This window comes from Colossoma macropomum, unplaced genomic scaffold (genome assembly GCF_904425465.1).
Source record: "Colossoma macropomum unplaced genomic scaffold, Colossoma_macropomum, whole genome shotgun sequence".
Lineage (NCBI taxonomy): Eukaryota > Metazoa > Chordata > Actinopteri > Characiformes > Serrasalmidae > Colossoma > Colossoma macropomum.
The window spans coordinates 28,055,725-28,299,763 of record NW_023494800.1 but is presented as its reverse complement, the minus strand read 5'-3'; the positions used below and the strand labels follow the sequence as shown (position 1 = coordinate 28,299,763).

At 41.4% G+C, this 244,039-nt stretch overlaps 1 protein-coding gene across 2 annotated transcripts; it reads left to right on the top strand.

Moving 5' to 3' along the window:
• The first annotated feature begins 55,984 nt into the window (after positions 1–55,984).
• On the top strand, positions 55,985–208,295 carry dacha (dachshund a). Of its 2 annotated transcripts, none has more exons than XM_036589053.1 (12): positions 55,985–56,666; positions 128,295–128,410; positions 153,579–153,710; positions 176,924–177,076; positions 177,535–177,707; positions 181,818–181,953; positions 182,041–182,115; positions 196,773–196,918; positions 197,768–197,915; positions 199,784–199,930; positions 201,436–201,501; positions 207,944–208,295. In XM_036589053.1, the coding sequence occupies exons 1-12, from the start codon at positions 56,176–56,178 to the stop codon at positions 207,979–207,981; spliced, it is 1,821 nt and encodes a 606-aa protein (XP_036444946.1). In that variant the 5' UTR covers positions 55,985–56,175; the 3' UTR covers positions 207,982–208,295. The 2 variants fall into 2 exon arrangements, with proteins under 2 accessions (XP_036444946.1, XP_036444945.1); XM_036589052.1 differs by having other exon boundaries at positions 197,759–197,915.
• The last annotated feature ends 35,744 nt before the right edge of the window (positions 208,296–244,039 follow it).

Here is a 244,039-nt window from a genome sequence, read left to right as displayed (position 1 = left end):
ATCCATTAATATTTCTGAGAAGTATTAATAATAATAAGAGAAATTTTTAACTAGTGGAGTGTTTTATTAACTGATGAACATAAATTTGAGATCTTTGGAAGTAACAGTCACAGGGTTGGCCATATCGTGGCCACGTAACAAAAATAATTAAAATTTAATGCAAAAGTTAACGCAAGATTCTCACAAGGTCAACTTCTCATATTTAGAACTGTAAATGTCACATAAGCTGAAAAACATTGTCAGTGTACAAACTTTAAACTAATTTTTTCCACTGCATTAGTGACATAACTGCATTTATTCTGGCAATATTTCAATAACAATTTCATGCCCCATCAGTGGTTCCTTAACTCCTCGAATATATACAGATTTTTTTATGGACTTTATAAACTTTCACAGATAGTTACACTCACCCACTCTTGAGGGTCTTTCACTGTCTACATCTTCATTCTCATCATCACTAGCCAAGCTTTGATTTCTGAGATTTTTCCACTGTCAGTTAACTGAAGCACATCAAATGCTGTGTACTCTGTAGAAAAAATATTTTTCATCTTACCATACACTGCATTTAATGCATTATTTGTCTATATACACTGTGATTGCAGAGTAAAATTTTAGCAGCAGCACTAAAAACTAGCCTGAACAATATACATCAAGACCCACTGTCCACTGTAACAGTTTAACACTGTTATTTTTAGTGATATCTAATGTTTTATTTCACAATCCATCCCTAAACAGTAAAATAAACTCATAATATAATGAAAAAGTGTTCTAAATAGGATAAAATTAGTTAAAATGAGCCCTTACTCTGCCTCCTTGGCTGGAGCGCTGCCATGCCTTACTTCAGCGTGCTGATTTCTTTTTCCAGTGCAGTGCGTGGGGCTAAGCTGCTGTTTGATTGGCTGGTAAACGTCTATTCTGATAGACAACAGGTCACAATTAGTGTTATGTGCAGCAAAACATAAAAAAAGAAGAAAACACATGATGTCCATTGCAATGGATGCAGGGTCTGAAAAGGTTAAAAAAGTTGCTCCTGCACCCATACATGTCTAATAAACAGCCTTTTGGGATTCAGCCATGCGTGCACAATTCTATACTGGGCAAACAGTGCACTATTTTGGTGTAGAAGCCAGAACTTAGTGCACTACATAGGAAGTAGGGGACTGTTCGAGATTCAGCCATTGACAAACTTGTGCCACATTGTGCGCTGAAGCTAAAGAACAGGCGTTCTACAGACAGTTCTATGAAGACTCACAAATCACTAAATAAATAAATAAATATTTATTATGAATGTGAAGAAATAAATATTTATTCATACCTTGCAATTCAACAAGTCAAACGAAGCAAAGTCGGCATATATAGACATGCTGCAAATGTTGACTTGTTTGACTCTGTGTAGGAGCAGTGGTTGTGATTGTGTGTGGTTTTGGGTGTGACTTTGAGAAAACAGTTTTTGAGGCTAGTCAGACTGTGAGACAAGTGACCAAAATTTCTGACATGTCAGAAATCCATCCAGTTGTCCGACTGCTCAGTCGAAGCTCGTTTGGGCAGTTAATCACACACATTTCCCCTCTCACACTGCTCACACTGACGAAATCGGCCTAAAATCACAATGTATGCCTCGCTTAATGGGTGACGCCAAGCGGACGCCATTGATCATCCACATCGCGGCCACATTGCGGCCACTTTTATTAACGGCTGCCTTTTGAAGTGAATTTGTACATACAATTACATACAATTGAAAAATATAATTACATACAAATAAATGCATTTTAAATATAGATTTAAGAAATATGTTTTGGCCATGTTCATATATTGCAAATATATATTTCAGAAATATATTTGAAATATATATATTTTCTCCTTATGGGAGACAAATCTTAATATTGCTGTAACTCCCTGATAGGCTAATGTCTGTTTCTGTTTAACACTACTCACACTCTAATTAAAATAAGCTGAACTAGACAACACATTTTGTTAAACTTGACAAGCAAGGATAATTAAACATTGATAGTCTGTTTTGTAGGCTTATTGCGAATCAATGGGTATTTTGTATTTAAATAATAATAAAGGACAAACTTAAAATGTGTATGGAAATAATATAGAAAGAATTCAGTTTTGTTGTAGAAATTACAAGAATAAGTATTTAATCGTGTAAGGAACATTTCACCTTTTAGATGCTTGCAGTCCCTGTCTTATAAAATAAGAGTCCAAGTTTTTGGAATTTCCTTTACTACTTTCTTTCTTCTTTTGCTGTAATTGTTTTGGTAATAATTTGGTGAAAATTATTTACTACATTTATTAAAATTAATAAAACATGAACATTAACATTATTAAGACCTCATGTTTATTCTATCTATTTTTTTTTACTTTTTAATTTCTTTTACTTTTTTTCTTGTTTAAATCTTTGGATTTATTAATTTGTCAATTACTCAATACACTTGTATGTAGTTAATATTTATTATTTCATCTAAAATTTAATTTTTAAGAACTACAACGCAAATTCAACATTTCTTTACACACCAATCTACCAAACTTCTCAGGTGGCAGAGCAGTTCTGTGAACAGGACAGAACAAATGCACCTGAAAAAAGCAGAAGCACTTCAAAAAAATATATATTAATAGTACTGGATAATTCACTGATGAGACGATGGAAAAAGGGAAAAAAATCCAAAAAAATAAAAAAAAATCTTCCCATCAACCAAACAACCATGACAAGACTAAGTAAAATTAAAATGCCACATTGCTAAATATTCTCTTTACAAAACCAAAATAACACAGCTAACATAATTGCACTGCGTTTTAATAAGGTGAGATTAATTGACGTGTGATGGGTTAATATTTACTTTTGACATTTTTTTACCTATTCGTTAAAAAGTTGTAGAAAAAAGCTAATAAAAGTGGCCGCGATGTGGCTGCTCAATGGCGTTCGCTAATAAAAGTGGCCGCGATGCGGATGATCAATGGCGTCCACTAATAAAAGTGGCCGTGATGTGGATGATCAATGACGTCCGCTAAATAAAAGTGGCCGCAATGTGGATGATCAATGGCATCCGCTAATAAAAGTGGCCGCGAAGTAGCCGCGATGTGGATAATCAATGGCGTCCGCTAATAAAAGTGGCCACGAAGTAGCCGCGATGTGGATGATCAATGGCGTCCGGTAATGAAAGTGGCAGCAATGTGCATGATCAATGACGTCCGCTAATGAAAGTGGCCGTGATGTGGAAGATCAACGGCGGCTGCTTATAAAAGTGGCCGCGATGTGGCTGCTCAATGGCGGCCACTTATGAAAGTGTCTGCGATGTGGCTGCACAATGGCATCGGCTTATAAAAGTGGCCGCGATGTGGCTGCTCAATGGCAGCCGCTTATGAAAGTGTCTGGGATGTGGCTGCTCAAGGGCGTCCATTTATGAAAGTGGCCGCAATGTGGCTGCTTAATGGCATCCGCTTATAAAAGTGGCCGCGATGTGGCTGCTCAACGGTGGCCAATTATAAAAGTGGCCGCGACGTGGCTGCTCAAGGGCGTCCACTTATGAAAGTGGCCGTGATGTGGCTGCTCAATGGCATCTGCTTATAAAAGTGGCCGCGAAGTGCCCGTGATGTGGATGATCAATGGCGGCCGCTTATAAAAGTGGCCGCAATGTGGATAATCAATGGCGTCCGCTTATAAAAGTGTCCCGATGTGGCTGCTCAATGGCAGCCGCTTATAAAAGTGGCCGCGATGTGGCTGCTCAATGTCGTCCGCTAATAAAAGTGCCCGCGTTGTGGCAGCTCAATGGCGTCTGCTAATAAAAGTGCCTGCGATGTGGATGATCAGTGTCGTCCGCGATGTGGATGATCAATGACGTCCGCTAATAAAAGTGGCCGCGATGTGGCAGCTCAATGGCGTCCGCTATTAAAAGTGCCTGCGATGTGGATGATCATTGGCGGCCGCTTATAAAAGTGGCCGCGAAGTGCCCGCGATGTGGATGATCAATGGCTGCTCAATGGCATCCACTAATAAAAGTGCCCGCGATGTGGCAGCTCAATGGCATCTGCTAATAAAAGTGCCTGCGATGTGGATGATTATTGGCGTCCACTATGTGGATGATCAATGGCGTCCGCTAATGAAAGTGGTGCGTTTTGGATGATCAATGACGTCCACTAATGAAAGTGTCCGCGATGTGGCTGCTCAATGGCGTCCGCTTATTAAACTTGCCTCAATGTGGCTGCTCAATGGCGGCCGCTTATAAAAGTGGCCGCGATGTGGCTGCTCAATGGCATCTGCTTATGAAAGTGGCCGCGATGTGGCTGCTCAATGATGGCCACTAATAAAATTGGCCGCGATGTGGCTGCTCAATGGCATCTGCTAATAAAAGTGCGTGCGATGTGGATGATCATTGGCGGCCGCTTATAAAAGTAGCCGCGAAGTGCCCGTGATGTGGATGATCAATGGCATCCGCTTATAAAAGTGGCCGCGACGTGAAAAATGGCCGGGAAGTGGCCGCAATGTGGATGATCAATGGCGGCCGCTTATAAAAGTGGCCGCGATGTGGATGATCAATGGCGACCGCTTATAAAAGTGGCCGCGAAGTGCCCGCGATGTGGATGATCAATAGCGGCCGCTTATAAAATGGCCAGGAAGGTGGAAGATCAATGGCATCCGCTTATAAATGTGGCCGCGAAGTGCCCGCCCGCGATGTGGATGATCAATGGCGGCCGCTTATAAAAGTGGCCGCGATGTGGCTGCTCAATGGCATCCACTAATAAAAGTGCCCGCGATGTGGCAGCTCAATGGCATCTGCTAATAAAAGTGCCTGCGATGTGGATGATTATTGGCGTCCACTATGTGGATGATCAATGGCGTCCGCTAATGAAAGTGGTGCGTTTTGGATGATCAATGACGTCCACTAATGAAAGTGGCCGCGATGTGGCTGCTCAATGGCGTCCGCTTATTAAACTTGCCTCAATGTGGCTGCTCAATGGCGGCCGCTTATAAAAGTGGCCGCGATGTGGCTGCTCAATGGCATCTGCTTATGAAAGTGGCCGCGATGTGGCTGCTCAATGACGGCCACTAATAAAATTGGCCGCGATGTGGCTGCTCAATGGCATCTGCTAATAAAAGTGCGTGCGATGTGGATGATCATTGGCGGCCGCTTATAAAAGTAGCCGCGAAGTGCCCGTGATGTGGATGATCAATGGCATCCGCTCATAAAAGTGGCCGCGACGTGAAAAATGGCCGCGAAGTGGCCGCAATGTGGATGATCAATGGCGGCCGCTTACAAAAGTGGCCGCGAAGTGCCCGCGATGTGGATGATCAATAGCGGCCGCTTATAAAATGGCCAGGAAGGTGGATGATCAATGGCGGCCGCTTATGAAAGTGGCCGCGATGTGGATAATCAATGCCGTCCGCTTATAAATGTGGCTGCGATGTGGCTGCTCAATGGCCTCCATTTAGGAAAGTGGCCGCGATGTGGCAGCTCAATGGCATCCGCTCATAAAAGTGGCCGCGATGTGGCTGCTCAATGGCGGCTGCTTATAAAAGTGGCCGCGATGTGGATGATCAATGGCGGCCACTTATAAAAGTGCCTGCGAAGTGGCCGCGATGTGGATGATCAATGGCTTCCGCTTATTAAACTGGCCGCGATGTGGCTGCTCAATGGCGGCCGCTTATAAAAGTGGCCACAATGCGGCTGCTCAATGGCGGCCGCTTATAAAAGTGGCCGCGATGTGGCTGCTCAATGGCGTCCACTTATGAAAGTGGCCGCGATGTGGCTGCTCAATGGCATCCACTAATAAAAGTGCCCGCGATGTGGCAGCTCAATGGCATCTGCTAATAAAAGTGCCTGCGATGTGGATGATTATTGGCGTCCACTATGTGGATGATCAATGGCGTCCGCTAATGAAAGTGGTGCGTTTTGGATGATCAATGACGTCCACTAATAAAAGTGGCCGCGATGTGGCAGCTCAATGGCGTCCGCTAATAAAATGAAAGTGGACGCGATGCGGCTGCTCAATGGCGTCCACTCATGAAAGTGGCCGCGATGTGGCTGCTCAATGGCATCCACTTATAAAAGTGGCTGCGATGTGGCAGCTCAAGGGCGTCCGCTAATAAAAGTGCCTGCGATGTGGATGATCATTTGCATCCGCTTATAAAAGTGGTGGCGGAGTCCCCGCGATGTGGATGATCAATGGCGGCCGCTTATTAAAGTGGCCGCGATGTGGCTGCTCAATGGCGGCCGCTTATAAAAGTGGCCACGATGTATATGATCAATGGCGTCCACTTATCAAAGTGGTCGAGATGTGACCGCGATGTAGATGATCAATGGCGGCTGCTCATAACATTGGGCGCGATGTGGCTGCTCAATGGCATCCGCTTATAAAAGTGGCCGCGATGTGGCTGCTCAAAGGCGGACGATTATAAACGTGGCCGCGTTTTGGATGATCAATGGCGTCCGCTTATAAAAGTGTCCGCGATGTGGCTGCTCAATGGCGTCCACTTATGGAAGTGGCCGCGATGTGGCTGCTCAATGGCATCCGCTAATAAAAGTGCCCGTGATGTGGCAGCTCAATGGCATCTGCTAATAAAAGTGCCTGCGATGTGGATGATTATTGGCGTCCGCGATGTGGATGATCAATGGCGTCCGCTAATCAAAGTGGTGCGTTTTGGATGATCAATGACGTCCACTAATAAAAGTGGCCGCGATGTGGCAGCTGAATGGCGTCCGCTAATAAAATGAAAGTGGCCGCGATGTGGCTGCTCAATGGCGTCCACTCATGAAAGTGGACGCGATGTGGCTGCTCAGTGGCATCCACTTATAAAAGTGGCTGCGATGTGGCAGCTCAAGGGCGTCCGCTAATAAAAGTGCCTGCGATGTGGATGATCAATGGCATCCGCTTATAAAAGTGGCCGCGGAGTGCCCGCGATGTGCATGATCAATGGCGGCCGCTTATTAAAGTGGCCGCGATGTGGCTGCTCAATGGCGGCCGCTTATAAAAGTGGCCACGATGTATATGATCAATGGCGTCCACTTATCAAAGTGGTCGAGATGTGGCCGCGATGTAGATGATCAATGGCGGCTGCTCATAACACTGGGCGCGATGTGGCTGCTCAATGGCATCCGCTTATAAAAGTGGCCGCGATGTGGCTGCTCAAAGGCGGACGATTATAAACGTGGCCGCGTTTTGGATGATCAATGGCGTCCGCTTATAAAAGTGTCCACGATGTGGCTGCTGATCGGCGGCCGCTTGTAAAATGGCCGCGATGTGGATGATCAATGGCGTCCACTTATAAAAGTGCCTGCGAAGTGGCCGCGATGTGGATGATCAATGGCGTCCGCTTATTAAACTCAATGACATTCACTAATAAAATTGGCCGCGATGTGGCAGCTCAATGGCGTGCGCTAATAAAAGTGCCTGCGATGTGAAAGATCATTGGCGGCCGCTTATAAAAGTGGCCGCGAAGTGCCCGTGATGTGGATGATCAGTGGCGGCCGCTTGTAAAATGGCCGCGATGTGGATGATCAATGGCGTCTGCTTATAAAAGTGGCCGCGAAGTGCCCACGATGTGGATGATCAATGGCGGCCGCTTATAAAAGTGGCCGCGATGTGGCTGCTCAATGGCGTCCGCTTATGAAAGTGGCCGCGAAGTGCCCGCGATGTGGATGATCATATTATAAATGTGGCCGCGATGTGGATAATCAATGGCGTTCGCTTATAAATGTGGCTGCGATGTGGCTGCTCAATGGAGTCCATTCATGAAAGTGGCCGCGATGTGGATGATCAATGGCAGCCGCTTATAAAAGTGGCCGCGAACTGCCCGTGATGTGGATAATCAGTGGCGGCCGCTTGTAAAATGGCCGCGATGTGGATGATCAATGGCGTCCGCTTATAAAAGTGGCCGCGAAGTGCCCACGATGTGGATGATCAATGGCGGCCGCTTATAAACGTGGCCGCGATGTGGCTGCTCAACGGCGTCCGCTTATGAAAGTGGCCGCGATGTGGCTGCTCAATGGCATCCGCTTATAAAAGTGGCCGCGATGTGTGTGATCAATGGCGACCGTTTATAAAAGTGCCCGCGAAGTGCCCGCGATGTGGATGATCATATTATAAAAGTGGCCGCCATGTGGATAATCAATGGCGTTCGCTTATAAATGTGGCTGCGATGTGGCTGCTCAATGGAGTCCATTCATGAAAGTGGCCGTGATGTGGCTGCTCAATGGTGTCCACTAATAAACGTGGCCGCGTTTTGGATGATCATTGACGTCCGCTAATAAAAGTGTCTGCGATGTGGATGATCAATGGCGTCCGCTTATTGAACTGGCCGCGATGTGGCTGCTCAATGGCGGCCGCATATAAAAGTGGCCGCGATGTTGCTGCTCAATGGCATCCGCTTATGAAAGTGGCCGCGATGTGCCAGCTCAATGGCGTCCGCTAATCAAAGTTCCTGCGATGTGGATGATCGTTAGTGGCCGCGAAGTGCCCGTGATGTGGATGATCAGTGGCGGCCGCTTGTAAAATGGCCGCGATGTGGATGATCAATGGCGTCCGCTTATTAAACTGGCCGCGATGTGGCTGCTCAATGGCGGCCGCTTATAAAAGTGGCCGCGATGTGGCTGCTCAATGGCAGCCGCTTATAAAAGTGGCCGCGATGTGGCTGCTCAATGTCGTCCACTAATAAAAGTGCCCGTGATGTGGCTGCTCAATGGCGTCTGCTAATAAAAGTGCCTGCGATGTGGATGATCAGTGGCATCCGCGATGTGGATGATCAATGGCGTCCGCTAATAAACGTGGCGTGTTTTGGATGATCAATGACGTCCACTAATAAAAGTGGCCGCGATGTGGCAGCTCAATGGCGTCCACTATTAAAAGTGTATGATCAATGGCGACCGTTTATAAAAGTGGCCGCGAAGTGCCCGCGATGTGGGTGCTCAATGGCGTCCACTAATAAACGTGGCCACGTTTTGGATGATCATTGACGAACGCTAATATAAGTGTCCGCAATGTGGCTGCTCAATGGCGGCTGCTTATCAAAGTGGCGTGTTTTGGATGATCAATGACGTCCACTAATAAAAGTCAAGTGTCCCGATGTGGCTGCTCAATGGCAGCCGCTTATAAAAGTGGCCGTCATGTGGCTAATCAATGTCGTCCACTAATAAAAGTCCCCGTGATGTGGCTGCTTAATGGCGTCTGCTAATAAAAGTGCCTGCGATGTGGATGATCAGTGGCGTCCGCGATGTGGGTGCTCAATGGCGTCCACTAATAAAAGTGGCGCGTTTTGGATGATCAATGACGTCCACTAATAAAAGTGGCCGCGATGTGGCAGCTCAATGGCGTCCGCTATTAAAAGTGCCTGCGATGTGGCTGCTCATTGGCGGCCGCTTATAAAAGTGGCCGCGAAGTGCCCACGATGTGGATGATCAATGGCGGCCGCTTATACAAGTGGCCGCGATGTGGCTGCTCAATGGCATCCACTTATGAAAGTGGCCGCCATGTGGCTGCTCAATGGCATCCGCTTATAAAAGTGGCCGCGATGTGGCTGCTCAATGGCAGCCGCTTGTATAAATGGCCGCGAAGTGGCCGCGATGTGGATGATCAATGGCGGCCGCTTATGAAAGTGGCCGCGATGTGTATGATCAATGGCGACCGTTTATAAAAGTGGCCGCCAAGTGCCCACGATGTGGATGATCAATGGCGGCAGCTTATAAAATGGCCACGATGTGGACGATCAATGGCGTCCGCTCATAAATGTGGCCGCGAAGTGCCCGCGATGTGGATGATCAATGGTGGCCGCTTATAAAAGTGGCCGCGATGTGGATAATCAATGGCGTTCGCTTATAAATGTGGCTGCGATGTGGCTGCTCAATGGTGTCCATTCATGAAAGTGGCCGCGATGTGGCTGCTCAATGGCATCCGCTGATAAAAGTGGCCACGATGTGGCTGCTCAATGGTGTCCACTAATAAACGTGGCCGCGTTTTGGATGATCATTGACGTCCGCTAATAAAAGTGTCCGCGATGTGGGTGCTAAATGGCTGCCGCTTATAAAAGTGTCCGTGATGTGGCTGCTCAATGGCGGATGCTTATAAAAGTGGCCGCGATGTGGATGATCTATGGCGTCCACTTACAAAAGTGCCTGCGAAGTGGCCGCGATGTGGATGATCAATGGCGTCCGCTTATTAAACTGGCCGCGATGTGGCTGCTCAATGGCGGCCGCTTATAAAAGTGGCCGCGATGTGGCTGCTCAATGGCATCCGCCTATGAAAGTGGCCGCGATGTGGCTGCTTAATGGCGTCCACTAATAAAAGTGGCCGCGATGTGCCAGCTCAATGGCGTCCGCTAATAAAAGTCCCTGCCATGTGGATGATCATTAGTGGCCGCGAAGTGACCGTGATGTGGACGATCAATGGCGTCCACTTATAAAAGTGGCCGCAATGTGGATGATTAATGGCGTCCGCTAATAAAAGTGGCGTGTTTTGGATGATCAGTGACGTCCACTAATAAAAGTCAAGTGTCCCGATGTGGCTGCTCAATGGCAGCCGCTTATAAAAGTGGCCGCGATGTGGCTGCTCAATGTCGTCCACTAATAAAAGTGCCCGTGATGTGGCTGCTCAATGGCGTCTGCTAATAAAAGTGCCTGCGATGTGGATGATCAGTGGCGTCCGCGATGTGGATGATCAATGGCGTCCGCTAATAAAAGTGGCACGTTTTGGATGATCAATGACGTCCGCTAATAAAAGTGGCCGCGATGTGGCAGCTCAAAGGCGTCCGCTATTAAAAGTGCCTGCGATGTGGATGATCAATGGTGTCCATTCATGAAAGTGGCCGCGATGTGGCTGCTTAATGGCATCCGCTGATAAAAGTGGCCGCAATGTGACCGTGATCATTAGTGGCCGCGAAGTGACAGTGATGTGGATGATCAGTGGCGGCCGCTTGTAAAATGGCTGCGATGTGGCTGCTCACTGGCCTCCATTTATGAAAGTGTCCACGATGTGGCAGCTCAATGGCATCCGCTCATAAAAGTGGCCGCGATGTGGGTGCTCAATGGCGTCCACTAATAAACGTGACCGCGTTTTGGATGATCATTGACAAACGCTAATATAAGTGTCCGCGATGTGGCTGCTCAATGGCGGCCGCTAATATAAGTGTCCGCGATGTGGCTGCTCAATGGCGGCTGCTTATCAAAGCGGCCGTGATGTGGATGATCACTTGACTTTGTGTGTGATGTGGACCACTTATAAAAGTGCCTGCGAAGTGGCCACGATGTGGATGATCAATGGCGTCTGCTAATAAAAGTGCCGGCGATGTGGATGATCAGTGGCGTCCGCGTTTTGGATGATCAATGACGTCCACTAATAAAAGTGGCCGCGATGTGGCAGCTCAATGGCGTCCGCTATTAAAAGTGCCTGCGATGTGGATGATCATTGGCGGCCGCTTATAAAAGTGGCCGCGAAGTGTCCGCGATGTGGATGATCAATGGCGTCCGCTTATAAAAGTGGCCGCAATGTGGATGATCAATGGCGTCCGCTAATAAAAGTGGCGTGTTTTGGATGATCAATGACGTCCACTAATAAAAGTCAAGTGTCCCGATGTGGCTGCTCAGTGGCAGCCGCTTATAAAAGTGGCCGTCATGTGGCTAATCAATGTCGTCCACTAATAAAAGTCCCCGTGATGTGGCTGCTTAATGGCGTCTGCTAATAAAAGTGCCTGCGATGTGGATGATCAGTGGCGTCCGCGATGTGGATGATCAATGGCGTCCGCTAATAAAAGTGGCGCGTTTTGGATGATCAATGACGTCCACTAATAAAAGTGGCCGCGATGTGGCAGCTCAATGGCGTCCGCTATTAAAAGTGCCTGCGATGTGGCTGCTCATTGGCGGCCGCTTATAAAAGTGGCCGCGAAGTGCCCACGATGTGGATGATCAATGGCGGCCGCTTATACAAGTGGCCGCGATGTGGCTGCTCAATGGCATCCACTTATGAAAGTGGCCGCCATGTGGCTGCTCAATGGCATCCGCTTATAAAAGTGGCCGCGATGTGGATGATCAATGGCGGCCGCTTATAAAAGTGGCCGCGATGTGGCTGCTCAATGGCAGCCGCTTGTATAAATGGCCGCGAAGTGGCCGCGATGTGGATGATCAATGGCGGCCGCTTATGAAAGTGGCCGCGATGTGTATGATCAATGGCGACCGTTTATAAAAGTGGCCGCCAAGTGCCCACGATGTGGATGATCAATGGCGGCAGCTTATAAAATGGCCACGATGTGGACGATCAATGGCGTCCGCTCATAAATGTGGCCGCGAAGTGCCCCTGATGTGGATGATCAATGGCGGCCGCTTATAAAAGTGGCCGCGATGTGGATAATCAATGGCGTTCGCTTATAAATGTGGCTGCGATGTGGCTGCTCAATGGTGTCCATTCATGAAAGTGGCCGCGATGTGGCTGCTCAATGGCATCCGCTGATAAAAGTGGCCACGATGTGGCTGCTCAATGGTGTCCACTAATAAACGTGGCCGCGTTTTGGATGATCATTGACGTCCGCTAATAAAAGTGTCCGCGATGTGGGTGCTAAATGGCTGCCGCTTATAAAAGTGTCCGTGATGTGGCTGCTCAATGGCGGATGCTTATAAAAGTGGCCGCGATGTGGATGATCTATGGCGTCCACTTACAAAAGTGCCTGCGAAGTGGCCGCGATGTGGATGATCAATGGCGTCCGCTTATTAAACTGGCCGCGATGTGGCTGCTCAATGGCGGCCGCTTATAAAAGTGGCCGCGATGTGGCTGCTCAATGGCATCCGCCTATGAAAGTGGCCGCGATGTGGCTGCTTAATGGCGTCCACTAATAAAAGTGGCCGCGATGTGCCAGCTCAATGGCGTCCGCTAATAAAAGTCCCTGCCATGTGGATGATCATTAGTGGCCGCGAAGTGACCGTGATGTGGACGATCAATGGCGTCCACTTATAAAAGTGGCCGCAATGTGGATGATTAATGGCGTCCGCTAATAAAAGTGGCGTGTTTTGGATGATCAGTGACGTCCACTAATAAAAGTCAAGTGTCCCGATGTGGCTGCTCAATGGCAGCCGCTTATAAAAGTGGCCGCGATGTGGCTGCTCAATGTCGTCCACTAATAAAAGTGCCCGTGATGTGGCTGCTCAATGGCGTCTGCTAATAAAAGTGCCTGCGATGTGGATGATCAGTGGCGTCCGCGATGTGGATGATCAATGGCGTCCGCTAATAAAAGTGGCACGTTTTGGATGATCAATGACGTCCGCTAATAAAAGTGGCCGCGATGTGGCAGCTCAATGGCGTCCGCTATTAAAAGTGCCTGCGATGTGGATGATCAATGGTGTCCATTCATGAAAGTGGCCGCGATGTGGCTGCTTAATGGCATCCGCTGATAAAAGTGGCCGCAATGTGACCGTGATCATTAGTGGCCGCGAAGTGACAGTGATGTGGATGATCAGTGGCGGCCGCTTGTAAAATGGCTGCGATGTGGCTGCTCACTGGCCTCCATTTATGAAAGTGTCCACGATGTGGCAGCTCAATGGCATCCGCTCATAAAAGTGGCCGCGATGTGGGTGCTCAATGGCGTCCACTAATAAACGTGACCGCGTTTTGGATGATCATTGACAAACGCTAATATAAGTGTCCGCGATGTGGCTGCTCAATGGCGGCCGCTAATATAAGTGTCCGCGATGTGGCTGCTCAATGGCGGCTGCTTATCAAAGCGGCCGTGATGTGGATGATCACTTGACTTTGTGTGTGATGTGGACCACTTATAAAAGTGCCTGCGAAGTGGCCACGATGTGGATGATCAATGGCGTCTGCTAATAAAAGTGCCGGCGATGTGGATGATCAGTGGCGTCCGCGTTTTGGATGATCAATGACGTCCACTAATAAAAGTGGCCGCGATGTGGCAGCTCAATGGCGTCCGCTATTAAAAGTGCCTGCGATGTGGATGATCATTGGCGGCCGCTTATAAAAGTGGCCGCGAAGTGTCCGCGATGTGGATGATCAATGGCGTCCGCTTATAAAAGTGGCCGCAATGTGAATGATCAATGGCGTCCGCTAATAAAAGTGGCGTGTTTTGGATGATCAATGACGTCCACTAATAAAAGTCAAGTGTCCCGATGTGGCTGCTCAGTGGCAGCCGCTTATAAAAGTGGCCGTCATGTGGCTGCTCAATGTCGTCCACTAATAAAAGTCCCCGTGATGTGGCTGCTTAATGGCGTCTGCTAATAAAAGTGCCTGCGATGTGGATGATCAGTGGCGTCCGCGATGTGGATGATCAATGGCGTCCGCTAATAAAAGTGGCGCGTTTTGGATGATCAATGACGTCCACTAATAAAAGTGGCCGCGATGTGGCAGCTCAATGGCGTCCGCTATTAAAAGTGCCTGCGATGTGGCTGCTCATTGGCGGCCGCTTATAAAAGTGGCCGCGAAGTGCCCACGATGTGGATGATCAATGGCGGCCGCTTATACAAGTGGCCGCGATGTGGCTGCTCAATGGCATCCACTTATGAAAGTGGCCGCCATGTGGCTGCTCAATGGCATCCGCTTATAAAAGTGGCCGCGATGTGGATGATCAATGGCGGCCGCTTATAAAAGTGGCCGCGATGTGGCTGCTCAATGGCAGCCGCTTGTATAAATGGCCGCGAAGTGGCCGCGATGTGGATGATCAATGGCGGCCGCTTATGAAAGTGGCCGCGATGTGTATGATCAATGGCGACCGTTTATAAAAGTGGCCGCCAAGTGCCCACGATGTGGATGATCAATGGCGGCAGCTTATAAAATGGCCACGATGTGGACGATCAATGGCGTCCGCTCATAAATGTGGCCGCGAAGTGCCCCCGATGTGGATGATCAATGGCGGCCGCTTATAAAAGTGGCCGCGATGTGGATAATCAATGGCGTTCGCTTATAAATGTGGCTGCGATGTGGCTGCTCAATGGTGTCCATTCATGAAAGTGGCCGCGATGTGGCTGCTCAATGGCATCCGCTGATAAAAGTGGCCACGATGTGGCTGCTCAATGGTGTCCACTAATAAACGTGGCCGCGTTTTGGATGATCATTGACGTCCGCTAATAAAAGTGTCCGCGATGTGGGTGCTAAATGGCTGCCGCTTATAAAAGTGTCCGTGATGTGGCTGCTCAATGGCGGATGCTTATAAAAGTGGCCGCGATGTGGATGATCTATGGCGTCCACTTACAAAAGTGCCTGCGAAGTGGCCGCGATGTGGATGATCAATGGCGTCCGCTTATTAAACTGGCCGTGATGTGGCTGCTCAATGGCGGCCGCTTATTAAAGTGCCCCCGATGTGGCTGCTCAATGGCATCCGCCTATGAAAGTGGCCGCGATGTGGCTGCTTAATGGTGTCCACTAATAAAAGTGGCCGCGATGTGCCAGCTCAATGGCGTCCGCTAATAAAAGTCCCTGCCATGTGGATGATCATTAGTGGCCGCTTATAAAAGTGGCCGCGATGTGTATGATCAATGGCGACCGTTTATAAAAGTGGCCGCCAAGTGCCCACGATGTGGATGATCAATGGCGGCAGCTTATAAAATGGCCACGATGTGGACGATCAATGCCGTCCGCTCATAAATGTGGCCGCGAAGTGCCCCCGATGTGGATGATCAATGGCGGCCGCTTATAAAAGTGGCCGCGATGTGGATAATCAATGGCGTTCGCTTATAAATGTGGCTGCGATGTGGCTGCTCAATGGTGTCCATTCATGACAGTGGCTGCGATGTGGCTGCTCAATGGCATCCGCTGATAAAAGTGGCCACGATGTGGCTGCTCAATGGTGTCCACTAATAAACGTGGCCGCGTTTTGGATGATCATTGACGTCCGCTAATAAAAGTGTCCGCGATGTGGCTGCTAAATGGCTGCCGCTTATAAAAGTGTCCGTGATGTGGCTGCTCAATGGCGGATGCTTATAAAAGTGGCCGCGATGTGGATGATCTATGGCGTCCACTTACAAAAGTGCCTGCGAAGTGGCCGCGATGTGGATGATCAATGGCGTCCGCTTATTAAACTGGCCGCGATGTGGCTGCTCAATGGCGGCCGCTTATAAAAGTGGCCGCGATGTGGCTGCTCAATGGCATCCGCCTATGGAAGTGGCCGCGATGTGGCTGCTTAATGGCATCCGCTGATAAAAGTGGCCACGATGTGGCTGCTCAATGGTGTCCACTAATAAATGTGGCCGCGTTTTGGATGATCATTGACGTCCGCTAATAAAACTGTCCGCGATGTGGCTGCTAAATGGCTGCCGCTTATAAAAGTGTCCGTGATGTGGCTGCTCAATGGCGGATGCTTATAAAAGTGGCCGCGATGTGGATGATCTATGGCGCCCATTTACAAAAGTGCCTGCGAAGTGGCCGCGATGTGGATGATCAATGGCGTCCGCTTATTAAACTGGCCGCGATGTGGCTGCTCAATGGCGGCCGCTTATAAAAGTGGCCGCGATGTGGCTGCTCAATGGCATCCGCCTATGAAAGTGGCCGCGATGTGGCTGCTTAATGGCGTCCACTAATAAAAGTGGCCGCGATGTGCCAGCTCAATGGCGTCCGCTAATAAAAGTCCCTGCCATGTCGATGATCATTAGTGGCCGCGAAGTGACCGTGATGTGGATGATCAGTGGCTGCCGCTTGTAAAATGGCTGCGATGTGGCTTCTCAATGGCCTCCATTTATGAAAGTGGCCGCGATGTGGCAGCTCAATGGCATCCGCTCATAAAAGTGGCCGCGATGTGGGTGCTCAATGGCGTCCACTAATAAACGTGGCCGCGTTTTGGATGATCATTAACGAACGCTAATATAAGTGTCCGTGATGTGGCTGCTCAATGGCTGCCGCTTAGAAAAGTGGCCACAATGCGGCTGCTCAATGGCGTCTGCTAGTAAAAGTGCCTGCGATGTGGATGATCAGTGGCGTCCGCGATGTGGATGATCAATGGCGTCCGCTAATAAAAGTGCCGCGTTTTGGATGATCAATGACGTCCACTAATAAAAGTGGCCGCGATGTGGCAGCTCAATGGCGTCCGCTATTAAAAGTGCCTGCGATGTGGATGATCATTGGCGGCCGCTTATAAAAGGGGCCGCGAAGTGCCCGCGATGTGGATGATCATTGGCGGCCGCTTATATAAATGGCCGCGAAGTGGCCGCGATGTGGATGATCAATGGCGGCCGCTTATGAACGTGGCCGCGATGTGTATGATCAATGGCGACCATTTATAAAAGTGGCCGCCAAGTGCCCACGATGTGGCTGATCAATGGCGGCAGCTTATAAAATGGCCACGATGTGGACGATCAATGGCGTCCGCTCATAAATGTGGCCGCGAAGTGCCCGCGATGTGGATGATCAATGGCGGCCGCTTATAAAAGTGGCCGCGATGTGGATAATCAATGGCGTTCGCTTATAAATGTGGCTGCGATGTGGCTGCTCAATGGTGTCCATTCATGAAAGTGGCCGCGATGTGGCTGCTCAATGGCATCCGCTGATAAAAGTGGCCACGATGTGGATGCTCAATGGTGTCCACTAATAAACGTGGCCGCGTTTTGGATGATCATTGACGTCCGCTAATAAAAGTGTCCGCGATGTGGGCTGCTAAATGGCTGCCGCTTATAAAAGTGTCCGTGATGTGGCTGCTCAATGGCGGATGCTTATAAAAGTGGCCGCGATGTGGATGATCTATGGCGTCCACTTACAAAAGTGCCTGCGAAGTGGCCGCGATGTGGATGATCAATGGTGTCCGCTTATTAAACTGGCCGCGATGTGGCTGCTCAATGGCGGCCGCCTATGAAAGTGGCCGCGATGTGGCTGCTTAATGGCGTCCACTAATAAAAGTGGCCGCGATGTGCCAGCTCAGTGGCGTCCGCTAATAAAAGTCCCTGCCATGTGGATAATCATTAGTGGCCGCGAAGTGACCGTGATGTGGACGATCAGTGGCGGCCGCTTGTAAAATGGCTGCGATGTGGCTTCTCAATGGCCTCCATTTATGAAAGTGGCCGCGATGTGGCAGCTCAATGGCATCCGCTCATAAAAGTGGCCGCGATGTGGGTGCTCAATGGCGTCCACTAATAAACGTGGCCGTGTTTTGGATGATCATTAACGAATGCTAGTATAAGTGTCCGTGATGTGGCTGCTCAATGGCTGCCGCTTAGAAAAGTGGCCACAATGCGGCTGCTCAATGGCGTCTGCTAATAAAAGTGCCTGCGATGTGGATGATCAGTGGCGTCCGCGATGTGGATGATCAATGGCGTCCACTAATAAAAGTGGCGCGTTGTGGATGATCAATGACGTCCACTAATAAAAGTGGCCGCGATGTGGCAGCTCAATGGCGTCCGCTATTAAAAGTGCCTGCGATGTGGATGATCATTGGCGGCCGCTTTTAAAAGGGGCCGCGAAGTGGCCGCAATGTGGATGATCAATGGCGGCCACTTATACAAGTGGCCGCGATTTGGCTTCTCAATGGCATCCACTTATGAAAGTGGCCGCCATGTGGCTGCTCAATGGCATCCGCTTATAAAAGTGGCTGCGATGTGGCTGCTCAATGGTGTCCATTCATGAAAGTGGCCGCGATGTGGCTGCTCGATGGCATTCGCTGATAAAAGTGGCCGCGATGTGGCTGCTCAATGGCAGCCGCTTATAAAAGTGGCCGCGATGTGGCTGCTCAGTGGCAGCTGCTTATAAATGTGGCCGCGATGTGTATGATCAATGGCGACCGTTTATAAAAGTGGCCGCCAAGTGCCCACGATGTGGATGATCAATGGCGGCAGCTTATAAAATGGCCACGATGTGGACGATCAATGGCGTCCGCTCATGAATGTGGCCGCGAAGTGCCCGTGATGTGGATAATCAATGGCGGCCGCTTATAAAAGTGGCCGCGATGTGGATAATCAATGGCGTTCGATTATAAATGTGGCTGCGATGTGGCTGCTCAATGGTGTCCATTCATGAAAGTGGCCGCGATGTGGCTGCTCAATGGCATCCGCTGATAAAAGTGGCCGCGATGTGGCAGCTCAATGGCTGCCGCTTATAAAAGTGTCCGTGATGTGGCTGCTCAATGGCGGATGCTTATAAAAGTGGCCACGATGTGGATGATCTATGGCGTCCACTTACAGAAGTGCCTGCGAAGTGGCCGCGATGTGGATGATCAGTGGCGTCCGCTTATTAAACTGGCCGCAATGTGGCTGCTTAGTGGCGGCCACTTATAAAAGTGGCCGCGATGTGGCTACTCAATGGCATCCGCATATGAAAGTGGCCGCGATGTGGCTGCTTAATGGCGTCCACTGATAAAAGTGGCCGCGATGTGCCAGCTCAATGGCGTCCGCCAATAAAAGTCCCTGCCATGTGGATGATCATTAGTGGCCGCGAAGTGACCGTGATGTGGACGATCAGTGGCGGCCGCTTGTAAAATGGCTGCGATGTGGCTTCTCAATGGCGTCCATTTATGAAAGTGGCCGCGATGTGGGTGCTCAATGGCGTCCACTAATAAACGTGGCCGCGTTTTGGATGACCATTAACGAACGCTAATATAAGTGTCCGTGATGTGGCTGCTCAATGGCGGCCGCTTAGAAAAGTGTACGCGATGTGGCTGCTCAATGCCGGCTGCTTATCAAAGTGGACGCGATGTGGATGATCAGTGGCGGCCACTTATAAAAGTGCCCGCGAAGTGGCCGCGATGTGGATGATCAATGGCTTCCGCTTATGAAACTGGCCGCGATGTGGCTGCTCAATGGCGGCCGCTTATAAAAGTGGCCACAATGCGGCTGCTCAATGGCGGCCGCTTATAAAAGTGGCCGCGATGTGGCTGCTCAATGGCGTCCACTTATGAAAATGGTCGCAATGTGGCTGCTCAATGGCATCCACTAATAAAAGTGCCCACGATGTGGCAGCTCAATGGCATCTGCTAATAAAAGTGCCTGCGATGTGGATGATTATTGGCGTCCGCGATGTGGATGAACAATAGCGTCCGCTAATCAAAGTGGTGCGTTTTGGATGATCAATGACGTCCACTTATTTATTAGCGTCCGCGAATAAAATGAAAGTGGCCAAAATGTGGCTGCTCAATGGCGTCCACTTATGAAAGTGGCCGCGATGTGGCTGCTCAATGGCATCCGCTTAATGTCGTCCACTAATAAAAGTGCCCGTGATGTGGCTGCTTAATGGCATCTGCTAATAAAAGTGCCTGCGATGTGGATGATCAGTGGCGTCCGCGATGTGGATGATCAGTGGCGTCCGCTAATAAAAGTGGCGCGTTTTGGATGATCAATGACGTCCACTAATAAAAGTGGCCGCGATGTGGCAGCTCAATGGCGTCCGCTATTAAAAGTGCCTGCGATGTGGATGATCATTGGCGGCCGCTTATAAAAGGGGCCGCGAAGTGCCCGCGATGTGGCTGCTCAATGGTGGCTGCTTATATAAATGGCCGCGAAGTGGCCGCGATGTGGATGATCAACGGCGGCCGCTTATGAAAGTGGCCGCGATGTGTATGATCAATGGCGACCGTTTATAAAAGTGGCCGCCAAGTGCCCACGATGTGGATGATCAATGGCGGCAGCTTATAAAATGGCCACGATGTGGACGATCAATGGCGTCCGCTCATAAATGTGGCCGCGAAGTGCCCGCGATGTGGATGATCAGTGGCGGCCGCTTATAAAAGTGGCCGCGATGTGGATAATCAATGGCGTTCGCTTATAAATGTGGCTGCGATGTGGCTGCTCAATGGTGTCCATTCATGAAAGTGGCCGCGATGTGGCTGCTCAATGGCATCCGCTGATAAAAGTGGCCGCGATGTGGCTGCTCAATGGTGTCCACTAATAAACTTGGCCATGTTTTGGATGATCATTGACGTCCGCTAATAAAAGTGTCCACGATGTGGCTGCTCAATGGCTGCCGCTTATAAAAGTGTCCGTGATGTGGCTGCTCAATGGCGGATGCTTATAAAAGTGGCCGCGATGTGGATGATCTATGGCGTCCACTTACAAAAGTGCCTGCGAAGTGGCCGCGATGTGGATGATCAATGGCGTCCGCTTATTAAACTGGCCGCGATGTGGCTGCTCAATGGCGGCCGCTTATAAAAGTGGCCGCGATGTGGCTGCTCAATGGCATCCGCATATGAAAGTGGCCGCGATGTGGCTGCTTAATGGCGTCCACTAATAAAAGTGGCCGCGATGTGCCAGCTCAATGGCGTCCGCTAATAAAAGTCCCTGCGATGTGGATAATCATTAGTGGCCGCGAAGTGACCGTGATGTGGACGATCAGTGGCGGCCGCTTGTAAAATGGCTGCGATGTGGCTTCTCAATGGCGTCTATTTATGAAAGTGGCCGCGATGTGGATGCTCAATGGCGTCCACTAATAAACGTGGCCGCGTTTTGGATGATCATTAACGAACGCTAATATAAGTGTCCATGATGTGGCTGCTCAATGGCGGCCGCTTAGAAAAGTGTACGCGATGTGGCTGCTCAATGGCGGCCGCTTATAAAAGTGGCCACAATGCGGCTGCTCAATGGCGGCCGCTTATAAAAGTGGCCGCGATGTGGCTGCTCAATGGCGTCCATTTATGAAAGTGGCCGCGATGTGGCTGCTCAATGGCATCCACTAATAAAAGTGCCCACGATGTGGCAGCTCAATGGCATCTGCTAATAAAAGTGCCTGCGATGTGGATGATTATTGGCGTCCGCTAATCAAAGTGGCGCGTTTTGGATGATCAATGACGTCCACTTATTTATTAGCGTCCGCGAATAAAATGAAAGTGGCCGCAATGTGGCTGCTCAATGGCGTCCACTTATGAAAGTGGCCGCGATGTGGCAGCTCAAGGGCGTCCGCTAATAAAAGTGCCTGCGATGTGAATGATCATTGGCATCCGCTTATAAAAGTGGCCGCGGAGTGCCTGCGATGTGGATGATCAATGGCGGCCGCTTATAAAAGTGCCCGCGATGTGGCTGCTCAATGGCGGCCGCTTATAAAAGTGGGCACGATGTATATGATCAATGGCGTCCACTTATAAAAGTGGCCGAGATGTGGCCGCGACGTAGATGATCAATGGCGGCCGCTCATAACACTGGCCGCGATGTGGCTGCTCAATGGCATCCACTTATAAAAGCGGCCGCGATGTGGCTGCTCATTGGCGGCCGCTTATAAACGTGGCCGCGTTTTGGATGATCAATGGCGTCCACTAATAAAAGTGTCCGCGATGTGGCTGCTCAAGGGCGTCCACTTATAAAAGTGGCCGCGATGTGGATGATCAATGGCAGCCGCTTATATGAATGGCCGATCAATGGCGTCCGCTTATAAATGTGGCCGCGAAGTGCCTGCGACGTGGATGATAATTGGCATCCGCTTATAAATGTGGCCGCAGAGTGCCCGCGCTGTGGATGATCAATGGCGGCCGCTTATAAAAGTGGCCGCGATGTGGCTGCTCAATGGCGGCCGCTTATAAAAGTGGCCACGATGTATATGATCAATGGCGACCGTTTATAAAAGTGGCCACAATGCGGCTGCTCAATGGCGGCCGCTTATAAAAATGGCCGAGATCTGGCTGCTCAATGGCGTTCACTTATGAAAGTGGCCGCGATGTGGCTGCTCAATGGCATCCACTAATAAAAGTGCCCGCGATGTGGCAGCTCATTGGCATCTGCTAATAAAAGTGCCTGCGATGTGGATGATTATTGGCGTCCGCGATGTGGATGATCAATGGCGTCCGCTAATCAAAGTGGCGCGTTTTGGATGATCAATGGCGGCCACTTATAAAAGTGTCCGCGATGTGGCTGCTCAAGGGCGGCCGCTTGTAAAATGGCCGCAATGTGGATGATCAATGGCGGCCACTCATCAAAGTGCCTGCGAAGTGGCCGCGATGTGGATGATCAATGGCTTCCGCTTATGAAACTGGCCGCGATGTGGCTGCTCAATGGCGGCCGCTTATAAACGTGGCCACAATGCGGCTGCTCAATGGCGGCCGCTTATAAAAGTGGCCGCGATGTGGCTGCTCAATGGCGTCCACTTATGAAAGTGGCCGCGATGTGGCTGCTCAATGGCATCCAATAATAAAAGTGCCCGCGATGTGGCAGCTCAATGGCATCTGCTAATAAAAGTGCCTGCGATGTGGATGATTATTGGCGTCCGCGATGTGGATGATCAATGGCGTCCGCTAATCAAAGTGCCGCGTTTTGGATGATCAATGGCGGCCGCTAATAAAAGTGTCCGCGATGTGGCTGCTCAAGGGCGGCCGTTTGTAAAATGGCCGCGATGTGGATGATCAATGGCGTCCACTTATAAAAGTGCCTGCGAAGTGCCCGCGATGTGGATGATCAATGGCGTTCGATTATAAATGTGGCTGCGATGTGGCTGCTCAATGGTGTCCATTCATGAAAGTGGCCACGATGTGGCTGCTCAATGGCATCCGCTGATAAAAGTGTCCGCGATGTGGCTGCTCAATGGCAGCCGCTTATAAACGTGGCCGCGATGTGGCTGCTCAATGGCGTCCGCTAAGAAAAGTGCCTGCGATGTGGAAGATCATTGGCGTCCGCTTATAAAAGTGCCTGCGAAGTGCCCACGATGTGGATGATCAATGGCGGCCGCTTATAAAATGGCCACGATGTGGCTGCTCAATGGCGTCGGCTCATAAATGTGGCCGCGAAGTGCCCGCGATGTGGATGATCAATGGCGTTCGATTATAAATGTGGCTGCGATGTGGCTGCTCAATGGTGTCCATTCATGAAAGTGGCCACGATGTGGCTGCTCAATGGCATCCGCTGATAAAAGTGGCCGCGATGTGGCTGCTCAATGGTGTCCACTAATAAACGTGGCCGCGTTTTGGATGATCATTGACGTCCGCTAATAAAAGTGTCCGCGATGTGGCTGCTCAATGGCTGGAGCTTATAAAAGTGTCCGTGATGTGGCTGCTCAATGGCGGATGCTTATAAAAGTGGCCGCGATGTGGATGATCTATGGCGTCCACTTACAAAAGTGTCTGCGACGTGGCCGCGATGTGGATGATCAATGGCGTCCGCTTATTAAACTGGCCGCGATGTGGCATCCGCTTATGAAAGTGGCCGCGATGTGGCTGCTTAATGGCGTCCACTAATAAAAGTGGCCGCGATGTGGCTGCTCAATGGCAGCCGCTTATAAAAGTGGCCGCGATGTGGCTGCTCAATGACATTCACTAATAAAACTGGCCGCGATATGGATGATCAATGGAGTCCGCTAAGAAAAGTGCCTGCGATGTGGAAGATCATTGGCCTGCGCTTATAAAAGTGGCCGCGATGTGGCTGCTCAATGGCGTCCGCTAAGAAAAGTGCCTGCGATGTGGAAGATCATTGGCGTCCGCTTATAAAAGTGCCTGCGAAGTGGCCGCGATGTGGATGATCAATGGCGGCCGCTTATAAAAGTGTCCGCGATGTGGCTGCTCAAGGGCGGCCGCTTGTAAAATGGCCGCGATGTGGATGATCAATGGCGTCCACTTATAAAAGTGCCTGCGAAGTGGCCGCGATGTGGATGATCAATGGTGTCCGCTTATGAAACTGGCCGCGATGTGGCTGCTCAATGGCGGCCGTTTATAAAAGTGGCCGCGATGTGGATGATCAATGGCGTCCACTTATAAAAGTGGCCGAGATGTGGCCGCGATGTAGATGATCAATGGCGGCCGCTCATAACACTGGGCGCGATGTGGCTGCTCAATGGCATCCGCTTATAAAAGTGGCCGCGATGTGGCTGCTCAATGGCGGCCGCTTATAAACGTGGCCGCGTTTTGGATGATCAATGGTGTCCGCTAATAAAAGTGTCCGTGATGTGGCTGCTCAATGGCGGCCGCTTGTAAAATGGCCGCGATGTGGATGATCAATGGCGGCCGCTTATAAAAGTGCCTGTGAAGTGGCCGCGATGTGGATGATCAATGGCGGCCGCTTATAAAAGTGTCCGCGATGTGGCTGCTTAAGGGCGGCCGCTTGTAAAATGGCCGCGATGTGGATGATCAATGGCGTCCACTTATAAAAGTGCCTGCGAAGTGGCCGCGATGTGGATGATCAATGGTGTCCGCTTATGAAACTGGCCGCGATGTGGCTGCTCAATGGCGGCCGTTTATAAAAGTGGCCGCGATGTGGCTGCTCAATGGCAGCCGCTTATAAACGTGGCCGCGATGTGGCTGCTCAATGGCGTCCGCTCATGAAAAGTGCCTGCGATGTGGAAGATCATTGGCGTTCGCTTATAAAAGTGGCCGCGAAGTGCCCACGATGTGGATGATCAATGGCGGCCGCTTATAAAATGGCCACGATGTGGCTGCTCAATGGCGTCGGCTCATAAATGTGGCCGCGAAGTGCCCGCGATGTGGATGATCAATGGCGTTCGATTATAAATGTGGCTGCGATGTGGCTGCTCAATGGTGTCCATTCATGAAAGTGGCCACGATGTGGCTGCTCAATGGCATCCGCTGATAAAAGTGTCCGCGATGTGGCTGCTCAATGGCAGCCGCTTATAAACGTGGCCGCGATGTGGCTGCTCAATGGCGTCCGCTAAGAAAAGTGCCTGCGATGTGGAAGATCATTGGCGTCCGCTTATAAAAGTGGCCGCGAAGTGCCCACGATGTGGATGATCAATGGCGGCCGCTTATAAAATGGCCACGATGTGGCTGCTCAATGGCGTCGGCTCATAAATGTGGCCGCGAAGTGCCCGCGATGTGGATGATCAATGGCGTTCGATTATAAATGTGGCTGCGATGTGGCTGCTCAATGGTGTCCATTCATGAAAGTGGCCACGATGTGGCTGCTCAATGGCATCCGCTGATAAAAGTGGCCGCGATGTGGCTGCTCAATGGTGTCCACTAATAAACGTGGCCGCGTTTTGGATGATCATTGACGTCTGCTAATAAAAGTGTCCGCGATGTGGCTGCTCAATGGCTGGAGCTTATAAAAGTGTCCGTGATGTGGCTGCTCAATGGCGGATGCTTATAAAAGTGGCCGCGATGTGGATGATCTATGGCGTCCACTTACAAAAGTGTCTGCGACGTGGCCGCGATGTGGATGATCAATGGCGTCCGCTTATTAAACTGGCCGCGATGTGGCATCCGCTTATGAAAGTGGCCACGATGTGGCTGCTTAATGGCGTCCACTAATAAAAGTGGCCGCGATGTGGCTGCTCAATGGCAGCCGCTTATAAAAGTGGCCGCGATGTGGCTGCTCAATGACATTCACTAATAAAACTGGCCGCGATATGGATGATCAATGGAGTCCGCTAAGAAAAGTGCCTGCGATGTGGAAGATCATTGGCCTGCGCTTATAAAAGTGGCCGCGAAGTGCCCACGATGTGGATGATCAATGGCGGCCGCTTATAAAAGTGGCCCCGATGTGGCTGCTCAATGGCGTCCATTTATGAAAGTGGCCGCGATGTGGCTGCTCAATGGCATCCGCTTATAAAAGTGGCCGCGATGTGGCTGCTCAATGGCAGCCGCTTATAGGAATGGCTGCGAAGCGGCCGCGATGTGGATGATCAATGGCGGCCGCTTATAAAAGTGGCCGCGATGTGTATGATCAATGGCGACCGTTTATAAAAGTGGCCGCAAAGTGCCCGCGATGTGGATGATCAATGGCGGCAGCTTATAAAATGGCCACGATGTGGACGATCAATGGCGTGCGCTCATAAATGTGGCCGCGAAGTGCCTGCGATGTGGCTGCTCATTGGCATCCGCTTATAAATGTGGCCGCAGAGTGCCCGCGCTGTGGATGATCAATGGCGTCCGCTAATAAAAGTGGCCGCGATGTGGCTGCTCAATGGCGGCCGCTTATAAAAGTGGCCACGATGTATATGATCAATGGCGTCCACTTATAAAAGTGGCCGAGATGTGGCCGCGATGTAGATGATCAATGGCGGCCGCTCATAACACTGGCCGCGATGTGGCTGCTCAATGGCATCCGCTTATAAAAGTGGCCGCGATGTGGCTGCTCAATGGCGGCCGCTTATAAACGTGGCCGCGTTTTGGATGATCAATGGTGTCCGCTAATGAAAGTGTCCGTGATGTGGCTGCTCAATGACGGCCGCTTGTAAAATGGCCGCGATGTGGATGATCAACGGCGTCCACTTATAAAAGTGCCTGCGAAGTGGCCGCGATGTGGATGATCAATGGCGGCCGCTTATGAAAGTGTCCGCGATGTGGCTGCTCAAGGGCGGCCGCTTGTAAAATGGCCGCGATGTGGATGATCAATGGCGTCCACTTATAAAAGTGCCTGCGAAGTGGCCGCGATGTGGATGATCAATGGCGTCCGCTTATTAAACTGGCCCCGATGTGGCTGCTCAATGGCGGCCGCTTACAAACGTGGCCGCGATGTGGCTGCTCAATGACATTCACTAATAAAACTGGCCGCGATGTGGCAGCTCAATGGCGTCCGCTAAGAAAAGTGCCTGCGATGTGGAAGATCGTTGGCGTCCGCCTACAAAAGTGGCCGCGAAGTGCCCACGATGTGGATGATCAATGGCGGCCGCTTATAAAATGGCCACGATGTGGACGATCAATGGCGTCCGCTCATAAATGTGGCCGCGAAGTGCCCGCGATGTGGATGATCAATGGCGTTCGCTTATAAATGTGCCTGCGATGTGGCTGCTCAATGGCATCCGCTGATAAAAGTGGCCGCGATGTGGCTGCTCAATGGTGTCCACTAATAAACGTGGCCGCGTTTTGGATGATCATTGACGTCCGCTAATAAAAGTGTCTGCGATGTGGCTGCTCAATGGCGTCCGCTTATAAAAGTGTCCGTGATGTGGCTGCTCAATGGCGGATGCTTATAAAAGTGGCCGCGATGTGGATGATCAATGGCGGCCGCTTATAAAAGTGTCCGCGATGTGGCTGCTCAAGGGCGGCCGCTTGTAAAATGGCCGCGATGTAGATGATCAATGGCGTCCACTTATAAAAGTGCCTGCGAAGTGGCCGCGATGTGGATGATCAATGGTGTCCGCTTATAAAAGTGGCCGCGATGTGGCTGCTCAATGGCGGCCGCTTATAAACGTGGCCGCGTTTTGGATGATCAATGGTGTCCGCTAATAAAAGTGTCCGTGATGTGGCTGCTCAATGGCGGCCGCTTGTAAAATGGCCGCGATGTGGATGATCAATGGCGGCCGCTTATAAAAGTGCCTGCGAAGTGGCCGCGATGTGGATGATCAATGGCGGCCGCTTATAAAAGTGTCCGCGATGTGGCTGCTCAAGGGCGGCCGCTTGTAAAATGGCCGCGATGTGGATGATCAATGGCGTCCACTTATAAAAGTGCCTGCGAAGTGGCCGCGATGTGGATGATCAATGGTGTCCGCTTATGAAACTGGCCGCGATGTGGCTGCTCAATGGCGGCCGTTTATAAAAGTGGCCGCGATGTGGCTGCTCAATGGCAGCCGCTTATAAACGTGGCCGCGATGTGGCTGCTCAATGGCGTCCGCTCATGAAAAGTGCCTGCGATGTGGAAGATCATTGGCGTCCGCTTATAAAAGTGGCCGCGAAGTGCCCACGATGTGGATGATCAATGGCGGCCGCTTATAAAATGGCCACGATGTGGCTGCTCAATGGCGTCGGCTCATAAATGTGGCCGCGAAGTGCCCGCGATGTGGATGATCAATGGCGTTCGATTATAAATGTGGCTGCGATGTGGCTGCTCAATGGTGTCCATTCATGAAAGTGGCCACGATGTGGCTGCTCAATGGCATCCGCTGATAAAAGTGTCCGCGATGTGGCTGCTCAATGGCAGCCGCTTATAAACGTGGCCGCGATGTGGCTGCTCAATGGCGTCCGCTAAGAAAAGTGCCTGCGATGTGGAAGATCATTGGCGTCCGCTTATAAAAGTGGCCGCGAAGTGCCCACGATGTGGATGATCAATGGCGGCCGCTTATAAAATGGCCACGATGTGGCTGCTCAATGGCGTCGGCTCATAAATGTGGCCGCGAAGTGCCCGCGATATGGATGATCAATGGCGTTCGATTATAAATGTGGCTGCGATGTGGCTGCTCAATGGTGTCCATTCATGAAAGTGGCCACGATGTGGCTGCTCAATGGCATCCGCTGATAAAAGTGGCCGCGATGTGGCTGCTCAATGGTGTCCACTAATAAACGTGGCCGCGTTTTGGATGATCATTGACGTCTGCTAATAAAAGTGTCCGCGATGTGGCTGCTCAATGGCTGGAGCTTATAAAAGTGTCCGTGATGTGGCTGCTCAATGGCGGATGCTTATAAAAGTGGCCGCGATGTGGATGATCTATGGCGTCCACTTACAAAAGTGTCTGCGACGTGGCCGCGATGTGGATGATCAATGGCGTCCGCTTATTAAACTGGCCGCGATGTGGCATCCGCTTATGAAAGTGGCCGCGATGTGGCTGCTTAATGGCGTCCACTAATAAAAGTGGCCGCGATGTGGCTGCTCAATGGCAGCCGCTTATAAAAGTGGCCGCGATGTGGCTGCTCAATGACATTCACTAATAAAACTGGCCGCGATATGGATGATCAATGGAGTCCGCTAAGAAAAGTGCCTGCGATGTGGAAGATCATTGGCCTGCGCTTATAAAAGTGGCCGCGAAGTGCCCACGATGTGGATGATCAATGGCGTCCGCTAATCAAAGTGGCGCGTTTTGGATGATCAATGGCGGCCGCTAATAAAAGTGTCCGCGATGTGGCTGCTCAAGGGCGGCCGTTTGTAAAATGGCCGCGATGTGGATGATCAATGGCGTCCACTTATAAAAGTGCTTGCGAAGTGGCCGCGATGTGGATGATCAATGGTGTCCGCTTATTAAACTGGCCGCGATGTGGCTGCTCAATGGCGGCCGCTCATAAAAGTCGCCGCAATGTGGCTGCTCAATGGCAACCGCTTATAAAAGTGGCCGCGATGTGGCTGCTCAATGACATGCACTAATAAAAGTGGCCGCGATGTGGCAGCTCAATGGCGTCCGCTAAGAAAAGTTCCTGCGATGTGGAAGATCATTGGCGTCCGCTTATAAAAGTGGCCGCGAAGTGCCCACGATGTGGATGATCAATGGCGGCCGCTTATAAAAGTGGCTGCGATGTGGCTGCTCAATGGCAGCCGCTTATATGAATGGCCACGAAGTGGCCACGATGTGGCTGCTCAATGGCGGCCGCTTATAAAAGTGGCCGCGATGTGTATGATCAATTGCGACCGTTTATAAAAGTGGCCGCGAAGTGCCCGCGATGTGGATGATCAATGGCGGCAGCTTATAAAATGGCCGCGATGTGGACGATCAATGGCGTCCGCTCATAAATGTGGCCGCGAAGTGCCTGCGATGTGGATAATCATTGGCATCCGCTTATAAATGTGGCCGCAGAGTGCCCGCGCTGTGGATGATCAATGGCGGCCGCTTATAAAAGTGGCCGCGATGTGGCTGCTCAATGGCGGCCGCTTATAAAAGTGGCCACGATGTATATGATCAATGGCGTCCACTTATAAAAGTGGCCGAGATGTGGCCGCGATGTAGATGATCAATGGCGGCCGCTCATAACACTGGCCGCGATGTGGCTGCTCAATGGCATCCGCTTATAAAAGTGGCCGCGATGTGGCTGCTCAATGGCGGCCGCTTATAAAAGTGTCCGTGATGTGGCTGCTCAATGGCGGCCGCTTGTAAAATGACCGCGATGTGGATGATCAATGGCGGCCGCTTATAAAAGTGCCTGCGAAGTGGCCGCGATGTGGATGATCAATGGCGGCCGCTTATAAAAGTGTCCGCGATGTGGCTGCTCAAGGGCGGCCGCTTGTAAAATGGCCGCGATGTGGATGATCAATGGCGTCCACTTATAAAAGTGGCCGAGATGTGGCCGCGATGTAGATGATCAATGGCGGCCGCTCATAACACTGGCCGCGATGTGGCTGCTCAATGGCATCCGCTTATAAAAGTGGCCGCGATGTGGCTGCTCAATGGCGGCCGCTTATAAACGTGGCCGCGTTTTGGATGATCAATGGTGTCCGCTAATAAAAGTGTCCGTGATGTGGCTGCTCAATGGCGGCCGCTTGTAAAATGGCCGCGATGTGGATGATCAATGGCGGCCGCTTATAAAAGTGCCTGCGAAGTGGCCGCGATGTGGATGATCAATGGCGGCCGCTTATAAAAGTGTCCGCGATGTGGCTGCTCAAGGGCGGCCGCTTGTAAAATGGCCGCGATGTGGATGATCAATGGCGTCCACTTATAAAAGTGCCTGCGAAGTGGCCGCGATGTGGATGATCAATGGTGTCCGCTTATGAAACTGGCCGCGATGTGGCTGCTCAATGGCGGCCGTTTATAAAAGTGGCCGCGATGTGGCTGCTCAATGGCAGCCGCTTATAAACGTGGCCGCGATGTGGCTGCTCAATGGCGTCCGCTCATGAAAAGTGCCTGCGATGTGGAAGATCATTGGCGTCCGCTTATAAAAGTGGCCGCGAAGTGCCCACGATGTGGATGATCAATGGCGGCCGCTTATAAAATGGCCACGATGTGGCTGCTCAATGGCGTCGGCTCATAAATGTGGCCGCGAAGTGCCCGCGATGTGGATGATCAATGGCGTTCGATTATAAATGTGGCTGCGATGTGGCTGCTCAATGGTGTCCATTCATGAAAGTGGCCACGATGTGGCTGCTCAATGGCATCCGCTGATAAAAGTGTCCGCGATGTGGCTGCTCAATGGCAGCCGCTTATAAACGTGGCCGCGATGTGGCTGCTCAATGGCGTCCGCTAAGAAAAGTGCCTGCGATGTGGAAGATCATTGGCGTCCGCTTATAAAAGTGGCCGCGAAGTGCCCACGATGTGGATGATCAATGGCGGCCGCTTATAAAATGGCCACGATGTGGCTGCTCAATGGCGTCGGCTCATAAATGTGGCCGCGAAGTGCCCGCGATGTGGATGATCAATGGCGTTCGATTATAAATGTGGCTGCGATGTGGCTGCTCAATGGTGTCCATTCATGAAAGTGGCCACGATGTGGCTGCTCAATGGCATCCGCTGATAAAAGTGGCCGCGATGTGGCTGCTCAATGGTGTCCACTAATAAACGTGGCCGCGTTTTGGATGATCATTGACGTCTGCTAATAAAAGTGTCCGCGATGTGGCTGCTCAATGGCTGGAGCTTATAAAAGTGTCCGTGATGTGGCTGCTCAATGGCGGATGCTTATAAAAGTGGCCGCGATGTGGATGATCTATGGCGTCCACTTACAAAAGTGTCTGCGACGTGGCCGCGATGTGGATGATCAATGGCGTCCGCTTATTAAACTGGCCGCGATGTGGCATCCGCTTATGAAAGTGGCCGCGATGTGGCTGCTTAATGGCGTCCACTAATAAAAGTGGCCGCGATGTGGCTGCTCAATGGCAGCCGCTTATAAAAGTGGCCGCGATGTGGCTGCTCAATGACATTCACTAATAAAACTGGCCGCGATATGGATGATCAATGGAGTCCGCTAAGAAAAGTGCCTGCGATGTGGAAGATCATTGGCCTGCGCTTATAAAAGTGGCCGCGAAGTGCCCACGATGTGGATGATCAATGGCGTCCGCTAATCAAAGTGGCGCGTTTTGGATGATCAATGGCGGCCGCTAATAAAAGTGTCCGCGATGTGGCTGCTCAAGGGCGGCCGTTTGTAAAATGGCCGCGATGTGGATGATCAATGGCGTCCACTTATAAAAGTGCCTGCGAAGTGGCCGCGATGTGGATGATCAATGGTGTCCGCTTATTAAACTGGCCGCGATGTGGCTGCTCAATGGCGGCCGCTTATAAAAGTCGCCGCAATGTGGCTGCTCAATGGCAACCGCTTATAAAAGTGGCCGCGATGTGGCTGCTCAATGACATGCACTAATAAAAGTGGCCGCGATGTGGCAGCTCAATGGCGTCCGCTAAGAAAAGTTCCTGCGATGTGGAAGATCATTGGCGTCCGCTTATAAAAGTGGCCGCGAAGTGCCCACGATGTGGATGATCAATGGCGGCCGCTTATAAAAGTGGCCGCGATGTGGCTGCTCAATGGCGTCCATTTATGAAAGTGGCCGCGATGTGGCTGCTCAATGGCATCCGCTTATAAAAGTGGCTGCGATGTGGCTGCTCAATGGCAGCCGCTTATATGAATGGCCACGAAGTGGCCACGATGTGGCTGCTCAATGGCGGCCGCTTATAAAAGTGGCCGCGATGTGTATGATCAATTGCGACCGTTTATAAAAGTGGCCGCGAAGTGCCCGCGATGTGGATGATCAATGGCGGCAGCTTATAAAATGGCCGCGATGTGGACGATCAATGGCGTCCGCTCATAAATGTGGCCGCGAAGTGCCTGCGATGTGGATAATCATTGGCATCCGCTTATAAATGTGGCCGCAGAGTGCCCGCGCTGTGGATGATCAATGGCGACCGCTTATAAAAGTGGCCGCGATGTGGCTGCTCAATGGCGGCCGCTTATAAAAGTGGCCACGATGTATATGATCAATGGCGTCCACTTATAAAAGTGGCCGAGATGTGGCCGCGATGTAGGTGATCAATGGCGGCCGCTCATAACACTGGCCGCGATGTGGCTGCTCAATGGCATCCGCTTATAAAAGTGGCCGCGATGTGGCTGCTCAATGGCGGCCACTTATAAACGTGGCCGCGTTTTGGATGATCAATGGCGTCCGCTAATAAAAGTGTCCGTGATGTGGCTGCTCAATGGCGGCCGCTTGTAAAATGGCCGCGATGTGGATGATCAATGGCGTCCACTTATAAAAGTGGCCGAGATGTGGCCGCGATGTAGATGATCAATGGCGGCCGCTCATAACACTGGCCGCGATGTGGCTGCTCAATGGCATCCGCTTATAAAAGTGGCCGCGATGTGGCTGCTCAATGGCGTCCGCTAAGAAAAGTGCCTGCGATGTGGAAGATCATTGGCGTCCGCTTATAAAAGTGGCCGCGAAGTGCCCACGATGTGGATGATCAATGGCGGCCGCTTATAAAATGGCCACGATGTGGACGATCAATGTCGTCCGCTCATAAATGTGGCCGCGAAGTGCCCGCGATGTGGATGATCAATGGCGTTCGCTTATAAATGTGCCTGCGATGTGGCTGCTCAATGGCATCCGCTGATAAAAGTGGCCGCGATGTGGCTGCTCAATGGTGTCCACTAATAAACGTGGCCGCGTTTTGGATGATCATTGACGTCCGCTAATAAAAGTGTCTGCGATGTGGCTGCTCAATGGCGTCCGCTTATAAAAGTGTCCGTGATGTGGCTGCTCAATGGCGGATGCTTATAAAAGTGGCCGCGATGTGGATGATCTATGGCGTCCACTTACAAAAGTGCCTGCGACGTGGCCGCGATGTGGCAGCTCAATGGCGTCCGCTTATTAACCTGGCCGCGATGTGGCTGCTCAATGGCGGCCGCTTATAAAAGTGGCCGCGATGTGGCTGCTCAATGGCGTCCATTTATGAAAGTGGCCGCGATGTGGCTGCTCAATGGCATCCGCTTATAAAAGTGGCCGCGATGTGGCTGCTCAATGGCAGCCGCTTATATGAATGGCTGCGAAGCGGCCGCGATGTGGATGATCAATGGCGACCGTTTATAAAAGTGGCCGCAAAGTGCCCGCGATGTGGATGATCAATGGCGGCAGCTTATAAAATGGCCACGATGTGGACGATCAATGGCGTGCGCTCATAAATGTGGCCGCGAAGTGCCTGCGATGTGGCTGCTCATTGGCATCCGCTTATAAATGTGGCCGCAGAGTGCCCGCGCTGTGGATGATCAATGGCGTCCGCTAATAAAAGTGGCCGCGATGTGGCTGCTCAATGGCGGCCGCTTGTAAAAGTGGCCACGATGTATATGATCAATGGCGTCCACTTATAAAAGTGGCCGAGATGTGGCCGCGATGTAGATGATCAATGGCGGCCGCTCATAACACTGGCCGCGATGTGGCTGCTCAATGGCATCCGCTTATAAAAGTGGCCGCGATGTGGCTGCTCAATGGCGGCCGCTTATAAACGTGGCCGCGTTTTGGATGATCAATGGCGTCCGCTAATGAAAGTGTCCGTGATGTGGCTGCTCAATGACGGCCGCTTGTAAAATGGCCGCGATGTGGATGATCAACGGCGTCCACTTATAAAAGTGCCTGCGAAGTGGCCGCGATGTGGATGATCAATGGCGGCCGCTTATGAAAGTGTCCGCGATGTGGCTGCTCAAGGGCGGCCGCTTGTAAAATGGCCGCGATGTGGATGATCAATGGCGTCCACTTATAAAAGTGCCTGCGAAGTGGCCGCGATGTGGATGATCAATGGTGTCCGCTTATTAAACTGGCCGTGATGTGGCTGCTCAATGGCGGCCGCTTACAAAAGTGGCCGCGATGTGGCTGCTCAATGACATTCACTAATAAAACTGGCCGCGATGTGGCAGCTCAATGGCGTCCGCTAAGAAAAGTGCCTGCGATGTGGAAGATCATTGGCGTCCGCCTACAAAAGTGGCCGCGAAGTGCCCACGATGTGGATGATCAATGGCGGCCGCTTATAAAATGGCCACGATGTGGACGATCAATGTCGTCCGCTCATAAATGTGGCCGCGAAGTGCCCGCGATGTGGATGATCAATGGCGTTCGCTTATAAATGTGCCTGCGATGTGGCTGCTCAATGGCATCCGCTGATAAAAGTGGCCGCGATGTGGCTGCTCAATGGTGTCCACTAATAAACGTGGCCGCGTTTTGGATGATCATTGACGTCCGCTAATAAAAGTGTCTGCGATGTGGCTGCTCAATGGCGTCCGCTTATAAAAGTGTCCGTGATGTGGCTGCTCAATGGCGGATGCTTATAAAAGTGGCCGCGATGTGGATGATCTATGGCGTCCACTTACAAAAGTGCCTGCGACGTGGCCGCGATGTGGCAGCTCAATGGCGTCCGCTTATTAACCTGGCCGCGATGTGGCTGCTCAATGGCGGCCGCTTATAAAAGTGGCCGCGATGTGGCTGCTCAATGGCATCCGCTTATGAAAGTGGCCGCGATGTGGCTGCTTAATGGCGTCCACTAATAAAAGTGGCCGCGATGTGCCAGCTCAATGCCGTCCGCTAATAAAAGTCCCTGCCATGTGGATGATCATTAGTGGCCGCAAAGTGACCGTGATGTGGATGATCAGTGGCGGCCGCTTGTAAAATGGCCGGGATGTGGATGATCAATGGCGTCCGCCTATAAAAGTGGCCGCAAAGAGCCCGTGATGTGGCTGCTCAATGGCGTCCGCTTATAAAAGTGGCCGCGATGTGGCTGCTCAATGGCGTCCACTAATAAAAGTGCCCGCGTTGTGGTAGCTCAATGGCGTCTGCTAATAAAAGTGCCTGCGATGTGGATGATCATTGGCGTCCGCGATGTGGATGATCAATGGCGTCCGCTAATAAAAGTGGCCGCGATGTGGCAGCTCAATGGCGTCCGCTCTTAAAAGTGCCTGCGATGTGGATGATCGTTGGCGGCCGCTTATAAAAGTGGCCACGAAGTGCCCGTGATGTGGATGATCAGTGGCGGCCGCTTATAAAAGTGGCCGTGATGTGGATAATCAATGGCGTCCGCTTATAAAAGTGTCCCCGATGTGGATGATCAATGACAGCCGCTTATCAAAGTGGCCACAATGCGGCTGCTCAATGGCGGCCGCTTATAAAAGTGGCCGCGATGTGGCTGCTCAATGGCAGCCACTTATAGAAATAGCCACGAAGTGGCTGCGATGTGGATGATCAATGGCGGCCGCTTGTTAAAGTGGCCGCGATATGGATGATCAATGGAGACCGCTTATAAAAGTGGCCGCGAAGTGCCCGCGGTGTGGATTATCAATGGCGGCCATTTATAAAATGGCCAGGATGTGGAAGATCAATGTTGTCCGCTTATAAATGTGGCTGCGAAGTGCCCGCGATGTGGATGATCAATGGCGGCCGCTTATAAAAGTGGCCACGATGTGGATAATCAATGGCGTTCGCTTATAAATGTGGCTTCGATGTGGCTGCTCAATGGCGTCCATTCATGAAAGTGGCCGCGATGTGGCTGCTCAACGGCATCCGCTTATAAAAGTGGCCACGATGTGGCTGCTTAATAGTGTCCACTAATAAACGTGGCCGCGTTTTGGATGATCATTGACGTCCGCTAATAAAAGTGTCCGCGATGTGGCTGCTCAATGGCGGCCGCTTATAAAAGTGTCCGCGATGTGGCTGCTCAATGGCGGCCGCTAATAAAATGAAAGTGGCCGCGATGTGGCTGCTCAATGGCATCCGCTTATGAAAGTGCCTGCGATGTGGATGATCATTAGTGCCTATAAAAGTGGCCGCGAAGTGCCCGCGATGTGGATGATCAATGGCGGCCGCTTATAAAAGTGGCCGCAATGTGGATAATCGATGGCGTCCGCTTATAAAAGTGTCCTGATGTGGCTGCTTAATCGCAGACGCTTATAAAAGTGGCCACAATGTGGCTGCTCAATGTCGTCCACTAATAAAAGTGGCCGCGTTGTGGCAGCTCAATGGCGTCTGCTAATAAAAGTGCCTGCGATGTGGATGATCAGTGGCGTCCGCGATGTGGATGATCAATGGCGTCCGCTAATAAAAGTGGCGCGTTTTGGATGATCAATGACGTCCACTAATAAAAGTGGCCGCGATGTGGCATGCTCAATGGCGTCCGCTATTAAAAGTGCCTGCGATGTGGATGATCATTGGCGGCCACTTATAAAAGGGGCCACGAAGTGAAAGTGGCCGCAATGTGGCAGCTCAATGGCCTGCGATGTGCCTGCGATGTCAATGATCATTGGCGGCCACTTATAAAAGTGGCCGCAAAGTGCCCATGATGTGGATGATCATTGGCGGCCGCTTATAAAAGTGGCCACGATGTGGATAATCAATGGCGTTCGCTTATAAATGTGGCTTCGATGTGGCTGCTCAATGGCGTCCATTCATGAAAGTGGCCGCGATGTGGCTGCTCAACGGCATCCGCTTATAAAAGTGGCCGCGAAGTGCCCGCGATGTGGATGATCAATTGCGGCCGCTTATAAAAGTGGCCACGATGTGGATAATCAATGGCGTTCGCTTATAAATGTGGCTTCGATGTGGCTGCTCAATGGCGTCCATTCATGAAAGTGGCCGCGATGTGGCTGCTCAACGGCATCCGCTTATAAAAGTGGCCGCGATGTGGCTGCTTAATGGTGTCCACTAATAAACGTGGCCGCGTTTTGGATGATCATTGACGTCCGCTAATAAAAGTGTCCGCGATGTGGCTGCTCAATGGCATCCGCTTATGAAAGTGCCTGCGATGTGGATGATCATTAGTGCCTATAAAAGTGGCCGCGAAGTGCCCGCGATGTGGATGATCAATGGCGGACGCTTATAAAAGTGGCCACAATGTGGATAATCAATGGCGTCCGCTTATAAAAGTGTCCCGATGTGGCTGATTAATGGCAGACGCTTATGAAAGTGGCCACGATGTGGCTGCTCAATGTCGTCCACTAATAAAAGTGGCCGCGTTGTGGCAGCTCAATGGCGCCTGCTAATAAAAGTGCCTGCGATGTGGATGATCAGTGGCGTCCGCGATGTGGATGATCAATGGCGTCCGCTAATAAAAGTGGCGCGTTTTGGATGATCAATGACGTCCACTAATAAAAGTGGCCGCGATGTGGCAGCTCAATGGCGTCCGCTATTAAAAGTGCCTGCGATTTGGATGATCATTGGCGGCCACTTATAAAAGGGGCCACGAAGTGAAAGTGGCCGCAATGTGGCAGCTCAATGGCCTGCGATGTGCCTGCGATGTCAATAATCATTGGCGGCCACTTATAAAAGTGGCCGCAAAGTGCCCGTGATGTGGATGATCAGTGGCGGCCGCTTGTAAAATGGCTGCGATGTGGATGATCAATGGCATCCGCTTATAAAAGTGGCCGCGAAGTGCCCGCGATGTGGATGATCAATGGCGACCGCTTATAAAAGTGGCCGCGAAGTGCCCGCGATGTGGCTGCTCAATGGCGGCCGCTTATAAAAGTGTCCGCGGTGTGGCTGCTCAATGGCGTCCACTTATAAAAGTGCCTGCGAAGTGGCCGCCATGTGGATGATCGATGGCGTCCGCTTATTAAACTGGCCGCGATGTGGCTGCTCAATGGCGGCCACTTATAAAAGTGGCCGCGATGTGGCTGCTCAATGGCGTCCGCTAATAAAAGTGCCTGCGATGTGGATGATCATTGGCGTCCCCTTATAAAAGTGGCCGCGAAGTGCCCGTGATGTGGATGATCAGTGGTGGCCGCTTGTAAAATGGCTGCGATGTGGATGATCAATGGCGTCCGCCTATAAAAGTGGCCGCGAAGTGCCCGCAATGCGTATGATCATTGGCGGCTGCTTATAAAAGTGGCCGCAAAGTGGCCGCAATGTGGATAATCAATGGCCTCCGCTTATAAAAGTGTCCCGATGTGGCTGCTCAATGGCAGCCGCTTATAAAAGTGGCCAGAATGCGGCTGCTCAATGGCGGCCGCTTATATAAGTGGCCGCGATGTGGATGATCAATGGCGTCCACTTATGAAAGTGGCCGCGATGTTGCTGCTCAATGGCGTCCACTAATAAAAGTGCCCGCGATGTGGCAGCTCAATGACGTCCGCTAATAAAAGTGCCTGCGATATGGATGATCATTGGCGTCCGCGATGTAGAAGATCAATGGCGTCCGCTAATAAAAGTGATGCGTTTTGGATGATCAATGACGTCCACTAATAAAAGTGGCCGCGATGTGGCAGCTCAATGGCGTCTGCTAATAAAAGTGCCTGCGATGTGGATGATCATTGGCGCCCGCTTATAAAAGTGGCCGTGAAGTGCCCATGATGTGGATGATCAGTGGCGTCCGCTTGTAAAATGGCCGCGATGTGGATAATCAATGGCCTCCGCTTATAAAAGTGTCCGCGATGTGGCTGCTCATTGACAGCCGCTTATAAAAGTGGCCACAATGCGGCTGCTCAATGGCGTCCGCTTATAAAAGTGGCCGCGATGTGGCTGCTCAATGGCATCCGCTTATGAAAGTGGCCGCGATGTGGCTGCTCAATGGCGGCCGCCTATAAAAGTGCTGCGATGTGGATGATCATTGGCGGCCGCTTATAAAAGTGGCCGTGAAGTGCCGGTGTTGTGGATGATCAGTGGCGGCCGCTCGTAAAATGGCCGCGATGTGGCTGCTCAATAGCATCTGCTAATAAAAGTGCCTGCGATATGGATGATCATTGGCGTCCGCGATGTAGAACATGAATGGCGTCCGCTAATAAAAGTGGTGCGTTTTGGATGATCAATTACGTCCACTAATAAAAGTGGCCGCGATGTGGCTGCTCAATGGCGTCCGCTAATAAAAGTGCCTGCGATGTGGCTGCTCATTGGCGGCCGCTTATAAAAGTGGCCGCGAAGTGCCCGTGATGTGGATGATCAATGGCAGCCACTTATAAAAGTGGCCGCGATGTGGATAATCAATGGTGTCCGCTTATAAAAGTGCCTGCCATGTGGCTGCTCAACGGCGGCCGCTTATAAACGTGGCCGCGATGTGGCTGCTCAATGGCGTCCGCTAATAAAAGTGGCCGCGATGTGGATGATCAATGGCGTCCACTTATGAAAGTGGCCGCGATGTGGCAACTCAATGGCTTACGCTAATAAAAGTGCCTGCGATGTGGATGATCATTGGCGGCCGCTAATAAATGTGGCCACGAAGTGTCCACGATGTCGCTGCTCAATGGCGTCCGCTAATAAAAGTGCCTGCGATGTGGATGATCATTGGCGATGTGGCTGATCAATGGCGTCCACTTATAAAAGTGGCCGCGATGTGGCTGCTCAATGGCGTCTGCTAATAAAAGTGCCTACGATGTGGATGATTATTGGCATCCGTGATGTGGATGATCAATGGCGTCCGCTAATAAAAGTGGTCCGTTTTGGATGATCAATGACGTCCACTAATAAAAGTGGCTGCAGTGTGGCTGCTCAATGGCGGCCGCTTATAAAAGTGCCCGCAATCTGGATGATCAGTGGCTTCCGCTTGGCCACGATGTGGATGATCAATGACTTCGGCTAATCCAAAAAAATAAAAAAAAATCTTCCCATCAACCAAAGAACCATCACAGGACTAAGTAAAATTAAATTGCCACATTGCTAAATATTCTCTTTACAAAACCAAAATAACACAGCTAACATAATTACACTGCTTTTTAATGACGCGAGATAAATTGATGTGTGTTGGGTTAATATTTAATTTTGACATTTTTTTCCTATTCGTAAAAAAGTTATAGAAAAAAGCTAATGAAAGTGGCTGCGATGTGGCTGCTCAATGGCGTCCACTAATGAAAGTGCCTGCGATGTCGATGATCATTGGCATCCGCTAATAAAAGTGGCTGCGAAGTGCCCGCGATGTGGATGATCAATGGCAGCCACTTATAAAAGTGGCCGCGATGTGGATAATCAATGGCGTCCGCTTATAAAAGTGGCCGCGATGTGGCTGCTCAATGGCGTCCACTTATAAACGTTGCCGCGATGTGGCTGCTCAATGGCGTCCGCTAATAAAAGTGGCCGCGGTGTGGCTGCTCAATGGCGTCCACTTATGAAAGTGGCCGTGATGTGGCAACTCAATGGCTCATGCTAATAAAAGTGCCTGCGATGTGGATGATCGTTGGCGGCCGCTAATAAAAGTGCCTGCTCAGTGTCCGCGATGTCGCTGCTCAATAGCGTCCGCTAATAAAAGATCATTAATTTTGAATGAAATACTTTTACTTTGCTACTTTATTTTTAAATAATGTTACAGTGTAAAAATAAATTATGTGCTCATAACCTCAACCAATAAGAACAAAGCCCAGTTAAAACAGACTTTATTTAAACCGTCATCAAATCAGTGTTACACACACAACAACAACAAAGAACTTATTCCCGGGAGGATGATCCTGGATGTACTGCACTGGTGCAACAGGATTGTGCCCACCACCAATCCTAAGACTTATTTGAGATTTTTAACCAAGGTATTGGAGAAAACAGAACGTTTAAGTGATCTTATGATTAAACATCTAAATACTGAGTTAGTGTGTACCTCTACATATTCATTATTAAATGCCAGCAGCCTTTCTTATCGTTGCTATTGATATTGATAAACCTGTGTGCACTACTAAAGCTGTCCTGGTGTGGTAAACTCTATTTCAAACTGACCTTCCCCTCTGATAACTTTACCATTAACTGGACTGCAGGGTTAATGTTTGTCATTTAATCAAGAGCGTGCACCAGCCATTCATTTTAACTGCAGTGTTTAATAAAAAAAGTAACTTTATACATTAGCCTTTATTTTATCTGCTATGATAATGCTAATATGATAGCGCCAAGCTAACAATGCATTTACTGGGCTTCATATTACTTTTAGCAGCTCCACCAGCTTTTAAAAGCTGAAAAACAGGAAAAACGTAACCCTGAACCAGTATGTTGTTGGGTATACGCATTACCTCGTTCTCTGATATTGTTTCCTGACCATAGATGGGGATGAGGGGAGTCAGGACTAGCTGCTCTGCAAAATCACACTGAAGCATGGTGGAGCTCCAAAACACGACAGCATTTCTGTGCAATTTTATGCACGAAAATTTAACTTAACATAAGGAGAATGAGGGAGCTGTAGGGTGGCGCTCAACAGGTACTGTGTTTACTGTTTTCTTATTACTTTTAGTATGTTTCTCATTTTTAAACCTAATATTTATTGAGTGTTTTTTTTTTTTTGCAAGTACACACTTTACTTAACAGGTGTCACCTATAGCCTGTGGTTTACACATTTGAAATACAGCTTAGTTTCGTTGCTGTTTTGGAGATAAACAGCCATATTCAGCTGTGATATGGGAAATCTAGTCCAATGCGGGTTCCCCATAAATTCTGGACACTCTGGACTCTTGCTATCATTTTTCAAGTTTACTGGACAAATCTGATCAGTCTGCTGGTGTGTGGGTATGAAGTGCTTTTGTCGCGTGCACGCTGTTCGCAGACTAAACAGACCTCACATAACATTAATAAAGAGCCATCAGAGACACCAGGGCATCACTCAGACAGAGTTTAAAAAGCTTTGTGTTGTTCTGTTATATTCAGATCATCATGCGGTCTGACTGTAGAAAAAAAACAGTTACCACGTTTGCATTTTTACTTACTTAAAAATACACATGCAAAACTACATTTAGTCTTTGATCTCACCGTAGAGATAATACTATATAATCAGAGATGTTATTCAGTCAGTTTGTTACAGAATTCTGCCCAACAGTTGTTTTGTTTCATCAAACTGGAGGACGTTTCTCCGAAAAGGAGGACCTTGATATGAAATTGTTTCTTGGAATTTTCCAAGCTGTTTAAAGGCACAGTCAGCTTGATGTATGTAAACTTCTGACCCACTGGAATTTTGATATAGTGAATTATGAGTGAAATAATCTGGTTGTAAACATTTGTTGGAAAAATGGCTTGTGTCATATACGAAGTAGATATCCTAAACAACTTTCTAAAACTATAGTTTATTGACATGGAATCTGTGGAGGGGATGTAAATGTATGTAAACGTATGACTTCAACTTTACATAAAAGCTTAAGTAAATTTAAAAGATTCAGTTTTAAAGCCAATTTGAGCAGAGCGGTGCCCAGATCAAAACTCTACTGTTCACCATCTGTATATTGTGTGCTAGCATGTCCAGAACTATCAGAATCTTGCCAGTTACATTTTCATTAGCTATTCACACTTATGTGCACCACTTGATAGTCACTGCTAGCAAGCAGAGAAAAGCATTTTGGAGCAAGCCATAGTCACTGGATTAGGTTTTGACATTTACAGCATCCTGTCTTTAAAAGTTCAAGTTTTAGTAGCAAGTAAACAAGATGTCCTTTTGTGTTTGCTGATGAGAAAACCACTTTCTCCAGACTGTTCTGTTTTCATTGTACCAACATTTTGGCAATTTGTTTGCCCTTTCATGTCCTGTAAAAATGTTTTTTGGTTGGTTGTTTTGCATGTCAGTCAGATGGCCCCTTCCTGTCAAAATAGGGAGTTCTTTGCCATTTTATAACCTCTGGAGCCACTACAGCTGTGTTTGGTGATAGTCCCTAAGAAGAACGAAGCTGTTTTGCATGTATGACCTAACAAAAGCTGAATGGAGCAGTGTGTAGAGAGAAGTACATATTCTTCCCTCAGTTGAACAGACACTTGATATGCTGGCAGAAACCAAGATTTAGGCTCAATGCCAACATAGGATTTTGTCAAATTTTGATAAGAACAAAGAGTCTGTAAAGAAATTACTTTTCTTACACCCTTTGTGATTATTCTTTAATTGATTTCTGTGTGGGTTTCCTCCGGTTTCCTCCCACAGTCCAAAGACATGCCGTCAGGCCAATTGGACATGCTAAATTGCCCCTAGGTGTGAATGAGTGTGTGAATGTGTATGTCTGTCTGTCTGCCCTGCGATGGACTGGCAACCTGTCCAGGGTGTATCCTGCCTTCCGCCCAATGACAGCTGGGATAGGCTTCAGCACCCCACCGCGACCGAGAAGGATAAGCGGTTTAGATGATGGATGGATGGATGGATGATTTCTGTGTGGCATTGTCAATTTAAGTGCAACATACTGTCTGAGGTCAGAGATGGACTTAATGTTGTTGTCTGTAATTATGGGCAACATTCTCGTCTGGGACACGATACAAGCGAGCCATGATGTATTACTGCAAAAAAATCCAAAGCACTGAATCACACTGAACATTAACATTCCTGGCAACCTGTCAAAGAATGACGTTCAATTTCTTGGACACAAAAAGTCCAGTGTTATCAGGCCCGACCCATGTAGAACCATCCTTAAAATACAGTCACCCTTGAATGTGAGTAAAATGGGGAGGTTTATTTCTGTGGTGTGTGTGTGTGGCACTGCATCGCCTCTTATACCACAGTTTGCTTCAGTGGTTGGGGCTGTGAGTTGTTGAAGCAGGAGTCTGCAGCAGAGGTTATGAGATCAGCTGAGACTTGCACTCATCAACAAAAAGCAACCGGCATCTTGCAAAAGAAGACAGAAAGGAAGGAGCACTTCATGGAATCCTCATGGCATGTCTTCTTTGACCTGCATGTTAAATCAGCCTCTCCATTCAAGAGTAAAAAGGAATTGTGATATCTACCAGCTTTGGGGTTTACCACCCCAAAAACTAGGGCAAATCAGAATCCCTTAACAGTTTCTTAGTAGCATTATATAGAGGAATGGCCGGATCTTGGCATTGCTTGTGTGGCACTTCTTACTTATTTCTTGATTATGGGGTCACTTCTTACTTATTGGATTATGAAGTCAGTGGTACATAAAGTGATGCTGTGATGTCTTTATTATTAACTTATTATTACTTGTCTTTACAGACATAATAGTTTTGACCACTGTATTTCAAGAAATTTTAGTATGTATCGCCCCTAATGATTGTCCTTATCCTCAATCTGCCTGTGCTTCTGTTGGTAACAAGGGACTTCCCAATGTTCAACAGGATAGCATTATCACATCCTCCTCAAGCACCATGTGAGAACCATGTGGAGACTAACAACTCACTAAAGGTAGACACCTGGGGTTGCTAACCAATGACAGGAATTAACAGTGATATTGAGCTAGAAACTAAGGCTGATCCTCATGATAACCCCTTTTGTCTCCTTTCCAGCAGGTCCTGGGGGAGGGCTACTTAGCTATGGAGCAGCATGAGGAACAGCTTTCATATTCTACCAGACATCCATCTTGGACACAGGACTTAGAAATATGCTATCACTAGAGTTTGTCTCTTACATCAGCAGATTGTTGATCTACAGAAAAATCTCCATACAGTAAAAAGGAAGGTGAGTTCTCTGTTTTTGCTGCATGTTGCAAAAAGAGTAAATTGTAACTGATTAACAAAATACATTTTGATGATTGTCTTTAAATGCAATGTTAAAATGTGTTTAAAGATGCCATAGTATCTGAGTTTTGGGCCATAGTAACTAAGAGCTGTAGCCTAAACTGAGCAGCTACTGAAGCTAGACTAAAGCATGCTGATTTAGCCAGCAACATTACGAGCAGTCTAAACAAAAAAATTAAATATAGGGTTTGCATTTTACAATTTTACAAGCCCTGCGATGGACTGGCGACCTGTCCAGGGTGTATCCTGCCTTCCGCCCAATGACAGCTGGGATAGGCTCCAGCACCCCACCGCGACCCAGAAGGATAAGCGGTTTAGATGATGGATGGATGGATGGATTTTACAATTTTACCTACACTTTTTTTTGTGATGCTATATGTTAGCCCATGCCATGTGTGCTGCATACCTGAACATCTCAAGAACTCAACAATACTCAGGGCAATGTAGCGACTTGTAGAGATAAACTGAGTGGGGAGTAATGTCTATGGCCAAGCCACAGCAGTTTTGAGGTCAGCTGAGAACCAGTCACTGCTGATTAAGTAGTTATGTCGCTTTTTTCACACTGAATCTAACTGAATAAAAACCCTTCAGAAACTTTAGAGGACCTCAGAGTCTCAACGCTAGTTATGTACATGACAGGCGCTGATTACGTACTGAAACAACTGCGGATTACAATGGTTGCTAAGCAGTTATTGTAAGGTTGAGGAAAATAAGGCAAAGCTAGGCCAAATACAGTAATAGCACTCACAGAAAAAAAATTCATTAGCATAAAAAATGATGCATAATAAATTTTTTGTCCCCATTCGAGTAGGTCTGTGACACCATAGCTCCGCCCCTGAGTAGACTGCCATATTATCATAACAGTGCTGTTTCTACATTTAATGTCATGATTGGAGAAAAGTGAAAAACCTGCCAGTGAAGTGAGATTTGGTGAGATCCAGATATGTACATATTGAACACATACACATTATATCTTAATAAACATTTGTGCCACACTTAAAATTGCATTAAGTTCATCACTGACACATATATCTCAAAGTCAAAGTTTATTTATATAGCGCTTTTTAAAACAGGTGTTGTCACAAAGCAACTTTAGATATATATATCTCCTGTTCCCTGTCTCTCAGTGATGTTGTTATTACAAAACCACTCAACCTATTCGGCTTGTAGTGATTATGGATTTTGGGTACAAGGGTACATTACAATGGATTTCAACACAACTATTTCTTCCAAGTTGTTTGCTTATATTTGTACCAACAAAGAGATCCACATACAGCAAGGCTATTATTATTTAAAACCTTTCCTTGTCCTGAGATTCCCCATGTATTCTCTAGTTGCACTGGACAATACATTTCAGAGCTCCTCTCCTCATTTTTATTATATTTCTATCTGCATCTTGCAAATGCTGCTTGCTTTATAACTCTTTCAAAGGTTCTGAAAAAGCATCTTGCTTAAGCTAAAAATTAAGCAGGGTGTCAAATTTATTGTTTGTGCATACTGTGATGCTCTTGAAAGTTTTTTTCTTGGGTTAGTTCATTGCCAAACAAAGAAAGAAGCCCATATCTGCCTAAATAGAAAGAGGCACTGCTGTACCCTATGACCCTCTTCTTTCCATAGTCTCTCTACTCTTTGACATCACAGCCTTTATCGTCCATTCTCCTTTCTTGAGCCAAAATGCAGACAGGTGTTTATTGGTTCAAGTAAAAACCAACAGTTGACATTTGATCTTCTTTAGTCTACTTTTTTAAAGCCCATCTTGTCCACACTTAAAACAACATTGGCAAACAAGACAGATGGCTTACTATGAGAGAGTCCCCCCCCTTTTTCTTGCCTGCCGTCTCATTCTCTCATATCTAACACACCAGGGATGCTTTTAACAAGAGAGTTTGCCTCAGCATTTGCGACGCAGGGGTGTGTTCATGTCACAGGCTCGTTCTCTGGGGGATACAACCCCTTTTTTTTAGAGAAAGAAATGAAAAGCAAAACCTGTGCTCACTGAAATGGTTTTGCAAGAAGTTTTCATCGCTTGCCATCACCATGCATGTTCAGAAGCAGTTCTCCCTGGCCAGGTTTGAAAGCATCTTCAAGGCATCGAGCGCCGCAGTGCTTTTTGTAAGAATCAAGCTGTCTTTATCTTCCAAGTGCCCACACCTTTAGCCACTGTCTTCTGTGAGTCCCTCCAGCTTTGATCCATGCTTCTAAGAACTGAGAGAGATAGAGCCCTCACTCGTGGCTTCTGTGTTTGGAGAGTATTTCTAGTGTAGTTTTGCTTGCTATTACTTCTGGGTGGGCAGAGTACAGAAGTCTCAAGGGCCAGACTCTCTCCTGGTTCTATCAAGTTAAGAAAGCATATACAGTGTGCAAGAACTTGATTGACATCTCCATGTTGTATGAGGAGGTATTTTTTTTTAAACAAGACAGAATTAATGTTCATAAATGTGACACTTTTTTCACATAAGCACAGCAACAAACAAACAAATGTGCGTATAAAAAAGAGGCACCCAGCCTTTTACACTGTGTTCAAAGGTTTGGCTCGTTTTCAGTCAACAATTGTCAAACATGGTAGTTGAGTTTTTTCCTGCACTTAGCTGAAACTTTGAAGTGGAATTCAAGGAGACTTCACAGTTCATTTCGTTTCTCAATCAACTCTTTTTGAGGGCAGCCATCTTTGGTGAGAAGAGGTGACAGTGGCAGAGCGATGCAGAATGACACCATCTGTCAGGGCCCCCATAAACACTCCAAATGAAACATCCATGAGGACATTATTGTGTTATAAATCTCGCCATAAACGTAAATTAAATGCAGGATTAGTTATCAAAGCGTAACTGTGCTTAAACACACAAACTACTCACAGAGCTGGGGTCAGTGAATTTATATCAACAATGATAAACACATTTACAGACCCTTCAGTCAACCAGAGTCACACAGGATTGCTTGCATGGCTGATGTTATTATCAATAACACTAGTTGACATTTTATTTCATAGACTCATATGATTAGGACCAAGTCGACTCTATCCGAGGAATCAGGTCACCTTGAGAGAGAGCTATTTGTGACATAGCAACCGTTGAAAAAACAGCCATCTCCTATGTAATATTTACCATTATCATAAGTCTCTATCACGCTCACAGTATAGGCTGACCACAGCACAAATGAATAAGATGAAAAATGAAATGACACATTTTGTGTGGAGGTGGCTGAAACGGTTAACCTCTGTCTGTCAGTCTCCTGGACTAATTCTCATTGATGGACAGTGCTGCACCAATAGTAGTTGTTACTCAGAGGGCCAAGTCACCCCTTATTTGGCAGCAAACGCAATGAGAGTGTTATTAAATCATCTACAGTGGCTTTCTCGGAGGAATTAAGTACACTGAGTGTACTCAAGTAACAAGCTTGTCCATTCTTAAGTAGTATTAAAGGGCAATATTTTACCTTAAATTAAGAGTCCAGCAGTGCTTTTTGGCACGTGTCACAGCCCAAATGAATTGCTTGACTGCTGATGTATGTAACATTTCAAAGAGCGAAAACGACGCGAAAAGTGTAATGAATTTAAAACGCTGTAATGGGCATGAATAATTATCATGAGTGACAGTAAAATTAGAAAAACATTCAATTACAATCAGTGGTAATTTATTGTTGTTATTGATTTGTGTAAGGCACACATTAATAAAGAAACATTTCATTACATCAGGGGGAGAGGGTGATCTGTGCTTGGCCTTGATGTAATATTTTACAACACAGTAACACTAACAGGAAGGTCTAATAATGTTAAAACACAGCCAGGCATTCTCTCAGCAACTTGCAACCAAGCTTACTTTGTCACTCCTTTCTCACTGTCTCCCCTTTTTTATTTTCTTCTCCTTCCTTGCAGTCTTCACTCTTTAGCCTTCTTTTTATTTTATCCTTTCTCCCCTTCACTGAGAAAATTCTGAAAAAAACAGAAAGAAAAGCACATTTGTTGATTAAAGCAAGTTTTTGTTGTAATGTCAGGAAAAAAATGCATGTTCGAAAAGTGAGGTAGTTTAAGAGGATGTATACAAAGCATGATGGGCAGCTAGAAAACTCACATTTGTTGGTCAGAAAATATCTGGAAAAAAGTTTTGGAAAATGCGTGAGACTCATTGGACTTGGGATACAGTTGCTGACTTGCACTAAGGCTAAAGAAAACCAAAACTTGGTTGTAAAATCTTAAAAGCAGTGATGTCTTAAGACTAGGTCTATGATTTTCATGGTATAAGACCAACATAGGGTCAAGCAATAGCAATAGTCCTTGCACTCTTAAAAATAAAAGGTGGCACAAAAGGTTCTTTGAGTAATGCCATAGAAAAAGCATTTTTGGTTCCCTAAAGAACTGTGTTGAAAAAGAGATTTGTGAGTCAGAGAAACTTTTTAAAGGTTAAAAGTTAAGGTATTCACATAATGTACATTTACATTATATGGAGGTTCTTTAAACTTTTGAAAGGTTCTTTACATTTACAGATCTCATTGTAATGTTCTTTGTGGAACCAGAATTGGCTCTTCAGTGGCATTGTGGTGGTCAGAAATTACAGACAAAAGCTACATTTGTCTACTTATCTTGTCTTCTTTTCTTTTATTTTCTTTTCTTTTCTTTTCTGTCCATTGTTTTTTAGAAAAGAGAAAAATGACTTAAAACATAGACTTACCCCCCTGGTGCTTAAATTATTGTTTAGCATTATTGTTCAACATATTTGACATGACTTTGGACACTGTCTGCCGTTTTATAAACAATAAAGGCCAGAATGTTCAATAATGTTGTGCTGAGAATGTACTCTAGAGAAAAGTACTCTAGTTCTCTAGTACTCTAGAGAAAAAAAAATAGAAAGGAGAATGGCTATAAGCACATTCATCAAAAGTCACTGCATATGCATAGAGGAGGACTACGTACGAATGGGGAAACTTTAGGGCGGTGCTGGAGGGGTGGGTGGAGAAGGCAGTACATATGTTTGCCTGCAGGGCCAGGTATGGTAATCAGCCAGCCATTAAGATTAAATATGAGATGAATGAGGGCAAGGTGCAATTGAAACCCAGGTAAAAAATGTGTCTAATTTTCTAGATTGCCACCTAGCTTTTTAATTTCAGCAGGTTCTTAGCAGAAATTTGCATGGCATTTAGGTACTCATTACAATATTAATCTTCCCAAAAAAGTTGCTATAGCTCAAAGGTTAAGCATGATTCCTATATTAATTTTACAGCAACTTTTTTTGACCCTCTATAAAGATTATCATTTCGAACACGGTCATTTGCTTGACTAAGTGGTCTTTAGAGCTACATTGAAGTCCCAGATCTCAAATATTATGTATGGACAGTCAAAGAAGGTGCTCAGCAAATATTGGTTATGTTCACACAGGTTACTCAGTTATTCTTCCATTTTTTCATGAGACTTGTTTTCAAAATAATCTGCAAGTACACAGCTCCAAAGTTCAGTCTTATAAGTTGATTGCATTTCCTGCTTCTTATGATTCAAGTAATCTAAATTACAAATTTAGACTCAGCAGTCCAAAAACACCACTCCACATCTCAGATGCTCAGTTTCAGTGATCTAGTGCAATCATCTTATTTTCTTATCTTCTTTTTGTCTGTTTCCTTTTTACTGTAACAGTTTCTTGACGACAACACATCCTTTCAGACTAGTGTTAGCTTGTCTTCTCACAGTCGAAGAATGGATACAAACATTGAGCTTCATTCACCAACTGTTCGTAAGAAGAAATTTCTTTTTAAAACCCTGTTACACAGTTTTCATGAGGATTCTGACATTCTCCAATGTTTTCTTATTTGGCATTTGTTCTTAAGTAAGAACAGAATCTATGCACACTCAAGAGCACAAAGGTGTGGACATTTCCGCGGTTTCAGAATATGTCATGATTCTGATGTAGACTTTTTTTGACTTCTTAGGACATTCTCAAGAACAAATAGAACAAATTTAAGAAAAAAAACTTTGGTGAATGAGGCCTATTGTTTTTACTTATTTTGCTTTGACTTTCTATTTCCTTATGCCACTGGATTATTTTATATCTAATTTCCTTAGGACTATCTGAGATGAGAAAGAACACAAGAAAGAAATTTTAAGGCACGTTTAAGGTGTGTTTGAGTAGTTACTTGTGTGAACATTAGTGCTTCTTTGAAGGTGAACATTATGGGATGTAGAAGGGAAGGGGATGTAGTTCAGTGGTAGAAGCATGCTTTGCATGTATGAGGTCCTGGGTTCAATCCCCAGCATCTCCAGAGAACCAACCTTGTGACCGGAAGGTCGCCGGTTTGATCCCCTGAGCCAACAGTACGTGACTGAAGTGCCCTTGAGCAAGGCACCTAACCCCCAACTGCTCCCTGGGCGCCGTGGACAGGGCTGCCCACCGCTCTGGGCAAGTGTGCTCACTGCCCCTCGTGTGTGTGTGTTCACTAGTGTGCATGTATGTGGGTGTTTCACTGCACGGATGGGTTAAATGTGGAGGTCTAATTCCTCTGTGTGCAAACACAGTTGGCTAATGGTTCTGAATTCTAATTCTAATTCTATTCTAATTATGCCAGTGACAACATGGGGAACAGCTATTGTTGGGAGGACACAGCTGAAACTCGATTTTAAGATTGGAAGGATGGAAGAGCTAAAGAGGCAGTAAGGTGCATAAAAGTAAAGAGTGCAATATACGTGTTGTTGACTTTCGTGTAATTTTCTGTTGAATATAATAACAATAAATAATAATAGTAGTATCTTTATTTATAGAGCACTTTTCATACTGGTGGCAGCTCAAAGTGATTTAAAGACAGGTGATAATGTTTTACAATAATAGACAAAACAATAACAGATCAAGTTAAAAAAGAAATACCAAAGATTTTTTAATGCCGAGTTAAGGAGATTTGTTTTCAAATGCTTCCTTAACATGTAAACTGAGCTTGATTGTCTAATAGATGTTGGAATGGAGTTCCACAGTTTAAAAGCTAATAACAGATAACAGATAACAGAAAGAGGCCTCCCTACGTTTTCTGTATTTAACAGAAAGTATTTGCAGAAGGCCAGTATCTGCAGATCTAAGATCATGTTTTGGAATATAAACAGACAGAAATTCTGTCATGCAAGCAGGTGCTAGTTCGTTTAGAGCCTTAAAAACAAGGAACAGAATTTTAAAATCTATCTTGAAAGATACAGATAGCCAGTGCAGTTCTTTCAAAGCAGGAGTGATATGATCTCTCTTTTTGTTTTTGTTGAGATCCTTGCTGCTTCACTTTGTATGAGTTGGTATTAGAGGATTTATTGTTTTCTTAGGAAGACTAGTAATAAAAGCCTTACAGTCATCACTTCTGCCTTTAACAAATGCAAATATGTTTTCTGCTCTTTTTCTGACACTGAAAAAAATTATATTTTGTACTTAACTGCTATTGAAGAGATTGTCTCTGCCTTTTGCATAATTGATAATGAGACAAAGGTTTGTCGACCAAGTAAAATTGTTTGTTCACCAAGTGATCTTTGCCTCAGCTTCACTTATCCATTTCAGCACTCCTCAGTATATATCAATACCAAGAACACTTGTTGGTGTCAGGTAAAACTGTTTTATAAAGTTTTGGTGCAGAATCATTAAGAAATGATTATGCTTCACAACAAAGTGTTCTTTAAAAACTCTAATCCAAAAATGTTTTTCTGTATAGCATATCATTTTTTTCGTCATATGTGTAATGACACAGTATAGTGGAAGGGCAGAGATCCTACTGTGTTCAAGTGTCTAATGCAATAACTTTTTTTTACAGCACAACATGCATTGATTTTAACTTGCAACCTTTGGATGTGAATTTGGATGTGCTGATGTGCACTTTATACAAAAACCTCTGTAATTAACCTCTTAAATGGCCAGGGACTACCACTGGGCGCAAAGTTTTATTACACACTTCTATAACCTAAGGGTAACTCAACCAGTTCGCATTGAGGTCCCTGTAGTTACTGAATAATAAGCCTAAGTATGTAATAAGCCTGGGATTTTATGGGGTTACATTGTAATATTCTGTGCATAATTCTTGGGATCACAGGGACCTATAGATACATTTGTAGTGTAGATTAATTTAATTTGAGTAACAATTTATTGCTTATGTGATTACTTCTGTGAACAATGTTTTTTTTCTGCATTTATTTTTAAGATTGTTCTGTTCTTGTCTATAGAAGAAATATGGAGGGTTGATTTTCATTTGGTTTTATCAGCTGCACTCACCACTACTCTTGGTCAACTGAACCACATTCTTTCTCTCTGTATAGTCCTTGTTAATGCAAAGTGACCCATTTTTATAAACTCAGAAAAGACTACAGCCTTGTTCCCATTGTCCCAGCGATGCCATGTTTAGTAGAGGATTTTTGAATTAGGGAGGTTACTAGAACTCAACAGTCTATAAGATTTTGTGATCGTCTGGCTGAAAGTGACAACTCCAAACTTTATCGACTGGTGTTGTATTCACATTGTAGCCATCATTTTTTTGTGTGAGCCACTGACAGCATCTAGGGATATCTCTGATTGGTAACCAATCAAAATTACTCCTTCAGCTGCAGGTTTCTTATAACTTGTACACCCAAGAACTAAGTCCCTCAACAAATTAGCAAACATTGATATATTATGGTGTTTGAATGTATATGTCTGTTTGTCTGCCTTGCGATGGACTGGCAACCTGCCCAGGGTGTTTCCCCAATGACCGCTGGGATAGGCTCCAGCTCCCCCCGCGACCTAGAAGGATAAGCGGCTTAGAAAATGTGTGTGTGATATATTATGATTGCATGAATACGCTATGATGATTGCATCCACAAACCTACAATACAAAGGGCATCGTCCCTAAATAATCCAAGACTGTGTCTAAAAAAGTTACACTTAAAATTTGTTTAAATGTAACTGTAAGGTAAAATGAAGTGCTTGAAAAGATTAGGCAAACATGTCAATCACTGGAGTACCACTTTAACTCTTAGGACTCATTACTGAATAATTAGTGGTTACTGGATAATAAGCCTTTACTGTTATCATTTGCCATATTTTTGGGTAAATGTTTACAAAAATACATTGGTTTCTCAAATTACTGTATGTTTCTGTGTGGCTATAAATTCTGCGGTCTGAAATCTGTCCTAAACAGTTTAATGTATAATTTACAGCAAGGTCCTGTAAAAATGAACTGTCCCAGGAATCACAAAAATTTCCCTATTTTCAGCATAGCACAAACCCAAACATAATTGAAGCACTTGTGTGTGTGGGTGTTGAATTCTGTTGTAATTATATTCTAATTCTTTGCTAAAGAGTTAAAACCAGCAATTGGTCAAGCAACATGCAAGTGCCTGTCCTTTTGTTTCAAAATGAGTAGACACTGATAATGGCTTGCCATGTTGTTAAACACATCTTTTTAGCAGATGTTTATAATGGACTATTGATAATGCATTTAAAATGTGGAAGCAGCTTTTTTGGAAGCAACTTGATCTCTCAGCCATCCTACCTATACAAGGCCAGAAGTGTCAGATTCTTTCTAAAGTACTCCTTGAGAAAATACATTGCAAGACAGCAATGAAATGTAGGTAACTGAATTTGTATTTGAGTAGAGTGTTTTGTTGAACTATTTTTACGGTTTCCAAAAAGTGTCCCACTTTACTTGACTGGACACTGTTAGTTTAACAGTACGGCAGCATAATTTGGAAGCAACAAACTGAACATGTGTTATCACAGTACGTGTCTGATAAAATACTAATAAAATAATTAGTTCATAGCTGGCGTCTATCGTAAAAGCAGACTTAATAATTGAAATAAAATGGTTACATTTTTAACAGCCTAATGTGATCGAAGAAGCACTTTCCGTACTGAAATAAGTAATGCAATTTACTTCATTCAAATGTAATGCAAACATCATTTCCACTTGAATGAAATTTATTACATCACCACAGTAATTGCCCGAAGTGAGTAAAGTGAAGTAAATTTGTATTGATGATTTATGTTTTACTCATGTGGAAATCATGAACAAATGTGAATCAAGTAACTTCTATGCATTACTTGTTCAGCGAGCGTTTCCCTTCGTTAGAAGTTGAAACAATCCAGCCTGCGGAAACTTCTGTCCCTCTGAGCGATGATAATAACAAAGCTCCCTCTCTATCAGAGGCGGAGGACCAATAGGATGACAAGGCGTGTGCTGCTTAAGCTTCTTGTTGGAGGAGAGAGGTGTCACTCCACTACGAGGTGGGCTGGCTAATTGAAACGCTGAGCGCAACGCTTCTCATTGTAACCATCCCGCTCGAGAGGAAGGTAGTTGCCCATTGCCCGCTATACTGCGATCCTTCAGCACGGTCGCATGAGAAGCGCCGAGTGAAGAGCGCGTGCAGCAGTAAGAGGGGCAAGCATAGCGCAAGGGAAGAAAGAAACGAAAGAGTAGGAAACTTATAGAGAGAAGTATGGCCGTGTCCGCGACTCCGCCGGTGCTTTCGCCGACCTCGACTCCAGGCGCGGGCAGCCTGTTCCGTCCCGACCCGCTGTACTCCAGTCCGGCCGAGTCCCCGCGCCTGACCAGCAGCATGATCAACTCCTTCATCAGCGGCGGCGGCGGAGGAGGTGGAGGTGGCAACAACGGCAGCGCTGGCGGCAGCAGCAACAACGAGTGCAAAATGGTGGAGGTCCACGGGGTCAAAGTGGCCTCGTTTACCGTGGACGGCCAGGAACTGATCTGCCTACCGCAGGTTTTTGACCTCTTCCTCAAGCACCTGGTTGGCGGGCTGCACACCGTGTACACCAAGCTGAAGCGGCTGGATATATGCCCCGTGGTGTGCACGGTGGAGCAGGTCCGGATCCTGCGCGGACTCGGCGCCATCCAGCCCGGCGTGAACCGCTGCAAGCTCATCAGCCGAAAAGACTTCGAGGCGCTCTACAACGACTGCACGAACGCCAGGCAAGTTTGTTTCCAGTCACACACGACTTTCCGTCTGCACGCACACTCCTCTAGTTCACTGCAATGCACGCACCCGACGCTAATGGACGAATTGGGGGAAAAGTTTTAAAGCTCATGCTAGAGGCTAACAGTCAGTTCTTTTTTGATTTTGATTAATACTAGTTTAGTATTCATGACTGCATTACGTTAAAGCATTCGTGTTCTAGTGAATTCCAATCACGCTAACTCTGTATTGACTATTTCCTTTAAATAGACTGTAAAAAACTCACGGCCACCTGCAGTTTTTACCCGCCAGCCCAGTTAAAAAGTACAGTTTATACACATGCCTAGACTGAAACCGGTCACTGAACTGAAAAAAACTTGGTTTAGTTTGACATTCACTCTTTTTTGGCCACTTGAGTAAAATATGAAAATATCCGCTCCCACGCGACGCGACTGTTTACTCCAGCAGTTTACTCTCACTTTGTTTATTACTTTGAATAAACACCCGCACTGACCACCAAATAAAACTAACACGAGCAAGCGGACGATGCAGTTTATGAAAGAAGAGTTCAAACTTTTTTGGTATTGATATTTTCCTCGTGTGTGCGTGCGCGCTGTTCACCTAGCCCCGACCTTCACAGTAAAGTGCATCGTGTCAAAGAAGCCAGAACTTTCACAGTGGTGAGTGCGAAACACAAAAGTCCTGTTTAGAAATAAACCAAAAGGAAATGTTATTAAATTACACACTTTCAAAGTGTGTTAAGACGATGCGAGGTTTCATCTGAAGGATGAAACTCGCAGGCCTTTTGGAAGTTCACCACATGATCCCACAACAGTTGGGTCCATTTTCCAGAGAATGTTCGCTTCTGTTCTGTGTCTTTGTGTGTGTGTGTGGTGCAGGTGAATGCTGATGAACAGCATTATAGTTTAGCGTTGGGGAAAGCCTTGCGTTCTGTTTCTGTCCATCCTCTGACCTGTGAGGTGTCCGGCTCGTTTGGGCAGTGTGTGTTTGTCCGTGTTTAAATAAATCAATGCCGGCGATGAATCACCTCAGCCCGACTCTCTCGCCTCTGCTTGGTGTGGAGATGTTATTCTTAGCTTGTTATCATGACAGATGCATTAGTGTTCCCATGCTCCTCCAGCAATGTCAGCGGGAGAGAGAGACTTAGCGGGGAACAATCTCTTTTCCATCTTCATCCAGACCTTAAAGATTTTTACCTTCTTGTCTGATTCTAGGACATTTTTTTTCACCCCAGTGTTATTATTTATTTTTTTATTTTTTTATTTTTTTTACCAGTGGTCCACTTGATCCACTAGAACAAGCCTTAACTGGGACACAACTGCACAAGTGTTTAAAGAAATCCATTAAAATAAGTTTTGATCACAAAAACTAAGTCCTGATAATGCAGTTAAAATAAGATAATAATAATAATAATAATAATAATAATAATAATAATCCTTTTCAACTATAGAGCAAACCATGAAATGAACATGTTAAAAATAAGCATACATTAAAAATAAAAAGTACCGGGAAGATTCCTAACATACAACAGAAAATGGAAATGAAGCGTAAGACTCCAGAACGACGTTCTATGTACAATTAAGATTTTTTTTCTATTTTTTTCCCCTGTACTCTCGACTTTTCTGTATTTCATCGTTACACATCTGAAGTACTATGTTTCGAAATGGTGGGGTCATATATCTGGAAGATTCAGTGATTTTTGCATTTTTCCGAGTTTCAGGAAAGAAACGGAGATGTGTCTTTTTTCTTGACCTGTGTGGGATGTGTGTCCAGTTTGAATCAGTGAGTAATTAAGTGCAGTACAATGATGCAGAGAGCAGGGAACACAGGGCTCTGTAATTTTAATATACAAATATGAGTGGATTTAGCCCAGAAAAAAGGGGTAAACATAATTATTTTGTATGTTCATTTGTATAGTTTAAAGAAGTTGTTTATATGGAAAAAGAAATGAAAGAAAAAAAGATAAAAGACAAACGTTTAAATAAAAGTAAAAGAGCCAAAATATTTCATTTTGGTCTCACTGAGGTTAAGGTTAGAGTTTAGGTCCTACCCTTAAACTGTTCCTGCACTCTTACTATATAAACTTGTCTTGATACAGAAACCAGTGGTAATTCCCCGTCAAGACAGGAATACAAACTTGTGTGTGTCCGTGCATGTGTATCAGAGGGAGAGAGAGAGGAAGACAGAGGGAGCCCATCCAGATGGCCATTTCGGGCTGGTTTCTGTAATTAACCTTTTAACGCCCCCCCCTCCTCTTCCTCACCGCAACCTTCAGCATTCAAACGCTGCTTTATTAGGTTTCGCGTCGCGCTCGATCAATCCAGCGCAGACATCTAATCAGCAGAGAGAGAGAGAGAGAGAGAGAGAGTTAGTCTGTTAGTTACTAAGTTAGTTATACAGTTTGTTTGTTGTGTTGTTTTAGTTTAGAGCTTTGAATCAGATTTAAACGGGACCAGAACAGTGGACAAAGAGCCACTGTATGTATTTTACGATCACCTTCGTGCGCCCGCGAGTCCCCGCCTCGCTTTTATAGTCCGATTTAAACATCATCCACCGTCCCATCGCCATATGGCTGCAACTAATCCAAAACGGGACCCTCTCTTTCCCTTTCCCCCTTCTTCTCTCCTGAGGGAGAAGGACTGTGTGTGTGTTAGGGGTGACAGGGACAGGATCACCGGCACACTTCGCTAAAGTGCTCCAAAATGTCCAAATCAGCAGAGCGCGTGCCTTTATGATTCCTCAGCTCGTAATTGATCTCCAAGTTTTATTGCATTAATTATTTATTAACAAAAAAGGAGAGAGGCAGGGAAGAATTTGCAAGCTAAACATAATGCTAAACTCGTTTGCACTTCGAGAGGCTGCACTTAGCAAATTGAAGGAGAATCATATTAGAACATCAGCGCGCATCTGCGCCGCTTCTGCCGCGCCTTGATGGCCCTTGCGTTGCTGGACTGGACTGAGAGGACAGAAAAGAACCCGGAGACGCAGATTTAAGTTCACTGCACGACTCTTGAGTAGTTTGTTTCGTGGGGAAATCTCCCGCCACTTCGCCCGCTCGGGTTGCTCAGATTCGTCATTTTCTGACTCTTGAGCGCGTTAACTGCCGGAGTAACTAAAAAAACTATTTTCCCCACTCCTTTTTTGAGTTTGCTACTAAAACGGGCTTGTTACCCTCGTTGACGGTCTAATTTGCACATTTTAACACATTTTAAAGTGACAGATTGAAGTGATGGTTCTCACATGCCCGGATCACGTTTACGTGCAACGTAACGTACATTGAGGGTTTGGGAATTTATTTTTCCTAATTAGTTCATTCTTAATGACGTTTAAGGAAACAATAAAGTAATATACCTTTTAATTGTCTGAGAAAGCAAACAAACAAACAAAAAAAATCGGCTCATAATCATTTGCATTTTATGCAGTCTATGTGAGACACCGCAAGTTCTGCGCGCACCTGTGCTCGTGACTGTTTTCGTGTGTGCGTGTAACTTGAAGCTCAATCGATGAGCAGTGTATTATTCTGCACATGCCTGCATGACCGCGCGTGCGTGTATTCCATATGGGTCTCTTTTTGCCCCTGGCCTCGCCTGAGGCACCCAAGACAACCCGCCACTTCCTCCATTCTCCTCCTGTCTTCTCCTTCGCATATCTCCAGCGTCTCCCTCGTACTCGCTCGCCCCTTGAATGTCACCTATCAATTATACATCCACCTCCTTTTCCTGTTATTTTTCTTATTACACCCTCTGCTGCCCTTTCTGGGCGGTAAATTATAAATTAACTGCACATAGACCCAAACTCTTCAGGACAGAGCCCTGTGTTTTTCTGCCCTACAGTGCACGCGCATCGCTGGTGTCAACGGCGTGAGTTCGTACTTTAGAGCGTGTCCGTTTACGTTTCTGAGTGTGTGTCTGCGGTACGACAGCTGAACACCTGTGCGCGTGTTGTGTACACCGTGTCTTCATATACTCTTGCACTTTCTTGTACACTTAAATAAAAGGTGCCAAAAAGAAAGCTTTGGAGTGCGCCCATAAGGAAGCCACGTTTGGTTACCCCCAAAAAACTTGCAGCGGATGAGTCTTCAAATAATCGTTTTTGTAAATGAGGTGCGTGAGTGTGTGAACCTCCACTTATTGTAAATGTTTACCAATTAAAGGTTTTTGTTCTATAACCACACGTCCAAGCCAAGAACCATTGAGAAGCTGTGCTTTAGATTTGAAAGACATTTTGCACATAGAAGCTCGTTAGCAGCACAAAAGCGTTTGAACGGTCCGTTCTAATCATCGTCCTACACTCTTAGGAAAAAAAGAGGTACTAAACTGTCACTGGGGCGCTACCCTTCTTGTCACTGGCGGTGGTACCGTTCAGTAGTTGAATTGACTACACACACTCTGTTTTGACTCCAGGCTTTGTTTAAAACATTAGGTTATAAAAAGATAAAAAACAATATTTAAGGTACACAGTTGGACCTTAAAACCATTGTTGTACCTTTGAGGATGCATTAACATTATTTTTCATGAATAAAAATGTACCTGCACATTTCTTCTGACAGTGTATGCTGATTATTTGTAATGTTCCCCCGTTATAGGATACCCAAGACAGCACACGCCTACATTCTCAAGTATGGAAATATCCAGATGCATCTCTCGCCTGCTTTCAGAAGCTTTTAATTGAACAGTTTACCCTCAAATGGGTTCGTATAATAACACAAAGATCCCCAGTGCCCTCTTTTTGAAGTTAACATTCCAATATCCACGACCTTTCTGCGTGTCAGATTTATGGCGCTCCATTGTAAAAGCAAAGGTTGGAATACTTTGATATTTTTTATGGCTGGGGGTAGCTTGCTCTGCGAAGTGTCCCCTTGCGCTCTCTCTCTCTCTAATAAAGCAGCTTGGCCATGCGAGGTCTCCTTAATGTTACAGGGCCTTTTGCTCAGAGCCGCGCAGTGCTTTAATAGCCAGTGCCATGCGGAACCAATGAATTACACACAAAGCCGAGACACATGTGGTAGTTAGCGAGAGAAAGGCGCTACCTGCATCTTCACACACGCATTTAACGGGCACGTGGGTTACGCTTATGCATGTTTGTTAGGCGAAACATAACGGACTCGCGTGCACAACTTTTTAATGATCGTCAGCGCCTTTTTTCAAGCTGTAGTTTGGAAATGATCGCTGCATTTCAGCTTGAGAACAGAGTGGCGCTAGAAATGGCAGGTGAATTTTGCATATCGGCACTATCGCGAAAGAACCTCAAATCTCCAAACTGGTAACTTTTCAGGAGAAGGAAAAAACATTCTTAACTCCGAATTAAATTTGACGTAACATGATTTTGTCCGATTTGTTGCTCGATTCATCACGAACCGCTCACAAAATGCTCAGAAAATAATGTTGTAAACTGATGTCAAAAAAAATGGAAAACAACAAAAATGGTGACACGAGCTACTGTTTTAATTGGTATGTTTTTTACTTGTGATATTACAGATTAGATGTCACAAATTGAGAGATCTTGTCAAGCAGGGTACATCTGAGCCACTTAGTGCAGGAGAGTGGCAGGTTGTGTTAGTGGGGAATGGTTGGGTGGATTAGCAGGTGTTCAGGCTGGGTTGGTGTGGGTTGCTGTCTGTTGAAGTGTGTTGGTAGGTTTGGCTTGGTTGAATTGCACTTAAAAATAAAGATGTCAAAAAAGGTTCTTTGGAGTGATGATATAGAAGAACTTTTTTTGGTTCCCCAGAGAACTTTTTGATAGATATTCTAATAAACTTTTTGTTTTTGTGGATGAGATGTGCAAATGTTAAGAACCTTTTTCTTCACATGATAAAAAGATTTAATATCTATTACAGATTTCTTAGTAAAACCATCTGTTCAAGCCAGGAACGATTTAGGGACCTTTATCGCTATGTGGGGATTGAAGTGGCTGGAATTACTGTTGTATAGAGTGCCACGTGTTGGTTGATTGGGATGGGTTGATAGATTTTAGTGAGTGTGGTGGGGGAATTTGGTATCGTTAGATGAGGTTGGTGGGAATTTGGTTGGGTTGGGTGTTTGTTGGGGTTGCATAGGGTTGGGTGGTGGTGGTGGGGGGGTGTCTTGGTAGGGTGGTGAGAGTTAGTGTTTGGAGAGGTGGCTGGGGGTTTGGTAGTACTGGTGGAGTTGGTGGTGGGTTTGGTGGTGTTAGGGGAGGATGGTAGATCTGTTTTGGGCTGTTGATTGCGAAAAGATTTGGTTATGTTGAAGGAGGTTGGTGGGGGCTTGATACGGTTGGAGGTAGGTCGGTGGGGATCTGGTAATGTTGGGTAGCAGTGGGGAGTTTGGTGGTGTTGGGGGAAGCGAGTGAGGATTTGATAGGGTTGGAGGACATTGGTGGGGGTTTGTTAGGGTTGGAGGAGGTTGGTGGGGGTGTTGGATCCACTGGTGTCATTTTGACTTTGGGAAAATCTTCCTGAGCTTAATGACACATCTGCAGCCGGGCTATATTTATTACAGTCATGTAGAATAAAATTGATTGTCTCCTAAAATTAATTTTTGGTTTGCCTCTAGCAGTGCTTTAATGGAGGACACTCGGCTCCGTGCAGGAGTATTGTTTAATCACATTAATATCACAGCCCCCAGGACAGCCGAGATAATTGTACAAACGAACACAGAAATATGTATCTCTAACTTTTTATGATTGAATTATGCAAATGACTTATCTCCTGCCCTTCCAAGCACTAATCATCTAATTAGGACTGATGGTTTAAATGGTTGTTTTTGGATGGGGACTCGGGGAGAAGCGGGGAGCAGAAAATTGAAGATGACACCAAAATCAGCAAAGTAGTTCGTGCTGGAAGAGCTGGTGTTTTCTCCTGCTCTGTCGACACAGCAGGCAGTGAGAAGATGATTAGAGGAATTTAAGGGACTTTAGATGTAAAGCTCCCTTTAATCCGTAATCACCCCCTTTTTTTTCTTCATAATTCTGTTCGTCACTTAGTTTGACACTAAGCTTTGGTACACGTTTAGGGGCAGAACTCGGTGTGAGTGAAAAAAAGTTAACTAGGCACTCAGTTGCATAAATTAATATTTTATGGCACCCTCTGTACTGTATCTACCTGTGTGCATAGCTACCAGCTGTTGACCCATTCAGCCAGAGAGTGTGGGTTACAGTAATAAGTGCAAGGATCATGAGTGGCTTTGGATTGTTGTTTTCGGTGGAATAAATTCTCTTGGTATGGATGGTGTTTAGCCATCTCTTACATGTGAAGACAGTGACGTGTGCCTCTGCATCCTGTGCTCCACCAGCTCAGGGGTTTGCAAGCTGGGTTAACCTGAATGGCGGCTGACAGAGTGTAATGCTCTCAGTGCTGCCACTGTCAGCTACCTGCAGCTGGGAATGTGTATACCTGCCTAAATCTACTTACAAGTACATACTGGGTAATAGCATTAATTAATTAATAAAGTAATCGATCTTTCAGAAAGAACGAAGTTTCAGAAAGAACGTTTATATTACATAAAGCTTCTTTAATCTTTAAAAAGACTCTTTGCACTTGCACAACACATTTACAAAAACAGTCCTTTAAAGAACCATCTACTAAAAATGTTCTTCAGGGAACCAAAAGTGGTTAATCTGTAAGATTGCTAGAAAGAATGCTTTTATGCACACTTTTTAGGCATAGCATGTAGGAAGACAGCAGGACGGTGTAAGAGCAAAGTCAGCAAAATTTGACACTTCATACACAAACACTGAAATGACCTCTTAGACTATTTGTATTGATAAGTCTAAGATCACATTGAAAATCTGGGATTTTTTCGTTTAAGCCTGATTCCTTGGTCCTTATTTACATTTGAGCAAAATCTGTGACCTTGGCCACGTTAAGGCCAAAAAGTCAGATTTTTTTAGTCTTATCTCTTCTGATGAAACGTGTTCAAACAGCACTCAGGTGGATTTGATCTATGCATCGTTAAAGCAAAAGGCAGTCACACCAAATACCATGGAAGTTTGAAAGGCATGTACAGGTTGTCATTCAAATTGTTATTCTGATAATATAGTTTGTAATCTTGCATTAGAATGCCAAATAGAAGCATTTTTACTAATAGTTTCAGACCTTTGGACCCTACTCTATGTTTATGTGGGAAATGGTTCAGGATGACTGTCAGTTTTAAGCAAAAATGTGATTGTGTGTGTGTGCGTGTGTGTGTGTGTGTGTGTGTGTGTGTGCGCGCGCGCACAGGTAACCTCCATAAGAATGAACACATTTGTGTCTTAAAAAGAAAATTGAAACCAAGACACATTGGACTCTTTGCGCCTGAAATGATCAAGGGTTAGTGGAGCGATTGCTAGTCACTACATTAGAACTCTTTACTGACCACACTGTTTTTGGCCTGGAGTATCAAAAGGAGGGCTAAAAATGAAGAAGGATAAGATTGAAGAGGCAGGGGGTGGGGGGGGGGCGCAAAGACAGAGGTGTATGGCAGTGTGAGTGTGTGTGTGTGTGTGTATGCATGAGGCACACTGTGTCTGGGTTAAATCAAGAGAATCCATGGGTATTTGATGACATCATGGTCAGTTCTGGTGCTCTCACTGGATCTGCAAAGGATTCATTCTGTCTGTGCTTGCCCTGGGCAACCTGGGTCCAATTACACGCACAGACACACAGACACACAAAGTGACACACACACACACACACACACAAACGTAGTAAAAGTATAATCATATGTTCCCCTCTCCACCAGCCCAGGTCACACATGATGTGCGTCCAGATTTAGGATTTTGACTTCCTGACATATCATGCATTTGATACTTATCCAAACAGGATTCCTCCACTCTTCCTCAGCACATCAACAGGTCATTCAGAAGACTGAATTAGAGAGAAAATGCAGTATTTGTGTGTGAGGGAGACAGAGAGAGATGGACACTCATGTCTTCCTGTCAGTTTATATTGTTGGAACCAGAACTGCTATCAAATCAGTCCTCTTTCTCACACACATACTTTCCCCCAGTGTATTGTTGCTGTCATAACAAAACCTTGTATCTCTGAACTGCAAGGTAGACTTTCAGCTTTAATTCAAGGGGTTACAAACCTGAAAGACCACGGAGGACAACTAAAGTAGATGATTGCAAAATTCTGTCTGTGGTGAAAAAAACCCCTTCATAACAGACAGTCAAGTCAAGGACATTCTAGAGGAGGTTAGCATATCATTGTCAAAGTCTACTGTCAAGAGACGCCTTCATGAGTGTAAATACCTTAAGATGCAAACCAGTGGTAACACTCAAGAACAGAAAGGCCAGATTAGCCTGCCCTGTTCTGGAACAAGATTCTTTAGAAAGATGAAATCAAGGTTTACTTCTATGCGAATGTTGGGAGAAGAAGAGTACGGAGATAGAAAGGAAAGGCTCATGAGCTGAAGCATCACATCATCTGTCAAACACAGTGGAGGCAGTGCTGTGGCATGGGCATGTATGGCTACCAATGGAACCAGGTCACTGGTATTTATTGATGAAGTGACTGTTTATAGACGTAGCAGGATGAATTCTGAAGTGTATAGAGCTATACTTTATGTTCTGATTCAGTCAAATGCTGCAAACCTCATAGAACAGTGCTTCACAGTATAGATGGATAATGACCCAAAATGTACTGCAAAAGCAGCCCAAAGCTTCCCAAGGCAAAGAAATGGATTGTTCTTAAATGGCTGAGTCAGTCAACCCGAATGAGCATACTTTTTACTTAGTGAAGACGAAAATGAAGGCAGAAAGGCTCACAAACAAGCAGCAACTGAAGGCGGCTGCAGTAAAGGTCTGGCAAAGCATCTCAAGGGAAGAAACTCAACATTTAGTAATGTCCATGGGTTCCAGACATCAGGCAGCCACTGACTACAAAGGATTTGCATTCAAGTATTAACAAATAATTATTGTATTTATAATTATGTTAGTTTGTCCAATTACTTTTGAACCCATAAAAAAGGACGGACTATGTAAAAAATGCCCGTAATTCCTAAATGATTAATGGAATATTTTTGTTAAACATCTTGATTGTTTCATTTCAAATCCATTGTGGTGATATACAGGTTCAAAATTTAAAAAAAATTGTGTCACAAATATTTCTGGACCTGACTGTATAGTTACAGTTCAGAGATACAAGGTTTTGTTATGATAGCAATAATAATTTAGGGAAAAGGAATATGTGTGAGAAAGAGTACTGACTGGATAGCAGCTCAGGTTCAAACAGTTTAAACTGACAGGCAGATATGAGTGTCCGTCTGTCTCTCTCTCATTCACACACAAACACTGCATTTTCTCTCTAATTCTGAATAACTGTTGATGTATTGAGAGTGGAGGAATCCTGTTTGTGTCACTGTCCAAATACTTATGGACCTAACTGTGTGAGTAAAGGGGAAAACAACTTTAAAACATCTTAACTTTAACATGATGTTAATGTGCCAGATTTTTAGCTATTTCTTTTAGACCATTTATCATGAAATTTATTCAATTTATTACACTTAAAAATTGTCAAGTAGTTCAACAAAACTGTTTTTATCTAGATACTTGATTGAGTAATAAGTACCCAAAGAATTCCAGTAAATCACGCAAAAGTGATTTAAGTACAGTCAAACTAACTAGACTGATTGTTTTTATGTATTACTCCTAAATTCAACAAAATATGGTTATATTCAGCTAATGAACATAGAGGAAGCAACACAAGGTAAGAGTTTGAGTTAGATCTATGCAATTATGTTGTTATTGTATAACCCAGCTGTCATAGAAACATGCTCAGTAATAGGGTACATGGTAACTCATCGTAACCACAAAGCTAGGCGGTTAACCAAGGAGTATAAGAAAGATGCACAGCAGGCAACTTAAGAGTGTGTACAAGTGAAACACGCACAAACAGAAGATGCCAGGAGCCAATGGGACAGTTACTTGAATTTGATAAGTAATATCAACAAGACAAACTGATTAAAACCAACCATGGAGCAGTTTCATGCTTCTGGGTGTAGTCTGTGCAGTAATAATAATTACAATTCTAACCTTAACTTCAGAAATCAACAGAAAAAATATTTAGCCTTTTTCAAATGAAATTGTACTTAAAGAAATTGGTCCAAATGAAGAGCTAAATACATAGCCCCCCATACACAGCCAGCATTCTGTGCACCTTTCATTCCTCACTAAACTTTATTTAAAAGAGAGTTTAGGGGAAGATCTGGACAGCTTAAGGGGAAAAGCAGCTCCACCAGCCTTTTTACCAAGACCATTCATCTCTCTCGCTCTCTCTCTCTCTCTCTCTCTCTCTCTCTCTCTCTCGCTCTCTCTCTTTCTCTCTCTCTCTCTGACCCTTTCCCTCTCACCCTTTCTCATCTTCACTCTCTTTGAGTCCATTACAAGGTAGCTCATGAGTTTCCATTTGCCTACAGTAAATAGACTGTCAGTGGGCGTTGGCAGGAAATAAATTTGTCAGACGGCCATTTTCTCCTAGAAGCCAGGCCTTTAAAGCCTAAAACACACGGATTGACTTATTCCCGGCAACGTTAGATACGCCTGTGTTATGCTAGATGAGGGGTGAATGTGATGAGTTGATAAGGCCCTCCTGCCCACTGCCTGGATTTACTTACCCCCAAGGATTGTTTAGTTGATTTCTACTGAGCATAATCTTATTTGTTTACCTCCACCTTGCTCACCTTTTACACTTTTCAAATTGAAATACACTTCACGGTCATTGTCACTCAGTGTGCATACAAAAAGCAAAAGTTATTTGGTTGTTTAGTGAACAACTTGTAGGTTTAAAAGATTCGGTTAGAAGGATGTCTCTAACGAGATGACGCTGGCAGTGACTGTTTCATTTATGTGTTTACCATTCCAAACTCTCTCATAAGTATGGAGATAGCTCTCTTTAATAGAGGGTCCTGGGCTTGATCGGAAACATGCTAGTCGTGTATAGCACCGTAAATTGAAACCACACCATGAGGCATGTTGTTTATTCCCGTTATGATGAGCGTCTCTAACTACTCTCCAGTCACGATGAGGTTAGGAATGGACCTCTGCCCAATCAGAGCCACTTATAAGGGCCACTTCCACACCACGCCCCTTTAATAGCATTTTATGGCATTTTTGATGTCATAAAGTCTGGCAAGATATGCACGTAGGGAGGGACACACATAAACGTGTGCACAAACACTAACTGAAAAAGACTAACCTCTGGAGAACATGTTCTGAGGCTTGAGGCTGAGGTTGTTCTGAGGCTTGTGCTATTCAGTCTACTGCTTATTTAAAGAGTCCATACGCAGTCAGAAAAGGGTAGTGTGCAGGTACATTTTTTTTATTCATCACGGTACAAACAATGTAAATGTACTCTTAAAGGTACATCAATAGTTTTAAGGTCTATGTACCTTAAATATGTTTTTATTAGTGAAAAGCGATATAATTGTAACTTTTCATAACCTGATGACAGTGACAGTTTAGTACCTTTTTTTTCTGCGAGTGTATCATGGAAGACTTATTTTTTGTATTTTTCACTTTTTTAATAAGAAGGTTTAGTGTAATATGTAAATATCATTAATCTCTACTGTCTATACAGCCCATAAATAGAAACTAAGTTGCAAAAACTGCCTGTTTTGAAGTGACTGTTTGTCTAATACCAATACTAATATTCACATATATCAGCCTATGTCTGTTTAGCTCTTTATGTCAGTCTTAAAGACACAGTAACAAAAACTGCCAGTGTAATTTTCAGACATAAGGAAAGGTCATGTTAAAATGAATTATGAAAGCTTTTGGTACATAAACCTACATAAATGTCATAAGTGGACCTCAGGGGGAAAAATAAAGTACAAGACAAATATGGTACATACACCCACAAAGATGCAGTATGCAAAATCTTTTTTCCCACTCTCCTGCTTTCCTTCTGTTGATGTTCATCTCTTTTTGTAGTAATCTTTAATGTTACTGAATCTGCATACTATGGTTCTTTGCACTGATCCTCTCAGCCCTTTGCCCTCTCCACTACCCAACTAAACAGCAGAATTCTTTTCATCTCTCTCTGCGTTACAATGTCAGTATTTCCACGTGCATGTGTGTGTCTGCCTATGTGTATCTGCATGAGTGTTCACATGGTGGCAACAGGTGATGTTTATATGTATGAATGAGAATGAAAAGACTGGCAGTGTTTGTTTCTTCATGCATGTTTACATATTGTTGTACTGGTCATCAAATGTGTCTTTCTGGATAGTTAAAACAAAAGTGAGTGAGAGAAACAAGGAGGTCTGCACAGGGAATGCTTTATTGCCCTGCTTTGAGGGCAGCAGCCAAACAACCATCAGCTCCATGCATGTCTCAGATATCGTATCAAAAAGTAGAGTCAAGAGTAGAAATGAGAGAAAGAGGGAGTGTGCTTGGAGAGGTAGGAGCGAACAAATGTGTATTCATCTTAGTCATTTCAAACAGACTAACGTTTATGTTGTTTTACCTTTATTCATGTATGCATTTGTGCATGTATGTGTGTGCCTATAAGCAAGCGGGTAAGCAAATGTTTGTATCGTGGACCTTTTACAATTTGACCCTTTAATCCCTCTGTTCATTTTTTAGTTATCGATCTTAAAGGGTCCATATCATAAAACCCCAGCTTTTCACACTGTTTTAAAATTAGCGCACCCATTCATGCTGATGTTACAAGGAGTGTTTCAGCCTAGGCTGTTTTTGAGTGAGACACAGTACAGTCAGAAAAGAGGTCATTTACATATATCAGTCTTAATAGCACATGAAAATGGTAATGTAAAAATTAATAATGGCCAGTTTCGGTACATAAAAAAACGTCATACGTTGAAAAAAAAGATATAAAAAAATGAAGGATAAGACTTTTTTTGGTTACCACCATATATTATTTGGTAACCAATAAGAAACTAGTAATTTATGTAGTTATAAGAATGAGAAATTGAAGTGTGGATCCATATACATGTACATAACTCTGATTTGCTTTTGAGAACTGCTTGCTCTTTAGTGCAATTCACAATTACAGATGAGACATTAGTTATCCTAATGTCTGAGTATTCAAATACATTTAAGTACACCAGTGTAGTGTCAATTACTATCAGGTTATAACAGCATCTTGTTGCAAATTGAACACACATGAACTTTTCAGAGCGGCCCTCAAACACTCATTTTTATCATGAATAGATGACACAGTGTTAATTACATTAATTATGCATCTAATGCTTTGATGATTAAATGTAATTCCTTTACAACTTGGTTGAAAATACTGTGAAATGAACGTTTCTGTAAAATCTAACCCACAGTTTTCTCCTCTTGCTGCAGTCCGGGAGCTTTCCCAAGGTGCCTTAGCGTGAGATTGGAGTGTGAGCGATAGCAGGCCTGCTTGACCTCTCAGTTCCGCCAGGCCTTGTGGGTAATGGATGGGTCAGAGGCCTTTTTTGATGTTTTATTGAAAGATCACTGCGGCTGTCCCGGCTTTCGCCCGCCTGTAAATCAGGGTCCTCTGTGGCAGGCCGGAGCATATGGAGCATGCTTTATGTCAGGCAGCAGCAGGAGGAGCCCCCAATGGCCATCACTCCACTACCCTATCTATCACTCTCTGTTTCTCTCGCTCTCTCTCTTTCTCTCTCTCTAGCTGAGACAGATCCAATTCAATTCAGTTCAATTCATATCAATTCAATTCACTTAATATTTAATTGTCCCTGCAGGTCAATTTTGAGATGGACATAAAAAAGAAAACATAATAATAATAATACTGACACACTGACAAAGACACAAATCGTATACAGTATTGGGCAAAAATCAGAGATCACCCTTTTCCAGTTAAAATAGCCATTAAGTACAAGTTATTAATTTTTTATCATCAGGAAAAAAGCAGAAACATGATGTTTAACAGAAAATTATACAGAAGCCTCAACTACTATGAAATATTTTGGTTGTCCATTCTTTGCTTTTATTACAGCTTCCATTCTTTCAGTAGACTTGCTTTCAGTTTTTCTGCAGGGAGATTTTTTCAAAATTCCTACAAAGTTTAGCTTTAGAAGTTGGTTGCATTTTCTGCTTCTCATGATTCAAGTAACCCCAAATACAAATTTAGACTTATCAGTGCATAAAATCGTAGATGTCCAGTTTTGGTGTTCTAGCACATTTTTTTTTCTTTTTTGTCTATTTCCCTTTTTTCGGTAATTGGTTCTTGACAGCTACACGTTTTTTCAGGTCCATAGTGTTGAGCTGTCCTCGTGAAGTTGAAGCATGGACAGAAACACCTGTGGATATTTTCATATCTGCAGTAGGAATGGAGCCTAACTGTCTCCCATCTGTCAAAGATGAAAGCTTGAAGTACTGTTTATCTGAGGGTGACAGTCTTGGTGGTCGACCAGGTCTTGCATGGTTGTTAGGAGTCTTATTTTCTCTTTAACTTTTAATCATTTTTTGAACTCTAGTTCTGGAAGCTCCTGTGTTATAATTATTTTTCATTCATTATGCAAGTGGATTATCTTATATATAACCTATTCAGAAATATCTCCTGAAACTAAGAACTTATAATTATGATTAAGGCCATTTTGACTGGAAATTAAATGAATGAAGGGTGGTCTCTGACTTTTGCACAGTACTATATATGGGGAGCCCTGCGATGGACTGGTGACCTGTCCAGGGTGTATCCTGCCTTCCACCCGATGGCTGCTGGGATGAGCTCCAGCTCCCCCCGCGACCCAGAGGGATAAGCAGTTTAGAAGATGTAAAAGCTAGTCTGTTGTCCATATCAGCAGAATAAAGTACTCTCACTCTTACTTTGTTGCGTCCGAATTGCCTAGGCAGCACAAACTACGTTTTTTTCCCCACTACTCGCGCTTAATGCAGCTGTTAATGAGTGAGTTGATGTAGTTGAACGTTTAGTTAATAAATATGTCATACTTTTACCGCTCTCTTCCCTCTTGTCTTCCCTCGCTCCCTCCCTCCCTCGTCTCTGTCTCACACTTTCTCAGGGCTTGCAGAGAAATTGCAATTAGTTTTAGATTTACGCTACGATGACAGACAGTGGTATATAAATAGAGGTTAAACACACAATTTACATATTAATTTCATGATTCATTTAATCAATGATTTATGTGGATATAGATTGCTTTTAATCCTCCTCTCAGAGGCGCCGTTCTCTCTCACTCTCTCTCACACACATGCACACTCCCTCTCCTCCTCTCTTCACCAAGCATGACAGAATGGAGTGCCGTGTTGAAGCGCTCGCTCCCTTGCTCCTTCCCTCCCTCCCTCCTTCCCCTCTTTCTCTATCTCTCTCTCTCTCTCTCTCTCTCCCTCTGGTTTCTCTCTTCCCTCTCAGCTGTTCAGTGGCTCGGAGAGGAATGCGAGCTGAGGGGCTCCAAACGGCACTCCTAATTGGTTTAATTTTTCAGTGCGTGCACCGATCCTGACACTCGTTTACTGCGCGCCGCCATATCTCCTCTTGCTCCGCAATCTTTCTCTCTCTCTCTCTCTCTCTCTCTCTCTCGCTCATTCCCCCCCTCGGGTCTCTCTCTCTCTCTCTCTCTCTCTCTCTCTTCCTCCATTAATAATGGGGTAATAATCGGGCTGGTTAAAGGCATGGTAATGAGAGCAGTGGTAATAGTGATTGGTGGAGGCGCTCGGGTATTCATAACGGATCTCTCATATGGAGGACTGTAATTGAGGCGTGATTGAGACGCATTCTCTCCTCTTCCACGGCTCATTGCTGGAGGGACCAAGGAGACAAGCGCACTAGGGAACCCACCAGAAAGTCTCAGTGGCAGCATTCGGAAAAGCCACCCGTCTGTAATACGTGTGTCCCAATGTTTGCGTAACACATAAGCAAAGCAAGTATGATGGAAGGGTTTTAATTTAGAAGCTGCCTCTGTGATGTATCCTCTGACCTGTTGGACAGAGGTCAGAAGCAGGCATATGACTTTTGTGTTTTGTTGGGTTTGACTGTCAGATTATTTGTCCTGAAACACTCAAAAAGGCGTATTGAGATTCTCAAATTTTAAAAAAAGGTTTGCACTAAAATACTAAAGAGCGAGTGTTAAATGAAACACTCTTCTATATTCTTAAGTTTCTATATACTTGATTTGTTGTGGACCAAAACGTAGAACAGAGAAAATTATAAATTACATAGGCGTAGGCCAAAATTGTTCAAATTGTTATACATACACACAGTTGTATGCAACTCCCAGTCAAATTACATCAGCATTTTTTGGGGATTTTTAAGTGAAAACAAGTTAATATGTATACATACACACACACACACACACACACACACATATATATATATATATATATATATATATATATATATATATATATATATATATATATATATATATATAGTTAAAAAAGGACAACAACAACAGGTAATGTAAAAAATGGTAATGGAGTATTTTATCTGAGGTTTCCTCCAAACAGACTTTTTTTGTTTTTTGTGAGAGTTGTAAATGAAGATTAAAGCTCATGTTGGCAGAGAAGGAACAAATTGGAATGATTTATTAGTGCTGACATCAGTATGTCACTGCAGGGGGAGAGTGGAATAAGAGGAAGGAGAGAGAGGGGGGAAAGAGAGGTTGGGTGTGGAAAGGTGCGAGATAGCTGCTCATCCTGCGGAAGGTAAATAATGGGCTTTAATTATTTGCTGGCGGAGCTGTTGAAAGCCTGGGCCGATACTGTCACTGGGATGCCACAGCTGCTATGACGTGTGGCTGGGAATGTTAAAGGTGATAATGGAGGAGTGTGTGTATGTGTGTTTGTGTGTGAGGAGCATTGAAGGAGCATATCTCAAGGTGCTTGGGTGTGTGAATGATGGCATGTGCGAGTGTGTGTGTACGTGTTATCAGCCCCTGATAAAGACACAGTACAGACAGGAGACAGGTAATTGGTCTGTGTTAACCTCACTGCTCTCCCCATCCATTTAAAGTGTGCCTCTGGGTCATAGACTAGACTCCAATCATCAATAATCCATCTATCAGCTAAGTGTAATCAATAAACTAATCGAAGATTGAACCACTGCAGCAGATGTATATTGTTATCAGTTGAGCTGTGTGACATGGCATCCATCAATATCAGAAAATATAGAGGAAGGCATATACCAAATAAGTTATACAAACCATGCTCAAAGCAGCTCCTTTGCAACACATAGTAAGGATTCTAGCCAGCTAAACAAATCTGAAGAGTTTTAAGAAAATGTCTTCAGTATATCGTCGTTGTCCAACAAAAACCATGTATCTCAATTTTTGTTGATTTTTAGTTTTCTACATCATTTCACCACACCAGCGGTCTTTTACATTGTGTGAAAATTTCATAATGAATGGACCAATAGAAATGCTCTGAAATCACTCAGAATAAAATCTTTTTACATTGACTTACATTGAAAGGTAAGAGTATTTTGCCCTCTCTTGTAAAATCACTTTTTGCTTGTCTTAGCTCAACAAGTTTAGCTTACCTCAAATATACTGAAGTAAAACTCCAGGTATTATGACATCAGGAATATTGAGGTGAAGTTGTAACTGAGGGAGCATTGCTAAATCTGCTAGCTAACGTTAGCTACTGGAAACTTGTTTGAAAGTGTTACAAAATGCTTGTCTTAGGTCGGTAAAGTTATATGTTGATGAATTAAAACATGCTGAGGTAAAATGTAAAGTAGAGATAACAGTTTCAAAATAATTTGGTTTTATGGTCTTTTCTACCACTAGACCCATGTTATAACATTTTCAGTGTATGTTGAGTTGTAGCATTAGTGTTGAGTTAATTTCTAATGAAATATTTATTTTGTTACTTTAATTTTTGAGTAACCACAACATGTATTTCAGCTTGTAAAGTGATTAGAAGACAGCATGTTTAAAACTGAAAAGATTTCATTTTAAAAAACAATCAAAGCGAAGCAGTAGCCAGCTCCAAAAATGCTACTGTTCCTGCAGCTGATCTTTTTAGGTGCCATGTGTCATGAAGGCAGAAGTAGCTAGATGATACCACTGCAAACTTAGTGGCATGTTTCCAGGCTTTGGGTGGCACTGGCCTCTACAGAAAAACGGGTAGGCTGGTTATTAGGTTGTCAATCCTGGACAGGGCTTGGTACAATCAGTCGCTTTTTTTAAAGAACGAGAAAAAGTGTTAGTATTTTACTAATGACTCCTCATTTCGATTCTGTACACGTGTTTAGCTTCACACCACACAACATTAAAGGATGCTTTTAAATGATAAGTGGTGAACCATTTTGCGCTGGCTTTGCCATTGTTTGCCAATGGCGAGAGCAGTGCCACTTCACCCTGTTGTCGCGCACCACCTTTTGGCTGCGTTCAAAGTTCAGACAAATTAAACGATGACCCAGTTTTCTTGCAGAACACAACAGAATGTTCAACGCGCCACTGTTTGCGTTTTAAAAAAACCTTTTGCTAGGCTGTCAATCTTGGATAGGGTTTGGTACAATCAGTTGCTTTTTTAAGAAACGAGAGAAAGTGGTAGTTTTTTACGAGTGTCTTCTTACTAGTGACTCTTGTAAAACTCGTCACATGTTGAATTCAGTTGTGTGCTAGGTTTGTTGCTTTTGTTTACAAATATATTTAAAGGTACTGTATACGATTTTGGAGAACGATTGTTGATATTTTAACTCAACAGCACAACAAATACACCCCTCCCTTCGGTGCTCCTTCAAAAGCCCCCCCCAATTTCATGGACACCCATAGACCACTAACGTCATGCATCATTCTGTTGGAGTTATGCCTATAATTGGAACTTCGGGTCTAAGCTCGAATTCTCTAAAGTGGGGGTGCTCAATCCTGGTCCTGAAGATCTAAGACTCTGGGAATTTCAGATCCAACACACTTGGCTCTGATAGTGAGATGCTCCTGAAAGTCTTCATTACCTGAATCAGGTGCATTATATTAGGGTTAGAGCTAAACTCTGCTGGGTGGTAGATCTCCAGAACCAGGATTAAGCACCTCTGCTCTAAGGCCAAACGAATGGGGTTTTCCAAAAATCACCTCTGTCACACCCTGTGTCAATTTACATGAAAATGTTCAGAACCTGATACGTTTTGTCCTGTGTACATTTTTCTCCCATACTTAACTGGATCCTTGGAATTATGAGGTTGTTAGAGTCGTAATACGAGTCATATTGTGCATCAATTTGACGCCATTAAGCTGTACAAAACGACCTTATAATTCAGAAGACCCAGTGATATTTGAGAGGAAAGAGTTCATAGGACAAAATGGAGCAGTTTTTTCTCATAGAGAAATTCCTTTTAGACTATAGTTCCCTATAGAGGCATAAGAGCATGTTGCCGACTTCAGAATGACAACATGACTTCAGTGCTGTATTGTTAAGGCAAATGACAATGGGCTAGCAAACTTGTTTTTTTAGATGTTCATTGCCATAAAACCCTTGAAAACGTTGTACGGACAAATACTATGACATAATGTTAGAGTGAACAATGAGCAAGTAATGTAACTAACTTTAGCTAGGTTTTAGGTTAGCAAACTTGCTACAATTGCTGCAGTGAATCTAACCAGTTGTTATCACAAACTGGACAAAATGATACTGACATATTGGTTCTGTGAAGTGTTACTCACCTGTCAAGCAGAAACAGCAGCCTCCTCATCTGTTGCCTTTCAACTTTTGATGAAGTCAACTTCTTCTTGCCAGCTTTTTGTTTGGATTTTCCCATTCCACCTTGAATGGTGCAGCAGGTACATTTGAGTGCCTCAGGTTCTTATTCAAATTTTCTTGTTCTGCCTTAAATGGTGCAGCACTTGCATTCAGGCGCCTCGAGTTGAATGGAACTGCTGCACGATTTAAGTCAACTTCAGCCTCATCAACTCCCGGAGGTCTCACCACCATTGAAACATCTCACCGTCAACTCTCAGAGCCCTTTCCGAGAACATTTTTTTCTCAGTTCTTGTTCTTGACTGTTTCTTGGCCAGTTCTCTTTGACAGTGTGCGGAGTTCAGCACCTAGCACCTCCACTTCCACCTGTCTTGTGCACAAGCAGGAACTCACCATGGTGCTGATTGGCTGGAGTAGTGTTGTGTGGCTCAGTCCGTTTACTTCCCTTTTACAGAGCCAGGGCTGGGTGTGAACACCAGATTTATTTCCAGTATGCAGAATGGAGAGCTAGCAGACCGTGAGGAGATATTCGCTGAATTTAACAAAAAAGTGTATTATCTAGAAATCGTATACTGTGCCTTTTAAGTTCACAAAACTTACACATCTACCTGTACTTTTTGAGTTTCATCCCAGAGCTGTTGCATGATGCTCATGACAAGTGGCAAAAATAGATTTGCATGGCCAAAATGAAAGGTTACGCTTAACTGCAAACAGACTGCATTGGTGTGATGTTGGAAACTGGGAAATACCAATTTTCTCATTAAATTTCACTCAAATAGTAATACTTTCTTACTTTGTATTTTGTTCTTCTTTACATTTAATCCTTCAGTAAATTAGTAATTTAAACTTAGCATAACACTCAGTCTTGAAAGCCTTTTACCCTGTTCTGTCCTTCGCTGATTGTTAAAAAATGTGTCCTTATGTAGAGTTTAGTACGTTTAGTATGTTTTCACTCCTTTTACTTCTAAGATGCTTTCAGATATAGGCTACATTTAAATAACCAAGCTTATCCCTAGTTTGTGTTCAGTATTTGTGTTCTTTTGAGGTATAGTTGGGATAATGTGATGTCCCTGCGCCACACCAAATTTGACAGTTGCATTTGGCACAGAGGCTGTCAGTCAAGAGATAGTCATGAATATGCAGTTTGTTAGGGGTCATTGTCACACAATTCAATAGAGAAAAAAGCTTGAAAAAAACCTGGAAATTCTAAAACTACAATGCGTAAAATAGTTTGGCAAAAATTTTGACAGAAATTGCACCTGTACTTGGTCAGTGTATATACAGTAGGCCTGGACGACATATAAAAGTAAATAGCACAATATTTTCTAGTTAAAAAATAGCGTTTATCGATAATATCGACCCCTCCCCCTCCAGCCCTAAAACAAGTACACATGGTCTGCAGCATGTTTCTATTCAGCTATTCTATTTCAGTTTATATGCTTTTTTAATATTAACTGTTTTACTGGAAATCTTTAATAAAACTCACATATTAAATAATATAATACTGAGTAGCCAAATTTCTTTTGAAAGCTACTCCACCTGAAGTTATGTTTGTGAGCTTCTTCTTATGCAGATTCGTGGTGACTTGTGTGATAAAAGCGCTCCCTGCTGGAGAAACTTGAGGTGCAAGTGATTTCCAAAACTGTGCCCTTGTGCTTTCCACATTAAAAACATACTGTGGTTACAGTGGCATTGCCCTAATTCAGCTAACCACACTTAATCTGTACAGATTAAGTGTCAGTAAATCAGTACTCAGTAAATCACATGCAGCAGATGCAGTGGAGAATTTAGAGCTTTTAAAGGCCCCATTAATACTCAATGTTTTAAGTATAAAAGTTAATAAAATACTACGTGTACATTTTATTTAATATTATTTATTACATTTTTCTGAGAAATGGAAGCTTGTTTTTTTACTGCAGCGAGTCACTTTAAGGCAAGCTGAAGTTCCAAAGCATGTTTGCATTCATATTTCGATTCCATTCACGTAAAGCAAATTAAAGGGAATAGGTGCGCTAACGCTAGCATTACAGTAAGTAAATAACATAGGCAGTTTCTTAATAAACCTCTCTCTCTCTCTCTCTCTGTCTCTCTCTCTCTCTCTCTCTCTCTCTCTCAGAAACTGACTACTGGTGCGCGTGCCTGCACACTTCTTAAACGTGAACCCCTGTTTCCCAACATATTTTTCAAGCTGTTTAATGGTAAATTAATCCTCTCTAATTCTCTCTCAGTTCTTTTACCAAAACGGTAGTTATCGCCTTTTTCGTCCGTCATCAATGATATCGTTATATCACCTCATTGCCCAGGCCTAATATACAATGTATATAGTACGTACACCGTGCACAGCGCTTGTGAATAGCGATTGAGTGTATACATGTGAGTTATACATATATAATACATATATAAGTGTATATTATACATATATAAGTGTATATATATGATTGAGTGTATACATTTCATGAGCTGGCCGACTGGTATGGGTTGGCATTGGCTCAGGCACCGTGGAGAGCCATTCGTCACCTCTCACCTGCCGTAAAACTGGTCTCCTGAACGCCCCCAACCGTGGGCACTATCTTACTTTTATAAGCCCCCGGCAGCCCCTAATGCATCTGAAGGCTCATGTGCAAGCGGGTGTGTGCGCTTTTTCAGTGAATGTGTGTCGCAGGACGTGCGCAATAACATCTCTTGCAACCATTCTGGCTCATTAATTTTCCCCTCGAAGTTTCCTTCACTTGGCCCTGGCGCAATGTGTTTGTGTGTGTGCGCGCACAGCGCGTCTCTTTGATATGCTGAGGCCGTCCTGGGCATTCGGACGAGAAGAAAGAGCTGAGTTGAGTTCGGCCTTTAATAGCTAGAGAAGGGAAGCAAGTGGGCACTGTAGGACAGATATACCATCTCAAGGCATTTTGCAGTGCATTTCATTCTGAGGTTTTCAAACATGTTGGAATGGAAAAAAATATCAAGCAAAATGTTATATCTAAGAAACTATAAGTACACAGATCTTTTCTTGGATCCAACAAAATCTGTATTTTGTACATGCAGTTGTTCAGTGTTCTAGAACTACTAGAAGTACAATATTCTTCTCAAAAAAGTATATTCTGACATTTATCAGAATAACGATAACATCGTCATATTGCACACCCTTACACAGGGCTGGGTTGTGTAGAGTGACCGTCAGTGTGCTGACTTTATCTGATCTAATGTAAGTCTACAGACAGTTATCTCCACAGCTCAGTAGGCAGTGCAGGATAGTGTCCTAGGCATCCTGCATGTCAGTATAAATGCATGCACACAGACATCGACAGCAAAGACATCTCAGAACAGGAGACAGCCCACACAGCCTCAGAAGCACTGAGATATGAATGCATATCTCTTAATGGGTGTCGCTCTGAGAAAGACCAAAAAAAAACCCTTGCAGAGCAAAGAAGGCACAAAAATGCAAAAGAATTTGAGTGTGCATGTGTGTATTGTCTGTACACACACATACAAACTTGGTAGACACATCTGTTCCACTCACCCACATCTGTTGTGTCCAACTCTATACCCTCACTCTACCCCCACACCTGTCAAGGTTGTGCCTCTGAAGGACTCCGTCATAAACATATACATGCACACAGCCACCCTGATAGATTCCTATGTGGAATATAGCTCAGGAATTAAAGCGGGCCTATTTGAATGGGAGCGGGTGGTGAAATGGGCCAGCGAGGAAGCAGGTCAGGGTTAGTGTGTACGCAAGGTCACGTTTAAAACACACAGGGTTGGAAGGGCCCATAAATCAGCCAGCGCATACGGCTGCCCTCCGCACCGCCTGATTTAACACCTGCGCCCAGACCTTCCTTGTCAGGCTTGCCGTTCTTTATTACTGAGCCTCCACTCGCTATGGTGCATCCACACCTTCCCCCCTTAAACACCCCGCCACCATGGATAGAGTTCACCTTTGAAAAAGCTGCAGTAACTCTCTCTCTATCTCTTTCTCTGCCTCTTTCTCTCTCTCTCTCCCTCTCTCCCTCTCTCATTCTCTCTCTCTTTTTCCACTCACATTCTCACTCTGCCCTGCCTACTTCTTCTTCATTCTCCCTCTGACATGCTCTTATGCTTGCTATCTCTGTTCTTTTTTCCACAGTGCAGGTCTGTGGTCAGAGTTCAGGGAGTGGTCAGGTTTTTTTTTTTTGAAGGAGAAGGACAAATTATTCAAAAGGGGAAATACAGGGGCTTTGCTAAGTGTGGAATAGGAAATAGGATGTGAATACGCGTGTTGCAGTGTGTGTTTGGGACACATGCGGCTGTATTGTGTGGTCTGGAGAAGTGCTTTATGTAATGTAAAATGAGTTGCTGCTTCTGTATGTACACTGTAGGCTATTTACTTCACAACTCAAATAATTATGAGTAAATAATGTTCTCTCATCTGTTCTTCATATGCAGAAGCTTGCTCATTGAAGAGATCAAAACACTGGCAAGCACTGTTTCAAGTTGGACTTTATCAATAACTTTCCAGGCAAGAATCTCAAAGTCAAAGTTAACAAATATCGAAAAGGTTTTTTTTTTCCACACATTTTTCAGATCTCTTCTCCGAGCAGGTCCAAAAGTGTTCTGTCTTGCATGACAAATCAGTACTCTGCTGATTAGGTGGTGTATGTTAAATAATGGAGCTCACCGGAGGTTGAGCTCCTGCTCTTTTGTCATTTCTAATAGAATCCTTTCCTCTCATTTCTTTGCCTGTCGCCTGGGCGGAGGGGCCTCAGGGACCCGTACAGGGAAATGGTACTATGTATTAGGCTTAGGAGACTAAAAGGCCATAAGTAGTTCTTAGTGATGGAAGCTGTATGATAAATTGTGTTAAATGCAGTCAGGAGTCCAAGAGCAAAGGTCCAAAAAGTTAGTAAGACATCATCCTGCCTTGATTAGTTTTATACTTAGGTGTAGGCCGTAGCCTGCACTGTTTTAGTTGTATTCAGAAAGTAGTATCCTATTAGACCAATAGGCTAAATTTGTTTGCTTTTTGCTGCTGTCCTTCACGTTGCCTGGTTCATTCATGTTTCAAAGTTTCATGTCAGCTTACTGCCAGAACATTTAGTAGCTAATCTTGGTGGAGACAGCAGTTAGTTTTCTTCTTAGAAATCCCAAAGCTAAACTGTTCCATTTAACATAGCCTGGACAACACCTCATCACAATCTGAACAAAACCGTTGTCAAATCCCCCCAGCACTTTTGTGCTTTTGTGCGTGTGTGTTCCTCGCTCGCCTCATCAGGTCCGCCTTAATAGCAGCCTTCACAGTTCAGGAATAAATCGCAAACATTTGACCACCTTGTCATAACGCAAAACGCGGCTGTCAGCAGGTCCTCTCGAATGACTAGCAGGATAGTTTAATTATAACATGAGGCTACGGCACGCACTTCCTCTCGCCTGACTGGCAGGTAGCCTACTCGCTCCGCCCACCTCTAAGAGAAAAGAATGCGCGAGAGAAAGTCGGTGTAGTTTGACGGCCGTACCTCGAGGGTCCGCACATTGTTCTTGCAAAAGGGCCTCGCAAATATTCCTGTCACAGTTGGAACAAGTCTCACGCCTCCTCTGTCAAACGCCCCGCGCTTCAGCACCATTTTCCCTCTAAAATGTACTTCTTAGCATTGTTAGGCTTTTCTGCTTTTCTACAATACTTCTCAAAATGATGACTGCTATTATTTGCCTGCTAATGCTGACACATAATTGGATGGTGTCCCCCATAATCCGAGCTGTTAGGCAACAGCGTTGTCAAAACGCTGAACAAGTTATGAGATTAATTTCCTTCAGGACATTGTGAGGTTGTCAGTCACAAAGTGCTTATGAATTATTATTTTTTCCAGCCCAGTGAAAGTTTTCGTGCCACCTCGAGACAGTTTGAAGAGATTTGGCTTTCGAATGGTGCAGGACCATCAGGGCAGTTGGCAAAGAGATTGCAGTGTGCACTTTGCAAATCATGGTTATGAGGGTTTAATGACTGAATATATTACCACCCTCAAAGCTGTATTTAACTACTTATACATTCAAAAGTATTTGTGTGGCAGGGAAGTGTTCAACCAATTAAGGACCACTCTCAGCAATGCCAATTGGAAAGTAAATACGCTGTGGCTTAAGATGTGATTGCCAGTTCGTTATTACAATAAAAATCATTTATCAGAGGTGAGCATGGGGTAAGCCAATAGATACACAATTAACTGTCATAATTCATAATAATGAATTATCATAATGTTAATAATCATTTTTAATAGTTTTACTAATGCTAATGAGAAGATATGCCAAGGGTCCAGGTACGAACGTTAAGGTGTGGTCATGTCAAAATGGTGACAGGCCAAGGGTGTGTGTACATGTGTGGTAGAAAGCTGAAAGCCTCACTTAAAGGCTCATCCACTCTGTGAAGCTGACATTCTAATCTCAGGCAAGCTGTCAGGCAGCACACAGATGAGTTCAAACCTAGAACACCCCACCCCCCCAAAACATACACACACAAAGTTACACTTTATTTATGTAGCCAGGAAATAAACAGCCAAATTTCCTCATCTCGGCATATGACTTGACTCTCCTGCTTTATCTTTGTGACACTTTCTGTCTCTGTTCTTTTACTTGCTCCAGACATGCGCACACACACACACTTTTTTTTAATCCTCCATATTCCAAAAATGTTATGTCGACTATATTTAACTTTATACAGTACTGTGCAAAAGACACACCTCACCCTTCATTTAGTGTGCCCACCTTTTGCCTTTGGGAGACTTGCTTTCATTTTTTTAATCTCTAAGAACCTTTTTTCTGCATCTCCAGAGTTCAGTCTTTGAAGTTGGTTGCATTTTCCGCTTCTCACAAAGCAATCCCAAACATATTCAGTGCTGTTAAGTTTTGGGCCCTGGAGTGTCTAGTCCATTGTTTGGAGAGCATCAGCAGCTTCTTTGTTTGATTTGCAGATTTTCTTCTTTTTTTGTATTTTCTTTTCTCAGTGACAGCTTCTTGAGAGCTACACATTCTTTCAGATCCACAGTGTTGAGTTGTCATGACAGAGGAAGGATGAACAGAAACAATTCTTTCCAGATCTGAATCATGGGTGGGGGTGGTCTACCAGGATTTACACATTTGATAGGAGTCCCATTTTCTTTATATGTTTTAATACTTTTTAAACTCCAGTTTTGAAAACTTTGGCCTTTTCTTTCCTTATGCAAGTGATTTATCTAATCTCTTCAGAAATATCTCATGAAAAATGAATGACTTGTATATGATGGCTGGTTTTGCTGGAAATTAAATAAATGGGTAGTGTCTGATTTTTGCACAATACTGCATATTTTTAATGACATGACACTGCAAGGAAGCACCACCACTTTAACCATATCAATGTTTTAATCAACCTTTTAAAAGCAGTGGCTTTCTTGTATATATATATATTCTTGTACATACTTATCTCACTCTGTGTTTCTCTTAGTATCTAGAGGCTGATGTGATCAGATTCAGTTTTTGAGTTAATCTATAGCACTTGCACCTGCCTGAACCTTCCACCCTGTCAAAATCTCCAGATGAAAGAAAGCATTAATATAATTTCTTGAATAAATCCCTGATTTAGCAGGGAAGCGACGGGTGGTGCTGCACTGTTATCGGCGTGTGTACAATATGAAAATGACTTTTGTCTGACGTAGCACAGTATGTTATTAAATTGATTAAACACATTATCAGACCACTTTTATGCTCAAGCATGTGTGCTGTGTTTGTCTCTCCTTCTCCTCTTTTTTCTTTCAGCTAAGAGGTAGCACAGAGCCTACACAACACACACACACACACACACACACACACACACACACACACACACACACACACTGACGTAATGGCCTACGTGGTGAGAGCAGGTCCACCTAAATTAAACTGAATCTATGTAACTAAAAATTTTGTTCTACAGAACTATAACATATTGTTATTTTAAGTAAACTAAATCTCCAAAATGGTGAGACATGTCATGTAAAGATGTATGTTAAGATAACAATTAACAGATTTTATTTCAGTTTGTTTTCTATAGATTCAAATGTCATGAAGTGTTCACACAATCTGAAAGGCAGCTTGTGTTTTCAAATGGTGTTTACGTGTGTGTGTGTGTGTGTGTGTGTGTGTGTACACATAGGTACATATAGGAGTTCCAAAATACTATATTAGATTATATTAGATTATTATATTAGATTATTATAGCAATCCTGATGTAAAAAAGCAACTAACAACCTTAAAATGTTGGCTTTCAGTTGTAGTGATTGTGCCTTAAGCAACAGTAAAAATGTATCACCTGCTGCAATCTGTTTTTTTTGTTCTTCACATTTTTGTTCTTCACATCTTCCACTGTTCAAGGGAAGATTGTATTACTAAAATGTCAGAAACTTGATCAGACATTTTGTATGTCCTCAATTAGAAGGCCAAGACAAGGTAGGTCATAATACCATAGATGAGAAATGTGCCATGGATAAGCCATTGCTAATGACGATTATATCACACACATGCAGCTCAGCAGAGACAAACCTGAAATTGGGCTACGTCCACAGTGAGCCATGTTTAGCAGGAAGTGCTGCACTGCATTGGGCTCCAGATAATGTGCACTATGACATTTGGTCCTCGTTAATATACCTCTTTGTCACAATCGCTGCTGTAATTGTCTTCTGTGGAGTGCCGTGCTTTTAATTAAAGTGAGTGGTAGGCTCTGACAGAAATGATTTATTTCACGCACTCCGCCACCGGGTCACGCACGCACTCACGCACACACCTCTGACTGCGTGTCTACACACACAGGGCAAATTAATTACACCAAATCAAATTAAACAGCGGCACCAAATCACACTGTCTGTCTGTGTGTGCTGTGGCAGCCCCAACAAGAAGTTTATTAAAAGGGGGAAGGAGAAAAGAGGGCGAGAGAGAGAGACAGAGAGAGAGAGATGAAGCGTGTCTCTTGAAGAGAAGGACCTATTTAGGGAATTAAAGTGTTTAAATTATTTTTTTGTGCAGAAGTGTGTATATTTGTGCGTTCATTAGTTCAAAGGTGAAAAAAGCAGTTTCTCAGTTACATCTCTGATTGTGTTTGCTTAACACAAAATGCTAATAGTCTGCAAAACACTCCAAACATACATATTACTTTTATATTGGTGGTGGGTGTTTTTAGCGTCAGTATTTTACAAGGGTCTCTGCATTAGCAGTATCAAAAAAAGTCACTCCTAACTGAGCCTTTAGGTCCTCTTTCATGCAAAGATGGCATTTCTCTGAAACACACTTCACTTCATTGTCAGATTTTGCTTAGAAACTTTTTTCCTTCTATGTTCTTCCTGAATTGTAACAATCTTCTTCTCAATTTCATGAAACCCTTGCTCCATTGCTTTTTTCCTGTTACAGCAACATTAAGAAAAATTGATTCCACGCAGCAGAAGTGGTTGAGCCGTACACTTGCACCAAATAGTTTAATTGTCTTAAGCGACCTAAATTAGCCTGGTTCCTTCCCTTTGCCCTGTTTTGGATCGATTGCAGGGAAAAAATAAACCCTCTTTGCAGAGTTTGTTCCTTTGGGCTTAAATATACCTATTTCTTGTCATCTCGGTTCTACAGCAGAACAATTGCGCTCTCGAACAATAGACCCCTTTTTTTTTGCTCCAACAATATGGTGTGTAAAAACATCCTGTTTTTCCCTCCCAATGTTATAAAAGTTAATTAATCGTCCCATCCTGTCTGCTCAGGAGGCAAGGCACAAACATGGGACCTGGAAAAAACGATTAAAGTGCTGGGGGAAAAACAAGCAGCACTCCCTTATTTCACCCACACTGTTTTAACCCACATGGGTTTGTAGCACCTAATTAGATGGGTCATTGTTAATTTAATGTAGTATTTTAGTCAGGTAGTTCACATTTTAACCCATACATGTGTGTTCTGTAGTATACATGAATAGATATGCTGACAGCAGTGAGCAGTAATTTGTTGCTAAAGGAACAGAATCTACAAAATGGTACATTTTATTGAGATGGAAATAAACTTTCAAATGGAAAAAGATTTTATTCCAAGTATTTTGGAACTTTTTACAAAGTGTGAATGCCAGCTGCTGTTTTTAACTGGGCAAAAACCTTCCAAAAGTGTTATGAATTATGAGGTTTTGATAAGACAGTGACTAAATATTTACAGTCCAATTATTAAAAATGACAGCTGATGTTACTGTCAAAGATGAATGTGTAGCCTGTAGCTTCAACTACAGTAGAGAAAGAGCAATTTTTACAGTCCCCTCACAGACTGAATTTCTCACTTGTTCCTTTTTGCTACTCTGTGTGCTCAAAATGAAAGATACACTCTTTTGGGCCACTCCTGTGATTTTAATTAAATAGGGGTCATGTGTACAGTCCACCTCCCACGTTTAAAGGAATTTAATCTGGAGTCAAAGCACAAGTAAGTGAGTGTGTGTGTGCGTGCGTGTGTGTGTGCATGCGCGTCCGCACACATGTGCCGTGGTCTCAGCCATGTCACTCATGTCGGAACCAAAGTAAGAAGCTGGCGTGTGTGTGTGTGTGTGTGTGTGTGTGTGAGAGAGAGAGAGAGAGAGAGAGAGAGACAGAGACAGAGACAGAGATTGAAAGTGAGACAGGCTTGCACCTGCAGTCTTAATAACCGCAGTCAAGCAGGCTGGACATCTCTCTTATTCCCCCTGTGTCTGCCCCTCTGGCTTTTGCTCACCCACACACACTCTCATATTCACACACACTCAGGTTTCCTGCAGAAGCAACAATTATCAGTAAATACATTTTTTTATTTGTCCTAATTTTGTTCTTGGTGGTATTCCGAAAATGCTTCTCTGAAATTTAGTTTCTTCGTAGTTGCATTTTCACCAAAATACTCATTCTTGTGTTACAGGTTAGATTTTTACAACCTTCTGATTTAGTTAAAACATGTATCGACTAATAAACACAGTGTGTCAAAATGCTTGCGGCTTTGGACTTTAAGGATTAATTAAAAACGAGAAGGCTAGATGAAGGTAACTCAGATGAGGTAATTATTTCAGCTTTGTGCTGACTTCATCACCACAGAGACTCGGAGAGTCATGTTCAAACCCCTCTCTGCCTCAAGTGTACTTCATTTACTCTTTTGCTAGATCAATGCTTAGCAATTACTGCTCAAGCTAACGGTGGAGCACCTTTTTGAGTAAGGGGATGAGAGAGGGAGAGAGAGAGAAAGAGAGAGAAGGAGGGAGAGAGAGAGAATTATTGAAAACTCCTGAACAAATACAATGTAATTGGCTTGGGCCAGCAGGGTAATTGGCCTGTTCAAAGAGGGGGTAAAGGGGGAGAAAAAAACAGGAAAGTCAGAGAGAAAATGTTAATATTGCACTATTGGTTAAAAATTATGATGATATCAGCAGAAGCAGATGCAAGGAAAGAGAGAGAGAGAAAGTTAGCTTCGGACAGCAGAAGGTAAATAAGCATATCATTAACGGAAGATTGTTAGCATGTATTTCTCTCATGGGCTAATGTATTCATAGAGGTGAGGGTAGGGGGGGGCGGGAGAAAAAAAACGTCTTTGCGCTGAAGCGTCACTATTGGAGTGGAGGAGAGAAGAGGGATAAAGGACTAAATAATATCCAGCTGAATAAGGGCTTCTTCTGGCTGCTCAGGTCAGTGGCTCCTGGGGGCATGGGGGGAGGCGCAAGAGGCCGTGCCACGAAATAAATAATAAAGCCACACACACATATTTACGCAGATGCACGCATACTAGAGATGGGCATTTCAGTCAAATGTGGGAGAAAAAGGATTCTTTGAAATGAGTAGGCATAGTTGTCATTGACAAAATGCTAGCTTTACACCATACCTTGTATCAGGGTGCATTGTATCTCATTTTCATATATTTTTTGAAGACGTTCCAAATAGGACTATTAGACTTTCTTCATGGTTTCTTAATTTGCTTAAACACATTAGAACCGCTGACTTAAACAAGACTCAGGCTTTGCACTGCCCTTTGAGTATAGAATTCAGACATCTAATGGTTCTTAAATTTGACAACACATAACATTGTAGTGAATCTAATTTCTCCCAAAAGTACTGTCGAAAATCCTAATTTATTATTTGCTGTTTACAAATTTCATGACTGTTAATGCATGACTGTTAATGTATTAATGCAATGAGAGAAGTAATTTTGGGCCATTTCTGTTGGTCCCTTTATTTTAAAATGTTTACTCAGTAGAGAGGGCACTAAGTGTTATCAAATGATGCAAAAAAAGTAAAAGAATTATGGGGTTTTCTTATGACACCAACATTATATGCTCTTGTTCATTTGGACACAAACACCACTCAGTCGCATTCTGACATAGACTTTGTATAAAAGAGACAGAGAGATGGAAAGGAAGTGAAATAAGATAGTGGGAGGTGGGGGACGAGAGGGAAGGAGGAGGCTGTATTAGTTTTGACCTCCTCTGGGTGAGCTGAGAAAAAGGAAGATTTGATTAAATGGGTGCCCAGGGGTTGTGACCCTGTCTAAACACACTGCAGCTCCCAGCATTAATCAAATAATACTTCAAAAATGTTCACCAGGCTGCCACTCCCCACCTCGCTTATGCACACATACATGACCTGTTGGGGATTTAAGGATATGTGTGTGTGTGTGTGTGTGTGTGTGTGTGTGTGTGTGTGTGTGTGTGTGTGTGTGTACGTCTGTAAGTGTGTGAGGCTGAGAGATTAACTGCACCACCTACATCTAACTCAACCTAAGCTAAAGAGTAGGCTTTTTAATCTTCTACTAATCATTGATCTTAAATACAAAAATCTGCCTAGAAAATGTTAAACAGTGAAAGGAGACAAAGACAAGTGATTTGGGGTTCTGGTTTCAGGCTTCATGGTAGGTGTCTGCTTGAATTGCCTTCCCGGGCAATAATATTTAAGCATTTTAGCTCAAAAAAATCACACAATTTGAAATTTACCTAGAATTGAACCCATGTTGGGGCACCTAGCACACTTACTGTGTTCCATTTCAACATCAAATGATTGTTCACACTGACAATAAACTAGACCACCTTAAATTCTGTGCAGACATGAATGAATGCAGAAATGAAATCCGCCACAGTTTTCAGTAGATCCTGCATTGTTTAAAATGAGAGCAAATGTTGGACTAGACATTTTGAAAAGGATATGGGCAGGTAGTGTCTCCCATTAGACTAGACAAAAGGAGTCAGCCGGACAGGGCACAAATGCAGTCCAGTTGGTTCTCCTCACAGTAGCTGTTGTCTGGCTGCCCCGGGGAAAACAGGAATTAGAGCACCACTAGCACTGTCAAGTGTCAGTGCCTGAGAGCTAGGCCATTTGTGATGTTTCCAGCTAGATCACGCAAAGTGGACTTCACTGAACCCTGGATTTCTCAGTAATTATTAGGCTGCTGCTTCTTCCATATAAACCTAAGCCTTTTGAGGGTGACCAGAGTAGGGGACCTGTCCCTTTTGCATTTAATTTAATTCTAGACAAGTGAGTCCTTATCTAAACCCTTAGCTAGTAGTAGGTGTTCTCGCTGACTAAGTTCAGCCTTGCTGTGCGCAAACCGTAGGTGTGGCATGCTAGAGAGATCAAGTTTTATGAACTCAATTGTCAGTTGTAGAACATAATACTTTCCTCACTTACAACATTCAAGTGAGTGTGGAACTTTTCAGACAGACCACAACATTAAAGTTGCCTTTATAACCTCTAAACTTTGAACTGTTGATAATGAACATTATGTGAGCATCTTGTTTTTGTTTATCATGATAAGTTCACAACATAAACTAAACATTAATCAAATAATCACATATGTTCAGTTATATCTACCATCAGAATGTCTGCCATCTTCTCAGAGCTGACCATCTGCCTCATAAGCTATGCTCCTCTATACTGCTGATTAAAAGTTCCCAGTGCTCACGCACTCTGTATTTTGACGAGATGTAGCATGGCATGTCAATGCTTTTTGTTTACTATCTGATTAGTTTTGCAGTTTTAGACACAGACATCTTTCTGGAGTACTAGTCTGGCATATAGTTTAGTGTAGAGGTATGCAGTTTCCCAGCTTATGTCCTCTACCAAAATCTGTCCACCTGCTTGGTGAAGGCTCATTCTCTTTTTTATTCAGGTGCTGAAGTAAACAGAAGGGGGTTGGGATGTAGTTGGCGCAGCTAATGTGGATGAATTACGACAGAAAAGAAAAAAACCTATAGAAGCGAAGAGCAGAGCGTGAATGGGAGTCAACCGGAAGAATAATGGCCGGCGCGACAGTCACGCCTGGGGAAATTTCATCTGCCTTTGTAGCCTGCCGCTCACTAAACAGTTAAAGATTCACAGAAAGGGGGAGACAGAAAGTGTCTGTATGCAGGGGGGCAGTGGGTGGTGGAGGAAACAAAAAAAAATCGGGCTATAAGAGTGCAGAGCCATCACTGGAACAACAAGGTTATTCTTCAGCACGTTATTATGACATCTGTGTGCTAGTTAAACAGCTTGCGAATATGCTGATAAAAACCGGCAGCTAATTTACGGCGCCATAAAGCCAACTTCACCTTCAGTTATTATCTGAAAATATTTATTACAGACAGTTAAAAAGTCTGAAATTAAATGGTTTATGGCCATTTATTTGCAAACGTAAAGTAAGCAGAGAGGGCCCTGGTGCTTATTATGAATCTGCTGTTTGTTAAAAAACAAACTGGAATAATAGAGATAAGAGCTGTGGCGGAGGAGAAGGGAAATTTCTGTGCTCTTAGGTAAACATGGCTGCTGAATCAATTCACTAGTCTGTCCATTCGTAGTATTAATAGTATTTAATAATACTATTAAAAATGGAATGCAATGATTTATATTCATATACTGTGTTCTAGTAAATCTAATAAATCTCTCTTTGTAATCAAATGCAGTTGGGAAGTATTTTTAAGTATTGATGATATCCATGATATGCTCAGAAAAGCTTATTGTATCATATCATGACAACATTTATTACGATACTGATAAATATTGTTATTCTGCCCAGCCCTACTTTTATGTGTGCCTACTTTGTGTCTGCTGACAACTATGGGACTGCTTATATCACAGACTGGTGTTTTATTTTGTTGCTTATTTTTATTTTTTTCACTGAAAGTAATTTGTGTGTGTCTGTGAGGGAGAGCGAGAGAGAGAGAGAGATATTATGCTAATCAAAGCTCTTTTTGATTCTGTGTCCCTGGGGGTTACTCCACCGATGGTTATTTACTTATCGCGCCATCCAGATAACTGGGTGAGATAATGGCCCCCACTATATATCACTGGCTTCATTTCACCAGTAATCCTCTTTCCCACTGGAGTCGATTCCTTTTTTGTCCGAGTAATGAGCTGTAAAATTTAATAACTTTTTGTCCCCTGATTGTAGGAAGTCACTCAAAAGTAAAGGTCCAGCTAGTGAAGTTGGAAAATTATAGCTGGCCATGTCTGTCACCAACAACCTCTCATTCAGAATGATGGTTCAAAGTGCAGTCCTACTAACAGGCTAACAGGGCAGTTGGATGGAGATCAAAGCAAGCAACCATGTACATAGCAAAAGGATACTAGCACTTAATGGGCCAGCTCATAAACTGTGTGTGTGTGTGTGTGTGTGTATTATTTTCATACCTGTTCAGAAAAACCATGTCCTGGCTTTGTAGGAAAACCAAAGGAAAAGAGAGATAACCTATAATGTAGGAACAAGAAGTAGAATATATTACATAAATATGAATATATTAAATTGTTATCTTGTTACTTAAATGTAGTGTATGTGCAGAGTGTGTGTGCATGTATTCTGTAATTTTACAGTTTGCCACTGTGACTCAGATCCTGTTCCTTGTGATATAGTAGAGTGATATAGCAGAGAAGTTTGATGCAGGGATGGGTCAGTGTGCAGTGCACTTGGTGGGCTTGTGTTAAAGTGTTCCCTCTCCACCTCTCCTTCATCAGTTTCTCTTTCTTTTCTTCTCACCTCTTCTTTAGCTGGTTAAGTTAAACAGATACTGTAATTCATCTTTGGGGGCTTTACTTCATAGGGCTTGTCCCCTTTTGTAGGCAATCCCTTTACCTCTCCCCCCCCCTCTCTCACTCCCATTCCACAGCCTCTGAAGCCAGACAATGAAAACAAAAAACAATGAGACAAGCCCCCCACCTCTCCCTCTCTCTCTCCCTCTCTCTCTCCATCTCTCTCTCTGTCTCTCTCTCTCTCTCTCTCTCTCTCTCTCTCTCTCTCTCCCCTCTTTTTTTCCCACAACCCCCATTCCGATTTCATGCTCCGGCTGTTGGAGCCCCTTTTGTAGGCCGCATTCTTTCCAGCCCCGCTGGCAAAACTTTCTGCGAAAAGGAAAAAAGCCCCACAATACTTGCTTGTGTTTGTTTATTTATTCGATTAGTTGTCCTCTGATGATCTCCATGACCTTCTGCTAAATGCAATAAGGTGCACTAATGAAATAAAAAGAGGTTTCCTCTCCCCTTTTCCTTATTGTGCACTTGCCTACACTTTATTTTCTCCTTCATTGGAGAAGTGTGGACAGTGTCTCTGGTCTTTTCGTTTCCATCATGTTTTTAGGCTGTCACTGGTGGTATCAGTAGCTTTAGTCACATTAGTGGTACTTTACAGTCCATAAATTAAACTGAGAAACTTTTCCACTGCACTTGGCCTAACCAGGGCCAAGTTAAATGGAATTGGGTGGGGGGAAAAAAGTTTTCTGTTATCCAAGCAGTGACGGTGTTGATACAAAGCCTGTTTGTGTAGCAGTACAGTTGACATAAGATTCAAATAATGGAATTTACTATTCTTATGCAAACATTTTTGATGAGAAAACATGTGGGCCAAAGAAAGCAGTAGAGCAAATAGCTTTTGGTTTAATCACTCAGCACCAGAGTGTAAAGGGATGGGATCAGATTGTGGGCAGAAAGCGTGTTATATTTATATATGTTTAAGTACCAAACAAAACATTTAGAAGAGTTTCTAAGTGTTTATAATCACATATCATAATAAGCCATCCCCAGACGTTTTCTGTGTCAGCATGAAGCATTGCGACTTCTTACCAGTTTTAATGACAGACACAGCGCAAGCGTTCTTTAGTCTCCACATATGAGAGTGTGCAGTTCTATGGGCTATGTGAAAGCCGTCAGTTGCCTGTTCGAAACCTCCCACCTCCTCACTCCGCCCAACGAAATGAAGCTGATGGCCACTTCAATAATTCACTAACCCTCTCTGTGTTTGGTCATCATTTTTATGAGGGCCTGTCTTCTGTGCTGTTTTCCACTGCTCTATGATGTTAGCATGAATAATGTATGCCATATTATTTTACATGGGCCTCGGGTTACAGAGCGGTCTTCTGTGATGTCCTTGAGCCTAAATAGGGTGGGACACTTACAAAACGCCTCGCTTTGCCCCAGGGGTCGGTGATAGTGCATATGTCATCAATACAGGATGTACAGGTGGACATGCTTGAAGCGTGGTTGGACAAGTAAAAAAAAAAGAACACTGGAAACAGCTTACTGTGCCTAAAATTTCTGTGGTGTTTGAAAAAAGAAAAAAGATCAGATCTGTTTCGTTTGCATGCACAGTTATTGTCCAAGTCAGAACGTTGAGATTACTGTCAGGTTACAATAGACCTACCCTAGATTTACATCACAGTTGAGCTGCTTCATACAGACAACAGATAGGATATTTCACTACTGCTTTAGAATACAATCGCAATATACCTTTGCATTATATTAAACCATATTGGTGAATCCTTGTGAGATGTGGTGTGAGAGGTCTATATTATATTGTGAAATTTTGCTATTTCAAGCCATTCATGTGATCTACACAAACATAAATAACTGATCAAAATATTTTTTTTGTTTGATTATATGAATGGCTTATAAAGGCAAAAATTCACAGCAACGATAAACCCTTTGAACCATACAATATATTCTGAAGCCCTAAGTCACACATTATATTGCAAAAAAACTTCTTTACTTGTTGCTTGTTTTTCAGCAATTCCAAAATTTTTTACCCTACTCATCACAAAAGAAATATTTATCACTTCAAACTTGATTTGGTATGAAAGCATTTTAGAGAGAGACATATTAACAAGAAAATCAAGCTTGAACAAGAATCCAAAGTGAAAAGTAGTCCTGCACTGAGTCAGCAGGTGGACAATTAGAACCCCCCACCATCACAGCCCAGCTATCTGTCCTCCTCAGTCAGGGTCCACGCCTCCCTGCGTCTTGCTGACCCCTCTATGGCCCCTTTCATTACTGGCATTCCAACAATGTATTTGTTTAAAAAGGAATCAATTAAATTCAAATCTCTCCGAAAGCAGGCTCTGCAAGAAAAACACAGGCCGGTCAATGTTTAGATTGTGCTCTCACTGCATCTTTTCTCCCTGTCTTTTTTTTTCATCCTCGGTTCAACCTCTCCTTGTTCATTTTTGCCATCTGTTTTTTCCTTTATTTTTTAATGTAACCCAGAAAAAATACAAAACACATAATTGCACAAGCACAAGGTGGTTGGGCGCAATGTGCCCTGTTCCACACTCTATTTTCTTTTCATAGTGCTGGTGTTTTTGTTCTCCTCCATGACAGCCCCTCCATGCAGGGGAACGACCCCAAACTCATACTCACCACATAATCCATGCATGTTTGGAGACAGAAATCATTTTGTAATAAGAAAAGAATCCTGGTAAACAGAGATGTAAAAGTTTAGCCCCTGCTCTCCAGGCAGGAAATCGCAAGGCTTTTGGTTTTGTGGAGGTTTCTCACTTGGGAGGTGGGGGGGTGATTTGGATGAAGGCAAGAGAGAGTGAGAGAGGTGGGTTGTTGTTTTTTTTAATTCACTTGTCCCTCTCCGCTCCCTATATTTGCAAAGAAATCCAACTCTGTGTTTTTTGATGTGATGAACTTGTCTTGGGGATGTGGAGTGAAGCCCCTTGCGTACACTTACTGTAGGGTCAGCACTAGTGCATAGGGGCCACTGCTACTACAGTAGAGGAAAATGGCTGAAACACTTCTCTTCCTGCACTTCCCCTTTCTGTATGAACATGTGGAATGTATTTAGCAAGCTGGGGTTCTTTAACTTTGTTAATGTAAAATTAAGTATTATCTGATATTGTGATACTGTGAGGTATTTGGAAAATATTGTGATGTTGAATTTTAGAAATATTGCCCAGCACTAATCATGGTCTTAAAGTGACACTGTAGGAAAGCATTTGTACCTTGTTCCCATATGCTTGACTGTGTACTGTCACTGTAATTTGGAACAAAGGTGTGTGGATGTTAATTGATTTTCTATTTATGGGAGATATGAAGTACTATTTATAATGCCATATTCTCAGTTAAAAAATATAGAGGACGAGGCACGCTAAAATCAAAGCTTTCTAAAGTCTCAGCAAAAGCCTCAGTAACATGGTGATCAAAGCAGAGGGTATCAACAGTAGACCCGCTATCGACCTCACTCTATTCATTGGCTAAAGGAAGTGGCAAGGTTGGCAGGATATCATTTTGTAGTCTTAACACTTAATTTCCCAGGTAGTCCCAAACAATACACCAGAAAATCGTCTCTTTCTGAGATGAAAAATAACCACGATAAGTGGTTAAACCGGGTTTTTTCCTCTGCTTTACTTTTTTAATTAATGATGACTAAGCTCCAACTCACGTGCTGCTACTGTGTTTGCTTCTGCATCTTCTTCAGAGTCAGGGATTCTGAATTCCCTGACTCTTCAGAATGCAATTACCTGAAGAAAAAGTGTTACCTTCATTATTAGCTATTAATATTAGGAAGTACATCTGCTGTTGTCTTCGGGAACATCACTGATGATGTGTCCAGAAGCATTAGCAGTACCTATGCTACTACAACTACTACTAATAATAAGAGCAGAATTTTTCTTCCAGTAATTTTTAGGCAGTCCCTAACCCTGAAGTGAAAGCGAGACCAAGCACAATGAAGCCTGTGGGCTGAAGCATAGTCTTTGTCAAACAAAATAACATAAACAGTTCAGTAGAGTTTGTGGTTGTAGTAAATTGTCATCGGTCACTTGGCCACAAAACTGTAATTAATGTAGTAATAAAGAACGGAATTGGCAGTGCCTCACAGACTTAACCATCTGAGGCCACTTAACTTAGCCTATTCCCTTCTTCTCTTAAGCCGTTTCACCTGAGCCCGTGTTGCCTGATGTATGAAAGCTCAGACATAATTTTACTGATGTGTTTCTCCCCACATCTGAAGCCATTTTTTTATGGTGTCTGAAACCTGACCCTTTGGTCTGAGCATGTTTTTGAATGGGCAGGTTTTTGTACAGGCATGATATATGCCTACAGCACTAAGCACTTTCAACTAGTGCAGCTCAACAGCTGAGTTTCTAAAAGAGTCTCATCTATGTCAGGTACAATAAATGTGCTGTTAATGTAGGACATCACATCACTCAACATCTTTAAAAGTTGAATTATGCTCATCTGTAGGAGACTGTGCAATTGCTCACTAAGAAACACTATTTTTATGCTGTTGGATTTTTTGCTGATGCATTTTTGGCCAATTTGTGAACCTCAACCCATACTTGCTCATAAACGACTAGGTGTTTCCTGGATGCTCCTTTTATACCCAAGCATGAATGCATCACCTGTTTAAGATGTTTTTTGAACATTTCACAGTTTTTCTAGTCTTCCCATGCTGCTGTCCCAACCTTTTTTGGAACATGTTGCAGGCATGAGGTTCTGAAAGAACACCTGTTTACAAAAAAAACAGTTTACAAAAAAAGTTCATAAGGTAAAAATTCCATATTTTGTCGTTGTACTATTTTCATTCAAACAAAGGTCAAAGTAATTTTATAAATAACTGCTTTCTGTTTTTTATACTGACCCAACTTTTTTGGAATTGGGTTTGTAGTTTCTGGATTCAGTTCTTGGATCTAATAGAGCTTTAAAAGGCTTCTGTCTTTTCTTTGTAAAAATGAACAGATCTGTATTTTTTTAATAATAGAATTCAAATTTGAATTAAATTGAATTTTAAATGCATCTTAATTGCATTGATGGTCATTTTTTATTCATGTTAGGTTTCTGCAGGATGTTTCTCATAAGTGGCTTAAAACTGATTCAATCTTAAATTGGTGTATCAGAGTTATTGCATATAAAGCTTTACAAGTTTTCTCCTTTTTTGCTTTCCCAAAATTTGTCTTTTCCCTATATCTCTGTCTCTCTCACTTTTTGACCCCCCTTTTTCTCTTTTTCTGCATCAGTCTCATTCTCGCTTTCTCTCCATCTGTTTGTGTAGATAATGGGACAATGATGTGGCAGTGTCTCACCCCCTTAAACTGAAGGCCATCAAAGAGTGTAAAGGATTCCTTAAATTACCGACTTTTAATTGGAGGCACTTCTGGGACCCTGGCTCTGATGCCATTGGTCGGTTCCCGGCATTGCCATGGCAGCTAATGAAGCTAATAGCTTTTCAGGCTATCAGGAGCCGAGGCAGGTGCTTGCTGATTGCCGAATACTTCTATTGTGACACACAAGTGCTCCTGGACATGGATAAAACACCCTGTTTTTTACTTTCCTTTTTCCAGTAGATCCATGAGGAGAAGGGGGAAAAATAAAAAAGGACTGGAAGTGGTGGTGGTGTTGTGTAAGAGGGCAAAGGGGAGATTTGTTTGGGTTTTAATTAAGGATCATGTGTCAGGGTTGAGAGGTTAAAAGGGTTGAGATTAAAGTTAGGGTATGTTTTAAGGTGGACACATCCACCACTGCAGTTGTGTATGCTTTTGTGTTGGTTTGTTTATTTGAAACATGAGCCTGGTTGTCACTGTGCTTTCTTGTTAGAGTGAAGCAGGGTGAATAATTGAGACAAGGTCTATATGTCTTTGTGTGTGAATGTGTGTATGTGTTCAGCAACATCAGCTGCGGTTTAGGTGTTTTCCAGGTGAGATAGGAAAGAGAGAGAGAACAAGAGAAAGTCATTTTTTCACCTGGCAGCTGTCCTCCAGCAGTCCCTGCGGAGCAGTTTGCGGCAGGCCATTTAGCACACATACACACACACAAAAGCATGCGTACACACACTCACCTGACATTAGCCAATACATGCAAAACATGCAAAGCACTTGTCCCTCTCTGCATATCCTCCCACCGCACTTGCTCCACAGCGCAGTGCCTTACCCACCCTGCCCTTGTGACTGTGGGGGGTCAGGGAAGCTATAATGCTGTTTACTTGGACTTTATGTGGGCTGACGTTACACTAGGGGAGTCACAGCCCTGCTACCCTTGGTGAAAAAGGAGGGGGGCTGAGTTCCATGAGCCTTGTCTATGCTAAAAGAGAAGGAGAGGATGAAAAGCAGGAAGGGGGAAGAGAGAGAAAGAGAGGAAGCTGGTTGTTAGTTAGGTGAGAAATGGTGATTGAATTGCAGAAGGCTGGCAGAGGGCAGAGACAGAAATTCATGTTCTCCAGCTCACCTCTGTATCACGCCTGCAGTGTATGGTACCCTAATAGATGATAATGTTGCTGCTGCTTTTAATTCAATATTTGAAGCTACAGAAGGTATAGCACCTTGGCTTTCAGTGGAAATGTCAACATGACAAGATTAGGCATGTGCCATTATCACAGTGTTTAATTTGATAAAATGTAATATTTGAATTTGATTTACAATCAGTTCACATTTTTTATTTAGTATTATATATTGTAATATGTGTCATATTATAATAATTACCTTTTATCATAGCTTATGCTATTGTATTTAAAAAGACTAAATCTTAAAAGTAAAACAAACTTTGTTCTGAATGTCATTTTTAATAGCAATAATGTTTTGGTGGTTATATATTTATACCTTTTTTAAAACTGCTAGCTGGATTTTTAAGGGTTGAAGCTGCACTGTGTAACATTTTGGGGATTTGGAAATTTGTAATTGCATGCAAAGGACCACCACGGGTGCTGCTAAAGTCTGCATTTATGATGATTTTATCCCTTAGCCATCCAAAGTGTCGTCTAAGAAAATTCACTTGAGCTAATACAGAAATGGAATGGCCTTTAAGATTGCACTGGGGATTCCCCCAGGAGAAATGGCAATGGCAAGTCAACATGGATATGTTAAAAATGTTAAAAATATCCTGAAGTGGAAGCCTAAATTTAAGAACTTTCTTGGAGTGAAACTGCCACTCTTGGATCAATTTTCCTTTTTAGCATACTGACTAAACTGAATGTGGACAGGAGGATGCTGTGATTCAAGTCTTTCTGCTCCGTGTTATTTGCTTTATGAGCACTGTTGAGACAGAAACTAAGGACCCAGGAACTGCTTCTGTGGCAGCTGTCCAAGAGCTTCAACAACTGTATTTCAATTCACCTCAATCTGTTCCCATCCTTGACTGACACAGTTGGACCCTGTTGCCCTGTCCTTTTTTCTTATTTTACAGGCCTTGGGGCTCTGATCCTAACATTTAACAACGCTGTTTCCTCACTAGGGCTTGTATAACTTTACAGTAAAGTTAGGGGAGCAGGTTTACAACCCCTGACAGCAGCCAGTAGTCAATGGCAGCACCACTGAAGACTCCAAGAATCAACCTCGTCTTTATAGAATTGGCTAGTCCTTAAAAATGTAGTTTGCAGTTTTGAAACTGGGGATATCCTACTGCGGTAGAAGTCCAGTTGGATTAAATTAGGAGCAACCCTAAGGTTTTTTTGGGCAGTCTAGCCTTGCTTCCCTGTGGTTGGCTACACATGGAATCACTCTGCTGGATGTTGAAAGTTTCACTCTGCTTCCAATTTCTGCTCCTTCCTTGATGATTGATAGCTCTGAATTGGACCAAACATGTTCTAATGGATTAAAGAATTCAAGGGGTTAGGGGAAGTGACAAAGTGAGACTCCACTTGGGCCCTGTTTCTAGAAAGCCTCTTATTTTCTGCGGAGAAGTTAGAAGTACTGCAAGTCTTCTCCGTTCTACTTTGCCAAAGCAGTCTCGTTTCCTCTTCTGTGAAAAGTTGACTTTTAGAGAAGATCTTACACATTACACTCATCAGAGATTTTGAGAGATCTAGCACTCCCTCTGGCAATGTAATACAATGATCTTTGTCACTGATTGATACCACACTCCAAACGCTGCCTCTTTGAGTGATGCTCTGAGAAGATTGAGTTAATGATAAGTCATTCTATTAATTACTATGAAATTAGATTCTGCCATCCAAGCTGCAATTACTTATGCCTTATTTTATATTTGTCTAGTGTTTTATACTCTCATCCATTTGCTTCTTTTCTTTAACCTCTCCAATTTCTTTCTTTCTCTTTCTTGCTTTCTTTGTTTCTTTCTTTCTTTCTTTCTTTCTTTCTTTCTTTCTTTCTTTCTTTCTTTCATTCCTTCATTCGTTTGTCCATTTATTCTTGCCTTCCTTACCCAGTTATTTTTTTTCTGTTTAACTCTCCCTCTCTTACTCTGCTGTCACTGTAGTGCTGAAACGGCAGTTCTGAACTGCAGGCGTTTTCTTGGCCATGGTTGGTCAAGGAGCAGGGGCTGAGGTTAATGCCCTTGCGGGGACAGCAGGGGCAGCGCAGGCAGAGATTGCGGCGATCAATGCAGTACCGCATTTGCATTACAGTGCTCCGTTAACTACAGATCTGCCCATTGATCGCCTGTGCCAGAATGCACTCACGTGGCTCGGCAAGGGGAAGCAGAACAAGAGTAGGGAGGGACAGAGGTGGGATTATAGTGGGGTATAGGTGAGGAGTGATAGTAAGTAGTTTAAAGAAGGGGACCAAAGTGGCAGTACTGTAACTTCATAATATAAAGAGAATGTTGCATGCCTTAAAAAAACAGGCATGTCCAAAGAAAAGTAGTCTAATAGCTAGTAGCCTTCATTTTATATTGATATTTGTATTGTCCCATTGTCAGAGATTTTGAAGTAATATATTTTCCTATTTTTCCTATCTATTTCTTGTTGTTGCCTTTTTGAGGATTTCATAATTGTGATTTGCTGGTGCAGTTCCATTTCAACCTTTCATGACACAGCTTCTCAAAGTGTACGTTTGTGTGTGTGTGCCTAGTAGTGAGTCTTGGAGCTCAGTGGAATGGACAATGATGGATAGGTAAAAAGCCATATGCATGCAGAATACGCCATCAAGAATAGCCAGTCAATAGATACCAAGATAACAAGCCTCTCAGCATGCATATGTTTATATGCGTCTGCATGGTACGGGTATATATATGAGCTGAGATCAGCAGACCCAGGACACGGCAAAAATCTCCACTAGCATGAACCAAAAAGTATTTGCCCTTTTTATTTCAGCATGCGATGTTCAGTACACTAAACCCCACCATCAGTTTTGATAGTTTTACCATGTTAACTGGTTCTGTTTTCGGTTCAGTTTTATAAATATCTAAAGCTTTCGATTCAATGGGTTGAGGGGATTGAGATTTTTTACAAACTTTTCCATATCACTTCTCTATGTAAATGAGCAAAGATATGTACTAAACTTTTTTATAATAATGCAGATGTTTAGTAGGGCTGAACCCAAATATTTGTCTATTCAGAAATTTGTTTGTTGGGTAGGTATTTGTTTTTTAATTTTGGAATTCAGTTGTTTTTTTTTGTAAATGTAGGCTGTCAATAAAGGCAAAATGAAAAATACTGTAACATACAGAGTTATCAGGAGAAACTTAGACAACTCAATGTCATGGTCCATAATGCAACTTTATTTTTAAATTAGCTGAAAACAGCTCCAAAAACAGCTTCTCTGGTGCTAACAGGTAAAAACACAGCCGTCTGCTCTATCTGGGACCTGCCTACCCATTGATTTCTATTATTCAGTCTGAGTGTTTAAGTAATTTAGGATATTAGAAATCCTTTGAAATTGATAAAACTGAATATAATTAGCTTCTCTGATCTGTTGTACTTTGAACAGCTGAAGCTGCCACAGAGAACAGTTGTGTGTGTTGAAGTTAAGCCATAATGCATTCAAATGTTTAACAGTGGTGTAGCTGTTCTGATGTTCACGTATGTCCACTTAACTTGCAGCTGATGTTGATTATGTCACTACAATGGCCTACGGCATGAAAGGTTTCACTCTGGTGCTGTAGCCAGGTAAACAAATGTAAGCCCTTCTATTATATTGGACATTTTTGATGTGTTTATCACAACATGACGAAAAAAATATGATTCATAATACAGTCCTAAAAACTATATTATAGAATAGTATAGCAAAACTAAAGTAATACATCTTGACTTCCAAGGGTTAAAGACAGACCCAAGACCACACTGCACATGAATTTGTTTCTTCCCTTAATGAAAAAGGTTTATTTATGTTTTTAAATGCTGGCATTAGCACCTGGTGGAATATTAATGGCTGAGGATCCAGCGCCTCGATCTCCCATTAATTTATTTATGACACACATATTTGGATGATGAGGGCTTGATGGCCGAGGGACTAGCTGCTATCTCCCATCTTGTTTTGTAAACATAAGAGTATATGTGAATGTGGACTGTGGATAAATACTGCTGAGGGAAAGACATTTTGATGTAAATCCATTGATAAGCAGGTCTTAAGAGGCATTGAGAAAAAAAAATTCTTTCACATCTTTAATTTGCACTATGAAACAGAAAAAAGAAATAGTTTAATTAGTCATTGCATTTGTGCCTCATAGTAGGGGTGTCAGGATATGCAATGTTCATATTATTTTTTTATACAGGGGTTGTAAGATGATAGACTCTGTGAATTAAATATAGTTAGATTTCATGCTGTAAAATATGTCACACCAAGAATGTTTAGAGTTCTGTTTTACACAATCCATGATATTCCTAAAAGTGATAACAAACGTAAAAAAAAAAAAAAATCCTCTGCTGGTCAGCTCTCAAATCTGGAAAAATCGGACCACCTGATTAGCCAAGCTGTTTGAAATGGCGAATGGAGAGAGCAAACTTGATTTGGAACAAGAAAAATCATCATTGCATTTATGTTCTGTTTGGGAACACTTCAGTTTCCCTGTCGAGTACAACATTGATGCCTAAAGACTGGTAGATCAAACGGTTACAGTGATCCAACATTGCTCCACACTAGTATCAAATACCCGTGCTAATACCTCGACTATACTAACTCATTTTTGAAGACATCGCCCGAATGTGCCTGTTACTGTAGCAAGAAAACAACATGAAGTTAAAGTTAGCTTCTTATGCCACCAGCTTCACCAGCTTCTTATTCAATCTTCTGTTTCACCTTAAACGGAGCAGCACTTTCATACTCCTGTTTTAGGTGGAACGGGAAAATTTAAATGAAAAGCTGACGATCAGGAAGCCAACTTCAGTCTTGTGGAGAAAACATAGGTCATTGCAGCTACTTCTCTCTACAGGATTCAAACAGCCAATAAGTGCTGATTCTGGTCAGACAAAACAAATAGCTCTCTCCACATGAATCTACACCACTCCTTAGTTGTAGAGTTGCAGTTTGCAGTTTCTAAAGTTTGCTAACAGTGATTGAGTGATTGATGTTAGAAAAACACCTCACACACTAATTTCAGCCAGAAGGTAAGAGCCACACTTCATAGAGAAATACAAGATCTGATTGTAAATGAACTTCTAAAGCTGAGTTCATTTAATTTTGAGACATGGCCTCATAGTCTACCATTTTTTTTGTTTACTTTTAATTTTATTATCCATAATAACATGTGTTTGCCAAACCTACAGTTATACCTACAGCAAGCAAAAATAAAGATACCAAAAAGTTGGTTTTTGGAGCTATCCTTTAAAGGAGACACTTTTAATTCCCTAAAGGACTGTTTAATGGATGCTTCTTTAAAGAATCATTTTTGTAAGTAAGATATGTGAGTGAGAAGAACCCTTTTAAAGTGTAAAGAGCAGCCACATAATGCAGATTCTTTATCCATTCACCTTTTTTGCTGGAACCATATCATATTTCCAATCCAACATCTTTTTTTATGAGAAAGTGTATGATCCATATAGTGTTTCTGAAATATGTGGATATATTTATTAGGGATGCATCAAGACCACTTTTTTCTGACTGAATATGACTATGTTTTTTATTACTTGTCAATACCGATAGTGATACATAATGAGTATCCTAGTTAGAATTAAGTAGTTCTTAGTGTAAAAAAGTGTGGTGTACTAATTTACATGATTACATGATTTTAAATTATGTGCTAGCTGTTACAGTATTTACCTCGAGTAACATTGCAATGGAGAAGACTGGATTTTGTTCCAGCACTTCTGTACAGCTGTAAATAAGGTATGTTTCATAGCTTTGATCCCATGCTCCTTATCGGTCTCTTTCACCAGTCTCTGTAGCATGGTGACAGTAGGCATCACATCAGAGGCTAATCCAAGGAGATTACATGTTTAATTTTACGTCTCATTGAAGTCTTTATTAGCTGTTTGGCAGGTTGAGCTGCCGTTGAATGTTCTCTAAAACCAGTGATACACTGTGCGATATCAGAAATCTTGTTGCTTAGTGACAGCTGTGCTTTTTGGTAGACCATCATGTACAGAAGAAGCCTGCGATTTGTATACTCAAACTATACGAACATATACAGCCCGATTGACATGCTGAGTGAAACGCAGCTGCTACAGATAACTCTGTCTATTAACAATTTCTAATAAAGCTATTTCATATACCAAAAGTTTCATTTGCCAAAAGTGACCAACAACTTTTGTGTCAGACTGACATGGCATTAGCAACTCTTTGCTGAGTGAGCAGACCCTTGTACACCGCCAGCTTCAGTTGTTTATTCAGCATACACTAGGCTTATGTCAGGAAGTACTGAATATTGATATTGATGCGTTTTTTTAGTAAAAGTGTGAGTGAATCAGTACAGTAATGGGCTGATAGCCGAAACCAGTAATTTGTATCGATGCATCCCTAATATTCATGTGATTAAGCCATTGAAACTGAACATTTGACAGAAGGGTGGCTCCTCTGTATCTGTTTGAGTGTCTCTAACTATGGGCCCCCTGCCCTCTATCAGGCCACGGCTAACAATACAGCACTGATTAAAGAGAAGTGAGTGCTTGGCTACCCGCACAAAAATAGACCTGCTCTCACCATGAGGGCTATCCCCTGTGAGCCTGTGTGTGTATGTGTGTGTGTGCGTGTGTGTGTGTGTGTGTGTGTGTGTGTGTGTGTGGCACTGTGTCTGTGCGTTTTTATCTGTTAGAGATAATACTAGAGAGATGGAAAGACATCAAGAATGATACTGTAAGGTCTGTTAAAGGGAGGGGTCTGGCGTGGGCTATGTTGAGCACACACAACAAGACGTGCGCACACACACAGACATGTTGTCTTGTGATCTTGAGGCTTAATGGGGCCCGGATCTTTTTCATGTTTCAGTGTGTGTTACTTTTATCCACAGGCTCACTAAGTGTGCTCTTCCCCCATACACCGCATTCCTTCTCCATGCAACGCAGCTTGTTTCCTGATATTGCACATTGTTTGCCAACTTCAAAAAGATCCATTTTAAACATGTGTCCATTTAAGACTCCATAGCGTCTGGTCCACATTACGCCGCCCCACTTAACCATTAGCATGTGGTTGTGCTAATCAGAACATACATGGATTTACAGTGCAGGGCCTGCACATGCCCGCAGGGGGCATGAACCCAGACACAAACTGCTTTTAATAGGAAAATGGAAAGAAATGCTTTACTATGTTGTAGAGATGTCACAGTAGTTGAGTTTGCATGCTAAGCAAATAACCTAAGAAAAGGTTTAGCGTGATGAAGTAATGCTTTGTTCTTAATCTAGTGGTCTTTCACAAAAATTTGTTGGCCATACAGTCATTTTACTTTCATTTATTTAATTTCCAGCTAAAACAGCAATTACATAGGCCTACAAGGCATTTATTTTGCAGGAAATATTTCCGAGGAGATTAGATGTACGATGGTCCACTTGCAAAATTAACAGGGAAACTCAAAGGAAAATAAGTGTAAAAATAGGAGTTTCTAAAATAGGAGTTATAAAAATGTATTACAAGATATAGAGAAAATAGACTCCTAAACAACAGTGAGGGACCTGGTAGATGAACAAACCTGTCACCAGCAGATAAACAGTTCTCAAAGCTTTCATCTTTGAGAGATCAGATCTGAAAAAATCCAGGTTTTTCTGTCCATCCCTTGACGAGAAGTGAGAAGACAGCTCAGTCCTATGGGTCTGAAAGAACGTGCAGCTGTCAAAAAGCTGTAACTGAGAAAAAGAAATAGACTAAAAAGAAGAAAATTAGGAAGTTGTTGGTGTTCTCAGAACAATGGACTAACCACCCCAGAGCCCAGATGCAACCAACTTCTAAGACTGAACTTTGGAGGTGTGAAAAAATAGCCCTGTGGATGTCTTTGAAAAAGTGAAAGCAAACCTTCTTAAGAAGATAGAAGCTGTAATAAAGGCAAATAATAGACACACATTTGTGTTTGAAATAATTTGTGATTATATTTAGTTGTTGAGGCTTCTTGGTAATTTTCTGTTAAAGATATGTTTTCTGATTTTCTTTCTTGACAGCAAAAAATTTAAAACTTGTTCTTAATGACTGTTTTGACGTGAAATTATATAAATGAAAGGTAGTCTCTGACTTCTGCACAGTACTGTATGTAACTGTAATTTAATGTTAGTGTTACTAAAATAGCAATACCTGTATTACAAAGACTTTGTGAAAGTGTGCGTTAACCACAGACGGCAGAAATGTAGAAACTGCAGTTTAGCTAGCTCAGTGAAGGAGAGAGGGCTGTCCTGGTGTGTTTAACCCTACTGACAGGCTGACAGGCAGGCCAAACCCTGGGTCAGCGCTTAGCTTAGTGTCCCATGGCTCTGCTGACAGGGGACAGACTGAAGGGTACTGGCCAAGAAACACCCCTGTGTGTGTTTGTCTGTGTGTGTGTGTTTGAGGAAGAGAAACTGAAAGGTAACTCTAACATTAAGGTACACACCTGAAAGAAATAGAGTAGTTTATCAAGAACCTTTTACTCATGTTTTAGAGTACATACAGATTTATGATATGTATGAAATATGCAATTTAATGTTTTCCCAAATCATGGGGTCCTAGGTCACCAAATACTGCCTTGCGTTTCACGCACACCTCTATCTTCACCAAGAATCACTAGTTTCAGGCTAGCATGAGCAAACACTCATTCAATAAGTGAAACCATCAATATAATTGGAAACGCCTTGAAAAGAGGACATGACTAGCAAAATCTACTGCCGTGGGTGGCGTGTTTTGATAGGACAAAATCCACTCTCTCTGCCCACTATTGATTTTTCTGGTCGTTTTCTCCCTGCATCAAATTAGAGTGGATATGGTAGGTGTTGCTCAGGAGAGCAAAATGAAACACTCATAATTCAGACACTGACAGAGAGTCCAGGCTGAAAAAGGAGATGAGGTGTTTCTGTTGCTAGGCTTGGCTGGTGGCATTAAGAGAATGACAACCAAGAGATTTGTTTATATGAAAGTGTGTGTTTGTGCAGGCAGTTAACATACAGTATATGAGCTGTTTTCGTTATTTATTTAGTTGTAGAGCTTTTCTAGTTGTAGAGATTTTTAGTATGTCATTTTAAAAAACTGACTTTAAAATACAAGTGTACCTTGATAATCCTTTTACATTGTAGGCTGAGGGTGTACTCTAGTCACTGTAGGAAAAGAAAGGACTATTATTACCCTGGCTTGCTCCTTAGCATCAGTTCTGTTTGAACACATGTTGATAAACAAATATGTGTGTGTGTCTACGCGCCTGTGTGCATGTCTGAGTATATGTCTGTTTTTGAAGTTAGTGACTGTTTGTTCCCAGCTGTGCGTTTAAGACCTGTTCTGCAAACACGCTAGTCCGTCGCTGAGCATCACTAATGAACATTTATGGCCTCTCAGGATGCATGGGCAAGCACAGGAAATTGATCAGATGGACATTACCATGGTGACCTGCAAGAGCATGGAGATTAGTTACTTATCATATCTAAACTAGACAAGGGCTGAATCCAATATACGGATGGACAGCACAGTGGCAAACCATCAGCCATCTAATTAAGGGCACCTAGTGATAATCCTGTCATCTTTAGTCAAAACAAATGTTTCAGGTTGGACTCTTGTTTTTCACAGCTTGTTCATGCTGAGCATTCATTGTGAAAGCATTATACATACATTAAAGCAAATACTTATATCTGATGCTGTTTATTTTGAAGTCATGTCTTACAAAGAGTAACTTCTCCTTTGTTCATTGATAGAAGACCAACCTGAAAACCTGTCCTTATTATTTGAGTTGATAGATGTATATATTTACCCTGCATTAGTATTTCATACACTCATATTAGGTCCCTTATCAAAGACACACTTGCAGTTTGTCCCCATGTGAACATTTCTTTTGTTTTTGCAGTGTAGCATGAATAGAGCTGTGAGCTTTTAAAAGAATCAAATGCATTTAATCAACTCAGCCTGGTGCAATCTGCCTGAAACGGCAGAGGGGTCAGGGTGACCCGTCGGACCTCATCGAAAGCATTACAATTCCAAATGTGAGCACAGGGATTACATTTGGCATTTATCAATACGCTTGAGCGCCTTTCAGCATTAGCAGGACACCCTGTGTGATTGCGTGCCGCAGTAGCTGTTGGACTCAATAAGTTAACAGCAAGTCTGGCCTTTAAGTCTCAGGTCCTTGACCTCTAGCTCCTAACCCTACAGTCACCAGTAGTCCCTAACCCTGGCTTTTGCTCCAGTCCACACCCTCAACTTTGCATTGTAGTAAATGTAATTCCATGGGAATTCATTACCAAGCTCTTAGCATCTTGGAGGGAGAGGCAAGCTAATGAACCTTATTGTTCAAATGAAACTTGCCTTTTCTGTGCTTCATGTTGAAACCTTTTCATTAGGAAACGTTTTGGTTTCAAGGCCATTGTTTCCACAGGTGGGAAGAGTCATGGTGTAGTGGGAGTGGGGCCCTGATGGGATATTGTTTCCGGCAGGTGAAGTCTGACATGTGGATAGTTCCACATGACTGATCAAAGCAACATGCGTTCGATCTCCTGAAGCTCTGAGCTTTGAAAGGGCCACTGCTTGCAAGTGATGTCACGGGGCACTGTAGCGTCAACCACCACCTCATGGCCCTTTTTAACTGATGGTCTACAGGCTCAAGATGACTTGTTTTTGTGTGCACCCACTACAGGTTCAAGAGGGTGCTATTCATCTTCGTATGGATCATTCTCCAAAGAATAGCCAGCTCTCCCTGGGATTCTTTCTCATGGGAACTTCAGAGACGTTTTAATTTGTACTAATCTTGCACTTGTGGAAAAAGACTAGGAGGTCAAAATAAAAAGCCTGAAACACAACAAAAAGGAGGAAAAAGAAAGCTACTACAACTTTTGTTCATAGTTGTGGGGATGGACAGAAAAGAGAAGTTGTTAAGTTTGGAAGAGGGTCTGTTTGTAGGTACAAGAGCCACTGCTTCTCTGTGTTTACATATTCCCATGACATTCTCCCCTCCTCACAATGTTTTGATACAGATTAGGGCACAAGCTATTAAATAAATAAGAGGGACTCAGTCCTTCCTTTTTCTCTCTTGTTTCTCTCTCTCTCTTTCGGTGTCTTTCTCTCTCTCAGTGCTGAGTGACAGTAAGCCGTGGTAAAATACTGAGCGGCAGCAAGAGAACGGGTTTGTTTGGCATTTCACAGAGCCCTGTTCCTCCCGCCCCCTCTGCCCAGAATCGGCAGGCAGGTTGATAATGTCAGAGAATTTAATCCGCGTGCCAGCCTCTCACCATTGTCTGGAGGCGAACTTCCAATCCTCCATGTCAGATGGAATCCCTTTTCCCCCTCCTCTGCTCAGTCCTCTCCCGCTGGCTCCCACAAAGGCACGGGGTGGAGGGGACGAGCCTGGAGCATGGGGGGGGCAGTGGAGGGAAGCCGATTGCTGTCAGCTTTGGCGATGTGAGTGGCACAATTACAGGAAGCAGATCTAATTTAATTGAGTGGGATCTGAACCTTGAGACTTGAGAGAGGGAGAGAGAGAGAGAGTAAGGTAAAAAGAAAGTGCGAGGCTGAGTGTTAGCATGTGAGTGTGTCAGTAAGTGAGAGAGTTTCTAAGAAAGATTAATATCCATATTGTTGGCTTTTTTTCAGCCAATGATGTGAAGTTGTGTTGTCAGCATCAAGCCTGTAATAAAATGTTAGTCCACACTGCCATATGGGAGAAACTCTGCCTGTGTTTACATTTTTGTCTGTATGACTGGATTCAAAAGTACAATTAAGTAGAACAAGACCATTACATTGCACATTTGTTCAGCTTGTGAAGCAGTCTGCTATTTTCCTCTGAACTTATAATAGTAGATGGCAGAGGAAGACAGCATTTGTTTTGTTTTGTCTTTTGCTCAGTGTTAGCCTTTGCCAAATCCCACCCGCTGTCTGAATCTCCTCAATCATACGGTACGGTACCAGAATTGGAGTGTGAAGACAGGCTCATGCTACCAAGACATGCCCAACCAGCACATCTATCTGAAGCTGTGTTATAGTAAATTTAACAAGCTTAAAAGAGAGCACTGACTGTCATTTTGTCAAGATTAGTTTGTTTAGTTGGTGGAGTAACGCCTATTGAAGTGTACCCCATTCAGCAAAATTTGTCAGCATAAAAGAACTTTACATTTTCTCTTTTGAAATTCAAATATGTATACTCATGCAAATGGTCTTGACTGTGGCTTTAATTTGACTGATTATGTTTGGAAACAAGAACATCAGTGAGATCAGGCACTGATGTTAAATGATTGGTTCTGGATCACAAATGCCACTTGGACTTATTACCAAGGTATTAAGACGTTGCGCCATCTATGCACCACAGCTCAATACCAAGATAAAAGCACATGCATTTCTTTACCCTCAGCAGTTTTCTAGCTTGTGATGGGGCTGTTCTTTCAAGCCTACCAAAAAAGTCTATGTGGCACAGAATGTTTAACTAGTTTTTAGTTGTCCATACATTCATAAAATCAATCAAATATCGTAAACAAGAATCGTATGAAGCAGATATGGAGCAGGTTTTCTCTGATGTGTTAGCGAGGAGTGGGAAAGCCCATAGTGATTACAGAACTTTTTGAGCGAGGAAAGGTATTGTCTCTCCACTCAAATTCTCTGATAGATTTGAACACCCATGTCAGTGATGTGTACACTTTAAAGTAGCTGAAATCACTAATTAGAAGGGGTGTCTGAATAGTTTGGACATATACCATATAAATTGATTTAACTTATTTGAGAATGTACACTCACCTCTCACTTGGCTATATATATATATTCATGTATTTTTTCAGGACAAAATTGGACCTGGCATCATAAAGTGATCTTTACAAAAGCCACATGTTTAAATTATTACTGGCAAGACAAAACACGTTCTTTTTCGTTACTGAGGGTAAAGTTAGGATTACATTTAGGGTTAGGCTTAGAAAAGTGTTAGACATATATTTATGGCAACAGGTCTTGACATTAAATAAAAAAAAAGTGTGTATGTGTTTGTGTTAGTGAGTTAGTGTATAGTTCTGAATGTCTGCTTTCTCTCACACACCACAGGCCTAGCACTCGCAGATAACAGACTGTCAAGGCCGTTCTCAAAGTCCGGCTGCTTTAGATCTATCACTGCTTAACTGAGGCATGCTCCGGAACATTCTCGCGGTGCTCTCCTGGGCCCTGCAGTCTGCCTTGGGGTTAAAGAGAGCATGCATGCTCTGGAGGCGCGGCACTGTTTATCGGCACATTTCTATTTATAAGGCCCCCACATTGAGCTGTATCTCAACATGCTGTCAGGTGATGACAGCCTCTCTCTTGCTTTCTCTCTGTCTCCATCTTTCCCTTCTTTCTTCTTGTGCTAAATTACAGGCTCATCATATGTTCAATGGGAAGTCAATACAAACCTGCAGAGAGATAGGGAGTGAATGACAGAGTAAGAGGGGAGAATAGGAGAGAAAGCAAAAGATGGAAAGAGAAGGTGGGCAGACCAAGGGAGTGAGGATGAAAGGGTGAAGCGATCTGGAAAAGAAGTGTTGAGGGAGGCTTTTAATATGAGATAAAAGTGTGTGTTTGTGTGTGTGTGTGTGTGTTTGTGTGTGAGAGAGAGAGAAAGAGGCGCTGCACAAGTCCATGATGCGGGTCAAGCACAGTTTAGGTGGGGAGGGTTTCTCTGAGGGGAAAAGCAGCCCCTTCGAGCACTTGGGAGCTGAACCTTCTATTGACCCGTCCACTTTCCTCCCTCCCTCTCTCCCTCCTTCTCTCCCTCCCTCCCTCTCTCCCTCTCCCTCCCTCCCTCCCTCCCACTCTCCGTCCCTCTCTCCCTCCCTCCATCTCTCTCTCTCTCACACACACACACACACACACATACACTCATTTTAATGGATGCGCACTTGCTTGGTTGGTTTGTATGTTTTATGTTGTCTCTTCCAGCAATCTCACATGTGACTCATTAACAATAAGATGGTAATAATAGTACATCATCGCTGTCATAACAAAAACTTGTATCTCCAAATGGAAGGAGCCGCCGATCTCTTAATGTAATAATTCATTAAGCCATTAGCCTTGGTTTAACCTTTAGCGTAGCAGGCAGCTAGCCACTCTGGGCCTGTGTGTTCCCTCACACCGCCTACTGTGCACCTCCGTCATTCAGCTGCTTCACGTAAAAGTGTTGTGGCCTTTTTCTTCAATAAGACAGCGAGAACGACTATAAAAGTTACTGAACTCCAGCAGAGTCTCATGTAAGTGCAAACGAACAAAACGCATGCATGGGACAAATCACTTGAGAAATTCTTATGTAAAGCAAAATTCAGCACTGTTTTTGCCAAGTCAGAGAAGCTGCTGTGTGCTAACATGTACAGACCACAGATTTATCTATGTATTGTTCAGTTCTGTTTTTAACTATTTTTGCCCAATGCAATATTTTGCATTTAATTCATCTTTTAAAATGGTTCCTATTACTAATTAAATGGTTGAATACTAATTACAAAAATAGGTTAGTCTTAAGCATCTCACATTTTATAAATATATATATATGTATATATATATATATATATATATATGTATATATATGTATATATATATATATATATATATATATATATATATATATATATATATATATATATATCTCAGCTCGGGCCCTGACCTCCCACTCACTCACAGCAGTAAACGGCATGCTAACACTGTGCTGGGCAGGATGTATTCCCAGGGTGGCTGCAAACAGTGCCCCACCATAGTGGACCGTTACTAGGGTATCGGTGCATCTGTATTCTTAACACTGCAGTAGACAGTCAAGCGTTACCTCTAGAACTTCCAATTAAAAGTGCCCATAACCGTGTCATTAATTAGATACATTGAGGATCTTGCACTATGTGGCTGGCTGCTTGCTTTGTGTGTGTCTCTTAGAAATAAGGATGTTCTCAGTGGACTTATCTGTCCTCCTTGTTGATGGATTTTCACACTACCATTCTAAACGCATGGCAAGGAAGTCTCCCCTGTGCACTCAGAAGATGTGCTTGCGACATTCGCATCGTTGTCTTTGATTGATGGGAAAAGATAATGGGTCATAAACAAACAGCCCCGCCCTATAAATACAGCCACACCTCTCTCTTTCTCTCTCTCTCTCTTTCTCTCTCTCTGTCTCTCTTGGTCTCAGAGTGGACAGCGGGGGGGAAGACTTTTGACATTTATTCAATACCATCAGTAGCTGCGCAGTGGCACTGTTGAGAGGAGGGAGGGGGACTTATGAGCGCCAGCTACTTAAGCTAAAAGCTACGTGGTGTCAGTCGAAGGCAGCACTTAAAGAAATCCACAAGCACCGATTCCTCTTGGAGGTGCTTCCCCCCATTCTTCTCACCCCCTCTCTCTTCATACTGAAGGGATAGTTACACTGTACACATAGTCTTACTCAAAATGGTTCTGTGCATGCAGCCTGGCCAAGCTTTTTAATAAAATCCAAAATGGAGGAATTTTCTCAGTTAATAATGGTGAACAAAGGAGCCCTTGTGGGGCCAGGGAGGAGGGCTGGTCACTGTGTATGTGAGGGGTGGTGATGCCAAATAGATGAGACTGTTGCCATAAACTCTTGACCCTTTCTCTGATTGTGTCTGAATATCAGCCTGTACCATGGTGCTACAGTGGAGATCAGCAGATCATTCTGTAAGCATATACTGTAGCAAAACTGTAAGCAAGGCGGTAGATATATTGAGATTTCTAGTTTTATAAAAAACACACCACCATGTGCATAAAATCTGAGTAAAGGAAAAAGTTTACTTTTTATGAAATCAGAACTGTGCGATCTGCATTTGCATTTATCACAGTCCTGGTAACATCAGACATCATAGAACTACTTTTTGTGTGGTCTAATGTGTGATGTGTAACTTTGTGTGGTTCTTAGACATTGTGCTCCCTGTTCTACTGTAGTGCATATTTATAGGTAGCTCTGTACATAAAACTAAAGGTAGGACATTTTGGTAGTCTAAATCACACAAAGTTGAAGTCAGCTTCCGATTCGCTTCTTGTTTGAATTTTCCCGTTCAACCTTTATATCATTACGCCTCAGGCGCCGGAATGTAACTACTGTGCCATTTAAGGTGGAATGTGAAAATTCAAACAAGAAGCTAGCGAATCTTCTTATCATAAAATGTTACCAGCATTAAAGGAAAAAGTAGGATATTTTGAGAGCCTAAACCACCATATAAGGGAGTAAATAGTAATAATAGCTGTACGTAGTACATGCTATAGACTTCAAATAAGGCTGAATTAACATCAAAAACACAAGTTACTGCGCTATAATAATGAAATGGACATGCTTGTTTGATGGGTATCGCAGTTTGTCGCTTTCATTGTAAATGAGAGTCTCCCTCAATGTATTCCGAATTTAAATAAAGGTTAATTGATTGATTGATCGATTTAAGTGTTTCGGATTCAGCCACTAGTCAGCTTGGTTTGCTAATGCTAACATTAGCAGTGCGCCATTACGCTACTTGTTTACCTTGGAGTGGAAGAGTCTAATGGATGAAGATAGATTACAGCACTTCCATCTAGAGGTCGAGGGTTTAAACACAACACAAAATGAAGCACTGCTGCAAATTTTTGCATGTAAACTATTAATTAAAACGATTGTGTTTTTGAGTATTGATACATTATCACAAAACATAATATCGTGATACGTGTATCAACGTTTTCTTACACCCCTACTGGAAACCAGAGCTGACAACAAATACATTTAAAACTTACGGCCAGCAATGGCATGTTCTTCCTTGTGTTTGGTTGGTTGCTGTCGTGCTCTTTTCTACCTGCTTTGAATGCAGTGTTATTGTTAATGCTGTTATGAAACCAGAAGAGGCGCAGTCTCAATTTGTATTTTGTACAGACGTCTGGTAGCATGCTGCTTGTAGTAAGTAGTAAAAAACTGGCTTTAAATGTAACAGCCATATGCTCAATTTAACCTGCAGTTAGTGTTTATCCAAAGATGAAACACAGTTGAAACACTGATGCTGCAGAAAAAAAGGTTAGTGTGCCCTTTCAGAGAGTCACTGTGGCAGTTTTCTTGACTAAACTGAACATTATTGTTTCTCAGACATGTTCAACTCAAAATTTACAGTAACTCAGGTCGAACCAATTATGTTCCAAATATGTGCTGGTTGTGTAGTTTCAGTCATTTCATAATTTTTTATAAAGGATTGACCAATAGCTCTCACGCTCATGTCACTCTCTACCTAGCTCCTGATGGAACTTAAATATGTAAATGCTAATGTGTACCTTTCCATAACAGCTATAGCAAGCTATCAGAACAGTGTTCATGTTACAAGCTCCAGATGTCTGAGTACAGCTGCTATAGCACCACCATTAGCTTGGCCGTAACATAATATTGCAAATTCCATAATGACACTAAAAGAAATGAGCATTGTTGCCATGGCAAAAACTGGATTAATACAAGCTTCTTATGAAGCAAATGAAAAGGTTTCTGTGTTACACATTGCCAGGCTCACAATATGACTGTATCTGACTCACAGTGTGAACAAGATTATAAAGTTCATATTTATATGTGGAGTATTTTACACTGGCTTCAAGCATGTCTCAGCCAATCAGATATTCGAACCAGACCTATCCACCCCAGATAGTACTGACTTCAGACTGCAGGAAAGCAGAGCTGGATGTCACAGGCTTAAGAAAATTCTTCTTCTTGTCATTTGATAACAGCAAGTAAAATGATGTGAATGCCAAAAATTTCTTTGAAAGAGATGGGAGGGTTTTAACCCTGTTCATCCACTTATCTCTGGTAAGGATATACTTCTAGCACTGATTTTTATTTAGCTAATAAAAAAAGAATGGCAATACCACTTTACTTAGGAAGCCTAAACTATGTTGTGTGTGTGTGTGTGTAGATTTGCTTTACACTAGCTGTAGTCCATTATTGATAGTCCTGTGCTCCACTGATGTGTGTCCAACCGGATAATGCAGGCATGAGAAATCCGCCGTTCACAAACTCACAAAAGGAACAACAAAGCATGAAATTCTAGTTCTCATTGAAACAATACATAACGTAGTGTTATGACAGTGAGCTACAGATGAGGTATATACAGCTATTGTTGCTCTCACTGGACATCAGTGATAAAATATGGTGAACACAGTTTCTAGTTTTTATGTTCATCATGCATTCACATGTATTTATTTTTAGGTTCATGTTGAATTACAAAAAGTAATAAATACATTCTAATGAAGCTTATTTTGTTCACACATAGCAAATGGAAAAATGTCTATTTAGAATCCAATTCGAACAAATAAGACTACTGCGATTCATTTTTTTGTCATTTGACAGCCCTACTAAATATATAGTGCATGTCTTCTTAGTTGCAAACAGCAAACAAAACCATGTCCTATTAGACCTTGCTTTAAAGATGTATTTAGAGCCAGACACTGATTTTTTAACCAGATCGGCCACACCAAAGTGGCCAAGCCAACCAGTAGGTGGTTGGAGACACTTGCCTTGATTTTTTTGGCATCACCCTGGTTACACCAAGACGGCCTCAGTCTGACAGTGGTCTATATCCAAGCCGCTAGTTTCGCCTAACAATGGTTATCATCAGACAATCAAGATAATGGAACACAGTATGAGACTAGCCTGTGGAAAAAAAGAGAGAGACCCACATACACACTGCCTTGGTCAAAGCGCCTTGACTAAATTAAAAGTGTTGGGGATATGGCTCTAATCCGCACCATATTGGATTGCTTTATAAAACGTTCAAAGCACTTACACACTGAATGACAGATGGACAAATGTAGATGGGTCAATGACAAAATAAGGTTTTCAAAATGACAATTTAAAAAAATCTTATTAAAAAGTACATAATGTGCATTTTCATAGCTGCATGTATATTTTTATTTATATCTATGCATTTTATATCTTAAATGTAGTAGGTGTTATTGAAACTGTACTGGTGTTGTTGCACTATTTGACTTACTGATTGTGCCACCTGACTTTTCAGACTAATTTCAAATTAAACAATCATCTACTTTGGCCTTGTTCAGAATGCCAGCCCAAATCTAATTTTCGGCATATCCAGATTGCATCAAGATTATTTTTTGATAGTCTGAAAAGCAAAAAAACACATTTGAAATGCAATTCCAATCAGATTTTTAGAGATGCATCTTGGTATGGACGCTCTGGTAACTCAAATCGAATTTTGAAGTGTCTTTTGCGTCACTCGCAACATGACAGACAATGACGATGTCAAATCCAAAGTTATGTAAGTGCTAGGATTCAAGAAGAGCACCAAAGATTCATACCAGAGAATTTTAGAGAGTTTGAAGGGCGAGATAATGCACCTTCATCTCTCCTGCATCCGCATTTAAAATCCGCATCACCATTATAGTTGTTACCACAGCAACCCATGCAGATAGGTTATCAGTGTCTTAAAAGATCCAGTTTGAGAAACAAAGACAATTTGCCTGCAGTCTGAACATAGCTATAGATACTTGAGTACTTGAGTTAATACTTTTTTCAAATAAATAAATATTATTATAATAATTACACATTTTGATGGTTTTCCTGAGGTCATACCACCTGACATGGTAAACTGAACCGTTCTAAACAATGTCAAAAATGACATTTTTCCCAGAATTTGTGAAAGGGCTGCTGACGTTGGCCCTGCACCATGAAACTCAACTGGGGTCTCTTTTATGATGCAAAACCCCTCTTTTGTAGAAACGTGTGAAAATAAAAGTCCTTTGTTTTTGGTTGTGCCACCTGACACCTGAGGAAGTAAGAAGACAAAGTTTTTTTTCCAGTGTGTTGAGGACTTTTAAAGTTGCCTTATTTTGCAACCTGGTTTATATTTTAAAGTTTTCAAGCAGAAAATCTTGCCAAATTATTTTATTTAGAATTTTCTTTCAACTAAATTACCTTCAACTTAATTACTTTACTTAACATATATGGTTCAACAGTTGCACCACCTGGCATTTTTAGACAAAAGCAAAAAGAAACTAAAATGAATTTTATATGGATGCACTGAAAATTGTTTTACATAAAAGAGGTTTTTTATTATTGAATAATTTTATGTCATGTATGTATTAAATTTATTTTTTAGGAAAATAATGGATTTGGACACACATCGTGCAATGCACATCGTGTCAATGTCCTATGTATGAGATGAGAGCAGGTGTGACCTTGTTACTTGTCTGTGATGGCTTAAGTGTGTTCACTGTTTTTAACTGTAGTTCAGATATATCTAGAGCAATAATGGTTACAGCTTATGATAACAGTAAAGTAGGATGTTTGTTGTGTTGTGTTTTTCACCGCAAACATAAAGGTGGAATTTCACTGTTGTGAGCAGAGAAAGTACCCCAAGGACTAAATGCAGATGTAGCCTGACCTCAGCGTTAACCTTAGCCATGACCCAGTAATGACTGTGTCCCAAATGGCTGGTGGGCCTTTACAAAGTGCCATTTTATGACACCAGTAACTAAAGCACAACAATGCTATTTGAACACTACACTGTGAATGAAGTGGCCAGTAGGGACAGGCCTATTTTCAGGAAGGGACTTGCAGTGTACCATCCACAGACAGTGTATCCCAGGTAAGTTGGTAAGGTGTGTGTGTGTGTGTGTGTGTGTGTTTATGTGTGTGTGGGGGGCTTAGTGATGGTAAGCAAGGCTGACATCTCATCAGGGGGTGATTTGAGGGGTTGGGAGTGATCAGCATGAGGCAGGATGGTTTAAAAGCAGTGGCCGTTTCAGAGCTTTGCACCCTCTTCTTTCATCCATCTTCCATCACATTACTCTTTCCAGCTTTTTATTTGCTAAAGACACAAATGGAGCATAGACGCCTGTAAAGTAGGATTATAGTATAATGTATTTCAGCGCTCACCTAAGAACAAAGTGCTAATCAGGGATTCTGCTATAAATTCCATAGTTCCAAACACAACCAGAAACAGCATTCCGGACATTATTTGTGGCCAGGCCTCTGGTCAGTCTTCATCAGTTTAAGTGTCCACATTCTGAAAATTTCTTAAAACGCACTCGGCAGTTAAGATTAGCCAGTTAGGATTAGCCAGTTAGGATTCCAACAGATGTCTGTCAGTGAAGTTTGTTAACTCACTTATTGGTGATAACAGCATAGTGTAATTCGCTGTTGTTTTTCAGTTGTTACTCTTTCTTACAAGCATTGTGTGGCTACCAAACTTGCAATAGATACCACATTTGAATTCATAAATAGACAAGAAGAGATTTATTATACTTTGGATTTGGTGAAAAGTTACTGTCGTGTGTAGTCTTGTCTTATGGAATAAAAATCCATCTATTTAATTTTTGCCATGTTTTGTCATTTCTTAATCTCAAAACCAATGAAAAAAGCATGAAACACAGACTCGAAGCTGTCAATACATAATGTATAGTGAATTTAAATGTAATCCATTGCATAACTTGCTGTGTTATTAAAATAATAATTACATTTGGATAGTGTAGCAAAACAAAAATAATGACTCTCCAATATCTTGGATGACTATTACTTTCTCCTCATCTTTCTTCCCAGTAGATTGCAGTACTTTTCTTATCAGTACAAGTGTCAGCCTCTTTCCTCCAAAAACACAGTGTGTTTATCTGGGGTGGCTTTCAGCAGTATTGGTTGAATGCATGGACATATGGAGACTGACTTCTCTTGGGCATCAGTGGGTACCAGGAGCTCACACACAGACACACACACACACACACTCTCTCTCTCTCTCTCTCTCTCTCTCTCTCTCTCTCTTACTCTCACTCTCACTCTCTCTCTCTCTTACTCTCTCTCTCTCTCTCTCTCTCTCAGCTGGCACACTGGCAGCTCCTCTCCCTGGGATACTCAAGCCTTTCAAACATGAGTAATTGATGAATTGTATGCAATATGCAAATGTGAATGCATAAATCTCCTGACTGACAGCTTAATTTATGTGAGCCTTTAAGAATGCAGGATTAGATTTTAATTAAATATCTTCAAAGGCACCCTGACTTGTACATTTTTTCCCTCCCGCCTCAGCTGCCGCCTTTGTTGTTGCTTAAACTGCGTCCCATTAAAATTTTTCGGTGAAATCTTGCTCTCCCTCCATGCCCTCTTTCAGCCGCCTGCTCCACCTCTGCTTTCACTTTTCCGCCTCTGACTTTTAAACTGTAGAGTTAGAGTGAGGACTGTTAATATCTAGACCTCTGCCAAAATAAAAGACCTAATGCCAAGTCACATACCCTGTGTGAAGTAAGTGTGTTTTATAGTGCAGTTTCTACATGCCCCCCCTTGTTTTAGGCAGATGAGCAGGTGTCGTTGGGGCATGAATATTGAATGAGGCCGTTTAAGAGATGACAAGGGCACATTTGCGAGGCTGCTGGGGGAATAGAAAGTGCTTAGTAACCCACTTTTCCGCCGCTTCCCCAGCACAGAGGCACTCCCTCGCCGGGGAGCTGCGGCAGGAGAGTCGACTGACAGGGTTTTTCTTCTCTGGCGAGCGGAACCAGCAGCAACGTGTGAATGACTTTTCCCAGCCATCTGTTCCTCTAGCCCAATGGGACCATGGCTCTGTGCATGTGTGTACATGCATGTGTGTGAGTGAGACACAGAGAGCGATAGAGAGAGAGCTAGATAGAAAATGTATGTGAGAGTGCCTGTGTGTTTGTGCGTGTGTGCGCGTATCTCTTTATGAAGTTGGACAGGGAAATGAAACATAACCCCAGAACGGGGATTCTTCAGGGTGTAAAGGCTCCTCATGCTAGTTTACACTCTTCCAGTTAAAGTTACCCATTTTAAACTAATCTAGGTCCAGCTTCATACATTCAAACCTTTAGTTTAAGTAGGTTGCACAGTTTTGTCACCTGAGATAAATAATATAGTAGCAATCCATAAATGTTTGATACTGATTTTTGTGAAAGACCTAATTTGATTAATCACAGTTCTCATTTTTTACAATTGTTGCTCCATCATTCGAGCCCACGCAACTCAGTTGACTCATTCATTCGTTATTTCATTAATGAATTTAATTATTATTTAACTTAATTATTTTGTAATTGAATCAGAAGTATCAAATAAAACGTTTTATTGTAAGCATTAGCTTCTTCTCCTTGAATGCAGCATGCGGAATCGGGAGGGTTGGGAGAATTCCTGTTGGGCCTGTAAGTTTGGGCTGATTAGCATGTGCTAACAATGTATATACAGGGAGATTCACTCTAAAGATGCCCCAAATATTCTGTACTAACTTTCTAGGATGAAGCAATCTGAATGAAACAATGTGCAATGTGCTCCTCAGTATATGGAGCTTCCAACAAGCCAGGATGCCCTGCGTTGGAGCGATGAGGTAGGCGCCGGACAGCTGTCGCGACGTTTAACTTCCGTTTGCAACTTCCGGGTGCAGACCCCCTCACCCCTTAATGTGTCTGGCAGAAAACGGAGAAAACTTCCAGCATTGCATGTAATGTAATCGATTACACATACGTCAAGGTATGTAATGTATTTTTTTGGTTCAAATTGCTTCATCCTAACGGGAGTTACAACAGAATATTCAGGGCCTCTTTCGAGTGAATCTCCCTGTATAAACCTACACATGTAAACACAAAAAATGCGAATGTAAAATTTAGCAACCAGGTCTATAAATGTCTAAACTGGTTTGCTCAAGCTCTGGTTTGCCAGTAACTGGTCAACTAATGGGTTTTATAAAGTGGTCAGAGTCTTATCAAATTCAGCACAGCAGCATGAATCTAGTGCTGCTTGACACAACATGCAGTGTTTTACACAGTGCATTACTTTTTGCATTGCTAAACGATGAAGGCATTTTCATATGTGAATCACATGAAAATGGAGAGCAGTGGCAAAGGATGAAAAACAAAGGTGGTGCAGAAAAGGCAATAATAAAAGATTTGAGGAGTGTATGTCAGAGCAGGTGGACAGTGAGAGATGCTGAGAGGAGCTTGGTTGCATAGAATTAGTTTGATGTAGATTAACGGTCATGACTGTAACACATTTACCAAAAGAAATCGCCATTTTGTCACTAGCTGGTCAGTCGCAATTACGGCAAATGAACAAAAATAAAGAGTGAAAAATAGAAAAATTTGTTAACTAACCTATACTTAACTAGCTAATACCTCTCAGTGCTAAGTGAGCCAGTCACTGTTTTCAGAAATAAAATTTATTTTTTAACCTTTACAACAGGCTAGTAGTGAGGCAGTCTTAGTCTTTGAAAAGTCTCTCACTGAGCACACTTGGACTAACACACATGCCGCTACTCGTGCTGAGACCTCCAAAACATCACCATCATCATCACCACAATTTAGAATCCATCACACCATCACAGTGATCAGACTGGAACATGTAGAGCCCATAGCTCCATTCTTGGAAGCGAGAGGATGGGTTTAAATGTAGGGGAAGCACCTGTCGAGGGCAAGGAAGGGCCTGTTTGGCCTCTAACAATACCCAGCTAAAGAAGAAAATGGCTTTAAGAGTCCCGAGGGAGTCGAGCACAATTGCCTTTACCATAACAGAAAAGAGAGTTTGTCTTGTGCACACTGCACGGGAGCGCGCCAAACAACGAGTGAGTCACACACTCCACCAGAAATAAGGAGAAACTGACACACTGTATTTATGTAGACAGTTTCGTATTTCAGGTCAAAGAAATTTTGATTTCCCGTAGGTCCAAAATTATTGAAACAGTGATACTGTTTTGCTACTACAGCAGTAAATTTGTTTGAGACTCCATGCTAACTCTGTGTCAATGTTTAAGGCTGTTACAGTGACTTAAAGAAACAACAAGCAGAGCCACCTCTGGAGTAAGCTCAAGGTTTCTTTTTCATTTTCAAACAGGAGAGGAAAAGACTGTTTAAGCTTCTGTGAAAGTGGTTCATGTTTGCCTTATGGGCTAGTTCAGTAGAGGATTTTAAGATGTTAGTTGAGATTTTTTTTCCCTGTGCTCTGAGGTGACCTTTGAGAACTTCACCCTGACTGGCCATGTTGTTTTTCAATTTGCTTTCCTCTACGGAAATGGAGACACAGTATTGGAACACTGAGATGACTGATTATTTTCCAAGACCCTTCTACACAGATTAAAACAACACAATATTTGTAATAAGAACACTTAATGCATATTCTTAAGCTCTTTTGAGCCATTTAAATGCACTATCCATGCTAATAACAGCAAATATATTATTAACTTATTCTATTCTGTGTCCATTTTAGGTTTAAACAAAAACTCTCCCTGATTTCTCACTGTTTTGGTTGGAGAGCCTGAAGAACTCCACAAATTGATACATGTCCAAAAGTAGTCCATTATATAGACATCTTACAAATATATCACCTTCTAGGCATCAAAATTGCATTTGTTGCTAATCTGGCATGTTGTATGCACAGCACACAGTGTACAGTAGGACGAATGCTGACGTTCGATATGCTGCAGTTAACACCATTGACTGCTTCCCAGTTACAGCCAGTACAACCACAAAAGTGATAAATGTTGATTGCTATTTTTTCCTGCTCTATAGTTCGTAGTTTTTTTCTTTTTGTAACATGACCATGAGGATTTTTGCCTGTTTGCCTGGCTGAACTTGTTGACAACAATAGCATGTGTTGAGTAGGAAGGACTGAGGAGTTGAATCGGAGTTGACCATAATTGTGAGTTTACTGTTAATACAATAGTGAGTATGGCTTGTAATGAAGTCTTTTATTTAATGTTGAAAGTGTTGTATTAAACTAGCTTTAAGAATTAATGTTGCGCATATACATGGCAGGGTTATTAAAGGTAACTAAAACTGTTACTAAATGGAAAATTAGCAGTGAAAAATGTGATTTTTAACTGAAATAAAAATAAAAATGACACTTTTCAAAATCAAGAAAAGTATATCAAAACTATAATGTGCACTGTAGCAGAGTTTTTAAAGGAAAATTCCAATGCTTTTTTTAAAAGCATATTTTCTAGGTTTTACATATTCTTAAAACGATCTGGATGGATTTTTGTTCTTTGAAGGGGTAGCTTAATAACCAAAAAACAGTACTGTATAAAAGTTTTAGTAATCTAATAAAAATAGATTTAAAACAATATTTTCCAAATGTCTTCTCACAGCAACCAGTATTATTTGCATTTGGCATCCAATACCTGGTTAGCTTATCATTACTTCATTGCACTAAAATGAGGTTGCCTGGTGATGGAATTTAACAGATCGAGGAGAACTCTGGAAAGAAACTTTGCTCTTCAGACTAACTCAGATATCACTACTATTTTGAAAAAAAAAAATCTTGTTACTTTTTGCTGTATGTGTGTTTATTTGCAATTATTCAAATGATACATCATGATTTTCCAAAGATCATACATACATACATACATCATCTAAACCGCTTATCCTTCTGGGTCGCGGTGGGGTGCTGGAGCCCATCCCAGCTGTCATTGGGTGGAAGGCAGGATACACCCTGGACAGGTCGCCAGTCCATCGCAGGGCAGATCCAAAGATCATGTAAAACGTAAAAAATTAAACGGTTTTCTCTGCTCTAATTAAAGTTAAAGCTACATCCGATTCAGCTATTAAAGCTCTTTTTATTGTTGATGAACTGAACCAGGTGCATGAGTGCATTAGTTCATTTATAATTAGAGTTAAGTATTAGATGAAAGAAATAAATTAGTTACAATTGGTTTTTGGTGGCGTCTTTGCCTCCTCATGCTTTGAGAACTGCCCCCCTTGAAGGTCAGGGTCCATTTGAATTCACTAAAAGTAAGTTACAATTCAAACGACACACGTTCTTATGCAGATTTTCTTACCAAAACTGAACTTCTGCATACAGTCTGCGGAGAGACCAAATCAATTTTGTAAATTCTTTGAATTGATCCTTACTCTTGCATCTTAATCACAATTTTTTTTTTAAATTCTTGCCTTTTTGTATCTTGAAATCTGTTTATATATGTCTTGTGCTTCTGTATACTCCTCTGGTTATGCCCTCTCGTTTACATTTTTACATGCATTTTAGGTGGTTATATATTTGGTGATTGAATCTCTCTTTGTGTATTAGTCTGTTAGCTGTATGCAGTATTAATGAAACAAAAAACCTCTGGTTTATGTACTTGGATGCAATCCAATGACATGCAGTGCTAAAATTAGCATTTTGCTTCCATGGCTTGTTTCTCTCTGCAGATGCCCTTGCTGAGTTGGAGCTGTCGTGCATCTCTTTAACTGCCAGGTTCTGATGAGAAGTTTTCCTGTCACATTGATCTAGGACCAGCTAGGACTTAAGTTTGAATAGTACCCATTATGAGAGAATAATTGGTAAAAATGCTCTCTGTAGTACATAAAACAGGAACATCTGTGAAAATCTGCTAGTTTGTCTCATGGTGGAGAAAGTATGGACATTTTTGTGTTTTTGCAGTATTCTGTAGTAAGGCAAGAGGATACATTTGGAATGTATGGTGGAATACGAGAGTGAATGTGTTTGTGAATTGTGTGTATGTGGCATGTTGTGTGTGAGCATATGTATGTGCATGCTTATTCATGAAACTGCAGGGAAGTTTTCTCTCTTCTGTCTTATGAACCTGAGGGGAGAAATAGCATCACTCCATTTGAAGTGCATCAGACACCCTGCCCTACAAACAATATGCCTGCACAGCTTAGGATGCTTATCAGATCTCTCTCTCTCTTTCTCTCTCTCTCTCCCTTTTCGTCTCTCTCTCTAACCTTGAGGCATATGTTTTTCAAGGTGATCATTATCGTCTTTGCACAGTTGTATAGCAGCTCCCTTCTGTAGAATCTCTCTCTATGCATCTTTTACCTGCTGCTGTCCAACTGTGATTTGAAGCGGCTTGTGTGAGCATGCATGCTTTTGTGCACTTGGGTGCCACGCTCTGCAGGAAGTAGAAACTTTGTTAGATTCATTATACTTGAGTACTTATGATGCTATTACATTTTTTAAGCCAGACCAATCATTCCAATTTACTGTATTTACCATTGAGCATACTAAACCTAGCTCGTGTGTTGGAACTGCTGTAGTCAATCATGACCCAACCATTTGTTTTGAAGCATGGTCTCCTACAGTTTAGCATGATTATGCCTCACACACTTACATTTTTTACATCTTAGATCTTATTTAAACGTGTAAGTATCTGTACAAATTAAGGTGTGCTCCTACACTAAGGCATTTTTTCTTAATACATGAAATATGTGTAGATCAATGCTTGAACTATCGAAAAATTCACTAGCTATACCACACTGTGCAAAAGTTAGAGACCACCATTCATGTATTTAATTTCCAGTCAAAATGGCCATTAAGCACAAGCTGTATGAGATATTATGAGATACATGAGATATTACTGAGGAGATTAGACATAGGCTAATCCTCTTGAGTAAGAAAGGGGAGAGTCACAGTTTTTACCTTTTTACAATTAATAACTTATTTTGATCAGAAATAAAAAAAGTAGTCTCTGACTTTTTTGCACAGTGCTGTACATTGTCCAAATTCTGTTTACATAAATATTTGCAGCTTTAACTATAATGTGAAAACAAACAAGTAAACAAATAAATAAATAAATGCATTTGTTATTAACAGAATCTTAGTTAAACAAAAGCTTTACGATCAAAATGTAACTTCACAACTCCTTGCAGTCACATACTATAAATTACACACCAGCCTTGAACAGCATGCTGAACTTTCTCTCTATCCCTCTCTCTCTCTTTCCAGCTCTCGTCCGGGCCGCCCTCCGAAGCGCTCCTTGGGGGTGACCATGCAGGACAGCTCTAGGCTCCTCCCCCACAGCGTCCACGGCCTCCTATCCCCGAGCCTGCTCTCTCCTACAGGTAAATCCTGATCTCACCCAGAGCACCCTGACCACTCCAATGCTATAAATATACACCAGCCACTCGCCTCTGTCCACAATGAATTATGCACTCAGTGGAGGCTGGAAGTCAAAAACAATGAAACTACGACAGGACAGTTTCATCACATCTGCAGGTTGTATCTTATCGTTTTTTCTCTTTTTTATTGTTTTCTTGTTTAGATCCAAAGAGCTCAAGAAGAGGGTGTTTTTGTGTTTTTTTTTGTTTTTTTTTAATCTGTGCTAGCTTTTTTCTTTTTTTCCTTTCTCTCCTTCCCCCTCTTCCTCCCACACCTCTAGCTTCTGCAAATCAGCTTGTATTGATTTTTTTCCTTCTGTCCTTCACTGGCCAGCACTGTGTCTCAAACAGAGGTTAAACTATTGAATTTCTGGAGCCCCCTCCTTTCCCCAGTTATGCACGCATTTGCTCTTCTTTCTCTTTTTTCTCCCTCCTTCTATCTCATTTTCTCTTGTCTTTATCCCTTGCTTTGCCTTTCATCTCTATCTGTCCCTCTGTCATTTTAGAATCTCTATCTCTTATTCAGGATGATTGTTTCTGCTTACATCAAGTCCCTGTTCATCTCTCAGCTGTTCCTCATGTACACACCACACAGACACGCGCACAAACACTTACATGCGCACTCTTGTCTTGTTGAACTGCACAAACTCCCCTCTTTGATAAGTGTAACCACCATGTGTCGCTTGCTTCTTGCTCGTTACGTTCTGTTCACCTCTTTCCCTCTTTGCCCCGGCTCCTCCAAATTGCTGACGGTAGCGGCAATTTGCCCTCACAATGGCCAGCGTGGCCATCGATCGGCAGGGCGCAAGTAGCCGGAGCAGTCAGTTAGCCAGGCCTCACTGATTGATTTCAGATGACTCCTGTTATTATTTCTGCTGGCCAGGGGCTGGGAGAAGGAGCTATTTAAAATGTACATCCACATTGCTCTCCATCCCCCCAGGCTTATCCTATAGGAAGCCAGGACGTTCACAATCATCTTATGATCATCTCACAATCAGAAAAACTGTGTAGAAGTTTGAGTGTCAGTTGCAGTAAATGTACTTGTGTTCTTTTTAGTAGCAAATGTAAAGTTGATATGAAAATATTAAGATTTTTTTTTAGAAAAGTCCAGTCCCGTCTGACATGGTTTAACTTTAATCCAGTATAGATTCAGGAAAAAAAGGTATTGAGCATGAAGTACTAGAAAAACAATTAGTAGAAACATACCACAATAGGATTGTCATAATTATTTAATTAAACTTAAAAAAAAACAACAAAAAAAAATCATTGATTAAATGTACATTCTCAGTGATTCGGATTGTTGATTAAGTTTGTAATTTAAATGATAAAAGGCTGTCCGCAAGTTATTATAAAGCCATGTTTAGCAGGCCTTACAAGGGTGAGCTATTATCTCTCAAGTCGCTTTTGTGAGCAAAGGAAAAGGAAAAGACCTGCACCAGCAGGATCTTCTATGTTTGTAGTCACAAAGGATGGTTATATGAGGTAAAAGTGTATATATAGTGCAAGGTTTTGATTAACTAAGTCTAGGTAGAACAACTTCGCAGACAGTCAGGCTTTGCCAATAGAAACATACAAAACAAGAATATATCACGTGATTGTCTGTTACAAGCTTTAATGCCTCAAATGTCTGTGTTTAAGTCAAATTTACCTGAATATTGGTAGTATTAAAAACCTGTAAGAGAAGTGAATGTGCACCACTTTTAGCTTGGCGTAAACTTAACTCCAGTAGAAGTGCTAGCAGAAATCAGCATTATCACAGCAATGATACTTAGGCTGCTTATAAAGTGATGCTTTCTACATTAAACTCTGCTATAAAACATGCACAGCTATGCCAAGTGGAAAGCAGCGTTAAAGATTTCTCAGAATTTCTCAAAGTGATATTAAAAATGACATACAAAGCATTAAATTGAATTTGCTGTTAGCTGCAGATGCCCTGATATAGCATGTTTTATATTCCCCTACTGATCTCTCGTTCAGAAGGAAACAGATCCTTACAGACACACATATTTCTATGCCATGTTTTTGCCAAATAGTATACTTGCACAGATCAGGCATAACATTATGACCACCTCATTGTTTCTATGCTCATTGTCCATTTTATTAGCTCCACTTACTATATAGGTGCGCTTTGTAGTTCTACAGTTACAGACTGTAGTCCATCTGTTTCTCTGCGTACTTTGTTTGCCCACTTTTACCCTGTTCTACAGTGGTCAGGACCCCCCATGGACCCTCACAGAGCAGGTACTATTTGGGTGGTGGATCATTCTCAGCACTGCAGTAACACTGACGTGGCGGTGGTGTGTTAGTGTGCGCTGGTATGAGTGGATCAGACACAGCAGTGCTGCTGGAGTTTTTAAACACTGTGTCCACTCACTGTCCACTCTATTAGACACTCCTACCTTGTCAGTCCACCTTGTAGATGTAAAGTCAGAGACGATAGCTCATCTGCTGCTGCACAGTTTGTGTTGGTCATCCTCTAGTCCTTAATCAGTGGTCACAGGATGCCGCCCTCAGCAAGCTGTTGGCTGGATATTTTTGGTTGGTGGACTATTCTCAGTCCAGCAGTGACACTAAGGTGTTTAAAAACTCCAGCAGCACTGCTGTGTCTGATCCACTCAGACCAGTGCAACACACACTAACAAACCACCACTACGTCAGTGTCACTGCAGTGCTGAGAAAGATCCACCACCCCAAATAGTACCTGCTCTGTGAGGGTCTTTGGGGGTCCTGACCACTGAAGAACAGAGTAAAAATGGGCTAACAAAGTATGCAGAGAAACAGATGGACTACAGTCTGTAATTGTAGAACTACAAAGTGCACCTATATAGTAAGTGGAGCTGATAAAATGGACAATGAGCGTAGAAACAAATAGGTCATAATGTTATGCCTGATCGGTGTATTTCAGATGCTTCTTTTTTATCTCTTTCTTCGAAGCGTTTTACAGTCTGTGCGTAGTAACTGTTCAGTTAAAATAAAAAATACTTGATTAGTTGTAAAATAATCAATAGATTACTTGATTACTAATATAATTGATTGTGATAGCCAGGTATCACATTTCAACTTTGAAATGACTTTAAAATTTGTGTATTGAATTTGCATTTAAACTTCAGTTTGCCTTTTGCTTTGCTCTTCATACCTTTTTAACAGCCAAATTCCAGTATTCACACAAAATAAAAAAATATATACTACATGTACAGAAAAGCTTAATATAGATGTTGATATTGATGATAATACATGTTAAATGTTAATGTTAAAATACATAACATCTAAGAACATGACTGATTTGAGCTGGATTTCGATTCAGCTTTTGAAAGGAATTACACAACATCCATATGTTCAAGTATGCTGAAACGATTGCCATTATCTTCAACTTGGACCCTCAGTGTCCATGTGTGTACTCCTTATTTTGAGCAGATGCCGCCACATGCCACTTATAATAAAGGATCTAGATCATTCAGCGTCCTGTAGTTGCAAATGATCGCAACAACGCAGAGATGCATTAAGAAGTAACTCAGTGTGTTGCCAGAAATAACTCCCATTAATTTTCAATTATTGAAGCAAGTAGTTGCATTGTATACAAGCTGATTAGTGTCGCTATAAAAATGTGGGATGACTTTGATCCTGATTACCAGGATGAGTATTGAGAATAAGATTTTCTAATTTGGTTTTAATTACATTTGTCATTATTGGCAGAATTAATCGATTAATTCAATGTTTTAATAGTTCAGTTGTATCCATCTACTGGCAGAATGAAGTATCTACAGTATTGTATAAAAGTACAAGACAAATAAGTAATTTGATTAAAATCATTTATCTGCAAAATAAATGTTTTTTGCTTGTAAAAATGGCATGTAACATTAGAATAAATGGCAACAAATATGAATGCAATAAAATATAACAAGAATTTCTAAATTTTAAGTTTTAAAACAAAAAGCAGCTGATTTCTTTGAGCTAGTTAGATGATCAGTTAGAAGAGATTTGGTTCTGTATTTCTCACTGACGCCCCCAGTCATTGTATAGATTTGTTAAATTCTATCACCAGCGCACCTGATTTACCTTAATGAAGCATTGCTTGAGCTAAGCCAGGTATTAGATAATGATGTCTAATACAAGGGGCAATTTGGAAATGGTTAACTGAAAGCATAAATGGAATCAATACTCATTGTATTAATGTTATTTATATGTATTGTGATAATGGTATTTTTCGGCGCTAAAAAAAACCTGATTGGCCAGATAATTAGCTTCTTGAATATATTTTCCCTAAGACCTTTACAGTACTGTATATGACATAATAAAAGTAAATTCATTTTTTGGCATTTAATCAATAGATTTCAAAGTAAGAAAAAAAGTGTTTTTTCCACATTCTCTCGCCATAAGCATTGAAGCATTCTGTAGATGTTCTGTGCGTCCTCTCTGCCCCGCTGCAACCAAACCAGCAGCAGATTCAGATCAGAGTTGTCATTTAATTATTAGCAGCAATTTGGGCTGTTATTTCCACCTAATGCCGTAATTAGCGGGAACAAAGTGGCCGGCTTGGCTTGCCCGCCGCTCCGCCTGCCGTTCAGTAGCGGATATCAATGTTCGGCATCGCTCTCGAAGAGAGAGAGAGTGAGCGAGAGCAGCCTGTCTCAGGAGAGTGGGAGCATTCTTTTTTTCACTCTCTCTCTCTCTCGAAGCTTTCAGTCATTCGAGGCAAGAGCAGGGAATCGCTCAAACGAAGAGAAGAAGAGATTAAGGTAGAGAAGGGAGGGAGGAGAAGAAGAGCAAAACGAGCGTTGTTGTGGGGTTTGTCTTGCGTTTAGTTTGCTGGATTGCTGTTGACAGAAACATCATAAGCCCGTGGCACTCCGGGGAACAGAGCTAACAGCGGGACATGGGGGAGTGCGTGAGTGCACGCGTGCGAGAGAGAGAGAGAGAGAAAGAGAGAGAGATGTATTCACAGGTGGATTTTCCTCTACTCCTGCACTTCTGCTTCAATCTTACACATTTTAAACACAGCATACACACACAAACCTGGCATGAACACAGAAGCTGTATATCTTTTATCGCTCCAAGCTCTTTTTCTTTTTTCCACAGTTTACATAGGAGACTAGAGCACTTCTGACAGCGCATGAGCTACAGCTATAGGAGTAACCTTTAGCTGCCTCAGTAGTTCCAGGATAGTGAGTATTTTGCAGTTGTTTGACTTTCACAGACTTTTCTTGCTGGCCGGCTCTGTTCGCACTCCAATCCCGGGACAACCACTGATAACAGATAACTGATGGCCCACGGTGATGTAAAATGTCAGGGAAAGGACACCTGTTCTTTCTCTCTCTCTCTCTCTCTCTCTCTCTCTCTCACACACACACACACACACACACACACACACACACACACACACACACTTATATTCACTCTCTGACACTGAAACTCACACATACACACTTGTAGGAATTCACTCTCACTTACCTGTGCTTGCTCTCTCTCTTCCTCTGTCTGTCTCTCTCTCTCTCTCTCTCTCTCTGTCTCTCTCTTTCTCTCTGTCTCTCTGTCTCTCTCTCTGTCTCTCTGTCTCTCTCTCTGTGGGTGAAAACAATTGCAGGGCTGGATGGTGACTTTGATGAATGATGGGTCCCATTGGGGACCAGTTTCTCCATCTGCTTATCCCCACACACACTTACCCCTCCCCACCCCCTACTTTTCTAAACACACACACACACACATACACACACACACACAGACACACACGCATCGCTCAGGCCAGGAGTATTTAAGACTGCTTCTGTCTGACTTTCGCAGAAGCACATTCACACATACAAGTCTGCGTGTGCTGTTTACAGAAATGTCCTTTAGTCTTTGTGTGAGTAAGTTTTGTTTGCTATGTTTCCTTCTTTTTTGTTTACATTCCCACCTCTTCCTTTTTTTGCAATTCCCTCCACTATAAAACTTTTGGTACACACACTTTAAGTGTGTGAATGTGTGAATGAGTGGTTGAATGAGTGGGTGAATGAGTGAACACGTGTGTGTGTGCGTACGCGCGTATGTGTGTGTGTGTGTGTAAAGAGAGAGCGGGGATAAATAAAACATGAAGATCTGTTTAGTGACATATGGGCCGGCCGAGCATCACTCCTGCATTCTAATGAAGTTGAGCCTTTTACACACACGCACATATACACAGAGAGAGAGAGAGAGAGAGAGAGAGATAGGGCTGCCAGGAATATAGATATCAACAAGAAGCAGCCAGCATGGTGTATTTACATTTGTCAAAATCTGTGTTTCTCTCTCTCTGTCTATAGCAGAACACCACAAAAAGACAGAACATTATCTTTATTTATAGAGCAGGTTCACATAGATTGGTACAGTGTCAACTTGCTACAACTGCATGCCACTGCAACACCAATGAACACTTCATTTTGATAAATAGTTTAATTTGTATCAGTGCTGGGCCCTATGGCAAAAATATAACATCACCTCAAGATATTTTCTGTAGGATATGTATTGTGATATTTCATTTTTCTGAGGTTTGATAAAGCGGAGCTGACAAAAAAGTACCTCAGCATTTAAAAAATACTACCAAAAGCAATGGGCCTCATTCACCAACCGTTCTTATAAAAAAAAAATTATGAAAATTTCATGAAGATTCTGAAATTCACCAATGTTTTCTTATTTGGGATTTGTTCTTAGGTAAAAACAGAATCTACACACACTCAAGAGCACAAAGGTATGAGCAATTCTGCGGTTTAAGAAGAGCATCATGAGTTTGATGTAGACTTTTTCGTAGGACTTTTCTCAAACAAATTTAAGAAAAAAACTTAGGACGATATTGGTAAATGAGGCCCATTTATTTTTTGTTAACGTTTCAAGTACTCCACTGCTTTAAAGCCAATTCACCAGGTCTTATTATGCTCTCTTTGCAGGGACGTGGGAAATGGGATGCTGAGGGGGCATCTGAAATCTGGGGTTGCTGCAGCCCCCTCAGCATCCCATTTCCCACGTATGTGTATATATATATATATGTATCTATGTATGTATGTATCTATGTATGTATGTATGTATGTATGTATGTATGTACATAGAGCCAAATTGGTTCCCTGGCCAAGTAGGGCTGTGTCACTGGAACAGAAATAGATTGATTTACCCAGAGTTGTGGGCCGCAAAGCAGCTTAATATCGTTTTTTTTTTTTATTTAAACTTTTTAACTCCTTGAGACCACCGGTGGTTCCAAAACGCACTTTGTCATATTCTTCATAACATTCATATTTCATAAGCTACATTCAAAAGGTAGGTGTCATATGAGACCTCTAACTGTCTTCTTTCCAGTCAAATAGATGGGTAATGTAGTTTTTAACCCTTATAATAGAAGAAGCTGAACTCAATTTTTTTGTCTACTGAAAGTTGACCCATTTTTCCACAAATCTGGGCTATAAACTATAAACAGATGGCGTCTCTTCTGTGATATACTCGGTAAAAATTATTTTTATAAAATAATACAAAGAGCGTCTAAGATTTTTGGCTTTCAGCAGTAAATTGTAAGCATATAGCAATATGTGTATCATCAAACACATGTTCTGTTAATTTAAGGGGAGCTTTAAAAAAAAAAAATAAAATAAAAATGTACATTTATTTCATGCAGTTACTGAATAATTTGCCTTACAATTTGGTCATGTAAATTCAGATGGAAAAACCAAAAAATACCCTGGTCAATAAGAGGTTAAAAAACTAATCCTATGTTATAATATCACATCTTTTATAAATATTACTTTTAACTTTTATAGTTTACATTATAGATAGGTTACAGTGTGTAACATAATTTAACAAAGTTAATAAAGTTAACAAAAATACATTTTCACATTTTAATGAAAATTAGATTAGATTAGATTTTCCTGTGCAGTATTTAGTGACAATTTTTTTGTTCTCTGACTGTTTTTTCCTGAATTTTTTTCCCCCATCCTAGCTTTGTTTTGTGATAGACAGATTGCGACTCAAAATAGCATCAAGCCCTCCTGTAAAACAAACACGCACGCACACACATACACACATCTATCCCTAGGTGCATAGGTGGGTGGCCCACAATCCCCATTTAATGAAGGCTATGTTTCATAGGTGGGAGGGGGGCTGTTTTATTTTTTATTATTTTTTATTTAGATCACAGAGCGGACCGCACATCTTCAAACACTCTCACAGGAGTCATCTGAATAGCTCATCATTATTACAGGGAGAGCCTGTAAAAAAACAAAGACATAATTACAAGAGCGCGCACTTATGCAGAGATGGTGAGAGGGGGAGAGCGAAAGGGAGAGAGAATCACTAAGTGCTTATTTCCATCGCTCTTGTGAAGAAGACAAGCCTGGCTGCTTCCCTTTGAGTTCCCATTACTTCTCCTCCGGTTCCTCCATTGATCTGCTAAGCAGAGTCGAGTGGACAGGAAAGAACAAGATCCCTTTTTTCTGTTTCTTTTCTTCAGACAATTTGTCCTCCTCCACCAACAAACATGTTTATACCTGGCTGTCCAGAGGTAAACATGACTAGCAACAAATTTTGCTGTCTGCCATATATTACCAAGCTAATCATATGTCTTAATGCTACAGTTTGTAGGAATAATGTTTGGTTGCCAAAGTTATGGCATTCATAGGTGCCTGACATACTGACATATATAATTTGGACAGGTTAATATGGATCATTTTACGTTTAATTACATGTAACTAGAAAAAAAACACAGTGACAGATTGACAGAGAGCTAATATGTCAGTACTGTTTTAACAGGCTTTCCTTTGTGCCTGGACATGAAACTAATTTTGAAATATTACAGTGCTATATTTAAGTATAAATATTACAGTTTCATGATGTTTCTCAAAACAAGTAACTGTACTGGCTACCAAATGGAACATATTTTTTCCAAGACAAATTACATAGTAACAGAAAAAGCTGTTTGCCAGTTATTTTCACTTAAGATTTGCTAATAGCCCAGATCAGCCTTATTGGGTGTCATCTTTGAGAAATTAATAGTTATTGAGATGTCCACCTACTCCTTCGATGATATGATATTCATCAGTCTGTTTGTCAGCCACTGGCCTCCTTATCATAGCAGTGCTTGGCAGTGCTAGCTCTATAATTAGCCACTTAATTAGCAAAGGGGACTTGATTGACAGTTTGGAGTCAGGGACTCACGCTCCTAACAACTGTGTGTGTGTGAGTGTGTGTTGGACGTATGTGTTAGAGCCATGGGCAATGCATTAAGACTCCTCTCAGTCTCCACCTGAACCGCATGCTAAAACCTCCTCTGTACTCAATCCAAGTATGCCAGTGATGGGATTAGTTATGCTGGATTACATACATGCTAGTCTCTCCCAAAGACATACCTCAGTCTGCTACCTCAGGCTCAGATCTACTGTAAGAACTGTAACCTCATTATTTCAATCAGTGAGGGCGGCTGGGGCTAATAATCTTCGCCACTGGTGCTGCAGTGTTTTCAGAACGAAATAACAAATTACTGCTAAATGTAATAATTAGCCATGTGTGAAGAGATGTGACATGGAGGATAATTGCTGCAAGTAAGACGTGATTGAAAGAGATTTCACAACCCAGTGTGCCGATGATAACATATTTTCCTGAAAGACAAACACCTGACAAAGTTTCTGTGCTATATACAAAATACAAGAAAAAGGTGCATACACTAAGAAAATGTTATTGTGTAAAGGCATTTAATAAATATAGAGCAGCTCCTTCCACAAGGTACAGTTTGTAGAAGTTATTTATATATATTTTTAAATAAAGAAATTATTCCCTGATATCCGGGCAGAGTTTGTTTCTAATTTCATAACTGGTATAAAAATTTAAAGCCAGATTTAATGTTCTGTATTTAATGGCCGTTTGGTAGTGACCAGGGCTCTGCATCAAGAGGCTATGTGAATGATACGTCCGAGTCAATTATTCATCCCAACACCTGGAGCAAAAAGATGCTTGTGCTCAAAACAGGACCAGAAATAGTCTGCTCTCTGTGCGAAGGACACACACAGCTCTCTCAGAACCTGTACACAAATAATTTCACCACACACACACACAAATAAAAAAGCCCCCTCTCTGCATGTTGTAGCTAGTTCTATTAATTTTAACAGTGCAGTATCTAAATGGCTGTTTTAGTGCTTACTCTGCTAGTTAGCTTCATATTGGCCATGTTGACATTTTCAAAAAAAAAAGAAAAAAAAAAGCTAGGATGTCAGTAGTGTATCAGTAAAGTCACACTAATTTTTACATGCTATCCTCAAGTTTGTCCTCACCGGCACATTTCTTTTCTTTTTTTTTCTTCCCTACTCCCCTCAACATCAAAGTTCAGGATCTGACTCTCTTAATCTGGTATTAAAATGAATAAAGGGGTGACCTTGTCCAAATTAATAAGTCAGTGGTGAAACGTGCTTTCAACGTTCAGAAAGGTTACACAAAGGTTAGCCTTCAAGCACAGTGGCGTGCCGAAAGAGAAAGAGCGCACTCAAGAAAGAGAGATGTTCTCTCTGTCTTTGTTCTTTCCTTAAGGTTCTTTTTACCTTTGTTCACGGACACAGGAGTTCTTTTTCTCTCCTTTTTTTCCGTCTCATCCTTTCTTCAAACTACTCTCCACTTCTTTAGGAGAGGCTGGTAAAGCTGGGCTAACCCCTTAAAATCCAAGGCTAATTGCGTACTAAGGATTATTATTCAGTAACTACAGGGACTTCACTGCAAACTAGTGGAGTTATTCATATGTTATAGTAGTGTGCACTAAAACTAAAGGCCTGTTTTTGGGCCCTGGCCATTTAAGGTGTTAATGTCATCAGTATCAGTGATAAGGAACTATAGGCTCAGTTCTGTGGCACAGTGGAGGGGCCTTCTGTCCTCTCAGTCCCTCAGTGTGCTTTTATCGTTGTACTGACAGCTAGGGTCAATGCTTCATTTCCTTTTGGATGCTCTCACCATGGCGCATACACACACACACAAATCCTTAGTGTTCCTTCCTTCCTTCCAGCATCACAGTTAAACACTCAGTGTGTTAGGAGACATCGAGCATGAAAGTCTTTGGGACTTCATTATGTGTGTGGGTGTGTGTGTGTGCGCGTGTGCTTCACTGTGTTGGGTTTTGAGTTTGCCCCAACGTCCAGTCTTCAGCCTTTAGAAAACTTTCCTATCAGACCACTCTGGAGACCAGAAACAGCAAGAAGTGACTTGTGAGAGAAGTTAAGTGGCCATGCAATTGTGTGTGTGTGTGTGTGTGTGTGTGTGTGTGTGTGTGTGTGTGAGCACAACTCAAGACGTTTTGCGTGCTTGGTCAGCACAAGAAACATCTCTTCTCTTCTCTTCTTTATAATTTTCTCTTTTCTCTATAACATGTAGTCTCATATGTTTTCTTCGTGCCTTTTCTGCAGACTTCCCTTTTTTCTTTTCTTCTCGTCACTAGTTTTCGCACCTTGTCTCTTCTCTTCTCTAATTTTGTCTTTTTGTGTCATCGTCTATCGTCGTTCTTTTTATTCTTCTCTTTTCTTCATGTCTAGTCTTGTCACTGATTCTCATTCACTCTATTCTTCTCTTTGCATCTCCTCATCTCTTTTCTCCTCTTAAGCTTTCTCTTTTCTGTAGTTTCCTTGTCCTGTCTGTTCTGTTTATTACTGTTCTTGTCCTGCTCATCTTTAGTCTTCACTTCTCCAATTTTGTCTTTTTTCCTTCTCTAATTTTCTCTTCTCTACACGTCTCTTCTTGTCTGTTCTCTTCTCTTCTAGCCTCTTCTCTAGTCTTCTCTATTTTTTCCTTATTTTTTCCATGTCTCTAGTCTTCACTTCTCTCCTTTCCTCTTTTTTTTACGGTAATCAACAGGGTAGATTCCACACACTAACCACACTGAAAACTTCCCCTCTCTCTCTCTCTCTCTCTCTCTCTCTCTCTCTCTCTCTCTCTCTCTCTCCCTCTCTCTCTCTCTCTCTCTCTCTCACTCTCTCCCTCTCTCTCTCTCTCTCTCTCTCTCTCTCTCTCTCTCTCTCTCTCTGGCCACTGGAGTGGATCAGTCAAATTATCGAGTGGCAAAACTAATTCGACGCCCGGGGGCCAGTGGAGCTGCCACTTCCCATCAGCCCCGCCGCCAGTCAGCGCCCAACTGTTTTCATTTGGGTCCTCTTGTTTCATTTATTATGGCTATTGGAGCTAATCCTACCAGCAAACCCCCGGCCGGCCCGCCTGTCACTATTGTTTCGGCTCCCTGACGCACCCCTGCCTTCGGCGAGAACGGTCCTCTCCTCCTTCTCCTCTTCTTCCTCCTCCTCCTGCTCTCTGTTAACCGAGGAGGTGAGATTTTAGAGAGAAAAAGAAAAGAAGAGAAAGCTCATCAATCACATTAGACTCGTTTGGACAGCCTTGGCACCCTCTTCTCTCTGTTCCTCTTTCGTTCTTTTTTCTCTCACTCAGTTGCAGTTGTTTCACTTCATTTTACCCTCTGTTTCCTATCGGTACCAGCCGACACTCTCTGTCTTTTGAGGTTTACTGTAGGGAGAGGAAAGCTGGCGAAAAAGAGATTAAAAGTCTTGTTCTTTTTTTTGTCTCACTGTTACTTTTGTTGCGATGCTCTTTACAATTCCACAGTTGTGCTGTGCCTAAAACATGGTACTTTTTGAATTTTTTCAGGACTTCATTTACCGATTTTCAGTCAGTGCTAAGCTATTGTAAGCTGATGGATATTCTGCATTGAAAAAAACGTTTTGTCTAGCACTAAGCTTAATCTGTGTCTGAGAAATCGGCTCAAAACATTTTCCATCTACTTTCTTTCATTTGACAGCTTTGTGTTGGTTATGATTTTTCATGATTATGAAATGTGTAGAATATGTAAAAGCAAATACACCAAACACAAGTGAAAACCTAAGAATCAATGAAACATTACACACCTTTTGTTATATGGAGATCTTATCTTCCAGTCATCTTCTGTCCGATTGTTTGGTAGAGATACAATATGCAAAATTTACAATATGAAACAAATGATAATTTTTTTGCAGCACAATCTTCATTTTAACTGATACATAAGAAGCTAACTTCAGCTTTTTGGTAACTGACACATTTGATGTGTCATTTGATGATGTCTTCACAAATGAGTTAGCATAGTTGAGGTATTAGCATGGACATTTGATACTAGCGTTGAGCAGTGTTGGCACACTGTCATCATTCGATCTACCAGTCTTTTTCCTTGTCATTATTGTACTTGACTGGGAAACCGAAGTGTTCCCAAACAGGACATGAAAGTGAGTGCTGTGCAGAGGATTTTTTTTTTTTACTTTTGCGGATATCACTTTTAGGAATATAATTGCATATCATCTTACAACTCTGGATCAAAAAAAAATCATTAACATACGCAAATTGTTTTAGTTGCACAGGCATTCAGCTGGCCTTGCTGTGAGTGTTAAAACAAAGCAGAACATGAAATATAGAGGGAATAGAGTGAACATGAGTTTTACTGGGGCTAAAGGTTCCTAAAGTGTAGACAATGCTAAGTGTTTAGGACTCATCAGACACAGAGCCCCTCAAAGTGAAAGCCATGTTTGTTAAAGTTTCAGGGCTCGTCTTTGCTATAAACGCTCATGGTCTCAAGGGAAGGTTGGGTGGTCCATCTTTAATAACCCTCCTTCATTCTTTCTTTGAAGTACCAGGGTGGTTGTAGCTCTATGCCACTTCAATTAACAGTATTAACAAGGCTGGTTTATTACTGCCCCAGATACGTGACATTAGAAGAACAATCGCTTTACTGTACCTGAAAGATGAGCATGTGTTTTAGTGTATGTGTGTGAGAAACAAGTTCACCATAAAACTGAGGAAGTTTTTCAGCTGCTTTACTTTTAGTTCATGACTGGTTAAGTTTGTGGGTTTTTTTCTTTTTCTTTTCATTTTGCTACCATTATTTGGAGTTTTAAGCACAACAGCCTTCACTCATCTATTGCTATGTAAATGTAATTATTCATATAAATATAGCTACAATTATTAACTATAACAACTACATTGTATTGAATAATTCTTAATTTAGAGAAGACGCCTTTCTCTTTGTCCTCATCTTAAAGGGCTGTGACCTAAGCTTTTTGAGCATGTAGCACTGGTGCTAGGGGAATTCAAAGGGTTGTAAGACAAATTCCAATACTGTAGCACTAAAATAAAAACTACATGATAGTTCTTCTAAAAGCAACATTTAAAGGTTTTAATTTTATGAAACCATTTTGTGAAATGTATAGATAATTCATTTTCTCCACAGTTATTCAGATTCCCCACAAGGCGGCTCTAATATCAATCCAGGAGCATTTTTATGCATCATTAAGAAACACAAAACCCATGCATGAATGAACCCACTCCAGCAGGATTTCGCGTATGATTGCTGTCACAGATTCCAAAACGAGAGTGAATTAGTTTTTACCTAAAGGTTATTAGGCGGCTTAATATATTAAATAAATGAGTTTAAACTTACCAAGTTGCTTCTAGATAGAGAAACAGGCTAAAGATAGCAAAGGCTGTAGGGGGTGCTTCAGCTTCTGCATGCAAAGATGTTTTTGGGCTGATATATTTATTTTTTTTCAACAGGCAAACAGTAAAATCTCAAAATAAAGCTGACAGCCCCAAAGTGGACTTTTGCACATTTTGTACGTCCCAAGGCACTTTTCTTACAGACGTCTGGATTTGTACTCTAGTGTTCTAATTACCAACACTATGATGGACTACCATAAACACAAGAACTTTACCTGCATCACAGTTTGCACAACTATGCTTGAGGGAATGGCTTGGATAAAACATGGGAAATCCTTGTTCAGTATTGCACTCAATTACTCAATTACTACTCCAAGTAGTAAGAACAGTTTACGAGTACAACTTCAGTGGGCTCTATGACTTGAAATATTTGAATGGGTATGTGTACGTAACAGAAAAGTATTTCACATGCATGTGACAGTTATTTCTTTTGTATTCGCACAGGATTCATTTCTCCTAGCACATTCAACAGTATTGTTGCATTGGACAGTCTTACAAAGCAAATAAAAAATATAGTAAGAGTCTGCAAAAATGTGCATAAAAACACACACACTGAGGAGGAGGAGCTGGACACGGTCATATCACAGCAGATTGTAAGATGTAACGCTGATTAAATGCCTGAAGGTTCTACAACTGTTCTCCACACATGATCCCTTCTACATACTCAAAGCATGTCCCAAACCGTGAACGTCCAGATTTTATCAGATTTATCCCCTTGAGAATTAGGATGAACTTTGAGCAGTTCTTATTCTTCTGATTTGGACTACTTGTTTCTTGTTGATTGCGGTTGTGAAAAATGGACCTTGCATGTATTTTGCAGTGTAGATTTGTTACATCTTTATTAGACACACTGCACTATCAATAAAATGCGATATAGTTAGATACAGACCAAAGTAAATATAATTGTAGAAAGTGTTTTTTCTGTAGCATCATTCCAAAGAAGCTTTTTGGCTGCTTTATTTTTAAGGATGTTTCACTCTATTTAGCTTTAATCAGCCTGTGACTCCTATTACAGAACAGTCAGTGTGACCGTGGCAACAGACTGAGCACAACACTCATAGACTAAGAGCTTCTTAAATTTTGATAAACTGCTGAACTTTTCCTTTGACCTTAAACAGCTCCGTGGGGCATTGGTCAGATGGATCGATCTGTGGTAAACAGGTTTTAAAAAAACTTTGTACATCATAATTAATCCTTTGCCTCACGAGAAAGCTCTCATTAACACGCATTGCGGCTGTTGTGCTGTCATTTGTTGTGCTGCCGTTTGTTGTGCAATGCGCCCTGGAGTGGAAATTTTGTCTACAACTGTGAAACACATAGTTCCGATAATTAAAGAATATGTCACGAGACAGCTTGAAAAGTATTAAGGAAGGAAAACAGAGTGGAAAGAGAGAGAGAGAGAGACAGAGATAGAGTGAGTGGGAGAGTTAGAGAGACGACATAAGAGCTAGGAAGACAGGGGCAGTGAGAAAGTGTGCAAGAAAGAAAGGTGCAGAGAAGGAAAGAGAGAGAGAAAGTGCTCTCCACTCACTTTCTGCCCACTGAGCAGTGCCTTGTTACTCTTTGAACACTTGGCCCATTTATTTCTGCTAAGTCGTGAGATTCTGAGTCAGCCAGCGAGGACTCTAGTGGCTCTTTCCATGAAACATTAACGAGTTCCTGGGGTTAAAGGGATGCCTAGAAATCACTGCTGATTGCAGCTCTGCCGTGTATGTGTGTATGTGTACATGCGCATGTGTGTGCATGCACACACGTATCCATGCCTGCACACACAAAGCTACATATAAAAAGCTACAAAGGATAGAAATTAATACATTACTGATTTTATATTGAAAAACATATTATACACACCGTGTTCACAGTCTGCACGCACTGACCCTGTGTAAAGTTTTACTATCAGGCACACAGTGTCATACAGTCCCTTAGACACACACAAACAGCAATCTACAGGCCCGGCACTAGGTTATTAATCGACTCTGCCTCTGCCACCCACCATTCACTGCTCCTTTAGGGTTGCTGTTGATGTTGTGGATCAGAGCACCCACAAACCAATCACGGGCGCAACTCATCCCCTTTACTTCAGACTTATACTGCCCACTCCACACACTCTTTCAAGACCAGTTGGTCTTGTTCTGTTCTTCTTCATGTGCATTCATAGTTTCATATCTGCTCTTAAATGAAAGTTAGAATACAAATGAGAGGACTGTGATTAACATAATGATGTTGTTTTCAATGCTCATCTCACCTACACAGACTTATTTAAAACCATGTGGCTAAAGTTAAAGTATACATACTGTTTTATAGACATAGGACAGTGCAGATGTTTCAAGTCATTTTTATCTTCTACCTGTTATTGTTATTATTATTATTATTATTATTATTATTATTATTATTATTATTTTAAGTTATAGCAATGGTAGTATTTTATTTTTATTTTATTATTGGTATTTCCCAATACCAAAAAAAAATCTTAATTTATTTGATCCTCACTAGATCATCACCATTCCTCTTGTCATCCCAAGATGGCTTTTAAAAAAGGGTTGCAAAGGACGAGCACTAGTTACAGTGATGTGGTCATTACACACATGCCAACATCTCTTATGGGTCCTGTACGCATTAAGGAGTTAAAAAAAAAAAACAAACAAAGAAAGAAAAAAATGTGAGGGAAGTGATTGCTACAGCAGGGAGTTAATTAAGGGTTTATTCCCATTTGATAGGAACAAAGCTCGGAGTAATTTTACCTTGATGTAATATAAAACCGCAAGCTGCCACTGCAGCATTTGCTAATTATCGCTTCATTCCTGTGGCCACTTGGACTGCGGTGTTGTATAATACAGAGGGTTAAAGGGAGGCTTTAACACCAAGGTTAAAGGCAGGGTTGTGCAATTATGCAGTATGGGAATCAAAAGTGTGATTAATTGGTGCAGGTTTTAGTGAGTTTAAGGGATTCTTGTTTTAATAACCCTTAGATGTTAACAGTTATTACTTTCTTTAAAAGTACTATCTAAGTGTAATTAACTAATTACATGTCTAATTACATAATAAGTTACACAGTAATTACAGTTGCATTCAGTTTAGGTTTGAGGTTGTTACTTTTTCTGTTTTTTGTCCAAAATTGACAAAACCATGGCACAAATGTAAACTATGTTTTTGTTTACGCAAAACAAGACTTTTCAATTTAAATAATAAAATTAAAAATCTACTTACAGTACTGTGTCAAAGGTCAAAGACCACTATTGTGTTTATTTAATTTACTGACAAAATGACCTATTGCCACTTTAACTCCATCCCTTAACTTCCTTCCTTCTAATCTTAAAACCAGTGAGTTATAGCTGTGTGTTTCCAACCAAAGCTGTTCCCAAAGCTCTCAATGACTTAATGTTCACCTTCAAAGGCACACTAAAATTCACAGTTCTAAGCAACGAACCCAAACACACCTTAGCTGATCCTCTTGTATAAGGAAATGTAGTGTTAAATATATTTCAAAAAAGAGTTTTCAAAAATAGATTTTTGAAAAAAATACTAGAAGATATAGCCCCACCTTGCTCAGATATGAAAAATTCTCAGGTGTCTCTGTCCATGTTTACATCCTTGTGGGAAGACAACTCAACACCATGTGTCTGAAAGAATGTGTAGTTGTGATGTTGTCCAAAATTTTCAATTGGGATTACTTGAATCATGATAAGCAGAAAATGCAACCAACTTCTAAGACTGAACTTTGGAGGTGTAAATATCTCTGCAGATTTCTTTGAAAAACTGAAAGCAAGTCTCTTGAAAAAAATGGAAGCTGTAAAAAGGAGTGGACACAATAAATACTGAAAAAATATATATTTACTTTTTTGTAGAGGAATGTGCAGTCTCAGATTTCTTTACAATACTGATGATAAAACTAGGGGTTGTGATGACAACAATGCAAGTATAACCACTTTATTTACTATCTAAAATGACCAGTGAATGTACACGTTTTCTTGCCTTACAATACCCCGCATTTACATCTCCGCAATAAATAAATTATCTCAAAACCTCTGTAAAACGTCTTTGGCATCAAATTAATAACCATTTTTGTGTTACAGATTTTTATGTGAGGTCGATTTCAGAGGCTTTTGACAGTTCAAATGTGTGGTTTTTATTACTGCTATTGTAAAAATTCTGGCTTACTAAATTTCACTAAAATGGAACATTTCAAATCAAACCACTCCGAACGACTTGCATCTTAACCATTCAATTATGCAGAAATTTAGAAAAATCGATGGAATTTCCCTTTAATGGCCGACTTGACTGGAAATTTAATAAATGAAAGAGTGGTCTCTGACTTTTGCACAGTACTTCATGAACATAAATGCAGTAGAGATCTGCACTTTTGTTTCAGTGAGCTGTGATTTAGAAATGATTAAAGTGATGCATCTAAAATTTTAACAAGCTTTTTTTTAATTACCAGTGATAACTTTCTGTTCTGTTACGTATTGAAATGTTAAGAGGGCCTTTGCTATAGGACAGTGCATTTGCCAGTTTTGTGAGACAAATATGGGAGATCATACACATCATTTTGTTTGTGTGTGTGTGTGTGTATGTGTGTGTATGTGTGTGTCCACATGGCTTTTTTGGATACCCAGAATGTCACACTGTACTTAACCACCCCTGCCCTCTCGCTCTGTCTCACACATACAGCACACACACACAGGTCATTTGGAGAGACGTGTGGAGCCTTTTCACACCCTCGCCTCGACACAGCTCTCAGCCTTTGGTGTGAGTGATAAAAGTCTCAGATCAATGTCTACCCATGAGCCCCCCACTAAAGCCAGCACACACACATACATGCACACACTCTTACACACAGATGCATACACCTATGCATATCTGAATTTTACACTAGCAATTGAATGATTACAATGGGGTAGAACACTAGCAATTTACTGGTTGAGCAATTACAAACCAGTGAAACAGAGAGCAATTAAAGTGTACAAGCATTTAAGCATTGCAAAACAAACTCACTTTCTATTTTTTAGCTGTTTTATCACTCATTCTTTCAATTTCTCTCTCTCTCACACACTCTCTCTTTTTCCTCTCTCTCTGTCTTTGCGTTGACACCAACATTTTTATCAGCACTAAAATTTGTTTTCACTACAACTTGCTCTCTCTCTCTCATGCTCTCTCTCTCTTCTCTCTCTCTCTCTCTCCCTCTCTCCCTCTCTCTCTCGTCCCCTTCTCGTCCACTCCCTTACACTCCCCTCTGTCTAGGGCATTGGTGTCCCTATTCCCACGGTAAAGTGTGTGTGTGGGCGTGAGTGCATGTGTGTGCACACTTATCTTGGCTCTAATAACAGCATAGCTCCGCATCAGCGTCTGCCTTCATTAAAAGTAATTACTGAGCCTTGCTTCTTCTGCTTGCGCTCACAAACTGTCAGTGCACAGGTGTAGACTACTCGCCATCCGCTCCCCCTCTCACACTCATTTCATCAGAAATGAGACACTGGCCTAAGACTTGTCTGAATAGCTTTGACAGTGAAAAAGTAATTTTACTCTGTTAAGAATGCCATTATATGTACCTATAACTAAATATTTTAAGTATGAATTATAAGTGTAAAAATAAGCCTCAGGTAACTTGCTACAGTGTTGTTAAGTTATAATGCAGTAAAGGTTTGGGGCTTACTGGTTAAGAAAGCACTTACAGCCAAGGTTTCTGATGAATGATAAGACCTGGCAATATTTGACCTTTTCATGGGTCTGCAGTGGCACTTGCTATAAAGGTTGGTGCTGATGCCATAACACCAAAGACCTGAAATGCTGTTCACAAGCTGAATTCATAGGTAGGTTAGTAAAACCCATTTTTATTCCACGTGCTGACCTCTCCCACTTGTGCCGGTTTATCACGCAAACAGTGGGGGTCCCAAGACAGAGAAAAACCTTTGCCTTTCATTTAGGCTTTTATTCACCCACTTTCAGCTTGCCCCATTTCTCGCCACTCCTTACAGAAAAGAGCACAGCTCCGATTTCGCCCGTCAGCCATCCGCCTTTGTTACATGTTCATCCCATCCCGATTTCCGCCATTCGGAAATTCCAAAGGAATTAAATACAGTATAGCCTCCGCTCTCTTTCTCTTGCTTCTTTCTCTTATTCCTTTTTATACTTTCCGCTGTCTCAGTTTACTTGGAAAACATGAAAATGGATGGTAATATTTACTGTTTAGAGAATCAAATTTCCACAACCATCTCTGTTTCTCTCTCTCTGAGCACAAATGTGATACTTTTTTGTTCCCTGAGACATTTTGACAGAGTAAAAAAAAAGAACGACTCCCCCCCCCAGACCAAAGAGAGAAATGCAAAATTCAACAATGTGTCCAGTTTGTGAGCAAGAAAGCACTCGAGTGACCTTCTTTGTTCAAAACATGATCTCTCCGGGCTTGTTCTCACAGGCAATCTGTGTTTTTTTTTCACCTCTCTATCTCTTTTTTACTCCTTTTTCAGTGTTCCCCCATCTGTGTTTCTTTTTTTCTGCCTCCCTTTTGTATGCACTCTCACATACAATGGCGGAGCCACTCTGTTTATGCGATTGTTCCATGGGGGCTCGTCCGGGATCGGAGTGGGTTTTCTTCCAGCTGACTGGAGAGACACACTGCATCACCGCTGGCTGTAAATATTTGAAGGTTGGAGGGTGTTGTTGTCCAGTGATTCGTGCTGCATTAAGTCCGTACAGCCACCCAGCAGAACTGCACATCTGCAGACACGCCATCATGTGACCCCTGCTGATAATATCTAACTAACCCAACTCGCTGTGGGCTCCAGGTTCACCGAAGCATTCTGCACCTGTTAAAACTGTTTGCACATGTGGTTTTAGTGAAATAAATGACCCTATCAAGTAACTAAGCCAGTCACTGAATTCCACACTGACAATGCACCAACAAAAAATTTGTGCATGCTAAAGTACGAAGTCTATAAGTTGAAGAAGAAAAAACGGTTCATAATGTTGGTCTGTAATGCTCTCTGCAAACACTGTAAAATACATTCTAGGTCTGAACTCACCTGAGCTCAGGTTCTGCGGACGGACCTCAGCACCTGTTGACATATTTTCACAACCTTTTTTAAACACTCAGAATGTTACAGAAACTTATATGTGTAAGTGGCTCAGGCTGTATTATCTTTCCCATACTTTTATACGCATAAAAATTCCACTCGTGCATAAACTTTGTTAGCTTGAAAAGCCCAAAGATCAACAGTGTTACTGTTACTGACTTTGAGTCCACGCAGATGCCTGATGCTAGCAGTCTCAGGTGGTAGATAACTGTTGTACCTTTTGACCCAAGAAGCAACAATTTCATTAATGCTGCAAAAGATATACAAAAAAGTCCTGAACAGTGACCCTTTTCAAAGCTGAAATTAAATCTACTGATGTAACGCTCCCCGATTCTGACATCAAAAGAAGTTCCTTTAGAGGTTTTTTTCCCCTAGAATCCGCCTCTCATACCACTCTTTAATTAAACATTGTTGTCTAGGTTCAGGGGAAAAGGGAGGCCAGTTGAATCACATCAGACAAAAGGAATCCAAACCCGCACCTGACCCCTTCCACCCTCCTGTCCCTCACTACACACTGTAAAAAGGATGTCAAATCATCTACAGCAGAAACTTGAACTACAGCAGTTATGAAATATAGATGGCCCAAAAGGAAAAGTTTAAATAGCATCATTAATTGCATTATTAAAATGGTAAATAAATTTTAATTATTTGATATATATATATATGTGTGTGTGTGTGTGTGTGTGTGTGTGTGTGTGTGTGTCTATCTATCTATCTATCTATATATATATATATATATATCAAATTATATTTAACGAACTTTTTACTGTAAGGTGGATTCAGGTAGTCTGGGCCCTCAGCTAATATGGGGCAATATAGGAAACTATTGCTTACTCCAGTTTCAACCAATTCAAGCTATTATATTTTGTCTACTTGAGTGAAATAAAATATTGTAAAATATTAACCATTACTATTAAAAAGGAATTTCAGTCCCGTGTTACCTCGTGGCCACATGTATCCACTTTTCCATTTGTTTCTATGTTTTTTTTTTTTCTTCTATTACAAGTAACCTTCATCTCTCTCACCTCTCCACCAAGTTAACTATTAGCAAGTGAGCAGGGATGGGCCTGTCCTGGGTGTGGGACACAGGCTGGATGGGTTTTCCTGTCCATTGGGTTCTTGCAGGATTGGTACTGGGGGCTGTTTGCCTCACGTTGAAGCCTGAAGCATTCAAAGCCGCGAACCGGGATCTCTTGTAGATCTGAAGGGCCATATGAAAGGCAAACAATAAGCAATCTGTTTGTCCACCCCTGCAAAACGGCTCTCGCCTTTCATCCGCTGGCTCCCATTTCCGCGGGTCGCGACTTCCCTCAAACATCAATTACTGTTACGCACGCCGTTTGATCTCCGGGCCTTCTCCTCCACATAGCACTGGGAGGGAGGTAGAAACACACTGGGACAATACACCTATTGTGGTTTTCTCCCTTTTTCCTTCTATTCCTCTAGCAGCATTTCATATATAGTGTCTACCCTGTTGGTTGTGCGCAAATATTGTAAGACATTGGCTTACCTGATCTAAAAGGCTTGGAGAGCACACCCTAAGATTACTTGAGAACTGAACTCAACAAGTGCAACATTTTACTGCTCTCACTTTCAAAAGATTTCACATACTCAACCAAGGCAAGTTTAAAGGAGTGGTTGAGAAAGGCTTCCATCTTGGAAAATGCATCCAAACCTTCTAGGTTAAAGGCTCAGACAGTGGGATTTGTAGCTGTTTGCTTTTGTCATGGATCAAACTGTATATAAGCCTATTGGAGCAGCATATTTCCTGACATGTTGATATGGATATTCATGTCCAGCAATCTGTAAAATAAAATATCCTCCAAGTCTAAAACGTTTCCTCACAAATCCTATTGACTACTACCCTATCGAGTTACTCTTATGCATTTTCTGTCAGCGGCTACTTGCACCCTCCACCCCCATCACGCACACGCACACGTCGACAGTTAATTCAGTTCTCAAGAGTGAGTTGAGATGCACTCAGAAACTTGTGCAGCTGCGAGGCTGGCAGTCTGTGGGATTAGGAAACAAAACTAACTCATAATAAAATGAATCAATCACACTGACGTTCTGTTTAAACGTGGCCGTTCCACTGCTGTGCCGCACGGATGGGCCTGGGTGCATAAAAACAGCGAGGTGCTTGTTTCCAGTACACATGCAGAGAAGTAGTTTCATTTGTCTCTCTTCCTCCCCTCACCACCCTGCTACAAAGTCTATCTGGGCCTGCTTTGGTTTTTCAGCATACAAATAAGGGCGCTGGTATACCAATTCTGATGTGCTTGTTTTTTTTAACGGATGACCAAAATTTTACACCACTGATCCTCACAAAATGAGGAGTGACTTTAGTATAATCCTCACCAGAGAAAGCGGTTGAAGAGACAAAATTTCTTTTGGAGCCACCTCATTTTGGAAAAGAAAAAAGAACTACAGTGTACAGTTGATGTTGACGTTGATACATAGAAGGTCCACCTTTTGGATTGCCATGTTGTACAGCAGTTCTCTGCAAAAATTTGAAGTATGTCATCTTTGTTTGTGTGTGTTTTTTTGCCTTGCCTTTTCTTGTCTTTATATGTAGTCCTTTCTATTGTATGAGCTCTTATTGGTTATTGGTTGGAGTGTCCCAGAACAACATTATCGTACTTAGTGTGCAACTGGTCATAGATTAGTACGTTTGTTTAGATTATTTGTATTTCTGTTTGCTTTATAATGGCTGGGTTTATTTGCATTATTCAGTTGCTCATGTTTCACCTTTGTTGTTTGACAGAGGAGCATGTGGTCAAATTTGGCGGGACTTAAAGAGCAAAAGTGTGTCATGTTCTTCACCAACTGAGCAAGACAGCAAAAGAGCTGAATTTCTTTTTCTGTACTGTCATGTATTCCGCAGGCCATATCAGTAATGAATTAGATCAAGGTGACATCCACATTCTGAACCCAAGGAAAAAAAGAAAGACGAAGGACACGAGTCTTCACTTTTTTTCCTTTCTTTCTTGTCACCAGAATGGTTTTTGTGAAGAAATTTTGAGCGCGGTGTGCACAAAAAGGCTTTGCGTCGTCACTTAATGAATTACTTAATGCGGCCCCTTTGTCGTTTAATTGAATTAATTAGGGGCCTAATTGGGCTGAGTGATGATGGCTTCCGGGGTTGTGTAGCCCTTGATGAGCTGAAGGTAGGGCTCTGGAAGTGTGTGTGAGAGTAAGGAAGGGCCTCCTGGGATACATGCACACACACGCAGGCACGAGTCCACTGAATAGGGTAACTAGAGGAAGCAGTGTCTTCCCCATTTTCCCCTGGAGGAACAGGTGTTGTTGAGACTTGGTTAGGGTCAGCATCAGCCTCCCAAGAGAACTCTCCCACCCCTGCACTGAAAATAATAACATTTAGGCAAAATACAGAAGGCAAGTGATTCTCCAAATACAGTGAATATAAACCAGTTATTTGTGTCTTCATTAGCCGGTTACAGGGTAGTCATTTATTATCAATCGGTTTGTGTCTGTCTGTTTGTGTGTGTGTGTGTGTGTGTGTGTGTGTGTGTGTGAATCCAGCGTATTTACCTGTCAGCTGTGTGTTGCAGGTCTAACAGCAGCAGCCATGGCGGAGGCAATGAAGCTGCAGAAGATGAAGCTCATGGCCATGAACAACATTCACGGAGCAGGCAGCCAGAATGGCACCGAGTCTGAGAATGAAGAGCTTAACTCCAATGCAGGTTAGCATCCTGCATACACATAAACACCCAATCACATATGCTCGTATTCATATTTGTGAGGGCCTAAATTTTGTTACTAGTTCTGCTAAGCTTAAACCTGGCTGTAACTCTGACCCAACCTTAAAACCCTGTTCAGGTTCTGAAAGACGAAGAGTTGAGATAATGCATCTGAAAGAATGCTTTATCTTGACTCTTTCCCTCACCTTAAGACTAGGGGCATAAGTGCATCAGCCTGAAGGGGGTCATTCAACCACATCGACCTTGAAAGAGTATAATTTATTAAAATAAGTTACAGTGATATTAAATTAAATTGGGTATGCTCATTTTTGTTCAAAATAAAATTCTCTGGTTATTTTGTAAAATGTTAAATACATTTTAAATGTTTATTTTTTCATCAAAAAATTCAATATTTTGTTTTTTATTCCATGTATTTCACAACTCTCAGATACATTTAAATTATGAGTCTTAATCATACCAAAATAATCTAATGGAATTTGAGACTTAATGATGCATTGAACCGTTTACAAAAGAATGGTAATTAAATCCAATCATTCGGATGTCAGAGATTTACACTCATACAAAAGACCCCCAATTAGTGTTTTAGCACAAAAGAAAGACAGAAAGATTTTTTTTTTTGTATTTCTGCTTTGTTGCAATTTTGCACATTTTGCTATCCATCTGAAGGCATTCATGCACACACGCGATCACATCTATTTTTTTGCCAAGTGAATCTGAATCATCCACAGTGTCTGACCTGTAACACATCACAATTCATTTGGTACGCTTCCTTCTTTACTAGTCAATCATAAAGTATCAGTGGCATTAAGAGTCAAAGAGTCAAAATTGAATGAACAGATCTCTGGTGAGTAGAGGCACAGTAAAGGTTAAGAGTGAATCGGGGGGATATTGCATGTAAAGATGACAACACACACATACACACACACATATGACCTGAGGTAATGGGTTCTTGCCCACGCCTCCCTCCCTGCTGTAGCTTTGCTTTATTGGGGCTAATGACGTCCTTAATGTTCACCACCTGACTGCGCATTTAGATTGTGATGTTACCAACGGCACACACGCACGCGCACACAAATGTCATACTTTATCACAGTGAACAACAGCAAGCACAGACACAAATGCCATCCATTCTTATTGCCAAAAGCAATAGTGCTCTCTCTCTCTCTCTTTCTTTCTATCTCTCTTTGTCTCTCCCACTCACTCACTCACACACACACACACACACACGCTTGCATACGCACTTGCGCACACACACAGTATGTGAGTCTGAATATGCAGAAGAAGACATAAATACAAGAGATTGCATTGGCCATGTCAGTTAGTAGACAGGCCAGTTGAAAAGCCTGCAAGTAGCAAAACAAACAAGACAAACTCAATCATTGATCTCTTACATGGTTTTAGAAACAACTGTGTATTCCCAGACATTTCCAATAGAATTAATGGCATTAACATTTTTCAGTTTTCCTTTGTCGGAGATTAATTTAAGGCATTTACTAGTAAAGCTTTAGATCATGGGAAAATAAGAGAATTTAAGGCTGCCACTGTTGGTAACATTAGAAATCAAGTAATCTACTCATAAATTACCAAGTTTAAAGCAGCAACAATAAAAATTGACTAAACTGAACACTAACAAACCATTCATAGCCTTTCAACTATTCCAGCATGCATTATTAAACAAAACTAGAATAATGAACTAGAAAGTCTTTGAAAGGACTTAATTTAGAAAGAATATATAACAAATAGTGGGTATGTAAATCAGACCCTATTTCTTGCTGTAGGAGCAACCAGTTTGAGTATTTAAAATATACATTATCATGCAAACTAATCATTGTTGATACATTTCAATAGATTTTTTCATAGAGTAATTGCATTTATTCAAGCACTTGACAACCCTAGCAAGATTGAAGTGTCATAGTTATGGTGCTACAAAAAATCACCACAAGCCAGGATTCTTTCTGTGATTTTAATGAATCTTGCAATTGCCTTTCCCTTCCCTTGCAGGTCACCATGCGCTGGAGTTATATCTGCATTTGTGATGTTGTAATCTGGCAGAAATTACAGACGGATGCAAAGTTAACAGGAGGAGTGTTGAAATGATAAAGATAGAGTGGGGGGTGGAGAAAATTAATGCCAGGAAAATGGGAAGAAGACGTCTGTCATGCAGTCAAGCACCGTGCTTCTAATGCACCGCTGCTGATAATGTGCAGTTGTCACTAAGCGAGAGAGAGAAGCTGACTTTGACTGTTATAAGTCCTATATTTAGTCACGAAAAAGGGATCATAATGTGAAATTTATTTAATGAGCAGCTGGAAACAGCACAAAACACATCAGTGTCATGAAAATCATTGCTAGTGTTGCAGCAAAGGTCCATTTTTGTTAAATGAAACCAAGCCTTCTTCCAAACTCAGTGTTACAAGATATCATTAGTTTCTTGATGAAAAGCATCTTCACTTCGGCTATTGTTTCAAATGTTTACTTGCTGGATTTCCAATTGTAGTTAGGGAGAGATCCACAAGAAGAGAGGAAGATGAAGAGAGAGACACTGAGTAAAAGGGCAGCAAAACAAGCTTGCAGGGGCTACGTCAGTAGAAACTGAGATTGAGGATTGAGTCAAATTTCATCCCTGTTTGCAGTTGTCAGCGTCGTCTGTGCCTGGCGATGCTGGAGTGTGAAACACAGTAAGCATGGGAGTGTGAGATGATGTATTATGTGAGTGTGCGTTGTGTGTGTCTATGTGTGTGAGTGGCGTGGTGGCAGTGTAACAAATCCCCTAACTCCTCTATGTAGTGGGCATACTTGTACACTTACCAAATTAAACTCAAATGGGTTTGAATGGCAAACATTTTATGCTGAAAGTTCTGATTTCTTTGGTCAGAGAGCTCTTACTTGGTTGAGGTAAATTTCAGTAGCCATTTTTAAGGGCTTACTGTTTCCTTTGTGCTGCTTGGTGACAAAAGGCACATATAATTTTAGCAAGGAAGAGGGCATAATGACTTTGAAAACAACCGTATAAGCAAAAATGTTTGTGCCCGAAGTTCATTACCTCATAAGCAAACTTCAGTGCCAGCAGCTGTGAACTTCTTAAAGTCAATTTGCCTGAGCATGCTGATTTTCTTCCCAGCCTGTTGTAAGTAGAGCCTGACAGATACGAAAATGTTGTTATCGACGCCAATACTGATTACTAATAAAACCAACAATATATTTTAAAATGATCAAAAATATAATTGTCTCCTATTTTTTAAACCATCTGTATGATATAATTGTCACTTATCAACAGTTATTTGTCAAATGTAATTATCAGTTCTCAACTGTCATATTTTTCTCAGCATCAGAAACTGAAAATTTTAAATAATATAAATATTTTCGCATGGGGCTTACCTGAACTCTCAGCGGTTCCTGCTAAATAACTCAAATTTTTGTTGTTTTTATTGGTTCTCTTCACAGAAAAGTGTTTTGTTTAAGTCTTCAAAAATTAGTGTTTTTTTCGCATCAGACTTGTTTGTATAATATAAAAAATAAAACCGGCCACTAAATGTCAGGACTTTTAGATCAGCAAACCTATATATTTGTCTGGCCCTAGTCATGATGAGTTACAGTAGAGCACACAAGTGTCTGGAGTTCTGTGAAACCTTCCTGGAGATGTTTAGTTTGTGGGCATAAGATCTACTGAGCGACATCCCTGTAGACCCTTGAAAAGCAAGCCTCACTTCTCACGCCTTTGGTCCACGGTTAGTGTGCTTTTTTTGTAGGGCCGAGAGGTGGACTGTAAGTGTGTGTGCATATGTGTTTGCGCGTGTGTGTTATGGAGGGGAAGCTGGTTGGAATCTGATCTAGTGTCCTTGCGCTTCTCAAGTTAAACAAACAACCACCAAAGCTCTGCGGCCAACTTTAACCCCAGGCTTTCTCTCTCTCTTTCTCTCTCTCTCTCTCTGCCGTGGCAGTGGTCCCCCCCAACGACAGCTGCAAAGCCCTGATGTCTCTGTTTTTTTCTACACTCTTTCATACTTCTCCCCTTTTTTCATCCCCCTTTACGTTCCTCCAAGCCGTGTTTTTGGTTCCCTCCCCTTGCACTCTCTCTCTCTCTCTCACTCTCTCTCAAGCTGTTTTTTTTTCCTTTTTTCTGAAGAGAACATCAAAGGGTTCTGGCTAATCTGTGTTCAACCCCCCCAACACACACATGCACACACACACTACCACTCCATGTGGATTGTGCCACAAAAAGCCAGAGATATCTGCAGCAGGCAGTGAGTGAAGATAGGCTCGATTTCAATCTCTCTCAGTCGCGTTTTCTCTCCCTCAAATGATGACCCTCACCCTTCCTTGAGAGAGCATGTGAGAGGCAACAAAAAAGTGGAAAAAGCTTGCATGCTGGTGAGGTTTTGGAGAAGGACCACAGGGACGCGACTGGCGTTTAATTGTTTGTTTTCCCTCTCTTTATGGCTTATTCTTTTAGTTTGATGCCTCCCACTTCACTTACTGACCAATCAAGCTACTGATTTGGCACAGAGTAAGTCAGCCCTTTCACTTTTTTTGTAGTTTGGTCAAGTCACACTAAGTGCAGTGGAGGAAGTTCAGTGGCAGCTGTAGAGCGTGTTGGAGGGGGGAAGAGAGAGATGTGGAGAGAGGAAGAGAGAGAAAGCAATGTTTATGCTAGCGGGGTCGCTCCGGCCGGGGCGGCTGAAGAGCTGGTAGGGGGCTCCCACGAAATGGTGTCTTTAAATATAAATACATCTTTGAAAAACCCTGTTAACTAGAAAAAAAGGTAGGGGGGGAGAGAGAGAGAGAGAGAGATGGAAAGGGGGTAAAACGGAGAAGAAGAAACATGTGTTTCTCGTCTGAGGCGGTAGTAGAAGAATAGCTGAGCAAAAAAAAGAGAGAGCTCATTGGTCTAATGGAGAACTGTCAGGAAGAATCACCATCAGAAATGACATCAGAGAAGAACTGATATATTTTTCGCCAGAGCGACTGACAAGTTAAAAGAGAAATGCCATGCATTATTTAAACAGGCTCTCGAATCTGTCAGCCACGTGATTTGCCAAGTTAGCAAAAACCAGGTGTGGGTGGAGAGAGAGAGAGAGAAGAAGAGGTGGCAGAATAGTGGTAGAAAGAGGTTGTGAGAGTGAGTGAGTGTGTGTATGAGAGAGAGAACACAGAGAGGCCTGAAGCTGCATGTGTGTGTTGGGGGGACGTACGTGTGCATGCCCACTGCAAATCCTTAACTAGCAGAGTGGTCAGCACTTTTGTTCCTTTTTTCTCCTTGTCTCTCACCCCTCCTTTGATTTGTCCTTCACTCTTTTCTTTCAAGTGCTTTGCTCATCAAAATGCAAGTGTCATTCTTGTTTAATCTGATTGGACTGTCCTAGTGCTGCCACCATGCAACTTGTTTCATCAGACATTTCAAGTAAGAAGTCGTTTCTCTCTTTCTCTCTCTCTCTCTTTCTCTCTCTCTGTCTCTCTCTCTTTCTCTTCTTTCTGAGTTTTTTGTCTTCCTGTTCTTATCCCCTGCCATCAATTTTGCCTTTCTCTTTTTTTCCATATGGACCTGTTTCATTCATTTTCTTCTACTTTCTGTCTCTATAGCTCTCTCTCTCTCTCTCTCTCTTTTCCACTGAATGTATTTTTTCTGCTTCATCTGAGGTCCCTTGCACACACTCCATCCCTTCCCATAATCCCTCTGTAACCAGAATCACTTCTCACTCCTCTGAACACCTGTAAATGCTGTCACTTGATCTCCTCCAGTTTTTTGTTTTTGTGTAATATTGACAGTATCAAGAAGGAGAAGGGTCCCTGTTGATCTTGTGACCAGGGTGGGCTGGATCATTTTTCAGCCACTAGGGCAGTTTTGTATGTGGCTGATCATGGCTGTTCATCCCAAAGACCTAGGCCAGAGCTAGGCTAAGTTCAAAGGATAAACCCCTGTGGGTTGTTTTACTAGGACAATGAGAAGGCTTTTTGTTAAGGGGACTTTTTAGACATGTAACTGAGATGCTCTTTTGTGATTTCTTCTCCTTCTTCATTCTCTTTAATATGTTAGGAGAATGATTTACTAATGAAATACTACATATTCACATGCATAACCTATATACTGGTGACAGAGAAGCATGATTCATCACTCCACAGAATATGTTTTCACTGCTCCAGAGTCCAGGGCCCCCCATTGTTTGGCATTGTGCATTTTGATCTTAGGCTTCTGTGTAGCTGCCCGGTCATGGAAACCCATTTCGTGAAGCTCCTAACGCTCAGTTCTGCTGATGTTGCTTCCAGAGGCAATTTAAAACTCTTTAGTGAGCTATTCAATAGAGGATAGGCACTGTGTGCTTCACCACTTGGCGGCCCAGCTCTGTGAGTTTGCATGGTCTACCACTTCGTAGCTAAGCTGTTGTTGCTCCAAGTTGCTTCCATTTTACAACAGTAGCCTCTGTCTCTCTGTCTCTCACAGACATGAATACATGCACACACACACACAGACTCACACAACATGCATCTCTGTTCACAATTTATTACACACACAATACTCACACAATATGATATTTATGTTCATGCATCACTTTTCCAACCACACACATACATACTGTACGTGGTATCTGAATTAAGCAGGTCTCTTCCAAGCCAGACAGCACATGAGTTCGTTTATTATTAAAGGAAAGTCTAAATTTATAATTGGGATTACAAGACTGAGCTTTTGAGGTGTTTACAAGAAGCATGAAAAAATATCCCTGCAGATTCTTGGTGAATCTAAGCAAGAAGACTTTGGAGAAGTAAGTCTCCCAAGAAGAATGGAAGCTGTAATGAAGCCAAAAAGTGGACACATTAAGTACATTATATTTAGTTCTTAAAGTTTTTAGTGCAATTTTCTGAATCCTTTGTACTTAATGGCCATTTTTACTTTTACAGAGTACTTTGCATTTTCAAACACACTTATTTACTGTCCCTGTCATCAAAACTTCATAATAATAATAATAATATTAATAATATTAATAATAATAATAATGCGGATCAGCACCTCCAAGTCTGAGTCCATGGTCCTAGCCTGGAAAAGGATGGCATGCTCACTCCAGGTAAGGGGAAAGGACTTGCCTCAGGTGGAGGAGTTTGAGTATCTCAGGGTCTTGTTCACGAGTGATGGGAAGAGGTATCGTGAGATCGACCGCAGGCTGGGACAGGCGGTGGCAGTAATGCAGTGTAGTGGAGAAGAAGTCTGTTTACTGGTCGGTCTACATCCTGACCCTCACCTATGGTCATGAGGTGTGGGTAATGACCGAAAGAATGAGATCGCGAAGAAAGGTCAGTATCTGCAGATCTAAAATCACATGCTGGAATATACACAGACATTCTGCAATGTAAGCAGGCAAAATATAAAGCCTTAAAATGTAATAGCAGAACTTTAAAATCTATGCTGGAAGAGACAGGTAGCCAGTGCAGTTTGTTAAAACAGGAGTGATATAAGTTTTCTTGTTTGATTTTGTTTGGATTCATGATTCCACATTTTGTAAGAGTTTTAGAGGATGTTTTGTTTTCTTTGGGGACCTGGTAATAAAAGCATTACAGTAATCAACTCTGCTTGTAACAAATGCATGAACAAGTTTTTTTGCATCGCTATGAGATAGAAAAGGCCAAACTTTAGCAATATTTCTCAAATGATAAAGTAACTGCGTTTACATGCTGGACAAAACAGAGCTCAGAGTCTAAGATTACACCTAGATTTCATACTTCAGGTTTGGTATATGAAGCTTAAGGGCTGAGTTTAAGTACCAAGAATCAGTATTTTTTGTTTTCATGTTTTAGTTTTGGAACATTTTTTGACATCGACTGAGAAATATCTAACAATCAGCTGGTAAGCCTGTCAACAGAGTCTTGATTATCAGAAGGAATGGAAATGTATAATTGTGTGCCATCAGCAAAGCTATGAAAATTTATATAATGTTTCCTAATTGCATCACAGAGGTAATGTACACAGAGAAAAGCAAAAGGCTCTAAAACTGAACCTTGTGGGACTCCACAAGAAATGTTAATATTGTTTTGATGAATGATTTCTCAGTGAAACCATGAACTGTCTATTCACTAAATATGATTTAAACCATTTTAAAAGTGTGCCTGAGAGGCCTACACAGTGGATTATAATCTTGTGATTAACGGTATCAAAAGCTGCACTCAGATCCAGTAAGACCAAATAAGAAGGATTTTGTGCATCAGTGCTGAGACTGAGGTCATTGACAATAGGGGTGCAACGATTATTCGACTTAGTCAACTAAAATCGATGACCAAATTAGTTGCCAACTAATTTAGTAGTCGATTAGTTGGTGACGTCATTACGCGTCTTTCTTGCGCTCACTAGGAACGTTTAAAAATTACCGCTCACTGAAGTGTTAACAACAGCGCAACGGCTGCCTCAAGAACAAAATCCTCAAAGTGTGGAAGCTAAACTCAGAAAACAAGGCTGCCACTTGCGCTATTTGTGAAGCTGAACTTGGCTGGCATGGGAGCACATCCTCCATGCTGGAGCATCTGAAGAGGAAACTTCTCAGCTCACTGGATGAAGAAGATTCATCTCTGTAAGATACGCCGCGTCCCAAACCGCATACTAGCTCACTAAATAGTGTGTAAAAATAGCGCATATACCTTTAGAAGTGCACTCATTAGTGTAGTATGTAAAGTACAGAAGTGTGTGGTTTGTGACGCCGTCGATAGTTGTGCTAGCGAGCTAATTAGCTAATATTCATGTTAAAAACCGTCCTACTTTATGTTATGAGCCGAGCTGTAACATTTGTATTTTGAAATGCATGTTCCCTGTAATCATTATTGGAGTTGGAACAGAGAAGAAAGTAACTATTATTCACAGCGATTCTGTTCACTTTCCAGATAACGTTTTCACTTTTAAACACTGCATGGTCATCTTAATGTTGAGGCCACCGGTGCGTTCAAATTTGGAAAACACAGAAGAGCGTTTGCAAACAGTTTTCTGTTCTCCGCGAACGTTCGGCTCCACTCACTAACAGTTAAGGAGGTAGTTCTCTGTGAAGACACAGGGCAGCTGGACAAAGGGTTACCATTGAAATTAAGTGTTCATACAAAATCATTCAAATCTAACAGTTCACATAGAACAAATTTGCCACAAACGTTTGCCACTTTCCCATCTGCTCTATCAGAGTGCATCTCCTCTGAATATCTGCTCTCAGAGGAGCGCAAGACTCTCACAAGAGCACGGAGAGATACTGACTTTCCTCCGTTTCAATAAGACCTGTGATTGTAAAATTTAGTTGCAGCAAAGTGTAGACAGATAGCAGAATGCACAGAGCATAGACTACACTGTTTAAATTTAACATTTAAATTTAGATTTTTTTTTTTATTTACTTGATTAAAGGAAAGTTGGTTTAGATTTGTTATATTTTATAGCTGCTACTTTGCACATTCTTGGTTATAAATTTTGACAGGAAAAATATTTAGTTTTATTTTTTTTTATCTTTTGTATTAGCAGAGAAGTTCATTAAAACTGTGAATTCTTGAATGTTTTTCATCTTTATTGCCTTCATTGTTATTTAGCAAATGCATAGAACAACCTCAAGCTAAATGTAAAAACTAATAGCTACATAAAAGTTATTTGGTAATATAGTGATTCATAATCTGAATAATCGATTATTCGTTTCAGTAATCGATAGATTATTCGACTATCAAATTAGTCGTTTGTTGCAGCCCTAATTTACAATGCGAACCAGTGCTGTCCCTGTACTATGGTAAGAAGGAAAACTTTTTCGAAGACTTTAAAAAGGAAGGTTTGAAATTGGGCTAAAATAATTTAGTATGAAAGGATCCATGCTACTCTTTTTCAGTAGAAGCATCAACAAAGCACTTTTAAAAGCATGTGGAAAAGCACCTCTTGACAGAGAAAAGTTAGTAGTTAAAACATCACTTTAAACACAATAAAAAACATCTTAAGGAGAGATATAGGAACAGGGTCAAGATTGCATGTGGAAGAAATTAATTTGTTTATAACAGTTGTAAGCTCCTGAAAATCGATAACAGAGAATGATATCATTACTGATAAGAGCTTGTTTCAGGTGGCTGAGCTATGGCCTGTCTTATCAAGAATATTTTCTGTTGAAAATGAATTGCAAACTCTTTGCAAATTTTAGAAGATAAATCACCATAAGACACACTAGCAGAAAAGTTGTAGAAAAAGCATTATTGTAGGTGGAGATGGAGATATGTAGAGAGATGCTCTTTGAGAATATTTTTATTACACAATTTGTTTAAAGTGCACAATTTTTTTTTCTATATCACTGCAGTGAGAATGTCAAGTTTCCCTTTATCTAGCACTTAGATCAGTGACCAGATCATTACAGGAGGGAGTCAGAGTTGTATTCGATGAACTGTCATGCATCATTCATTCAACTGTTTTTGTCAGTGTAACGCTTTTAAAGTAAATTTCAGGCACTTTCTTACCTCTATATTCATTTGAAAGAAAATACAGAAATGATCTGATATGAAAACTTCAGAGGTAAGGGACACATTTGTATTTAAACCTTTTGTGATTACCAGATCCAGGATGTGACCTAGCTTGTGGGTAGGCTGCCCATGTGCTGCTTCAGATGTCTCTAGACGTTTAATGCATTCTATTGCGTTACTGTCTGATGGGTTATCAGTATGTAAGTTGAAGTCCCCAGAGTGAAGAATTTTATCATAGCTTGTGGATACACATACACACACACACATAAACCGCTTGTTAGTAGTAAAATATCCTCGAGATGGGACGCTGTATCTCGGCTCCAAAGTGTGCAACATAGCGTGAAAGCCCTGGTTCTCAACAACTGAGAGCTGGCGTGCAGACTGCAGGTCACACAGCAACGCAGTCTCGCCTAGCTAGTCGCTAACGAAAAGGCAAAGACAGAGATTTAAGATGAACATTTGGAGACGAATGGACTTATTCACATTATGCCGCATTGGCGTCTCAGGCAGAATTTAAGGTGGAACGGGAAAATTCGAAGAAGAAGCTGACGAATAAGAAGCGACTTCAGCTTCATAAACAATAGTCGAACGTTGAGGGACATTTTACAAGAAACTGTTCAACTTTTGAGGAAAAGTTTTCTGGCGGAAATGGGAGGAAAACGGCTAAAGCTAAATCTTAAAGAAGAGCAAAGTGAGTCTGTGTTTTTGATTATATTTTTTAGCTTATATTAGGACATTCGCACATACTGAGATATACTGGACATAAAATGTTGTGGCTCCCAAGGTTGTTTGATTTTTGTTGAAAGGACAAAATGGCTCTTCTTAACATTTCGGTTGTTGACTCCTGACCTAACATAGCTTTTAATGCAGAGGGAGCCGGTCGGATTTCCCGCTCATCCAGACGTGTTTTTGTTATGTGCACGTCACAGTGTCCAGGCGCTGCGCTTCCGCACTTCCAAGTTCCACCTTTTGCGTTCCATCAACATTACGTTATAAATTAACATTTAGAAAATCGTTTTTTGACATTTGTGAAACGATTCAGAATTATCCACGTCCACATCGTGATGCATCTAAGAATCAATTTTTTCCCCCACCCCTATTATTTAGTGACCTTACATTTACATTTACTTTACGTTGAGTAAAGCAAGGTTTAATTTTCTGCTCACTACACTGTGTGTTTGGATGGGACTGGTGTACATGGGTACATGAATTAAATTATTGGTGTTTTGACTCTGCAAGAACTCTTCTGACAACTTTGTGTTGTAACTGTCTCAGTATTGTGGTAATTCCATGTACTGTCTTTGTCGACAAGTTAAGGCATTTTTCTCTGTTTATTGCTAGCAGAAGCTTTATTATTGTGACAGCAGAGATAGAGGAAAATGGTAGAAATTGAGGAGGCATTGTCTATACCATAAAAAGCACTTAACTGTCCGCTGTTGTTACTACTTAACTGTCTGTTCTTTATTGCTGTTACGTCCAGTCAGGCCTAGTGTAGTACCTTCTCTGTCGCTCCCAGATAGCACTCCAGTTGCTCACATAGCCAAAGCCGTTGTTACCGCACCAGCTTTGGAGCCAACAGTGACGCATGTAGAGCCTGCTGAACACCTCACTTCCTCTCCTGTAGGTGGCCAGAGGTCCTGAGATGTCGATCCTAGCCTTTGTCCTCATCTTAACAGTGTTTAGAAGTAATCCAAAATGCTCCTTGAGGACTTCACTCTGACGGAATGAGATGACATGAATGACCACGATGCTGATGTCACATGACCTGTTTAGTCAGGATTGGCGTCCAGTCAGAAAAGGCTTACACCTTAATTTTTTCTGATTTTATTTATTTATTTTATTTACTCTACTTGGAAATAGCAGCTGCACTCTACTTGAAAACAGCAGCTGTCCACACATTGTGTGGACAATTCATAACAAATGGACCAATATAAATCTCCAGAATTACTTTAAATACAATCTTTTTACTTTAATGTAAATAAAGGTTCTTTGTGTTCTTTCCTTCTCCTACATCTTCTTTCCTTCTCCAATAAAGTTATCATTTTGGAGATAGAAGGTTTTGTTACGGCCTCAACAACATACATACGTGTGTGATCCCTACAAAACAAAAAATACATCACACGCACGCATACACACACACACATACACACACACACACACACACACACATCTATATGTATAAATATAAATATGCATATGTATATACTGTATAGTTGAATAGCATTGATTATGCCTCCCAGCATGAGGAGTGTGTCACATAAACAGATGGTCCATGCAACAAGATGAGCATATGAAAGACTGAGCAGGGAAAAAGCTGCATGACCCTCCACATATTGGCCAATGGTTCATATTCCTCCCACCACTGCACTCTAAGCCTGGGCTTGACTTCCTGGATCAACTCCAGGAATATAGTCAGTAGATTGTACAGCATAGTATTTAATCAACTGAAGCTTATACTATATTGCAGAGAACCCTGTATCCTGGGCACACTGTAGGCAGTTCAGTGACAACAGCAGCATCATTTCACTGCATCTTTTTTGTGCCAGTGTCAGTTCATGTAGATGTTTAGCCTGCATACATTTATCACACGCACATACACACATGCACACACACACTTGACAATCTTGCAGTCCTGCATGTTGACCTTGAAGAAGACGCTTGTCAGCGTTGAGGCATCACAGCCATGGGTCAATATGGACATTTGCTTCATTGAATACCTTATCGAGTCTCCAGCAGAAAGTGAATACTGAAAGAAGCCTCCACTTCAAAGCCCCATCTCCTTTCTTCTGTTTTATCAGTGACTGTGGAAAAATAGTTAAAGAGGTGTATCAGCTGAAGTGTGCGGAAAATAAAGTGGTCAGTGTACAACTGTGTGTATCCAAAGCTTCTGTATTTAGTCTCAAACCTTCAGTCCGGCTAATGGGAATCCATCCTGCGTAATGACCCACAGTTCCTATCGGTAATGAGATGTGGGAATTGTTCGCCCATTTGACCAGATGATACTGTATTAACGGACCGGGCCAAGCAGGACGGATGGGGGGGTCCACCCGGAGCCCCCGCGCCCTGCCTCATTTTTCATCCGCCTGACACCGGAGCCGCCGCGAGGGTCCGAGGGGGGATTGATTTCAAATGAGCCTCAAAATGACGTCTAATGAAAGCCCATAAAGATGCAGTGTGCTCCCAACCCAGCCAAATGAGCCGCAGCCTGCCGAGGTTACAGTAAACACCTGACGGCATCCCTGTGTCCAGGCCACTGGCCACCACAATTCAAGAAATTGGTTATTTTCAAATATAAAGTGAATCTTGTGTGTTTGCATGCCTGACTTTTGCAGCTTTTTTCATATTCTTCAAAAGCATGGTTCTATTTTCTTGTTTCTCCAGAAACATGGCGCTCTCATAGAGAAATAAAGAAAGATTGAGGAGAGTGAGGGAAAGAGCCTCCATCTTCGGTGCCACTCATTGATATGTAAACGCAGGGCGATATCAAAGAGACATCTTCTCAGCCTCTCTGTGAAGCGAGCACTACTTATGATCAAAGGCAAGGCGCCGTAAACCGTTCAAAGAGAACAGAGTCCTCTGATGGCCATTAATGTGTCTCTCTGATAAGGGTAAGTGAAAGACTGTGCCATCTTAGGCAACACAAAAGGCCCAGGAGGAACACAATATAGGACTCACTTAGAGAGGCTGATGAGATGTTGAATATTCAGCTGGAGGTGGATTTCTAAATATGATGGAGGTAATTGAGAGGCAATAGCCAAAGAAGTAATGTATTTGCCAAGGCAGTGGGACACAAATAATCACACGTGGAGCTGAGATATTTTCTTTTCTCCTTTTTGGTCACTTAAACCAGCTAAATATTACAAAGAGATGCCAGAAACATGTTTGCAAAGGACACCCACAAGTAATTCTTCTTTTATTTTTCTGTTTTTGTTCAGCTGTCTTTTCAAATACAGTTGGGTTAACATATCTTTTTTCCTGAAGAGAAGTGTCATTCCCCCTGATTTCCCTGATAGCACTAAAGACAGTGTGGAAAATTAGCATCTTCCTTGCTGAACATCTGGGCAGATATAGTGGGGTTTATCTACAAACACCTCAAATATACACTTTTCTATAGACCCTAGCTGTGATGTGAAGTGGGAAAAAATGGCCCAACCAGGACATCTCAGAGCACCCCTGCCCCTACTGTTTTTCTTATTCAGAATTATGGTTGAATAGGCTGCTGAAGATTGAGTGGATACTGCCCTAAACCTCTTATTTCTAGAGAGTACTCAAGAGCTGTGCCCTTGGTTCTTGTTAAATCACCTTTCTTAGGGAAATTGCCTGTTTGAAATGGATGGAAAAGGCTTGTGGGGTCTTAACGACTTTGTGGTCCAACGTGGCATGATATATTCCCATCCAGTGTTTCTCTTTGTGTTAGCATGGAACCACGCTGCAGCGTTTGCTCCTGTCAGAGCAGCTCCTCTTCTCCAGCCTTCATCCGACTCCTCACAGCAATTAACACTTCATTAAGAGTGCGCTTTAATCATTTTCACTTTCAATTCAAACATCTTGTGCAAGGCCTCTTGTGAATTGTTTTCTCATTGTTCTGGGAGAGAATTAATGACTGATGATTTCAGTGTTTTTTTCTTTTCCCTCCCTGATGTGTCTTCATTATTATTTTGTTATTGCATGTAAATAGATTTTTCACACCCAAAATCCCAAGCTTCTTCCAGCATCTGCAAAACCTTGGATGTGGTGTTTCCTTATATGTGTAAAGACCCCACGGTGCATCCTTACCCATTGCAGCATCAAGTTTGGAGAGCTGTTTGCACTTAACACAGTCTATTTAATCTGATTGCAGTCGTTCTATGCTGAATCTGTCCAACTGGACAAGACCTGGCTTTAAAGATTAGATGCAGCGTATTGCATTAGACTACAACATGAAACAGGAGAGTTGTTAGGCTTGACTTGTCAGAGTGCTTGCCAGCTCCATTATGGCAAGCATGATTACAGTAGGAAATGTGCTGATAATGGATTTTAGGGTATTTGGCATTTGAATGACTCCAACACAATGTGTTTTGTGTAGGGATTCCTTATGCACTGTGCATTGTCCTTCATTTTAGAGTGGGATGCAAATGATGTAGCTTGTTTGAAACATATTTGGCAATATGGGCAGTTCACATGTAGTGGCACTATACAGAGACCCATGCAGATATTGGAGTCTAAAGCTAATGTGTGGCCATGAGGGGGGATGTGTGTCTGAGGTGGGTGATGAGTTGTATAGTGGATAGAGGGTAGCCAGAAGGGTGCCTAGCTCCCTGGCACAGTGTAAAGAGATACTGGGGCCTATTGGGCATCCCATACAGTATCCAAAATACACATAAACACACAAACACATGGTGCTGTCAACCACCTAACCTTCAAAATTACAGCAGAAGAGACAATGCCTGCCAAAAAAGCACGTTTTTACTATTCTAGATCTCATTCCAGACTTAAACCCAAGGACAGAACAATAAATGTATTAAATTACAAGACTCAAAAATAAGAAATAACTTACTACTGTAAAAATTGTACAAACGCTTTTCTGCTAGCTTTCAATTTCAAGTTCAACTTGGTTCATGAGCTATGCATTTCAATGCAGAACTTTCAAATGAGAAATTGAACTCACTCCCTAAATTTGTCCATCTAACGTGAAATACAGTTCCTATCGCATACCATTCACAAGTTGTATATGATGGAAACATCACAGTCTTTCAGTTGCTTCTAGTTTAATTCTAAAAATATACATACAAGTATACATTTTGTCACAATGTCTTTTGAACTACAAAGCCCACTGAACTTCGATTGTGCAGAAAATTATTACCTTTAATTTGTATGGTTTGGCACCATGTACCAAACCACAGGTGGATATTTGATGATCATCATGATGATTCTCCTCCATACACCTAACGCCTGTAACCAGAGGCCAGGACTGGCAAAAACAGCAGAAACATGAATAATCCTCCACAGAACCATGCCCATGCTGGTGTTAGCTGAGCATATTTGTCATTAGCTTGGATTTCCCGTACCTTGTTGAAGATGGGGGAGGCAGGAGGTGGGGGGGTAGGTTGGTGAGAGGGCCGCAGGACCGGGGGGACAAGGGGGGGTGGGTTTGGCCAAAAGCACAGCTGTAGTGCCTGCCATACTGATTGCCTCTCCATCCCTCGCCCTCATTTATCTTCATTTCTTCCCAATTACACCAAATTAGCAATAGTCTCAGTTGCATTACCAACTTAATCCTCCCCTCTTTTTTTCCTTTTTTGCGGGGCGGCATTATGCGACGGCAGATGATTCCTTGGCGGGAGTCAGGGTAAACAGCCATGAAAATGCCACCCCGGCAGATGGCGAGGCCCACAAGAAATATGACAAACAGAGTGCCAGCGTGGCGTCCTCCGCCCGTACCCGCTACAAGCTGTTAATGCGCTCCCGGACAGTGTGTGTGTGCATGTGTGTGTATGTGAGCGTTTGTCGGTGTAACGATATTAATGAATGCATGTGTGTGTCGCACAGTATGTTTAGCTTTAAATAGGCGTGGTGGAACCAAAGCAAGGCCATGTTCCTTGTTCTTCTGAGCAGGGAACCCATGTGGCTCCTTTGAGGATGGTCTGCTTGGAATGAACTCTTTGACTCATGCATTAGTGTTTCAGATCTAGAGCAGTCATTATTGATGAGGTGTTTAATTGCATTGTATTTTGGAACTCTGCAAATGATGAAGAGACTGTCTGGACAGCACAGTGGGAGACTGAAGCTCCAGATATGGATTCATGTGGAATCCGAATATGAGTGCTGATCTAGGATCATGTTATCTTCCATCCACACTGATGTTGTCCACTAGGACCTAAAGTCTGTACACTCTTGTATTGGCATTTTTAACGATCATGACTTCTGAAATCATACTGAAATTAATTGGTAGAAATGTAACTTTCATTCATCCACTCTTACTGCCGATACAGTAGCAAACCATTCATCATTGGCCTTCTTTGCATTAGTTTCTAATATACTTAGATTTCTGGAATTAATAAATGTGTATATACTGTGTAGTGTCTGCTGTCCATTTCAGTCTTGATGTAAATCAGCTTTTTGAAGTTTAGGTCATACAGAGTGAGAGGTTTATCCAGCATTTTGTTTGCTGTGAAGTAAACATGTGCACATATTCTCTCCACTTTCACTGGTCTGAGGTAGGTCTGGTGGCATAAACATGCATTCACAAACTGTTTACAGACCTCTTGCTCATAAATGTGGTGGGCCAGCTCAACATCAACACAGAGAGCCACTCCAAAGGAAGCCTGATAACCCTAACCCATTACAAGCTCAAACAACACATTAAAAGTCCAGTTCTTTGGGCCATGAAAGCAACAAGCCACCCAAAAGATGCTTCAGTGTATTTGTTTTTCCCTCTGATCAAAGCTAACAAGATTTTGCTTAAATCTTTTCCTTTTTCCATTGATTATTTCCATTTGGTGTTTGAATGGCTTTTTTAGAACACTGTAGTGGTGACCTCCAAGCTAATGGCAGAGCCAGCGCTGGATTATTCACGAAGTCTTTCCTCACACATGCTCTTGTATCTCCAGGAAACAGGAGGAAGAGACTGTAGGCTGTAGGTGAGGGCTGGCGTAAATGGCAGATGGTGAGGCTGACGGGCCAAAGAAACACTCCAGAGGAGCAAAGGGGAGGGAGACTAGCTAGATAACACTTTTTTTTCACTTGCGCACACATGCACATACGCTCACAAATGTGAAACGGTAACTTCATAGGAGAAGGAAAAAACATTCTTTAATGTACACTAAGGTAAAAAGATTTTGTTCGTTTGGACCATTTCTATTGGTCATTTTGTCATGAAATGTTCAATAAACTCAAAGGACAGCTAGCATTTTCAAATGGTCTAAATAAAAAAGCAATGAAAGAAAAAAATTGTGGTTATGTTACAACAGCAACATTATGTGAAATGTTCTAACAGTGTTCTACAATTAATTTTAGTGTGGTTTTACATTATATAAACCAGCATTGTTCTTTATGGAACCACTTCTCTCTATTGCTCAGACTACATGACTCACAGTTTAACAAAAGTAGATGAAAGTGTTCTTTGTCTGACATTTTTGATATTTATTTTCCCTTTGATTCAAGTAATAGATGTCATTTACTTATTAATGGCCCTATGAAGACGCATGTAACAAAGGAGAAGTAGCTGTTCTTCTGGAAGCCTAGGAGGTGGTGCTCTAGAGAGAGAGGTGATGTTTGCAAGCCATGTTTGTACCACATGTGCTCTGAAGCTCCATATCCTGTGGGTCTTACGGCTTTAAACAATTTTCTTTCCAACTTCAAACTTCAATATAGAGGGAGAGAGGAGGTGGTAAAAGAGTTTGATGAAATGTTTAGACATACAATAAATGTCGAAGTGTTCAGACACCCTTTCTATTCTAATTCAACTTTAAGGTTTGCCCACCTCTCACACAGGCAGTCAATTGCAAGCGCACATTATGTACTTGTATAATCTCATTAGAAAATCCAATGTAACGGAAGGCTCTGCAGCAGCCGCATATGAACCTTGGGTCACAATGCTCAGTGCCAAGTATCGGCTAGAGGGGTGCAAAGCTTCTCAGCGTTGGGCTCTGGACCAGTGTAACTAGGTTCTCCAGGGTGATGAATCACCATTGAATATCTTTGGGATGAGGTGGAGTGGAGTTTGTGATCCAGAACTAATCATCTGACATCAGTACCTACTTAATGCTTTTGTGAATGTAATCTAATCCTCACAGCAATGTTCCAACATCTAGTGTAAAGCCTTCTTACTATTAGAGGCTGTTACTGAAGCAAAGGGGGACAAACTCCCTATTAATACCCTTGATTTTGGAAGAAGCATTGGGTGAGCAAGTGTCTACAAACTTTTGGGCATGTAGTGTGCAGGAATGAAGAGAGTTAAAGGTCTATATTAGGGCTAATTTCTAAACAATAGAAATGCACTCAATAAGAACAAAATGGAAATATACAAAGCCTTTTAAACGTTCCGAAATATGTTTTTGGGACAAGATCAACTATGGGAAGCCTTTACAAACACTATGGGTCAGATTCCTGGACAGAGACAAAGTAAGCCTGGGCTACATAGTATTTTGAATCATGTATGTCAAAAGTTCTTAGAAATGGGTTTGCTATAGTAGTAGTAACCACAGCAACCTTAGTCTATACATGAATGTAGTAAGGAAGATCAGGGGAGTGTTTGATATAATCTATCTGTCATAGTTTGTGTGTGTGTGTGTGTGTGTGTGTGTGTGTGTGTGTGTGTGTGCGCGTGCATGCCGTAATTACGCGGGGCTTTTTAAAAAGGATGCTGTTAACCAGCTCTGTCAGCGTGTGGCTAAGGAGCAGTATGGTGATGGACACATTCTTAAAGCATGACTGACAGCTGGGCAGGGTGCAGACTCACACGCACATGCACACACAAACACATACACACACACACTTCTCCCTGGCTGGCACCGCTTTTAGGCTAATTACTCTAGCAGCCAAAACTAGAGGAGCTCTTGGACCAAGCCCAAATGGGCCATCAGCACCAGAGCCTTGGATAGTTGAACTCCTCACTCACTGTGATATACTGCATCTCACACATGTTCACACTCACACGTCCAACTTCCAAAGCCGTTAGCCCATTGCAGGGGTCAAACCGGAGACTTACTGGTTCAGTAATAAAATGAAAGAGAGCCGATTTAGTAGTGTGAATGTTTTGCTCATCTTTTGGCAAGTCAGGACAGTATATAGTTCTCCCTGTTTTAAACTTGAAAGGAGGTGAATACACCCACACACAAACTAATAGCACCGCTGCTGAGTCCTGGATTACATTGCTGAAGTTCAGCGCTTATCATTAGTTTGCATTTATGTTAATTATGATTACACTTGACAAGAGCATGGAAAGGTCAAGTGGAAGTTGCAGTGCAAACACTTTCCTTTCGGGCTCACACACATGCACACAAACACAGTCCCTCTCTGAATTGCCTGCAATTTGGTGTCTGAACAGTTCTCCCACTTTCCCTAAGCTTCTATAGCTCAATGATATCTTTAGCTTGAAATTTCTCAGTTTTTCAGAGATTTTGTATGAACGTCTGTCCCTCTTATAAACAGAGCCATTTAAATTGTACAATGGAAAATATTGACTAATAAAAGTGAGCCCATCTCTATATTGAGGTCTACCAAATGGCACAGTAGAATAGCACTAGAGAAAGCAAGCTTTAGATCTGTATAGTCTAAGGCCCCATCCACACAGATCCGGATATTTTTGAAAGCGTATTTTTTTGTCTCAGTGTTTTGGCCTCCCATCCTCATGAAAACACCAATTTAAGTCACTAAAAATGGAGGCTTTTGGAAATGCCCTCCAGGGTGGAGATTTTTGAAAAATCTGTTTTCATTGTTTTCATGTGGATGGGCAAAACACAGTTTGTTTTAAATGCTGGCGTCACGCTATAAATTTGTGCATGCCTGTTGCTGTTTACATTATTTTAGCATGCAGAATTCGGTAAACAGTAATAAACTTTAAACCGCAATGATTTTTATTTACAGCATTCTTCATTAAAAAAAAAAAAACAACTCTGAAAATATCCAGATTAGGGATGGGCAATATGGCAAAAATATTACATCACAATACTTCAAGACATTTTCACAATCCATGATATGCATCACAGTATTTAGATTTTCTGAGATTTAATAAGTTGAAACAGTTAAAATAAAACCTGAAGTCCTATGTTTCGAAAATTATATAATAATAATAATAATAAACCTATAACTACAATGATTTTTATTCACTGTTTTACAAACTGCACTGCAGTAAATCTAAACAAGCGTATTTATGCTCACTTTGTAATGATATGTAGTTAGTCAGTGTTCTTTAAGTACTGACGATATTCATGATATGCTCAGAGAAGTATATAGTGACATAATTACAATAATGGTAAAATATTGTCATGTTGCCGACACCTAATCTAGGGGCCTAAGATGAGGAAATGTTTGACAAAGAAAGAAAGTGGTGGAATGCAATACTGCTGAATGTTATGCATATTTTGTGCACATTCACAAATTAATTGTAACATTTCATTAGAACATGAATGAGCGTGTTTTTTGTTTTTTTGTATGATCCATAAATTATGTCATTGATTTATTATTTTTTGTGGTCCTTCATAAACACATCCAAAAAGCATTTTTATTCCCTGTACATTCTAGTTCTACAGCATTCTCCCAACTTTTCTCAGAGGTTAACATACCAGCATACACCTTGTGTGTCACACAAGCTGTAAACACACACGCGCACACACATGGCCTCAGGTGTTTGAGCTTAGCCATTACCTTATCTGCCTGTTTTCTCTCACTCGTTCCAAGGGCTCCCTGATGAACAGCTCCCAGCATTCTACAGAGGAAGAATTTAATTCGCATTATTATTAAAAGAATCACTCACTGCAATCTGTTGCAAAAACACCATCTGCTAGATCACTCGTAGGACCTCCGTTGCTTATTAAGCAGAATTAGACAATGATTTCCTCTTCCCAGCTTTGCCTTCTCTCTCACTTTCTCTCTCTCTCTTTTTCGCTCTCTTTCTGTCTTTCTCTCTCTCTCTCTCTCTCTCTCTCTCTCTCTCGCTTTCTTTCTCACTCTTTCTTTCTCTCTCTTTCTGTCTTTCTCTCTCTACCCCCCCCCATCCCTTGCCTCTCGCCTAATTCAACTAAAGTCTTTTTATAGTGCCCAACAACTGGCTTTTCAACTGTATTTCCGCCCATTGATTTATTTATGGATATTAGTGGCTCATGTTGGCAGCTGAATCAATTGGCAGATGGGTTAACTCTTTAATGGCTCCTGTTACAATGGTCGTAGGCTATAGGCTGAAGGTGCTGCTTTGCGCTGATCAAAGGATCACCTTTCTGGTGCCAGATTTTTTTAACTTAAATTTTGTAAGTGAGATGGCAATACTGATCTCAGGGCAAAATTAAAGGATGTCTTCTTTATGAACACTGTGATGGTCTTTTTAAACAAAATAAACTGAGAAAACTTCCATTTCATTGCTACAGTTAAGTTGCATATTCACGCTTTCTGGGTGATCATTTGATTGTTTATGATAGACTTACTGATCCTTGACCCACAAGTACATTCTTCTGTAGCAGCTGTTGTGACATTAGACAAGCTTTACTGAATGATAACAAAAATCCCTTTGAATCTAATGAGAAACTGTAGTGATCTTTGAAGTTCCTTTCCTACATTGAGTTTCCAGTTTAAAATAAAATGAAGCTGGATTATAATGTGGTAGCTAATCAAAACTAGGCAGATTGAAAATGATGAATTTCCCACCCTCCTAATGTTAGCTCAGTTAGACAACATAAAACTGCATCATATCTATTCTAATGTTGTGACCTTTGTGCATACAAGTAAATGTCCTTTGAAATCAATAACAGACTCGAAGTATTTTGCCAAAAATTGAGTTTTGTGCTGCAATGTTTCATTAAGGTCAGTGAGATCTTGCTATGTAGGCCACTGTTCTGTAAAGTTTGTCCGACCTTGCAACGTTTGCTATGAGAGAAGGCAGAGCAAGTAAGGTTAATTTAAAAAAGATCCACAAAGGAAACCAGCAGTGGTACCTCTGGCCAAATTCTAGTGGTCAGTTATGTGTCTTTGGAGCTCCGTTTTACATGTATCAGAGCCAAAGTGGAAGAGACCTTCAATCTGTCTCAAACTATCCTTCCCTGTTTCCTCGCTGATCACAGGTGGAAGTGAGTCTTCCTGGGATAAGGAAAAGCTGCAGTCTCCACCTTCATCTGGAGCACAGCATGGCCTGGCCCACGCTGGACTCTCTGCGCAGCATGGCCTGTCCGGCTCCCACCTCAGCTCACTGCAGCAGAGCCATCTCCTGGCCAACCGTGAGTCTCTTTTCCACTCACTCACTTCATCACCAATGTATCCATTCACATGTTCCACTGTTTTTCCTATTAGCCATTTGCTCACTCATTCATGTGGTGTATCCCACTTGTCTCCTAAATCACTGTTCATTTCTTTTTTCATACTTTCCTTCATTTACTTCTCATTTGTTCTGTGCATTTTGTTTTTTACACTGAGTTTCATTATCCTCTTTTTCCATTTTCATAATTTACTTGAGTTACTTATCCCATTTTCTTCATGTAAACAGTACATCAAATTGTTCCAACCATTTAGTGTCTATAACAGCACTTAGCTGTTGACACTTGAACAGAAAATGTATTACCTTGATGTACATAATTCTGAATGCATTTTTTCTATATAGAGAGAAAATACTTTATGAACACTTTCAAATTATTTGCCTCTTTCTCTCTGTCTGTCTGTCTGTCTGTCTGTCTCTCAGGTCTGGACCTACCCTTCATGATGATGCCCCACCCCTTGCTGCCCGTCAGTCTGCCACCTGCCTCTGTCGCCATGGCAATGAACCAGATGAACCACCTAAACACCATAGCCAACATGGCCGCTGCTGCACAGATGCACAGCCCGCTCTCTAGAGCAGGAGCGTCAGTCATCAAGGTAGTGCACATATACACACACACAGACATACACTCTCAGTGTACATTCAAAATAAACATGTATAGGATTCATAGACTTTACACACAGAAAATCTCACTCTTCTTTCTTTTGCACTCAAGACTATGGACATATGTGGTTATCACTTTTATGATTGTCAGGCACTATTGTTCAAATGTGTGCAAATCTACAGTTTGAGAATTGCAGATCCCTCTGGTTTTGTTATCTTGTACTAATTATATGTTGGCATAAGAAAGAGAAACGACTGTGCCTTCGTGAAGCATTTAGCACTGGGGACTTGCAGTCAGAAGAATTCTCAGCGTCTACATGAGCTTTGATTCTGATACACAGAAGAGGATTTAACAGAGGTACTTTGTGTTCAGTCCACATGGAGCATGGGATAGGAAATTGAAGACAAACAGTTGAAAGGAAATTGTGAATCTCTAGACCTTTTCTGACATATTCCAGTTCTCAGCACCCAAAGCTAGTGCTCCACTGTAAATTGCTGGCTTTCATAGAGGAAGAGAGATCACATGAGGCAGGCATTTGTGTTTGCTTGCACACAAATGCCCAGAAAACATTTAGAAGCAGAAATAGACGCAGTGACACCCTGTTGTACAGGGTGTAAAATGTCTTAGCAAGCAGAGGAATTGGCCTCCTAAATTTAAAAGAAATAGGCCTAAATGTGCAGTGTTTTGTAAAAATGTCTCCTCATGACATCAACATGAGAAAACAGCTTATCCATTGTCCCTTATCTTGACAAAGATAAAACATCATTTTGTTTGGTGGTTTACATTGAAATGATGCTGAATATAAAGAACATGGTCCGTTTACTCTTACTTTTGTAAAATTTAACTACTTATATTGTAGGGGTGGGAATCTCTAGGCACCTCATGATTCGATTCGATTGCGATTCAGAGGGCTGCGATGCGATTATAAAACGATTATCGATGCATCTCAATGCATCTTTTTTTTCTATATAGCATTTTTATTTTCTCACTGTGTGAGCTCAAGTTTCGAGTTCAAATTTCAAGTTTATTTGTCATTTGCACAACGTCAGGACATTTATGCATTGAAATGCTTGTGGTGAGGCTGAGCTAATCACTCTACAGAAAGCAAATAAGTAAAAATAAAAATACAAGAAAAACCAACTGAAATATATTAAATATACACAAAATATACACAGAATATAGAGACAATATACATTTTAAAGTATAAAGACTAAGTGACTCGGTGTTATTGTTATTTAAAGTGACTTGGTACTTTTAAAGCAGTATTTGTAATGATCCATAATGAACTTACTTCCAATATCTTTTTTAATAAAACAAATGGAAGTGATGTGGCAAGTGAACTAGAAGGCTCTCATTCAGTGCTCTTGTTTGGAGCACGAGAAGCTGCTGCTACTCATCTGCGATAAAATGCGCAGTTACGGTGAAATAAGATCCAGTGGTAATGGATATCCACGCAGCACGTTACAGCTGTCCTACCCGTTTTCTTTAGTGATTTTATAACTTCGGTTTTGGTCTCGTTGTAGAGACAGGGGGGGGATCGCTGTGTCAGTAAAGTATCTTTGAGACGGGACGTGTGAGAACCGGGGTGCAGACTGCAGGTCACATAGCAACGATGCGTTATTCGCATTTTTAAGCGGCGCAGTTTCCTGGTACGTTAAATCTGCAACGAGAGACTAGCTGAAGCTTAAAGCAGAGCGAAGTAAATCTGCGTTTTCGTTTATATTGTTTAGCCTATACTAGGACATCATCACATACTGAGACATACTGGACATTAAATGTTGCGGCTCCCAAGGTGGTTTGATTTTTGTTGAAAGGACAAAATGTTATCATTTGTATTGTGACTCCTGATCTAACCTGGCTTTAACGCAGAGGCTGCCGGTCAGGTTTCTCGCTCTTCCACTTGTGTTTTTGCTGTGTGCCGCCACAGACTGTCCGGGCGCTGCACTTCCGCATTCCAAGTTCCGCCTTTTGCGTTCCGTCAACATTACGTTATAAATTAAATATTTAGAAAATCGATTTTAGACATTTGTGAATCGATTCAGAATTGTTCTCGATGCATCTAAGAATCGATTATTTCCCGCACCCCTATTATATTGTAATCCCACTATCCAGAGAAGCCTTGTTTACACTGTTTAGTCTCAGTTCTTCTCTGGGTTAGTTCTTCATGTTTTTAGAGAGTTTAGAAAGATTTCTTTGTGAAAATGTCTGTTGTGAACAGCAGTCAAAAGAACCCTAACAAACATCTAAAGAACATCACTTGCCTCAGTTATGGTCAGTGTACATGATTCCACAATAAGAAAGACACTGGGAAGAAATGGCATCCATGGGAGAGTTGCAAGGCTGTTTGTTCCACCACATAGGTCCAATTACATCTAGCATCAAGCTAACACTGCATTCCACCATAACAACATCATACAAACAGCAAACATGGTGGTAGTGTGATGCCCTGGGGCTGCTTTGCTTCTTCATGACCTAGACAACTTGTCATAATTGATGAAACCATGAATTCTGCTCTCTATCAAAAAATCCTGAAGGAGAATATCCGCCTGTCAGTTTGCGACCTAAAGCTTAACGCAGTTGGATTATGCAGCAGGGCAATGATCTGAAGCACACAAGCAAGTCCCCCTCTGAATGGCTCAAAAGGAACAAAATTAGGGTTTTGAAGTGGCTGAGTCAAGGTTCTGACTTGAACCTCATTGACATGCTGTGGCAAGAATATAAAAGGGCAGTTCATGCTTGAAAAATCCTCCAGTGTAGCTGAATTAAAACAATTCTACAAAGAAGAGTGGCCACAGTTTCTCAGCAGCAATGTAAAAGATTAATCACAAATTATCGCAAACATTTGATTGCAGTTGTTACTGCGGAGGATGGCACAACCCTTTAGGTTATATGGGTGATATAGGTTTTAAGCAAATCTTTATCTTCAATAAATATATATATATATATATATATATATATATATATATATACAAGATGTTAGAAATATTCCTTTGAGATTCTAATCCATGTTGTCATGATTGCATCGTGTATACCTGCAGATTTTTTCAAGAGCACTTTCATGCTGCAAATCTCCTGTTCCCCCACATCCCAAAGGTTTTTATTGGATTAGGATCTGCTGACTGGGAAGACCACTGAAGACCACTGAACGCATTATGGAACCAGTTTGAGACTACTTTTGCAACAATACTCAAATAGGCTGTGGCATTCAACTGATGATTGATTGGTATTAACAGGCTCAAAATTTGTCAAGAAAACATTCCCCACACCACTATTACACCACCTCCACCAGCCTGGACTGTTGACACAAGACAGGCTGGGTCCTTGGGTTCATGCTGTTGGCACCAAATTCTGACCCTACCATCTGTGTGCCTCAGCATAAATCAAGGTTCATCAGGCCAGATTATGTTTTTCCTGTGTTCAACTGGAACTGCATTTTACCAGTCTTTAACTTTTTGGGTGAACCTGTTTTTTTGAATCACCTCAAGATTTGACATGCATGTGCATTCTGAAATGCTCTTCTGCTCACCACAATAGTAGAGTGGTTATCTGAGTTATCATAGCCATTTGTCAGTTTGAACCAGTCTGGCGATTCTCTGTTGACCTCTCATCATCAACAAGGCATTTCCAGACACAAAACTGCCACTTACTGGATGTTTTTTTCTTTATTAAACCATTGTGAATAAACTCTACAGACTGTTGTGCAAGAAAATGCCACGGGATCAGCAGTATAGAAACTCAAACCAGTCCATCTGGTAAAAACAATAATGCCATGGTCAAAATTACTGAAATCCCATTTTTGCCCCCATTCTGATGGTTGCTGTGAACATTACCTGAAGCTGATGGCCAGTATCTTCATGATTTTATGCACTGCAGTGCTGCGACATAATGGGCTGATAATTGCATGAATGAGTAGGTGTACAGGTGTTTCTAAAAAGTACTCGGTGAGTCTATGTGTGAGTGTGTGAAAGTGAATTTTATGTGTATGTATGTTTGTTTCGAATGTGAATTTTCTCATTGGGACAATAAAGTACTTTCAATTGAACTCCATTTAGTTTGGTAATATGTAGTGTGTGACCATTGTGTCTTTGTATGTGTTCTTTAGGAGTGTGTGCAGGACAGTCCATCTCCAGCTCCATCTCTGGAAGAGGCTCCTCGCCCCGGCTCACAGCCCTCTTCTCACGTCAGCAGCAGTGTGTCCAGCTCCCCAAACCCACACCCACAGAGCCCAGAGCGTCTGGGTGAGACCGCACACACACGCATGCACACACACATACACACACACACACAATGATGTGCATATGCTAACTCTAAGCTTATGTCTGTAGTACTGAATTCAACTGATGGAGAGATTGCAGACCGAGAGACTGGCATTAATATGAAGAAGATAATCAAAGAGAAAGGTAAGAGACTGCATGTGCATGCATGTGTTTGTGCATCTTCAGGACAAAAATGTCCTTACTGTGTAAGAAAACCAGAGAACACAGGAACTACAATATCGAGACCAACAAAACAGCTGACTTTTTAAAGTGCTTTTACAAAAGCTACCTTTCATTTTTTTAAACATTTCCTTTTTTGTTACTAAGCTTAGGGTTAGGTTTAGAAAAAGTTATAGGTGCCTAGGTTAATGTCAGATCAGCATAATGTGCCTTTGGTGTCTCTAGCATAGTGATTTGAATTTCTTACAAACATTGTGAAATAATTCATTTTTCAAGTTTTACTCTGAATCAGCATATTACTACAGATGTATAAGAATGTTAAACTTTTGACATGTCCAAGGTGCTGCTTGGTTAAATTACTTTTTTAAGTGTTTGAATAACAACTTTAAAATTTCTGTATTTTCAGTAATTTTATTAATATCAAAATATGTCTTTGAAACAAAACAAGGTCATCTTAACATTCAACATGACTGCGACTGTAGGTCGACCATTCATTTAAATATAGTCATTCAAATGCTCATGTTCATCAAACGCTAACTTTAGCTGAAATTTTCCACCCTGTCATTGTCCACTCTGTCATGCATTTTGCATGGTGGATGCATGCATGATAGGGTAGACATATACAGGCCTTTTCTTTTTTTCTTCGTTATTTTCTTGTGTTTATAAAATAATACAGCATTTTTTTAACTGTAAAACTATTGATGTTAATTGAGGCAAACTGTTTTACAAAGTTTTGCAACAGGTAAATTTTACCTCCTGTCACTCATCACGCTGCAACAAGGGCACTTAAATAGTAGCCATGACCAAAACACAGACACATTCAGTCACTCTACTGACACGGATATTAATAGCGGACACACTGTTAATGAATCTACTGCCATATTTGTTAATATGGTTTTGTACATGTGGTTGGTATAGTGTAATGGGTAACACCTTTGCCTTTTACACTGTAGACTGGGGTTCAATCCCCTACCTGGGCAAGGACCCTACACTGTACCAACAAGAGTCCTTGGGCAAGACTTCTAACACTACCTTTGCCCACCTGTGTAAAATGACCAAATTGTAAGTCACTCTGGATAAGTGCGTCCTTGTCCAATCATCTTGATGTTTTATTAAAATAAATCAGCAATTGAGGGGCCTTAAGAATTACTGTTGAAAAGGGGATGCAATATCTCTCTGAAAATGACTCTAAAGTTCCTACAATACTTTATGTATGTTGTGTTTGCGCATAACAGGGTGGACACAACTTGTTGCGTCATAAAATGTTGGCTTGCCTTGGCAGAATAAAAAGTGTAAAAAGAGCAAAACGTTGTATCTCCAAAATGGTAACTTCGCAGGAGAAGGAAAAAACATACTTTACTTTTTATGTAAGATAGTCTCAATAGAACCAGACTTTTGGACAAGTCATTTTGGGTTCTTTCTTGTGGTCCATTCATCATGAAATTTACACACAATGTAAAGGGCAACATGCATTTTCAGATTTTGTCCAAAACTTAAAGACAAAAATGGAGATATGAGGTTTTGTTCCGATATATATAGATAGTCATATGTAATGTCAGATATATACATATATACATATATATATATATACATACATACATACATACATACATATATATATATATATATATATATATATATATATATATATATATATATATATTACTTATACTTTATATCATTCTTTCAAAATATTACCAAAAATCTAACCTTTATTAAAGGTGTGATTGAAAGGAAAAACTAAAAAAAAAAATATTTTTCTCAAATCTGTGTGTGCCATAATTGTTGGCACCCCTTAAAAGCGAAATCTAACTGAAGTATGTTCCTATTCATGTTTTATGTTTTAAAGTTCACCTGAGTTATTAGGAACACTCAAATCACTGTATCACTGTGTAATATACATGAGATGAAACACATGCCAAATCCCCTCAGTCATCCATCATTATGAGAAAGATCAGAGAATACAGCACTGATGTATGACAAACGTGAAAATTTTCCATTTTCCCCTATCAGGTTAATAATTAAGAAGTTTAAAGCAACTGTAGATGTTAAGAATCTGCCAGGAAGAGGATGTATGTCCATATCGATACCAAGCTGAGTTTGCTGTGGACACAAATATAGCCATGCAGAATAGAACCTTATTCCCACTGTGAAGTATTATGGTGGATCTGTGATGTGGCACTGGACAGTTTATTCAGATACATGGTATCAAAGACTCCATCGAAAACCAGCAGAAATAAAAACCTCACAGTCTCAGCCAGGAAGCTTAAACCGGGCTATAGTTTAGATCTTCCAGCAGGACATTGATTCAATGCACGCCTCAAAATCAACACAAAAATAGTCCTTGACCACAGAATTAAGGTTTTGGCCACCCCAGTTCCCTGACCTAAACCCAATAAAACACCTGTAGAATGAGCTGAAGAGGAAAGTCTACAGAGTGGATCCCAGAATCTGAAGGTTTCTGTATGGAGGAACGGTCTCCTTTGCCATGTGTTCTGCAGTCTCATCAAGCATTATAGGAGAAGACTCAGAGCTGTTATCTTTGCAAAGGGAGGCTGCTCAAAGTATTAACTGAAGTATTAACAACTGTGGCACACACAAAGTTGAGAAAATTGGTTCTTTCCTAAAAAGATTATATTTTTCAATCTTATTTTACTTCAAATAAAGGTTAGACTTTTGTTAACATTTTTTTAAAGGAAAGATCAAAAGGATAACCAATAAAGAATGCTTTTTACAGCCTGTTTTGTTTAGTTTTACCAGGGCTACCAGATCAATGTATGTGTGTGTATGTTTGTGTGTGTGTGTGCGTGTGTGTGTGACCACACATCCTGAATTGTATAAAAACAAACATATGTTTACGTATGTAAGGCAGACATAGAGTGAGAGCTTTTACTTAATATTCGCTGCACCATATAACTGCGTCATGGCCAATCTACAGTACGTGATATTGTGCTCAGTTTTAAGTTGGGAAAATAGGGCCGTCATCTGGCAGCAGAAAAGTGTTATTATGGGGCTGAAGCTCGTTAGTTAAATTTACACTCACTCGCTCTCTCTGACCGCATATCAGCGTCACAGACGATCTCTTTTAATCAATGACTTAATTAGGGGCTTAATTGAACATGTATGCAGTTCTTATTCATGATGCATGGTGTATATGAAGTGTGTGTGCATGAACGTGTGTGTGAGAAAGAGGGAGAGAGGAAGAGGATGAGTTCCATAAGAAATGTACAGTGACTAAAATGTCCAGTTAAACCTAGACCAAAGAAAATGTGTGTGTGGTGGAAGAGAAAGGCAGGTATATTACTGAAGCCTTTTTTTTCCATGTTGAACTGCATGTGGGCACTGCAACTACAACTGTGTGAGTTGCTTTTTCTGTGCAGGTAGGGATGTGTGTGTGTGTGTGTGCGTGTGTGTGTGTGTGTGTGTGTGGCAGATGGCAGCCTCAAACTCACAGTGTGCAGAACGGGGAGGAGATGGAGCAAAGATGCCCCAAGGCACTCTTAAAGAGATTCAATGTGCACCTGGCCTGTGACCATATTTTATTAATGTGTCTGGAAAAGAATCCGCCCTAAACACACACACACACACACATTGTGTTATTGTTTAGTAGAGAGCGCTTTACCACACTACAGTTTACTGCAGGGATAAGAAGAAATCTATGACTTCATAGAGTAGCCTGGGATGTAAGTCAATGATCATGGGCATCACACACACACACGCACACACAGTGCTTCTTTCTCTGATCAAACCCCTTTTAGTGTGCATACACTAATGGTTCACACATGTTGCTTTCTTTCATGTCCACCGCCACTCAAGACATGCAAATACACACGCACACAAAAACGTTCAAAAACACAGACATTTGTGTCTTTGTAGTCTACTTTAGCTGTTTCCCACATTACTTAAAGAGCCAGTCTGTAGTTTAGTAATGTATTTGCACCATACACACACAGTAGAGCTTTATTTAGCCCTGAAATATTGGTCCAAACTGGAATACAACCCGAGAAATTTCTGTCCTGACCTGACACACAACACTGACAAAATTCTGTCCAAACCAACCTGATCCACATCACGTTTTGATTCCAAAGATCAACAAAATTCTAACCCAGCTGGCCCATAATCACCCTGAGTGCCAACTAAAACCTGATATTTCTAATGATGGAACTAGTTAAATTACGCTGTGTCACAATAACTGTCATCACAGACAAAAAATTAAAGATTATATAAAATAATGTTGTAATAAAAGAATTACCATTTGTCCAAGAGGAAAACTTTACCAAATTTAATCACCAAACATTGCTTTTGAAGTTCTCAGGCATAATAAGCCATATTCTGCTGTTCGCTGTACAGTGCTGATATTGTGTGATGTTAGTCTTCACCTGTTTAATGAGACTGTTTCTATACATATATAATGTTACATGTAACATACTGTACAAACAACAAAAAATTCTTTACAATCAAATTAAATGTCTTTCTGGCAGCACTAATATGTGTTTTCCTGAATTGATTCGCTGTTTTATTTCCCATGCATCCATTTTCTCATCTGTGTAGGCCTTAGTGCTGAATTCTGTCAGCAGCATGAGTGACTCCAGCGTGCTAGATTAAAATTGTTAAGTAAAATGAACAAATAAAGTAAGAACAACTGAAGCAGCAAGTAATGCTGGGTCAAATCTGTTGAAAGTGGGAGATGGGCTTATTTGGGAAATGACTTCCAAACCCAACCAATCCTGTCATGAGGCAGGTCCCATTGAGTTTGGACAAATATTTATAGCACTTAACATAGACACAATGACATTGTGTGACACCTGAGAGGATTTGCTCAATAAAGCTGTGCTCTCCCTCCTGCAATTCTAATGTATGTGCATTGACGAATCTCTGATATTTTTAACAACACACCCTGCTATGTTTCTCATTGATGGTGTTATTCAGCTGTTTAACTTTTAAAGTGTCCTCCAAGTTCATTAGGCTGCATCCCCAAAAAAGGGCTGGTGAATTTTAAACACTATTTGCCCACTGTGTCTGTTTCTATGTGTGTTTCTATGTGTGTGTGTGTGTGTATGTTTGCACACCATATGTGTGTGTTGGTGATGATAAACAAAGTGATGTAGTGGTACATGGTGATAAATAGCCAAGCCTGAGGCCAGGAGCACCTTGTTTCAGCGGGACTCCGGCAAGTGAACCCCCTCTCTACCTCTCCATAAATCACTCCTTCTCTCTCTCTCTTTCTCTCCGTCTCTATCTCTGTTTCTCTGTCTCTCTCCCTCTCTCTCTCCCTCTGCATTTCTCTCTCCCTCTCTCTCCTCACTACAGGTCGAGCACTAACAGTAGCTGCGCTCGCTGCAGGCAAGGTCTCTCCCCTTTCCTTACTCTCTCTTCCATTAAACAGAGAGAGAGAGAGAGACCACAGATCTAATTCGGGATGGACTTAGTTTAGCTCATATGCGAGTCATTTGAAATCATGCAGTCATCAGTCCTAGAATCGGTCTTCTGTCTCAATCTTTATGCAAACGTGAACATAACTCCTTTAGATTATCCTGTATTCTCAGTCAAATGCAAGCACAGCAAAGGACTTTATTGACTTATTTGTAGATCCTGTAATTAAGCACTAAACACTTTCTGCACGTCTTTTTGCACATCTCACTGCATTTCACCGTCTGCTTGGTGTAAACTAAACCAAAATGAACACTGTCTGTTCATTCTTTATTGTTTCGCATGAAAAGCTCAGTTTCCATTAATATGAGGTATGTTTTTGATCTAGAAGTGGGAATTTTTTGGGACACATGAGTCACACACCTTGCAGGCTCACTTTTTTTTAACCTTTTCCTTTTATTATAAAAAGTCAGCAGCCTGCTTATCCTTTAAACTGTGTGTTAAAGGAGAAAAGAAAGTTCATTATGCTGCATCCTCATGAAAGCACTACTGAATCTTAAACACTGTTTGCCCAGTGTGTGTGTGCTATGTGAACATCTGTGCTGTGTGAATTGCTCAGGAAATGCCACTTATGGGGCTGGACTGTAGTTTCATATAAACATTAGCTCTACCAGCAGGTCCACGTGCCAAAAACAAAACAGAAAAAAGGTCAGAACAGAGACAGTTGCATTTGCCTCCAACCTTATGAGGCTTCTAATTAAGTACTTATATCTCCGTGGCAAATGTAGGCCTTAGTGGATAGAGATGTTTGCTATAGTCCTAGTGTTTTCAGTTTTTCCCACCAAAAGGAATGACTACATCGTTTTTCCATTGGGGGAGAAATAGTCAAGTGCTTCTGGTTTGGTTTGTTTGCTAATGTGTGTGGCTTAAGTTGATGTGGTGTGCAAGTGGTCACAGGAGTACTTAGTGAGAGAGAGAGAGAAAGAATGAGAGAGAGAGAGACTGTGAAGTGTTATTTGCCATATTTGCTCCGTCCAGTTTTCCACAAAGCTGATACGTGGCGTCTGGTTACAATCAATGTTTCCCTCCACCATTATGAAGTTAGCTGCGCGGAAATGATTTGAAATGGCCTGTAATGATTTCTGATAGAAATGTGCGCCATTGTTTCACCCTTTGAGATAAGCGAACCGGTAAATCAGTCAAAACAGATGCAAAGAAACGCTCCCTCCCCCTCCTTAAGCCAACTGAAAGAAACAAAACCCTTAGCCCTGCACCAGGAGCCTGTATTGAGTGTTTGGCTATGTTTCATAGGCTAACGATTAGCCTCTCAACTTATGTGGCACAAAAACGGTTAACTGTTGTGAGCGCTGAGAGGGAAAAGTAAATACACAACAAAGACTGTTTTTCCCACCGCCATTTTAAGTTTTCATTCCCCCTTGCGATATGGTGTGTTTATTCGAGGACGCTTCCCTCAGATATGTGCAGAGGGGACTGTGGGCTTGGCTTTGAAGCCTCCCTTTTTGATCATTAGGTTGATTGCTGTTCTAAGCGGGTTTGTGATGGTTTAATTAAACCACGGCCTGTGGCTGAGCCCTCATGGCCCTCGGAGGAGGAGGGCTTTGGCTGGAGACTTCCAAGGTTTTGCTCACAGGAAAAAAAAAAGCCAGGAAAATAAGTTTAGCCAACATAAAGTGACGCCATGTTGGAAAGTCAGAAAGTGACCTGTTACAGTTGGAAAATTTGGGGCAAGGTTAGCACGGCTGAAAGTCACCCCACATAGCGACTTTTTTGGATGGGAACGCCGATGATAAATGAGTGCTTTCTCTCCCTATCTCCCTCTCTCTGTTCATTTGGGTGTGTGTGTTTGTGTGAAGACAGGTGCCTGTGTTCTGCTCTGGTTCTGAGGATACAGGTTGTTTGAGGAGGTTTTTGTCTCAAACCCATTTTTGTCAGGCTCATGTATAGGATGTCACCCACAGATAGCAAACGACCGTAAAACTTATTCCAACTGGAAAACAAACCAGCCAGTTCCGAATTAGTTAGAACAGAGGAAAACAAGCCGGTGAACCAATCTTAGCTCCCTGAAATTAGTAAAAGCTTTATCAGGAGAAGGATGGCACCATACTGACTCGGAAACAAGAGAGTCTACCTGCACTGTTTAAGGATGATATCTGCAATATATGTTCTTGATCAAACCCTATGCCTACATAGCTTCATTTCTTCCATGTAAAATTCTACTAACTTCTTAATAATATCTTAACTGCCATAGCCATGTTTTTCTCTGCACTGCTGAATCTGTCCCTTGAGATACCTGCAGCTCCCCAGTCCAGTCCTTCTGTGCACTTGTTAAGAGGCTGAAGAGTGTTGACCTAGTATTCTTCTCACTTAATATTCTGCATACCACTGCTCATAGGCTAATTGGCGGCAAGGAACACTCATTAGGCCTCATTTCATCTCCGCATACTCATTAGGTGCTAAGGTTGGAGTAGTAACCAGGCTACTCCTTTTTTGTAGTTTGTTTACTTACTAATTTATTTACAGGCATATTTGTTCATTTAATTTATAATTTCTTGCACGTCTGGCTTTATTTAGGAAGCTCCCTGGTGTGTTGTGCTTGTTCTTTGCTTTTCAGTCACAGCGCCTTACTAAAAGGTGTAGCTTGCATAAGTATGGTCATTTGTAGTTTATAATGTGCTAGACCAGCTGAAGTCTTACATGTATTCAGCGGGAGTAGTTAAGTACATTTATGCAAAAATGACACGTTTTTAATGTCTTATCTAACTTTTATTGGACCCTCAGAGCCTGAAATATAATGAAACGTATAGGCCAAGTTTTTGCTTCTGCTAGAAGTTTGCTCTCTTATGGAAAGCCGTTTTCAAGAGGTTAAATAATGAACATTGGGCCATTCTGGTGAGATTTGGTCGAGCTCATTAAGTGCTTCCCAGCTTTTGTGTTTCCTTTTTTAGGGGGTGTGAGAGCTGGTTTTAATGTAGCTGGTACTTCAAGTGTCCATTGAATGTGGGTCCTCAGTTATTTGGAAGTGGAGCCTTCGGGCTTATGTGAAGTTGAAGAGGGAGATTAAGAGGTGAACACTTCAAGAACAGCTCCCATGCCGGCAGCGGAGATTAGCTGCAGTTCTGAAAGATTTGTATGGGATTAATCACAGATTTGTTTGTCTTTTCTTTATGCCATTTGGGTAAGACCCAAGCAGAACTTTTGATCCTAAAGGGTTAATCTGAGCTTAGTTCTCTGTAGTGCCGTTTTAGGCTTTCCGAAAAAGAGCATTTGTTGTATGTGTCCCTTTAGGAGTTTCTTGCTGTCTTGCAGTCCTTGGTGAGTAGAATGTGATTGGAGCATTTCTCCCAACTATAAATATCACCCAGACTTTTGGATCCCCTGCTTTAAGAGTCCCCTGGCGCTTGCTGTCAAACGCTGCCATCTTGTTGGGAGTAAATATAGAGTTGGCAGATCTTTCTCTCTTTCTTTCTGTCTCTCTCTCTCTCTCTCTCTCTCTCTCTCTTTTTCTCTCTCTCTCTCTGGTGAATTAGTGCACCAGCAGAGATGTTTAGCCAGCTACCATGCTGTCTCCCTTGCAGCCGTTTGTGCTGTTGTTCTCTTTCCCTCTCTCTCTTCATACTCACTTTTGTCTTCTCACCCTTCGTCCATGTTCATAAGCAATTCTGGTTAAATATTGGGTAGGTTTGTTTTGTTGATGTTCACATTTCCTGCAAGTTCTTTGAGCCAAAATAGATTATTAAGTTGAAATTGTGAAAAGTCTCTCAAAATATATGGTTAAAACCTTGGTTATCATGATGTACCTAGTTAGATTTATTCTCTCCTCTTTTGATGCCCCTTAAATTACACAGAGCTCAGATATCTTTGGCATCCAAATGATTAATATTATTACAGAAGGGCAGCCAGAGATATGATGCATGCCTTAGTGAACTTGGAGTGCAGATAGATAGGTAGATGAAACAGAAATACAAATATAAATACTGGAAAGTGTATGACACCAGCAGTGACAGCTGGAAAAATTATGCAAAACAATATCGTTGCCAGAAATATGCAAATAATACCTTACAGATGACTTTATATAGCAGACAATACGATGTATGAAAAATCGCTGCTAATTTGACTAACTAGTGGATGACTAATGTGTTAGTAGTTGGTTAACCACAATGTCTATATAAACAATGACGTTAAGAATATAGTTTATCTTTAACCATGTAATTTTTTAACACTGTTATAGCATCATAAACCATGATAAAAGTTTAGGTAATTAGGTAAAAATAATTTTATATAAGTATATGGTACATAAGTTTCCCTTTATTTAGTTTTCTTACCTTTCTTAGTTTGACAGTATTAATACATGCCAATTTATGGGCCTCACATCTAGAGCTCAAATAATTAGCCGTTGCTCATCTTTTAACATTTACTTTGGCAATTATGATGATTACTGGAGTGCCTTGATCTTGATATGTAAATCCACATGTAAACAAAAATATGCGTGTGTGTGTGTTCATGCACCTGACAAAAACAGCACACTGAAGGCCAGGGCTAAATTATTTCCTAATTGGAACCCTTTGAATATTCAGGAGATGTTCTCTTAAACACATGTACAAAATGAAAACCAACAAATAGGCTCTGTGAGGGCAAGGAAACTGCACTGTGGTTCGTAGGGTCTCTATCTCTCTCATCCTCCCGCGCTCTCTCCAGCATCTGTTCGTCCATATGGAACCGATGGAAGATCCACCTTCTCAGAGAAGGCTGACATTATGTCAAGAGCTCTCCTAGAGGAAAGAGTCTTCAGAGAAAGAGGGAAGGGAGGGAGAAGTGGTGAAACAAGCAAAGATACTGTACCTTCCATCTTTCTGAAATCTTGAACAAGAGCTCCATCTTTTGAGGATTTCAGCATTACCCACTTTGATGCTTAGCCTGACTATGCCTAATTTAAAAATTATCTCAACTATCTCAAAACATCTTAGTTTATATCAGTGGCTACGCTAAAGTTTTCTGCCACATCAGCACTCAGATTCATAATCTGTATTAAATATCTGAACATTTTATGAATTTTATTATTGCTGTCTGATCTTGGCTAAATGTATAAAGGCAGTGGAAACAGGGAAATTAAATTTTCTCAATTTTAATTGTCTTTGCTAGTATTTAACATGTGTGGTCTTCTTGGCAACATGTAGACTTTTTTTTTTTTATAATTTTCCAAAAGTTCTGCAAATTCATAGTGTATATGTACAAACTCAATTCCAAAAAAATTGGGATAGTAGGAAAAAAGTAAATAAAAACATATAGCAGAGATTTGCAAATCTTTTTTGACCTGTATTCAGTTGAGAACAGTACAAAGACAGGATATTTAACGTTTCAAATAATTAACATATATTTTTTTTTTGTATATATATACACTTACTTAAAATTTGATGCCTATAACATGTTCCAAAAAAGTTGTAACAGGGTCATGTTTACCACTGTATTCCATCATCTTTCCTTTTAACAATGTTCAGTAATCATTGGGTACTGAGGACACCAAATGTTCTAGCTGTGAAAGTGAATTTTTTACCATTTTGGCTTGATATGATACTTCAGCTGCTCAACTGCACAATGGGGTCTTTGTTGTCATATATTGCGCTTCATTTGTGCCACACATTTTCAGTGGTAGACAGGTGCTGCAGGCAGGCAAATCTAGCATCACCACTCTCTTACTACAAAGCCACACTGTTGGAACCCATGCAGAATGTGGCTTGGCATTGTCTTCTAAATTGGGTATGTACCCCTCAGAGTTAATGGTGATTTCACAGATATGCATGCCATTGGCATCAAGACACCTCTATACCATAATGGATGAACTTTGCATTGGTAATAATTGGGATGGTCCTCTTTTGCTCAGAGAACACAATGTCCATTATTTCTGAAAACAATTTGAAAGGTGGACTTGTCAGGCCACAACACACATTTTGTACTTTATGTCAGTTCATCTCAGATAAAATTTTGCCCAGAAAATTCAGCAGTGTTTCTGGATGCTGTTGATATAAGGCTTTCACCTTGTGTAGTAGAGTTTTAACTTGCTTTTGCAGTTGCCGCAAAGAATTGTGTTTTCATATCAAATCATGATAGGTAATCACCTTTACCTATTCACCTGGCTACCTGTGTAAAGTTCCAAAACAAGTGTTCTTGAAAATTCCACTAACTTCCTAGTCTTACATTGCCCGGTCCCAGTTTATTTTTGGAATGTTTTGTAATAGCAAGGCTGTGTATTTGAATTATAAGGTACTGTAAACCACTTCTACTTATAATGCACTAGACATTCATCTTCATGACAATGTTTCACTTAAAGTGGCATCAAGTTCAAGAACCTAAGATTTTACATTCTCTTACATTCTCTCTGTCACCAGTTTTGTCCATTGTACTTATTTTTATTCCTTTTTACTTTTCCATGGAGGGCTTTGCAGTGTTCACAATAGCAGCACCAGCACATTTTTTTCTTTTGTTGAAAACAGAAGGAAAAGCTTTTTCCAGAAACACCATATTGTCTTTATTTTTAGGGGGGAGGGCAAATAAAAGGGTTCAATCGGTGAATAATTGATGCAGTGCATACGGTGGGCTAAAAGAAAAAAGCACTTCCCCTCATTTTGTTAGTTTATTTATTTATCTATTTGCAAGCTTTGTGCTCTTGGCTTGGGGTGTTTTTTGCATGTTTGTATGTGTATTTCTTTTGGTCTGAGGAAAAGGTACTTTAAAAGATGACATTTCACAGTCTGCATTCTGAAAAGAACAAAAACAGCCTCAATTTTTGATTGAGGCTTTTTAGGTGACATATCTAAGAGGCTTTATGTGGAAGAGCAGGTGCTGCCTCTACACACAGCCTTAAAACAGATACCATATCGCCTAGCTTTATTCTGACTCACCAACACACACACTTCTACACATTTTACACTCTTTATGTGAGTCAAAGAGCTGAATCTTGTGTAAAAAAAGGAAAGCAAAATGTCTTCATAAAGTTGTATTTTTTCCTGTAACATGGGGACCTCGCATGGAGAGTAGAACTGAGTACACACACTCACACACAAACACAGACACACACACATATATTGTATCATTACTCGTGCACATTATGGTGAGGGCAGACAGAACGGGGGCACTTTGTAAATGTCACGGGCGGAGGGCTCTTCCCGCACTCAGCCGGCAGAATAAAATGAATTGAAGTGGGCGCTATCAGCAGCTGCAGCAAGATAAATCTGTCGTTTAAATGGGACTTGCAATTAGGTGTGCAGGGGCCAGCAGGAGGCCAGGGCTTTTAAGAGTACACTGCCATTAACCTCCTTTCTGCCAGCTAACTGGACCTGGGATTTGTAGTTTCTCACCTGGCGAGTCGAGCAGACAGTACATAAAATAAACCTACAACTTGAAACATAGACAGACGTAATTAACGTTAACATTTGCTAAACTCCTGTTATTGAAGGCAGTGAACAGGTGTGCTAGAGCTGAAGAACACAAAGAACACAGAGCTTAACATTGCATTCTTAAACATTTTTGTGGTCGTCACCTCAAAATCTAACAGTTGACCTCACACTTCTGTCCCTCAAGTGTTTTTTACCCCTTTTCTCACTGTTCTCTCTCTCTCTCTCTCTCTCTCTCTCCCCCTTTCTCTCCTCCTCCTCCTTCTTCACACTTTTTCTGCATGACCTTGATCCACTCACCAGTTTCAAGCAGTACCAAAAACTTAATCACACACTGTCAGGCCATTCATAGAGGAGAAGGGAGAAGAATTCTTTTCTCTCCATCTTGCTTCTCTTATTCTTCCACTAGCTTTCTACTTTAATGCCCTTTGCAGTGGCGAGAGAAGGGGAAAATTTATGGCTGCGGGGACAGGTGGGGGTATGAACAATGGGCCGAGCGGAGAGTGGGGTTATGTCGCAGGGAAATCGATGTGACCCGTAATACACTGTCATCACAACTCCCCCCAAAGCCCCACTATCCCCCCCATCCCCCACAGCCCGCCCTGTCCTATTTGTCTTATCCAGGGAGGCCCGGATGGCCCATGTCAGCACAGCAGCGCGCACAGGCCCCAGCCAGATTAGCCCAGGTGAATCATGGCTCCCCCGTCTCCCCTGCTCACTTTCTTTCACTGTCCTTTTCAATACCTCAACTCTTTCCATCCTCTCTTCTGTCTGTCTGGGCTTCATTTTGGGAGGGGGATACTATGGTTTGTGGCTCAAGCATGTGTGGGGGAGAAGAGAGAGAGTGGGTGAAATACAATATTGTGTGTGTGTGTGTGTGTCTGTGTGTAAAGTGAAAGATTAACTGCTGTTCTGAGGTTTGGACACAGTGGTTCTTAGCTCCTTCAGAAATACACAGTGCTCTGCCCTGGGTTTATCTGTCCTCCTACTGAGTAATGTTTTGGGTGGTTTTCCACAGTGCTCTGTGTGTGTGTTGTAAGCTGAACACCTGAAAAACTTTGATCTCATTTATTGTCTTCCCATGCAGTGAATCTGTTTACAAAATACTTAGCGAGTGTGTAAGACTGAGTGTTTGTGTTTGTGTGTGTGTATGTGTGTGTGTGTGTGCGTGTGTGTGTGTGTGTGTAAGACACACACACACACCATGACTGAGTTTTAGAATATATAGTACTGTGCAAAAGTCAGAATCTACCCTTTCATTTTCATCCACTTTTAATTCTAGTCAAAACAGCCATTAAGAACTTTTGTAAAGTTATTATTTGTTATAGCGTCAGGAACAAAAGCATAAAACATATTTGTCAGAAAATTACACAGAACCCTCAACAACTACATATAATACCATTTTCTAAATATACCCTTTGCCTTAAATTGCAGCTTCCATTCTTTTCAGGTGACTTGCAATCATTTTTTAAAATAAATCTCCAGGGATATTTTCATAAATCTCCAAGGTTCAGTTTTAGAAGTTGATTGTATTTTCTGTTTCTTTTGATCCCAATAATCCTACCTGCAAAGTTAGACTCATCAGTCTACCATAGTACTGAGTTGTCTTCTCACAATGGCAAGATGGACAGGAACACCTTGGATTTTTTTCTGATGTGTAGCAAGAGTAGAGCTTGATTTTATCGTGTCTCTCTAAGTTAAAAGCTTTAAGTACTGTTTACTGTTTATCTGATATATGGCAGTTTTAGCGGTCTACCATGTCTTGCACAGTTGTTTGTAGTTGTTATGCTGTTCACTTTCTAACTACCACTCTGCTTTGTGTATGTGTGTTTCTTTTCTCAGATGAAGCTCAGCTAGCCCTGCCCATGCTGAAACCGGGTTTTGAGAAGCTTCCTCTGAGCACTCAGACTCTTCCTCCAGGCTTCCCCGCTCCATTTCTTTTCGCAGATGGCCTTTCTTCTGTGGAGACATTGCTCACCAATATCCAGGTACAGCCATGCTGTGTTTTAGTGTCTAAAACAGCCATATCTTCAGGATGATCACTGTAATTACCACAACCCCTTTGTTCTTTATTAATAAAGATATTACTGTGTTATTTCTTGAAAAGACACAATTTACTTTTTTTTTCTTTTTTGTACAAATGTGATTTTGCTTCCAAGCTTTTGTCCTGTATTGTACAGGTTTGTCACAGTTTGACAGTTAGTTAGTTTCCCCACTGTTGACTTTTTCAGGATATCAATTAAAATGCATTTCTGTATGTTGACATCTGCACAGTTTTTAAACCAGTGGTTCTCCTATTTCAGCTGTGATTCCTTCCCTCCTGATTTAGCCCTCTTTACATTTCTCCACGTTCATTAAACTTTCACATTCTGCATGAAGCTCTGTCCGCTTTTTGTATGCATAGTTAGCCAATAAAAAATAATGTTGGTGCACACCCCCCAAAAGGTTCATCCTATGAGAACCAATTTCCATGTACAAAGGTATTTTGTACTAGAAGACCTCCCCTCAAAAATGAAAATGTTTTGTTCGAAGGATAAAGAAATTGTTCAGAACTAATGTTTAAGGATAATACCAGTGCAATATTTTAAATTCATGTGAGTGATGTTCGTTTTTCAAAATGTATCCTTTTTTTTTTAAATTGTTTTTGAGTGGTTGCTTAATAGCATGAAATTGTTTTTTTTTTTAAACTAGATCCTGTCCATGTATGTTTTTTTTACATAAACTGTTTAATATTAAAGTAATAATTGTGTGAAGTCATGCAGCCATGATGAACAATAACAATGTGTTTCGAAACTTTATATTAAAGTGGTGTGTGTTGGGTTGTGTTGGCGGCACAGGGCCTGCTGAAAGTGGCTGTGGATAATGCCCGTGTGCAGGAGAAACAGGTCCAGCAGGAGAGGAAAGAACTGAAGATGGAGCTGTATAGAGAGAGGGAGATGAGGGAGAGCCTGGAGAGACAGCTCACCTCTGAGCTACACAGCCGAGGTACAGGCAAGCAAATGAGTGTGTGTTTTTGGCTGTGTGTGTGTGTGTTTGGGGGGGTCTAATTTGTTTTATTCTCTTTGTAGGTACCAAATATCTGAAAATGTATGAAATCTTATATGAAAGTGTAACTGATCCAATTTATGGTGAAAAAAAATTGTGAGATTGTTTTGGTGGTGATCATTAGAAAAAATGCCTTTTTAAACACAAAAACAAAATTCTGGTAAAAGTGGTAAGAGTGCTGCTGGATGCATGCTTGTGGGGTTGCTTTTTTCATTTTCAGCATCACTGACATACATGTAAATGCTAGAAGTTGTTGTGAGTAAAGAGTAAAGAGAAAAATGCATCTGTGCTGATTTAAACCACAATATCCTTCCACTTTGTGGTTGCAGCAATAAATTAATCAGAATGTCACATTAGTATCTACATTAATGAATGATTAATAAATGACAAAAAAGTATATTAATGGTATCCACTGAATTAAATGACTAAATGATGATGGTATTCTGCCAAAAGAACATCCCCATACATTTCAGGCAGTCGAATTTACCACCAAGTCGACTGCTGCCACCCGCGCCAAGAAATTAAGCCAATTAGCTGGCTGCATAACAGCTCCTACAATATGTACAAACACTTCAATAATTTATTAGCCATGGCTGTTACTGCCACGCGTGTTATTCAAATGTAGCTCCTAATGGTGCAGGAAATGAAGGATTTGTCGAATCAAACGCAAGTAATTAGAGGTGTGAGAAAGAAGGGATGTTAGCAAAGGACAGAGATAGAGCTTGAAGTATGTGTGTGCTTGTGGGGAGCCCCAGACTAAGTCTGTTTGAAAGAGCTGTTAATTGCTGTGAATGTGTATACATACATAAACACATTTGTTTACACATGTTCAAGAAGAACTGCACAGAGGCAACAATGTTGCTGTCAGGTATCTGCACCTGTTCTTGCAACAGCATGCATCTGATCTGAAAGAGCATACAGTCGCAGTTGAGCAAATGGTGCCATATATTATAGCTCTTGAGTTCTTGGATTTGAGAAACAAATGAAATGTACAGAACAGTACTACAGGAATCTGGCTGATCACAAGCCTTAAGTCTGAAGGTTTGACCAGCAATGAAAAGAAATGAGCTAGAACCAGAGGCAGGTAGAGTAACTTAAAACCTTACTTGGAAATGTAAACTAGAAGTAAAAGTAACCACTAAAAATAACTTAATTATAACCAAAAAATGTCCAAAAAAGGCCCCAAGTACTGAGTTTCCTATAGAACTACAGGGGAACTTAATACATCCCGCATTTGTCAACGTAGGAACAGAGGTTTATTTGACTGAAGTTAGTTCAAGTATTATCATTTAAAAATGCTCAAAAGTACAAATCCATCAAATTTTTATCTAATACACATGAGTAAGTGTAACTATGCAGTGTTACTGCCCACCTCTTGCTGGAGCCTACCGCATGCATAGTGTTCTCAGTGTACCCTGTGTTTTTCCTTATTGTTTGCTTACATTTGCATAGTATTGATACATGTTTATTTGTTTATTCGTGGTCCAGGGAATTAAAACCAGTGTGATTAAAAACATTGAATTATTTTGCTGAAAAAGGACACATGTAAGAAATAAAAATATTTTGAAGGTCGTGAAGGTGAGGACAACTCTGTGGCACATGCTTCACAAGGCTGTTTTGGATTCACTGTGTGGATGTGTGGTGTTGTGTCGGTGTTAATGAGCACTTTCAAGTTTCCAGGTGTGAATTTTTTAACTGCATGGGTGTCTGTGTCAGTTGCAATAAAGCGGCAAACGTCATTGCGAGACACATCTGTGCACTAATGCTAGTTCACACTTCATATCGTTCTCTCCTTCTCCCTTCCCCAGCTACCATCCAGAAGCGTCTAAAGAAGGAGAAAAAGGCAAAGAGGAAACTGCAAGAGGCTCTAGAGTTTGAGGCAAAAAGAAGACAGCAGGTGGAGCAGGCCCTCAAACAGGCCACCTCTCCTGAGAGCCTCTGCATGAGTCTCAATGGTGAGTTACCTTTTACCTCTTTCTCTCTCTCACCCGCTCTCTCATTATATTTCTCACTTTCAGTTCCCAGTGTTTTGCTGTTTCCTTTAAAGTACTATATGCACTGTTTCCATCCCCTTGTCTTCTTAAACAACCTCCTCTCTTCTAATCTCCTCACTAATCCATTGTTCCACCCTCTCAGGACATTTTTCCAGTGTTATTTCCATTCTTCTTCCTTCTCCTCTTTCTCATATTTCCTTATCAATGCTGATATTGGTATTTCCGTATAAGCAACGACTATTAGCGATGCATTAGCATTGTAATGCTAGAGGAGGAAATGGAGGCTGATGCTTATCATAAATGCTCTAAATGCACATGCTTAGCGAGGGCTAAACTGTTTTGGTAATCACCCGTTGTTTTGATTTCACTTGTTTAATTGTGAATATCTTAGCAGAAGCAGAATGCAAACGGGGAAAGACGTAGGGCTCATGAGCTCATGTGAACATCTGCAAGCGTTTTTTGGAGTGCAGGGGCAATTATTGGCCAAGGCTGATTAAAAGTGAATTCATTAAGAGAAATATGCCTTTTGTTTTTGTCTTTCATCTGAGTGTGGAGTGGGGGTTGGGAGAGAAAGGCGCTGTGTTACGGGAGAGCATCTGCTGTTTGGTCCTATCTGTACTCAGACTAAGTGATTGTCTATCTGCAAGACACAAACTGCCTTTGTTGTGTAAACAGATATTTCCTATCATATTCTACTGTCTGGAGTCGACTTTCGACCTGTTGTCTTGGTCTAGTATTACTCATTACGTATGTGTCAGTGTCAGATACAGTGACAGATAAGTGTAAATTTGTAAATTCTCTTACAGCACATGAAATATTTCTTAACTTAATGTCTTGTTTTGAGTATAGGAAATGACTTATTAATGAATGAATGAATGAATAAATAAATAAATCTTTACTATGGAGAACTTCAGTACAAGATTCAGTTGTATTTTTAATGTTTGAGAAAATATTGGTGAAATTTGGATTTTTTTCTTGTGCCACATAGAAGCAGATGTTCAGAATGTTATCAAACTACCTGGTGAAGCTCACTTGATTATTAACAGCATTAGGGTTAGAGCCAGGTTTAGGATAAGTGCAAAGTTTTAGGTAGAAGGTAAGGTTAGGTTTAGGTTTAAGATTAGGGTTAGATTTAGTGGAATCTATACAGCTTCAGTTTAGTTGTATTTAATAGTAAAAACATTTAGTTCAATGTTAGTTAAAGACAAGGTATCTACAAAGCATCTAGAATGGATGTTCAAAATAAAGTGTAACCAAAACATTAATTTCATTTTCAAAGTCACTAGGAGCACAATTGTGTTGTTTAACCCTGTGGCAGTTTGTGGCCATGACAAGAACACAGGATGTTTTTTAATCATAAGTGATTGCTTGGAAAGATTTGTAATTGTGCATTGTGAGTGATGCTGTGATTGGTTGGACGGTGATTAGAAGCTTCTAATAGTGTGCTTTGATTGGTTGATTTTTAGAAAAAGTGATACCAGAAGTAGAGCCTGAGCATAACGGCAATCAGCAGGAGAACTCAGCCGTACAAGGTAAGACTGCTTGCACGTCTGTGTGTAATTTGTGTGCAAGTTTGTACTGTGAACGTTAGAAGTGAGCATATGCTAGAGGAGCTTTTTAGAACCCTACCTGTATCCCAAATCTCACCCATGACATGAAGGTAAACTGGCCTCCAGTTGAAAAAGCTGAGGTCATCCAGTCATCACTCCGGTCTTTCGCATCCTTGTGCCAAAGGAGTATGGTGGGAAAGGTAAGGGATAAGAAGTCTAAGGGGAGGGAAGATGCAGCTAGCCATATGCAACACACATGGTCAGGATCCCCCTCAGCTACACTGGCCTGGTAGAGGCCACAGATAGGGTTGAGCCCCCTCCATCTCCTGTGCTACAATCAAAAACTCTAAGCAGAGGCCCTCGCCTCAAATCTCACCTCATGTCTTCTCAGGCCCTTTGAAGATGTCAAGTCTTTCAGAAGAGAGATTGCACACTCATGCTGTTCTGTGTGTGTTTTGCACCTTTTTTTCTGCAAGTCCTGTTTTTGTTTTATAATTGCCCCTCCCCCAACATACATTTTCATACATACCTTGACTCCATCAGAGCGCCCCTCCAATCCTGGAGACCCATCCAAATCTGGTAGATCTTAGTGAAATGTGGGGCTGGAAAAAGGTGAACAAATGCATATGTTTACAGAAGACTCTGTCAAAACAGGCTACAGAGTGCTGGTCTAAAAAACAGGAGAGGGTCAGGGATTATGTTTTTCTTTTCCCCCACCTCATACTCAGTTTTGCAGTCTGCAAGTAGAGAGATGTCCATTTTTCTTCTGCTTTTGACAGCGGAACTACTACTATAGTGAAGTGCTAAAATCATCCTGTAGTAACCTTCACTTGGTTCTCTGTGCGGCTCCAGGGTTCAGTTGCAGTTGAAAAGGTCATCAGCGGGTCAAAGTGGCTTTCATGGTCAAACTGAAGAAAAGGTATACTTTAAATGTGTAACTTCTCATAATTTTGAGCTCATAGCTCTCACCAGGTCCGACCTACAAAAACAAAAGATCAAAGGCAGACCAACCAACATCCAGACCAAGAAACTTCATTGCTTAGTTCTCTGGAACAGGGACATGTTTGCTCTACACTAATCATAGCTGCTAGCATGAGAGAACAGAAAACTATAGTACAGATTTGAGAACTATAACACAAATTTGGAGACTTCAGGGATTTCACCTTATCAGATACCCCACTTTTAAGTCAGATCTGTGCTGTTGCTAGTGCTAGCATAACATTGAGGATTAGCAATAGCAACTTAGCCATGATACCCCTGACCTTTAGAGTGAGGAAAGAAATCAGGGACAGTGTGGAGCTGATCATGCCCCGTAACGCCCGAGGCCGACAAGAGGGTCATGGTAAAAGCCCTGCGATGTGTTTGTAATCGTTTGGCCACGCTGCCAACCTGTCATGCTTCTTCCATTCCTCACTCTTGACAATGATGGTTGTATTACAGTGGTGACAGGAGGACAAGTCATATTTGGTAACCTTTTTTTCCAACCATGACACTCGTGTGAAGAAAGGCTCATGATCTGAGTGTTAACAGCAGTGTGTGAAGTGTTGGCCACAGTTGTTTGACTGACACTGTTACGTTGTCAAATGAGTAAATAGCAGTTACCTAAGGTAAAGGTTATTTGTAGCCAATCATGTTTTAAGTCTCATACAGCAAAACCAATCGTTCTACAAATAAGAAACTGTTCCATAAGAAGTTTTTCAGTCGCTAATTAAAGGATGGCTGTTTATGCCTCGGGTAGGAGGTGGGGGGAGTCAAGACTCTACTGAACCCATTTCTTCTCTTAAATGCACAGTCTTATTGAACCAAGCATTTTGCAAAAATAAAATAAGTTCAAAGGGTCTATGGAGTAGGACCTCAACAGATGCATGAGAGGAGCCACTTTAAGAGTTTGTGTATGAAGTCCGCTATCCGACCCCTCCCCCTCCCAGCTCTCCTGCCCCCCTGCCCACGCCTCGCCACATTTATCCATTACGCCCAGCAAAAATCTAATTAGCTCGCGCTTCACTCCCAAGTTGGACTTCACAGTTTTGCAAGCTTAGCACTGACAACTGATTTCATTAGGTTTGATTGTCCTTGCAGAGAGCCCGTTCGGTGAGCTAAAAGCTTTTTACGCTTTCTCAGGTTCCAGGCCGGTGTTGGCCCATTACGCCGACCCGTGCCTTTTCTGATTAATCAAGACAAGCAGCGCGAACAGCAAAGTGCTGAACACAAAAGAAGGTGACATCACTTTACAAGCCGATTAAAAGAAGGGAGCCAGATGGGTGGTGGAGGGGAGAGGTGAGGAGGGAAAGTAATTAAGGAGGTGGACCAGGAGTGTTGAGAGAGCATCTTGAGATAGTTGTGTCTTCCAGTGCCATTGTCAGAAATCCCACCTGTTTGTCCAAGTATTGCATGCCTCCCACTTTGGTAATTATGCATTTGCGAACAACTACAATGAAAACTATAAATGACCTACTGTGCCTCCAGATACACTGGATGGGCATGCACCAAATGAGACCCTTGGGTACCATTCATATTCATAAGTTTGCAACCCACTAATTGGCAGCAAAGGAAAAAAAAAATAAGTGTATGAAAAAGTCAAGCTTCACCATAACAGTTTAGTTTGCATTAGAAGCAGAAAAGAAATTTGGCTGAGAGATGGGGGAGATGCAGGTGTAAGGTAAAATGAAATATGGGGTCAGTGGGTGTGGAGAGTGTCCCTAAGGAGGACCACCCTCTTTTCCCTCGCACATCTATTTACAGTATCTCTCATGTGGGCCATGAAAACAAAACACCTCACCTCTGGCAGCAGTTAGAATGTCTAGCCACTGTGCCTTTAAGGCAATGCAAAGTTGAACACACTTCGGTAGAAAGCAGACAGCTAACATCCTAAGGGAAAATCAAGAACAGAAGTTAATAATCTAGTCCTTGAAGATCCAAAGTCAGTAACGTTTGGTTTGTGTTTCAACTCACACAAAACTGGACTAGCTGTAAGCCCAGTTTAATATAAACCTCAATTCCAAAAAAGCTGGGGAAAATATGTAAAATGCTACTAACAGAAACAATGATTAGTAAATTATTTATTGTATTTTCTGTGAATGTGTGCTTATGTCAAATTTGATGCCTACAACCCATTTCAGAAATTTGGGACAGGAGCATGTTTACCGTTGTGTTACTTCACCTTTCTTTTTAACAATACTTAATAATTATTTGGAGATTGAAGACACTAATTGATTTAGTTTTGAAGGCGTAATTTTTGCCATTCTTTCATTATTAAATTCTTCAGCTGTGCAACCATACAGGGCTTTTGTTACATTTTGCACTTAATAATGTGCTGTACCTTTTCAGTGGAAGACAGTCTGGGCAGTAGGCAGGCCAGTCTAGCACCTGCGCTCTCATTACACAGCCACAAACAGAATGTGGTTTGAAATTGTCATGCTGAAATAAAATAAAACTTGTCATCCGTAAAAAAGATGTCATCTAGAAGGCAGCATACATTGCTCCAAAATGTGTATAAATATGACTATTGATAGTACAGTCTGTATTTGAATTTGTGCATGCAGTGACAAATGGTGTTCACTGACAACGGTTTTTATTCTTGAGGCCAAATGGATATCCATCACAGGGGCATGCTGGTTTTTATTGTGGTGCAGTCTGAGGGATTGAAGGTCATTGACATTCGGTCATAGTTTATTAGCCTTGCCCTTTATGCAGAGATTCCTCTGAATCTTTTGATGATGATGATGTGCACTGTAGAGGGTGAAATACCTAAAATCCTTGTAATCACTCATTGGGGAACATTGTTCCTACATTACGGGATTATTCACTGTTGCATTAGTGGCAAGCTTTGATCTACACTTGCTATAAAGAACCTTTTCTGGATGCCCCTTTTTACACCCAAGCATGTTTTCACCACCTGTTTATTGTGATGTTTTTTTTATCATTTCATAAAGTTTCGAGTCTTAAGTTGCCTGTGTCTTAACTTTTTTTAGAATGTGTCACAAGCATCAATTTTAGAATGACCGTATATTTACAAAAAACAACAATGTTAATAAGGTCAAACATGAATACATTGTCTTTGCACTGTTTGTGTGTAAATACAGGTGAAAGTGGATTTACTAATCACTGTTATTGTGTTTTTTGCATTTCATATGCTCAACAATTTTGGAATTGAGGTTTTTAAGTGTAAAAACATATAAAGAAAATAAAATATTCATACAGCATGCATAGACAATCGTTTATACTTAAATTTTTAGATTTGAATAACTTGGTCCATATTTCATAGAACAGTATAGGTGCATCTCCATTTTGCTCTGTGTCAGATTAAAGCCTGAAGCAGATGATCTGTTGGATTCCCTGTCCCTTGGGTGCTGCATTTCTATGGCAGATTTAGCCTGCTGTCAGCCATAGGGCTCAATTAATTGCACTTCAGGATATTACAACTCATATTTCACAGCACGATAAAACACATCTTCGGTGCACCCATCTGAGCAACTCTATTAGTCTGCTGGCTATTTCTGGAAGGCTTCTGTGTGGCGTTCACACCTTGCAAATGACATATCAAATTCATATAAGACATTTATAAAATGATACACATTCCTGTGTTTCACAGTGATGCGCAATGCATGCACAAACGGTGTATCAGCACAAAGCATAGCTTGTGGTATGCTCTCATGTCCGAGTTTCAGATTGAAAGCGACAGGATTTTGGGGGATTTCATCTTGTATGCCCATAACCACTCTACACTCCACTGTACCTCACTTTCCCTATCTGCACCTTAAGCACAGCTTTGTTTACATTCTGATTATATATTAGCTCATCTGTTGTTGCTTACTGAAACAAGGGTATTGAACGTGTAAAAGCACTTAATTCCTGATGAACTGTTTCCTCTGCAGCAGTCAAGGAAGCTTGGCACATTGTGATTAACATGCCAGTGAAGTGTTCATGCTCCTTACCAGCCAGCTGTCTTTTTCTGATCTGGTGCTTCATGTCAGCAGCTAATGCTGAATGATTCATTCTCTAAACTGGCTTCTTTGAGAAAGCTGGAGCTGCACAGTTTATCAGCCACCCTCTGCCCTGTCCATCAAGTAAAATGGTCACAATAGAAAAAGGTTCTTTAAAAAGTCTTATAAAGTCTTGAAATAGATTTGAAAAATCATGGACAAATGATGATATAACAATAGATGCATCATTTCAGTGTCATGCACATATCAAACATTTTGCATATTAAAGTAACCAGTAGCCACATTATCAGGGAGGTCAAAAAAACACATATAAGTAAATATTTACAAGATCAAAAGTAAATATTAAACACACTGTAGAATGGTCATTTTGAAACATACTACAGACATACATACACACCTGGTTAGACTCAGTATCAGCTTATTCTCCATATTAAAGGACTGATTGGATTGGTGGGCAGGGGGTTTGGGGGATGGCAAATCATCCTTAATTAAATTCTAAGATGATTCCCAAAGAACAGGTCATTTTATGTATTAAACTAATTCAGAACAGTCTGTCAGCCAAAACTACTGCAGTCAAAAACAGACCACTGAAAAAGGGGTAGAGGAGGCAGAACCAATAACAGTGTCAAACACATTGAGAAAACTGTACAAGGATCATGCAGACTCAAAATATATATCCATGCTTTTACAATTGGTTTAAATAAAATAAACATTATTACACGCCATATTTGAGTTTGTGTACTGTGTAGGACCACTGTTGACCAGATTTTTTTTAGTGGTGGATCATTCTTAGTACAGTTGTGACACCAACATGCAAGTGGCACGGTGGTATATGTGGACCTGTTAGAAGTGTATCAGCCACAGCGATTTTACTGGGATTTTTACACACTGCAGTGTCACTGCTAGTTGAAAATAAGCTGCCAACCAAAAATATGTACATGACAAAATGCCCAATGATGGCCCAAATTAGCCCAGTTTTAGTCGAGGCCAATTTCACCCCCAAGCTAGGTTTCCCAAGCTACCAGGCAGGGAGGGTGAAGGCTAGCATGTGCTTACTCTGAGACACGTGAAGCCAGCCACCACATCTTTTTAAACTGTTGCTAGATAATCATTGTGATATCTCAACACATTTGGAGGGGAATGCTAACTGCCAGTTCTGTAACGTAAGCTAACAGTTGCGCACATTGCCTAGCATCGTGCTGAATGATGGGGGAGAGAGAGCCATCCTACCCACCCAGAGAGAGCAAGGCCCGTGATGTTCTCTTGCACTCTTGGAATCAGATGGCTGTGCCATCGCCAGGGATTGACCTTGTGATCTCCAGATGATTATGCTAATGACTAATGGAAGTGAACTAAAGAACAAACACTGTGTCCATGTGGGTTTTGACAGTTTTAAGATGCAAGGCTTCATAACAATATGTTCTGTCCAATCTTCCAACAGTTGAACTAATGCATCCTGTTGTTTTCTCTTTGTTGTCTAGAGAACAGACCCTACTCCAAACCTCCCATCATGTACTGAGATGGATGTGCAGCTTTCCTTGGATTTCCTCCCCACTTGTGGATAGTTGCTTCACTCCACTAATGGACTCTTTGCCTGTATTTTGGCTATTTTGGAGATGGCTGTGGGATTTGTATGAAGGCAAAGCAGTAAGGGTGGTCACCCCAGATCACCTGAAACTCATGTACAGGACTCAAGTGTGTGCGTGTGTGTGCGTGCGTGTGTGTATGTGTATTGCGGTGCAGTGTGATTGCGGTCCTTGCAGTGTGTATCCAGAGTACCACTTGTTGGCAGCCGCCCACCACACCACAGCAACTTGTAGAAAAAGAAAAAAATTCGCTTTCCTTCTGTTTTTTCAACTTCTATATCCTACCCCTTTTTTGAGACTAAAATGATGAAATGTTTTGCTTTTTCTGGATGAACGTACACCTTCTGGTCAATCTTCCATCTTCCGTGAAAGCACACTGCTGCACTCTCCCCTTTGCTTAATGTTTTCTCTCTTAGGCAATGCCACCATTGTTATTATTTTTATTATTATTGCTTTAAGTTGACCCCCTGTGCAGCAGTGATTCTGTACAGCACAAAAGTCTTGATGAGGCTCTGGAACGCAAAGGTCCACGGGATGCTTGAAAAGACTGAAGGCATGAGTTGAATGAACACAGACAACATAACTCCAATCAAGATCAGTAAGCCTCTCCTGTTGGACAGTGTCTGTATTTGTTGCTTCATCTTTAACAGACACACTCCTTTTTAAATTTATTTTGTACTTTTTAGGAAGTGTAGAAAAGTCATCTTTTCCTTCTCAAAGTGTTTATTATTCTACTGTTTATTTTGTTGTTTTGAGCGTATTTTAATCAGCATCGATGAACGGATATTCGATAAGTGATGTTGAGATGTATTCTTTGTTCATTTGACTTTGCCCCCTCTGACAATGTTCTCTGTATCGCTCCGTGATGAGTTTAAAAAAGGTGTTGAGTTGTTGTTCATATAAATACAGTATTACTGTAAACCCCCACACCTTCTGTTTTTACCTTTGTTTATAAAGACTTGTAAAAATGCTTTAGCATTTGCTACTCTAATGTCGTTATAAAGTGGATACATTTTTAGTGATGAAAGAAAAGAAACAGACGTACGACCTAAAGTACCTTTATGCACATCTGATGCAAGCATGCTTGTAGATACAACACTGAAGACAAATGACAATTACTGTTTAAAAATGGAAAGGCTGCCTCTTCTAATCTATTTTTGAAAGTTTCTGGGGATTCCATTAGTATCATAACCACAATCTGGCAGCTATCATTGTTGGTGAACCTTGTTTTAAAATGATGACAACCACAAATCACAGCCTTGCACATAACATGACAAATAAAACATCCCTATGGACATCATCTTGGTTGATTTTGGGTTTGTTTTGTTTGTTTGTTTGTTTTTGGAGTAATAAATTTGAACTTGGAAACTTGTATTTTTTTGCTTGGGAACTTTTTTTTTTCCATAGGTCCACATTTTAGTGAAGACATTTTCAGCTTTGCAGAATTTATGATGTTGATTTAATTGGTATATAAAACAGTACTATGCTTGTTGGTCAGAGTCTGAACTGGAACAAGGCAAAAATGACCCTTAACCCCAAAAAAGTGAACCTTCCATCCTTGAATCTACACTCTTCCTTAAAGTAATAGTCCAATGTTTTCCTTAAATAATATATTTTTTCCTGTTTTTGTAGTGTTGGGACCCCTGATGTACCTCCAAAAATTGTAATCTGAAACTGGATGTCTAAATATGCTGTCAAGCAAAACAATACCATTGTTGAGCAGCCTTAAATTATTGCACCATGCACTTGCATAGTGACTGAATTCAGTTCCTTATGTAGGTTCACAAAAGCTTCCATAGGCCAGTTTATCTATGCTTATACCTAAAATTTGACGCAGTCAGCCTGAAGCTCCACAGTCTCTCTGGTTTGTGGAAACTTGAGGTATTGCCTCTCACCTGCAGCCACCAAAATAACTGACCTAATTAGACACATTCTCTCAGGCCCCCGTTAGCCATCCAGTGGCAGCCCTCGAGACTACATTTCCCAGAGTGCCTGCTGAGTTTCGTCTGTTGTCCGTGCCTGCACAGGCTTCTGGGACGCTGAAGAAAAGGACTGGGCCTCCTGATAGAGAGCTGAAGCCTCAAGTAGTACTGCCTGTGTTAAGAGGGTCTGCTTTTGCATTTCAATTAGAGACAAATCGTTTGATCTACTTTTGATTAGCCCTCTTCTCACTTGGCAGATTTATGTAAACTAGTCAAACTACTTAATTTATGATTAGTATTTTTTAGGGGTGTATGAAAAGACAATTGCTGTGGCAGACTATTTGATCAGCAAAATATAAAAAACACTATTTGCATGAGTTTCATTAAAAAACATTGAATCTGATTATGGCTAACGAGAAGAGGAATCAAAAGGGGTTGAGCGAGGATGGAGGTAGGGTGGAATGGACGCGGGGAGTGGATTTGTGAACTTCACATTAAAGTCAGGTGTGGCTTTCTTCTGCCTTTCTCCTCTCCTTTATTTTTCTCCCTCCTGCTCTTTTTCCCAAGCCTTTAATCCATAACAGCAGATCCACGTCAATTAAGAATATTGTTCTTGGGGATGAAATATGAGTCGGTGCCGGGATCGATGGATCTTAACCTCTTTGGAGCGGAGTTGTTTGGACAGATTATGCCACCGTGGCCCTGAGCGATTGACTCTCATCAATACAGAACATTGCGGGACAGCATTTTTATCTTAGAATAAATGCCATGACTTTACAGTCGTGAATGGGGCAAGCCTCTTTTGGCTGAGACTCTGGATGCACTGTCAGTGAGCTCCCTGATTGGAAACATAAGAGCAAAGTTGAGAACATCAGATACATGATAGTTCAGCATTAAATCAGATCTATACAATTTTCCCCATAATGTGGTCAGTCAGCCAAGACGTACAGTATTTCTGTGCAGAGTTTGCATCTGTTGCACTGGAGCTACGAGGCTAAGTGATGAAAGTGTCTTCCCAGCAGTTAGCACTGTGCAAACTGTGTGCCTAAATCATGATTAATTTGCTTCAACTCATTTTCAGTTGTTAAGTAATCTTAAATTGACTTGCTTATTTTGGTTTCTGACAGTTTATGACATCCTGTTATCTAAATGGATAAAAGTATGAATAAAATTCAGGTTTTAAGATGACTGCTACTACTGTATGTCTTACAGTGTCAGGAACCACACAAGCAAGTGTATTAGAGATTAATTACGTGATCCAAGGCATATTTGTGACGTTTTAGACATGATGTGACATGATTCATGATACTAATTAGTGAGTTATAGGCTTTATGAAGCAAACTACTGACATCAAACATGTTTCAGCTAATCAACTTTATTCGGGCAAATACAGTGTAAATGGCATAAATTTAAATCTTTATGTCCTGTCTGTCTTTCAGTTTGTTTGCTTTGTTTTTGGTCCTGCGTTTTGTACAAGATCATGAGCACCAGGTATCTGTTCCCACACCTCTGGAACCCTTTTTCCTACCTGCCTGTCATGCAGTCGTTAGCAAACAAAAACACATACACTAAAAGGCTAAATAAAATCCAAACATGGTATGGTGTTGGGCATGCAAGTCTGAGTATTTCATTGTAAAACAGCAGGTAAATAAAGGCAGTGCTGGGAGAGTAAAAGCTTACTAAAGCGGTTGTCCGCAGAGGCACCATGGGGGATCACCTACAGGCTATATTAAAGAAAATACAAACAGCAATAAATTTCACTCTTAAAGGTAATGGCAAGTAATAGCCCTGTGTGTGGTTTTGTGAAAACAAAGTGGTGTCTAAGAATTTCCTCCTTGTATGCTCTCAAGCTCATTCATTCTCTTTCTTTCTTTCTCTCTCTCTTTTTCTCTTTTTCACTCTCCCCTACTGCAGTCTTGTCCAGTCTTTGTAATACCTGTCGTATGGAACATAAAGACAAATTTTGTCAAAGTGGCAAATTTAAGGCTATCCAACAAGACATTACAAACATTACATGTCACAAAATGCAATAAAACACAAACGCTAAAGTGAGTAACTAAGAATACCATATCAAGAGAAGAGCAACGTCCATAGTACATATAAACAGGTAAACTTGAGTCCTGGTGCTGTCTTTTCTGTTTATGTATAGATTTTAAGTGGGACAGAGCAAAGAGCATCAGCACACACAATTTGATAAGGTTTTGACTTTAATGATAAAATGTGTAAACATTTTGTACAAATGTGTGAATAAAAAATGGATATTCCTGTTGATTTCATCCACCAACTGTGATCTCTTTTATCAGGAGGTTGCGCCATTACAAAGACATGATCTTTACTGCGTGAAATGCTAGTCAATGAAGGCATCATGCAAATGAAAATTACACATTTAATATTAGTATCTCAAAGGTTGACAGGCAGCGTTTAAGGATGGTTGCAATTCTCTTAATGCAAATACCTTTAAAGTGATTAAAGTGTAGATGTTGGTGTCCATAACACACTGTCACCCTGTGTAAACATGCTGCCCCCGTGCCACTCATAGGTGACAGTTTGATGCCTCAGATGCAGGCCAATCAAGCACTAGAGCCAAAGAGCAAGATCAAAAAAGGCTTATCAATCAGGTGTACAATTTTACCTATGCTTGCTCAGGCAAGGTTCTTCAGGGAGCTGAGCTTTTATTCAAAAATATTTCATTTCCACCTATCTTAAAATGTGTCAGTGGTGACAATTCAACGAATGTCCAATGCAGAATCAATGACGAGCCATAATTTGCATCAGAAAACATGGCCCTTTACATTAATTTGTTTTAGCAGTTGTATCTCTGACAGAACCAAATTGGAGTTAGTAACAAGCAGGCTAGTCATGCAGGAAGCCATTGAAGGCTCATCTGATACTGTAAGCTGTGTGAACGGAGCAGAGAGACACAGCTAAACAGCCATAAATAAGAGATGATCAGTACGAGCACCAAATGTCAGCCATTTGTGCTCACAGATGTGTTCATTTATTTATTTATCTACTTATATCCAACGTCTTTAGTGTTCTTATAGATTGAGTAGGTTGAGAATGATGTGTGTGTATGTGTTTAAAGGTTCAGTGGACTGATGGCACATAACCATATGGAAATTAAAGAGGAGGTGAGAATAGCAAAGGGTGTTGCACATTCCTTGCCCCCGAACACATACACACACACACACACACACACACACATACTCTTTGTTCACGTTTGAACGAGTGCAGGTTATTTTTACTGGGTCGGGAATTGCATTGGGAGCACCACGTAATGAAGCATAGAGCCAGAACTGGGCTACACCACAGCAGGAAAATGTCAAGTCGCATCTCACTGCTCTCAAAAGCATAAATCACCACCTGTACTATTTGCTTGAACACACGCACACACACACACCCATACACAAACACAGAGCTGAAGGGCAAGGGAATATGAACTTTTCCACATTTTATCTCAAACATGAAAAACTGTAAGGAAAATCAGAGGTTCATGGTTACATTGTTTTGTACTATAATATGTTGTTTATTGCTGATGGTACAGTGCTGCTTGAAAGTTTGTGAACCCTTTATCATTTTGTGAATTTCTACATAAATGTGACCCAAAATATGATCAGATCTTCATTGAAGTCATAACAGTAGAGAAAGAGAACCCAATAAAACTAATAACACAAACAGTTATATAGTTTTACATCAATCTATTAAACAAAATCAAGCAAGCAAGCAAAGTTTATTTATATAGCGCTTTTTACAACAGGTGTTGTCACAAAGCAGCTTTACAAGGAAATCAGCATTACAGAAAGAAATCCGGGTCCAAGCCCCCATGAGCAAGCCAGAGGCGACAGTGGCAAGGAAAAACTCCCTAAGAGAAACAGGAAGAAACCTTGAGAGGAACCAAGACTCAGAAGGGGAACCCATCCTCCTCTGGTCGACACCGAATAGTAAACATTGTTAGTATAAAGTATTATAGTACAAAAAACAGGGAAAACAGGTGGAGCAAATGATTAATTTGATTAGTTTAGTTCATGCGGCAGCAGCAGCAGCATCAGTGGGGTCAGGTTGTGAGGGTGAGGTTTGCACGGCGAGCAGTGGCACCCGATCAAGGCAGAAGAGGCAGCAGCATCAGAATGTACAGGATGGGCAGCTGTTCAACTCGGCAAAGGAAAGAAAGAAAGGAAAAACACACAGAGTCAGTTCTGTAATGGGTGATTGATTAATTTGATTAGTTTAAATGATTGATTAGTTCAAATGATTAATTTTGATTAGTTCATGTAGCAACAGCAGTAGCATCAGTGGGGTCAGGTTGTGAGGGTGAGGTTTGCACGGCGTTGTACAGCAGGAGGCTCAATGGTAGTAAGCCGGTCCAGAGGGCTGGCGAGCAGTGGCACCCGATCAAGGCAGAAGAGGCAGCAGCATCAGACGCACAGGATGGGCAGCTGTTCAACTCGGCAAAAAAAAGAAAGGAAAAACAAACAGAGAGTCAGTTCTGTAATGGGTGACTGATCAGAAATTACAGTGTTAGCAGAGCAGCGGAGACTCTGGCAGGTATAGAACTGACAGGGAAAACTAATTACCAAAGGCTTGACTATACAAGTAAGTTTTTAGCTTAGACTTAAACACTGAGGCTGTGTCTGTGTCCCGAACATTAACAGGAAGATTATTCCAAAGCTGGGGGGCTTTGTATGAGAAGGCTCTCCCCCCTAACGTAACTTTATTAATTCTAAGTACTAATAGTAAGCCAGCACCTTGTGATCTAAGTAGGCGTGATGGTTCATAGTGAGAGAGAAGTTCACTCAGATACTGAGGGGCGAGTTCGTTTAGTGCTTTCTAAGTCAGTAAGAGAATTTTATAATCAATGCGAAATTTAACTGGTAACCAGTGTAAGGTTGATAAAACTGGGCTGATATGGTCAAACTTTCTGGTTCTAGTAAGAATTCTGGCTGCAGAATTCTGGACTAGCTGAAGCTTGTTAAGGCTTTTGCTGGGACATCCAGCCAGCAGGGCATTACAGTAATCTAGCCTTGAAGTAATAAATGCATGAACTAACTTTTCTGCATCCTGTAGAGATAACGCATTTCTTAATTTAGCAATATTGCGGAGATGCAGGAAGGCTGTTCTAGTAATATTGGTTATATGTGCATCGAAGGACAGATCAGGGTCTATAATGACACCAAGGTTTTTTACAGATGAGCTTGATGCAGCTGAGAACTTGTTAAGTTTAAGTGTTAAAGTAGACAGTTTGTTTCTAGCTGCTTTTGGACCAAGAAGCAGAACCTCCGTTTTATCTGAGTTTGGAAGGAGAAAGTTACTCGACATTCAGTCCTTTATGTCTTTTATACAGTCCTCAATCTTGCTAAGTTTAATTTTATCATCTGGGTCGCTTGCTAAGTGTAACTGAGTGTCATCAGCATAGCAGTGGAAATTTATGCCGTGTTTACTGATAATGGTGCCCAGTGGTAGCATATATAATGTGAATAATACAGGTCCTAAAACAGAGCCTTGTGGAACACCATACTTTACTTTTGTGAGGGCAGATGATTCACCGTTTATATTAACAAACTGATAGCGATCAGTGAGGTAGGACCTGAACCAGGAAAGAGCTATTCCTGTTACCCCTACAAGGTTTTCTAGTCTATCTAGTAAGATAGCATGGTCTATTGTGTCAAATGCCGCACTAAGATCGAGGAGGACTAACAAGGACACATTATCTTGGTCAGAAAATAATAATAGATCATTTACAATTTTTACTAGTGCTGTCTCTGTACTATGATGTGGCCTAAAGCCAGATTGAAATTTTTCATGCATTTGATTCCTATGCAAATAGGAGCATACTTGTTTTGCTACAACTTTTTCCAAGATCTTAGATATAAAGGGGAGATTCAAGATGGGTCTATAATTGGATAGTTCGCATGGATCGAGGTTTGCTTTCTTAATCAGCGGTCTAATTACTGCTAGTTTAAGAGATTTTGGGATGTACCCAAGGCTAGGAGAAGAGTTTATTATTGACAGAATAGGCTTGGTTATTTCTGGCAAAATTTCCTTGAGTAAACCTGTAGGAATCGGATCTAACATACAAGTAGATGATTTTGTGGAAGAAACTATTTTAACTAGTTCATTTTCTTGGAGTAAGGTAAATGATTCCAGCCTCTCTGCAGGGATTATAATATTTTCAAGATTGAGGCTGGCATTATAAGGCAGCAGGTTTGTAGAGTTTGATTGTGTTTTCTGAATTTTCTGCCTAATTTTTTCAATTTTATCACTAAAGAAGTTCATAAAATCATTGCAGCTATAGGCCGATGGCATCTGGGGTTCACTAACTGTTTTGTTCTCTGTTATTTTAGAGATGATCCAAAATGATCCAACATTAAATGTCTTTGTTAACAAAAGTATGTGAACCTCTAGAATTATCAGTTTGGTGTAAGTAATAATAAGTGTCTGGAGGTTGAAACCATTGGATGATAATTCGGTTTGAGTGTGGCTGACTCTACTCTAAACATTTGTTAGTGCATGCCATGTTTCAGTCAAATGAGATTTCCAAAGTGCTCATTAGGCTGGAAGAGGTTCCAAAACTGTCTCTGTTCCAAAACTTTTTGAAAACTATTTGTTTGGGAAAACTGAAAACTGCATTCCAGCATAAGACCTTCATCCCAACATTGAAACACAGTGGTGGCAGTATCATGGTTTGGGCTGTTTTGCTGCTATTGGACACGGACAGCTTGCCATGATTTGATGAACCTATAAATTCTGGATTATATCAAAAACTTCTACAGGAGAATGTTACGGCATCCATCCATCAACTAAACCTCAACAGAAAGTGGGTCCTGCAGAAAGACAATAATCCTAAGAATACCAGTTAGTTTACAAAGAATGGTTAAAGCAGAAGAAATGTTGCATTTTGGTATGGCTCAGTCAAAGTCCAGACCTTAATCCAATAGAAATGTTGAGGCAAAACCTAAATTGTAGTGGTCATGAAAGGAAGTCCACCAACATAACCGTTAAAGCAGTTCTGTGAAGAAAAATAAGCTAAGATTCTTACAAGTCAACATGCAGGGCTGATCCACTGTTACAGGATCTGTTTGGTTAAAGTCATTGCTGCTCAAGGGGGTCACATCAGTTCCTAGAAGCAGAGGTTTGCCAACAAAGACATTTGATGTTAGATTACTTAGTTCAATAAATGAATAAAAAACATATAATTTTGTGTTTTTTTTATTTAATTGGGTTCTCTTTATTCTTATGCATTAAATGAAGATCTGATCACATTTGTACATTATATTTATGTAGAAATTCACAAAACGATAAATGGTTCACCAACTTTCAAGCAGCACTGTATATGTACAGCGTATTTCAAGTTTGTGCTGTAAGGATAAGAAGATACAAGTGAAGAGAATGAGAAAACAAGAGTATGAATGCAAAAATGGCACTTGAAAAAGAACTTTAAATACACTTTGAATCAGTATTCAGGATTACACTTAAGGTTAAATTTATCACTGTAGTTTGGAATAAGTTAAACACAGGGTTTGTAATAGGTTAGACTGGCAATTTAAAATGTTCTATTCTATTATTATTAGACCCGGGGTTTCTAAAGTAATGGGTTGGGCCGAGGGTTTGTAAAAGGTTAGACATAGGGATATTGTAGGGTTATAATAATATGTCAATCATGGGGCTTGTAATTGGTTAGAACTAAGGTTTGTAAGGAAAATAATAGATTAGGAGCGTGGTTTATAGAAGGTTAGACTTAGGGCTTGTATTAGGTTAAACCTTGGGTTTGCAATATGTTGGAGATGGGTTTGAAATAAGTTGCACCAAAGATGTGTAGAGTTTGTAATAGCTTAAAGTTAAGGTTAGTAATATATTAGACATATGGTTTGTAAGAAGATAGACATGGGATTTATAGGGTTTGCAATAGGTTAAACCTAGGGTTTGTAATAGGTTAGGGTAAGGGTTTGTAAAAGGTACGGGTTATGGATAGAGGGTTGTTAGACTGGATGGAGTTAGACTTAGCATAAGCAAAAAAGGTTAGACCCAAAGTTCGCAATATGGTGGACCTGAAGGTGGTAAAAACCCCCAGTACCAGACAACACCAGTGGACCCTCCTGGGCAGCAGAAGCACTGCTCCCCGCCTTTGGATACTGCTGCACTGTCCTCTCACCACCACCCCATGACAGAATGCAGAGCAACGGACTTATCAACCATCCGCGTCTCAGGATCGTCCTGGATGACGACCTGCCATCCCTCACCAATCACTTTTTCATAGGATGTGACTCTATTATCAGAAACATTAATCACCACACAGCTGTTGTTCATTCAGTTTCTGGCACAAAAGCCATTTGGACATTAAACTGCAACTTCCCGATCTTCAAAAAACCTTCCTCTGCACTTGCTTGAATTTTATTGACAATTGTAACCTCTTCTGGAATCAGCATATAGATGACTAGATACTAATACTAACGACATTTGCTCAAATATTTGGGTAGTTATTGGTAGTAGACCTAGGACCAGCTTTTTACATAAGCGCAAAAGAAATGTCAAGTAAGCAGACTAATTTAATGGTTTTATAAATACAAACAACCTAATTTGCTTTGAGCCTTCACTTCTACCTTTGCAATCCCAGCCAAAGCCCCCTGTAAACTCTATAAAGGATTTCATTAGTTTTAAAAGAAAAAAGTCTAGGAATAATTCATTTAAAAATTACAAGCTTACCTCAAAAGGATAAAATGGATCAACTGAAAGTTCAGATTGCAGTCTGATCCAGATATATTAATCCTAACAGAGACCTGGCTTAGGCACCCCATGTAGTTTCAGCTTTAAATAATGAAGCATATGTAGCTTGAAGTAATTTCTGTCCATAAAGAATTAACAAAGAATAGAGAGAAGGCAGAGTAGCTATTTAAATAAGAGCAAACATACAAGCTAAATTACTAATCACAATTTAAAAAAAATGTTTTGAGTTCCTTGCTTTGAAGGTGGGCCTAGAGAAAAATTATTCTTTTGTATTAGTAGGGATCTACAGGCTTCTTTCTGCGCCATCTTCTGCAACGAACAAAATAGCTGATCTTCTATCATACCATACTGCTTCAGAAATGCTGGTCCTAGGGGACTTTAATCTCATTTGGCTATCCAATGCTTTTAAAAGAAATGATTTAAAAGAAATGTGCGGCAATCTTACCTTCACACAGTTAGTAACTGAATCAACTTGGACAAACTTACTGCCTCAAGAGTTATTTTTTTTGTTTTTGTTTTTTTTATCTTGGTTTCAGAGACCATCACTTGACCGGTTGTGTTAGAAATGGATACATGAAAAAACAGGCTCTCGGATGGTGGTTAAAAATTTTAATGAGCAAGCTTTTCTTTCTGACCTAGCAATGAGTGAAATTCACTTTACATTCAAAATTCCAGATGTCTATTTAGCACTAGATCATTTAAGTAAATCATTCATGTCCCCCACAAAAAGCAAAGCAATAAGAGACAGATTGTGTCCCTGGTTAACTAGTGAAATTTCCTCATTGCTTAAAGCAATAAATAAAGCTTGGGCTGTTGTCATACACATAAGGGGGAGAGAGAAGTGACTTACATTCAGACAACTGAGAAATAAATACATTACTGCTATTATAAATGTGATATTAGATTATCATCTCAGCTCTATCATCAACTCTTCCAACATTTAAAATTTCTGTAAAGCAGTAAATTCCCTCAAATATAACTCCTCTTCTATCCTGACCAAAATTTTAATTGATATTCATTTGATATCCGACCAAAAAGAACTTTTCCAATTTTGAATATTCATTTTTCTGCATTTTTTTTCTATTCAAAAATACTGATTTAAAGCTGCTGATTTTAAGTGACTTCTACTGCTACCCAGAACCATGGTCTTTTCACACTCCAGATTTTTTCTCCATATGTAGTGGCTAATGCTCTCACTGCTATTAACCTGCAAAAAACTACAGATGAGGATGGTCTGGACCCCTTTTTCCTGTGTCTTGCAAACAAGGGTTTTACAAGCTTACATATTACAATTTTTTTATCTTTCTATTTATTATTACAGAATTCCTAGTATCTGGAGTACAGCTCACATTATTCCACAGCATAAAGGAGAGGTGAGGTAGCAGATCTAAATAACTGTTTATGATTTATCATTTCTTTATGAAAACTCTGTCATGTTTAACATTCAGTTTGGCTTTAGAGAAAGACACAGCACCATCTCTATGATCACACTGGTGTTGAATGAGCTCTACATGGCCTTAGACAGGAATAACAAAAGCATTCTGTCTTCTTTTTTAATTCCTGTAACCAAAAGGGTCCCACAAGACTTAATCCTTGGTCCAGTTTTATTTGATAAATATATATAATGACCTCTTTGCCTCCACCTCAGACTGCAAAGTGCACTTGTATGCAGATGACATGATTTTATACTGTCCAGCCGAATCTGCTCATGCAGCAATAGAAAAACTCCAGTGCTCATTTAGTGCTTTACAGAAGGCTCTGTACAAGCACAAACTAGTTTTAAATGCGAAGAATCTTAAAACACTTCAAATACTGCAATGCAAAGATCTTTAAATACTGGTTTTACTGAATACCACCCTGACAGGACAGCACTGAGCGAGTCACAGAGTATATGTGCCTTGGCATTTGGCTGGATGATAAACTTACATTTAAATCTTATATCAATAATCTACTCAGCAAATGTAAGCAGGGATTCCTTTATTCCTTTATCAAAATTCCTTCATAGAAATTCTTTTACCGAAATAATTCTTGTCTGCATATGCATGCCCAAAAAAGAGTAATGAAGGCAACTTACTGTCAGTCCTGGACTACAGTGATGTAGTTTATAGACATGCATCCACCAGTAACCTCAAATCACAAGACTCAGTTTGAGATTCATTACTGGTGACCCTTACAACACTCACCACTGTAGACTGCATAATAAAGTTGGTTGGTCCACACTGGCAGCATGACAGAAAATACATCGGGTTATTTTTATTTATATCACACTCCAGCCATATGCCAGCTTACATCTCATCTATGATCTCTATAAATACCAGTAATTATCAGACTCACTCTAGTGACTGGATCACCTGTCAGGTACCTAGAGTTTTACTGAACTGGGAAAATCTGCTTTTTGCTACAGTGCACCAGTGAGCTGAAATTTACTACAGGAGTCTTTAAAACTCAGCTTGCTGGTGTCACTCAATCGTTTTAGATTTTTAATTTCTAGTCACCTTCAGACAGGCCGTAACTGTTTTAGTTGACTATTTTTTTCCTTTCTCTTTTTATTTTATTTTTTTCCAATAATTCTATTTTATTTATTTATTTATTTATTTATTTATTTATTTATTGTTTGGTTGATGAAAACCTTAATTTCCTTAATTGATCTCTAAAGGTTAGACCTAGGATTCATAAATAGGCTAGCACTAGAGTTGGTAAATAAGTTAGACTTAGGGTTAGCAAATAAATTAGATCTAAAGTTCACAATAGGTTGGACTGAGGGATTAAAAAAAAATAACACCTAGGATTCACAAAAAGGTTAGACCTAGGGTTTGCAAATAAGTGAGACGTAGTGTTAGCCACACACTTTGAGAAATGCTGGGTTAACCATAGATTAGACCTTTGGTGTGCAAATTGATTAATCCTAGGGTTCCTTAAAAGGTTAGTGCTAGGGTTCGCAACTAAATTAGACCTAGCAGTTCTAAAAAGATTAGAGGTTAGACCTAGGATCCGCAAACAAGTTAGACCTATGGTTCACAAATAGGTTAGGCCTAGGGTTTGCAATAGGTTAGACCTAGAGTTCATGCAAGGGTTGACACCAGGTTCTCAATATGTCATGCCAAGGATTTGCAATAAACTAGACCTAAGGTTCGTAAAATGTTTAGACTTTGCAAACAGGCTGGGCAATGGGTTTGCACACAGGTTAGACTTAAGAAAGAACTTAAAAGAGCAAAGAGATTAGACCAAGGAGTTAACAATAGGGTTCACAAAACGATTAGACATAGGTATCGCCATAGGTTACATCTAGGTATCTTAAACAGATTAGACCTAGGTTTAGTGTTCGTAATAAGATTAGAACTAGGCTTCACTGTAGGTTAGACCTAAGATTTGCAAACAGTTTAGTCCTTGGGTTTGCAAACTGTTTGGGACTAAGGTTTGCAAACAAGTTAGAGGTAAATAATATGGGGTTCATAGTTAGACCTAGGATTTACAGTAAGTTAGACATAGGTTTCTTAAACAGATTAGACACAGAGTTAGTAAAAAGATTCTACCTAGTGTTTGCAATAGGTTGGATGTAGGTTTCTTAAACAAGTTAGACCTAGAGTTAGTAAAAGACCTAGGGCTCGCGTAAATGTATGGCCTAGGGTTCATAAATAGGGTTTGTAAAAGGTTAGTCTTTGGGTTCGCAAATAGATTAGGCCTAAGGTTTGCAATATGTTAGACCTGAGATTTATAAAGTTGCTAGACATAGGGTTTTCAATAGGTGAGACAAAGGGATCATAAAAAGTTAGACCTAGGGCATGCATACAGCTTAGACCTAGTTTTGCAGGTTAGACCTAGGGTTTGTAAAAAGGTTAGACCAAGGTTTAGCAAATAGATTAGATCTTGCAATTAGTAAGAGCTTTGTCAAAAGATTAGATCTATGGTTTGTAATAGGTTAGACCTAGCATTTTAAAAAGGTTAGACCTAGGGTTTGTATTAGGTTAGACTTAGGGTTAGAATTAGGGTTCATTAATAGGTTAGGCCTAGGGTTTGTAATGTGTTAGACCTAGGTTTTATCAAAAGGTTAGACCTAGGGTTTGCAATAGGTTAGAATTAGGTTTCATAAAAAGGTTAGACCTAGGATTCGCAAAAGGTTAGACCTACGGTTCGCACACAGTTTAGACATAGGGTTTGCTATGCTTTAGACCAAGAGTTTGTTAAAATGTTAGAGCTAGGGCTCTCAAGAAGTGAGACCTAGGGATCATAAAAAGTAAGGACTAATGTTTGAATGCAGGTAAGACCTAGAGTTTGCAGACAGGTTAGACCTAGGGTTAACAATAGATTAGATGTAAGGTTAACAATAGGTTAGTCCCAGGATTAACAATAGCTTAGATGTAGGGTTAGCAATAGGTTAAACATAGGGTTCATAAGAAGTTAAGACCTAAAGTTGGCAATAGGTTAGACCTAGGGCTCATAAAAAAGATTAGTGCTAGGGATGCAAACAGTTTAGACCTGGGTTTCCTAAATAGGATAGGCCCTGGGTTTTTAAAAAGGTCACACCTAGGGTTTACAGTAGGCTTTTCACATATTAAGGACTTTAATGCTAACTAGCTGAGCTATTATAAGGTTAAAAAAGCATGTAATTAAACTTTGGGCCAAATGGTGAGCTCAACTAGGGTTTGCAAAAATGTTATAAGTAGGATTTGCAATAGACCTAGAGTTTGTGAACAGTTTAGATGAAGGGTTGCAAACAGTTTTTACTTAGGTATTGCAAACAGGTTAGACCTAAGGTTTGTAAAAAGGTTAGACCTACTTTTCACAATAGCTTTGACCTGGTGCTTGTAAACAGATAAGACCTAGAGTTTGCATAAAGTTTAGACATAGGGTTAGCAAATAGTCTAAATGGTCTAGTGTTCTCAATAGGATAGACCTTGGGTTTGTAAAAAAGTTAAACTTAGGTTTCACAATAGGGTTTGTAGACAGGTTAAAACTAGAGTTTGCAAAAAGTTAGACTTAGTTTTAAAAACAGGTTAGACCTAGGGTTAGTAATAGGTCATACCTAGGGTTCTTACCTAAAAAGCTTAGAACTTGGGTTTGCAATAGGTTAGTCACAGTGTTAGTAAAAAGGTTAGACCTAGCATTTGCAAAATGTTCACTCCTTGTGTTTGCATAAAGCCTAGACCTAGGTTTCACAAACGGCTTAGAGCAATGGTTAACAATAGCATTGGGATTCATTAGACCTAGGATTAATAATAGACCTAATTCTAACCTCTTTGCAAATCCTAGGTCTAATCTAGGTCTAATCTGTTTATAAACCTTAGCTCTAAAATTTTATGAACTAAGCTGTTAGTGAAACCTAGGTCTAACTTAAGGCTTATAAAAGGGTTAGCCCTAAGGTTTGCAAAATGGTTAGTCCTTGGGTTGATATTAGGTTAGACCTAGAGATTTGCTGAAAGGTAAGCTCTGGGTTATTACCATGTGTTAGATCTAGGATCCAAATAAAATTAAAAGTAGTGTTCACAATAGGTAAGACTGAACTTTTGAATGAAGGTTAGTCCTAGGATTCGCAAAAAGGCTTGACTTAATATTTGAATGAAAGTTTGTCTTAGAGTTTGCAAAAAATTTAGATCTGGCTTTTGAAAACAGGTTAGACAAAGTGTTCATACTAAGGGTTTGCATTAAGGCTAAACCTACAGTTTGGAAACATGTTAGCCCAAGGGCTCACAATAGGTTTGACCTAGGGTTTGCTGAAAGGTTAGCTTTAGGCTAGCCCTTGAGTTGGCATTAGGTTAAACTCTGGGTTGCCAATAGGTTAGATCTAGTGTTCACAGTAGGTTAGATCTAGTGTTCAGAACAAGTTTAGCCCTATAGCTCACTGAAAGATTAGCCCTAGGGATCACAATATGTTAGACCTTGGTTTAGCAGAAATGTTAGTCCTAGGGTTTGTAACAGATTTGACCTTGAGTTTGCAAAATGGTTGGACCTAAATTTTGCATTTAAATTTAAAATTTAAATAGCTTAGACCTAGGATTTGTATGTTGTACAACGAGTTAGACCTAGGGTTCATAAGATTGTCAATAGGTTACGCCTAGGCTTTGCAATAGGTTAGACCTAGGGTTTGTAGGGTTTGCAGAAGGTTAGGCTTCACAATAGATTAGATCTAGGGAATACAATGGCTTAGATATAGGGTTAGGGTATATATGGTTTGCCATATATTAGATATATGGTTTGCAACAGATTAGACATAAGGTTTGTAGGATTTGGAATAGATAGGCCTATGTACAGGTAGCCAAGTAAGTAAAACACAGATTGAGAAAGTTGTAAATTTAATTTTAGCAACTTAAACTAAATACAACTAACAAGACTAAATGAATAACATAATATTAATAAAGTAAGTAAAATAAATAAAAACTCAAATAAGAAATAAAATAGCACACATTATATCACATTTTTTTCACATGATAATACATTTTTAAAATGTGAAGTGTGCAAAAACCACATGTTTTATTCACATGTGAAATGAATTTCTGTAAGGGAAAGAACCAACTAATAAGATAAACTGAAAATCTTTGCTGTATGGGTGGTGGAAGATGGCGGGGAGGTCCTTGGCAGCATGGACCCCTGTGGCAGAAACTGGCTCATGGCACAAAGGACATAACCTCACTGGGAAGGGAAGAAGCCAGAGCTTGTACGAGAGGTTGAAAGGTACCAACTAGATATAGTTGGGCTCACCTCCTCCCACAGTGTCGGGACCAAACTTCTTGATAGGGGTTGGTTCCTCTCCTACTTAGAACTTACACAGGGTGAGAGGTGCCGGGTGGGTGTGGGGATTCTCACAAGTCCCTGGCAGGCTGCCATGGAGTTGGAGTTTGTCCTGGTGGTTGAGAGGGTCACCTCAATGTGAATTAAAATTGTGTGACTGTTGTGTGCACTTATGCACCAAACAGTTCAGAGTATTCAGCCTTCTCGGAGCGAGTGGATGGGGTTGTGAAAAGGACCCTATCTACAGACTCTATAGTCTTGTTGGAAGGCTTCAAAGCTTATGTTGGCAATGGCTGGGAAACCTGTAGGGGGGTGATTGGGAAGAATGGCCTGCCCAATATAAACTCAAATGATAAATGTTATTGGACTTCTGTGTTAGTCATGGATTGCCCATAATGAATACCGAGTTCATACACAATGACGTTTATAAGTGTGCTTGGTACCAGAGCTCCTTGGGTCAAAGGTCAATGATCGACTTTCTTGTCATTTCATCCAACTTGGGACCGTATGTTCTGGACACTCGGGTGAAAAGAGGTGCTGAGCTGTCAACCAAACACCATCTGGTGGTGAGTTGGATCAGGTGGCATGGAAGACCCAAACAAATAGTGAGGGTGTGCTGGAAATGATGATGATGATTTTAATTCCCACATCTGGAAGAACTTTTCTCATGTTCCGGAGGAGGTAGGGGACATCGAGTCTGAATGGACCCTTTTCAAAACATCCATTGTGGTAGCCGCCAAAAGTTGATGTCTTTCAGGGAGGCAACCCTGGTGGACATTGGTGATGAGGGAGGCCGTCAAGCAGAAGAAGGAGGCCTTTAGGGACTGGATGTCCCGGAGGACTCCCAACTCAGCAGATAGATACCAACAGGCAGAGAAGGCGGCAACGGTGGCTGAAGCAAAATCCAGCATGTGGGAGGAGTTTTGCAAGGCAGTGGAAAAAGACTTGCGATTGACTTTCAGTAGGATGTGGACAACTGTCCAGCAGTCAGGGTGGCTTTGCTCAAGCTGTACTTGGCAGGGGTGGAAAAATCTGACTTCAAATGAGGATATTGTTGGTCAGTGGAAGGAGCACTTTGATGAGCTTCTAAACCTGAGAGACATGCCTCCCTCACAGGAGTCAGGGACATGTTCCATTTCCCTGGTGGAAGTCACTGAGGTAGTTGGCAAGCGGAGGTGGATGAGATTCACCCTGAAATGCTTAAGGCTCTGGATGTTGTGGGACTATCTTGGCTGACATGCCTCTACAATGTTGCATGGACTCCAGTAACAGTACCCTTGGACTGGCAGACCGGGTGGTGGTCCCTATTTTTAAAAAAGGGGACCAGAGAGTGCTTGCCAATTACCGGGGTATCACACTGTTGCTTAGCCTCCCTGGGAAAGTTTATGCTAATGTGCTGGAAAGGAGATGTCAAACAATAATTGAACTTTAAATTTAACAATGCAGATTCTATCCCAGCTGTGGAACAATGGACCAGCTTTTCACACCTTCACACAGATTGTTGAGAGAGCATGGGAGTTTTGTCTTTGTACTGAGGCAGAGAATTGTGTGCATATACTCAGCATTAAGTCAAGCTTGTTCAGTGTGAGTGTTGGACTCCACCAGGGTTGTGCCTTGACTCCACTGCTGTTTGTGATATTCTTGGACAGGGTGTCTAGGTGTAGCTGAGGTCAGGACGGCATTATGTGTGCAGGCCAGAGGGTGGTGTTTCTGCTGTTTGCAGATGATGTTCTTTTGGTTCCATCATATGGATGACTAAAGCAGTTTGCAAGTGAGTGTGAAGCGGTTTGTATGCGGATCAGCACCTCCAAGTCTGAGTCCATGGTCCTTGCCCAGAAAAGGATGACATGCCCACTCCAGGTAAGGGGAAAGGACCTGCCCCAGGTGGAAGAGTTTATGTATATTCAGGGTTATGTTCACAAGTGATGGGAAGAGGGATCGTGAGATGGGACAGGTGGCAGCAGTAATGCAGTTGCTGTACCAGACTTGAGTGATGAAGAGAGAGCTGAGCTATAAGGCAAAGCTCTCTGTTTACTGGTCAGTCTACATCCCAGCCCTCACCTATGGTTATGAGCTTTGAGTAATGATCGAAAGAATGAGATTGCTAAAAAAGAGTTTTGTTGGAAAAGAGTTTTCTTTCCAGGATGGCAGGCTACACTCTACTTGATAGAGTGAGGAGCTTAGTCATCCAGGAGGAGCTCAAAGTAAAGCAGCTGCTCCTCTACATTAGAGGTGCCAGTTGAGGTGGTTCAGGCATCTGATCAGGATTCCCCCTAGCCACCTCCTGGTGGAGGTTTACCAGGCACGGCCTTCTGGCTCAAGGCCCCAAAGTTGTCTTAGGACCCGCTGGAGGGATCGTACTTGTCTATACAATCCAATTTGGCCTGGGAGCAGCTTGGGGTTCCCCAGTTGCGGGGGACAGGGTTGTCTGGGATTCTCTGCTTTCCCAACTGCTACCCCAACCCTATCTGGATTAATATAAATAAAAAAATAAATAAATACATAAAAACAAACCAGTGAGTTTCCCACCACACATCAGAGAGGACCTGCCAACTTTTTCATGCAGCATGCAGAGATAAGTGTTGTAAAAGTCTTTAGAAACAAATCTCAAAGCAGAGTCATTGATCAAATCTAGTGATTTGAAGCTACTTGTAGACTCATGTATGTAAATTACATCATCCTAATCTAGGATGGACCTCCAAGATGAACTTTTGCAGTTCTCTCTTTGCCAGCCTGTTCTCCATCAATGTTCCAGGGGTTCCTTAAGCAATAGAACAGGGAGTGTGTTATCGCGAAAAAACACCACGGCTGTGATTTGGTTGCGTAGATCATCACAGCCGTGATGTTATTTGTGATAACACACAACCTCAAGTGTTCTATTGCTTTTAAACAACAGTTAAATAAATAAAGTAAGAAATTAATAAATTAGGCCATGAACGTGGCATTTAATATGTTTTAATTTTAGCAAGTCCTTCCGCCAAATTGTAGTTCCTTAACAAGCAGCTTGTTACTACGTCAGAGTAACAGCCAGCAGTTCGTTCTCCAGCTCCTTACACTAAATTCCGAAATTGTCATTACCACTGAGCAAGCTTAGTGGTAATGACAGTTTCGGAATTTAGTGTAGTCTCGTCTTCAGAGTCTGACCACATTGGCTGTAGGTCAAATATAATCTTAAAAGTATCCATTCTCTGTTTGTGCACAAAGTAAGAAGTAAAAATGTTCAAATGGCTCCTACAGCTGTCAAAGTCATTGCTTAGCAATGGCGTTTCAGCGAAGTGATATAGTGTTTGTGAAAAAAACGTGCTGTTATGGCGAAATAACAGCACGGTTAGAACACTCCTCAACCAATCAGCTTGCATGGCCAGAACTAACTGTTGTATAATGTAAAATATTGCACTCACTTCAAAATTCTTCTGCTCACTTAAAAAACTCTTAACAACCTTGCTCCCTCCTACTTGTCCAGCCTTTTCCCTCCTTGTGAACCCACCTGTACTCTTTGCTCGTCCTCAGCTGATTTACTAAGTATTCCTCCAGCCAGCCTTCATAATTTTGGTGGTCGAACATTTTCTAGATTTGCTCCTCATCTGTGGAACTCTCTTACTCCACAAGTACAGTAATCTAACTCTCTTTCCATATTTAAACCAAATTTCAGTCTTTTTTCTACAATTTATGACCATGCTAATCCTACCTGCTCATCACCATTTTACTCTGCCTTCTTTTCTGTTGTCTGCTTCCGTTTTCTTGTTTGTCTTTGGGTGTGGGATTAGCAGTGGACTGAAGCATGTGCTGAGAAAGAAAAAAATATATTTTTTAAATGATAAGTAACAACACATCAACAGAATAGTTAAAAGAAGAAAACTGCCAACCAGTTAGAAATAAGCTAGAAAGCTAAAATCATTACGAATTAAGTAATAACAAATCCCCATCTGCCTTTTCATGATGCATTGTGAACATGTTGTAAATGTATTCTGAATATGTCACTTTTTATGTATTGTAACAGAATACATTATTGAATACATTTAGGACAGTGTATTCAGTGTTCAATCATCACTACTTTTTAAAAATATTTTGCCCAACTGTAATTGAAAAACACGTCTTTTTTCAGTACAAGTATCCAAGCTTTTGCCTACACATACTGGTGAGCTTATTAATGTGATATTGGAACAGAAATTTATTGTCAAGCCATATGCCAATTTGCCTCTTTCAATACTGGATCCCATATTGGATGTTGATATTTACAGTGTTAAAATCAACATTCAGGTGAATGAATTTAGTTTTCTTTGTATTTAAAACTGGCATATGCTTATATAGTCTGTATGGCATTAAAGAAGCACTGACGTTTTCCTATCACTGCATGAACAGTGTCAGCTAAACTATATAAAATAGTATAATCCATTCTCTAAAGATTCTACATTTTTAGCTAAACTTGACAGTTTTGAAATCGGTCTATAATTTTTTTAGAGCTGTTTCACATACTGGGAATTCTGCATGATAAAATGGAAAGATCCAGTCAAAGGGTCCAGTCAATCCTCACCTGTGGTTTTTCATGTGGAAATAGTCTCAGCAATTGCAGTCTCAAGTCAGTGCTATCAAATATTTGATTGGCTGTAGAAAAATGTGCATTGAAAGCTTGGCAGAGCTGATCAAACAAAGATAATCTGATTTGATTTAGGGTTCATAGGGTTTGCCATAGGTAAGAGCTATGGTTTGCAATTGGTTAGTATGTAGGGTTTGCAAGATAGGCCTAGAGTTTATAGGATTTGCAGTAGGTTAGACCTACCATTTTTAAGATTTGCAATACTTTAGACTTAAGGTTTGCATGGTTTGCAATAGGTTAGACCTAGTCTTTGCAATAGGTTAGACCTAGGGCTTGTAGGGTTTGCAGTAGGTTAGGCCTAGGGTTCTTAGTCTTACCTAATGCAAACCCTGTGAACCCAATGTATAACCTATAGCAAACCCTGTGAACGGTATAGGTCTTATTTATTGTATAACCCATGTCTAACTTTATGAACCCGATGTCTAAGTTATTACGAACACTAGATTTAAACCCTACGAACTCAAGGTCTAATGTTTTATAAACCTAATAAGTTAAACCTGGGGTTTGTAGGGTTTGCAATTGGTTAGGCCAAGGTTTTGCAATAGGCTAGACCTAGGGTTTGTAGGGTTTGCAATATATTAAAACTGTAAAAGCATTTACATCCAGTATCAGCTTACATTAAGTAATGTAAACTGCTAAACGTAAAACAATACATCACATGATAAACAAACCCTTTCATAACAGAAAGTCCAAGAGAAAAGTATGTATACTTATGTTAAGTAAGTATGCAACAAAATAATAGTTTAATAGATACAGAATGACAATAACATTGTAAGCATTACTTACCTAGTCTTGCTTCTTTGGTTATGACCCTCTGCTTTGTTTTCTGGTTTCTGTGTCTTGATTTGTGCTTTTGCTACAGGTTTGCTGAATCTTTATGCATTCCACCTGTATTTGACTACGAGTTTGCTACATTAAACCTGCACTTGTCTCCAAACATCATATGTCAAAAGAAAAATCCACTTTTGTTTTACAGAGACATTATAGAAATGACCTTAATTGATATTTCAAGTAAGTTTAATTAGCATAATGAGTTAGTAATATGCTAACACTTAATAATTGGTATTATTAATGGCTATTTGCAGTGGAGATCTTTATTAATGTTTACATTTAATTATTACCTCTGTTAAGTATTGGTCCGTGCATTAATTCTCTGTGATGAAAGCATTAGTTAAGCATGCTTATTTGTGGGCCAGTATTGTAAAGGGTTACCGACATTCATAACATATTACCAACAGTTTCCGTTTCTATAGCCTACATTCCAAAGCCAACAAAATATCCTTTGGATACAAACATAGCTAGTGACATGGTAGTGGCATGCTATTGAGTAATGTACTGGTATGAGTGTATCAGGCACAGTGGTGCCAATGGCATTTGTAAACACTTCAACAATAAAAAATGTCCAGCCAACAAGTGTCCTGTGCTCAAAAACTGACCCTTGATGAAGGGCTTAAGTAAAAGACTGATAAAATGACCAACACTTGTAGCTACAGAGAGATAAACTAGCCACTGGCAAAGAAACAATGTTAACTGTGAAAAAGATAATGCACAAATAGTTAGTTTAAATGAAATAAAGGTAATAAAGAGCATCTAAAAATATGGTTTAGCTCCTGTATCCTCTGCCCCGAGTTCTCCCTGGAGCATGTTTTAAGTGGTCGGCAACGGCCATCTTCACCTCCAAATCAGTATCCTAGGTCTCCTACTTTATCAATGCTGCTGCAATATGAACCACACAGAACATAAAGTAAAACATGTATTCAAATTTGGGCACTCCTTTTAGTCATATAGTTTGTATTTTTGCAATTACAGTTTCTAAAGAGTGGTTCAAGTTCATATAATTACAATTTTTACACTCAAACTTACAATAACATGATCTTTCTGCATGAATTTAGTTTAGAAATCATTAGTGTGAATCATGCCACTCACTATGTTATACAACTAGTCTTGGCAAAAGCCCCTTTATTTTTCAGGCCCTTCATATTGAACTTGCTCATAAGCCTGTTTGCCATCAATCTGAATTAAGGCATTTATTGTACATTAACACAAGTGTCTACTGTTTTTTTTTCCTGAAGTACATCCTGGCACAAATGCATAATCATAAGTAATAGTAAAAAGTACAGCTAAGAGATGGGCATGCTGTTACCAGACTGACATGAGATGTTGGTCAGACTCTTAACAGGCTGACAATGAAAGAAAAGAAAGAAAGGTTATTGACAGTAAAAAGAAAATTTAGAATCAACATTTTTCATATATTTAGTTGAAGGTGGGTGCTCTCTACCTAGTTAAAAGTGATATCCAGTTCTTTTCAATAAAGCAGCCCAAGAGATTCACAAGTTAAATGAAGCTTCTCACTCCAGTTACTTCAAAGTCAAAATGTGTTTTCCTATGAAAAATGCACAAAGGTTGGCATGTCCTCTATGGGCTAAAAAGCTGGGCCTAATGAAAAGTAAACAGCTTTAACCATGACATTGATACCAATTTATTTTGCATAATACAATAACTAAAGTGATAATGATATTTACGGACGAGTTCTGTCCAGATCCCTCTTCCAAAAATCAAACTGCTTTCTTTAAACTATGACATTGGTTCAAAAATCTTTTCGGCACCCACAGTAGTGGTACCCCAGGACCAGGGTTGGGAACCACTGCCATGTATACTTAAGGCTACCTCTTAGTTACTGTCGAGTAACCTAGGGCGTATGAATATGAGTGTCCCAACAGCGCAGCAGTTTCCCTGTTCTATGCTGGAACTCACCACTGTCTTGTTTTATGCTCCTGAAGAGCTGAGGCGGCGGGACGGCATTTTCTTGTGCAGAAGCGGCCCTGTCACTGTGTGATAAATGGCATCATCACGGTGAAACCAAACAGCGCCGGCACAGCTCTCCGAGCGGCCTTCCCCACATATTAACACATTTATTTATTTCTGCTCCGCCGCACCGTAAATAGGAATGTTTCGGAGGCGCACAGCCTCAGATGTCTGCAGGCGATAACGTGCTGGTCAGCAGCTCTGGCGGGTCGTGGCTGTTACTGGTGTTCCCCCACTCCCCCTGCACCTCCCATGCTCTTTCATTATTTAGTGCTGGGAAGGGTCCGGATTGTTTCCCAGCTAGAGCTGAAGAGATTGCAGTTGTTGTGAGTGTGTTGAGAAGGCATATGGATGTCTTGTAGATTCTCTAATTTGTGAAAGTTGAATCCCAAAATTCCACTAAACTGCAGACTACTCTCTTGAAATGATTTGCTACTTTAAGTTCTGTTTGAAGCGGTGTTCTAAACTCTGTGGTCCTCTTCCAAGTCAACACTACCACATGCAAACTTATAGGACAAGACACCTCAAGGGAACTAGGTTTAAAAGTGTGCATTTGGAACAGCAATGTTTAGGCTTTGTGTGTACCATAGCTAGCGAAATTGTTTTATTGATCATACTTTTTAAAATTAGATTAAATGCTTATCTACAGTGGCTCAATTTTAAGCATAATGCAGCTAAGTAGTAAATTAATTAACTAATGCTTTTAACTCACACCCAAATATCTCTAAATATCTCTATTTTTTCATTTTAGTTTTCTACTAAATTTGAGCTCAGCAGCTTTCTTTTACAGTGTGAAAATGTCATGGTGAATGGACCAATAGAAATGCTCCAAAATTATTTGGAGTAAAATCTCTTTACATGAACTTATTATTTTGGAGATTCTTTGGACATCAATGTTATACACTCATTCAGGCACATCTTACTCAATTATAAAAAAAATTTCTGCCCCCATAAACTCCATAAAAAGTACTACTACTACTACTACTACTACAACTAATAACAATAACAATTGTTATTAGCAGTAATACTAGTATAAATACACAGTGTTTAATAAATATTTTCAATTAAATCAAGTAAACATATATTCAACAGAACTGTATAGGACTATATGGGACTCTTATTGTCAACAGTTAATGGGCGGAAGGCAGGAAATACCCTGGACAGACAACCAGTCCATCACAGGGCAGACACACAAACAAACACACTGACACCTTGGGGGCAATTTAGTATCTCCAATTCACCTGACTGCATGTCTTTGGACGGTGTGAGGAAACTGGAGCACCCGGAGGGAAGCCACAAGAAAACATGGGGAGAACATGCAAACTCCACACAGAAAGGACCCTGGTCACCCAGCCAGGGAATATGAACCCAGAATGGGTCGTTTCACCCTGTGCCATGTTCAGAATTGCATACGTTTTTGTGTATTTATTTAATGTTATGTGGTCTGCTTTGATGAGTCTCGGAAGATTTTTTTTTTCTTTGTGATTAACCTTTATCCTAATTTAAGGTCAAATTAGCTGGCAAATGCTGCATAATTATGGCTATTGGTTAAACTGGAAATTTTATTTGGTCAATATTCCAAATATGTCACATATTTTGCATATTCATTTGTACTTTTAGTTTAGTTTATTAAAAAGATTTTAATACTGAAAGGACATTTGAGCTTTCATTTCCGGTGGGTATAGGCACACTGGGCCCAATTATACTACTGTCACTGGCTATCAACTGATGAACATAACTGGACGTGCATACTGTTGCAAAATAAACCTAGTAGCCTAAGTGGTGGACAAAACAAACAGGCTTTAGTTATTTATACTTAAAAGAGACTGAGTGCTGCATACTTGTTGAAGAGCGAAAATAGGTAGCTGTGTCCAGAAAACAACTTCTCAAAAAGAAATTGAATGGTTGTTTTTTTCAACCACTTTGGAAAGCATAGCTAACTGTAGAGAAAAATGAAGACATTAGGGGGAGTGCTATCACTTGAGACATGTGAGAAGATTTCCAAAGCCAGCATCCATTTAGTTCCTCCACAATTGGTCCAGTGATCCTGACAATTGATGGATTGTTTTAGTTTTCCTTCTAAGTGGAGCAGAACTGGTTTGGAGTGTTTGGTTCTCAGTTAGAAAAACACACAGCGATAGCCAGATTGAGAGAAAGCGAAGTTGACAGTTCTGCAAACAAGTCTATGAGTAACGGTTAACTGGTGTGTGTGTGTGTGTGAGTGTGAGAGAGAGAGAGAGAGAGAGAGAAAGAGAGAGAGAGAGAAAGAGAGAGAGAGAAATGCAAAAGAAATTAATTTGTAAGCGACAAAACTTCATATTCACTATAGTATTTTCTCCAATACAATTTGTTAAAAAAAAAAGAAAGTCAAAGGGAAAAGCACTGTGTTCAGATTTTACCTAAGTACTGTGTTCAATATTTTACCTAAGTACATGTACTTGAGTAAATGTAACTAATTACTACCCTCTGAATATGTTTATAAAGACAACATTAGCATCACATGGAAAGCAATTTTAGTCTGTGGCCTGTGCATTTCGTCACTCAGCCAGCCACTGTTTTTTGAAACAATATGTTTTGCCCCACCACTTTTGGAGGTGTGGCACAACCTCTGCTTTCGCATTCAGTCAAAGGGGCTCTACAGTCAGAGACACATGCAGATTGTTGGAGCATGGTCAGGCTTTTGGCCTCACTGTAAAATGGGAGAAGAGCTGACTCCTGACATCACAGTTGACCCAATTCATAGGTATGCTTTTTGACTTGAAGTATATGAAAGCATCACTGCTCTGGGAGCAGGCCCGAGTGTTTCTGTCACCTCAAGTCCATTGCCTCAAGCTGAGCTCAGAAGTGCCTCTACTGCGGCATCAGGGCTAACTCACAGCTGCTGCACAGGCAGTTGTACTCTCCTCAGAGTGCCTGTCAGCCCTCAAACCATGATGCTTCGGTGTGTTCCTGTCTACTGTCACAGCCATGGGACAGATTCCTTAATGCAGAGAGGTGGTGATGAGAGACGCATCCACCACTAAATGAGGAACTGTTTGGCAACATAGATGGGTGCAAGGCATATGGTCCAGACAAGATGCCCAGCAGCATATGAACTTTCTCAAGCTGAAGGCAGGGAAACATGTTCTTGACCACTCAGACAACCTGTTACAGTTTATCATGTAACCCACGGTGGCACCAGGTCACAGGCTGCTGAACCTCACATGAAGCCTGTGGACTTGGGCTCACCAAGCAGTTGACCAACCCTCAATACCCTGAAATGCCAAACTTTGAACCCCAGCCATTAGACACTGCATCCAGATGTGGTCCGATTGATTTTGCAGTAGTTCAGAGGTGCACGAGTGGACCTGTTTGCCTCATCGGGCACAGTCTACTATGAATTACGATTTTAGAGCAAGCCCAGGATGGCCCTTTGGGACAGGACATTCTGGCACTCTAGGGAACTGCTGCAAGTCTTCTTTCCACTGCCCCTCTTTCCCGCACTGTTGGGCAGAGACCAAAGGGAGAAACATTACATCTTCCTAGTAGAAACCCATGATGGCCATATCATATCATAGTATGGTTACCAAAGCTGCTGTCTCTGGTGCAGAGGTTTCCTTGGGAACTCCCCATCCACAGGGACCTCCTCTCTGAGCTGAGGGGTCAGGAATGGCACCCACGCCCAGAAGACCACCAGCTGTGACTGTGGCTCTTTGGGTTATCTCTGAGCTGATGTTGTGTTCCTTACAGGTTAGAAATACAATCCTAAATGCCACAGCCCCTCAACTCATGCTCTGTTTGAGGGCAGATGAAGGGCATTTACTGACTGGGATTCAAACAACCAGACAGATCTGTTCTTGTGCACTGTCAAAGTGTTGCATTGCTTTTCACAGACACTGCTTGATGAGGGAAGGACCCCCTCTACACTGAAAGTTTATGCCTATGCAAGCTTCTTGGCACCTATCTGAGGGCCTCTCTTTGGGCCTTCATAAGCTGGTGACTACTTTTCTAAGGGATTGCATCTGCCCTGTTCACCTAAGGCACAACCCTGGGGCCTCACCTTAGTGCTGCATTTCCTGTGTCGCGCATCCTTTGAACCTCTGGATCAGGCTACTTTTAACTGGGCTTCCTTAAAGACACCCCTTTTGCTCACTGTTTGTACAGCTGTGAGCTACCGTGTTTCTGTGAGCTACAGGCGCTGTCTATTAGCCCCATATGTCTCCACTGAGGTCTGGATAACAAAATACGTTTTGTTGAGCTCTTACCTGGCCTTTTTACCCAAAGTTCTCAATCCTGGATTCACTAATCAGTCCATCAGCCTAGTGGCTTACGTGGACCAATCTGATCCCAGATGGAACCAACTGTGCCCAGTTCAGGCTCTGAGGACCTATGTTACTGTCACATGGAATGCATCAGTTGTTTGTATGCTTCTCTGAGTCAAGACGAAGTTTGCTGCTCTCTAAAATGCAGCTCTCTGATGGCAAATGAGGTTGTCGGCCATTCCCTGCCCAGACACTCTGCTACTGGATAATCTGTTAGGTGCATAGCAGCCTTCAGTGTTGCCAGATTGAGCAGTTTTTGGGTGAATCAGCAGGGGAAAAAGTGCTTTGGTGGGTGGACAAAATTTGGACTGGTTTGTCATGATTTTGGTGTTTTTTAAAAATGTATATCAATCCAATTCGTTATCAAAAGCAATTTTAAAATAGGAATGTGCTTTGTGCTTTTTTTTAATATTGATAGTTGAGTAGTCGCAAGAATTCATGTTTAGTTGACCACAGGGAAGGAAAAACAATGGCAAAAACACTTTGGCTGAAAATAATGTAAGGCTGTAGGCCTGACAGCACTGAAGTTTCCAAAAATATAGCAACACATAGAGGAATACACTTGAAAAAATGTTTTATTATTCAAAAATAGCTGAGGGAAATTGGTAGATTTTCATGCTGAATGAATCTGGAGGCTGCCTCTTCAGATAAGCTAAAGTCACAATGTCACATAAATGTACTAAATATTCAAGTAGTGATTTCGGTATTTGAATACTGGCCTTTGCCTTTAATTGGAGTCGGGAAAAAAACACGCAATAAGCTTATGGTTCTACATACCTGAGACAATAAACTTAAAAGACAGACAGTGCAGCGGCAAATACTTATCTGCAACTTTGCAAACACAGGATATTCCCCAGCAGATTATTCCTAATGTCATAGTGGTTTATTGTTGTATCATTTTGTATAAGGGTTAAAATAGTGACCTTTGATTTTTCTACACTATTTTGGGTGTTTTTTCAAGTATTTTGGTGGGTTTACTCTACAACTTGGCAAACTCACTAGCTTTACTTTCAATAGGCTTAGCATGATATAAGGTGTGTGTGTGTGTGTGTGTGTGTGTGTATGCCTGTGGTAAAACAGGCCTGGTTCTCAGGCCCATCTGCTGATGTAGTGTGTCTGGCAGACAGGTCCTGACAGAGCTCATCTATTATTGATCACCTACTCAGGAGTGTGTGCACACACACTCACACATACATATGTATTGCACTGATTCACTTGCTTTGCTGAGAAGGACATTTTATGTACATTTGCCTCACTCCTGCAATGAAAGCTTCGTAAAACACTGCAGTTAGACAACCATACCGCTGACACCAGCCATCAAAATGAAAAGCCTGCAGCTTTCCCACTCACCATTTGACCATATACAGGCCAAAGCCAAGTCAGCTAAACATTCAAAATTAGAGATGCAAATTTTGGCAACATCTTTTGACCACCTGTCATTAGTCAGCAATTAATTGTTAGTCAGCAAGCCTAAACTCCAGGACAAGTCCCATCAAAATATCAATCATAAAACTGATCATTCCAATTATGAAATCTGATTGTCTGAGCCATGTTCGAAGACATAATAATAATTAAAATACTTGAATTCTGTTCCTTTATAAGTTCACACATCAACTGAATTCTGTATCAATGCACCACAATATAAAAAAATGTTCCTTGTGTACATTTAGGTGGGACCAGGCATAAGCATGTACAATCACATTTCCAAAAAAGCTGGGATGCTGTGCAACATGTAAATAAAAATATAATGCAATGATATGCAATGATATGCAAATTATGTACACCATATATTTAATTTAAAATAGTACAAAGACATCATATTCAACATTGAAACTAAGAAATTTTGTAGTTTTTGGAAAGATATGTCCCCATTTTCAATTTGAGGCCAGCAACAAGTTCCAAAAAGTTGGCAAAGCGACATGTTTACCATTGTAATGCATCACCTCTTCTTTTAATAACACTCTGCAAGCATTTGGCAACTGAGAAGACCAATTGCTGTAGTTTCAAAAGTAAAATGTTTTTTCTGTTTTTTTCTTGATGTAGGACTTCAGCTGCTCAACAGTTCAGGGTCTCCTTTATACTATTTTTCATAATGCACCAAACATTCTCAATGGTGACAGGTCTGGACTGCAGGCAGGCCAGTTTACACTGTAAAAAATGACTCAGCAGTTTAACCTTAAAAAATTACTTAATGTGGTGGTGACAAGTAAATTAACTAGTTTTAATAAACCTAAATAAATACTTTAAATGAATAATTCTTTCAATTTTTCAAAGTAATTTTTTTGAGTTGCATAAAACTAGTCCAATTGCTTGTTTCGACATGAAGTCATTTTTTAGGTTGAACTGATAAGCCATTTTTTACAGTGTAGCACCCTAATTCTTTTTTGTAATACATGCAGAATGTGACATTGTCTTGCTGAGATAAGTAAGTCCTTTCTCGAAAAAAGATGTTGTCTGGATGGCAGCATTTGTTGCCAAAACCTGTATATATCATGCAGCATTAATGGTGCCCTCACAGATGTGCAAGTCACCAGGTTTGTGAGTACATATGTTAACACAATACATGTAATGGCGTAACATAATCAGAATTAAAAAAAAAACCTAACTCTAATCTGTTACACTTATAGTAAAAAAACAGTATCAGATTACAAGTATATAAAAAACACAGATAATTACCATCAGTATTACATTCAAATGCAAACTCGTTGTCCAACGAGTAGATTTAAAGAGATTTTCACTTAGGGGGAAGGGGAGAGACTGTGCTCCTGTCAGGAGAGAATTCTGAAGAACCACCTTCCCAGCAGCAGTTCAAGGTTTTTTTTATTCAACCAATTTATAGTAAGTATTTTATGTTGTTTGATTTTTATTGGCAGAACGGTGATTTATTGCATTTTCCTGAAAATATTAATAAATATTATAAAAAGTCCTAAGCCCTAATCTTCCACACCGCCAGATTCTACCATAGTAAACTGATCCTGCAGTAAACTCTTTATTCTCGTTTGTTGCTCTGTAAAATTCTACAGTTTAATTATAAATCAAAACCTTAACCTGACAGGTTTTAACCCGTAAGTGAATTAACATTAACCAACAGTTCAGAGACTGGAAAAGAGACTGAAGTGAGCAGCAAAGTTAGTTTCGTTTTCGCATGTGTGGTTTCTTTCCTCAGTAGTTTTCAAATGAGGGGTGCAAATGTTAATATGTGTAGATTATCATTAGTAGTAACTAAGACAATCAGCTCCCAATTAGTTTTCTTGTATAATTAATACCTTTTAAACTCGTAGACTCAGTTAATTCTATGAACTGCTGAATCCACTGAGAGCTGATAAGGGAGCGTCTGCAAATTTTAATCATCAAAGTCTGAGCATGATATGAAACCTTATGAGCCGGTACAGCCTTTTGGCAGGTAGAACACAAATCATGGCCAGTGAGACTTTTAGAATTACCTCTGTTTATGATTATTGTTGATTTCAAAATAAGATTTCTACCAGATCTTGTCTGTTAACTTTGGCAAGATTTGGCAGATTTTTATCAAATAAGGCAAATATAGAAAAGTCCTAGGAGAACAGTATGGTTTTAACTATACTGCATTTGATCTAATGTACTGGATCATTTGTACGTTGATCACTTGTTCCCCTGTGTTTTAGTCTCAAAGCTTTTAGTCTCAGTGTACCGATTTTTTTTTTATCTCTTTTTTTTCCAGACTTTGATTTCTGAATTTCAAGGTTTAAGTAGACGTCGCTACACTCAAACAAATTATACTGTTATACAAATCTGTTATCTTTGTTTGTTGTATTTCCATGTATTGTTCCTCTTAGATTCGGCCGTTTCGCTAAATGTGAGATCAGTGACGTTTCTGTGAGACACAATATTTAAGCCATCTATAATTTACCATTTTGTTTCATAAAACGGTGCAGTTTTTGTGTTTGGCATGTGAAGTTAAATTCTTGTTGAAAAAGTCTTGTTGAAATAATTTTTCTCTTTTTCTTATTTAATTGTAAGACTTCAAAAAGACAAGTAATCCAAAAGTAACAGAAAGTAATCAGATTTAAGTTACAGTTACATTTTTAACGAAACACATTTTTAGAGTAACCCTTCCATGTGCACTAATGCAACCCTATACCATCATGGATGCTGGCTTCTGAACTGTGTGCTGATAACAAGCCAGATGGTCTTTAGCCCAGAGGACGCGGCACCTGTGATTTCCAAAAAGAATTTCAATTTTTGATTTTTCAGATCACAGGACACTTTTCTACTTCGCCTCAGTCCATCTTATATGAGCTTGGGCCCAGAGAGGGCTCTGACGTTTCTGGATCTTCTTTATATATGGTTTCTTTTTTGCGTGGTAGAGTTTTAGCTTGCGTTTGTAGAGGCACCAATGAACTGTGCTCACAACCAATGTTTTTTGGAAGTGTTCCTGAGCCATGCAGTGATTTCCACTGCAAAATAATGTCTGTTGCCAAGGTGTTTTTTTTAGCATTACACAACTTACCAGTCTTTTAAATTTTTTGAAATGTGGTGCTGGCATCAAATTCAAAATGGGCATACATTTTTCAGAAAACAATTTCTCAGTTTCAGCATTTGAAATGTTGTCTTTATACTATTTTCAATATAGGGTTCAAATGATTTGCCTGTCATTGCATTATGTTTTTATTTACGTTTTGCACAGCGTACAACTTTTTTGGAAATGAGGTTGTATAATTACATTAATTAAAACAAACATAATCGCCATGACTGAAGCTAGCTTTCTCTCAGTGGCTCTTGACATTCACCATGTCCTTCTTTATAGTTTTGCACACACGTGTAATTTTCTTACATCCTCATGCATCACACTTTCTCTCTGTGATTATGTCTTCTCCCCCCCTATTTAAATGGGACCTGTTGCTTATTAGATATTAAATACAATTAATTGATTTTTTAACCAATAGCATTGGTCTAGCACTTGTTTATTTGTTGGTTAACAGTTAACTGGTTAATCATTTACATCCCTAGTCAGAATGAAACACTTCAAACTCTTACACTTTATGTCAGAACATGATACAACTAGAGGTGTAAACAACTCAATTCAATTATGATTCGTTACAAAAATTTAGAATTTAGTGCAGTGAGTCAGAGCTTGTTTTCAGTTTTGTGTATATATATATATATATATATATATATATATATATATATATGTGTGTGTGTGTGTGTGTGTGTGTGTGTGTGTGTGTTTGTATGTAATAAATGCTTTATATTGTTGTGTTTTTAGGGACAAAATGTACCCGTGCAGTGCTCTTTTTCCGAGTGCAGATACAACAGTGCCCTATGAAGGAAACAGTTGAACCGTCTTGGTCATAGCCCTCTGTGAAGCTGTGTATGCATGTTGCATGAGGCAGGTGGATGGATTTTTTTGGTGAGAAATGTCATGCTCAGAGATGAGAGGCATTGATCCTGCTGCAGATGTAGGTGTGTAAGAGTGTGCAGCAGCTCGTCAAGCAAATACAAATAATGCTGTGAAGGATGCGTAAACAGCGGTGGGGGGTGGTGGCAGGAGGGGGGTACTGGCACTGTAATTAGCAGGTGGCATATGCCAGGCCTGTCAGGAAGAGTTTGAGTGTCGTGCTAATGGGCACACCCTTGCCTTCTGTCCCCATGGAGGACACAGAGACCCCACCACACCCACCACTGCCTATAGTCAAGTGAAGCATAATAGGGACATTAGCCAATTAGGTAATAAAACATTATATCTTAGTGCTATAGCATCCAGGCATTTCTTATAGTGTACACAATCTATAGGGAGGAGTCAGTATGTACTGTAAAAAAAAGATTTTTTTACAGACAATGACTGTAAAAAAAATCCATGTTTTTCTGTATTTTTCATGACGAGAATATACCTGTAAAATAGAGCAAAATCACCTTTTTCAATAAATTCGCTATAAAAATACAGTCAAAGTCTGTTATTTAAATTATAAGAATCCACTGTTTTTTTTATTTTTTAAGAGTTCTGAGTGTTATTTTATTAGTTATCATTGTAAAAACACAGTTAACAGGGTAAAATCACAGTTATCAGTGTAAAAATACAGACCAATAAAGTTGTTTTACATTTTTCCTGCTCTGTGTGTGTTTATTTAAAAATACAGAACATTGTTTTTTTTTTACTTATGCTTGCTGTATTTATAAGTAATAAACACATTATAAAACCTAATGAAAATTTATTTACAAAACTGTCCTATAAAATTACTTCCAGTATACAGTAATAATAATATAACAACTCCATTGCCTGTTGTAACTTAACAGTAATTTGTTGTTTTAAAACAGTAAATGTATGGTAAATTAATTTAAACTTCCATATTATCAACTGGCATACAGCATCAGACCAGATATTTTGACTAAAATGACGAGGTTTAAATAATTCAAATAATTGTCAAACCATTCAGTAATTCATAACACATAATCCTCTTTAAAATAGGCAGTAAATTGTAATATCAGCTCAAAGGTATATTATTGTCTTATATTTGATAGAATTGAAGTTTGAAGGTTGAAACCACAAATAAGTTTAGCAGACAGTTGCGCGTGTTCATTGGACAAAATCGTGGTTATGGTTCTGTTCAGCCAATGAATGTCGAGAATCCCTGTTTTAATCTGAGCGCAAGCTGCACCAGGAGAGTGTTCACACTGAATCACACAGGAAGAAACAAGCCTGGCTGTCCCGAAGTCCCTATTCACACCATGTCTTCATGTTTAGCTCCGAGGTGATGTCTTGATTTTATTTTTTCACATACCTGCTGCTTTGCTGTGAGTGAAAATGGCTGACTTTGCATTTAGTTTCTTTATTACGAATAGCAGTCTTAGTAGCAGTAAGATAACAGTAGTAAGCTAGCCTAAGTGATTTAGTGCAAGCTAACAGGAGGTTTAGCTAAGTTGACTAAGTGTACAGATGTAA

What these genes read in the sequence shown, in the direction of transcription:
- dacha (XM_036589052.1), top strand. Translation starts at nt 56,176, where the DNA reads ATGGCCGTGTCCGCGACTCCGCCGGTGCTTTCGCCGACCTCGACTCCA. An exon ending in GAGCCATCTCCTGGCCAACC is followed by an intron (nt 177,077 to 177,534) that starts GTGAGTCTCTTT and finishes TCTGTCTCTCAG; the next exon opens with GTCTGGACCTACCCTTCATG. An exon ending in GAAGATAATCAAAGAGAAAG is followed by an intron (nt 182,116 to 196,772) that starts GTAAGAGACTGC and finishes TTCTTTTCTCAG; the next exon opens with ATGAAGCTCAGCTAGCCCTG.